This window comes from Crinia signifera, chromosome 1, assembly GCF_055691185.1.
Source record: "Crinia signifera chromosome 1, ASM5569118v1, whole genome shotgun sequence".
Taxonomy (NCBI): Eukaryota; Metazoa; Chordata; class Amphibia; order Anura; family Myobatrachidae; genus Crinia; species Crinia signifera.
In genome coordinates, this window is record NC_139217.1 from 267,996,452 (window position 1) to 268,280,111 (window position 283,660).

Sequence of the window (283,660 nt, forward strand, 5' to 3'; positions counted from 1 at the left end):
CTCGGCGGGGTTGCTGGAGCACGGAGTTCGGGACGTGCCGTCCCTCTGTATTGCCCGTGCTGCTGAGCGGCTGCCTTGTGGAGTGACCCCGGCGCCTGGTGACTACATCCATCCGGCGGCCGCGTGCTACGACTTCTGGGACGCCATATTCCCGCCAGCAGGTGGGAGAGACCGGGAAGCCGCGAGTAGTGAATCGGAGACCTGTAAGCCCAGACAGTGCGCGGACGGTGCACTGCTGCTGCAATAGGCTGTGAAGCCGTTTGTCTTCACGGATTCCCCCCTACAGAGCCTGCTGAACCCGCTACAATATCCTCCTGTGGTGGAACGCTGCACATACCGCCCTGTGAATGAAAAACCCTGGTTCACTTTACACGCGGTGCCTTCCTTGCCTTATAACTGGGTAAGTCCACACACACTTACTACCGGACTGGTACCTGGCTGGTACTGTAACTCTGTTTATTACTCCGGGACAGAGCTGTGCGGGGCAAGCGGGTGTGGAGTGTGGATTGCCTTGTGAATGCCTTAGAGCTTAAAACACTATAGGTGGACTTACACAAGCTTGCAAAAGCAGGGACTGTAGGTGTGTGTGGTGAAGATTGCCTGCCCAGCAGATTTAAAATAGGATTTTTTTTTTTTTTTTTTTTTTTTTTCTGCCCAGAGTTTCCATCTTGCAAACTTGCCATTTTTGAACACTCTTTGAGGAATGGGCAAATCTACACAGAGTGCTGCAGCCGCACGGCTGGAGAAATATGCCCGTACGCAGCCACAAGGCCCGCCAGCCTCACGGGATTCTACTCCACAGGGTACCCCTACTCAGAGTAGTAATTCTCCCCAACAAAATGAGGTCACCCTGGTACAGTTACTTGAGGCAATTAATGCATCAGAGACCCGCTTGATGGTCCAGATCAATAAGATCCAATCCGATATCACATTAATCCGAGACGATATGCAGAAAGTGCGTGATAGAGTGACTGAGACTGAGTCGAGGATCTCTGGAATTGAAGATTGCATTACCCCTATGCAGGCCCAGATTAAGTCACTCACAGATAAGATGCAAGATCTGCGCAATAAAATTACGGACATGGAAGGCAGATCGCGCCGGAACAACGTGCGATTTGTAGGCCTTGAGGAGCATGCCGAGGGCAGCATGCCTGAGAAATTTATTGAGGATTGGCTTAGGCAAACACTTGGGAGTAAGGCCTTTTCTCCTCACTTCTCCATTGAAAGGGCCCATCGGGTCCCAGCTAGAGCCCCAGTCCCGGGTGCTCCCCCCCGTACTTTAATAGCAAGAATATTACTTTCTAAGGATCGCGATACTGTCTTGAGACTTGTTAGAGCCATGGGGGATCTAAAATATGAAGGCAAGAAAGTCTCTGTATTTCCCGATTTACCATACGAGGTTCAGAAGGACCGAGCCCGTTTTCGTGAGGTTAAAGCTAGACTGCGCGAATTGAACTTTAAATATTCAATGATTTATCCTGCTAAATTCCGTGTCATAATTGAGGATCAGGCTAAATATTTCTCAGCCCCAAATGAAGTGGCGGCCTGGCTGGACAATGCCTATCCTGCCAGAAGGCAGCTGGCACAGGACTAAATTGAAGTTTGAATTATTATTGATTATTCCGATTGTATATCTGTCACTGCTTAATTCCTTTTTTTTTTTTTTTTTTTTCTTTTTTTTTTTCTTTTCCTCCGGAGACATCATCTGTGGGATATAAACCTTCTTATATTGCGTTTGATTGTATATTATATTGACTTGTATATTTCCTAGTATAAGGGTTCAATACTATTTGGAGTATTGGATTATTGACAGGGTTTTTTTTTTTTTTTTTCTTCCTTTGCTGAAATGTGCAGGTTAACAGGTGGGAAGAGAGGGGAGGTGGGTTACATGGCAAATATATCCTGAGATAATATGATGAAAAGGTGCTGGAGAGCCACCCGTGCCTTGAGTGGTTTCTAATTGTTCAGCCCCTGAGTGAGGGTGCTGGGGTATTCGCAGGGTCTTTCCTGCTTTCTCCTTTTTTGTTATCTTCTTCTTAGATGGGCGGGTGGGGTTATTAGAGGTATGCCTAATGGGATAGGTGATACAGGGTGGGGGAGGGGGGATGGGTGTGTGTTAATTGTTGTATGTCAATGTGTATGGAAACAAAATTATAGACAATGCATAGTAGCCTCGGTTGGTATACACTCTAGTGTGCTTGATGACATAGTAAACCAGCGGTGGATCCTGACTCTTCTGTCACTGGTTAGGGGGAGGTATAAACTTTATGATCACCAAATTCATTTGTCCAGATTTAGAGTAACGAGGCTATGGTAGTGTTCATGACTTGGAACGTGCGAGGCCTTAATGAAAAGATAAAACGCTCGTTAGTACTTAAACACTGTCGGTCAGTACCTGCCGATGTTATTTGTCTCTTAGAGACGCACCTCTTCGGTGACAAGGTGTCATCCCTACAACGACCTTGGGTTGGGAGGGTGGTTCATTCACAGTTTTCATCTTCAGCCCGTGGGGTCACCATTATAATTAAGAAAAACACCCATTTTGAGCTATTAGCGTCTGAAGTCGACCAGGGCGGAAGGTATGTCTTTCTGGACGGGCTGATAGAATCTAGTCGTTATTGTATCTTGGCTGTCTATATTCCTCCTCCATTTACCTTAGAGATATTAAGGAAGGCAGCCAACTTTGCTGCAGCTCGTCCGGATTGCCACACAGTCTGCCTAGGCGACTTTAATGCTGTAATGAATGCCGCCATAGATAGGTGGAGTAGCAGAGGGGCTTGCTTGGACAAAAAAACAAAGCTGGCTCAGTTTGTTTCTGATTATGGCTGGTGGGATGTTTGGCGCGAGCGAAACCCGAATATAAAACAATTCTCATTCTACTCGCCCCCACACAACTCATTCTCCCGAATTGACAATATATTTGTCTCTCAAAACCTACTCCCCAAAGTGTTAACGGTAGAATATATGCCCCGGGGAATATCAGACCACTCACCAGTCTGGATGCAGATAGACCCAGTTGGTAACATCGGCATAAAATTATGGAGGCTTCATCCATCATGGCTCCCCCAGCTAGGTGATGGAGAGGAGATGAGATCACTTGTTGACGGTTTCTTCAGTGTGAATGTTGACTCTGCCAAACCATCTATAGTTTGGGAGGCCTCAAAGGCCTATATCCGTGGGTTTTGCGTTAAAAAGATTGCATACGCCAAACGGAAACTCCGTGAAACAGCTGTGGGGTTAGAAAATCATATGACACTTAAGGAGCAGGAATTCCTGACTGACTGTACAGAAAGCACTAAAAAAGCCTGGTTGGACGCCCAGCGGGTTTGGGTTGAACACTTGCAGAAAATGATGGCCCATAAAGTTCTAACTGATTCACACAGATTCTATATGAACATCGACAAGGCGGGCAAGTATTTGGCCTTCTTGTCCAAATTAGACAAACCTGCAACTATTGTTCCGAAACTACGTCTAGGTTCAGGCGATATTGCGATATCCGCTTCTGATATCGCGGCTGGGTTTCGGGAGCACTTTATTCAAGTGTACAGTACAAAAACCACTATTGGTGACAGGCACATCGAGGAGTACTTAAGTACCATGGATCTTCCTACTCTGACTGATGAGGATAGGGAAGTCACGGAGGCACCCATTACGCTTGAAGAGGTGACCACGGCAATAAAATCCCTCCCTACTGGGAAAGCCCCCGGGGTAGATGGTCTCCCTAGTGAGCTGTATAAAAAATTTGCTGATGTTCTGGCCCCACAGCTGTTGCAATTCTATCAGGCGATGGACAAGGAGGGATGTTTCTCCAGTTCAATGACTGAGGCCATTATAACAGTTATATTGAAAGAGGGGAAAGACCCATGTAGTGCGGATTCTTACCGGCCGATTTCTCTGATTACAACTGATGCAAAAATCTTTGCGAAAATATTGGTTAATAGATTGAACACGGTGATCGACAAGCTCATACACCCGGATCAAGCGGGATTTATGAGCGGAAAATCTACTAGTATCAATCTACGGAGGCTATATATGTTTTTGCAGACTGCGGACTTAAGACATACCAGTGCTGCGGTAGCCTCATTTGATGCCAATAAGGCATTTGATTCAGTGGAGTGGCCGTATTTAAGACAAGTGCTCAGGGCCTTCGGGATAGGTCCAAGGTTTGCCAACTGGGTCTTTCTGCTATACCAGATTCCATCAGCAAGGGTTTTAGTTAACAACTATCTATCAGACCCAATCCCACTGTTCCGTGGTACGCGGCAGGGGTGTCCCCTGTCGCCTTTACTATTTGCACTTGCCATGGAGCCAATCGCTTGTAAACTCCGATTGACTCTGGCGACAGATGCCAGACGACAGGGGACGCTCAAAAACATTGTTTCACTCTATGCCGATGATCTATTGGTGGGGATGACGGATCAAGCTAGCCATCTACCTATTGTAATCAATAACATGAAGGAGTTTGGGGAAATTTCTGGTTTGACAATTAATTACAACAAGTCACATCTTCTACTTTCTAACACCGCAGATAACTGTAACGTTAGTTTGAATGACAACTCCTGTCTTCCAGTGGTTAAACAATTCAAGTACTTGGGCATAATTGTAACCGCGAACCCAGCGGAATTTGTTACCCATAACTTAGATCCAATTATGGAGTCCACTAGACAGAGGTGTAAAAATTGGCAGAGGCTCCCGTTAACCATATTGGGACGTATCAACTTGGTAAAAATGATACTCCTGCCTAAAATATTGTATGTTTTTATGAATTCCCCTATTCTTATTAATGAAAACGTTATTTGTAAAATTAACCAAATATTATTCTCCTTTGTGTGGAAGAATAAGGTACCGCAAGTAAAGCAGTCCGTACTATGTAAAGAAAGGAAATGTGGTGGCTACGCCATGCCCAATATAAAAATGTATTACTACGCAGCCCAGCTAGCCCAGCTCTCAAACTGGCTTAATGATAATGAATATTATCTGGAGCTAGAGGATTTTGTTGGTGCTGTTTACCCCCGCCACTCCCCCCTGCAGGTGCTACTGAAGCAAGAGGGCTATCGCGGCTTGCCTCCATACATAAAGCAAATGAGGTTTATATGGAAAAGGGTTCATAGTAAGCTGGAATATTGCGGGTTTGACCCGGATACATACCTCTTCTCTATGCCCGGGCTCGCTAGTTTAAATCTTAGCCAGGGGGGGAGAGTTTGGGGACAATACGGAATTAACTCTATTGGTCAGGTCTTCAACGACGGGGAATTGAGACAATATTCTCAACTACAGACTGAATACGCCTTAGCAAAGAACATGTTCTACAGGTATTTGCAGTTGAGAAACGCAGTTTTACAATTCCATAGGCAGCATTCTATTACTGTGGTAGAATCTCCCGTGAAGAAGTTTCTGAGCACAGTGGGCAAAAATAAGAAGTTGTCAAAGTGTTATAAATATCTCATGGCCATTACTCAGAAAGACGACTTTGACATGTATGCACAGAATTGGCTAGCAAAGGTGCCGGAATTGACTGATGACAGCTGGAAAGTGGCGCTTGCTGCTCCAACTTTAGCGACTAGCTCCTTAAGAATTCAGCAGATTCAACTCAATATATTATATCATGCATATTTAACACCGAACAGGATGAAAAAATTCTCACGTAGTGGTAATTACCATTGTCCAAAGTGTTTGTCGCCTGATTGTGACTTCTGGCACCTTATATGGTCATGTAAAGTGCTGCAGTCATATTGGAAAGGAGTAGGTGATGTGTTAGTGGCTATAGGGCTTGCGGGTCCAAATCTATCTCCCCTATCGGCACTCCTCGGGGTATGGCCTAGTGGTATCCAGCCAGGATTTAAATCGCTTTTGATAAATCTATGTGCAATCGCGAAAGTTGTTATCGCCCGGTGCTGGATGGCAAAAAACGGACCTATTGTGCAAGATTGGATCGTGGCAGTTAACTATACTATGGCGCATGAGAAGTATGTGTATCTCTCCAGGAACTCAATTGATAAATTCTTTCATATATGGGCGACATGGTATTATTCAGAACATAGCGATATTAACCATGAGTGAGCCTTATTTTTTTTTTTTTTTTTTTTCTTCCACGTTAATATTTGGAATCCTTAATCCCTCACATGGACACATAGTATATACCTACACTTAAAATAACACATGTAGTTCTCTTCTATTGCCACCACTCACTGAGGCAGCCTGTAACGTCACAATTTAATAGAAACTGCAAAGTAAGTGCACTTGGTTGGGTAGTTAGGGATTAGTATTGGAGGGAGGGACGGGTGGGAATTGGGGGAATGGTTATAAAAACAATAAGTCTCAATAAGGGCGAATTGTAGAGCACTAACAATGGTTGAGAAGTAGTGGAGTACAAATTTAAAAAAAATTAAGCGGTTCACTAGGTACTTTAGCTTCACAGTTTATTCACTAGTATAAGTAGGTATTCGAGACTATTTGATGATAATATATTGTCCTGGGTAGGGAAGGGGGAAGGAAAAAGAAAAAAAAAGGAAAAAAAAAATTTTTTTTTTTTGGCTCACAAACAAGGACTAGAATTGTTAGTTTGATTTCCTGGAGCATAGACATACTAGAGCGCTTTGTCGGGGTGTGCCACCACGCATAATGCTTGTTTTCTCTTTTGTTTGCTTCTCTTTTTCTTCTCATTGTTTTTTTTTTTTTTTTTTTCTCCCCCGATTGATTACGCAACTGTCATTAGGCACTTTGTGTATGCACTATATATATTACTGTGTCTACTGAGATATTAAGCAAAAAAACTGTACACGTTTGTATGTTATGTATGTGAATTGTTAGTCTCGTTTTTTTTATTGTTGTGAGGAAAAGTAACAAAACTTTAATAAAGAATAATTAAAAAAAAAAAAAGATCTTGGAAGATATGGTTCATATATCTCTGGAAAACTGCCGGGGCGTTGCTCAAGCCGAACAGCATCACTAAATATTCGAAGTGTCCATCTCGCGTATTGAAGGCTGTCTTCCACTCATCTCCTGACCTAATTCGGATCAAATTATATGCCCCACGGAGATCCAGTTTTGTGAAAAAATGAGCCCCTTTGATCCTGTCAAAGAGTTCGGAGATGAGGGGGAGGGGAAAACGATCCTTCACCGTGATGGCATTGAGACCCCTATAATCAATACAGGGTCTGAGGCCCCCGTCTTTTTTCTTTACAAAGAACAGCCCCGCTCCCGCTGGTGATTTGGATTCTCTGATAAAACCCCGCTCCAGATTATCCTTAATATACTCGGAAACTGACTGAGACTCTGCCATGGACAATGGAAACACTCGACCCCGAGGAGGACATTTCCCAGGAACTAAATCTATGGCACAATCCCAAATTCTATGGGCTGGTAGCTTTTCTGCTTCCTTTTTACTGAATACATCCGCAAAGGCTTGGTAAGCAATTGGAAGCTTGGGGCTGGTTCCCAGTTTAGAGGAGGATATGGAACATGCATGACGTTTAACCTGTTCAAGGCATCGCCCCTGACACTCTTGCCCCCATGCCAATACTTGAGGATGCTTCCAGTCCAGAACAGGTGAATGCAACTGTAGCCATGGCAATCCCAAAATTACAGGGTTTTCTGCTGATGGGAGCACGAAGAAAGGAATGGACTCTTTATGGAGAATCCCTACTCTCATCTGTACGGCTGCAGTATTGGAACAGATGTTTGAGAAGGGCAATCTATTACCATCTACTCCGATGATGTGTAGAGGATTCTTCAGTCCGTGACACGGGACTCCTAAGCGCTTGGCAGTGTCTGCGGTGATGAAGTTACCATCTGCGCCGGAATCTAGGAATGCTTTGAGGATCAAGGACGAGTTTCTATAAGTTAGGGTTACGTCGATGGTGAACCCAATTGCGGATACTAGAGAAGAGGTATACGATAATGTGCCTAACCTGACCCCCTTACAATCAGTTAGGCCTTGTCGTTTCCCGGGCGCTTAGGACAAGCGGAGAGGAGATGACCCGACTCCCCGCAGTACAGACACAGTCGATTCTTGAATCTTCGCTCTCTTTCTGCGAAAGGAAGGCGAGCTTTCCCAATCTGCATGGGTTCCTCTGCCTGCTGACTGGCCCCGGAGGCTGATGCCGATGGTGAGCTAGTTGGAGGAATAAATCGAGGTGCCAACTTGAAACTGTACTTCCGGGACTGTTCCCTCTCCTTGTCCCTCTCTTGATAACGGAGGTCCACTCGTGTACATAAGGAAATGAGGTCGTCCAAAGAAGTCGGCGGCTCTCGACCTGCCAACTCATCCTTAATTTTCTCGGATAGCCCTTGTGTGAAGGTAGCCATCAGGGCCTCCTCTTTCCACCCTAGCTCGGATGCGAGGGTCCTAAACTGAACCGTGTATTGACCCACAGTCTGGGTTCCCTGTCTCAGCCGAAGAATGGCTGAGGCGGCGGACGTCACCCAGCCTGGTTCATCAAACACTTTACGGAACTCGGTGATGAACTCAGTGATGCTATTAATCACCGCGTGATCCTTCTCCCAGAGTGGAGAGGCCCAGGACAAGGCTTGACCCGACAGTAGTGAAATCATATAGGCTACCTTCGCTCTGTCCGACGGGAAGGATGCTGCCTGTATCTCAAACTGAATAAGGCATTGATTCAGAAATCCCGACACTCCTTAGGATTCCCCTCGAATTTAGCTGGGTTCGGAATGCGAAGTGAGGGAGCACTTGCTGCGACCACCGGAGGAAGTGGTGCCGGAGGCAGTGGAGTAGGAGGAGCTTCAATTCGTTGCATCAGGGTCTGCAGACATTGCATGATCTGTGCCTGATCCTGTTCCTGCTTGTTGACTCTGGTTAGCAGATGCTCCAGGAGCTCCTTTGGAGACGGACCGGCCGCTGGATCCATATTTATGGGCCAGAGTATTCTGTCACAAGTTTACTAGAATCCCTGCCTATTCAGCTCGGGAATTGGCTCGACCTAACGCAGAGGTGTGGAGTCTAACCGTGCCGAGGGTTTTCTGCCAGTGACCCCTCCAATTGGGATTTGGGCTTCTGCGGCACTCGACACGTCGGTCACGGTCCTCTGGTTAGGTTTCCCTTTATGAGCTGGTGGCTGGGAGATAGATAATATGGAGGAGTGGTCGTCTAGCCGGGTCGGTATTATACGGTCAGTTAGGAGCCCAGGGGAGAGGCAACGAAGGTCCAAGACAAGCCGGGTCATACACGGGAGACACTGTTTGCAGTACACTGGGATGAGACGGGAGAATAGTCGAGAGCAAGCTGGGGTCATACACGGATAAGTCACAAGCGGAGTACAAGGGGTTAAGCGGGAGAATCGTCAGTAGCAAGCCGGATCAAAACAGTAGCAATTAGAGACAAGCACTAAGGCACAGTAACGCTGGAGTAGGTGTGAGCCTATACTCTGGCGGGGTTTGCCTGTCAGGGACTTCCTTTTATCCCTGCAGGCAAAACCCCCTAATTTCCTGTCTGTCCCTTTAAAAGTTCATGAGAGCGGCGCGCGCGCCCCTAGTGAGCGCGCGCCCGCCTGCCCGACAGAGCCCCGCTTCCTGTTTCCTCGGCACCGCCGGGAAACCATTGCTGGAAGCGGGGACTCCAGCACCTTGACGCGGCCAGCCCTGCACGCCGCCCCAGCCCTGCCGCCATTGCCGCTGACCCCGGAGGGAGCGCCCGCGCCACCCACGCCCCCGGACCCGGTAAGTGATCACCGCGGTCCGGGAGGCTGTGACAGGCCCGCAATCAGCGATGGGCCGCAATCCACACAATATGCTGCAAAGCAATCTAAAAATGACAATATGATCACAAAAAGAATAGGCCAACTCCCCGATTTAAAAAGGTACAAAAATTTACAAATTTCCCTTAAACTGTGCAGTTTACCCCTAAAGTTAGGTACCTTTGGCCTAGGTGCACCAAATAGACCGCCAAGTGCGGTGTAGCAGTAACACACAATCTATAAACAGGCTCAGGCCTGTACAGCCTCTGAGTGGTCCCGATGCTTAGTAACTGAGGTTGCAGGGCCTGTTTGGAGGGGCCGTCTGTCCTTAATGGTGCTAATGGCTAAGGGCCTGGTTCAGTGGCCAAGAGAGATGGCATCTGTTGATGCAGTTCCTGGATAGGAAGGATGAGGGCTGCGGGCCACTAACTACAATGAGGCTAGTGATGCTGCTGGCTCTGGATGGGTAGTGTGTGATCAGAGCAATTATAAGATACCTGAAGTACTGGTGCCATTGCCAGCTCCTGCCGGTCACTACTGAGCTGAAAGCGCACTACCAGAAGTCGCTGCTGGGCACTGGAAACTGCTGGGCTCTTGTCACACTGCTGGTCACTTGTCACATTGCCGGGCACTTGAACTCTGCTGGGCACTTGAACTCTGCTGGGCACTTGTCAAACTTTTCGCCTCCTTCGCTGCTCGCTGCCCGTCTACCTCTGCCGGGCTGGCAGCCGGCTGCCGCGTCATGCTGGAGCCGGAAAGGACTGGTGAGGTCACTTTCCTGTGCCGTCCTTCGCACAGCGCGATCCCTCTCTCTCACCGCCAGGGCCGTCAGTCGCTTACAGGTCAGTCGCACTCTGTCTCTCCTCTCGCTCAGGCGCTGCTCTCTCTCCCGGTTAGTCTTCACGGGGCATCGAGCTGCAGCGTGACACTCTCCAGGCTGCACACACTTCTGCGGTCAGCCCCTTACTCCTCACTTCATGCTCCCCACCAGTTACCGCCCACTTCACCTCACGCCCTGCACTTTTTCCTCACTGCTTACTCCTTATAGGCGCTGGCAACAAGTTAATCTGCCCAGCAACAGGCAGAGAAACCCCTCTAGTTTGGCGCCCTCCTGAGCCTCCAATAAAAATAGTCCTTAGGATGCAGGGAATCCAGGTGGGCACCGGTCCCTCAGCCATAACACTAGAAGTCCACCATTTTGTTTATGGGCAACATTAAGGGCAACATAAGAAAATAAATAGGTGGGGTACTCCGGGTTCTGGGGTACCACAAATGCATTGTGAATGTTAATGTCAAATTCTGTTAAAATTATTGAAGGCCAAGTTGTCAGGTTCTAGAAAGGATTTTGTTGATGACCCTGAGGCGAAGAGATGCAAGACAGCAGCTAATTCAATATTTCAAGGACGCAAAGGAATGGTATTGAGATCCCTGCATTAGGGATGCAGGCGGTCAGAAGACTATCAGTGGTATCCTGTCAAATTTAAGGTAGGAATGCTAATGCTAACAATATCCCACACAGCAGTCGGTGGCAGAAGTGGGCCCCTTAGTACTCCAGTAGCCCCGGCACAATGCACCTGCCTCACCAATATTAGTTCCGCCTCTGACTCTACACCCCCTAACCATAATATTCCCATCTGCAGCCTAATCCGAACTGGAAACTGAACCTTCTTAGTGCCTAACCCTAACCTTCCCTCCCAAAGCAGCCTTTTTTTCAGCACCCTAGGCAAACTGATTGCTAAATGCCACCCCCCCCCCCCCCTCATCCGCAATCATACACATCAATACCCACTTTGAGGAGGATAGATAGACAGATAGTTATGGTATGCGGTTAACATCAGTCAGGATACAGATTCTGGCATCCAGTCTGCCCTCACAATATTGACACTGGTAGTCCTGTTAGATCAGGATCCCAACACTGGAATACAGACAGCTGGGAACCAGATTGGTAAGTATGCGGGGTAAGCTAACAGGGATGTGGGGGGGGGGGGGTAGGCAATAATGGGGGGATTTAGGATTAGGCTGCAGGGGGGGTTAGGGTCAGGCTTCAGGCCAACGAGTCATCCGCCATATGTCTATAATATATATATCTGAGAGGTCTAATGCAAAACACACTCCAGAGGAAGCAGGGATCCCCAGGCTGGCTGTAGTATAGGGGGGAAATAAAGTCACAGTATTCCATTCATTAAGGCTAATCAGCACCCAACCCAAACTGCAGATCACAATACATACACAAAAATATATATATAATACACACACAGTTTTTCACCTTGATCATAAGCATCTTCGGCCCCCGCCGAAGATGACTACGAGCACGGGGGGGTGGGGGGCGCGGTGTTTGGGCAGCGGGTTTAAGGCTGATCCATGGATGGCCTCCAGACAGTGGGTGGAGTGGGGGGCGAGGGGCGTAAGGCTTACTCACCGGCTCCCTGCTGGGGCTGAATAGCTGGGTACTTCTCGGCAGCTGCTGCAGCTCTCCTCGTGGGAGCTTTCCTGTATATAAATAAATGTAGGTAGATAACTTAGCTTCTAAGCTGTGAGACCAGGAACGCTGGCACGGGACTGGGGCAGCTTCCAGGGATCCGGAGAAGACAAAAGTATGCGATCTTCTTATCCAGGGTTTATGCAGGTGGTGATGGTGTCCCAATTGTATAGTTGAAAAGATGGTAATTACAGATTTGTAACCAGGAACCAGGTAAATACAGCTGAAGCTAGAAGCTTATATCTCCAATAAAACCTCGATCCAAGTACAAACACTTTCAGAAAAGACAGTTGCTTCCTGACATGTTTCATTGCCAAATAGCAACTTTATAAAAGGTATCATACACATATATATATATATATATATATATATATATACACATATACTGTATACCTTTGATAAAGTTGCTATTTGACAACGAAACATGTCAGGAAGCACCTGTCTTTTCTGAAAGATCGCATTATCGTGAGGATGCTCTGAGATTGAGGACTGCAAATACCCTCCTACAAAACCCAAAATCCTGCAATGTATATTGACTCCCTCAAACTATACACAATTCAGCACGGATCTATACCAGGGACCGTATGATCCGTTAACCGCGAAGCAAACTACAATCCTTGAGACACCAAATTAATAAGTATAAAACCTCTCCTTGTTCCTTGTTTACTATTTTATTATATTGTATCACTTTTTATCATTTATCTTCATTTATTGTTGATTACACTTGCTGCTAGACTACTACCAATATTTTAATATATGCTTAATAAATATATTATTGTAATAATTAATTGATCCAATTATTAAGCGCTCCACCATTTTTTTTTCTATCCTCTGAACAACAACCTGCCGCCCAACTTGGGACATTCTACTTCAGCGTATTACCGCTCCACCATTTGGCTCCAAACACAGCTGAAAGTCAGCATTCTCCGTTAAGCCACTAAAGTTGGCAGAAATTCACCATCACTATGGCAGACAAATTAGTAAGGCACAATAAGAACGGACTCGCCCCCAAAAAAATCAAGCTGGTAATCTGCACAATACAGTACCGTATGGACTTTTCAAGTGCCAGTTACTGCTTTTTTTTTTAACCATTCCTCCCCAATATTTCATGAATTTTTTTATAATATTTCCCATTATTAATTAAGGATACTAACACTTTTCATCATTATTATTATAAGTACGGGGCAGTACGGATGGTGTAAGGGTTAGCATTACTGCCTCACAGCACTGAGGTCATAGGTTCGATTCCCACCATGGCCCTAACTGTGCAGAGTTTGCATATTCTCCCCGTACTTGCGTGGGTTTACTCCGGGTACTCCGGTTTCCTCCCACAATCCAAAAATATACTGGTAGGCTAATTGGCTCTGAGCACAATTAACCCTAGAATGTCTGTGTGTGTACATGTACATGTGGTAGGGAATATAGATTGTAAGCTCCACTGGGGCAGGGACTGATGCAAATGTTCAAATATCCTCTGTAAAGTGCTGCGGAATATGTGTGCGCTATATAAGAAACTGTTAATAAATAATAATAATAAATAAGTATTGTCATTAGTATTATCATCATAATCATTGTTATGAATTTATAATATTATTGCCCAGCACAGTCACACCACTTTTCTATACAATACAGATTTTCTACTTGTCAGTCTTGATGCTTATTATGGTTCTTTAGCTCGACAGTATCTTACAGGAATGACTTAGTGGCTGAAAGTTTTGCCTTGGGAATTATTTGTTCATTACGCACATACGTTTCCATGGCTAAGCATTTTAGTCCTATATTTAAATTAATGTAAAGCGTCATGTGGTTCTTGGAATACTTGAGTTCTAAGGCCACTAAAGATCCATGGTGCTACTACTTCCAGTCAATGCAGTTAGCTAATTGAAAAATCATCTAATGTTATGGCATATAAGAGATCTCAAACAGATTTAGAGGTTTTGTATGACCACAAGTAAAAAAAAATTAGTATGTGTAACAAGTGCTGGGAAAATACCTAACTGCGTAATTAGCAATACTTGTACTCAGGGCCGGCTCTACCATTAGGCAGCTTTAGACAGCTGGCTAGGGTGCCAGGATCTGGGGGTGGTGCCACTGTGTCTGCCTATCACAAAAGTAAGGATGTCTATAAAGGAAGACATCTTTGTTGCACTTAATGTAGGTGGCCTCTGTGGATCTTCTTAGATGCCACTTACACACTTTCTCTTGATGAGCTGGAAATTGGGTATTGTTAGTTGTGGGGGGTTGTGTGTGTGTGTGTGTGTGTGTGTGTGTGTGTGGGAAGGGGGGGGGGGCAGTATAAGTTACATTTCTACCTATGGTGCGACAATAATAAGAAACCAAAAAACAAATTTATAATAGGGGTATGCTATAGACCACCAAATATAAATGAAAGGGAAGAGTCTCTTCTTTTAAACCAAATCAAACAAGCATCAAATCAGGGTCAGGTATTAATTATGGGGGATTTTAATTTACCCGACATTGATTGGGAAAACGAAACAGGTAAATCAGCAAGAAGCAATGGGTTCTTAAGCTTACTTAAAGACCAGTTTATTACACAAACGGTAGAAACTCCAACTCGTGATGAGGCGCTCTTGGACTTAGTATTAACAAATAACACAGACTTAGTTTCAAACACAAAAGTAATTGAACAATTAGGGAATAGTGATCACAATATGGTTTCACTGGAAATCAACTTCAGTAAATTACATCAAAAAGGATCTGCAAAAATACTAAACTTCAGAAAAGCAAACTTTGAATTATTCAGGGAAGCCCTTACAGGAATTGGGTGGGAAACGGTTATGGAGGGAAAAAATGCAGAGGAAATGTGGGATACTCTAAAAAAGGTGCTTGATTCACTAACTATTGAATACATTCCTAAAGTAATTAAAGGTAAATTCAACAAAAAAAAGCCACCATGGTTGGACAAAGAAGTAAGGTCAGCTATCAACAATAAAACCAGAGCCTTTAAATTCTATAAAAATAACTTGAATGAAGAGGCGTTCGCAAAATACAAAGAATCAAACAAAACTTGTAAAGGGGTAATCAAAGCAGCTAAAATATTATATGAAGAGTGCATAGCCACTGAAAGCAAAACCAACCCAAAGAAGTTTTTTAAATACATAAATAGTAAACGTTTAATTAAGGAAAACATAGGCCCACTAACTGATACTAGTGGAAAAAGTGTTACTGAGGACAAGGGAAAAGCAAAACTGTTAAATGAGTTCTTCTCATCAGTATTTACTAAGGGAGAGCAGACTGTGGAACGAACATTTACCACAAACGGGACAAATAAGCCAGATCTCATTGTGGATTTCACGCCGAAGGAAATAATACTGAGGCTAAGCAAACTCAAAACAAATAAGTCACCAGGGCCAGATGGGATTCATCCGAGGGTATTAATGGAATTAAGGGATGAACTAGCTACCCCCCTACATTATATCTTTAGCAAGTCACTATCGTCAGGTATAGTACCAAAAGATTGGAGAATAGCAGAGGTAGTGCCAATATTCAAAAAAGGAAAAAAGGAAGATCCCGCTAATTACAGACCCATTAGTTTAACATCAATTGTGGGTAAACTATTTGAAGGATTTTTAAGGGATGGTATCCAGGAATATTTAGATCATCACCGTCTACTCAGTACTAACCAACATGGGTTCGTGAAAAATCGTTCATGCCAAACTAATCTACTAGGGTTCTATGAAGAGGTTAGCAAAAACCTCGATAATGGAAATGCTGTAGATGTGATTTTCCTAGATTTCGCTAAAGCATTTGATACTGTCCCACACAAGAGATTGATTAATAAAATGGAGAACCTAGGATTGGGTGAAAATATCTGCAGATGGGTAGGGAATTGGCTATGTAATAGAGAACAAAGAGTGGTTGTGAATGGTGCCGTATCAGATATGATACCGGTACTAAGTGGAGTGCCCCAGGGCTCGGTTTTGGGGCCCATTTTGTTTAACATTTTTATTAACGATATTGGGATAGGGTTACTCAGCAATGTATCCATCTTTGCGGACGATACAAAACTTAGCAAAGTCATCAAATCACCAGAAGATGTCACCATGCTTCAAAATGATCTTGCAATTCTAGATGAGTGGGCTAAAAAATGGAAGATGAGGTTCAATGTAGATAAATGTAAGGTTATGCACCTTGGGAGACACAACCAGTGTGCAAGTTACAACATTAGCGGAGAAGAACTGGGTAATTCCATACTTGAAAAGGATCTAGGAGTCCAAATAGACAGCAATCTAGGATGTAGTGCCCATTGTAATGTAGCTACAAAAAAGGCCAACAAAATTCTGGCATGTATTAAGAGGGGAATGGAAACTAGGGACTCAAGGGTAATTATGCCACTATATAAAGCATTGGTGAGACCTCACCTAGAGTATGGAGTACAGTTCTGGGCCCCACACTATAAAAAGGACATCATAGAATTAGAAAAAGTCCAAAGGCGAGCAACAAAGCTTATTAGGGGAATGGAGAATTTAAGCTACGGGGAGAGATTAAGCAATTTGGGACTATTTACATTAGAAAAGAGACGTTTAAGGGGGGACATGCTCAACATGTACAAGTATATCAAGGGCCAATATAAGGAACTGTCACACACCCTATTTTCTACTAGAAAGGAATCTAGGACGCGAGGGCATGAGTATAGATTAGAAGAAAAAAGATTTCATTCAGCTAGTAGAAAGAATTTCTTTACGGTCAGAACAGTCAAACTCTGGAACTCTCTTCCCAGAGAGGTGGTAATGGCTGGCTCATTAAATGCGTTCAAGGCAAAGTTGGACAAACATTTACTGGAGAAAAACATCCATGGGTACAAATAAGAAATATAATTTGTCTGTAAAATACCGGAACCTACCAAATCAGCAATGGATATCTATACCAGGTTGAACTAGATGGACGCAAGTCTTTTTTCAGCCTTACCTACTATGTAACTATGTAAGTCTTACAGGGACCCTGCATGTACTTTATAGTAAACCAAAGTCAAATAGTTAGCAAAACTTAACCCTAAACTCCTCCACACAGCTTAACCCTAACTCCCCTCCAGCCTAACCTCGACTGCAGCCTAACCCTAACCTTCCCCTTTGCAGGATAAACCTAATCTACCTCTCTCCCAGCAGCCTAAGCCTCCACCTATTGTCTAATCCCAAGGCAAGTACTTACCTTCTGGTTCCGTCAAGATTCTAAACATCAAAATCCCACTTTTGATATTCTGACAATATCCCAAATACAGGAATCCTGCTCGCATCCTATATAACAGGTACATAGGGGCAGATTTATTAAGCTCGGTGAAGTGATAAAGTGTCTGATTTTTATCACTGGCCAATCAGCTCCTACCTGTAAAGTTACAGGTTTGGTTTGAAAAATGACAGGTAGGAACTGATTGTCCGGTGATAAAAACCAGACGCTTTATCACTTCACCGAGCTTAATAAATCTACCCCACAGTGAAATACATGGTGTATGAAGATACATCCAACTAGGAACATATAGGGTAACATAGGTGATGGCAGTAGAGTATGCACACTTGTTGTGTACATGTAGTGGCATAATGGTGGTGATACAGTGGACCTGTGAAGGGATAACTGGTATCTGTAGTGCTGTCTCACTGTGAGTATACTGGAGACTCTTAGGGCTACATCCTTCCAGCACGGAGGATGAGGCTGAAGTCATGCATACACAGTATTCAAGCAATTAGTGTGCCACGAGTAGCGAGGCACTGGGCCCGCTGAGTGGCAAGGGCAGCGAGCCCAAAAGGGGGGGCGATTCATGTCCCGCCCTTTTCGGGACTTCGGCGGTCGGGATTCCGGCGTCGGGATTTTGACCGCATGATTCCGACTGCCGAGATTTCGTACCAATGCCTTCTATTCAGGTTTGGATTAAACTTTCAATGATGATTTAGGTCTTTTACAGCAATACATCCTGGCCTGACACTGCAAAAATCTTTCTTAAGAGCTGTTTTGTTTGTGAATAAAATAATACTAGATTATTGTTGAACACAGTAAAAGGATTTTCAGACTCCTCATTATATAATAGCTTTACTATTATTTATATGAAATAATTGGAATTTGTTTATTACTTTTATATCACATGTAAAACACACTAAGAACACCTTAGCACTCTTCCTAATGTATAATGAATGAATGCATTACAGGGACTCTTTTCACAGGCAAAAATGACTGCTCTGTTGAGTGGTCTACTGAGAAATAAGACTCTAAACACAAATTATTGTTTTCTAAGAGCAAAGACTAAATTTTTAAGGAAATGTTGGCTCCCTACATTGAATTGTACTAGGTAATTAAAATTGAGTTTCTATCTAAGTTGGGAGAAAATAATTCAAACCCTATACATTTTAATTATTCCCAACTGTAAATATGATATGAACCAAAATAGATTAATAAATTATTAAGGTTATAATATTTATTTTTATTAATGTGGCTGTTACTTGTATTGTTTATATGTTTTAACAATTACATTTTCAATTTAAGAAAATTATTTTCGATAAACTAAGAACCCCTTGGTCATGTCAAAGCACAGGTCAAATGTTCATGGTAATCGTTCATATACAGATGGAGCCCATCGTGCCGACCAACAGCCCACTCAAATGCCAGCCAGTGAACGGGGTGCGCACATAACAGAGATGCTCACGCGCCCCATTAGTGGCAATGGACGCGCAAGCATGTAAGATGGCCCGCCCACCGCCACCAGATATCTGGTGTACTGGTGGCAAGGGGGAGAGTGGCTCTATTTATATAAAGAAACATTATATTGGATCTTAGCTACAGAGTGAACATATATAATAACTAGTAAGCCCGCTCAAAGCTAATGATTCCAAAGCTGGTAGATGTAGTTGTAAGCCCGCTTGAAGCAAATGCTTCCAAAGCTGGACCAAAAAACAAACAAGGGGATCTCTGGGCGCTTCACTGGTGTTGGTAATTTTCTTGATGTCTCAAATAAAACACAGAAAATAGAACAATAGTGTGATACTGTTAACACAATGTGTAGGCAATCTTTGATTGTGATAAATGGAATTGTACCATCCTCTATGTCTACTAAAAAGCAGACACTGATCGATTATGGGAGGAGGGAATGACCTCAATGGCATTTTCTTTCACTGGAGTCCGTTTTCTATCCTTCCATGGATGTTTGTGGTAAGTGACCCAGAAAAGAGAAGAACCGCAATAGTGTAATCCCTTACACACCATACATGGATATTGGCAATGAGGGGTAAGTGGAACCGTACTCTTAATACTCTCCATATTCGTTTATTTTTTCCCTACACTGCTTCCAAAGCTAGTAGATGTAGTAGTAAGCCTTCGCAAAGCTAATGTTTCCAAAGCTAGTAGATGTAGTAGTAATGCCGCTCAAAGCAAATACTTCCAAAGCTAGTAGATGTACTAGTAAGCCCGCTCCAAACTAATGTTTCCAAAGCTAGTAGATGTAGTAGTAAGCCCGCTCCAAACTAATGTTTCCAAAGCAAGTAGATGTAGTAGTAACGCCACTCAAAGCAAATGCTTCCAAAGCTAGTAGATGTAGTAGTAAGCCCGGACACACGTCCAGTCAGTGGCGTAGCTACGTTTTGGGTGCCCCCCCGCCCTTAGGGGGGGGCGCCCCCCGCCGCCGCCCCGCCAAGCACCCCTACCCCCCCGCCCCGACGCCCATGCAAACCCCCCCAAATTCCCCACAGCCTTACCTATCGTGCTGGTCTCGGCGGCTCCGTTCTTCTGCTGAGGACCACCACAAAATGGCCGCCTCCATACAGCAGACAGTTTCAGAGAACTGTGTGCTATATGAGGGCGGCCATTTTGTGGTGGTCCTCAGCAGAAGAACGGAGTCGCCGGGACCAGCGAGATAGGTAAGTCTGCGGGGGTTTGGGGGGGGGGGGTTTAACTATAGCACCGCAGCCCCCGGCGCCCCCACATGCACAGCGCCCCCCGCGGTGGCGGGGGCTGCGGTGCTATAGATACAACGCTGCGTCCAGTAGACATATATATATATGGAAACAAAGGTAGTTAAACCAACGCTAAGTAATACCCAGGTGCTAATCTTGCTTTTGGATGCAGAAAAGGCCCTCGACCGGATTCAGTGCCCCTTTATGTTCCAGACACACCAATCAGTAGGTATCTCTGGTGGGTTTTTCCAGGTTTTACGATAAACCCTGAGCTGCTGTGCTGGCCAACAGGGTTATGTCCTCTCCGTTTTCTATAACTAACGGGACCCGCCAGGGCTGCCCCCTATCCCCTCTTATTTTTGCCCTTTCAATCAAACCTTTAGCGGCACGTATTAGAGCCAACCCTAACATTAGGGGAATCAGGGTGAGTGAGGTGGAGCATAAAATAGCCCTGTACGCAGATGATGTCCTGCTAACAATTTCTGACCCGGTTAACTCCCTCCCCACCTTCACCTTCTTCTAGGCAGCCATTTGCGGTGCCATCTTCCTGTAGGGGGAGCCAGCGTGGGGTGGTGGTGGCGGAGGTGGAAGAGTCGGTCAGTGAGGCTGGGGGAGAGTCAGTGATGGGGGTGCGGTGCCGCCGCAAGTTCAACCGTAGCTAGTGCGGCCTGCTGGGGGTTGAGGGCTTCTGGGAGGCAGATCCTACCGGCCTCTGGGTGTTATACGTGGCCGATGAGCCTCCTGTCCCCCTCCTGTCTGGGGGGATTTGATGAGCCCTCCTCACCGAGTGCTGGGTTCCGCCTGCCTGTGTGTGTGCCGGGCCCTCCCGTCCATGGAGGGAGCTGTGTGCGATCTTCCTCCTCAGGTGGAGGGGGGGGGGGTCCCTGGGTCGGTGGTGCTGCCGGGGGATGGTGCCGGGGTTGCAGCGATACGCTCCTCCGGCCGGATGCCGATGCACTCGGCACTCACCGGCAGACACAGCAGCCTCTCGCCTTCAGCCGGTCGCCGCCACTCCGCACGCCCTCTCTTCCGCCACTCTGCATTCCGCTCCGGAGGCCGGGGATAGTGGAGCTCCATGGATGGGGGATTGGAGCTCCACGTGCAAGCGACCCTTCCCGGCCTCCACCGGAAAATATACTGTATATTGAGGATTCTAAACATTATCTACATGTAAAAATTGAGCACCTACTGTAAATCATAGGAAATGACAATGCACATTGATGGACCACCAGTCATGACCAAATAAAATGGAGACCATACTAATTGAGACCACATATTTGTATGTGTAAATAAACATAGTCCAGGTCTGCCGACTTTTTTAAATCTCCTCTCAGGGAGAAGCCCGGAGAGGTGACTTTCAGCAGGAGTTCAGGGGACGGGGCTTGAACGTAACGTCATTAAGCCCCGCTCCCATGCTGGAAAATGCCCCAATTTGCCCATCTCCACTGAGGGGGCGGGGCTAAAATGATGTGATTATGAAACTTTAGATAAACATATCAGGTTATTTAAATGGTGTGTTAGAGGTTTGCCCACCTTTCCGGGGGCCGGGAGGGGGACCCGATTTTCGGGACTCTCCCATCCATTTCGGGAGGTAAGGCAACCTTGACATTGTCTAATAACTGTGCAGTTAGTGACAATAGAGTGACCAGGATGACTTGTGCATCTGAACGATTATACAAGTTCTCATCAACAAGCAATCTGTATGCCTCTTAACAGTGCTTGGTTTTATGAACTACACATTCATATTGGTTTTATCAATTACACATTAACGTAAAGTAGATATGAGAATGTAGACATTGTGACTGTCAACTGGGTATAAAAAACTGCATTTAAAAATTATGCATGTCGACAGTGATAATTGTGCCCATAATATCTAACCGTAACTGAAACCAAAACTTAATTGAAACTAAGGGTGGGATGTATTAAAATACATCGCCGCCCTTCGCGCCCCCCCGCTGCGATGCCGCTGCATATGTACTAACATATGCTGCTGGCATCGCGATGCGGTGACGGAGGCCCCCGCGATACCTGGAATGTGGTGTGCGGGGGGTCTCCGTCACCTCCCAGCCGGCTCCTGCATTCCTCACGCCGGGAACAGCTAAGCAAGCTGTCCCCAGCGTCTCCTCCTCCCCCCTGCAGCCGGAAGGACGTCCAGCTGCGTCACTAGGGGGAGGAGGGGTTTACCTTCCAGGGTCCAGGAGGACCCTTCAGGAAGGTAAGCGAGAGGGGGGGTCGGCGTGGCGGCGTGGCGGCGAAAAGAAGCCCATAGGCTTCTATAGGGTATCGCCACACTGCGGTATCATTTTTGATACATTGGAAAATGCGGTAAAACCGGGGTATTACCGCATTTCCATTTGATACATCTCGCCCTTAACCCTAACAGCAGTAGGGATGCCAATCCCGGGGCATTTTTTCAATTTCTGATTCCGGGATTGAAAAATGCTCAATCCCGGGATTCTCAGGATCCCAGGATTGGCATCCCTAAAAGAAAAACACACCCCGTCCACCCCACAGTTTAATCTACATGGGCACGCGGGTGCACGGCAGCCAGAAGCGGAGCAGAGCAGCGCTGCGGGGGGTGTCTGATGCCGCCCCGCAGATTTACTTACATAGGCGGCGGCCGGGAGTGGGGCAGACAGCAGAACTGCGGTGGTGCTTGCCTGGTGCCTCCGGGCACCTAGCAGCAGCACCATCTGCGCAGGAGGGGAGGCTAGGAGTTCAGTGCGGCCAGGAGTGGTCATCTGTGACAGGATGCTGTGGTCTGTGCAACGTGACGGTCAGAGGTCACACTGTGTAGGCCGCACGCCCGGGTCGGGAACAGCCGGGCAGCTTCTGAGCGGGTGCTCAGAAGCTGCTTGGCATTAGGCATAAAAAATGATATAAAATTAGGCTGATATAAAATTAGATAGGTTGAACTCAATGGACTAATGTCTTTTTTTCAACCCAAAATTACTATGTTACTATGTAGACTGTGCATGCACAGTCTAATGCTGGGTACACACCAGGATGACTATGGCCCGATTCTGTCAATTTAGATCCAATTCCGACCGGTTGTATGCAGATTGTATGTACTTTTGTGCATTTTTGTCATTTATTTGATCCGATTCCGATCCGATGCGCGCATCTTTGGTCCTACGTGCTGCAGGTAGGATCCATCAATCCCAAGCCGACCGACCGTCAATCGTTTGCAGATCGTGAGTGTTTTTGCCGCCGTCTGTCGGTGCGTCCATCGTTTGATCCAGCCTATTTGAGTGGCATTTCCTAAACACTCCCCCCGGCGCCATGTTTTTCCACATAGCAAACAGTGCTGGCGCAGCAGTTGAACTCTCCTTCTTGTCTCATCTCCCAGAACAACAACCTGGTATGTTTGCACTCCCAATGCTCTCGTATGCATGCTCACTGTTGCCACCAATGTAAATAGTGTGTATAGAGCACTGGTTTGTCAACCGTGCACCTGACCATGTCACTGTTTGCTCGGGTGGGCCCCATGTGTGTTTATATATATATAGATATAACCATTGTCCACCATTGCAGTATTCCATGCACTCCTCTCTGCTAGGCCCCATTCACCTGTGTGTGTGTTTGTTTGTGTATATATATATATATATATATATATATATCCAGAGAGAGGGGATGTATGGCGCCACCTGTGTCCTGAACTAATATGCACCCTAGTAATTGGGCTTAGATAGGTAACCTTTTTTGGAAAAAGGGTGTCAGCTGGCCTTTAAGAATAAACACCTTGGTAAGGGGGGTATAAAAAGATTGCGACAGATTGGATAAAGACTGTAGCGACTACAAATACCTATGCAGGAGACGTGTCTTTTTATAATATACAAAAGATTTTATTAAGATACAAAATTGTGCACAGTAGCACTACTTAAAAGAACAAACAGTCAGTCTATACAGAAAAACACAATCTACTAAAAATATGCGAATTACTATAAAAATGGCCTACATAAGATATCGCTATAAAAAAGGGGAGATATATATAAAAACGTTTTTTTAAAAGAAGATATAGAGTATGACTTATCTATTTGGGAGGAGTCAGCAGGCAGTACCCAACAAGTTTCGTCGCAGAGACTTCATCAAGGGGTATCGTTCCCATGAATGCCTGTGGCGAACCAAGTCCAAGGAGTATTCAAATAAAATGAAAAGAAATCAAACCTTGGAGGACTTGTCTCGCTACAGTCTCCCATTTCACCCAGAGGCCAATGTAGAATGGGTGCGGAAACGCATCCAGAATCTGCGGACGGTTTTCTTGAAAGAACACAAGAAGGTGGAGGCTGCAAAGAAGTCTGGTGCTGGAGTCAACGAGATGTATCAAACATCGCTCTGGTACTACGACAGGTTGACGTTCACCCTCAGCCAGGAGTCGATGAGGACAGGAGTAGTCCTGATGGTCGAACATGATAACCAAGAAGTCACGGCGCATGAGGAGGATAATTCGCAGTCTGCATTGGTGAGTCTACTTTGTTGGCTATCTAATTGATTCCTCCTGCCAATCCACAGCCCCCTCCCCATTAAAGTAGGCCATATACTCTTCCCTCACCTGTTTGGATCGTGCACTCCCTGTGAAGTGTTGTGTTGGGGTTTGCAAGGAGGATATCTGCACTACCTCTTCTGGCAGATCTTGGTCTTCTTGGAGTGCTGTGCCTGTAGCCCTTTGCTGTGTGGCTTTTCTGAGGAGCAAATTGTGCAGGACACAGCACGCCGTGACAACCCAGTCAATTTTGTCCACCCTCAGGTTAATGGCAGTGTCGAAAATGCGAAACCGTTTAGAATGGATTCTAAAAGCATTTTCCTCAACACGCCGTGCCCTGGATAGCCTGTAGTTGAAGATCCTTTTGTCATGGTTCAGGCCCCTTTGCGCATATGGCTTCATGACATGCTCGTGCAGGCCAAAAGCCTCGTCTGCCACAAACACAAAGTTAAGCCCATGTTTAGTTTCCTGGACAGACGGCAAGTGAAGGTCTGTGAGCCTTTCGTAGAACTTTGTGTCCTTGAAAGTGCCACCATCCGATGCACGGCCATTCCTTCCTATATCCAGGAAGATAAACTCATAGTTCGCATTAACCACAGCCATTAGTACAATGCTAAAATAGCCCTTGTAATTAAAGTAGTAGGAACCACTATTGATAGGCTGGGCTATGCGGACATGTTTGCCATCAATAGCTCCACTGCAATTTGGAAAGTTCCATCGCTGTTCAAACTCCTCTGCGATGACTTTCCATTCATTCACGCTGGTAGGGAACTGAAATTAGAAGTAAATAGAATTGATTAGTAAACGTGTTGTTCAATTTTTTTACAGCTTGCTGACGACCCACCTCCAACCCCGGACCTGTCTGCGCTATCTGATAATGCATGCACAATGGGGCCGGGACCATTGCATCTGAGCCATGCGCCATGTGGGCCGCAGCCTTTACATATCTGCAGCAGACATCCTCTGCCACACAAGGGCCTGTTTCATAAGTTACCAGAGTGTTTTTATCTTGGTTTTCTACGTATATAACCAGGGTTTTCCCGCATTTTTCGCTTAGAGAATCTCCCCCAGGGTGAGTGAGCGGGGACAGGGTTAGGGACAAGAAGAGTATGCAGGGACAGCTCTGCTAGGGGACAGGGTTAGGGACAGAGTGAGTGTGCGGGGACAGATGTGGTAGGGGATAGGGTTAGAGACAGGGTGAGTGTGTGGGGACAGGGTTAGGGACAGGATGAGTGTGCAGAAACAGGGTTAGGGACAGAGTGTGCAGAGAAAGAGTGAATGTGTGTGAGGGGACAGGGTGAGTGTGTGGGCACAGGGTTGGGGACAGGGTGAGTGTGTGGGGACAGGTCTGAAAGGGGACAGGGTTATGGACAGGGTGAATGTGTGGGCACAGAGTTGGGGACAGGGTGAGTGTGTGGGGACAGGTCTGAAAGGGGACAGGGTCAGTGGCGGATTCACGGGGGGGGGGCACCCGGGCACGTGCCCCCCCTGTCATTTTGTAGCTGAGGACCAGCCCAGCCCCGGGTCTCTAGCCCCCCAGGAACCGGAGATATCGCCTGGCAAAGCTGTAACGTTTTTTCCCCTTAGGATAATATGGGACACGTCAATTCCGACCCTCACCCGGTTCCAACGGCTGCCAGTTCCCCCCTGGCATCACAGAAGCTTGATCTCATTCAATTCCAAATCGCTGGACCTTTAATATGATACCAGGCTGGTTCATATCGGTCAATCGGTTCCAGAGATATTGCGTGTAAACTGATTTTTCTATTTTTGAAATGTAATTTCATGGCTGTTCATGTACTTTGAGGGCAGATTACTCTGGAACCAAACGTTCCAGTTTCACTGGACCAAAATCATTCAAAGCCCACTCAAAAGTTCTTCAATAGGATACTTGTCTCATGTAAATGGGTCAGTTGGTTCCGAAGATATAGCCGGTTAAATGAGATAACGGGTTAAAGGGGGGGAGGGGTGGTTTTCTCTCCCCCTCACACCAGAAAATGCAGGGACTAGGCTGGTGTAAAAGGGGCCAACATGGGAATGCATTTTCTGGTGTGAAAGGGGTATTATTTCCAATAGCCGGGACCTGCAGTGCTCTGAATACAGCCAGGCTTTGCCACTGTCACTATCACTTCTGCCTGGCAACGGCTGTCCCCCGTTTACCGCGAGCATGTATTGCCCCTTGGCAATTAGCATGTAATCCCACATGGCAACGAGCATGGAACCTCTGGCAATGAGCATGGAACCCTTGGCAATGAGCATGTAGATAAGCAGCACTTATGTAGCATAATTTTTAATAGGCATTATGGTGTTTGGCATAACACATAATGGACATAATGGCGTGTAACTTAACGTGTAATGGACATTATGGTGTAAATGTTTAATGCGTGCCTTTGGTGGACAATGTCCCTGTTTATGAAGCGTATTGTGAATTTTTGCTTAATCTGTACGGCATTATGTGAATTCTGGCTCAATCCGTGTGGCATTATGTGAATTTTGTCTCAATCCATGTGGCATTATGTGAATTTTGTCTCAATCCGTGTGGCATTATGTGAATTTTGTCTCAATCCGTGTGGCATTATGTGAATTTTGTCTCAATCCATGTGGCATTATGTGAATTTTGGCTCAATCCATGTGGCATAATGTGAATTTTGGCTCAATCCGTATGGCATTTTATGAATTTTGGCTCAATCCATGTGGCATTATGTGAATTTTGTCTCAATCCGTGTGGCATTATGTGAATTTTGGCTCAATCCGTGTGGCATTATGTGAATTTTGGCTCAATCCGTATGGCATTTTATGAATTTGGCTCAATCCGTGTGGCATTATGTGAATTTTGGCTCAATCCATTTGGCATTATGTGAATTTTGGCTCAATCCGTGTGTTATTATGTAAATTTTGGCTCAATCCGTGTGGCATTATGTGAATTTTAACACAATCCATATGGCATTATGTGAATTTTGACACAATCCATGTGGCATTATGTGAATTTTGGCTCATTCCATTTGGCATCATGTGTAAGGGGCAAGTATTTTGTTGCATAATGTGTAGAAGTTGTATATGGTGTTGTACATTACACTCAAGGACATGCCCCCTGTTGAGTGGCCACACCCCATTTTCCGGAGTGCTCCTTAGGCGCGCGCACAACTACATCCTTCACTTTTGTCGCCATGGTGGGCCTGCATACATTAAATGCCAGGGCCTATTTTTAATCCCATTCCCACCCTCTCTCTGCGGCTCTCTTAGCATGTACACTGGCACCACTAACACCGCCCCTCCCCCACCTAAACCCTCTTTTATCATGGTGCCCCCCCTGTCATTTTATCCTGGATCCGCCCCTGGACAGGGTTATGGACAGAGTGAGTGTTCAGGGACAGGATTATGGACAGGGTGAGTGTGTGAGGACAGGGCGAGTGTGCGGGGACAGGTCTGCTAGGGGGCAGAGTTAGGGACAGGTGCTCCTGCGATCAGCGTCTTCCCCCAGCAGAGTGTCTTTTTTTTCATCAGTGACCATCACTGCTTGCTGATATCACCCCATGTGAGGATATAACCCCATGTGTACAGGGGTAATTTACCCCTGTTCCCTGACCACTGACTATCAGCATTTTTTTCAAGGCACCCCAAGCCGCAGGCGCGACTTGTATGGCGGAACGCATCTGCACGTCGGTGTGCATCACTGATGCAGCATCAGAGTCACTTGAGGTGACAATCATGCACTAGTGGGCGCAACATGGTGCACCAAATGACGTGATGTAGCCAAAATCTGCATGCAATAAGGTTCAGCAAATCTGTCCTCTGCGATGTGCTACAGTGCCTGGACGTCTGGCTCTGTGACCTGGGAGTACCTCTGTCCAGCTCTGACAAAAGACCAAGTATTGCTCACAGGGGCAGTGTATTGGCGAGTTAATCTAATATATTCTGAAGCTATTATTCATTGTGGCCGTGACAGGTGTTATATCTGTAATCAATTTGTAGCTGTACAGATGCATCTATAATTACGTCTTCTTTCACAGTGAAGGATTAAAAAAAAGACACATTAGAAATATTTATTTAGTAACCGATGTATGTATATTAGCTAATGACTTCATTACAAAGAAAGAACTTCACAAGACAGCAAGACGAGCTGCAAGAACGCCGCTGAGAGTCAGGGAGGATTAGAAAGAGACAGAAGAAGGGAGGAGCCGTCAGCACATTTAGGAAGGTGTGCCTGCCCCCAGCTCACACAGAACAGGCAGGCGACTCCTGGCAGACAGTACATGCAGCCTCAGAGGGATGTAAACTGCTGTCTGGGTGGAGTTACCGGGATGATCTTCTCCAGCATCTTTGCTGCTTCCCAGCACTGAGACAGGCTCTTAAGCACTAAGCAGCGACTTCTGTGTCACTTACGCCGCTCACACCTTCTAATCATTAAGGAGACGCCAGTGGGCGCTAGGTGACCTCTGTGGCTCCAGTGTCCCCAGTGACCACCTGCACAGTGATACATCATCATTCAGCACAGGAGAGGGATGGAAGTCAGCAGTGTGTAGTAGTAGCAGGTGTTGCCCTGGCCAGGGCAGAGCATGTCTTGGATGGTGCTGTGGGGGCCTCTCCAGCTCACCAGGAAGGTAAAAGACCACTTTTATCTATTATACACAGTGCTTATAATGTGTTGTAGCTGATATCTTGTACAATATTGCTGAGATGCTGTGTGTAGTTTTGCTATATGAGATGCAGTGTCCTGCTCTGTTTCAGGTCTTACCTAAGCTTTGTGAAGCTGCTGTTATTCTCCTTGCTCTGACATGATGCTATTTCAGCTGCCACAATATACAAATAATTGTAATCACAGATTAGAAGGCTGTAATTGTGGAATACTGAGGTAATGTTTGTCAGTGATACATTGTGCACGATGCCAACACTGGAGAGCACTATTTTGCTAAGGGTGCAAGTAATACTGCTTAAGTGTGTACTTTCTACCTGATTACACAGTAATGCTTTTATAACTGTCAGGAAGATGACATCTGATGGACAAAAATACTGCCCATTCAAAGAGTTCTTAGGTTTTTCCGCTGTACAATTGTCTCTCAAGCTGAGCATTAAACCTTTGCTCAGTGTTAATTAAAGACAGTTCTTTCAGAATGACTGATGAACTCATGCATGTCTATGTAGTGCTCCATTACACAGTACTGTCTACTACAATCAGTGTCATGTCTGGAATCCCTCTGAGAAATGTACAAGGGCTTTCCCAGAAAGGAAAAGTAATTGTGCAAATAAATGAGACCTCATAGCATAGAATGCATTAATAAGACTAAAAACTTTCATCTGGAGCCCAGATGTTCTCTTATTATAACTTATTTTTGTTAACCCCATTACTCTGTGAACTGATGGGTAGTAGCTCCCAACTGTAATATTATATCTCTCTTAAGTCAGACACATATAATAAAGTTATTTTGGTACTTCCTCATCTTTGCGGCCACACTTACGTAGCGCAACCCGCACCACCCTGGGTCCACGCCACCCTCCTGTGTCCACGCCACCATCTATTACCTTTATTAAAGTTGTGGCGAGCAAAGCGAGACAACGAGCCCGAAGCGCGGTGAGCAAAGCAAGCCCGTGAGGAGGCAACGATGCTATTCTGAAAGTGGCTAACGTAACTGGCGTAAGCTGTGGTCGCAAAGATGAGGAAGTACTATTATTTTTATTACAATCATGATATAGTTTCTGTTCATTCAGAATATTTAACTCATATGGTCCATAAAATCTTTCATGCAAACAAAATGATCCCAATTTATATGAAAACTATCTTTGCTCACTTGCTAGCTATAATCTATATGTGTAACTACAGTATACTACTGTATAATAGGAAACATATCTTTCTGTCCATACTGGATAGATAGGCCACCCAGTGATTTCCTATTAGTACATTTGGTCTATAGATTGTCAGCTTTCCGCAGGGCCCTCCTACCTCCAAGTCTGTCTGTTGTTACCCAGTTTGTTTAATCACTGTCTACTATTGTAAAGCGCAACGGAATCTGCTGCACTATATAAGAAACTGTAAATGAATAAATAAAATAATGGAATTGTTTGGGGTTTTTCATCATAATGTTAATCTCGTATGACATGGTGTAAACATGGTGTAAACAACAACATACTGTATGTGTCATACGGTTTGACAAATGATACAAATAGAGTACTTTACTCTCCTCAGTAACTGTGCATTAGATAACTAATGCCTTTTTTTCCCCTGCATTTAAAACATTTTATTATTTGAGTGCTTGACCACAACTTTGCAAATATATCAGTGAAAGCATTTACTCTTTCTACTGAAGAGACTTATAAATGTATGGAACCGGGATCAACATTACATTACTCATTATGTGAAATATAACTGTTAAAAAATAAACAAACACACACACATTATTTTATGGTGTGTACACACAGTAAGATTTGGCTTCCTGATATAGGGAACATCGGAAGCCAAATCGCATGTAAGCGCAAATCGGCAGCCAGATAGAGAGGGCAGGCAACACTATATAGTGCATATCTGCACTATATAGTGTAAATTGTGCCCCTCTAGCATGCCGATCTGATCGCATCGGGACTCGCATCTCACGGCATATCCTGTACACACCATAAGATTCTCCTTTTATGGACAATTACAGGAAAGTTCTTCATGTCAAGGTGGCACAGTGGTTAGAAATGCTACATAATAAATCATGGGTTTGATTCCAGTGTGAATCTTTCTATGTGTAGATTGTATGTTCTCCCTGTGAAGGGGAATGTATCCCTAGATGAGAAGTACTGGACACATCTAATGCCAGGCAGACTTATACCCCTTTCACATCGCACTTTTAAAACGGTATATTGCCGTTTTTTTCCCTTTTTAAAACGTTTAAGGGTGCACTGTGAATGCACCACAGGCAATTTACCGTTTTAAATTAACTGGCATTTCGAACCGTGTAAAAAGCAGAGTCCTACACGGTTCCTTGCCGTTTTTTGTGCAATGTGAATGTGTACAGTTTGTCTGAAACGGTATTTCAGGCAAACTTCACAAGCACAAGCACAATCCCACTGCTATACAATAGGTGCGCGCCAGTGGTGTCCAGGTGTGCACCACTGGCGCAGCACCTCTACGGGACACCCCCGTGACCAGCTTCTGTCCCCCCAGTCGTTGTCCCCCCCCCTGTACCTGTGCTCCGGCGATCGGTTATCGTCCGTACAGGGCTGCTCCTTCTCATCCGTGCCCAGCGCACTGCCATCCTCTGGGGCTTTGCCAGAGGAGAAGTTTGTGTGGCCGCTCCTCCTAAAGGCCCCGTCCCGGTACTGGGGGGACGAGGTGTCATTCTTCTCCTTCTCACCCACTTGGCACTTGTTGGTGTCCATGGTGTGAGTGCAGGAGGCGGCGAACATGCAGTCTCCCCTCTGCGCCTCTGCCCCTGCGCTCAGCTGCTCCAGCGCCTCCATGCTCAGCCCCAGGGACACGGACACCGCTTTGCAGATCTCCTTGGCACTGTCAGAGATGCCCTCCGCGGCCAGCGGGTAGCCTTCCTTGGTGGCGTGCTCTGAGCCGACCTCCTCGGTCTCCAGCATCCCTTCCCGGTCACCCAGGATCTCCTTCAGCTCCGTGGAGCAGCCGCTGAGCTGAGGGTACTGAGAGACCTCGCTGCGGGGAGCTGCCTCTGGCTGCGCTCTCCAGCCGGGTGATTGGCTGCCTCGGGGTTCGGACCAGGCGGAGAGGGGCTGTGGCTCCGGGTGTTCGCTCCAGCTGGAATGTGGGTAAGTGGCTGCTGGCTCTCCCCAGATTGGAGCCGGCTGGGACGCCTCAGGTGCGGCTGCTGCTCTGCGCTCACCTTGCAGCGCCTCCCGCACGCTCAGAAAGAGGTTCTCAAAGGCTCCCCGTATCATCTTACCGGGCGGCTGCTTGTATACCCCCCCCGAGCCCGATGTGCACCTCCATCGCCCTCCCGGGGTCAGGGTGAGTGCCAAGGAGAGTGCCCGCCCACCCCTCTGCTACTGCTGCTTCCCCCATATAGTGGCCGCCGGCTCCCCCCCCCCCCCCCCCCCCCCCCACACACAACCCACAGTGGCTCTCACATAGCACTTGAAACGTGTTCTGGATGAACGTTTCAAGTGCTAGAATGACACTTAACCGGTATTTGAAACGGTAATCTGGGTCACTGTTAAGGCTCTGACCCGTTTTAATTACCGTTTTAAAATACCGGTTTTTAAACCGTGTCTGCGATGTGAAAGGGGTATAATATTAGCAGTGTGAAATTTATTCTTTTTTAGTTGAAAACAGTTGTTTAATTTTTGTGAGTGTAATCATCCGTATTTAGTATAATTCTGTAGAAATTCAGAAAAAGTTTGGGACAAGCTAACGTGAAACCTTTAATATAAAAATTCTGTGGTTGCCCGTGTTTTATACAGTACATTAATCATGAATGACCTATAGCAGGGGAGTAAAATATGGCATAATTAGCAGGGAAATATTTCTGTCTCTAATTTTCACTTTAAATAAACATGAAAAATGTTTATGCGCCACATATAGGGGGGTTTTATCAAAGATTGGAGAAAGGTAAAATTGTAAAGTATTAGGTTCTAGCCAGTCAGCTTCTGCCTTACATGGTCCAGAATGTGGGTCCGATTCTTATTTGAAAAATCACAGGACATGGTACTTTTCCCTCACAATTTTATCTTTGTTCAAGCTTTGATAAATACTGTAGTTTGTGATTATTCCATTGTAAGGTTTTATTTTTTTTGTGGGGGGGGGGGGGGGGGGGGGGGGGTAGACACTTGGACTGACTAAAAAGAAGTAATGGACACTGTACTTTAATAATAAACTAGTACTGTAGTAATTGTGTATTTGTATGTGTATTAGGAGAGAACGTTACAGTAATGTGCCAAGTTCTATGTCATAAAATCCGTATACTGGCATTGCATACATGCTTTCACCTCATTTTTTTATACTGTATGTGGATATAGTCCATTAGTATTGTTACTTGGAAGCGATTGGTCTATTTATTGGTCTTGAATGGACCATTTAGTTGCATTCACTGTAAATGAACACATCAGTGTCAATGGACATCTCTCTATGGAAAAGTGCTTGCTACCACCACATGTTAGCAATATGGGACGGTGGTGGAATAATAGCCCAGTGCATTTTTTAAAAATATTTTAAAATAACTGTTTTTTTTTTAATGCTTCTATTTGCAAGTCACTGTGGTGTAGATGCACAAAGACTGGGGACCTTGGGGTAAGGACACCTGTACATTCACTATGTCATATATACCTATGAAGTCCTTTATTATGTGCACACTGTAGCTACAAAATATATGGTAAATGCCCCCCAGTTGCAATCTCAACACATTTGTAGCACTTTGAAACATCTTGGACAGGACATTATAAGTATGATACCACCTAGTGAATCTTTGCTTCCATTTTTGAGTTGGTGAAAATATAACATTTTCACCATTTTTGTTTACCCACATTTTTCGCCAGTTGATTTGTATAGATATTATGAAATGTGTGATTTGTAGATATCTCTAGTTGTGTAGGCTAGGATCATTGAAACGTCTTTCATTTCCTGTATAGATGCCTGTCTGCTATCTGATCTTGCAGTCTCAGTATCACTGTCTATAGTTAGTGTGTTGTGTTTAACCCCTTCATGACAGAGCCAGTTTGTGCCTTCATGACAGAGCCTTTTTTTCAAATCTGACATGTCTCACTTAAGTGGGGATAACTTTTTTTTGCTTTTACTTATCCCAGTGATTTTGAGATTGTTTTCTCGTGACACATTGTACTTCAAGTTAGTGGTAAATTTTGGTCGATACAGTCTGTGTTTTTTTTGAAAAATACCAAAATATCGTAAAAAAATGGAAAATTTAGCAATTTTCAAAATGTTAAATTTTCTGCTTGTGAGACAAATAATCTTACCACTCAAAATAGTTAATAACTAACATAGACCATATGTATACTTTATGTTGCCATCATTATTTCAACCTCCTTTTCATTTTTTTGGACACTAGGAGGCTTAAAATATGAATAGCAAATTCTCAAATTTTCAAGAAAATTTCAAACTCTGATTTTTTAGGGACCAGGTCAGTTTTGATGTGACTTTGAGGACTTGTATGTGAGACACCCCCATAAATGATGCCATTTCAAAAACTGCACCCCTCACAGTATTCAAAACAGCATTTTGGAAGTTTGTTAACCCTTTAGGTGTTTCACAGGAATTAAAACAAAGTGTAGGTGAAATTTCTAAATTTCTTTTTTTTTGCAGATTTGCAATTTTAATACATTTTTCTAAGGAACACAGTACATTTTACTAGAGAAATGTGACTAAAAATTGATTCCCCCAATTCTTTGGTTTTCATAAATATCCTATATGTGGCCCTAGTGTGCACGGTGACCAAACCACAGGCTTCATAATAGAAGGAGCACCTACTTGATTTTGGAGCCTCCTTTTTATGAGATTATTTTTTAGGCACCATGTAGGTTTCTAGCACCATAAGATGCTAAAAGTTAGGAACCCCCCCACAAGTGACCCCATTTTGCAAACTACACCCCTCAGGGAATTCATCTAGGGGTATAGAGTACATTTCAAACCCCCAGGGGTTTCACCAATTGTGGTACAACTGGGCAGTGAAAATGAAAAAAATTAATTTTTCATTTTCACAGCTCAGTTGTATCAAAATTGGTGAAACCTCGGGGGGTTTGAAATGTACTCTATACCCCTAGATGAATTCCCTGAGGGGTGTAGTTTGCAAAATGGGGTCACTTGTGGGGGGGTTCCACTGTATGGGTGTTTCGGGGTCATTCAACCAGAATCTGTGCTGCAAAATCCAAAAATCACTCCTTCCCTTCTGAGTCCTGCCATGCACCCAACTGGTATTTTTTGGTCACATGTGAGGCATTGCCGTACCCGGGAGAAATTGGGGCACAGATTTTGGGGTGCTTTGTCTCCTTCATTCCTTGTGAAAATGAAAAATTTTGAGCCAGATCTGCATTTTTGTGTAAAAAAATTTAATTTTTTACACAAAAATGCAGTTCTGGCTCAAAATTTTTAATTTTCACAAGGAATGAAGGAGACAAAGCACCCCAAAATCTGTGCCCCAATTTCTCCCGAGTACGGCAATGCCTCACATGTGACCAAAAATTACCAGTTGGGTGCATGGCAGGACTCAGAAGGGAAGGAGTGATTTTTGGTGGTGGAATGAATGGTGGGTGCTATGTCGCATTAGCAAGACCCCCGAAGCACCAATACAGTGGAACCCCCCCACAAGTGACCCCATTTTGGTCACCAGCTTTGGGAGGGGGGCTGACGCTGCGGCTGGCGGGGGGGTGGGAGGGGTGCTGGCGCTGCGGCAGCCGGGTGGGTGGGAGGGAGGGGGGCTGCCGGGTGGGAGGGGGGGGGGCTGGCGATCGTTGGTGATCGGTGCGGTATACACACACACACACACACACACACACATATATATATATATATATATGTGTGTGTATATATATATATATATATATATATATACAGATAGCGCAGGCCTTATGCTTGCTGGCGAATCGCCAGCAGCATGCTGCTGGCGATCCGCCAGCAACACGGCGCGCCATCTGACTGAGACGCGCGTGCGTCCCCCACGCACGCGCGTCTCAGTATCCGGGCGGCCGGGCGGCGAGGCGGACACAATACTGTCCGCCTCCCGCTCGAGGGGGGCTGGGGGGACCCGAGGAGGCTGTGGGGGGGTGCGGGCGCCCGGTGTGGGCACCGGGCGACCGAGGGCAGCACCGTCGGAAGGGGACGCGCGCGCACCTCGTGCGCGCGCGTCCCCTTCCGACACACAGATGGCGCGGGAGCAGGGAATGGCGATGGCGACGCCATCGCCATCCCCTGCAAAGATGAGCCCGGCCCCATCTGTATATATACATATATATATACACACACATATATATATATATATATATATATATATATATATATGTGTGTGTATATATATATATATATATATATATATATATATACATATACATTTGCAATACTTATTTTTTATTTTATTTTAACTTTTCTAGCAGCATGATGCTGCTGCTGCTGCTGCGGGAGGGAGGGGGGAGGAGGGCAGCGCTGCGTGCGCACCGGGGGAGCCGGGGGAGCTGCTGCTGCTGCTGCCGGGTGAGTGCCCGGCGGGTGGGAGGGGGGGGCTGCACATCGGTGGTGATCGGTGCTGCACCGATCACCACCGTTTTCTGTGTTACCGAGCGGCTTAGCCGCCGGTAACACAGGAAACGCTGTGATTGACTGTTCAGATTTGAACAGCCAATCACAGCGATCGCCGACCGGGGGGGGCACCCCTGCCCCCCCTGGGCGACGAGGGGGGATGTCTGCTGTCAGGGACAGCAGACATCACCTAACTGTCACTGCGTCTCTAGACGCAGTGACAGTTAGAAGTCATGACGTATATATACGTCAACGGTCGGGAAGTACTTCCCGACCATGACGTATATATACGTCAAATGTCGTGAAGGGGTTAATACTTTAGTTAGACTAGTACACTTACAAATAAATGGACTTGCCAAATAAAATGTAAAATTGGGTACTTGTTTCCTATCTGGGCGCCCGCTACGTTAATTGCGCACCATGCTATTCTCTGTATAAAAATCGGATCGCATCGGATACCACAAATGCACATACACGATATTGAACGATGCAATGCGATGCGATCCGATTTCGTTCCCGCTTTTATGGTTGGCCCATAGGATATATGGAAACCCCCCCTGATGGTTTAAAATGCGCCTCCATTGTTAACGCCACCCCAGTATTGACGTCAACCCGAAGCGTGGTGAGCGCAGCGGTACGCGTCCTCCGACTTTTTCATACCCCCACTATCCACGTCGGCGTGGAGTTGAGAACAGAATAGTGTGGCGAGCGCAGCGAGCCACCGAGCCCGAAGCGTGGCGAGGGGACGCGGATACTTCACAGGTATCCGTGTCCCCTCGCGGGCTTCACAGGTATCCGCGTCCCCTCGCGGGGCTCGCTGCGCTCGCCACGCTTCGGGCTCGGTGGCTCGCTGCGCTCGCCACACTATTCTATTCTCAACTCCACGCCGACGTGGATAGTGGGGGTATGAAAAAGTTGGAGGACGCGTACCGCCACCCCTCGCGGGGCTCGCTGCGCTCGCCACGCTTCGGGTTGACGTCAATACTGGGGTGGCGTTAACAATGGAGGCGCATTTTAAACCATCAGGGGGGGTTTCCTATACAAATCGTGGGTTTGCGGGGTTATTACATTGAAATCAATGTAAAATCGGGTCTCGGGGACCATTTGACATTGATTCCAATGTAAAAATCGGGGTTGATCGCGTCACCGCATGCGATGCGATCCGATTTAAAATGAAATCGGATCGGATAGCATCGTATGCCATCGTACATCATCGCGTACCGAATCCGATGCGATGCGATACGATTTCATTACGGTGCCGTACGTTGAAAACCTGGGCGCCCAGATAGGAAACAAGTACCTAAAATTGAATTGAAGGGGGCAAGGGGAGGACTACGCTCCCAGATACTGTGGAGTGCCAGGTACTGTAGACTTCCTGGCCTCGCAGCCACCGCTTCCGGGGTCCAGCTAAGCAAGCTAGAGATTACTCAGCTGTCCATCTACATGGAACATAGGGGGTCATTCTAGTTCATTCTTTCTGACAAAATCCTTCTTAGATGGACAAAACCATGTGCACTGCGGGTGGGGCAGATGTAACTTGTGCAGAGAGAATTAGATTTGGGTGGGGTTTTTCTTCAAAGTAAGATCTATATTGCAGTGTAAAATCATGCAGTCAGTATTTTCCCTGCACAGAAACAAAATAACTCACCCAAATCTAATTCTCTCTGCACATGTTACATCTGCCCCCCCTGCAGTGCACATGGTTTTGTCCATCTAAGAAGGATTTTGTCAGAAAGAATGAACTAGAATAAACCCCATAGAGACATTGCAATGTCAGTCCAAGTGATGGGATCGCAGCTACAGTACATGCAGTCTCTTCTACTGAGATGTCTCCCACATGCCCCTCAGGGCATTGCATTTTGTCCATTTCTGAATCAGGCCCAATATTACTTTTATTATGAATTATCTGGTTCTGTACAATTAATCTAACAGACCTAATTAACTTTTACTAAACCACCTGCAGTTCTACTTAACATGCAATAGATTACCTAAGAGCTCAAATAAAACGAATTCCTAAATAAATGCAGATTCGTGAACTGTGTGGGGTCCTGAGAACCAAGTTTGAAACCCCTGCACTGGACAATTTGCTCCATGAGCAATATAGATAAGGATTTCTGTGGAACTCAATATAGTGCATACACACTGAGCAATTTCATTCAGTGAAGTCGCTCGACCTCCGCTCAGAGCATGCAGTCATTGACGCTATAGTCAACATTGAGCTGCATGTACAGATGATGGAGGACACCGTTAATGAACCGTGGCAGCGTGCATCGCTATCAATATAGTACGTACACACAAGAAAATATGCACGCTATTTTGTTACCAATATCATTATCATACATATCACTTTGGGCCTTATTCTGGTCTGTGCGGCTGGAGCCGAATATGCGGCCAGGACCGTGCGTCCTAAACCCCGCTCACTCCGTCCGAATGCGGTAAGCCGCTGACCACAGGGTGCACGAGTGGATTTCTCATGTATACACCTCCTCCATCTCTGGGAACCTCCCCCATCGATCGATGGTCGCAGACCATCGAATGCAGGACCGAGTGGTCAGGCAGCTCCCGCGAGCTCAGACCACTCGGGCATTTCTCCGTGCAAAAGCAGGGATCTGGGCTGGAAGCTGACATCCGGCAATGTCATATGTCCGCCCCCTACACGTGCGTCACGGCCGCATTACCATACGTACACCCAGCGTTTTCATGGGAACGCCCATGAAACTCTGGGCGTACACATATGGTAATGAGCCAAAACAGCCCTTCACGCCCCTCTCCTCCCCCTGTTGGTAGTGTAAACATTTCATGCGGAATTTGGACGTATGTCCCTTTCGCACATGTGCAGATATGCCTCTGCACATGCGCAAACACAAAACATCGGCGGAACAAACGCACGCGGACATATCCGCACCAACCAGAATAAGGGTCTTTATGATAAATTGTCTAGTGTGTACCCAGCTCTAGTTTCCCCTACTTCCCTGCAGGAGTCACACTCTCAGCATGCATCCCCCATCATACCTTCCACATGCAGGACAGTACCGCTATTTGGACACCTACAGGTCACAGTGGGCCTTATTCTAGTTCATTCTTTCTGACAAAATCCTTCTTAGATGGACAAAACCATGTGCACTGCAGGTGGGGCAGATGTAACTTGTTGGGTGGGGTTTTACTTCAAAGTGAGATCTATATTGCAGTGTAAAAATAAAGCAGACAGTATTTTCCCTGCACAGAAACAAAATAACTCACCCAAATCTAATTCTCTCTGCACATTTTACACCTGCAGTGCACATGGTTTTGTCCATCTAAGAAGTATTTTGGCATTAAGAGTGAACTAGAATAAGGCCCAGTGTCGAACGGGTGTGGGGGGGGGGGGGGGGTACAGTTGGGGAGCCAGGGATCACTGCTGCCCTGCTATCCTGTATCAGCATCATTGAATAGATGCCGTTTCAGGGAGAAGAGCCAGGGGGCTGCCCAGCTGCTCTTATTGGGCACACCCCAAACTGTTAAAAATGTCAGGGTTGCAATGTTAGACCATGGCCTTTCACCCGAGGCCACATCCACCCCTCTGGTGTAGCAGGCCCCAAATTCACTAAAGACAAATGTTGGAAGGTATGCATTACATAGTTGCATACACACTGGGTGATGTGAAAATCGATGGCCGGAAAATCACTTAGTACATACACCTGTCCAAGCGATTTTCGTGGGGGTAGATGGCTTTAGCCGGAGGCTATAAAAAAGCTTTCCACCCGTTGCTCATCTGCTGGTGCCTGGCAGCCTTGGGACCTGCCAGGCACTAGGTGGGCACCTTGGTTGCCTTGTGGGAAATCTGGGCTTTATACTAGTTGTAAAGATTTATTTGGTACTTGTGGAGTATCACGGCTCCCACGACCTGCATCGTATGCAGATCGTATGCTAAAAATCGCATCGCATCGCGTCGCATGTGGCATACGATGGCATACGATGCGATGCGATGTTTTACCGATTTTTGACTATTTTAGCTCAAAAATCGTATGCCATCGCATAACATCGTATGCCATATGTAGTGGCATACGATGTCATACGATGCGATACGATGTTTTACCGATTTTTTAGCAAAAATCGGTCAAAAATCGGTAAAACATCGGATAACATCGTATGCCATATGTAGTGGCATACGATGTCATATGATGCGATACGATGTTTTACCGATTTTTGAGCAAAAATGGTGAAAAATCGGTAAAACATCGCATGGCATCGTATGCCATCGATGCGATACGATGTTTTACCGATTTTTGAGCCATTTTAGCTCAAAAATCGTATGCGATCGCATCGGATGCCATACGATGGCATCCGATGCGATGCGATGGCACCCGATTTTGCACTGAAATGCATCAGAATGCATTGAAATGTGTATTAAAGTAGTGAAATGCCCCCAAATGCCATTTTTTATAGTGCACCACCCCCACTATCAACGTCAACCCGAAGCGTGGCGAGCGCAGCGAGCCCGCGAGGGGCGGCGGTACGCGTCCTACGACCTTTTCATACCCCCACTATCCACGTCGGCGTGGAGTTGAGAATAGAATAGTGTGGCGAGCGCAACGAGCCACCGAGCCCGAAGCGTGGCGAGCGCAGCGAGCCCCGCGAGGGGACGCGGATACCTTCACAGCTATACGCGTCTCCTCGCGGGCTTTACAGGTATCCGCGTCCCCTCGCGGGGCTCGCTGCGCTCGCCACGCTTCGGGCTCGGTGGCTCGCTGCGCTCGCCACACTATTCTATTCTCAACTCCACGCCGACGTGGATAGTGGGGGTATGAAAAGGTCGTAGGACGCGTACCGCCGCCCCTCGTGGGCTCGCTACGCTCGCCACGCTTCGGGTTGACGTTGATAGTGGGGGTGGTGCACTATGAAAAATGGCATTTGGGGGCATTTCACTACTTTAATACACATTTCAATGCATTCTGATGCATTTCAGTGCAAAATCGGGTGCCATCGCATCGCATCGGATGCCATCGTATGGCATCTGATGCGATCGCATACGATGTTATCCGATGTTTTACCGATTTTTGACCATTTTTGCTCAAAAATCGGTAAACATCGTATCGCATCGTATGACATCGTATGCCACTACATATGGCATACGATGCCATGCGATGGCATACGATTTTTGAGCGAAAATGCTCAAAAATCGGTTAAAACATCGCATCGCATCGTATGCCATCGTATGCCACTACATATGGCATACGATGCCATACGATGGGAGCCGTGATACTCCACAAGTACCATTTATTTTGTTGAAAGTTAAACTTTGGCAGCATCACAGATCAGAGACATCATATTAAGCTGGGTACACACTATACAAGTGCATATACACTTCCCGATGCAGGCAACAGGGAAGGGCCATGATACTTTCGGTCCTTGTTGATGTAAGTATCCGTAGGGTTGACTGAGGATGTCTCTGATGACCCGCGGGAGTGCACATTGTCAGTGACATAGCAGGTACACACTAGACGATGTGCCTATTATGCCAATCCGATCTGATGGATTGGATGACATATTGTCTAGTGTGCACTTAATTAGCTGCTATAAGAGTACTTATAAGCTTGTAGATTAATAATAAAAAAAACAGCTTATTCATACCTATTGCTCTAAAATCAGGAGTGGATAATAAAATAATTTATTAATGAAATATATAGAATGTACACAGAAAAAAACACGGTAGCCTGGAATGGGCAGATGCAACCAATGGCTGTAATAATTTTGAGAAGTGTAGATAGATTACAATCACCTCTCAGTTTATGTAGGCAGGTTTACTCTTCTTTCCTTGCTATATACTGTAGCACACATTGGGGGTGATTCAAGACAGCTCACTAAGCAGAGGCCGAACACTCCCCTCAACCCTGCCTAATCCCCTCGGCAACATGCAAGGGGATGTACGCGAACACATCCCTTTGCATGTTGCCGAGGGGATTCGGCAGGGGGTGGGTGATCGGAGTCTGCTGAAGAGGGGCAAGCACGGACGGCATGTGACTTTAGATCCTGTCTCCAACGGGCATTGGCACAGAAGGTCTGCCATGTGCAAATACGCACATGCGCAGACCTCCCACCATCAGAACAGGGCTGAATTCGTCCCCTTCCGAGTTAACTAGAATCACCCCCATTGTACATTGCTGTGTTATTTCCCAGCACGTTTGCTAGCCCATTTACGCTTACATTCTAGTCTTTAACGCTTGGTAAACAAGAAGACAAATCTCTTTCAAGGTCACAAATGTCACAAGGAGCTGATGCAATGGAAAATGGGATTATGGGCAGGTCTACAGCAAATTGAGCTTCAAATATAGTGGAGGTATTGCAGAAAAATATGGATTCAGTATAATTAGGAGAGTACAATTACCAATTAATTAAGAATTCGTTTTATAATTACATCTGATCTATCCGTTGTGATGTACCTGTAAGTACTGTGCCTATGTCTCTTGGTTAGTGATAGAAAGCCTATTAATATTTCATGACTTTTCAGTCTAAATATAAGGATAAGTGCAAATAACCACAAAATGATCAGCATCTGAACACAAGGAATAGAATTCATTACAATAATAACACGTCCAATTTTCCTAAACTAATAATTACCTTATATACAGTAAAAGAGAAAGGAGGGTATAACATAGTGGAAATGTTTTTATTAAACTAAGTTTGGTTGGCAAGTGATGCAAGACAGGTACAAGATAAAAACAGAGAGAGTGCTTATCAGAGCCATCACAGAGCTCGCTATCTGTGCCCATTGCTTTTAGACCATGACATTGCTGGTGCCACTGCTGCCAAGCCTGGGTTTGTGCACTCTCACAGCGCTGCAGCCGAGAGGAGGGATCCCAGCTCCTATTTCCTTTTAGCAATCAGGAATTCTCCCAACAATGCATGTGTAATGACATTGAATCACCCCCAAACATATTTCATCACACATACTTGTCATATTTATGGTTATGGTATAAATAACTTGTTTTCAGATGGCGTTGATCCACATTAGTGTAGTGTCATGTGTAGTTCCACCCAGTCTACTAATCTGCTCATGTAGATTACCCATTTTAATACCTTCAGACCAGGCAATTCTCATGGCCAGGACTGACACAACAGAAGTATTTGATTTAGTTGCAGCTGTTTTCCATATTTATAGAGGGTACTTGGGTACTTGCTGTTATACTGTTTTTCTTTTTTGCACACCTCTAGCTGAGATCTGTAACTGCATTGCTGACAGGACTAATGTCACTGCGTACCAGGGCTGCTATTAGCTGGCAGTGTTATTAGCCAATAGCGTACATTCTTAACAATATTGAGCATACACACTAGACTTTTTTATTGAAGATATCAGTCAGAAGGGCCCTTGTGAGCAACATCCCTTAAAGGTATATGGTAGTTAGGTTGACACACCGAAGGTCGACATACATTGGGTAGACATGGGCTTAGGTCGACACCTGAAATTGTCGACATGGGCAAGGTCAACAGTCAAAAGGTCAACATGGGTATTCCACTTTTTTTTGTGCCTACATGTGCCAACAGGTGGTATTTCATCCCCTACCATCTGCTAGGGCGTGGGGGGGGGGGGGGGGGGGGAATAAAATAGTGTGCCGAGCATAGCGATGCACTGATACAATATCCCTGTCGGTTGTGTCAACATTTGGGACAAAAAACATGAAAATCCCATGATTGACAGTCAACCTTGCCCATGACAACCTAATGACCCTGTCGACCTAAGCCCATGTTGACCTTTTTGGGTGTCGACCTAAGCACATGTCAACTTTCAGTGGTCATCCCAATGCATGTCAACCTTAGCTGTGTCGATCCTATAACCCATACCCCTTTTAAAATCTCATCTTGGGCCTTATTCTAGTTCACTCTTTCTGACAAAATCCTTCTTATAGTGTGTACACACGGTTAGATTTGGCTTCCAATGTTCCCGATATAGGGAACATCGGAAGCCAAATCGCATGCTTTTTTAGGGCTTCCGAGCCCGATGCGCTGCCGATCCGCACTCCCATGTGAGCGCATATCGGCAGCCAAATAGAGAGGGCAGGCAACACTATATAGTGCAGATCTGCACTATATAGTGTAAATTGTGCCCCTCTAGCATGCCATGAGATGCGAGTCCCGATGCGATCTGATCGCGTCAGGACTCGCATCTCACAGCAGCATCTGCCGTGTGTACACACCATTAAGATGGACAAAACCATGTGCACTGCAGGTGGGGCAGATTTTACTTGTGCAGAGAGAATTAGATTTGGCTGAGTTATTTTGTTTCTGTGCAGGGTAAATACTGGCTGCTTTATTTTCACACTGCAATATAGATCTCACTTTGAAGTAAAACCCCACCCAAATCTAATTCTCTCTGCACAAGTAACATCTGCCCCACCTGCAGTGCACATGTTTTTGTCCATCTACGAAGGATTTTGTCAGAAAGAGTTAACTAGAATAAGGCCCTGGGTGTGGAACCCATATATGAATTTTGAACTGTGTTGAAACACCTCCTCTGGAGCAACCTCTGAGCGCTCTAATGCACAGCCTGGCAGGAGCGATACAAATATTACAGAAAAAATGGCCAACTCACCATTTTTCTGGATATCCACATACAGTATGTGCACTAGGGTCTGAATGCTCTAGTACTCAGACCCAACTAAACACTGCTCTGCTCCTGGCAGAGGAGGGGCCCGGCCAGAGGAGGCTGCACAGAGGTCTCCTCTCATAAAACACCCCTGGTATGGGTCTTTTCTTGAATTTTTCTGCTTAATGCATCAGCATATGGTCATTGGGTCACCACCAAATAGGTCGACAAACATTAGGTCGACGTGCATATAGGTCGACATGACTTTAGGTTGACATGCAGTAAGGTTGACATAACTTTAGGTCGACATGGGTTAGGTTGACAGGGTCATTAAGTAGACAGGGTCATTAGGTCGACATGTGTCATTAGGTCGACAGGGTCATTAGGTTGACATGGGTTTTATTACTGTTATCTGAGCCGACATGTGTCCCGACAGGAGGTATTTCATGCCTTACCATCCACTAGGGCATGATGGGAGAATAAAATAGTGTGCACTAGCGAGGCACTGTGCCCAAAGCATAGCGAGCGCAGCAAGCCATGCGAGAGGATGTGGTGGTACGTTTCGGTGTCCATGTCAACACGACATGTTTCGACTGGCGGTATTTCATGCCCTACCTTCCACTAGGGAGATGTTGGAGAATAAAATAGTGTGCCAAGCGTAGCGAGACTCCATGCCTGAAGCATGGGGAGCACAGCGAGCCATGCAAGGGGACGCAGCGGTACGTTTTAGTGTTTATGTTGACTGTGTCGACATAAGGGTAGACTCTTATGTCTAGTTCTGTATACCCTGTACTGTTCTAATGTGATCTATATGTACAGCGCTGAATACGACATGTGGCACCTTATAAATAAAAATATAATAATAATAATACCCAATGCATCCTAAATGCCACTGTCAGTCTAATCATCTCTCATCGTCATGGGCGGATTTAAGTATCAGGCCGCCCATAGGCACAACATTGTGTGCCCCCCCCCGTGCATACCGCTGATGTAGCCATCACAGTGCCAGGAGGTGTCCTGTCCTCTCTTCCTCCCCAGTGCTGGAGATGTCATTTCCACAGCTGATGCCATAGTGCTGCTGGGATATGGAGCGGCAGCCCCCCGCGCCCTCCCCCCCTCCCATGATTCGGGCCCCCCCCCCTCCTGTGATTCGCAAACCCCCCCCCATGACTATCCCTCCCATGTTTCGCAGACCCCCGCAAGAAGGGGGGATGCCGTGCCGTCCCCAGCAGGTGCCGCCCATAGGCACGTGCCAAATCCGGCCCTGCTCATCATTCCATATCTACCTCACACTCTATCATTCCTTTTTTTGACATTTCTGTAAATTACACTATTAAAATCATCTTACTATATGGCAGTATAGACCACCAATGAAAAAGCCAAATGTTTATACAGTAGTGCATGTAAAAACAGCTTATACTGCATTAATATTCTAGGCAAAACTACTCTAATAAAAAAATCCATTCAAATTGTTTCTTATTGGATAGGATGAACTGTATAATTCATCACTGACTGTGTTTATTCTTATTCTAAAAACAAGTTCATCCAGACTATATGACTATTAATGACTTGTTTGCCTATCATGCCATAACTTGATAACATTTATTATGTCTTGCCAAAGTGGTGGCTCTGCAGTGCTTCTCTTTGTTGGAACTATTCTGTTACTGTTCTTGATCCATTTTCCTGCTAAACAATAATCAAAGCATGGGAAGTATTTAGCAATAGGTCACCTAGGGCCTTATTTTGGTTCATTCTTTCTGACAAAATCCTTCTTAGATGGGCAAAACCATGTGCACTGCAGGTGAGGCAGGTGTTACTTGTGCAGAGACAATTAGATTTGGGTGGGGTTTTACTTCAAAGTGAGATCTATATTGCAGTGTAAAAATAAAGCAGTCAGTATTTTCCCTGCACAGAAACAAAATTACTCACCCAAATCTAATTCTCTCTGCACATGTTACATCTGCCCCCCCCTGCAGTGCACATGGTTTTGTCCATCTAAGAAGGATTTTGTCAGAAAGAATGAACCAAAATAAGGCCCCTAATCTCAGCAATAAGTAGGGGTAAATGGGTTTAGGTCTGTCCATGAGATCTAACCACTCTCTGCCTGAATATGTAAAGGTTCACCAATTGGATTTGTTGAAATAAATTTATAGGCAGAGACGTGCACTAAACGTTGGGGTTATGTACACAAGAAAAACAAAAACTGTAACAAGCCCTTAACCCCTTCCCGACATTTGACGTACATTTACGTCATGGTCGGGAAGCACTTCCCGACACATGGCGTAAATGTACGTCATGGATTTAAACTGTCACCGCGTCTATAGACGCGGTGACAGTTTCAACATGTCTGCTGTCCCTGACAGCAGACATGTCCGTGCATGCCCCGGGGGGGCTGCGATGCCGCCCCCCCGTCGGCGATCGCTGTGATTGGCTGTTCAGTGTGAACAGCCATTCACAGCGTTTTCCTGTGTCACCGGCGAATAACGTTCGCCGGTGACACGGGATCAGAGGTGATTGGTGCTGTAAAGTACAGCACCAATCACCGCGGGGTGTAAGGGTGACACTGGTGTCACCCCACCTCACCCCGCCCGCCCCCAAAGGCCGTGATTGGTCCGTCGGACCGACGGACCAATCACAGCCAAGGAGGGAGATTTAAACTAACGGTGACTGCACTGCAGACGCCATTCCGGTCTGGAAAGCGTGCAGTGCGGTCACCGTACCCCCCTGCCGCCATACTGACCAGAAATACTTGCTGCAATACTTACCTGATCGCTGCTGATTGCTTCCTGGATCCTGTGCAATAATTGTGCCATACTGTGATATTGTGCTGCTGCACTGTATTAGTATTAGCTAGATAGATAGAGAGATAGATAGAGATAGATAGAGAGAGATAGAGAGAGATAGAGAGAGAGAGATAGAGAGAGATAGAGAGAGATAGAGAGAGATAGAGAGAGAGATAGTGTCAGAGAGTGCTATATTTTGTGCTGCTGCAGTGTGATATAGTTATAGATAGAGAGAGAGAGATAGAGAGAGAGAGATAGAGAGAGAGGCCTACTGACAGAGTGCTATATTTTGTGCTGCTGCAGTGTGATAGTTATAGAGAGATAGAGAGAGATAGAGAGAGAGAGATAGAGAGAGATAGAGAGAGATAGTGACAGATTGTGCTATATATTTTTTATATAACTGACTGCTGCCCCCTCCTTTTGTGCTGATCAGTATAAATTAACTGATCAGTAACTTTTTGGGGGCGCAGGTTTTTTTTTATATATAGATATACCTGTGAGTGCTGCTGCTGCAGTGTCATAGAGTGTTAGATAGTGTTAGATAGTGAGAGATAGAGAGATAGAGAGAGATAGTGATAGAGAGTGCTAAATTTTGTGTCTGCTGTCCCCGCCTTTTGTGCTGATCACTATATCTGAGGTGATCAGCAACTTTTTTGGGGGTACAGAGGTTTTTTTTTTTTTATATATACCTGTCAGTTGCACCAAAGGTTGTGCACCTGCTGCACCTCACTGGTAATCAGTGTCGCATCACTGATCACCTTTTTTTTTTGTGTGTGTGCTGTGGGGTATTTTTTTAATTTTTTTTTTTACACACACTGTGATTTTGTGGGTGTCCTGTGGCCGCTGTGCGCTGATCAGTGACGTACATCACTGATCATCTTTTTCGGCACAGGGTTGATCTATTTTTTTTTTTTTTTTGATCAAATTCCTGTTGCCTTTGAGCGCTGTTCAGTGACAGACGTTACTGACCAACATCTGTGCTCAATTTTTGGCGCAGGACCTTTTTTTTTTTTAACCCCTTCCTTTTTTTTTTTTTTAACCCCTTCATTTTTTTTTTTTTTTAACCCCTTCATTTTTTTTTTTTTTATTGGTATAAAGCATTTTTTTTTTTTTCTGCACCACATACACACTACACACTACATACCCCCCGGATTGAAATAAAGTTTGTGCCCCCCCCTACACTATACACGTGTTGAAACATTTCACTACCGGTAACACAAAAATAAAAATGGCATCCCAAATGTCCTCCCAAATGTCCTCCCAAATGTCCTCCCAATCATCCAGGAGAATGTATTCAGTGGAGGAGGCATATGCCATGCTTGCTTCTGACTCTGACACAGGCAGTGATGCAAGCGGGGAATTTGAAGGATTTGCCTTAAGCTCCTCTTCCTCCTCTGCTGATGAGGGACCCCCTCAAAGACGCCCCCGTAGATCAGCTGAGATTCCCCCCCCAATAATTGATCTAGTATGGACCCCACCACCAGACAATTTTGAGCCCCAGGTTCCTGAGTTTTTGGGCATGCCAGGAATCCAATTTGATTCCACAGGTCTCAGAGAAATTGACTTTTTCAAATTATTTTTCTCTGATGATTTTATAAATTTAATGGTGGACCAAACTAATTTATATGCCCAGCAGTTTATTGCTCAAAACCCCACGTCATCATTTGCTAGGTGGACCCCTGTAGATGCAGTAGAGATGATGACGTTTTGGGGTCTGGTGTTTCATATGGGCATAGTAAAAAAGCCAGAAATTAGGCAATATTGGAGTACAGATGTTCTGTACAGTACTCCATTTTACCGTATGGCCATGACCCGGACTCGATTTGAGACAATTCTTAAATTTATACATTACACCGATAATGCACAGTGCCCACCCAGAGATGATCCCACCTTTGACCGGCTATTCAAAGTCAGGCCGGTCATTGATCATTTCAGTGCCAAATTTGAAGAGGTGTACATCCCTGAAAAATTTATTTGTATCGACGAGTCCCTTATACATTTTAAAGGAAGGGTTAAATTCCGCCAGTACCTTCCCAGTAAGAGGGCAAGGTATGGCATAAAAATGTATAAACTGTGTGAAAGCACCTCAGGGTACACCCACAGGTTTAGGGTTTATGAAGGGAAGGATTCTAGAATTGAACCGCCAGAATGCCCCCCCTCCCTCGTAGGTGTTAGTGGGAAAATTGTCTGGGATTTAGTGCACCCCTTCCTGGATAAAGGTTATCACCTCTATGTGGATAACTTTTACACTAGCATCCCCCTGTTTAAGGCCCTTGGTTCAAGAGGTACAGCAGCTTGCGGTACTGTGCGCAAGAACCAAAGAGGCCTCCCAAAAACGCACATTGCCCAAGTAATGAGAAGGGGTGAAAGCAGGGGAATATGCAACGAAAATATGTTGTTGGTCAAATATAAGGACAAGAGGGATGTCCTTATACTGACAACAATTCACGGAGACAGTACCACCTCCGTCCCTGTACGAGGTACCAGTACCCACACCTCAAAACCTAATTGTATCCTGGATTACAATAGGTACATGGGCGGAGTGGATCTTTCAGATCAGGTACTGAAGCCGTACAGTGCCCTGCGGAAAACAAAAATCTGGTACAAGAAGGTGGCCGTGTATATCATCCAGATGGCACTGTATAACGCTTACGTGCTATTCCGTTCTACCGGCCAGAGGGGGACATTTATGCACTTTCAAGAGGAAGTCATAAAGGGCCTAATATTTGGGAACCAGCAGGCAGAGGGCCCCAGTACTTCTAGTACTGGCCCCCGTATTGTACCAGGGCAGCATTTTCCTGATGAAATCCCCTCCACTGGAAAAAAGGGCAGGACACAAAAAAGGTGCAAAGTTTGCTATAAAAAGGGAATAAGAAAGCAAACTATTTTCCAGTGTGACACTTGCCCCGACAAACCCGGCCTATGTATAAAGGAGTGTTTTAAAATATACCACACATCTATGGAATATTAGGTTCATAATTTCACCGTGCTTCGGGGGTCTTGCTAATGCCACATAGCACCCACCATTCATTCCACCAGAATCTGAGCCGCAAAATCCAAAAATCACTCCTTCCCTTCTGAGTCCTGCCATGCACCCAACTGGTATTTTTTGGTCACATGTGAGGCATTGCCGTACTCGGGAGAAATTGGGGCACAGATTTTGGGGTGCTTTGTCTCCTTCATTCCTTCTGAAAATGAAAAATTTTGAGCCAGAACTGCATTTTTGTGTAAAAAAATGTAATTTTTCATTTTCACTGCCCACTTGTATCAAAATTGGTGAAACCCCTGGGGGTTTGAAATGTACACTATACCCCTAGATGAATTCCCTGAGGGGTGTAGTTTGCAAAATGGGGTGACTTGTGGGGGGGTTCCACTGTATTGGTGCTTTGGGGGTCTTGCTAATGCGACATAGCACCCACCATCATTCCACCAGAATTTGTGCTGCAAAATCCAAATATCACTCCTTCCCTTCTGAGTCCTGCCACTTTTTGGTCACACATGAGGCATTGCCGTACTCGGGAGAAATTGGGGCACAGATTTTGGGGTGCTTTGTCTCCTTCATTCCTTCTGAAAATGAAAAATTTTGAGCCAGAACTGCATTTTTGTGTAAAAAAATGTAATTTTTCATTTTCACTGCCCACTTGTATCAAAATTGGTGAAACCCCTGGGGGTTTGAAATGTACACTATACCCCTAGATGAATTCCCTGAGGGGTGTAGTTTGCAAAATGGGGTGACTTGTGGGGGGGTTCCACTGTATTGGTGCTTTGGGGGTCTTGCTAATGCGACATAGCACCCACCATCATTCCACCAGAATTTGTGCTGCAAAATCCAAATATCACTCCTTCCCTTCTGAGTCCTGCCACTTTTTGGTCACACATGAGGCATTGCCGTACTCGGGAGAAATTGGGGCACAGATTTTGGGGTGCTTTGTCTCCTTCATTCCTTCTGAAAATGAAAAATTTTGAGCCAGAACTGCATTTTTGTGTAAAAAAATGTAATTTTTCATTTTCACTGCCCACTTGTATCAAAATTGGTGAAACCCCTGGGGGTTTGAAATGTACACTATACCCCTAGATGAATTCCCTGAGGGGTGTAGTTTGCAAAATGGGGTGACTTGTGGGGGGGTTCCACTGTATTGGTGCAACATAGCACCCACCATTCATTCCACCAGAATCTGTGCTGCAAAATCCAAAAATCACTCCTTCCGTTCTGAGTCCTGCCATGCACCCAACTGGTATTTTTTGGTCACATGTGAGGCATTGCCGTACTCGGGAGAAATTGGGGCACAGATTTTGGGGTGCTTTTTCTCCTTCATACCTTCTGAAAATGAAAAATTTTGAGCCAGAACTGCATTTTTGTGTAAAAAATGTAATTTTTCTTTTTCACTGCCCACTTGTATCAAAATTGGTGAAACCCCTGGGGGTTTTAAATGTACACTATACCCCTAGATGAATTCCCTGAGGGGTGTAGTTTGCAAAATGGGGTCACTTGTGGGGGGGTTCCACTGTATTGGTGCTTGGGGGGTCTTGCTAATGCGACATAGCACCCACCAAAATTCCACCAGAATCTGAGCTGCAAAATCCAAAAATCACTCCTTCCCTTTTGAGTCCTGCCATGCACCCAACTGGTATTTTCTGGTCACATGTGAGGCATTGCCGTACTCGGGAGAAATTGGGGCACAGATTTTGGGGTGCTTTTTCTCCTTCATACCTTCTGAAAATGAAAAATTTTGAGCCAGAACTGCATTTTTGTGTAAAAAATGTAATTTTTCATGTTCACTGCCCACTTGTATCAAAATTGGTGAAACCCCTGGGGGTTTGAAATGTACACTATACCCCTAGATGAATTCCCTGAGGGGTGTAGTTTGCAAAATGGGGTCACTTGTGGGGGGGTTCCACTGTATTGGTGCTTGGGGGGTCTTGCTAATGCAACATAGCACCCACCAAAATTCCAAAAGAATCTGAGCTGCAAAATCCAAAAATCACTCCTTCCCTTCTGAGTCCTGCCATGCACCCAACTGGTATTTTTTGGTCACATGTGAGGCATTGCCGTACTCGGGAGAAATTGGGGCACAGATTTTGGGGTGCTTTGTCTCCTTCATACCTTCTGAAAATGAAAAATTTTGAGCCAGAACTGCATTTTTGTGTAAAAAAATTTAATTTTTCATTTTCACTGCCCACTTGTATCAAAATTGGTGAAACCCCTGGGGGTTTGAAATGTACACTATACCCCTAGATGAATTCCCTGAGGGGTGTACTTTGCAAAATGGGGTGACTTGTGGGGGGGTTCCACTGTATTGGTGCAACATAGCACCCACCATTCATTCCACCAAAATCTGTGCTGCAAAATCCAAAAATCACTCCTTCCGTTCTGAGTCCTGCCATGCACCCAACTGGTATTTTTTGGTCACATGTGAGGCATTGCCGTACTCGGGAGAAATTGAGGCACATATTTTGGGGTGCTTTTTCTCCTTCATACCTTCTGAAAATGAAAAATTTTGAGCCAGAACTGCATTTTTGTGTAAAAAAATGTAATTTTTCATTTTCACTGCCCACTTGTATCAAAATTGGTGAAACCCCTGGGGGTTTGAAATGTACACTATACCCCTAGATGAATTCCCTGAGGGGTGTAGTTTTCAAAATGGGGTGACTTGTGGGGGGGTTCCACTGTATTGGTGCTTGGGGGGTCTTGCTAATGCGACATAGCACCCACCAAAATTCCACCAGAATCTGAGCTGCAAAATCCAAAAATCACTCCTTCCGTTCTGAGTCCTGCCATGCACCCAACTGGTATTTTTTGGTCACATGTGAGGCATTGCCGTACTCGGGAGAAATTGGGGCACAGATTTTGGGGTGCTTTTTCTCCTTCATACCTTCTGAAAATGAAAAATTTTGAGCCAGAACTGCATTTTTGTGTAAAAAATGTAATTTTTCTTTTTCACTGCCCACTTGTATCAAAATTGGTGAAACCCCTGGGGGTTTTAAATGTACACTATACCCCTAGATGAATTCCCTGAGGGGTGTAGTTTGCAAAATGGGGTCACTTGTGGGGGGGTTCCACTGTATTGGTGCTTGGGGGGTCTTGCTAATGCGACATAGCACCCACCAAAATTCCACCAGAATCTGAGCTGCAAAATCCAAAAATCACTCCTTCCCTTTTGAGTCCTGCCATGCACCCAACTGGTATTTTCTGGTCACATGTGAGGCATTGCCGTACTCGGGAGAAATTGGGGCACAGATTTTGGGGTGCTTTTTCTCCTTCATACCTTCTGAAAATGAAAAATTTTGAGCCAGAACTGCATTTTTGTGTAAAAAATGTAATTTTTCATGTTCACTGCCCACTTGTATCAAAATTGGTGAAACCCCTGGGGGTTTGAAATGTACACTATACCCCTAGATGAATTCCCTGAGGGGTGTAGTTTGCAAAATGGGGTCACTTGTGGGGGGGTTCCACTGTATTGGTGCTTGGGGGGTCTTGCTAATGCAACATAGCACCCACCAAAATTCCAAAAGAATCTGAGCTGCAAAATCCAAAAATCACTCCTTCCCTTCTGAGTCCTGCCATGCACCCAACTGGTATTTTTTGGTCACATGTGAGGCATTGCCGTACTCGGGAGAAATTGGGGCACAGATTTTGGGGTGCTTTGTCTCCTTCATACCTTCTGAAAATGAAAAATTTTGAGCCAGAACTGCATTTTTGTGTAAAAAAATTTAATTTTTCATTTTCACTGCCCACTTGTATCAAAATTGGTGAAACCCCTGGGGGTTTGAAATGTACACTATACCCCTAGATGAATTCCCTGAGGGGTGTACTTTGCAAAATGGGGTGACTTGTGGGGGGGTTCCACTGTATTGGTGCAACATAGCACCCACCATTCATTCCACCAAAATCTGTGCTGCAAAATCCAAAAATCACTCCTTCCGTTCTGAGTCCTGCCATGCACCCAACTGGTATTTTTTGGTCACATGTGAGGCATTGCCGTACTCGGGAGAAATTGAGGCACATATTTTGGGGTGCTTTTTCTCCTTCATACCTTCTGAAAATGAAAAATTTTGAGCCAGAACTGCATTTTTGTGTAAAAAAATGTAATTTTTCATTTTCACTGCCCACTTGTATCAAAATTGGTGAAACCCCTGGGGGTTTGAAATGTACACTATACCCCTAGATGAATTCCCTGAGGGGTGTAGTTTTCAAAATGGGGTGACTTGTGGGGGGGTTCCACTGTATTGGTGCTTGGGGGGTCTTGCTAATGCGACATAGCACCCACCAAAATTCCACCAGAATCTGAGCTGCAAAATCCAAAAATCACTCCTTCCGTTCTGAGTCCTGCCATGCACCCAACTGGTATTTTTTGGTCACATGTGAGGCATTGCCGTACTCGGGAGAAATTGGGGCACAGATTTTGGGGTGCTTTTTCTCCTTCATACCTTCTGAAAATGAAAAATTTCGAGCCAGAACTGCATTTTTGTGTAAAAAATGTAATTTTTCATTTTCACTGCCCACTTGTATCAAAATTGGTGAAACCCCTGGGGGTTTGAAATGTACACTATACCCCTAGATGAATTCCCTGAGGGGTGTAGTTTTCAAAATGGGGTGACTTGTGGGGGGGTTCCACTGTATTGGTGCTTGGGGGGTCTTGCTAATGCGACATAGCACCCACCAAAATTCCACCAGAATCTGAGCCGCAAAATCCAAAAATCACTCCTTCCGTTCTGAGTCCTGCCATGCACCCAACTGGTATTTTTTGGTCACATGTGAGGCATTTCCGTACTCGGGAGAAAATGGGGCACATATTTTGGGGTGCTTTTTCTCCTTCATACCTTCTGAAAATGAAAAAATTTGAGCCAGAACTGCATTTTTGTGTAAAAAAAATGTAATTTTTCATTTTCACTGCCCACTTGTATCAAAATTGGTGAAACCCCTGGGGGTTTGAAATGTACACTATACCCCTAGATGAATTCCCTGAGGGGTGTACTTTGCAAAATGGGGTGACTTGTGGGGGGGTTCCACTGTATTGGTGCAACATAGCACCCACCATTCATTCCACCAGAATCTGTGCTGCAAAATCCAAAAATCACTCCTTCCCTTCTGAGTCCTGCCATGCACCCAACTGGTATTTTTTGGTCACATGTGAGGCATTGCCGTACTCGGGAGAAATTGGGGCACAGATTTTGGGGTGCTTTTTCTCCTTCATACCTTCTGAAAATAAAAAATTTTGAGCCAGAACTGCATTTTTGTGTAAAAAAATGTAATTTTTCATTTTCACTGCCCACTTGTATCAAAATTGGTGAAACCCCTGGGGGTTTGAAATGTACACTATACCCCTAGATGAATTCCCTGAGGGGTGTAGTTTGCAAAATGGGGTGACTTGTGGGGGGGTTCCACTGTATTGGTGCTTGGGGGGTCTTGCTAATGCGACATAGCACCCACCAAAATTCCACCAGAATCTGAGCTGCAAAATCCAAAAATCACTCCTTCCCTTCTGAGTCCTGCCATGCACCCAACTGGTATTTTTTGGTCACATGTGAGGCATTGCCGTACTCGGGAGAAATTGGGGCACAGATTATGGGGTGCTTTGTCTCCTTCATACCTTCTGAAAATGACAAATTTGGAGCCAGAACTGCATTTTTGTGTAAAAAAAATAATTTTTCATTTTCACTGCCCAGTTGTACCACAATTGGTGAAACCCCTGGGGGTTTGAAATGTACACTATACCCCTAGATGAATTCCCTGAGGGGTGTAGTTTGCAAAATGGGGTCACTTGTGGGGGGGTTCCTAACTTTTAGCATCTTATGGTGCCTTGAAACCTACATGGTGCCTAAAAAATAATCTCATAAAAAGGAGGCTCCAAAATCAAGTAGGTGCTCCTTCTATTATGAAGCCTGTGGTTTGGTCACCGTGCACACTAGGGCCACATATAGGATATTTATGAAAACAAAAGAATTGGGGGAATCAATTTTTAGTCACATTTCTCTAGTAAAATGTACTGTGTTCCTTAGAAAAATGTATTAAAATTGCAAATCTGCAAAAAAAAAGAAATTTTGAAATTTCACCTACACTTTGTTTTAATTCCTGTGAAACACCTAAAGGGTTAACAAACTTCCAAAATGCTGTTTTGAATACTGTGAGGGGTGCAGTTTTTGAAATGGCATCATTTATGGGGGTGTCTCACATACAAGTCACTCAAAGTCACATCAGAACTGAACTGGTCCCTAAAAAAATCAGTGTTTGAAATTTTCTTGAAAATTTGAGAATTTGCTATTCATATTGTAAGCCTCCTAGTGTCCCAAAAAATTAAAAGGAAGTTGAAATAATGATGTCAACATAAAGTAGACATATGGTCTATGTTAGTTATTCACTATTTTGAGTGGTAAGATTATTTGTCTCACAAGCAGAAAATTTAACATTTTGCAAATCGCTAAATTTTCCATTTTTTCACGATATTTTGGTATTTTTCACAAAAAAACACAGACTGTATCGACCCAAATTTACCACTAATTTGAAGTACAATGTGTCACGAAAAAACAATCTCAAAATCACTGGGATAAGTAAAAGCAAAAAAAAGTTATCCCCACTTAAGTGAGACATGTCAGATTTGAAAAAAAGGGCTCTGTCAGGAACGCAAAAACTGGCTCTGTCAGGAAGGGGTTAAAAATGGCCACTGACGTAATTAGAGGCTTGAGCGTCCCTGCTATACTGGCAATGTGGGCCTCCTTTTTATACTCTATCAATCCTTAAGACCGCCATCGACCAGTGCGATATGGCCACATCACATGTCATTTTCCTGCGATTACGATGCAAAGCGAATTCCAGTGCGCCTTACATCGCAGCTGCAGATCCTACGGGCTGCCATGAATATTCATCGCAGCCTGTAGCACTTGCTGTGATCACATACAAAATATTGTATGCAAAAGGACTGCATACAATGTATTGTATGTGATCCTGCTGCCCAGCAGCTGCCAGGGGAGCTGGCGTGGTATTGAATGTAAGGTACCACATGCAATACTTCCCCTAGTGGATGGGGGCCTTTAGGTCTACATATGTAGCTGCAGCTGTGTAGGTACCACTGAAGTTAAACAGAACCAGCAGATAATGAGAGAGCTGCACAGAATGCTGGTAAGAGGCACATCCAGTTAGGACAGACACACCAACAGACAGCTGTAAAAGTACCAATGGGGACACCAAGTACCACATAAGGGAAGCCAAAGACAGAAGAGCCTCCTCAGATAAGTGACAGATAGGGAGGATTTATGCTGGCCTAGCAGGCAGCATCGACAGAGTGGACGTTGCAGACGATGATCTAAGAGTCCAGAAATACAGGCTGCCGGAGCTTGGATACCAGAGCTCAGTGATCCGGGGCCCCTGGACATTTGCCAGGCTAGCCACCCTGTAGGTATGTCACTGAATATGGTAGCATATATGTGTAAATAAACTTTTGAATCCATGCCCCCATTCACTGTATGTCCCCCAGCCTGCCCCTCCTTCACTGTATGTCCCCCATTCACTGTATGTTCCCCACTCTACACCCATTCACTCTGTCCACCAGCCTGTACCCCCCTTCTCTGAATGTCCATCACTACCTCAATTTACTGTATGTCCCAAAGCCTGACCCTCCATTCACTGTATGTCCCCCACTCTGCCCCCATTCACTGTATGTCTCCCAGCCTGCCCCTGCTCCCCTTCTCTGAATGGCCATCACTGCCTCCATTCACTGTATTTCCCCCAGCCTGACCCTCCTTCACTGTATGTCCCCCTCTCTGCCCCCTCCCTTCTCTGTATGTTTCCCAACCCTTTGTGTAAGCCAGAGGATGGAGAGGCAAAGCAGGCACTGCAAGGATAGGAGATGCTTGGGCTCCCGCTGCTGCACATACACATATTGCCACAGTAAAGCACCTTACACATATGGCACACCTTATCAATGCCCTTTTACAAATTATGCCACACCTTATTAATCCACTGATTCAAACAATTCCCCCATACACAAACTGCTTGCTACACATTACTTATGCCCTAATACACATAATGCACCTTACACATATGCCCCACATGGTTAATGCCCATATACACATAAGGCCTTTTACACATATGCCATTACTGTATACACATAATGCACCTTACACATGCTGTATGTCCCCCATTTTTTATGTCCTTATACATATAATGACACATAATGCCCCATACACATAATTTCCTTTACATATGCTCCACATTGTTCAATGCTCCTTTACACATAATGCCCCACATAATCTCTTACTTTTGCCCCACATTATTAATTACCCTTATGCATATAATGCACCTTACACATCCCCACTGTCTGCTCTCCGGCTCTTACCCAGAATGCAGGTGCCTTACCCAGGGCACCTGCATTCCACCCAGCTACTGCCCTCCCGCCTTTGGCCTTCTCCCGTCTGCCCAGTCCCTGCCCTGGGGCTACCACTTACCCGGCTCCGGGCATGGCTCTTGGGTGTCCCCTTGACATGTAGCTGACAGCGGTCTGTGCTGAACACACAGCAGAGGCGCCCACGGAGTTGGGAGCAGCCTATGCCAGACATGCGGGGAGGAGGGCTGATCCGTGCACCCGGTCCGACAAGGAAGTACCGCCATGCACCCGCCAGGGGAAAGAGAAAGTGTGGGGGTCCGTGCTGCTGCCACCGCGTTGGGAAGGAGGGTATGCAAGGTTCTGTAATGCACACACCAGAGGGAGAGAAGATGTGCGGGTCCGGGTGGGGTTGGGTGCGGAGGTCCGTGCACCTGCTGGGTGGGGAAGGGGCGATGCAGAGGGTGCTGCTGCTGCACTGACCGGCATAAGCAGCAGGGAGTTAAACCAATCATAGCTGTCTGAGTGACAGGGGCGTGCTATAACAAAGGCAGAAAGCACCCCCCCTGTCACTGAGGCATCGCTATAGGTGCCGCCTATATAGGTTTTTGTAATGTGATTTTGCAGCCTGCTGCTTGGCCTCGCCCCCTGCCCGCCCCTGTTTCTGGAACTTCAACATTATCAGCCGGAGGCACTGCTCCCTGTGCCGCCGATACCAATAAAGAAAAATAATTATGGCGTAAAAATGAATAGAATAATATAAAGCATATATTTATGACACACAATGTGTCATAAGTATTTTCTTTTATTATTTTATGTTTATCATTATTGTTTATCATTAATGACAGGAGAGGCACTGCCTCCCCTGACTGCACGTCCCTGCCTCCTCCGCTCTGCATGTTACGGGAGCAATCTTCCCCCTTGCTGCCCGCCTCCACAAACACTGCTGTCACTGTGATTGTGGAGTAGGGTCATATACAATTGCAGCAGCAGGGGTAGGACGCCAAACACATCTGACTGTGGCGGCCGGCACCTCCTCACTGCAGCAGACAGCAAGGTAAAGGCGCGCTCGCTGGAGCCCCTCCTTTAGTGTCCTGTGCTGTGCTTCCCACATCTGATGCTCTGCCCACTTCCAGCTGGAGGCTGAGGGCCGCTTGAAATGACAGCACGGGCCGCAATTGGCCCCCGGGCCTGACTTTGGACATGCCTGCCCTAGACCAAGCACCAAAGTTCATTAAACAGGTTCTGGTGGAAGCAGTATTTGTATGCAAGAAAAGTGGTGCGAGTGGAGAAATTCAAGATTTCACCTCAAAATGCATCTTTATATATTTTCAGAAGCAGAAAAGAAAAACCTTTTTATGCTAAAACAACGTGAATATCATTTTTCTTTGTTATGCTTACTGACAAGACCTTTTTGTTTTAAATTTATCATTATTATTAACAAATTGATTGAAAATATCAACCCTTCTCTTAAAGGACAGGTAAATGTAGCAAGATGGCACCCACTGGGCATTTTGGGCGATTTCCTTAATGTATACAGCGTTAATAAATGCCAACATGCTTGGGGTGAGTGGCAGGATGCATCACATGCACAATGCGATGACTGGTGCATCCAGCCCGCACTATTTACTAGTCTAGGAGTTCCAATGTGTTTGTAGTGCACAAACAATTTCAAGTTTACAAAGCAGAGCGTGACTAATCCCACTACTGATATCTACTGCAGTATCTTATGTTTGACACCCATCAGTAGGCACTCTGTTTTCCTTACTGCAAAATGTGGCAGCTCTTGCACTTTTTTTTTCAAGGGGATTAAAAATAGATGTTCCTTTGCCATCTACAGCAGTTGGATAATTCAAATGCTGCTCTGTTGATCCTCTAAAATAATCTGCTTTTGTCCTAGCAATTAGCAGACAAAGGAATGCACACTGAATCGTTGCTGGAATATTATGTTGTTTAAATAAAATAGTAACATAGTTGCCAGTTTTTTAAATGAGTTTTCACTAAACTTTTGTTGCTGCTGGTTATATAGCATTGTCCTGGTCAGATTGGAATCACAATAATTTATTTATTTATCTATTTACAGTTTCTTATATAGCGCAGCAGATTCCGTTGCGCTTTACAATAGTAGACAGTGATAAAACAAACTTGGTAACAACAGACAGACTTGGAGGTAGGAGAGCCCTGCTGCAAGCTTACAATCTATAGGATGACTGAATCCATACAAATACGGTATATACAGTAGCGTTTACTTTGCACACTGCACTTATCATGCACCTAGCACATACTGTAGTTGCCTACCCTCCTGCATTCTGAAGGAGACTCCCTGAAATAGCAGCAATCTCCTTCTCTCCCTCATTAGTCTAGCAATCTCCCTCATTTCACCTAGCCCACATTACACTGTTACATTTTTAGGGAAAAAGGAATGAGAGACAGATACATTTACATTGAATCATCAGCACCATTTCCTAGCACTTTATAAAGTAAAGTAGCTCTTACTAACTGTTTTTTGGCTCATCTAAGCTTGTGGAGCTTCATATTGAAGCTGGTACCGTTTTAAAGCAGTTAAAATTCGGCAATATGCCGTGTTAAAACTGCAATGTGAAAGGGGCTTTAGTAAGATGTGAAAACACAGTGGATGCTTTTAATCCAAAAACTATCTACGTTTCGGGGTTTGGTGACTCCTTCATCAGGATACAATTAAGCCCCTTTCACATTGCAGTTTTAACATGGCATATTTTTAACTACTTTAAAACGGTACCAGCTGCAATATGAAAGCTCCGCAATCAATTTACCGGTTACAAAATACCGGTATTTTGAAACGTGTTAAAAGCAGGATCCTACATGTTTCAGAGCCGTTTTCCCTGCAGTCTGAACAGCTCAGAAATGGTATTTGCTACAAATGATAACCACACTTGATCCCCGCCCACAAGCAGGCTTTCTATGGGTGAAACGGGTTGAATCTGAAGGTACAAAAATGGTATTGAAACTGCAATATACTGCAATATACCTTTACAACATGCAATATGAAAGGGGTTTAACTGTCTTTTGACCCGTTTTAAGACACGTTTACAAAAAACGGGTTGAAAGCAGGTTTTTGCAGTGTGAAACCAGCTTTAGCCACATATATATAGTGTCCATTTGTGTGTCTGCAAAACACTGTCTCTCTCACAGATGCAAAAACACAGAGGCAATCACAAGGTAGCAGATTAGCTTTCAAAGCATTTGCTTCGAGTGGGTTTTAGATTAAATTTAATTAAAATCTCTTTTAGATTAATATTACTTAAATTAATATTACTTAAAAATGTGTGTCATGGTTTTCATTTACAGTATTTATATTATACATGTCATACTTACCTTCATTAGTTATTATCTCTGTGGGAGATTCCCAGAGAGAAGAAGCAGGTGAGACATGATAGGGGTTTGGATAATATTTGCATTGTATGGAACTAAAATGATGCGTTTAGCATTTGATTGCGCCATTAGGCCCAACCCCCTCTGCCAGGACGATGATTTTATTAATTTCCCCATTCTGCCCATTTCATGCTCACTCTTCCAGGGGTGTTGCCAACTACACCAAAAACTGTGTGCCTCCCGCCGGAATCCAATAGATTAAGTAACTATGATCAATGGCGTAACTATGGAGGGTGCAGGGGATGCAGCTGCTATGGGGCCCGGGCCCTTGGGGGGCCCCATAGCACAGCAGGCATCCCCTGCACCCTTTTTCCTTATTAGTGCCACTCGCTTGGCAGTGTCGTGGTGACTCTGTCCCCTCCCCCGCTAGCGTCGATGCGCTACATGATGAAGGGGAATGTGGTGGTCCGGCTGTTGCAGCCTTCCCCCTCTCCCTTCTTTGATGCTGCCGGGGACTGACGTCACTATCTAGTGACCAGCCCCGGCGTGAAACACGCTGTGCTGCTTGCCTGGCTCTGGGAAACAGGAGACACGGAGCTGTCAGTGCAGGAAGACTCCACTGACAGCATGAATTATACTGGTAAGGGGGGGACAGGGTTAACTGTGGGTCGGAGGGGAGAGGATGTGAATAGGAGAAAAAAAAAAGCGATGCAGGACGGTGCCCCCTCCTCATTTTCTTCCCTGCTCTCTCTCTGTCTGTGTGTGTGTGTGTGTCTCTCTCTCTGTATGTCTCTCTCTGTATGTCTCTCTCTCTCTCTGTATGTCTCTCTGTCTGTATGTCTCTCTCTGTCTCTCTCTCTCTGTCTGTCTTTCTCTCTCTCTGTATGTCTCTCTCTCTCTGTCTGTCTCTCTCTGTCTCTGTATGTCTCTCTATCTGTCTGTCTGTCTCACTCTCTGTATGTCTCTGTCTGCCTGTCTCTCTCTGTCTCTCTCTCTGTATGTCTCTCTCTGTCTCTCTCTTTCTGTATGTCTCTCTCTCTCTGTCTGTCTCTCTGTATGTCTCTCTCTCTGTCTCTCTCTGTCTGTCTCTCTCTCTCTCTGTCTGTCTCTCTCTCTGTATGTCTCTCTCTTTCTGTATGTCTCTCTCTCTCTCTGTATGTCTCTCTCTCTGTCTGTCTCTCTGTCTCTCTCCACCTCCTCTCATTTACTCCCTCCCCACCATGTCTCGCTTCTTTTTCTCCCTCTCTTCTGCTACAACCTCCCCTTTACACCTCGGCCCCTTCCATATAATCTCACTCTATCCCTCCCCCCCCCCCCCCCCCCCACACACACACATACACACACACCTACACACCTGTCACCCTCTCCTCCTGTGGTGGGGGCCCTTTCAAAATTTTGCTATGGGGCCCAGAAGGTAGTAGTTTCGCCTCTGACTATAATATAAGCGTAGTCTCCACAATACAAGAGGAGTTAGACGGCAGTGTATATCTCAACAATTCAAACAATTGTACACATTTCAAATTAGTCATTTTATTTTGAAGAATATGGAATTTATTGTATATAACTGATTGTGTTATAAATAATCCTGATTGTTGTTGTTTATGCCAATTATTTTGCAGTATAAATTTTTTATAAAAAAAAAAATGGAATTTCTTTTAAGCGTTTCCTTGGAGAGCATATTTGTTTTCTTTCTTAACTCCTCCCCCTCGTTTCCATACTTTCACTTAGCAAGTCATTGCTCTTGGAGTGATCAACGCTAAAAGACATCTAAAAGGACTTGATGATATCCAGTAAATAAGTGCTATTAGTAAATGACTGATAATACCAAGATCCTATGTAGAAAGCAATAGAAAAACACTTATATTCTTTCTTTCTCTGAGTCTCTTGGGGCATGATGGTAGTAATAGGAATGCTTTTCAAATCACTGTTTCTCGTCTGCTATTGCTTGCACTGCACCTTACAGGGAAATGATTAAGTGTAATGGAAAGAAAATATACCACTGCTGCTTCCTAAATGCACAGGAAATGACTGTCATTCTTCATCTATTTGGAATACTGTATTTTATCACTGAACTTAAATAATTTAAAATATATATTTATAAAAGTGAGTACAACCAGAAAGTGTATAACAACCATTGGTGTAGTGGGTCTGATGGTATGTAGTCATTATGTTGACATTTAGAATGTTGATGACAAAATGTCAACATGTTCAAAGTAGACATAATTTTAGGATTAGGTTTATCCTGCAGTTAGGGATAGGCTTATATTTAAGGGGTAATTAAGGCCCTTATTCTGATCGGTGCGGATATTCCCGCTTGCGTACGGCCCGCCGATGTTTATCGTCTGCGCATGTGCAGAGGTCACTCTGCGCATGTGCAGGCGATTTCGCCGCATGGATTCTTTATACGCCGCACAGGGGGCGTAGAGGGGCGTGAGGGGCTACTTAGCCTCATTACCCTATGCATACGCCCCCCGTTTCATGGGCGTTCCCATGCAAACGCGGGGCGTATGCATGGTAATGAGGCCGTGACGCGTGGGTACGGGGCGGGCATCTGACATCGCCGGATGTCAGCTGCCCGCCCCCATACATGATTTCACACGGACAAGTGTCCGTGTGGTCTTGTGTTGCGGGACCTGGTGGAGCGTACGGCCCTGCATTCGATGTTCGGCGACCATCGAATGCAGGGGCAGCTCCCAAGACGGAGGAGGCGTATCCCCGTCCAATTTCATGCGGATCGCCACATATCCGCGTACGGACGGCAGGTGGCGATCCGTATGGAAGGCGGGGATTCGCCTGCACGGTTGCGGCCGCATATTCTGATCGGGCCGCACCGATCAGAATAAGGGCCTAAGTTAGGAACTTTTTTACCTTTTACACCAAAATATTAGATATGCCGACGTTACCCCCTTTATTGGAAAGGAAGGATATCATATAATTGTATTACACACAGGACTTCCCTGGTAATGTATGATTGCCATCACCTGTGGGGAGCTAGTTAATTGAAAAGAAAGGTGTTTCACCACAGGTGATGGCAATCCTACATTACCAGGGAAGTCCAGGAGCAGAGCATTTTCTCCCTCATGGAGAGGGTCAGGTAGGTAAGTATGCTTGTGCTATACTGAGGTATAAAGACAAAGTGCATTACACACGGCTTAGTACAAAAATGGGTTTTAATGAAAATTTGCATATATATAACAATAAAAATGCATTAATCAATTAGCAAATTAATACACTATAAAAGACCCTTACATTTTCTTATTGGCTTTGATCATTGGTATGCTGCACCTACCAGGGCCGCCAAGAGAAATCCTGGGCCCCGTTACAAAAACTTCCCAGGGCCCCCTGGAGGGGGTATGACCACAGCATTTTTGGGGCACGCTCTGCTGCTGCCGCGTGCCTGGAGGCACCAGGCACCCCCGCACCACTGCTGTTTGTCCTGCTCCTGGCCACCCTACAATGTAAGTAAATGTGCAGGGCAGCCGGTGTGGGGGGATAGGTGTGTTTTTATTAGGGATGCCAGGATTGAGCATTTTTCAATCCCAGGCCCGGGGATTGAAAAAAATGCCCCAGGATTGGCATCTCTACCTGTATTCCCGGCCCCGCTACATCAAGGCAATCCTGAATATCACTCTCCACACACACACTACACAACTGCCAATACCTTCAGACTACCATCGCTACCCTGCACCCTCTTCCCCACACACATCGCCGCTACTCCTTGCACACACTACACTATTGTCGCCACCCTGCACCTCCCTTCCCGTACATAATACACTACCAATACCCTGCACCCACCTCCCTGCACATACTACACTACCCTGCACCCTCAGAATACATTGGCAGGTACTTGTGTATTATCACGGCGCCCATCGCATATCGGGACACGATTTTTCATCGCATGCCATACACCCGATGCACAGCGATGTGATGCGATTTCAGCCCCCTATACGATTTTAAATTGGATAAACACCCTAATGGGTGCTTACAATGTTTAATGCACCCCCACGCCACCCCCAGTATGAACGTGAACCCGAAGCGTGGCGAGCGGCGGTGGTATGCGTCCTCCGACCTTTTAATACCCCCACTATCCACGTCGGCGTGGAGTTGATATCATATAGTGTGGCAAGCGCAGTGAGCCACCGAGCCCGAAGCGTGGCGAGCGCAGCAAGCCCCGTGAGGGGACGCGTATTACTTTACATGTATTCCGCGTCCCCTCGCCACTCTTCGGGCTATATAACATCAACTTCACGCCAATAGTAGGAGTATGAAAACGTCGGAGGACGCGTACCGCCGCCCCTCGCGGGCTCGCTGCGCTCGTGAGGAGACGCGTATTACTTTACATGTATTCCGCGTCTGCTCGCCACGCTTCGGGGGTGGGGGTGGCGTGGGGGTCCATTTAACATTGTAAGCCCCCATTAGGGTGCTTATACAATTTATAATCGCATTGCATCACATTGTATGGCATTGTATGCCATATACAATGCCATACAATTTTAAAATTGTATGACATCGCGGAACATCACATCGCATCGCATACCATCGCATGCCTTATGGTCTGCGATGCGATGGGCGCCGTGATAATACACAAGTACCCATTGCCACTAACCTGCACCCCTCCCCGCACATTACATTGCCACTGCTCTGCACCCTGCTCCCCGCACACACTACACCACTGCTACCCTGCACCCCCCTTCCTGTAAACTAAACTGCTGCTGCCCTGCACCCCCTTAACTGCACACTACACCATTATTACCCTGCACCACTTTACTGCACACTACATTGCTGCTACCTAGCACCCCCCTTCTTGCAAACTAGACCGCTGCTGCCCCCGCTCGCGCACCGACCACTGACGGCATAAAAAACAGTGTGTGTGTATCCGGACCAGGGCCCCCCTGACAGGCCCGGCCCTGGTAAATTCTTTGTTAAATAATGCAAGGGGTCCACAAAGCATTTTATGGTGGAAGTAACTCCCTCGCCGAGTGTAAATGACGGTACCTGGAGACGTCCCTTGTATTGTGCCAGTCCGGAAAAGAAGAAAAGTTGTATTTCCTTGGTGTGCAGTCAAAGTCCCATTCATTATGAAAAGGAAGGCTCAGATAAGGTATCAGGCTCAATGCGTTTCAGCGTGGAAGTACCCACGTCTTCATCAGGAGCAAAAGCAGACTACATACTGTTTATTCCGGATACGACATACATTAGATCGACTATTAAAGTTTGATAGGGCTTAGGTCGACACATGAAATAAATTGACATGGCTAAGGTCGACAGGTTCGGAAGGTCGACACAAGCATGTTTATTTATAGTCAACTTGTGCCGACAGGCGGTATTTCATACCCTATCATCCAAGTGCCGAGTGCAGCGAGCCAAGCGAGGGGACGCAGTACTCTGATGTGATCCATGTTACGTAAGCATTGCTAGTGAACGTTTTCATACCTTTCAACATTGGGAGGTGATCTGATCAGGACAAGGAGCGTCCTATAATAGACAACATTAGTGACTGCCATGTAATACAAATTAAAAATGGGGCACCCCATAATTGATAACATTGGCCCAGATTCTCTAAACTTCAAAAGTGATAAAATGGAGAGTGATAAACAGCCAGCCAATCAGCTCCTGTCTGACATTTTTCAAACACTGTCTGCAACATGGCAGGTAGGAGATGATTGGCTGGCTGTTTATCACTCTTCATTTTATCACTGTTGAAGCTTAGAGAATCTGGCCCAAAGTCTGCACAATACATAAATCACACATTTTGTTTTCTTTTGGGGTGCCACCTGCAGTAAAAAAACCAGTAAGATCACATTGATACTAGTTATGCTATGACGTGTAACATCATCATTTCATATACAGTAGTGATCTTGCAGTATGATAAAAGTCAGTCCTAGATCGTTATGTGACCTGTTGTATTTCCTATGCTGTCTGTACTTCACCGAGCAGCATCAATAATGGCTGGTCATGTTAACCGGCAACATAAACTAATAGAAAAGCTTATTTGTGCATTTTATTCCTTTTATTAATCCACTTGCAGAGAATAAAATGAAGCTAACTTGTAATGAATGGTTGGTTCCTATTCCTCACAAATTTACTTGGAAATCATCAGGAAGTTTAGGACAGCATGACACAAGGAAGATTTATTTTCCTATTATCAGTGGTTATGTCATAAATTACATTCAGGGTAAACACATGCTGCAATATTGCACAATGCAGCCATGTTTCACCATCGATGGTGGAGATCCGATTGCTCATTTACACTGTAATGCCCATTACACATAGGGGGGTAAATGTGGTTGGTTTGCAATGGGCAAAACCATGTGCACTGCAGGTGGGGCAGATGTAACATGTGCAGCGTGGGTGAGTTATTTTGTTTCTGTGCAGGGTAAATACTGGCTGCTTTACTCCTACACTGCAATTTAGATTTCAGCTTGAACACATTCCACCCAAATGTAACTCTCTCTGCACTTGTGACATCAGGGCTGGCGCCACCACTAGGCAGGACTAGGCATTTGCCTAGGGCGCCGGCCACTGGAGGGCGGTACCGAGCCGCCGAGGTACCAGAAAGCATCCCTTCCTGCCCAGCGTCAATCAACGCTGCCCCCCGCGCGCCGCCCGCTCCCTGCGAGGACGGAGAGGACTCGCAGCACCCGGAAGCTGTACATCGCAACAGGTACAGCGTAGCATCGTAACAGCAGGTACAGCGCTCCGGGGGGTGGGGGGGCGCCCGCTGCAGTATCGGCCGCAACCCCCCCCCCCCCCCGCCGTGCCGCAGTAAGTATTCTCCGCACCCCCCCTCCGGGCAGGCGGTGCGGGGTTTTTTTGCCTGGGGCGGGCGGGGGGCTTGCACCGGCCCTGTGTGACATCTAACCCACCTGCAGTGCACATGGTTTTGTCCATTAAAGAAAGAATCACCCCCATAATGCCACACACTGTAATGCCCATTCCACATAATGCCACCCATCATAATGTCCATTACACATAATGCCACACATCATAATGCCATGCACAGTAATGCCCATTACACATAATGGCCGGTGCTCTCCTCTGCATTCAGCGGCACCTTCTCCTGTTCTCTCATGGCTGCTGTGCATAGGGGGCTCTGCACAGGGGCACATATGCCCAGATGAGCAGGGGAAGAGGAAATGCCGGTGGTGTAGAGGGCTAATGTGGATGCAGGATAAAAAGGGGTAAGGTGCGTGACTAACTGCAGCTGGTTTAAGGATTGTCAGTACTTATATAATAAACAATTAAAGAGAAAAAAAGGGGACAGCCAGTGCTGTCTATGTTTCTCAAATAATATTGAAAAATATGAGTTTCTTTCAAATAAACAATTTTATTAAAACAATATAAAAATCATATAGAAAGAATTAATGATTTTCATGGTTTAAAAAATAATAATAATATTAAAATAGTAGTATACCCTTAAGACAGATTTGATGTTACTCCTATATCCAGGATATATAGCAGTGGGTGTCTCTATTATTGCAGCAAGTGATATTACCAGGTGGCCGATTCCAGATGTAGACAGATTATACAGATGATGGCTGATGATTGGTCCGGTATACCTGGGTGCATGGTAAATGAATGCCGCTGGTCAGTCCATAATGAAATTGATACTGGTTGTAGTCCATGTAGAGAGAAGTCCCATAAACTGCTGTTATATTTGTAATCCTCAGGAGTAGGCAGATGTCACGGGTATAATATAGATTCAGGGTAAGAGAAAATTGCTCAACGCGTTTCCCTGGGAAATGTCTCCCAGCTTCTTCAGGAGCCGAGTCTCTCCCCGGCACCCCCAGTGCGCACGCCTATGGTTATGGCACATACAAAGGGGTTAGGGTTAGGCTGCTGTGGGGTAAGGTTTAGGCAGCAGGGTGCGTGGGTTAGGTGTTTGAAGGGAGGGTTAGGGAGGGGCATGTTACTTGACCCCATGTACACTGGGGGGCAGGTTACTTGACCCCATGTAACCATACCAACAGTGTGCAGGAGAAGTACATGAGCTTGATGGCACATAACACAAGTTAAAAGAGAAATGAAACACAATGTTCTGCATCAGTCACTATACAACTTTTCTGGCCATATTCCAGCTATTCCATCAACAAGGTGAGAGGTGACAGCTTGTGACAGGCCTGTTGGAGAGTGAACACTTTGGTCACCAGCAATCTCACCTATTCTCTGGCCAAGTTTTTGTGGAGTGGAATTTAGTGTGCTCACATTATAATGTCTGTCACTCAGTATTGTTATATGCATAATAATATAAATACATTTCACTAACGTCCTTGATGGGATACTGGGAATGGTCTTAAGACATTGGGTATTAGAGGGTATCCGCAGGAGACAGGCACATCTATAACTTTGAAGCTGGGTGTGCTGGCTCCTCCCCTCTGATTCCCCACCCAGGAACCAGTTTAGAAAAATGTGCCCTCAGGAGAGGATGCACACTGCTGGAGCTCCAGAGAGTTTGTCTTCAGTTTATTTTCTTTTATTATTTTGGGGTTACTGTGTTGGACTTCACAGTATCCCTGCTTCGAGGGAGTCAGTTGAGGAGGGTTCAGCTGCAGGCCTCTTAAGGTACCGAGCTGTCCCTGCTGCAGGACCACTGTCCTGAGAGGGTGTTTGTACTCACGGGCATTGCGCTGCAGTGATACTCACCCCCAGCATGCCGCACACTCCTGACACAGTCCGAAGATGTCTGTGGTGAGTAGAAACCGGGGTCCCCACAGTGGGGTACCCCGGCTCATTGTGCGGCAAGATGGCGGCGGCGGCAGACGCGGTACCCTGCACAGGGGCTGCGCAGACCCCCTGTCACAAACTGGCTGCGGGTGACAGTCCCTGGGCTACCAGGGCAGATCCCACTATAAAACGCTGTTCAGTGTGAGGGCGCCATTAAAACTGACAGCCAGCGCCAGTATAAAGATCAGTGAAGCCCCTGCGCCATCACAGGGGGGTGGGGCTTCAGCGGAGCGAGGCCAGAGCTCAGAGCGCGCATACACTACTTCCTGCTTCTCCCTGGGCGCCATTACTGTCTCCAGATACACTCCTCAGCGGTGAGGTGTTGGACAGAGGAAATCTGCAGAAAACAGCAAGTGTATTTAGCGCTAAGATCGCTTAATTGATCACACTGGCCCTTATTCTGATTGACGCGGACTTTACCGCATACTTTCGGATCGCGTCTTTACGGCGTCTGCACATGCGTGGAGAACGCAACGCGCATGTGCCACGCATTGACTCGGTACCAGTTCGGCCAAATCCCGTCCAGAACTGTTCACCGCTATCATTCGGGAAATAGGGGCGTATTATGGGCGTCATGCGGAATGACACATGGGCGTAGTTTCAAAGTGGGCAAAACGGGGCGGAAACATGGGCGGACACGGGGGAGTACACTTATGTTGGGGGGCGTACATTCGGAAACCACTCCGAATGCACGCGATCAAAAAGGGCAGAAATGTGCGGTGTCCACAAGTGTACTATTGCTTTGCGGACACCACTCGTTCATGCGGTAGGCGAACGTACGCCTAATGACTACAACCATTAACACCTGAACCCAATAGAATCTACTCCTTTACTCATTACTCACTAATAGGCCGCTTGTCAGTGCTTTAATTGAAACCATTGCTGCTTCAATTGCTGTAAGGGTTAATGTGTGCAATGCATGTGTTAGGCATGCTTGTAAGGATATATTGGAATCTAATTGATTCCAAGTCCAAATAAGCAGTTTTTTATGAGGATAGGTAATTGAATAAGTGGGTCATGTGATGTATTGCAGAAGATACTTCATAGTGGGTTGTTTGGCGTAAATACTCCGCTTACGTGCGGTAGCACCGCTTGGCTCCCGTTCGGATGCGGTATTCCCGAGCATACTCTGTAATACTCTGTAATACCGTGCCGAATCGGAGTGTTTCTCCCGCACACGCATGCTTTGTATGTCGTCCGTAAACACGCCCTGTTCTTAAAGAGTGAGTCCGTCCGAATGCGGAGGACACGTGGGCGTTTCTACGGACGATGGCCGCATGCGGCAAAACACCGTGGCGTGCTGACCGCTCCGTAAGAATGCGGGAATTTCCGCACAGATCAGAATAAAGGCCATGGTTCTGTGTTTATGCGTGTTACCAACTCCTAAATAGGAGTTAAGGTTGTACAGGGTGTGCTGGTCTCCTCAGTGTAATCTGAGCGCTCCCCCACGTGCTTGTTAAGCTACACACTTCCAGTGATAGAGCTCACACATATATAGCTGCTATACACTGCACACTGAATATATATATATATATATATTTATTTCATTGTGATTGTGGTGTGTTTGTGGAAAGAAAGGTTACTTATTCCTTCAACATGGTGAGGAAGTTAACCTGTCTCATTTGCAGCAGCAAGTTTGTGCCTAAATCCACCTCACAGATTACTTGTGAGGAATGCATGTCCACTCAAACGAGTGGGACAGGGGGTTCATCCCAGATTACTCCTCAATCAGACTCACAGGAGCCTGAATGGGCGGCAGGCATTAAAACCATGCTGCAGGCAGTGTCAACACAATTGGCTGCAAATACAATGCAGACCAAACAGGTGCAGCAGGACTTAACAGTTTTAGCCGCACGGGTGGATAATATAAGCACCACCACGGGCCAGTCACGGAAGCGTGCTGCGACCGCCATGTTGCCTGATTCAGATGATGATCTGCAGGCGGGTGACGACACAGATGATAATGTGGACGACGGGGCTCTGATCCCTGATTCACAGTCATCTCTTAGAGGCCCAGAACCTCTTATTACTGCAATAAGAGAAGTGTTAGACCTTCCTTTAGCAGACATGCAGGAAGGTGACCCGTTCTTTGGGTCCCAAAGGAAACAGCAAATTGTTTATCCTGAACAAGTTGACCTTGATGAGACGTTTAAGGAGGCTTGGAAACAACCTGAAAAGCGTTTCCAACTGTCTAAAAGGTTTAAGTCCAATTTTCCCTTTGATCCCGCCACTAGAGCGGTGTGGGAAGAGCCTCCGGTTGTGGATGCATCAGTGTCCAGACTGTCCAAGAAGGTGGTTCTCCCCGTCCCAGGGGCAGCAACACTCAAGGATAGTACAGACAAAAAACTGGATACTACCCTTAAGTCCATGTACACTGCGAGTGGGGCGTCTCAGAGACCTGTCCTCGCCAGTTGTTGGATGGCTAAGTCCATTTATACATGGGCTTCTCAAATCCAGGAAGGCATGCTGGCCGATATGTCAATGGCGCAGGTCGGAGAGAGACTTCGCCATATCCAGGATACTGCAAAGATCCTGTGTGACACGCAGAGGAGCTTGGAGCTATAAATGCTCGCTCTTCCGCAATGGCGGTTTCAGGCCGCAGGGCCCTCTGGTTAAGACAGTGGGTAGCTGATCCAGAGTCCAAACGTAGCGTGGAAAGTTTGCCTTTTAAGGGAGAAAAGTTATTTGGTAGCGAGCTTGACGACCTTATATCCAAGGCTACAGCCGGCAAGTCGACTTTTCTGCCGACGGCTTCCACTCACGCTAAACGTCCCTTTCAGGGCCATTCGTCCCAGTCCTTTCAGGCTTCTCAGTCCTTTCGGCCTTCCAGGCCCAGGCAGAGGACGAGAGGCTCCAGCTCGGCCACCAGAGGGGGCCGTGGCAGGTTCAGGAAGCCCGCCAGCACAGGATCTCAGGATCGTGCCGCTAATGCCTCCGCCTCTAAGCCGGCAGCATGACTCGGGTTCCGACCCTGGAGTCACTTGCGAGGTGGGGGGTCGCCTGTCAGTTTTCAGCCAAGTATGGTCAGTCTCTCACCTGGATTCCTGGGTGAGAGATCTTATTACCAACGGCTACAGGTTGGAATTCGAAAAACCTCCCCCTCACAGGTTCTTCAAATCAGGTCTGCCGGCTCTACAAGCAGACCGAGTGAACCTGCAGCAGGCAATACAACGCCTGCTGACGTCACAGGTTATCACACCTGTCCCATTGCAGGAACAAGGAAGGGGTTACTACTCCAATCTGTTCCTCGTGCCGAAGCCGGACGGCTCGGTGCGCCCCATTTTAAATTTAAAGTCACTAAACCCTTTTTTAAGGGTTTACAAATTCAAGATGGAGTCCCTCCGGGCAGTAATAGCAACCCTGGAGGAGGGAGAGTTCTTAGCATCGCTGGATGTAAAGGACGCCTACCTCCACATACCAATTTGGGGTCCACATCAGGCTTTCCTGAGGTTTGCGCTGAAAGATCTGCACTTTCAATTCAGAGCGCTGCCATTCGGCCTGTCATCAGCGCCGCGTGTGTTCACGAAGGTGATGGCAGAAATGATGGTACTGCTCAGGAGGTCGGGTGTCAACATTATCCCTTACCTGGACGACTTGCTGATCAAAGCAAGGTCGGAACAGGTCCTGCTGCAGGATATAGCAAAGACCAGGCAGATTTTATCAGAGCATGGGTGGATCCTAAATATCCCCAAGTCCTCCCTGACGCCGTCGCGTCGTATCCTCTTTCTAGGAATGTTCCTGGATACAGAGTTGAAAAGGATTTTCCTCCCTCGGGAGAAGATGGAAGCCATACAATCCCTGGTGATGGTGATTTTGGCAAAGCCTCAGGTGTCGGTTCACCAGTGCATCCAGCTATTGGGCAGGATGGTGGCCACATTCGAGGCCATTCAGTTCGGACGCTTTCATACCAGGGTGTTCCAACTGGATCTGTTGGCAAAATGGTCGGGCTCTCATCTCCTGATGTACAAGAGGATTTCTCTGTCGCATCAGTCCCGGCAGTCCCTTCTATGGTGGACTCAGGAGTCGAACCTGCTTGCAGGTCGGAGATTTGGCATCCAGGATTGGGTGCGACTCACGACAGATGCGAGTCTGCAGGGATGGGGTGCTGTGACCATGGACAGGACCTTTCAAGGTCAGTGGACTCGGTGGGAAGCGAGACTCCACATCAATATCCTGGAGCTGAGAGCTGTATACTATGCAGTGTTACAAGCCCAGGATCTCCTCCAAGGTCGGGCGCTCCAGATACAGTCCGACAATGCCACAACTGTGGCCTACATAAATCGCCAGGGAGGCACAAAAAGCAGGACTTGCATGAAGGAAGCTTCCAAGATCCTGACCTGGGCGGAAACGTACGTGGTGGCTCTGTCGGCCATCTTTATCCCGGGTGTGGACAATTGGGAGGCGGACTTCCTAAGTCGTCACGCCCTCCACCCCGGGGAATGGAGCCTGAATTCACAGGTGTTTGCAGCAATTGTGGACCGTTGGGGCCAGCCATCGATAGATCTGATGGCATCCCGGTTAAACCACAAAGTCCCCATGTACTGCACAAGGACCAGGGATCCCAGCGCAGTGGCAATAGACGCCCTGACAATTCCATGGGTGTTTCCCTTGGTGTATCTGTTTCCACCCATACCGCTTCTGACAAGAGTTCTAAAAAGGGTTCGAAGTCAGGGAGTGGAAGCCATTCTGGTGGCTCCGGACTGGCCAAGAAGGGCTTGGTTCTCGGATCTACAGAGCCTGCTGATCGAGGATCCTTGGCCCCTGCCTTTTAAGGAGAGATCTACTCACACAAGGCCCTTGCGTCTTCCAAGATTTAGGGCGGCTACGTTTGTCGGCGTGGAGGCTGAGCGGAAAATCTTAGCTCAGAAGGGTCTGCATTCATCAGTTATCACCACGATGATTCAGGCCAGAAAGCCGGTAACAAACACCCACTACTACAAGATCTGGAGGAAGTACGTGGGTTGGTGCGAGGAGCAGAAGGTCCCCTTGGCGAAGTTTAACCTGAACAGGTTATTGTGCTTCTTACAAGCGGGATTGGATTTGGGTCTCCGTCTGGGCTCACTAAAAGTCCAGATCTCGGCCCTGTCCATATTCTTCCAAAAGAAATTGGCTACCATCCCGGAAGTACAAACATTCCTTCAGGGAGTGCTTCACATCCAGCCTCCCTTTGTACCTCCTACACCTCCTTGGAGTTTGGATGTTGTTCTTAATTTTCTTCAATCCTCCTGGTTTGAACCGTTGGAGTCGATAGAATTGCGGTATATCACCTGGAAGGCGGTGGTCCTTTTGGCCCTAGCCTCGGCTAGAAGAGTATCCGAATTGGGAGCTCTCTCCTGTAAGAGCCCCTATCTAATTTTTCACTCAGACAGAGCGGAGTTGAGAACTAACCCGCGATTTCTTCCTAAGGTGATCTCTTCCTTTCACCTTAATCAGCCAATTGTAGTCCCGTCTGCATCTAGTTCACCGGATATTCCGGTATCCCTGGATGTTGTGCGTGTCTTGCGTGTGTATGTCCAGAGGACGTCAAGAATCAGGAAGACAGATTGTCTATTCATTCTGTATGACGCACAAAAGAAAGGACACCCTGCATCAAAGCAATCCATTGCTAGATGGATTAGGACCACAATCCAACAAGCCTATGTGACGGCAGGCATGCCGACGCCTCCGGTTTTAAAGGCTCATTCCACCAGGTCGGTGGGCGCATCCTGGGCGGCTGCTCGGGGTGTGTCAGCTCTGCAGCTCTGTAGAGCTGCTACGTGGTCAGGGCAACACACCTTTGTAAAATTTTACAAGTTTGATGCCTTAGCCAAAGAAGATACCCAGTTTGGGCAGGCAGTACTGCAGCAGTCTCCGCACGTACCCTCCCGTTCTGGAAGCTTTGGGACATCCCCAATGTCTTAAGACCATTCCCAGCATCCCATCAAGGACGTTAGTGAAAATAGGAATTTAATACCTACCGGTAATTCCTTTTCACGTAGTCCTTATGGGATACTGGGCGCCCGCCCTGTGCGGGGGTCTGGCTGCAGCTTTCTTCTGCTTATAAAGTTCAGAAGTTAACCTATGGTCTTCTGGTTCTAAGGTCTAGTTCAGTGACCTTGTTAAAGAAAATCCATCCAGTTGGTGGTATTATAGTTGTTTTTTATTTTGTATGAATGCGGGTGTGCTGGCATAAATCTCACCACACTATTCACACTTATGTTTACATAGGTGACATACAAGTTATTCCTCTCATATGTACATTCTCCTTCGGGCACAGTTTTTCATTAACTGGTTCCTGGGTGGGGAATCAGAGGGGAGGAGCCAGCACACCCAGCTTCAAAGTTATAGATGTGCCTGTCTCCTGCGGATACCCTCTAATACCCAATGTCTTAAGACCATTCCCAGTATCCCATAAGGACTACGTGAAAAGGAATTACCGGTAGGTATTAAATTCCTATTTTTACGTTTATGTTTTATCGGTCATTTAGGTGTCTACAAGTTTTTTTGTTTTTTTTTTAAACAGTGTTTATTTAGTGTAAATGGTTTTTTTATGGGAAAGAAGCTCTATGATTTTGGTAATGGTTTTAATTACTGAACCACTTTTTCCTCTTAACACTTTATTGATAACTTCTTACAAAAATCAAAGACAATTGATAGCATCCAACCTATTTCTATTTCCACACGCATATCACCCACTTTGAGGTACAGTATTTTGCAATTTTTCAGTCTAAACAAGCTATCTGGAGAGAAAATTGTCAAAAGTATGGCAGACATGTGAAGCCGGTGAAATACTAAGGCAGAAAACCAGTATTTTGGGTTATCAGAACTATATACTATGATTTTTTATGATGCATTTCAGTCAGGATTGTGTGCTATGATCTTCTGATGACAAGAGAGAGTGGTGACTGTTCAATCCTCATCCTTCTGGATCTCTCTGCAGCATTTGATACCATGGACCATACGATTCCATTTGAGCTCCTGTCCAATTTCTGTGGACTGGATGGCACAGTCCCTAAATGGTTCAAATAATTTCTAATCATCAGAGTTTCTTCTGGAGTATACTCATCATCACTAGTGCCACTTCAAGAGTTCTATACTATCTTCCACTGCCATGTAGATTATACTCATGATAAACAACAGCATAGCCAACCACCTAGACTTTTGATTGGGAGTACAAAATACAAAACACTAAACATTTATAGAATATTGGTACAGGTTAAGTATCCCTTATCCAAATATCCATTCTCCAAATTATTCCAAAAACCATAGTCTCGAAAATGTACTTTTATTTTTTTGCTAAAAACCTACTGGCTACATCTGTAACTGTCACTACTGGGGAAATAACTTGTAACTGGCACTTAATATGTGCAAGGAAATGATTGCTTGGCATTCAAATTCAGTGTCTGAGATAGTACACAAACTTTGTTTCATTTTTTTTAAACCCTTGTTTTTATGCGGGGCTTGCCACGCTGCAGGCACAGTAGCTCGCTACGTTTGCCACCTATTTATTCTCCCTCTATGGGGATCGTCGACCCCCACGAAGGAGAATACCCGCTGGCTTTTAGCAGTCGGGATTCTGACGTCGGGGTAATGTCTGTCAGAACCCCGACTGCCGGTGAGTCCTAACCCTGGAACAGTAGAGTGCTTGGATTGTGATGCAGGGGCAGTCTAGTGCAAATGTATCGGGAAATGTAGACAGGGGGGTGGACCCTCGCTTCATTCTCTCCCGTAACTCATATATAATATATATGATTTGCTCTGCTGCCTCTATGAAGTCTGCCTAGCCATGCTCTTAGTGTGTCTGAAGAAAAATACAGCCCTAGAAGTGCCTTAAAATATATTGTTCTACAAGCGTGCCTGGAAACAATGAAGATGTTTTCTGATTCCAATATTCAATTTTCTTAATACAACCTATTATAGACACCAACAATTTGCTTAGATCATAGTAATTGTATGACGTATTGTGAGATCTTTGATTTTCACATCCTTTTCTTGGTATTTCATCAATGTTTTACAGTATGTTAATGTACACTGCTGTGATTACCATTGTACCTGGCATGTCTGGCTGCTTTGTATCTCACTGTCAAATACATTTTCTCACTCATTTAATTTTTAGAGAAAATTGTACTTTCTCATTGTCAAATTAATGTGTATACATGCATTTTTAATATTTATCAAAATATTAACATACAATAGAAGATATACACTCTAAACATGTATCTAATACTTTAATATCACTTTAAAAATTAGACCGGATACAGATGTGGTTGGAGCTGCTGTCACTGCTACTTTTGTATGGTGATGCAGCTTAAGGCATATACAAGCAGAAGTCTCCTGCTGCAGTAGTGATTTATTTATTATTTATTAACAGTTTCTTATATAGCGCAGCATATTCCATTGCGATTTACAGTAGGAGACAGATATGTGGGCCCTGCTGGAAATAGGCATTGATACACAAGAATAGATATTCTTTATGGAGATGAGTGCCGGGGCCAAAGATGTGGATTTGAAATCGTCACCGGGATTTGGATTTGGCTTTTGTCAAGCGGCTGTGAAAATCTTTTGGTTTGGATTTTTTTCAAAAAACACCCAAATCACGCAATTTTTGCGTTTTGTTTTCGTCCCTAGAGTAATATTGACCTCAATAACATTAATTTCCAGCCCTTTCCAGACAATTTTGACCACTTTATGGCTCACAATGTTGTTTTCATTCAATTTAGGCCAAGGTCTGCAGCAAGCTGGCTGGTTATTAACACACAGATCTTCTGACAGTATCAGTATGGTGTATTGGGGTGCAGTACACACAAACAATAAAGAGCAATATGCGCAGCTTGTCCAAGACTGCATGGAGGCAGAATAATCACACACATAACTTCTGACAGTATCAGTATGGTGTATTTGGGTGCAGTACACACAAACAGTAAAGAAGAGCAATATGCGCAGCTTGCCCAAGACTGCATGGAGGCAGAATAATCACACACATAACTTCTGACAGTATCAGTATGGTGTATTTGGTACACACAAACAGTAAAGAAGAGCAATATGCGCAGCTTGTCAAAGACTGCATGAAAGCAGAATAATCACACATAACTTCTGACAATATCAGTATGGTGTATTAGGGTGCAGCACACACAATAAAGAAGAACAAAATTATTTTTTGGTTTTATTATTTTTTTTATGCGCAACTTGTATAACACTGCGTGGAGGCAGAACAATCACACACCAAACTTGTTCTGACAGTAGTATATGGTGTATTGGATTGCAGTGCAGCACACCACACACCACAATGAAAAAAAAAATGAAAAGCTGGCTGACAGCCTCCCTGTGTACTCTACCCCTTTACACTGACTGACAGCCTGCCTAACACAGGGCCAGTACAATATAACCCAGCACAAACCCCTGGGCAAACCCCTCTGCACAGCAAAAACCTCTCTGCACTGCACAAACCCCACGGCACTGCACAACACCCATCTGCACTGCACAGCACCCCTCTGCACAACACACCCAGACCCCTGCACTGCAGAGCAGTACACAGCTTGTAGAAGCATGTGTGAAATGGCGCCGAATTCTCGGGAAGTCGAGCCTTTAAAGACTCTGCAACAGAATCCGACACAAGATTACCGCATTCGGCCACGCTCGTGGACGTCAAGCCGGGCTTTGTTCGGAGTGGTTCAGATTCCACGGATTCCGATCCGATCATCTCTAATTCGTTATTGCAATAATTCCACCAGAATGCAAAGGTTCCTGGTGTGCTGTATAATAGGGTGACCCAACAGTTTGGCCAGGAGGATGGAAAATGTGAAAAGAAAGAGAGTGGATATGTGTGGACCGTATAGTGGGGATGTGATTAGATAGGAATGGTATATCAAGATTAATTGTCGGGTTCTGGAATTTGATAAGCTTGCCGGTACTTGTGTATTATCACAGCGCCCGATTTAATCTAAATTGCATACAATATCACATGCGATTTAGCGGCCGATTTTCATGCGACTTGTGGCCGATTCGATCCGCAATGCGATTTAGCAGCCGATTTGCGGCCAATTTGCCGCAATTTCCTGCCGATTTGCATACTATTCCATCCTTGCACACCCCCACTATCCAAGTCCGCCAGGAAGCATGGCAAGGGGACTCGGTATGCTTCTTCCCGACCTGTTCATACCCCCACTATCCACGTCGGCGTGGAGTTGATTTTATAAAGCGTGGTGAGCTCAGTGAGCCACCGAGCCTGAAGCATGGTGAGCACAGCGAGCCCCGCAGAAAATGATCCCGAAGCGTGGCGAGCGGACGCGGATTACTTGACATGTATTCCGCGTCCCCTCGTGGGGCTCGCCACACTTCGGCATAGTTTTCCGCGTCCCCTCGTGGGGCTTAATGCGCTCGCCGCGCTTCGGGCACGGTGGCTCGCTGAGCTCGCCACGCATTATAAAATCGACTCCACGCCGAAGTGGATAGTGGGGATATGAACAGGTCGGGAGGACCTTTTTAGATAAGAGAAGAGATATATGTTAGTTTACTTTGGTTTAGGCTTTGCGTGTAAGTTAATGAATCTAGCGGTTTCATCCAGGATGAAACTGCAGAAAGGCATTCAGAGATACGGCCCAATACAGATGGGGCCTGGTCTGAGGAGGATAGGTATAGCTGAGTATCATCTGCTTACAGATGATACTAAAATCCAGAAGAGCTAATTAGTTTGCCAAGAGATGAGGTATAGATTAAGAAAAGTGCGAATTATAACTCACCGATAATTCCTTTTCTTGTTAGAGATCCCATGGCAGCCATAACACTGGGATATCCTCCCTTCTCCTAGTTCAGACAGAATGTTTTTCAGGGACCGCCCACCTTGGGTATAATAGCCTCCTCCTCCCTCTCCTCTGTGTCTTTCGTTTGTCTCCGTTTCCATCGGTTTCTGAAAAACACATATATCTGGGAGGGATCTAGATGGCTGCCATGGGATCTCTAACAAGAAAAGGAATTATCGGTGAGTTATAATTCGCACTTTTCTTTTACGATCCCCATGGCAGCCATAACACTGGGACATACCCAAGCTTACAAAAAATGGGAGGGAGACCATGATATATGCAGTTAAGATTTATTACTCTCATCAGTTAGCTTTCACTGACAGAGCTTCATTTAACACATGGTTCCCAAAGTGGGCAGTTGTTATATCCAGGGCATAATTCTTCGAGAACGTATGGGGCGACGACCATGTTGCCGCAAGGCAAATGTCCTTCACCGACGCTTTGGCCTTCTTAGCCCATGACGTTGAGATTGCCCTAGTAGAGTGTGCCTTTATGATAGAAGGTACTACTTTATCCTCATGTTGATAGGCGTAGATTATCACTTCTCTGACCCATCTAGAAATGGTCTGTTTGGCTGGACATAAGCCTTTCCTCGGACCCTCTGGGATAATGAATAAATGGTTTGTCTTCCTTATGCTGGCCGTTCTCTCCTTGTACGTGGATATAGCTCGCACCAAGTCTAGCATATGCAAAGTCTCTTGCTCCTCATTTTCTGGTTCTGGGAAGAAACTCGGCAATATTATATCCTGGCTCAGGTGGAAGGATGATATCACCTTTGGAAGGAAGTTCGGGTTTGTTCTTAAAACTACCCTGTCTGGGAAGATGACTAAGTAGGGTTCTTCAATCCATAAGGCCTGCAGTTCTCCAATCCTCCTTGCCGACGTTACTGCAATGAGAAATACCACCTTCCACACCAGGAATTTCATCGGAATTTCTGATAAAGGTTCGAACGGTTCTTTAGCCAGAATTTGTAATACTAGGTTCAAATCCCAGGGAGCTACTAGAGATCTTACAGGTGGACGCATCTTTCTCATGGCTCTAGAGAATCTCTTGACCATCTTCTCCTCCGCCAGACTACGGTCCAGAAGAATACTTAGAGCTGAGATTTGTGACTTAATCGTAGCTGTTGCTAGGCCCATCTTGAAGCCGTCCATCAGGAACTGTAGCACTTTTGAAGTTGGTATTTCGTGGAATTCTTCCTTAAAGCTTCCCCAGCTTAGGAATTTAAGCCAAGTTTTATAGTAGACTAACGATGACACTTTCTTCCTGGCTTCCAGAATCATCCCTACTACTTGGTTGGATAGATTGTACCTCTTCAGAACCTTCCGCTCAATTTCCACACCTTTAAGGAAAATATAGCTGGATCTGGATGACAGATTGGCCCTTGCGTCAGCAGGTTGGTCTGTACTGGTATACTCCCATGGCTCTTGTATCCTCATGTTGAGTACTTTTGAGAACCACGGTCTTCTGGGCCAGTCCGGCAGGACGATAATCACCTCCACCCTGTCTTCTGCTACTTTCTTCAGAACCTTGCTTATCATTGGGATGGGGGGAAACACGTATCCCAGCCTGAATTTCCATTTTATCGAAAAAGCATCCATAGCTAGGGCTTGTGGGTGATAGAATTTGGAGCAGAAGTTCTTCACCTTTCTGTTGCCAAACGTCGCCATGAGATCTATCTCTGGGAGACCAAATCTTGTCACAATTGAGTTGAATGTTGTCTTGCTTATCTCCCATTCTCCGGGAAGCACCTCCTTGCGACTTAGGAAGTCTGCTAGTACATTTTCCGATCCCGGAATGTATACCGCTGATATTGACTGAAGGTTCGCCTCTGCCCAAACCAGAATTTTCTCTAAGACCATCATCAGTCTCCTTGCTCTTGTGCCCCCCTGGTGGTTTAAGTATGAAACTACAGTCTTGTTGTCTGACATGATCCTCAGGTGCGAACCTTGAATGACTTGGGACAGCCTTTCTATTGCTCTCCAGACCGCCAGTAACTCCCTCACATTGGAGGATCTCTGACTCTCTTCTGTCGACCAGGTTCCTTGAACAGATCTTGATTGAAGGTGAGCACCCCAGCCCAACATACTTGCGTCTGTTGTCAGAATTAGGTACTCCGGGTTTTCCAGGTTTGTGTACTTTGCTTCCAGACCCCTTGTCCACCACAGCAGTGACCTCTTCGTCTTGTCGTGTAGGGACACAAGTTGCCTTTCGCTGTTCTTGTCTCTTGAATAGTGAAGAAACTGCCACTGGAGAGTTCTCATTCTCCATTGGGCCCACGGTATTATCTGGATGCACGATGCCATCATGCCCAGTAGCTGGAACACCTGACACAAAGGAGATCTCTTATTTAGAAACAGTGACTTTGCTAGGTGATGGATTCTTACGCACCTCTCCACTGATAAGGCTACTGAGAACTTTCCAGTGTCTATTCTCAAACCTAGAAACTGTATTTTTTTGACACGGGACCAGTTGGCTCTTCTCTAGATTGACCACCCATCCGTGTCTCTGAAGGAAATTGATAGTTGTCTCGATGTCTTTTTGCACTCTTTCCTTGGATTCTCCTGTCACCAGAAGATCGTCCAGGTATGGCCAGATCTGGATCTCCTGTTGTCTCAGTTCCGCCATTAGGGTTACCAACACCTTCGTGAATACTCTGGGCGATGTCTTGAGGCCAAAGGGAATGCATGTAAATTGGAAGTGACTCCCCATTACCGAAAATCGGAGAAATCTCCTGTCTCGATGACACACTGGCACATGGTAGTAGGCATCTCGCAAGTCTATTGACGCTAAGAACTCGCCTTTCTTCAACCCCATCATAATCGATCTCACACATTCCATGCGGAATTTCAGAGTCTTTACCCATGTGTTGAGGTCCCTCAGATCCAAGATGGTCCTGAAGCCACCTGTGCTCTTTTTCACTAAAAACAGGTTCGAGTAGAACCCTTTCTTCTTTTGAGTTTCTGGTACTGTTTCTATAGCTTCTATTTCCAGCAACTGCTGGATCTTCAATAGTAGCTCTTTCCTCTGTCTTATGTCTTTCGGAGTCTTTGAGACCAGGAACCTGTTGCAATAGGGTACCTTCATAAATTCTATCCTGTACCCGTTGTCGACAATGTCCAGGACCCATCTGTCCCTTATGGTCTCTCTCCAGATCTCCGCAAACCTTAATAATCTTGCTCCCACCTTCAGTGGATAGTCATGACCTTCCCCCTCTCCGAAAGGACTGGCGGAAAGTTTGTCTGGATGTACTGGCGCTGCCTCTTCTGAAGAACGGCCGCCCCGGCCTGTAGCTCTTCGCATCTCTATAACCCTGTTTGCCGACATTCGGAATAGGGAATTTATTTCTTTTGTCCTGGGGTAACCTGGTTGATTTCCCCCCAGACAGTTTCTGGATCATACTGTCCAGTTTAGACCCAAACAAGTAGGTACCTTCAAATGGGAGCGTAATCAGTCTATTCTTAGACCCTGCGTCCGCACTCCATGGCTTCAGCCATAAGGCTCGCCTTGCCGAAACGCCCGCTGCCATAGTTTTTGCTGCCAATGAGACTGTATCTAGAGAGGATTCGCATAAATATTCTATGCCCTTTTGCCTGATCTCCACACTTTTAATCAAGTATTGTTTTGAAATACGCTCCTCAACATCCGTATGCAAGTTAGTCGACCACAGCCTAAGCGCTCTCACCACCGATGCTGTAGCCACACTCGCCTTGAGAGATGTAGCAGCTGTAGCATGTATCTTGCGTAAAGCGTTCTCCATCTTTCTGTCCATAGGATCCCTAAACGTTGCGCCATCTTCTACTGGGATTGTGGTTTTGGATACAATCTCGGCTACCGCACCATCCACTTTAGGGACCAGACACCAATTGAGGAGCTCCTCATCCTTATATGGATACATTCTTTCCAGTCTATTATTTGTTCCTGTTCTTTTATCAATGTTAGACCACTCCTTGGTTATCAAGTCCCTAATCATCTTATGTACTGGGAAGCACCTGTTCTTTTTAGGTTTGTCTTGGAACAATGGATTATCCTCCTCCGTGTCCACTGGCTCCTTAAAGTTCATTGCTTTGTAAATCTTCTTTAGCAAATTCTCTACTATCTCCAAATTAAATGACCTGGAATCCTCAATTTCCCCAGGTTCATCCTCGGAATCCTCCTTTTCTACGACTTCAGCTGGATAATCATCTACTTCTTGTGATAACTCTGCTTGCTCTCTGGATCTTTTAGGATTTTGACTTTGTACAAACTCTTCCTTGGACACAAATGAATTTTTCATCCATTCCATCAAGTTTTTTAATACATCCGTCTGTTCCACTTGTTTAGTGATTTTTGACTGAGTTTGCAAGCATTTTCCACACACTGTGGCTTTGTCCACAGATGAGAATAGCATATCACAGGTCATGCAAGTACATGAAACAACCTTCTTCTTTGCAGTCCTCTTTTTAGGCACCGGTGAAGAAGGCACACTATAATAAAAAGGATAATTACTATCTAACTTAAATAAACAACCTAATGCCCATAAAAACCAGGGTTACCTCAATTGGGCATCAGCAGGCTTAGGGGAAGAAGGCAGATCCATCTCTGACCAGCCTAGCAGACTCCTGAAACGAGTGACAGTCTGCTGGCAATACAGGTTTAAATAGCGCGCTTTAACCCTGCGCTCTCCTCTCTGGCCGCTCAAAGCATAGCCATGTGGAACCAACACATCCAGCCGAGTACCCGGGGGATGTTTTAGCCCGTGCACCTGTGAGCACGCTGGGCGGAAGTGCGGCATCAGCGTGTTTCCGCCCCTTCTGCCTGCGGCGTTTACTACAAGTCCTACTGCCGCTATGACTGCTGTAAGCCAGCCACCTCCAGACGCTGCTGCGCCTCTGTCACAGCTCCTGCCTGAACCCAGCAAGAGACCCCTGCCGTCTTCCTACCTGCGCGCGCGCCGGCGCACTACAGGTACCAAACGGCGCTGTTATGCTGGCAGCTGTTTTCTAGGCAGGTATACTTAGCTGTACGGCAGGACCCAGTCCACACTCCTTTCAGCTCCTCTTCTTCCCGGGCAGCTACCCATCAGCTGAGGCTGATTCTGAGGCACCCGCTCAAACAAATAAAATACCCTGCACTGTCTAACTAACGGAGACAGAAAGAAAAGACACAGAGGAGAGGGAGGAGGAGGCTATTATACCCAAGGTGGGCGGTCCCTGAAAAACATTCTGTCTGAACTAGGAGAAGGGAGGATATCCCAGTGTTATGGCTGCCATGGGGATCGTAAAAGAAAAGCAGAGGACCTAAAGGTGGCTATACATCTACAGATTGATTGTCAGATTGGGCTGGTTGGAACAAAAACCTGATAATATCTGAATGACAGTTTTTGGCAGTTTTTCAGCACTTCAAAGCAAATGGTCAACTGTCATTTTCTCTCATCCATTCCTAGGATTTTGTTCCAACCAGCCCAATCTGATAATCGATCTGTAGATGTATGGCCACCTTTTAGACTGAACCCTGAGGTACTCCAACTGATAGAGGTAGTGAAGAGGATAGAGGTAGTGAAGAGGAGGTGGAATCAGAGAAACAAACACTAAAGGAGCGGTTAGGTAGGTAGGATGAGAACCAAGATAGGACTGTGTCTTTTAGACTTAGGGATTGAAGTGTTTGAATGAGAAGTGTGTGGTCAAGTGTCAAAAGCAGAAGAGAGCTCTAGAAGAATTAGTAGTGATTAGTGGCCTTTAGCAGTGACCTCAGTGCTATCTCTGTGGAGTGTTGAGAACAAAAGCCTGACTGAAGTGGGTCCAATAGGTTGTGCGAGTTAAGAAAGTGTGTGAGACGGGTGTAGGAAACTCTTTCAAGTAGTTTGTAGGTACATGGAATTTGAGAGATCGAATGGGAGTTTAAGAGAGAGCTTGTGTCAGAATTGTGTTTTCTCAGAATCGGAGTAATAACTGCATGTTTGAACAATGAAGGAAAAATACCAGTAGAGAAAGAGGTTACAGATTTTAATTAAGGTTGGAATGAGCACAGGAGATAGATAATTACTTATTTGTGAGGGTCTAGGGTTAAGAGGGGTTAAGAAGAGAAGTAGTAGAGTGGGAGTAAGAGAAAAGTGCAGATACTTCATCTTCATTCGTGGGATCAAGTGAAGTAAATGTGTGAGAGGGCTCATGTAGGGAATTGAGCAGATCACCGACTGAGTAAGAGCATACCAATTCATCTGGGATCTTGTCAATCTTATCCCTGAAGAAGGAAGCAAGATCTTGTGCATGGATAGTGGCTAGTGGCTTGGGTGAGGGAGGGTTGAGATGTGATTTAAATGTATTAAAAAGATGTTTTAAGTTAGAAGCTTGAGCAGAAATGAGAGTATGGAAATATGTTTGTTTGGCAGTTTGCAGGGCATAACTATAGGACTGGTATGTAGTATTATATGTGAGGAGATCCATTGGACTGAGAGATTTACGCCATCTACATTTAACTTTCCATGAGAGATTTTGAAGGTGTCTTGTGCCAGGGTTGGCCTCTAGGCCTACGTGGAGTGTGGTGGGTTACTGGAGCCACTTCATCAAGGGCTATTTTAAAAGTTAGGTTCAGGTGTAATAGCGCCATCTCAGGAGTAGGGAATGCAAAAATAGGTGCAAGCTGTTGTTGTCGAGAGGAGGAGAGTTGTTGAAAATTAATATCATTATTATTTCTGTGGGCTTGAGGTGGATTGAGGGATTTCAGTGTCTAATGCGGGGTACACACCAGGACGACCCGCTCACAATGCACATCGTGAGCGGGTCGTCAGTGTTGCTTCCTCACGATGATGCGGGGGGCACGACCCGCTCATGATGTGCACCGTGAGCGGGTCCGATCTGATGGCGAACCGCACCCGGGAGTATGGTTGTTTCCAGATCCTACCTGCTGCAGGTAGGATCTGAATAACGACCGACTGACCCGCGGGACCGCGCATCGGATCGGTATCGGACCACACCAGGACAGAAAAGGGCCCAATCACCACACAATCTACATCCAATCGGTCGGAATTGGATCTAGATTGATGGGATCGGACCCTTGTCGTCCTGGTGTGTACCCAGCATAAGAGTTTGAAGTAATAGAGGAGAGCATGCAAGTGATAAGGTTGTGATCTGAGAGAGTGAAAGGAATATTGGTGAATTCAGACACTGAGCATAGTTTAGCAAATACAAGATCAAGGCAGTGGCCCGCCCAATGAAGGACAAACTTCATTTTGCAAGTTAAATAGCAAATCTCTGTTGCCTATGTGAAGGGAGTAATATCTTATAAGTCTTAATGATACATGGTATCTTGGAATGGCATGGGTGTTTATGTAAGCCACTTTTTTACCATTCATTGTAGTAGGGAATGTTGGGGATTGGGTGGGAAGAGTCCAGTTAATGGCCCATATTCAAATCTGATTGCAGTACAAATTTGTTATCAAAATGGGCAAAAAAAAACATTTGCACTGCAGGTGGGGAAGATGTAACATGTGCAGAGAGAGTTAAATTGAATGGGGGGTGTTGAAACTGAAATCTAAATTTCAGTGTAAAAATAATGCAGCCAGTATTTACTCTGCACAGAAACAAAATAACTCATACAAATCTAACTCTCTCTGCGCATGTTATATCTGCACCACCTGCAGTTCACATGGTTTTGTCCATTTTGAGAACAAATTTGTACTGCGATCAGATCTAAATAAGGGCCAATAAGTGCACATGCATGGTGTAGCTGTGTGCATAATAGTTTTAAAGTGCATATTTTTTAAAGTGCAGCATAGTTTAAATATAACTGCAGCATTACACTGAAGTGAAACAGAAGGACTCAGAAAATTACTTTGGTTACTTTGGTTAGTTTTTTATTATCAACTCATAAGCGCTGTATAAAACCAATGTCAGTCACTGACAGAATGATGCTGGTGTGAGTGCTATGTCACAGGACCTGTTCACGCAAGTCACAGCATATCAGGTACACAGCATAGGCAGGTACAGCAAGCAGCATACAGGTAATCACAGCATACAGTTGTTTAAACTTTACAGAATGCTCCAGTGGTCCCCACCGTAGCCTACACCCTGGCCTATCACTTGGGTAGCTATTTCACCATCAAGAGCAATGACTTAATGCCCTGGAAATACTTTGATTAGGAAGCTCAACCTTGATCACATCAGTTTTCTTGCCGCTCTAAAACCGGGACTGGCAGGGGGCACATTATTTCTGGTTACTCCTCTGCTGTAATTATATTATTGGTATGATGCAAAATGTAAACATTGAGCATAACGTGAATGAATGCAAACTGTATTGACTCAATAAAAATATCTGAAAGCAGTGTTGTTACACAATGGTAGAAAGTACAGTAAGCAAAGTACAGTAATACATGCCTCCTCTAGCATCCTCAAAACTGTCTGCTTTAAGGGGCCTGCCATTTTGTGAGGGACATTTTTCATAAGGAGACAGCCAAGAGGAGCGCCAGGACACAGGCTAGTACATCTGCGAGTCCCGTCTCCCAGCCATAGCAGATGCCCACCGCAGTGTAACAATAGCGGCGGCGCTATTGTTACGCCACTGATGAACATGCTAGTGCGGATACAGTGTAAACTTTCTCTTTTTCCTTGACTGGTGAAATAACGTTATTGTTAGTTACGAAGCATACAGAGGAAAGATGAATGGCAGTACATTATGACATGCATATTTAATGATTCTTTACCCATTTGGATTACCGCAGTGCATTAGCTACTGCTCATGTAGCAAAATAGTTTTTCTAAATTGCTTCAACGGCCTCTTGGCTTCTATTAGTTTGAAATCGGTGGTGCTATGTTTGTGAAGTCTGTGCTTAGGCCTTCACAGCTCATTATAATGTCAGCACAAAAGTCTCGTTATTGTTCCCATTTATTAAACATATTTATTTTAATTATATTTATGCTAATTCTATTAAGCACAGTGCAAATGCATCCTTATGTAAATACCGTAATTGCTGATGAGTCTTCTGGTGCATTTGTGGCTTGTTGGAGTCAAAGTTGGCTGATGCTGATGTAGGCTGCACAGTTAAGCTAATTCATATCTCAAAGGGTGTGCGTCCTGATGCGCAAAGCACCGATGTACCATACTTTGCGCATTGCAGAAATGGGTCTTTTGACAAAGAACACAGTACGGCTGAGCATTGTCATTGATTGACAATCATATCTGATTCAATTTTGGGACTGGAATGAGGCAGTTATAACCTCCGTTTGTGATCTCCAGATTTCCTGTGCGCTTACACTGTAAGTACCTCCGACAGACAGCTTACATGACCGCATGGGTGTCGTAAGCATCCCAAAGTTATTGCAGTGATCCGATGTTGTGCGCTAGGATGCAGCTCCGATCACTTGTAATAGAAGCCTCCTACTGCAATTGTGTAACACACCAGAGGTTTTTTTATATACATACAGTTCAATACATTACAGCAGCCTGTATCGCCTTCTGCTGCGACTGGGCTAACCCCTGAGTGACCCTGTTAGCTAGTCTGACAGCGAGTCTAGTGTCACTGGACAAGCCCATGAACAAGTATGGGTCATAGGATCGATGCTATGAAGATCGACATACATTAGCTCGACCACTAAATGTCGACACATAAAATAGGTCAACATGGCTAAGGTCGACAGGGTTGGAAGGTCGACACAATCATTAGGTCATCAATGAGTCGACATGGACACCGTATCAGTGTACCACGTCCACTCGCATGGCTCGCTTTGCTTTCATGCTTTGGGCACGGTGCCTCGCTGCGCTTGGCACACTATTCTAGTCTCCCTCCATGCCCTTGTGGATGGTAGGGTAGGAAATACCACCTGTCTGTTTGAAAAACACACATCGACCTTTTCACTGTCAACCTATTGACTGTTGACTTATTTCAGGTACATTGGCTTACCAGGAATCTTCCGCTTTGGGATCTACAGTATGTCCAATCTGTCCTTGGGTGGTATGGCAGAATGTACTGGGTGTGGCCTGTTACCAGGGGCCCTGAAGCCAATTATAGTAACAATCCCAGGGGTGAGAAGAGGTTCCTAAGCATAGCAGCAGTGCCTAGGAGATGGACAGGTACAGACTGATAGCCAGACAGCACGGGGATGATCACAGCCAGAAGATGGGGGATAGTACAGTTTGGAGGGAGCAATGAAGAGACAGACCCCCAGTAGAGGACAGTGTATAACTCCAATGGTGTGGAAGAACTTTGCACTTACACCTGGACAGTAAGACCCTGAACAAAGAGCGCAGCTCGGTGTGGTGCTCTGGATTCCAGGCAGTGCTGAAGACCCAGTTGCAAGGGGCAGAGGTGCTGCAGCATGGAGTGGGACACTGGTTCCCATGTTCCCCTTCTTTTACCTCTAAGCCTACTGCAGTAGTACTCTGCCCCAGTATGCCAGTATTAATAGGTGGGATTCCCTTTTCCTTCCTGCTTACATAGTGGTTACAGTAAATTAGGGTATGCCCCAGCTGTGTAATAACTCACAAGGCGCCACTTGTGAGTTATCTTTTGGCTAAAGATATGCGTGTGAAAGGCTAGTAGGTTAAGACACTTAAAAGACACTCCTTCTAAGGGCATCAGCTATCCACTAAATAAAATAGTATTGGTGAGTTACTTACAAAAACAAATATGACCAATGGATATGCATTCAGCAACTGCATGTGTCAATAGTATATAATAATCTCAGAGGAATGTATACTGTATATTACCTGCAGGAGAATAGAATATGATAAAAGATATATATATATATATATATATATATATATATATATATATATATATATAAAACTTCGATATATCCGGCACTCAACAAACCGATTATAAGTACTGTGCCTTAAAGCCCGACCTGCCTCAATTGTATGGGAATTATTTAATATCACTGCATAATGTTTGTTTTACTTTATATTCCTTATCTGAAATGCTTGGCAGACGAGCATTTTGGATTAGGGATTTTTGCGGACTTCAGATGTCCCCCGAGGTCCACGGTGTCCCCTAGCTTCCATGGCGGCCATCAGAATTCTCTTCAGCGGCATCCCTGGTCCCAAGGTTGCATTGAGAGGGTGCATATTGTGTTAAGAGTAATAAGTATGTACTGTTAATTCCTGATGGAGGGATAGTTCTTGTCTGTGATAGGAGATTTCACGTAAACTTTCCTCTCTGTCATGGCCTGCTTTTTCAGGATCACAGAAGAATTTGACAGCCACAAAAATTCGAGCACACCCTGAGGATCTGGTATTATATCCATCTATTACACTTGTAATAGTGGCCTCTTGCTACTTGTAATAGACTATTTATTAGGCGCTTACAGCAGCATTTACATTATAGTCACTTCCCTTACTGCTCCCTGTCCTGGGAGGAGGCAGCCTGGTCATTGCATGGAAGCATGGCCAGAGTAAGATGCATTGCGCGATATGGTAAGGTGATGCTTATCAAATGGTTTTAATTTTACCAACCTTGAAGTTGGTCTTCCTTTGTATGGTGAACTCTAATCCTTCAATCAATTAATATATATATTATCTTACACAAGACACTGGAAAAAAGCTATTTCATGCATTCATTATCTCACGCATTAATTATTTCAATGGCCTCCTTACCGGTCTTTTTTAAGAAAAGACTCTCACCACTACAATCCATTTTGAATGCAGCTGCTACGCTGATCTTCAATGTCTGCTGTTCCACTCTGTCAGTCCCTTCATTGGTTGCCTGTATATAACCCTATTGGTACTTGTTTCCTAGCACGGCGCCCATTGCATACCGTATTTAGTGGTGTGCGATGCGATCTTCCCGTTAAATTAACAGGGTGCTTTAACAATGAAATATCGCATAGCATTGCATGCCAGCAAATGGCATGCAATGCGATTTTTAATTGTACAAGCACCCTGATAAGTGCTTACAATGTTAAATGCACCCCCATTGTCAACGCCACCCCCACTATCAACGCCAACCCGAAGTGTGGTGAGCACAGCGAGCCCGCGAGGCCGAAGCGTGGCAAGCCCTGGGAGGGGACGCGGAATACGAGCCTGAAGCGTGTCGAGGGGACGCGGAATACATGTAAAGTAATCCGTGTCCGCTCGCCACGCTTCGGGCTCGGTGGCTCGTTGCGCCTACCACACTATCTAAAATCAACTCCCCGATGACGTGGATAGTAGGGGTATGAAAAGGTTGGAGGACACGTATCGCCGCCTCTTGCGGGCTCGCTGCGCTCGCCACGCTTCGGGTTGGCGTTGATAGTGGGGGTGGCGTTGACAATGATGGTGCATTTAACATTGTAAGCACCCATTAGGGTGCTTGTACAATTAAAAATCACATTGCATGCATCGCCGATCAAAATAGTGGGCGCTGTGCTAGGAAACAAGTACCACCCTTTTTAATATAAAATTCTTCTACTCCCATTTAGGAACATTAACCTGGCTACACCAACATATATCTCCTTTTCTGGGGGGAATATAAACTCCCCCCAGAAAAGGAATGCATTTTGATGTATCTGAACAAGCTTCGACTAGATATCGTGTGCCTGCAGGAAACCCACCTCACCCCGACAGAAACAGCAAAATTACAGATTCTACAATGGCAGGTCTTATCCTCAGCTTCTTTCAACTCCAAGTCCCGCAGGGTAAGAGGCAGACGCCAATGACCGCTGAAACACTACATGCAGACACCGAAGGCAGATACACACTCTGCCGCATCACTATAGCACAAGCCCAATATCTTATATTTAACGTATATGCGCCAAACACCTACTCTGAGGCATTTTTCCTTACTATAATTAAACTCCTTACACCCTACTTACATTTACCCATCATTTTCTGTGGGGACTTGAACTTAATATCCCACCCCGTCCTTGATAAATAGTCTCAACCCTCCAGACCCCTCCCCAAATTGGGCATCCCAGCCATGGCACAAAAATTACACCTGTTTGACATCTGGCGCCTCTTCAATCCCACAGAACGGGACTATACATGCATCTCTGCAGCCACAGGCAAAATGTCCAGAATAGACTACATTTTAGCATCCACTACTCTATTCCCCAAAATCATTGCAGCTGCAATTGAACCGATAACATTTTCAGACCATGCAGTTATAAGAATTTCCTTTACCACCACTCAGGAGAAGAGCTCCTTTATCTCATGGAGATGCCCGTCCTCCCTAGCTACCTCAGAAACCTTACGAACCATTGTCAGAAACACATGGGATGAATATGCCCTGAACAATAGTGAGACAGCCCTCACTAATCCACCCCTCTTTTGGCAGGCCTCTAAGGCCACCATAAGAGGAAGGATAATCTCACATACTTCCTACCAGAGAAAATCCACAGCTAATGAATTCTCCCAAGCCCAATCTAACCTGACCTCCGCCTTTTCACTTTATAAGCGCTCCCCTACTGCGCACAATAAAATGGTATACATGACCGCCAAGACCTCCTTTGAAGGTCTTTTTGACAAATCTGAGGCCTTCTACACCTTTGCAGCCAATGCAAAATATTATAAATTTGGTAATAAAACCATCAGACTGATGTCAAATCTTCTTAAAGGTCACCATGCCCCATCAACCATTCAACCCTTAAGACGCCCCGACGGCACAATAACGAACTCAAATGCCCAAATAGCTGAAACCTTAAACGGATTCTACAAATTGTTATATTCTGCACCCACATCTGATGTCTCTCAGGCTAACGCTTTCTGGGAAAACATCACCACCCCCCACCTTTCCCCGGTATCAGCAGATACCCTTACCAAGGATTTCTCTCCCTGAAGAGGTGCAAACCACTATAGCAGGACTGAAGCCGGGGAAAGCACCTGGCCCTGATGGCCTGACCCCAGACTATTATAAACTCCTGTCATCCCAAATTGCCCCTACACTTGTAGCGACTTATAATTCCATTCTACACAACGACATAGCCCCCCATTCTTCAATGCGGCCACTATCAAAGTTATTCCGAAACCAGGCCGTGACCTAGCGGACCCAGGCTCCTACCGCCCTATATTCTTACTGGACATAGATTATAAGATACTTACGAAGATTATAGCGGAGAGACTGAAGATCTTACTTCCATCCCTTGTACACGGAGACCAGACGGGTTTCGTCATGGGGAGAAACCCTTTGACCAATATCCGTAGAGTCCTATCGGTTCTGCACCAGTCCCAGTTGGCCGTGTCGGGCGCCCCGCTGGCGGTTCTCTCCTTGGACGCTGAGAAGGCGTTCGACATGGTCCACTGGGACCATCTGTATTCAGTGTTGCACAAATTCTCCTTCCCTTCGAAATTTATTACACTTCTAAACACACTTTACACTGGCTCAGCATCTAGGATCCAATGCAATGGAACACTATCAGAACCCTTCCCCATACTTCGAGGAACCAGGCAGGGATGCCCTCTCACCCCTATTATTTGCCCTAGCCCTTGAACCCCTGGCCATAGCCTTGCGCCAATCCCCAACTTTCCAAGGCATTCAGATAGGAAAGGTCGACCTCAGAGTCTCTCTATTTGCAGACAATATGCTGCTCTTCCTCACTGCACCTGAATACTCCCTTCCAGAAGCCTTTAAAATAATCGACCAATTTAGCTCCTTCTCAGGATATAAGATAAACATGAACAAATCTGAACTGATGACCCTGAAAGCCCCCCCCCCCCCCTTTTCCCGGGCAGGCCTGATCTCCAAAAGATCAAAATGCAACAAATACAGATTAAATACCTGGGCATCCATATCCCAACAAAAATGACCAAAATATACTCCTCTAATTTTGACCCCCTGCTCTCTTCTATATTTAAATCCATGGACACATGGAAAGACCTTCCGTTGTCTTTATTGGGAAGGGCTGAGGTCATAAAATCAATGCTACTACCTAGATTACTATATGTGATGCAGATGCTCCCACTACGATTATCCAACAAGGATATACAAACGCTAAACTCCCACATTGCAAGATTCCTCTGGAATACAAATAAATCCAAAATAGCACTGTGCAAACTCCAACTACCCAAATCTCTGGGAGGACTGGGCATCCCAGACTTAAAACAGTACTCTAAGGCTCTGCTCTGCCGCTTCGCTCTTGGGTGGCTGGTGGAGCTTAGCAACTACTCAGAATATGAAATAGACTGCGCAATGTTTGCCCCTTACTCCCCCGGAGCTCTCTTACACACCCCTCGCAAACATATTCCACCTCACATCCTACACAATCGACTGTTCACTGACACACATGCGGCGTGGTGGTCTGCCTCGAAGGACCTGGGTCGCGACCCCGAGACCTCCCCCTGGCTACCCATTTGGGGAAACCCAATGTTCACCCCAGGAGTAGACAGCTCCATTCTCCTCAGACTATGCCATAAAGGGTTGAAGATTATCTCACAGGTCTTTGACCCGGGAGGCCACTTATGCTCTAGCGCAGATCTCCAATCCAGATTCAACCTACCCACCAACAGCACATTTCCACTCTTCCAGATAAGACACTACGCAAACTCCCTCCCTACACTTATTCCATACTCACCTGCTACTCTAGTACTAATGGGACACATATCATCCTTACAAACAGCAACTTTCAAAACCAAACACATCTATAAGCTGTTAGCCTCTCTCCCAGCAGAAAATAATTGGGAACAAATTACATCTAAATGGGTAAATGATTTCCCTTTATTGGCAAATGGCAACTCACTTCAAACATATCATCACAACACTCTACGTATACTCAAATCCTCCATTCTCCAGGAAGTCCACATTAAAATGCTCCATAGAGCATACATTTCACAACACCATAGAAGTTTCTTTGTTGAGGAGGAAACAGGTATGTGTCCAAAATGTCGGTTCCATACGGCCTCCTTCATACATAACTTCTGGACCTGCAGGCATGTAAGAAGATTCTGGTTTAAGCTTGTTTACTACATCAACTGCAACTTCAACTTAAAGGTACGTTTGGACCCTCTTCCATTATTATTTGCCAATTTTGAAGCTTGGTCACTCCCACCTGAATCAGCCCACCTGATCCCGATTCTAACACTCACTGTCACTGTTGCAAAAAAGGTGATACTGAACTCGTGGATCACATCCCACATCCCCACTATAAATGAGGTCGAAGCTCTGATGTTGAATTACATGTATTATGATAGATATGACACGCTAAGACATTTTGATGCTCCTATCTCCCGTTTTTACTATATATGGGGCCCATTTATACGTAGTCGAAACCCTGTACTGAAAGATAACATCTGTAAACTTTTTGAAACCCACATACTGTAGATAATTTTACTATTTAACTCTCTGGACTCCTCTCCAGATACTAGGATACGGAATGTAAACTCTAATTCCATACAATCATCGCATTCCCCCCCCCCCCCCCACCCCCTCCTCCTTCCCTGGTTAATCTAGTTCAGAAATTTTTGTCTGTATTATTCAAACTTGTTAACCTAATATAATATAAAATGATGGTTGCACAAACCTAATTACCTCTATATGATGCGAAGCAGACTGCGAAACCACCTGATAACCTCCCGCAGATGGTTGGACACGGAGTAAAGAAACTATGGAGAGAGCTGAGATATCTCCCCCCCCCCCCCCTCCTCGGACTTACCTATAAACTACCTACTAGACTTACTCTCCCCCCCCCCCTCCTCTCTCGCCTCCCCCCAATCCAGCTCTTCTCTGTCTCCATACCAATGTTCTTATGTAAATGGTTGTACACACCACTCCGGTGAACCAGATGTGATGTCCATAACGATGTTTGTTTTGTTATCTATATTTCCGCTGTTTGTTCTACCTTGTATTATACAGTGCAAACCTGAATAAACATATTTAAAAAAAAAAATAATAATAATACATTTTTGACAATACTTTACTTTTATACAGAATATGTGAGCCACATGTCAGCTGCCCGCCCTCTTCCCGCACAGGGCGCTTGCAAATGTAAGACACCATAGAGGTGTCCTACATCTGCGAACGCTGTAGAAATCCTTTCGATGGTCAGTGACCATCGAATGATTTTTCCATCGATTCGCATTCCTACGGGGGATCGTGGCATGCGAAGGGGGGGAGGGTCAGCGTTACATCCACATGCAACACTGCGAAATTCGCAGCTTTGCGTGTGTACCAGAATAAGGTCCTTTGTGCTTTAAATAGTGTAGGGATGTAGAATGTTAGTAATCTAACAAATATGTCAATTGCATTACCCTTTTTTGTACACAATTGGGGTGATTCAGCACTGATTGGCCAGCAGTCGTTGGTCACTGCTTACCGAGCGACTTAATGCCACCCCCGCCGAATTTTCCCCATTCCGAATGGTGTTGAATTACCCCAAATGTAATAATGTAATGTATGTAGATATAACCCAGGGGTAGGCAAATCATTTTTAATGGAGTCTGCATATTTCTAATTATTTTGATATAGGTCCACAAAATCAAATATCTGTAATATCTGTAATGTAATGCAAGTGTAAGTTTTTATTTTGGTGCTGAAACTTATACTACGGGCCTTATTCTAGTTCACTCTTTCAGACAAAATCCTTCTTAGATGGACAAAACCATGTGCACTGCAGGGAGGCAGATGTAAAATGTGCAGAGAGAGTTAGATTTGGGTGGGGTTTTACTTCAAAGTATTTACCCTGTATTAGCCAGTATTTACCCTACACAGAAACAAAATAACTCACCCAAATCTAATTTTATCTGCACATTTTACATCTGCCCCCCTGCAGTGCACATGGTTTTGTCCATCTAAGAAGGATTTTGTCAGAAAGAGTGAACTAGAATAAGGCCCTTAATTCCTTAAAATGTAAGTATGAATTTCAGCACCAAATTAATGCTGCTTTCCCACTGCCTACACGGGTAATGACCCGTTTTTTTTAAACGGGTCTTTAAACGGGTAAGAGCCATGAAGACTCTTTCCCGCTGCAGCTTTTAAACGGTAAATTACCGTTTAAAAGCTGTTTTTGTCACATTCACACTTACCCGTTTAAAAACCCGTTTAAGCAGTGTAAAGATAGGGGGGGGGGGGGAGAATTTAAAAAAAAAAAAACGGCGTGGGGTCCCCCCCACTGCCGTAACCAGCACCAGGCTGAAAGAGTCGGGGCTGGTAATAAAAAATCAGGAAACCAGACAAATAGGGGTTCCCTGATTTTTTACAACCAGCCCCAGGCTCCAGGTCCGGGGCTGGTTCCCAAAATACGGGGGACAAAATGACTAGGGGTCCCCCGTATTTTAAGAACCAGCCCCAGGCACAACCAGCCAGCAGGGTAATGCCACAGCCGGGGGACACTTATGATATAAGTTCCCGCGGCCAAAGCATTAACCCTACCGACCAGTCAGCCTGGCCAGGGGCCCTGGGGGAGTGGGGACCCCCCCAATAAAGGGGTCCCCCCCCTCCAGGACTTACCTGACCAGGCTGAAGCCTGGTGCTGTCCTCGATGCCCCTGGGCGGTGGGCATCGAGCTGATGGTATGGTGTAAAAAATAGAATAAAACCCATTGTCTTTTACTGGTGAACTATGAGTCCCAGCAAGCCTCCCCCGCAAGCTGGGACTTGGAGAACCACAAGTCCCAGCCTGCGGGGCATTAAAGGGCCCGCTGGGTCTTGTAGTTCCACAGTAAAAGAAAGAGTTAAATAAACACACTGACACACGTGAAAAATAAAAGTTTAATACATACATAACACATACATACTGATACTTACCTATCTTGAGCCCGTAGGTAGCCCTGGTCCTGATGTCCTGGTCCGTGTCGGCGTCTGTATCCATGTCGGCATCCCTGACGGCGACGGCGGTCCGGAGTCCGAAGAAATCCATTTGGGAAGCTGTGGAAGGAAACCATACTCACCTGTCCCAGCGCGACGTAGTCCAGGTAAGGTCTTTGCAAAAAAAACAAACCGAGAACGCGAAACCAGACCGGACAGGGAGACGCACGGTGTTTGTTTACATCGTGCGGCTCCGCCTCCCGAATGCCGCTATTGGCCGCTAGGCCGCAAGGCGGCCAATAGCGGCATTCGGGGGCGGAGCCGCACGATGTAAACACACCGTGCGGCTCTCTGCCTGTTCGCTTGGTTCGGGTGTCGGTTTGTTTTTTTTGCAAAGACCTTACCTGGACTACGTCGCGCTGGGACAGGTGAGTATGGTTTCCTTCCACAGCTTCCCAAATGGATTTCTTCGGACTCCGGACCGCCGACGCCGTCGCCGACAGGGATGCCGACATGGATACAGACGCCGACACGGACCAGGACATCAGGACCAGGGCTACCTACGGGCTCAAGATAGGTAAGTATCAGTATGTATGTGTTATGTATGTATTAAACTTTTATTTTTCACGTGTGTCAGTGTGTTTATTTAACTCTTTCTTTTACTGTGGAACTACAAGACCCAGCGGGCCCTTTAATGCCCCGCAGGCTGGGACTTGTGGTTCTCCAAGTCCCAGCTTGCGGGGGAGGCTTGCTGGGACTCATAGTTCACCAGTAAAAGACAATGGTTTTTATTCTATTTTTTACACCATACCATCAGCTCGATGCCCACCGCCCAGGGGCATCGAGGACAGCACCAGGCTTCAGCCTGGTCAGGTAAGTCCTGGAGGGGGGGGACCCCTTTATTGGGGGGGTCCCCACTCCCCCAGGGCCCCTGGCCAGGCTGACTGGTCGGTAGGGTTAATGCTTTGGCCGCGGGAACTTATATCATAAGTGTCCCCCGGCTGTGGCATTACCCTGCTGGCTGGTTGTGCCTGGGGCTGGTTCTTAAAATACGGGGGACCCCTAGTCATTTTGTCCCCCGTATTTTGGGAACCAGCCCCGGACCTGGAGCCTGGGGCTGGTTGTAAAAAATCAGGGAACCCCTATTTGTCTGGTTTCCTGATTTTTTATTACCAGCCCCGGCTCCTTCAGCCTGGTGCTGGTTACGGCAGTGGGGGGGGACCCCATGCCGTTTTTTTTTTTAACGTGTAAAGGGCTACCCCTTTCCCACTGCCGAAAAAACGGCTCTTACACGTTAAAAACACTGCTTTTTACACGGGTAACAAAAACCGGTATTTGTTACCCGTGTAAAGCAACCTGGAGCTTTCCCACTGCAGCTCTAGCCGTTTAAAAAGGCTAAAAAAACGGCATTTTACCGTGTAAAGCCTGCAGTGGGAAAGGGGCATCATTTAGACCAGGAGTGGCACAGACTTTTGTATCAGAATTCACATTATGCCCCACAATATGAGCCAAAATTCATAGTGTGCCAATTCACAGTATGCCACACAATATAAGCCAAAATTCTCATTATGCCAAATGGTATGAGCCAAAATTCACATTAATTACAATGTGCCACATGGTATTAGCCGAAAGTCATATTATGCACAACAGTATGAACCAAAATTCATAGAGAGGGACAGCAGGGAAATAGAGAGAGAGAGTGACAGCAGGGACAGAGAGTGACAGCAGGAACAGCACTACATAACAGCATATAAAAAATATTCAAATTATACTGTATATAAAACTTCATCACATGCAGCAACTGGAATAAATTTACATATTGTTACATTTGTTGTATGGTGGGAGGGGGTCTTTTTACAAGTTTAAGTTCATCATTGTTGCCTGGGATGGAGATTTGTGCCCCCCTTAAAAAACGTTGGATTAATGACTGTCGGGATCCCGACTGTCGGGACCCGGTCCGGCACCCTAAATGACTGGTACTTGAACAGACCGGGACACAATTTATCAAGTGTATTGCTTGTGATTTTCCAGCATGGCCAAGCTGTTTGATGTGCCATCATAGCCTTCAATGAAGTAATATAGAAGGTTGCTGGGGGATGAACCTGACAGACATAATAACCTATCCTGCCATCCTATCAGGTAATTCAGATAATTAGCAGCAAGGTTGTAGCTGCAGAATCTCTTTCTGGACAGTATGGGGGAAATTTACTAAAGGAAATTTGTAAAAAATAGGTGTATTTGTATCCAGAAATACACTTATTTTTGACATTTACTATCCCGAAAATACGTCAATTCGTATTTATAGCACATCAATAAGAATACGAATTGCCGTATTTTCGGGATAGTAAATGTCAAAAATAAGTGTATTTCTGGATACAAATACACCTATTTTTTTTACAAATTTCCTTTAGTAAATTTCCCCCCATGTACCAACCACTTGCAATACATCCTGCCACCCATTGCAGCAATACTATTCAAAAATATGATTAGTAATGCAAAGGGAAGTTCTCCTGATGCAATGTGCTCCTGTCCCTGTACTTCCAGGTTTGTGACCCAGGAGTCCCCCTGCACAAGTGCAGTGATGCAGGCGGCCACTGGGCGATTGGTTTCTATAGGTTTCTGTTGCGTAACTCCAGCTAATTATCTGAATCCTGTCTTGAGGGCTTTAGTACATATAGAAATGCGGTAAACCCCCCAAAAACAGGAGTTTTACAGCCTTTCTGCTCTTCTTGGCAGTATGTACCAAAGGGAAAATGCGGCCAAAAACCCGAAAACTTCTGTTTTTGGGCTATGGACGCATATTACACATGTACTAAGCCTAGAGATTTAGGGAGAACTGTCATTTTTTAATATAGCGGCTGTATAATTTTTTTATATGGTAGCTGTATGCGATTGGATGCACAGTACCGGATCGTGGAAGCGATACTTAGTAAATCCCGCCCCCTCTGTTAATTAGAACTTTGCAAGTTCTTTATTCTGGATTCTTTAGAAAACAGGTATTACTTGAGCTGACAAACAGAGAACCGGAGGTAGTCATTATGTCGACAATTGCAATGTCAACAGGGTAATTTGAAATAGAATGTTTAAAATTACATTGGTCATTGCTAAAATTCTGGCAGCCTTCGTAATTACGACAGTTAAAATGTAGACACAAAGGGGGAAATTTACTAAAGGAAATTTGTAAAAAATAGGTGTATTTGTATCCAGAAATACACTTATTTTTGACATTTACCATCCCGAAAATATGGCAATTCGTATTCGTATTGATAGCACATCAATACGAAGACGAATTGCCGTATTTTCGGGATAGTAAATGTCAAAAATAAGTGTATTTCTGGATACAAATACACCTAATTTTTTACAAATTTCCTTTAGTAAATTTCCCCCAAAGGGAGAAGTTTACTAAGGGAAATTTGTATAAAAAAATAGGTGTATTTATATCCAGAAATACACTTATTTTTGACATTTACTATCCCGAAAATACGGCAATTCGTAGTCGTATTGATGTGCTATCAATACGAATACGAATTGCCGTATTTTCGGGATAGTTAATGTAAAAAATAAGTGTATTTCTGGATACAAATACACCTATTTTTTTTTAAATTTGATTTAGTAAATTTCCCCCAAAATGTTGACATAATCAAAATGTCAACTATTTAATTTTGCTTGTGGAGCTACATTTTGGCTGTTGACATTTTGAACAAGTTGACATTTTGTCAGTGTTGACATTTTGCAAACCACCTCCATAGGCTTGGCATGCATGCTGGCGCTGCCTGGCATGTAGTTAGTGCAAACAAATAATACAATAATATTCTAAAGAACTTTTTATTTATTTTTTATTTGGGAGTGTTTGAAAGTAATAAAAATGCCTCTTTTTGAAGTGTTACTTATCATACACAAAGAGTGAATAAAATAGTCCCTACAATTGGTAGATAAACTGATCCCTGACCAAGTATAAAATGCAGGTTTTTAATGGACCATAAGTATTATAATTTTCCAGAATACTTCAGTGCATTGCGAAATGAGATTTTAATTGCTTGTCATGAAAAACAGAAGTGGAACAGTAATACAGAGCTATTGTTCCGGATTTTTTTCCTTTGATAAGATTATGTGAAATATTCTATGTAATTAAGTGGAAAGGAGCAGAACAGTAGAACGGAACCCTCCCACCCGCCACCTCTGCCATTTCTCACACTGAACCTTTTAGCTGCAAGTGTTCTGCCTCCATTAGAATGAATTGTGTCTATGCTTATGAAATACTGGTAATAGCAGCAGCAAATAATCACAAGCCATCAGTTTGGTGAAAAAATTGCAAGTGATTTGTTTTCTACAGTCAAGCATTTGAAAGGAAGCCATGTGTAGTCATCCAGATAAGTGGTTGATGCAACATTGAGTATGTAAATAGATTATAATCCTATTAGAGAGATTTAGAGATGTAGTGCCATATGTTCATTGGGATTGTATTTCTCATAGCAATGTGCCATTTGGAAAAATTGAGTAAACTAATATGAAAGACATCAGATTCCAGGATCATGTGTAATTAATTTATGGTACATAAAATTTTATTGAGCTAATATATTGTATTTGCATGTGATTGTTTATAATTAAGTGGTTGACAAAAATGGTGATTTAGTTAATTAAAAAAATGTAGCTAGTAAAAATGCCAGATTTTTTTATATGAAAAATAAGTATATGAATTTGAATTTACTACTTGGAAGGGGAACTTCTGTATGCTTCTAATGCTGTGCTTTCTGAAACACCCGTTTCATTGTAATAAACACTGTGGTAAATTTATGATACATCTATGATGAAATTGAAATGGAAAAATATGAATTGGAGTATTTTAGATATAATGACAGATGTGTATTGACCCTCTTGTGTTGGTTCTGGCAAAACTGCCATTATGCCTTTTGGTTCGGATTTGGTTTTGAATTTTTTTAAAACAACTAAAATAAATCATGTAGTGTGGGCCTTTTTTTTGTAGTCTTATAGTATTATTAACAACAATATCATCAATTTCCAGTAAATTTTGCCCACTGAAATGACAGCAGAAAATGTTTCCAAAATGAAATTCAAAACATGTGATTTAGATTTAAAATCTGAGACTCCACCCTACGAAACAATTCAAAAACATGAATCCGTTCAACTCAGAGCTCCCAAATTCGACGTGGAAAGTTTTTTACAAACCCAAACTGTACATCTCTACTTACAATATAATCAACTACTTATTAGTGATTTATTTACATATTTGTTAATTATTTTGTCATACTCCTATGTACTATTCTTTTAAATGTTTACTATTCTTTTAAATGTTTTATTTAGCTGTAATTTTCACCTTGAATGTGTGACAGGTGCCCCCTGTGAGTGCGGTCGATACCACCATGTACCTGAGTATGACAACGGCAGGGAATGCGGTTTTCTTTAAGGCCCTTGTTAGTCGATGGTAGACACTGGAGGCAAGAGATGGGACACCCCGGGGAAAACCCACCAAGAAAAGATGGCAACCACAGTTAGCAGCAATGAGTATTTATTAATGAAAGACATAGTGCAGTTGCTGCGATACCTTCAAAGACTTTATGCAAACATCACATGAAAGAAAAAGACATTTAACCATCTGACCGAGTTTAGCAGCCAATGAACACCTCAGAAAAGACAAGGGCAGGTCTGCACTGTTCATTTATGATTCTTATCAAAAAGACAATAACATTCATGCTTCTATATATGCAATGACATATCAGAAAGACCCTAGAAAGAGATTACCATAGGACATGATTAAAGAAGGCACTCTAAGAAAAATTATGTCAAGAAAAATAGGGCTAGCATTCAGCCACGCTACTGTAACTAGGTTGCAATACCTCTTAATATCCGCCAGGTGGCACTATACCTTATGGAGATTAAAGGGAATGGGGAGGGGGAGGAGAGTTGGAGTAGATCCGCACTGGTATTTATTAGGGGTTAATGAATGAGGGTGATAGGAGATCTGAGATATAAACTGACTAGGTTCCTATAGGGAGGAATAATAAGTCCCAGAGCACTCAGACAGTGTATGTCTTGTGGTGCCTCTGTGCGGGACAGTCAGTGGTGCACCCCTGAGTAATGATTGTAATGAAACAATGCCAAGGGAGGAGGAGCTCTGTGACCAAGCGTAGCGAAACGTACGTCAGAGGACACTGCCAGGACACGTGGTGCACTCACGTGACCGGCTTCTTCTCCCAGACAGGGACGCCAGCAGCCAGCAGCCAGCAGCGAGCGCACACAACCCGGCATAGCAGCACACTTCACTTCGGTACTCAGATACCACATCGGTGGGGTACCTCCAGGTAAACCACTGGTATTAACCAGTGGATCTTCTTTCACTCTCTTCTTTTCTACTATCGCTTATTTTTCACTGCTTGCCTAACGCTCATACCTGTGACACATTATTTGTCTTACATGTCTTACATGCTTTCATCAGTAAACGTATCAGTAGGCATATGACACACTGCTGTGTATCCCTGTTCTGCTGCGAGACCAAAAACCTGGTTCAGAAAAATCCGATGATTTAACACCTTCCCCACACTAATCAGACTATAACCTGGTGCTTATTAGGGGACTAATGAGGATTTTAGTCGTCCTGAGCCTGACCAGGGTCTCCACATCATTCTAATATTTTTGCTGCGCTTTTTTATACCATGATTTATCTCCTGTACAGGGATTTATATATTTTAAAGCATACCAAATAAAAGCTATATTTTATTGTTGAACCTAACTTGTCTGATCTGTTATATCAGGGTGCCCCCACCAAGAGTTTTCTTTTTTTCTCCTCCTCCCTTGGCATTGTTTCGGCACTATACCTTACACAGGTGTATGTTAACACTGTAGTCCCAGCTACAATACACAGTCACTGAGTTCAAAGAAAGGTCCCACGAAAATAAATCCTCAGGGGAAGGGTGGTCCCTGCCTTAGTGTACACACTACTATGATTCTGGCCAGAATGAATTAACAGTCCCCTTTTTAAAGGGGTACAGGCAAGTCCCCGTTACTTTGGTGTAACTCCCTGCGGGTGATGCAATGGCCTTCCAAAGAGACTTAAAGTGAACAACAACCTCTGATGAGGGACAAGCAAGCTCCCGTTACCTGGGGCAGCTCCTTGTAATGAATGCGCCCGACTGTTAGTAAAGAAGTCTTGCTCTATAATGAACCCTGCGATGGGGTCATGTATCCTGCTGATACTCTCTAACACTGAGGCTCCTTACTGGCCTCTCGTTGCCCAGATGTGTGAAACCACTTTGGATTCCCCAGGTCCGTGGGGCTGCGACTGGAGGCTCAAGGCCCGCCTCAATGAATGGCTGATGCGGAGGCAACTATAGGGCTGTCTCTGCCTAACAAAGGGGAGGCTGCATGGCCTGCTCCGGGGCCTATTTCCCTGAGTATAACACACTGTCCTGCTTAAGGGCTGGGTAAAGGGGAAAGGTGTGTCGGTGGCTTAATGGGGTATGCTGGGAGGCCTTGAGGCTACTTAGCAGGGTTGGAACCCAGTGTACCTGCTGCATCTGCTACAGATGGGGCCTCCGGTCGGTAACGATTCTCCTGACTATCACGCGGCTACTGACTCCCGCCGTGACACTTCTCCTCTGCCCGGGTCCCGGCCTGCAGCTTTGCCGCCCGTGACTGCCTCCTGGATCAATGCGCGGTCAGCATCTTCTTCTCCTCCCGGCTTCTGTTCAGTGGCGCGGCCCGACTCTCTCTCCGCCCGCTGTCAATCACCAGCCTGGACTTTACGATGGCGGCCGCTCTTCTCCTTGTTGACTCTGGCTGCACGCTGCTCCTCTTCAACGCTCGCTGTGCAGCGCTCTGCAACAGTACAGGTTAGCCGCATTCCGCTTCTCCCTTCTCAGCACGCTTCCTCCTTCACGCTGCTCAGCTCTGCAGTACTCCCGTTTCCTTTCCTGGCCAGGTTAACCCCCTCAGTACTTGACAATAGGAATAGAGTCCCACCAGCAGCATTGGCCACCATTGTTAAGCCCTGCTATGGCGCATGGACAGCTTAGGGGCACCACTGCTGTGGGGTGCCACACATGCATCATACAGAATATCTTAACCCCAACATCTAGTCAGGCTCAACAGCCTTTAGCGCTATTAGCATATCCAGTGGTGAGACACTTTAAAATAAGAATTTTAACATCGTCCAACATTCAATATAGACCATTTTTGAATAAAAAATGAAATTACAATCAATTTAAACATTTAAATCACACTGAATTACCATAAAAATATGGAATTCAAAAGGTTAATGTGTTAAATTTAAATGTAAAAATGTGCACTATAATATGACAACCCCTGTTTCCTTTCCTGAAGAATTTCATGCCATGATGATTGTTCGGTGTTTATTTACTAAGATAATCGTTCTATTGAAGATGGGATGTTGCCCATAACAAGAAGTCAGATTATACTTCTTATTTAACAAAATCAATAACTTCCTGTTAGGTTATGATTTTCCATGACTGTGTTTTCTTTAGTCCTTTAAGCAGGGACATCTCAAGCCTAATTATTCATAGATTTTGGCATCCCATGCTGGAATAAACTATGTTATCATATAAAAAAAAAAAAAAATCAGGAGCCAAGAAAGTCGGCTCCTGATTGGCCGCTAGGCGGCCAATAGAAATCATTCTGATGAGAGGCGCCGAGTATGAAATATCTCTGCATCTCTCCTTAGTGCGATGCGGACAGTGCGGGGACCGGCGACAGCTTGAAGATTACCTGGACTACGTCAGACCAAGAGAAGACATCTTCAGCACAGGACCAAGTGAGTAGGATTTCCTTCCACAGCTCCAACATGGATTTCTTCGGACCCGGACACCGCCATGGACCTGGAGGCCGACACGGACCACCGACATGTACCTGGAGGACGACACAGGACACCGGACATCAGGACAGAGGGCTACCTACGGGATCAAGATAGGTAAGTATCAGTATGTGTGTAATGGATGTATTAAACTTTTATTTTCATTGTGTCAGTGTGTGTTTATTGTACTATTTTTTACTGTGGAACTACAAGTGCCAGCGGGCCCTTTAATGCCCCGCAGGCTGGGACTTGTGGTTCTCCAAGTCCCAGCTTGCGGGGGAGGCTTGCTGGGACTCATAGTTCCACAGTTTTAAACAATAGTTTTTCATTTATTCTTTTACACAGAATCAGCCCGGTGGCCACCGCACAGGGCCACCGGGGACAGCGCCAGGCTTCAGCCTGGTCAGGTAAGTCCTGGAGGGGGGGACCCCTTTATTGGGGGGGTCCCCACTCCCCCAGAGCCCCTGGCCAGGCTGACTGGTCGGTAGGGTTAATGTTTTGGCCGTGGGACCTTATATAATAAGTGTCCCCCGGCTGTGACATTACCCTGCTGGCTGGTTTGGCCTGGGGCTGGTTCTTAAAATACGGGGGACCCCTACTCATTTTGTCCCCCGAATTTTGGGAACCAGCCCCGGACCTGGAGCCTGGGGCTGGTTGTTAAATATCAGGGAACCCCTATTTGTCAGGTTCCCTGATTTTTAATTACAGGCCAGGCTCTTTCAGCCTGGTGCTGGTTACGGCTGTGGGGGGGACCCCACACTGTTTTTTTTTTAATTATTTATTTATTTTTCTATTTTTTTTACACCTTGCAGCCTGCACAGATCTGACTGATCTGTGCAGACTGCCTGAAAAATTCGTATTAGCGGCCGTATATATGGCCAGCTAATACGAATGAATACACCATCGGAGGGTTACAAAGCAGTCGTATATGACTGCTTTGTAAATACCCCTCCGGAACACGACTGTGCATACGACTGAAACAGTCGTATGCAGTCGTAGGGGAAATACTAATACGAAAAACTAGGTTTTTCATATTAGTAAATTTCCCCCTAAGTGTCAGCCAATCAGTTCCTAACTGCCATGATACAGTTTGTGTTTCAATGACAGTTAGGAATTGGTTAGTTGTTACATTGTCTCTGTCCACTTATCTGTCTCTGTCCACTTATCTCTCTCTCCAAGGCTTAGTACATAGACCCAGTAGTCCTCTATTGCTATTATCTGCACTTTTTTTTAATACATCAATTATCCTTAGCATTACCTTTTTTTCTTTTCATTTTAATTATTGTTCTTTTTTGGAATGCCCTCACCTTATTCTCCTCTACATGGTGTGTTTTCCTCTCTATGTGCATGTCCGCATGCCTTTTTTCTTTCTTCAATGCTGTTATACATTGCTGGTTGTGGTTAGTGTTGTAAATGTAATGCATAGTTGCCTACCCTCCCGCAATTTGCGGGAGTCTCCCGCATGTTGATTATTCCTCCCGGTCTCACGCGAATAGGCCTGATCCTCCCGGTTTTCTAAGCTATAGAGAGAAACCTGTGACTGCGCATGCGCGAGTCACAAAGTGCCGGGATTGGACTCTGTAAACGCGGTGTCATGACGTACCCAGTTATGTCATTGCGGCTGTCCTAGTGATTGCCGGCCGCCGCGGGGCTCTGTGGTTTGCGATGTCCTCAGCAGCAGCAGCCACACAGGGCAGGGAAGGCAGCACAGCATGGCCAGCGGGAGCGGGAGACATTTATTGCTGAGTGCCGTGGTATTGACTGTACTGGAGTGTACAGTAGGAAGTAGCCGCACTATACAGCGCAGCACGGGGAGCAGAAGCAGCAGTAGCGGGTAAGATTGATTGATTGGTGGATGGTGGTGGAGCTTGTGCATATTAATATTTACTTCTCTCTCCGCTCCCCGCTGATGTAACAGGCTTCTTCACTCAGGCCTCTACACTCGGCTTCATTAAAATCCCCCCCCCCCCCCCCTGACTGCCCCCTCTTCTACTTCATTAAAATGGTTTCTCTCCCCACTGCTTCATACATTTTTTTGGAAGCAGTGAGGAGGGGGGAGATCAGCAATAATGAAGCAAGGAGAGAGAATACATTTTTATGAAGCTGCAGCAAGTATCTCCAAGAAGCAGTGGGGAGGGGGGCAATGGAATACTTTTTATGAATATGTGGGGAGGGGGTAAGGCGGGAGAGGAATAATTTACCCTAATTAAAAAGTCAGGGTGGCACAGGGCACAATCAGGGTACAGTTGGGGGGGGGGGGTGCACAGTCATGATCACACAGGGGGGAAAGGGTACAGTGAAGGTGGAAACAGACAGGCCCATAGCTGTCATTAGACATTAGACACGCCCTATGGGTGGAACATGACACGCCCCCCTCATCTAAAATCTCCCTGAAACTTCTTTTCAAAAGTAGGCAACCCTGATGTAATGTTGTTTTTTGGTTGAATTTTAGGAGTGTCTTTGTTTTCATCATGAGGTGGTATGTGATGAGTAAGTATGGGAAATGACAGTAGTGTTTGTAGACTGTAGGTGTGTGTTAAGCTGGAACTTTCTGGAAGTAACCTCACTGACACTGGTGGGAGTGGTCAGAGTTCATCCATCATTAAATTCTCAGTTGATAACATAATTATTATATCTCTTTAACTTTATATGTATTTTGCAAAAAATTAATTCACTAAGGAGTTCAATGATAATACTAACTGGAAAATTATCTTATGGGTGTATTCTTTAATAATTTAGTTATCACATTTACATTTTATATTGTGAAACCCATAAACCAGACAAAACATCTTCTTGGTTTAAGCAAAACATATCAGAGGCAAGTCTCTCTGGTGGATGTGCTGGGTCACCGATGGTGGACTGTCGCCAACAGTGCTACTGCATAAATGGCTGCAGAAAACGGGCTTCTTAATGCTTGCACTCTCCATTGTACACTATTGAATAAGTGGAAACTAGCATATTATCGCAGCTATGACTCTGCCATAGACAAATAAAGAAAGGTGTTCCTGCACTAGTGGTGGGAACGGCTCCGCTGTTTAAATTGGATAAGGATATGTATAGAAATGGAGTGCTTGTATTGTATTTAAATAAATAATAAATTATAGATATAATGACTGCTGAAGAATGGTACCTATAGTAAAAACAAATTAACCACATAAAAGCAGATGTTTATCAGCTCTTGCAACATGTTGGCAGACAAAAATGACTCTCACAACCCCTGCAAGTCTGGGTGAGGATACAAAGGTATGTTAGGGACAGCATAGCATACCAGAAACTTCAAACGGACCTCCAGCCCGCATACCCTCAACTAATCAAAAAAGTGCTGATTAATCACATAAAGGCAAATGTTTATCAGCACTTTTTTCATTAGTTGAGGGTATGCGGGCTGGAGGTCCGTTTGAGGTTTCTGGTATGCTATGCTGTCCCTAACATACCTTTGTATCCTCACCCAGACTTGCAGGGGATGTGAGAGTCATTTTTGTCTGCCAATATGTTGCAAGAGCTGATAAACATCTGCTTTTATGTGGTTAATTTGTTTTTACTATAGGTACCATTCTTCAGCAGTCATTATATCTATAATTTATATATTTTTTTAAATACAATACAAGTGCTCCATTTTTATATATGTATCCTTATAACTCTGCCATAGCCCCCCTCCCCAGGTAAATCCCTGCGATGCTCGCGTCCCTGCTGCTGGTCGCTTAGCAACCAGGGAGGCTGAGTGGCTGTAGGAGCAGGGAGTCAGCGCACCTTTCCACAGCTGCCGCATTAGGTCTGAGGGACCTTTTCCCCAGGTGATTTGTCGCATTAGGTCTGGACAAGACCTTTCCCAGGTGATTGGTCACCTGACCCCCTTTTAAGGGAGTCAGTCCAGTTCAGCCCCAACGGTTATAGTTATTGCTTCCCTGCAGGTCCTGCCGGTCTGCTGCATTCATCTGCTGTTCCTGGCCTGTCCTGCTCTTATGTCCTTGGGGACTCCTGCTGTCCCCCTGTGTTGGTTCCTGTAACTAAGTGCTCCTTGTCGGAGACCAGGTGTTACCTTACTTATATTTGTTGTCTGCAATTCTAAGGGCAGTGTTTTCTTTAACTTGCCTTGATTGCATGTTCTGGCCCTGTCTGGATCAGCATGCGCCGCAGGGTTCCATTTACCCTAACGGGTTAGTTCCTGTGTTTATTGCTTCTTTGGTGTGGTTTGCTGTGTATCAGTGTGGTGTTATATTGTGTCTTTGTGACGAGGTCGCATTTTTGGTCTGCGACACGGTTGCCTACTTGATTTGGTCTTCCCTGGTATTGGCTCAGGAGACATTAGCTAGTGTCATCCCCAGCTAGGCCCAGTTAGCCAGCTTTACCTTTTGGTCTTCCCCAAAGGATCATCAGTACTTTGTCCACCGTAAGACCCTATTGCACCGGAGTTGGGGCGGACTTAATTCGCCCCTTCAAACTTGGTGATTATATGTGAAGCCTTAGCGTATGCAGGTACTGATCATTCTTTGGAGCGGACCAACAGAGTTAATGTAGGACTCGCTGAGGCCATCCTAAACAGTGGTGACTGCTGGGTTAAACCCCGAAACCATACAAGAGAGAGAGTTTTCTTTAGGGAGCCAATCCCTGTCTTTCTCGCAGCCCAATCCAGCTTTGTTGGGCTGCAGCCAATGCGAGTCGCACCGAAAGTCCCTGCCAGATGCATTGTGCAGGTGCTGTGCCCCGGATCTTGCTGTCTCCTCTCCTATCTGAGTATGGGGTAGCTGAAGTCCCCCTACTTCAGTTAAGTATTAGCTGTCACGGGTTATATTGCAGAGTTTATCATGATTAAATATTTAGAATTTATAGATGCATCTTCTCTTTTTTTCTATAGTACAGTTCAAAAGTCAATTGAGTGGAAATAATCACAACTCACCTTTTGTACAGCTGGCAATGTCAAATGCTTAATAGTAATTAGCACAGAACCTCTCAGAATTTACCAAAAGCTTTTATCAGTGTGATGACAACAGTAAATAAGCTTAATTGCTGACTGCCTCATTTGTTCTGCTAGAAAGTATATTTTTTACTGTAATTAAAGGACATATCTGTTTTCAGTGTTTTGATAAATACCGCCCTTAATATGTGATTAAGGGGTATAGTATAGTTTAACATAGTATAGGTCAGTGGTTCTCAAACTCGGTCCTCAGTGCCCACGCAGTTGATGTTTTCCAGGTCACCTGACAGGTGCACTCATTACTGACAGACTCATTTTAAACGATCCACAGGTGGAGCTAATTATTTCACTTGATTCTGCAAATCATGCACTGTGTGGGGTCCTGAGGACTGATTGAGAACCTGTGGTATCGGTGTCTGTGTCCGGAGAGCCGTTATGGAGGGTTTTCTATATAGTAGCAGTTATCCATTAGGCAGTAGTGCTGTTACAGATGGCAGAATATATATGTGGAGTGGTCCTGTATGCAGATAGCCAGTACAGGATGGACCTCTTAACATTTTCCTATTTACTAAGGAAGATGAAGGGTTCACCAAACTACTGACTTTCCCCAAGTGACAAAAATCATAGTTTTGGCTCTGGCCTGGATAGATTTTTAGAAGGCTTTGAATTGTATGACTTGTCTGTGTCATGTCCTGGGTAGCAGCAGCCCACCATTTACCCACTGGCTGTATCTCCTTCCTTCTGTCTGGTCTCATACGCTGCTGTATTCCTCTAGGTACTCCATGATGTTACCCATGAGCATAGGGAGAGTGGTCCTGACACTGCACTAACTCTAGGAGCCAAGGAGGAGAGAGGTCGTGCGCCACCCCGTCTCCTCCCTCCTTTGCTGCACCTACCTGAGAAAAGGATTTGGGACACTCAGGCAGGGGGAGCAGCATCCTGTGGGGGTGCAGAGTGTCTGTCAGACCCTGCACCCCTCCATTGATGGCCGTCGACTTTGGTGACAAATGCTAGAGGCCTTCCTGCACCCCTATAATCTGTCAGGGGAGTGCAGAGTGCCTGGCTATTTTCAGAAGTGCGTATTCCAGGAACACCCATGCGCTGTGAAACTGCAGCCCCCAGGCAATGGCATGTAATTCACATGGCAACGAGCATGTTGTTCCCCCGGGCAATGAGCATGACACACCTGGCAAAAAGCATGGAACCCCCTAGCAATGAGCAAGAGACCGCCTGGCACCAAAAATGTAACCCCCTGACAATGGGCAAGAAATCCTGGCAACAAGCATGTAACTTCTGGCACTGAGCATGTATGTAAGAGGCACTTCAGGTGGCATTATGTGTGAAAGCAGCACTAGTAAGGGCATTTATGGTGTCAGCAGTCTATCTGCATGTGGCATAATATGTAATAATCATTAGGGTGTTGTATAATATGTGAATAGGCATTATGGTGTGTGGAATAATATGTAATAGGTATTACGGTGTGTGGAATAATTTGTAATAGGAATTACGGTGTACGGTGTGTGGCATAATATGTGATATGTATTATGGTGTGTGGCATAATATGTAATAGGCATTACGGTATGTGTTATAATATGTAATGGGTATTACGTTGTTTGGCATAAATCAAAATAAGCATTACATTGTGTGTCATAATGTGTAAAAGGCATTACGGTGTGTGGAATTTTGTGTAATATTCATTACAGTTTTTACTGAGTGACTGTTCCTGCACATTATTTGCTTTAAAAAAGCAAAAGGTAAGATGCCCAATAAAGTACTTCAGTTCCACATGGCTGGTATGGCTTAATGTTTAAACTGGAACTTGAGGACTACCTGGTCATGTGGTGTCCAATGAAATAGAGATCAATGGTCTATTTGCATTAGTCTTTATAGGATATATTTTTACATTTTAAATTGTGTTTATAGTAAGTGTTCTATGTATGGTGAGTTATAATGAGTGGCGGCTCCTACCATAGTGCAGTAGGGTACAAAGTGGTGGCACAGCGCTAGTTTGAGGAGGAATTATAACCATGGGATTAAGAATTAATTTGAATTAAAACACACATAAAAATTAATTACATAGAAAAAGACATATAAATCAAGGTAATTGTAATAAAATAATCTCACTGTCAGGATGGATATCAGGGGCACCGAGGATTGGAAACTGTATTGAGATTCCTATTGGTGGAAACTGTATTGAGATTTCTGTTGGTGGATGGAGGGGGTATTGCCCATAGTTTATTTGTAATCCAATGATGGAGATGATGGAGAGGGAGTTGTATCAACTCCATTCAGGAAATGTCCCCTTTTGGGTGTCTGAGGGAATCAATGTGGTGGGTAGTGACTGGATCCAAGAGGGTCTCAATGTCCTGTGGTCACTCCGTGGTCACTGGGGATTGGACCGCACTGTGCTTCAATCCGCTGACCTGCTTTTGTTTTACTTGTCTGGTATCCACCAAAAATGTCCGAGAGTGGGTGCAGTGAGGTGGGCTGGGGACCTCTCAATGGGGGCCCAGGGGGATTGGACTGAACTGGAACAGGTGGCTATGATGGACAAGCTGCACCCGGAGGAATTCCTCTATCCGTAGTCCCTGTTAATGGAAAGTCTCAGTGGGTGGCCAGTGTGGTAAGGCTCTCCTGAAGAGATGTTCTCTGAGATAAGTCCCAAGTGCTGATAAGCTGGTCCAAAGAGCAGTATTCCCAGCGGCACTGGTGGCAGTGGGGGTGATGCAAGGTGGCTGATTCCAATCCTGAGAGTAGAGGACTAAACCTGACGCGTTTCACCAGTTCAACTGGCTTTATCTTTCTATACCAGACAAGTAAAACAAAAGCAGGTCAGCGGATTGAAGCACAGTGCGGTCCAATCCCCAGTGACTACGGAGTGACCACAGGACATTGAGACCCTCTTGGATCCAGTCACTACCCACCACATTGATTCCCTCAGACACCCAAAAGGGGACATTTCCTGAACGGAGTTAATACAACTCCCTCATCTCCATCATTGGATTACAAATAAACTATGGACAATACCCCCTCCATCCACCAACAGAAATCTCAATACAGTTTCCAATCCTCGGTGACCCTGATATCTATCATGACAGTGAGATTCCTTTATTACAATTACCTTGATTTATATGTCATTTTCTATGTAATGAATTTTTATGTGTGTTTTAATTCAAATTAATTCTTAATCCCATGGTTATCATTCCTCCTCAAACTAGCCACCACTTTGTTTCCTTTCTTGTTTGTGGGATTAACTACCCCACTTTTGCACAGCAGCTGAGATTTGAACCACCACCAGCGCCTCTTTGTCCCTTAGGAGACCATCTTTCTGCATAGTACAGGAGGGTGGCTGTCACTGGCCACGATGCCAGACCCCCCCTCCGCTGCCACCACTGCTGGTCCCCGCCCCCGCTGGTTCCTGTTACCACTGCTTCCATCCCTGCCGGTCCACATCATGTGCATTAGCGGTCTCGGTACTGCACATGAGCTGGCCCCGTGCTTCTATGGACTGCTTCGGCGGCAGCCCATAGAAGCAAAATCACATTCCTGGCACCTGTACAATGCAAATGACAAGCACTGGGACCAGCGCATGCACAGTATCTGCCTCGGTACGGTGCATACCCCGGATTCTATGGACTGCAGCTGAAGCAGGCCATAGAGGCATCCCGGAGGGACGGAATGGTGACTGACAGGTCAGACTTCCAATAGGTAGTCACTGCCAGTCACAGTGAAGCCAGTGCAGTCTCACAGACTGCATCTGGCTTCACTTATTGAGGGCACAGTGGTGGATTTTACCTAACCACCACTGGTCACAATACATTTTTCTCTTTTGTCCAGTCCGGTGACGAACTAACCTTGGGATGTATTAGGGTCCACAGGAGCCAAGGCACCTATAGCTGAAGCTTTTCCTCTGGCTGCAGGCTCCTCCCCTTCTGCATCCCCAGCATGCTCCAGTTCATTTTAGGTGCCCACAGGAGTGGGTGCTTGGCTGACAGGCTGCTGCTGCAGCCGGCTTTTTTACTCTGTTTATTACACTAGATAGTTAGGATTTTCTTATTTTTTTTAACAAATAGTTTAAGTGAAGGTTTTGTCCAGAGCGCTGCTTCTGATAGAAGTGCGGCATGCTGGGAGCGCAGCAGAGGCTGACAGAAGCGCGTCCTGTCAGCACTCTGTGTGCAGGAGTGTCTGTCTGCACCCGCTGCACAACGCTTAACCCCAGCATTGCTGGGGTTTGCCTGGGCCCTGGGAGCGCTCCGGATCTGTCTCCTTGCAGAAGGGGATTGTGGGGGAAGGACCTCTCGCGATGGCAGCCGCCATCTTGGAAGGGTTTACAGCCTGAAATCCCTCCGGGTGTCCGGCAGTGCTGGACGACTCCAAGTGATCCCGGCAGGGGGAGGCACTAGGAGGTGAGGAGACTCAATTGGGGGAGCAGCTGAAGGGGGTTTGGGCGCCAATTCAGGCTTCCCACCCCGCTGAAGCAGGGACTTGGTCCCTTCACACTGGCGCCATTTTCTATCTCCGCAGAGTGAGTGAAGCTGGCTTATCTTGTTGCTGCAGAAGAAGTTGAAGTCTCCTGGAAGCGCTACCCCTCGCTGATGCTGAGAAGTCGCTGACATTGTGTTCACTCTAGGATGGAGACCGGGCAGGGCGCCGGGCCACAGCTGGGGGCGGTCTCGGGCCGCCGGCGTCATCAAAGGGGCGTGCCCGGGCCGCCGACGTCATCAAAGTGGCGTGCCCAGGCCGCCGGTGTCGTCAAAGGGGGTGGGACTGGCCCCTCCGAAGCCACTATGCTGCCGGGGAAGCGCCGGGCATCGCCGTCTACGGCGACGCTGGGCTTCCCCGTGAGGCTGTTTTTGCGGGGCGCTGCGAGAGGGGCAGGGCGCATTTTGCCCTTTAAAAATCGGGCAGGGCGCAGCGCCCCGCTAAAACAGCCTAGCGGGAACACTATGACAGCACAGACAGCTAAGTACAACAGGATATACTGTTTTTGTACATTGCGTGACATTTTGCACCGTGAGTTAATCATGACTGACACGGGTGATGAGGCTGTTGCTGTAGGGGGGGGCGCAGGACATGTCTTTTAACTGCACTTTTTGCGGGATAAAAAAAAAAAAAGAGAGATTTCTGCCAAACCCTTTCCCTTGAAAGGCCAAGGCATGCACGGTTCTTCTGGAAGCGGCCTCGTCTCTCAGGGAGAAGGGCGTTATGGTCCCGGTCCCTCAGGGAGGAACACAAGAAGGGTTTTTATTCAATACTCTTTTTGGTACCCAAACCAGACGGGTCAGTCAGACCCATTCTAAATTTGAAATCACTAAATCAACACCTATGGGTGGATCATTTCAGAATGGAGTCAGCGGAATTTTTAGCATCCGTGGACATCCAGGATGCATATCTACATATACCGATATGCAAGGAACATCAGTCTCTTCTCTGCTTTGCAATGGGGGAGACTCATTTGCAGTAACAGGCCCTACCCTTTGGTCTGGCCACAGCACCAAGGGTATTTACAAAGGTGATGGCAGTTATGGCTGCGTCACTGAGACTCAGGGGGATAGTGATCATCCCTTACTTAGACCATAAAAAAAGAAAAAAAGAAACTTTGGCCCAATATGGGTTGCCGTCACTTTAAGAAGCCCAGTCTTGTCGGTATCAATGAATAGATAATCAATCTAGTATAATTCAATATATTTAATACAAGATACTGATACATATAAAAAGAGAGAAGTGCACTTCACAAATTACAATAATGAATGATTTTAAAACACATACTAGACAAACAACATAGAACATATAATGCTGGATATTTATCCTTGAGGCTAATATTCATGAGGCCATATTCAAAGCGGAGTCGGAGACCAAGTTGTTGGAAAACCTGTCCATAGCAACACAGTTTCTGCAGGACATGGGGTGGGTTTTGAACATGTCCAAATCCCATTTATTTCCATCTCAGAAATTACTTTTTCTGAGGGTGATACTGGACATCCATTTACTCAGGGTTTTCCTTCCAGAATACAAAGCAAAGGACATCTGTCAGTTAGTCCTACTGTTACTGCAGGCTCACAGACCTACAATTTGGCAAGCGGTGAGGTCCTGGGCAAGATGGTGGCGACTTTCGAGACGCTCCAATTTGCCAGGTTTCATTCCAGAAATTTGCAGTGGAACATTCTATCTTGCTGGTCGGGAAACACAAAGACCATGAAAACAGGAAAGTTTGCTTCTCTCTCAAGAGACAAAGAAATCTTTACTTTGGTGGACGGACATAGAGACTTTGCAGCTAGGGCAGTCCCTTCGCTCTTGGAACTGGGTGGTGATAACGACCGACGCCAGTCTCAGGGGTTGGGGGCAGTTGCCCTTCACCATCGGTTGCAGGGTTTTTGGTCCAAGCAGGAATCCAGACTTCCAATAAATATTTTGGAGCTTTGTGCGGGATTGGATGACTCTTCAACAGGCCGAGGAGAGTTTGAAAGGCCTTCCTATCCGAGTGCAGTCGGACAATGCCCACGGCTGTGGCCTATCTGAATCATGAGGCTGGGACTCGCAGCAGGATGGCAATGCAGGAAGTCTCTCGGATACTTACCTGGGCAGAAAACAACATTTCGGTTCGGTCTGCTGTCTTAGTTCCGGGGATCCGGAATGTAGAGGCGGATTTCCTCAGCAGGGAGGATCTGCTAGAGGGGGAATGGTGCTTGCATCAGGAGGCATTCCAGGCACTTGTGAATCTCTGGGGGCTCCCAGAGGTGGACTTAATGGCCTCCATGAACAACTGTCAGGTTCCGAAGTTCTGTTCCAGGACCAGGGACCCAACCGCCTGGGCGGTGGATGCCATGACGGTTCAATGACAGTTTCAACCTCCGTTCCTAATAATACCGAGGATGTTGAAACGAGTGAGGTACATTCTGAGGTTATCAGTGGAGTCTTCATCAAGACTCCACTCACCTGCTGAGACAAGGACCGTTTCTTCACCAGGACCTTGCTCGGCTCAGTTTGACGGCGTGGCTTATGAGACCGCCTTATTAACCCCTTCCTGACAGAGCCAGTTTTTGCGTTCCTGACAGAGCCCTTTTTTTCAAATCTGACATGTCTCACTTAAGTGGGGATAACTTTTTTTTGCTTTTACTTATCCCAGTGATTTTGAGATTGTTTTTTCGTGACACATTGTACTTCAAATTAGTGGTAAATTTGGGTCGATACAGTCTGTGTTTTTTTGTGAAAAATACCAAAATATCGTGAAAAAATGGAAAATTTAGCGATTTGCAAAATGTTAAATTTTCTGCTTGTGAGACAAATAATCTTACCACTCAAAATAGTGAATAACTAACATAGACCATATGTCTACTTTATGTTGACATCATTATTTCAACTTCCTTTTAATTTTTTGGGACACTAGGAGGCTTACAATATGAATAGCAAATTCTCAAATTTTCAAGAAAATTTCAAACACTGATTTTTTTAGGGACCAGTTCAGTTCTGATGTGACTTTGAGTGACTTGTATGTGAGACACCCCCATAAATGATGCCATTTCAAAAACTGCACCCCTCACAGTATTCAAAACAGCATTTTGGAAGTTTGTTAACCCTTTAGGTGTTTCACAGGAATTAAAACAAAGTGTAGGTGAAATTTCAAAATTTCTTTTTTTTTGCAGATTTGCAATTTTAATACATTTTTCTAAGGAACACAGTACATTTTACTAGAGAAATGTGACTAAAAATTGATTCCCCCAATTCTTTTGTTTTCATAAATATCCTATATGTGGCCCTAGTGTGCACGGTGACCAAACCACAGGCTTCATAATAGAAGGAGCACCTACTTGATTTTGGAGCCTCCTTTTTATGAGATTATTTTTTAGGCACCATGTAGGTTTCAAGGCACCATAAGATGCTAAAAGTTAGGAACCCCCCCACAAGTGACCCCATTTTGCAAACTACACCCCTCAGGGAATTCATCTAGGGGTATAGTGTACATTTCAAACCCCCAGGGGTTTCACCAATTGTGGTACAACTGGGCAGTGAAAATGAAAAATTATTTTTTTTACACAAAAATGCAGTTCTGGCTCCAAATTTGTCATTTTCAGAAGGTATGAAGGAGACAAAGCACCCCATAATCTGTGCCCCAATTTCTCCCGAGTACGGCAATGCCTCACATGTGACCAAAAAATACCAGTTGGGTGCATGGCAGGACTCAGAAGGGAAGGAGTGATTTTTGGATTTTGCAGCTCAGATTCTGGTGGAATTTTGGTGGGTGCTATGTCGCATTAGCAAGACCCCCCAAGCACCAATACAGTGGAACCCCCCCACAAGTCACCCCATTTTGCAAACTACACCCCTCAGGGAATTCATCTAGGGGTATAGTGTACATTTCAAACCCCCAGGGGTTTCACCAATTTTGATACAAGTGGGCAGTGAAAATGAAAAATTACATTTTTTTACACAAAAATGCAGTTCTGGCTCAAAATTTTTTATTTTCAGAAGGTATGAAGGAGAAAAAGCACCCCAAAATCTGTGCCCCAATTTCTCCCGAGTACGGCAATGCCTCACATGTGACCAAAAAATACCAGTTGGGTGCATGGCAGGACTCAGAAGGGAAGGAGTGATTTTTGGATTTTGCAGCACAGATTCTGGTGGAATGAATGGTGGGTGCTATGTTGCACCAATACAGTGGAACCCCCCCACAAGTCACCCCATTTTGCAAAGTACACCCCTCAGGGAATTCATCTAGGGGTATAGTGTACATTTCAAACCCCCAGGGGTTTCACCAATTTTGATACAAGTGGGCAGTGAAAATGAAAAATTACATTTTTTTTACACAAAAATGCAGTTCTGGCTCAAATTTTTTCATTTTCAGAAGGTATGAAGGAGAAAAAGCACCCCAAAATATGTGCCCCATTTTCTCCCGAGTACGGAAATGCCTCACATGTGACCAAAAAATACCAGTTGGGTGCATGGCAGGACTCAGAACGGAAGGAGTGATTTTTGGATTTTGCGGCTCAGATTCTGGTGGAATTTTGGTGGGTGCTATGTCGCATTAGCAAGACCCCCCAAGCACCAATACAGTGGAACCCCCCCACAAGTCACCCCATTTTGAAAACTACACCCCTCAGGGAATTCATCTAGGGGTATAGTGTACATTTCAAACCCCCAGGGGTTTCACCAATTTTGATACAAGTGGGCAGTGAAAATGAAAAATTACATTTTTTACACAAAAATGCAGTTCTGGCTCGAAATTTTTCATTTTCAGAAGGTATGAAGGAGAAAAAGCACCCCAAAATCTGTGCCCCAATTTCTCCCGAGTACGGCAATGCCTCACATGTGACCAAAAAATACCAGTTGGGTGCATGGCAGGACTCAGAACGGAAGGAGTGATTTTTGGATTTTGCAGCTCAGATTCTGGTGGAATTTTGGTGGGTGCTATGTCGCATTAGCAAGACCCCCCAAGCACCAATACAGTGGAACCCCCCCACAAGTCACCCCATTTTGCAAAGTACACCCCTCAGGGAATTCATCTAGGGGTATAGTGTACATTTCAAACCCCCAGGGGTTTCACCAATTTTGATACAAGTGGGCAGTGAAAATGAAAAATTAAATTTTTTTACACAAAAATGCAGTTCTGGCTCAAAATTTTTCATTTTCAGAAGGTATGAAGGAGACAAAGCACCCCAAAATCTGTGCCCCAATTTCTCCCGAGTACGGCAATGCCTCACATGTGACCAAAAAATACCAGTTGGGTGCATGGCAGGACTCAGAAGGGAAGGAGTGATTTTTGGATTTTGCAGCTCAGATTCTTTTGGAATTTTGGTGGGTGCTATGTTGCATTAGCAAGACCCCCCAAGCACCAATACAGTGGAACCCCCCCACAAGTGACCCCATTTTGCAAACTACACCCCTCAGGGAATTCATCTAGGGGTATAGTGTACATTTCAAACCCCCAGGGGTTTCACCAATTTTGATACAAGTGGGCAGTGAACATGAAAAATTACATTTTTTACACAAAAATGCAGTTCTGGCTCAAAATTTTTCATTTTCAGAAGGTATGAAGGAGAAAAAGCACCCCAAAATCTGTGCCCCAATTTCTCCCGAGTACGGCAATGCCTCACATGTGACCAGAAAATACCAGTTGGGTGCATGGCAGGACTCAAAAGGGAAGGAGTGATTTTTGGATTTTGCAGCTCAGATTCTGGTGGAATTTTGGTGGGTGCTATGTCGCATTAGCAAGACCCCCCAAGCACCAATACAGTGGAACCCCCCCACAAGTGACCCCATTTTGCAAACTACACCCCTCAGGGAATTCATCTAGGGGTATAGTGTACATTTAAAACCCCCAGGGGTTTCACCAATTTTGATACAAGTGGGCAGTGAAAAAGAAAAATTACATTTTTTACACAAAAATGCAGTTCTGGCTCAAAATTTTTCATTTTCAGAAGGTATGAAGGAGAAAAAGCACCCCAAAATCTGTGCCCCAATTTCTCCCGAGTACGGCAATGCCTCACATGTGACCAAAAAATACCAGTTGGGTGCATGGCAGGACTCAGAACGGAAGGAGTGATTTTTGGATTTTGCAGCACAGATTCTGGTGGAATGAATGGTGGGTGCTATGTTGCACCAATACAGTGGAACCCCCCCACAAGTCACCCCATTTTGCAAACTACACCCCTCAGGGAATTCATCTAGGGGTATAGTGTACATTTCAAACCCCCAGGGGTTTCACCAATTTTGATACAAGTGGGCAGTGAAAATGAAAAATTACATTTTTTTACACAAAAATGCAGTTCTGGCTCAAAATTTTTCATTTTCAGAAGGAATGAAGGAGACAAAGCACCCCAAAATCTGTGCCCCAATTTCTCCCGAGTACGGCAATGCCTCACATGTGACCAAAAAATACCAGTTGGGTGCATGGCAGGACTCAGAAGGGAAGGAGTGATTTTTGGATTTTGCAGCTCAGATTCTTTTGGAATTTTGGTGGGTGCTATGTTGCATTAGCAAGACCCCCCAAGCACCAATACAGTGGAACCCCCCCACAAGTGACCCCATTTTGCAAACTACACCCCTCAGGGAATTCATCTAGGGGTATAGTGTACATTTCAAACCCCCAGGGGTTTCACCAATTTTGATACAAGTGGGCAGTGAACATGAAAAATTACATTTTTTACACAAAAATGCAGTTCTGGCTCAAAATTTTTCATTTTCAGAAGGTATGAAGGAGAAAAAGCACCCCAAAATCTGTGCCCCAATTTCTCCCGAGTACGGCAATGCCTCACATGTGACCAGAAAATACCAGTTGGGTGCATGGCAGGACTCAAAAGGGAAGGAGTGATTTTTGGATTTTGCAGCTCAGATTCTGGTGGAATTTTGGTGGGTGCTATGTCGCATTAGCAAGACCCCCCAAGCACCAATACAGTGGAACCCCCCCACAAGTGACCCCATTTTGCAAACTACACCCCTCAGGGAATTCATCTAGGGGTATAGTGTACATTTAAAACCCCCAGGGGTTTCACCAATTTTGATACAAGTGGGCAGTGAAAAAGAAAAATTACATTTTTTACACAAAAATGCAGTTCTGGCTCAAAATTTTTCATTTTCAGAAGGTATGAAGGAGAAAAAGCACCCCAAAATCTGTGCCCCAATTTCTCCCGAGTACGGCAATGCCTCACATGTGACCAAAAAATACCAGTTGGGTGCATGGCAGGACTCAGAACGGAAGGAGTGATTTTTGGATTTTGCAGCACAGATTCTGGTGGAATGAATGGTGGGTGCTATGTTGCACCAATACAGTGGAACCCCCCCACAAGTCACCCCATTTTGCAAACTACACCCCTCAGGGAATTCATCTAGGGGTATAGTGTACATTTCAAACCCCCAGGGGTTTCACCAATTTTGATACAAGTGGGCAGTGAAAATGAAAAATTACATTTTTTTACACAAAAATGCAGTTCTGGCTCAAAATTTTTCATTTTCAGAAGGAATGAAGGAGACAAAGCACCCCAAAATCTGTGCCCCAATTTCTCCCGAGTACGGCAATGCCTCATGTGTGACCAAAAAGTGGCAGGACTCAGAAGGGAAGGAGTGATATTTGGATTTTGCAGCACAAATTCTGGTGGAATGATGGTGGGTGCTATGTCGCATTAGCAAGACCCCCAAAGCACCAATACAGTGGAACCCCCCCACAAGTCACCCCATTTTGCAAACTACACCCCTCAGGGAATTCATCTAGGGGTATAGTGTACATTTCAAACCCCCAGGGGTTTCACCAATTTTGATACAAGTGGGCAGTGAAAATGAAAAATTACATTTTTTTACACAAAAATGCAGTTCTGGCTCAAAATTTTTCATTTTCAGAAGGAATGAAGGAGACAAAGCACCCCAAAATCTGTGCCCCAATTTCTCCCGAGTACGGCAATGCCTCACATGTGACCAAAAAATACCAGTTGGGTGCATGGCAGGACTCAGAAGGGAAGGAGTGATTTTTGGATTTTGCGGCTCAGATTCTGGTGGAATGAATGGTGGGTGCTATGTGGCATTAGCAAGACCCCCGAAGCACGGTGAAATTATGAACCTAATATTCCATAGATGTGTGGTATATTTTAAAACACTCCTTTATACATAGGCCGGGTTTGTCGGGGCAAGTGTCACACTGGAAAATAGTTTGCTTTCTTATTCCCTTTTTATAGCAAACTTTGCACCTTTTTTGTGTCCTGCCCTTTTTTCCAGTGGAGGGGATTTCATCAGGAAAATGCTGCCCTGGTACAATACGGGGGCCAGTACTAGAAGTACTGGGGCCCTCTGCCTGCTGGTTCCCAAATATTAGGCCCTTTATGACTTCCTCTTGAAAGTGCATAAATGTCCCCCTCTGGCCGGTAGAACGGAATAGCACGTAAGCGTTATACAGTGCCATCTGGATGATATACACGGCCACCTTCTTGTACCAGATTTTTGTTTTCCGCAGGGCACTGTACGGCTTCAGTACCTGATCTAAAAGATCCACTCCGCCCATGTACCTATTGTAATCCAGGATACAATTAGGTTTTGAGGTGTGGGTACTGGTACCTCGTACAGGGACGGAGGTGGTACTGTCTCCGTGAATTGTTGTCAGTATAAGGACATCCCTCTTGTCCTTATATTTGACCAACAACATATTTTCGTTGCATATTCCCCTGCTTTCACCCCTTCTCATTACTTGGGCAATGTGCGTTTTTGGGAGGCCTCTTTGGTTCTTGCGCACAGTACCGCAAGCTGCTGTACCTCTTGAACCAAGGGCCTTAAACAGGGGGATGCTAGTGTAAAAGTTATCCACATAGAGGTGATAACCTTTATCCAGGAAGGGGTGCACTAAATCCCAGACAATTTTCCCACTAACACCTACGAGGGAGGGGGGGCATTCTGGCGGTTCAATTCTAGAATCCTTCCCTTCATAAACCCTAAACCTGTGGGTGTACCCTGAGGTGCTTTCACACAGTTTATACATTTTTATGCCATACCTTGCCCTCTTACTGGGAAGGTACTGGCGGAATTTAACCCTTCCTTTAAAATGTATAAGGGACTCGTCGATACAAATAAATTTTTCAGGGATGTACACCTCTTCAAATTTGGCACTGAAATGATCAATGACCGGCCTGACTTTGAATAGCCGGTCAAAGGTGGGATCATCTCTGGGTGGGCACTGTGCATTATCGGTGTAATGTATAAATTTAAGAATTGTCTCAAATCGAGTCCGGGTCATGGCCATACGGTAAAATGGAGTACTGTACAGAACATCTGTACTCCAATATTGCCTAATTTCTGGCTTTTTTACTATGCCCATATGAAACACCAGACCCCAAAACGTCATCATCTCTACTGCATCTACAGGGGTCCACCTAGCAAATGATGACGTGGGGTTTTGAGCAATAAACTGCTGGGCATATAAATTAGTTTGGTCCACCATTAAATTTATAAAATCATCAGAGAAAAATAATTTGAAAAAGTCAATTTCTCTGAGACCTGTGGAATCAAATTGGATTCCTGGCATGCCCAAAAACTCAGGAACCTGGGGCTCAAAATTGTCTGGTGGTGGGGTCCATACTAGATCAATTATTGGGGGGGGAATCTCAGCTGATCTACGGGGGCGTCTTTGAGGGGGTCCCTCATCAGCAGAGGAGGAAGAGGAGCTTAAGGCAAATCCTTCAAATTCCCCGCTTGCATCACTGCCTGTGTCAGAGTCAGAAGCAAGCATGGCATATGCCTCCTCCACTGAATACATTCTCCTGGATGATTGGGAGGACATTTGGGAGGACATTTGGGAGGACATTTGGGATGCCATTTTTATTTTTGTGTTACCGGTAGTGAAATGTTTCAACACGTGTATAGTGTAGGGGGGGGGCACAAACTTTATTTCAATCCGGGGGGTATGTAGTGTGTAGTGTGTATGTGGTGCAGAAAAAAAAAAAAATGCTTTATACCAATAAAAAAAAAAAAAATGAAGGGGTTAAAAAAAAAAAAAAATGAAGGGGTTAAAAAAAAAAAAAAGGAAGGGGTTAAAAAAAAAAAAGGTCCTGCGCCAAAAATTGAGCACAGATGTTGGTCAGTAACGTCTGTCACTGAACAGCGCTCAAAGGCAACAGGAATTTGATCAAAAAAAAAAAAAAAATAGATCAACCCTGTGCCGAAAAAGATGATCAGTGATGTACGTCACTGATCAGCGCACAGCGGCCACAGGACACCCACAAAATCACAGTGTGTGTAAAAAAAAAAATTAAAAAAATACCCCACAGCACACACACAAAAAAAAAAGGTGATCAGTGATGCGACACTGATTACCAGTGAGGTGCAGCAGGTGCACAACCTTTGGTGCAACTGACAGGTATATATAAAAAAAAAAAAACCTCTGTACCCCCAAAAAAGTTGCTGATCACCTCAGATATAGTGATCAGCACAAAAGGCGGGGACAGCAGACACAAAATTTAGCACTCTCTATCACTATCTCTCTCTATCTCTCTATCTCTCACTATCTAACACTATCTAACACTCTATGACACTGCAGCAGCAGCACTCACAGGTATATCTATATATAAAAAAAAACCTGCGCCCCCAAAAAGTTACTGATCAGTTAATTTATACTGATCAGCACAAAAGGAGGGGGCAGCAGTCAGTTATATAAAAAATATATAGCACAATCTGTCACTATCTCTCTCTATCTCTCTCTATCTCTCTCTCTCTATCTCTCTCTATCTCTCTATAACTATCACACTGCAGCAGCACAAAATATAGCACTCTGTCAGTAGGCCTCTCTCTCTATCTCTCTCTCTCTATCTCTCTCTCTCTATCTATAACTATATCACACTGCAGCAGCACAAAATATAGCACTCTCTGACACTATCTCTCTCTCTATCTCTCTCTATCTCTCTCTATCTCTCTCTATCTCTCTCTATCTCTCTCTCTCTATCTCTCTCTATCTATCTCTATCTATCTCTCTATCTATATAGCTAATACTAATACAGTGCAGCAGCACAATATCACAGTATGGCACAATTATTGCACAGGATCCAGGAAGCAATCAGCAGCGATCAGGTAAGTATTGCAGCAAGTATTTCTGGTCAGTATGGCGGCAGGGGGGTACGGTGACCGCACTGCACGCTTTCCAGACCGGAATGGCGTCTGCAGTGCAGTCACCGTTAGTTTAAATCTCCCTCCTTGGCTGTGATTGGTCCGTCGGTCCGACGGACCAATCACGGCCTTTGGGGGCGGGCGGGGTGAGGTGGGGTGACACCAGTGTCACCCTTACACCCCGCGGTGATTGGTGCTGTACTTTACAGCACCAATCACCTCTGATCCCGTGTCACCGGCGAACGTTATTCGCCGGTGACACAGGAAAACGCTGTGAATGGCTGTTCACACTGAACAGCCAATCACAGCGATCGCCGACGGGGGGGCGGCATCGCAGCCCCCCCGGGGCATGCACGGACATGTCTGCTGTCAGGGACAGCAGACATGTTGAAACTGTCACCGCGTCTATAGACGCGGTGACAGTTTAAATCCATGACGTACATTTACGCCATGTGTCGGGAAGTGCTTCCCGACCATGACGTAAATGTACGTCAAATGTCGGGAAGGGGTTAAAAAGGAAAGGTCTCTCCGATGCGGTGATTCAGACTATGCTTCGGGCTCATAAGCCAGTCTCAGCTGCAAATTATCACCGACTTTGGAAGATTTACATCAGGTGGTGTGATCGCCAGAAAGTACACACCTCCAGATTCAAGGTATCCAGGTTATTGGAGTTCTTACAGGACTTTTCATTGGGACTGAGTTTACAGTCTTTGAAAGTACAGCTTTCCAATTTATCTATTTTTTTTTCCAGAAAAGGATAGCTTTTTTGCCTGAGGTTCAGACCTTTTTATAGGGTGTTACCAGGTTAAAACCAACGTATAGACAACCGGTGGCACCATGGGACTTATCTTTAGTTCTGTCTGTACTTCAGAGTCCTCGTTTTGAACCTTTAAGATCAGCAGACCTTAAGTATGTGTCTTGGAAATTGGCATTTTTGTTAGCCATTGCTTCGACAAGGCGTGTTTCGGAGTTAGGAGCGTTGTCCTGTAAATCTCTGCATTTAGTTTTTTATGAGGATAGGGCTGTGCTTCGAACAGTACCTAAGTTGTATCCAAAAGTGGTTTCCTCATTTCATTTGAACCAGGAGATTGTGCTCCTGAAAGGGCAAAACATAGGGACAAATTAAGAAAGTTGGACGTAGTTTGTGCCTTGCGAATTTACGTGGACAGGGTAAAGGATTTCCGCAAAACAGATCTTTTGTTGGTTATTTATGATGTGCATAAGAGAGGTTGTCCTGTGTCTAAGCAGACCATTGCCAGGTGGCTTAGGTCAGTAATTGCCTTTGCTTATACCAAAGTGGGTAGACCTGTTCCTTCTTGGATTATTGCACATACCACAAGGTCAGTAGCTTCCTCTTAGGCTGTGCGTCATGGGGCTACAGCGGAGCAGTTGTGCAAGGCTGCCACTTGGTCCTCTGTTCACACCTTTACCAAATTTTACAGGTTCCATGAGTTCGCGTCAGAGGACGCTTCATTTGGACGGGCAGTGATGAGAAATGGCAGTCTGAGCGTACCCTCCCATAGTACCAGCTTGTGAACGTCCCAAGGTTAGCTGTGTCACCAGACTAGACAAAAGAGAAAAGGGGATTTTTGTAAGAACTTACCATTCAAACCCCTTTCTATAAGTCCAGTCTGGTGACAGTGATCCCTCCCCTACGCTCAGTAAGTCATGCCGTGCATGTGTGTCATGTTATGGTAAGATGATTGTACATATAAGATGTTGGGCATTGTACTGAGTTGTATATCCTAGTGTGCTTTTTAAGATTGAACTGGAGCATGCTGGGGATACAGAAGGGGAGGAGCCTGCAGCCAGAGGAAAAGCTTCAGCTATAGGTGCCTTGGCTCCTGCGAACCCTCCTACATTCCAAGGTGAAGCTGTGTCACCGGACTGGACTCAGAGAAAGGGGTTCGAACGGTAAGTTCTTACAAAAATCCCCTTTTTTCTTTTAAAAACTACAGTAAATCAAACTATTTACTCATATCAAAACACAGCTATACCAATTTAATATTTTCTACTAGTTACCGGCCTGTCAGAATGACAACAAAACTGTAATGTCAGCCCCAAAGGATGTGCACTGCAGAAATGAGCAACACTTAAATTACTCCATCAGGCGGCATCTAATGGCCAGCTGGCACTCAAAACACTTGAATTTCCACCATATAGGGGAGGAGCAGCATTAGCCTTTATTATTAGGTTTACATACTATCAGCACTGTTGAACCCCTTTCCCTTGCTGCTAGTCATTTCCTGAAATGTATCTGGGTTAGCAACCATTTTTTCAGACTTGCAGCAGATGTACGGTCTCAATATTTAATATAGCACCAGAATTTGGGGTGCTCAGGTGATCACTCTAGACTATTGCTTCTTTAGCATAATTTAAGTGCCATGAATGTTACATGTCCTAGTGCTGCTGTTGGGAAATTATGGTTTAGAAGATTGAACTAACTATTGTGTAGCATTCTCCTTTACTGAATAGAGGATTTAATGCGACTGCTTCTAATTACCGTTCTGTTCCCTTTCCTGTCTACTCACTCGTGCTTATTATTTAATCACACGCTGTCTGAATACTTAAGCATCTTCCTGTACAGTTATATTTGTTATATGTCCCTATTCATCTTGATATAATCAACTGTTCTAAGTATCTCTTTTTCCAATTTCACTGTATTGTCCTCCGGTGCCTCCTCATTTCTTATGGCTGACTTTATCTGGCAAGTAGATTTGTAATTAGCAATCTATAAAAACGTGTCTTATTCTCACAGGAGATGTGATGTGTTGCCGCATAGTCATTGACCTGTCACTCAAATTGTAATATATTTTAAAAGAAAACCTAGAAACTTATTTTTGCACTTTTTTTCCTCTAACAAAAAAAGTCATACATTGCTTAATAAAATCTATATTACAAAACATAGAATTTGAAGGCAGATCAGAACCACTTGGAAAATTCTTGTGTATATATGATTTTTTTTTTTTTGCAGTGTTCTATCGAGCAATTTCCAGTTTGCTGCAGGGAGCAGCCACAATTAATTTCATCCAATCAATTTTAAATTGCTAATTATGTTTTAATTGAATCTTATTAGGTTATTATTTGCGCATGATTAGCTTTTTGTGTTTAAATGTACCTAAAAACCACTTGGCCCTTCTTTTCCACCATTTGTTATCATTTATTATTTAGGTAACCTCAATCATATTTGATCCCTATCTCTTTGTCATGATATCCGTATGCCATACTTGCCTACCCTCCCAAATCCTACACTACAGTACGTTTCAGTAAGTAAAAAAAGTCCTCCTGCCCGGCAATGACCTCCTAATCTCCCACATTCTGTCAGGGGTGCCACTATGGAGTTTCTTTGCATGGAGTTTGATTTTCTTTAGCTGCTCAGGAGTCACAAAGTTTTCCAGGCACTACTGGATGGCTTACTTGCATAAGAAAGCTTTTTCCTCTCACAGAGATTCTGGAGTCTCCCCAGGCAGTCTGCACACACTGATCAGTCTAGCAGCTCTATAAGGCCCTTGCACAGCTGCAAGCCCTGATTAGCCCTCTGTGAGGCCAAACACCTGAACTGGGCCTGTACTCAGCTTGTACAAAAAAGAAACACTGTCATGGAAGTTTTCCTGTTTCTAAAATGTGTAAGACAAGAACCTGGGACAAACATACCTGCCCTCAAACACTATTCCCGTGTTCTTGTCACAATACTTATATCATTAGGGCTAAATTCACACAAAGTCAAATAGCATTTGGATATTATTGCATAGACATCATATTAATCATGGAAAGAATGGTTGTCAGAACAACCCAATTGGGCGCTGTGATGGGATGTGTTTGTGGAGCTGCTATTAAAAAAGGGATTGAGAGTCCCTTAAACAAGAAAAACAAGTACATACATATTAATCATGTATACTGTACATACAGTGAGTAAGAAGAAATATCAATGCAATGTTAGTATCAATACTTACAAAAATTACTAAAGTATATTGTTTCTAATGTTATAAGAAATATCTTGCTACAACAAACACTTAAGCATATACACACATATGTGGAGATAGATCCTCCCTTTAAGCAGACTGTGACATGCCCCCTCAATGGCATTCCGTGGCCTACTGTAATCTTCCTAGTTCTAGTTTTCAAAAGAAGGCTAGTATGCCTATCCCATGCATGTTTACATTTCTCTACTCTCTTAACCTCTACCTTCTCTGACAGGAGGTTATTTCACTTATCCACTACCCGTTCTGTTAAGTAATTTTTACATCAATTTCCCCTAAACCTACCTTTCTTCATCTTTCATGTACCCAGTAATACCCTCTATCTTTCATATACATAGCAGACTCCTCCATATTTTATATACCCAGCAATCACCTCCATATTTTATACACATAGCAGCAGACCCCTCCATCTTTTATGTACCCAGCAATCCCAGCCATCTTTCAAATACATAGCAGACCCCTCCATCTTCCATATATATATATATATATATATCAGGGTTGCCGACTCTCCCGGAACGTCCGTGAGACTCCCGGAATTCTGGGACATCTCACGGACTCCCGGAAGAGGACCCCTTTCTCCCGCAGCCGCCACTTTGCTTCTGAATCTGCGCTCACTACTCACTGCGCTACGACGCTGCCGATGCGATGATGCAGCGCCAACTGCTGGCCAACCAGTACCTTCATCTACATGGTGCCGGGACTTGTAGTCCGACTCCTCCGTGTCTGTAATGCGCTGCCCGCTGCCAGCAGATAGAGAGCTCGGCAAGTTGGCAGCAAAGACACATGCATGCTGGGAAATGTAGTTCTGGGCGTCTGGCTGGAGAGGCCACAGCATACAAGGACTGCGTTCCCCACTGCCCCCCTGTCTGGTGTCAGATATGCAGTGACCGGTGACAGGTAATGGCAGAGGGGACAGGGAGCTCTTCTGTATTATTGCTCCTATTACATACTGTTGGTATGGGGTCTGGCAGCTCTGGTGGGAAGGCACAGTGCTACTGGCATTGCCTCACCCACTCCCAGTTTCCCTCTATCTCACCTCCTACATTAGTATTGAGCACATCAGCTTACACACTGAGCATGTCCCCTTGTATATGGCATACAAGTGGACACGCACAGTGTGTGAGCTGATGTGCTCAATACTAAGGTAGGAGATAGAGGGAAACTGGGAGTAGGTAAGGCCCATGGGTGCCCTGTGCTTCTGCAGGTTTTGGGGAATGCCTGACTGATGTGTAAACTTCTAAAAACATTCATCCTTTCCAGCAAGCTGTCCCTGTGCAGCACCATTCATTTGTGTAATATTCAGCCTTTCATTTGGTCAGTTTGTAGTGGTTGCAAGTTTTAATGTATTTTTCACCTATGTTATCACCCCAGGCAGCGAGTGATGCAGGAGCCAAAGCGCCGCCCACCGGGTCTAATTGGCTAGCTCCAGTAACCCTGACTACCCAGAGCTTGCGTTCCAAGCTCTTTCTAACTCAGCCGGATGACTACTTCCGGCCGCGTCATTTCCGGCGCCAGACCCGCAGCTGGAGCAGGCCCGGCCCAGCATGTCACGCTGCCTCCTATTCACTCACTTCTATTTAAGGTAAGCACATTTTGTTTCACATTGTTCACACATACACCTTGACAAAGGGGCGCTGCCCCGAAACGTTGGTTGACTTTCCACTGTTTTTTCAATACAAGTTTTACAAGACCTACGAGTGCCAGTCTCCATTCCTTACCTAAACAGCCTAACAGGACAGGCACCGGGACGGATGACACCACAGAGTGAGTGCCGGACCGTACTACTATATATATATATAGTATACCGGATTATTATCTACAGCATTTACCAGCATACTTACTTGTTATTTGGGAGTGCCTCCTAACAAACCTTGTATATATATATATATATATATATATATATATATATATATATATAGTGTTCATTCTAGCACCCGCCATATTTGAAAACCCATGTAGTTCCTCTTCCCTGCCTGGGGTGTCGCTGTCTGGTGTAGTGCTTCTAGCACAGTGTGGTCTGTATATCATCACTGATATGCAAACCAGACCTGTGCTAGAAACACCACAGCAGACAGTGACACCCCAGGCAGGGAAGAGGAACTGCATGGGTTTTCAAATATAGCGGGTGCTAGAATGAACACTATAGATATATATATATATGTCAATACACCGGCACTCCCCCTTGGCTTTTTCACAGTACTTGCCCAGGTGCCTTCCTCGGATTTCGTCCTGGACGGCAACTCCCCAATATTAGCATATAGAAGGAGGCACTCTGAGTCGATCCAAAGTGGTAAAAAACAACCTCTAGTGTTTATTACAATTGGCCAACGTTTCGGGGCTGCGCCCCTTTCTCATTTTGGCTTGAGAAAGGGGCGCAGCCCCGAAACGTTGCCCACTTGTAATAAACACTAGAGGTTGTTTTTTACCACTTTGGATCGACTCAGAGTGCCTCCTTCTATATGCTAATATATATATATATATATAGCCAAGAAGTAAGCAGATTGCACTCTGGAGGTTTGAGTATTACTGTGCACGGCAGCAGTTAAACCATGTATATAATCAACACAACAACACTAGAGTGTGTCAACGTTTCGGGCATCAGCCCTTTATCAAGACATAAAGATAAAGTAAAACAGACTTACATTTATTTATACGCAGTGAGGGGGAAGGGGCACCTCGTGCTATCATCACCAGCACGACACCCGGCGAACAGAGGATGACGTCAGCCTGACTGCAGTGTCGGGGAACTTTTGGTCACCGGGAGGCGTGTCCAGACCAACAAGTGTGTGGGTAACCTAGGAAACCAGGGAAGCCATGGGGAGCGCTCCCGTAGAAGCGCAGAATGTTCCAATGGCTAGATGAGGTGTAAGCGGGGACCGGAGGAACTGAGCCATGAGGGGAGAGTTAGCCGAGTGTCCTGCTGCCGATGTCAGCCGCTGAGGCTGTGAAAAGCAAAAAACAGGGGTGAATACAGTAGCAATATAACATAAACATACACGGCAGGCAAAAACGGTACAATATGAATTCAGCAATGTAACAGGAGGAGAACAAAAAATACCGGCGGCCGGTGTATGCACATCAGTGGCCACCGACTGCAACCAAGTATACAGAGGGCGGTATTCAATGTGAATACCTGCGAGGTGCAGCGAATCCTTTTTAGGATTCGCTGCACATTCGCCACGTTCCGGAGCCAGCGGGCTCCGGTATTCAACGTGTCAGGGGCTCGCTGCCCCTGACAGGCGAATATGAGCTCCTGCGGCGATTGCCGCAGGGAGCCTGAGGACGGTGCCAGGCAGAGAGATGGTAGTCTCTCTGCCTAGCCCAGACCTTTGTGGGGGGTTAGGTGGGCTCCCCGGGTGCCAGGCAGCACAGGCTGCCCCCCCGGGGGTGCCAGCAGGGGTGCGTATATTCACTACACACGATCGTAATGATCGTGCAGTGAATATATGAATATGTAATGAGCGGCTCGGCTCCGGCGCCCCCTGCTGGCTGCTGTGTAAAAAAAAATAATTAAAAAAAAATATTATTTTTAAAATTAAATATATATTCATGTGCTTACAGCACATGAATAAAAATAGCATGCCCCTCCTCAGAATAAAATTCCTGATTTTTTGACACCAAATGTAAAAAACAAAACACTTTATTTTAAAAGTTCACATTCCACTTCACCATAAAAAGATAGCGATTGCTACTCGGTGAATCATGGCGAAAAAAACCTTCAAATGTATTCGCCATGTGGTCATTGAATAGGGTGATTCACCGTTTTTGTCAGAAATTCGCCAAACAGCACAAATTCGCCATAAAAACCTGGCGAATCAGGCTCATTGAATACCGCCCAGAATGTAGCAAAGTAAGATAAACAGAGCAGGGAATGATGGCGGCCGGTGAATGAACGTAAGTGGCCACCAACTGCAACAAAGTATAAGGATGTGCACCAAGCGATATCCGCGGCGGGTACATATAACATAGTCATAGCATGTCACATTATTTAGCAGTAAGACTAGCTCATATATAGGGTTGATACCCGACACCTGAATACTCTGGAGAGGCTGGAAGGGAGACCCGTGTTGAGAAGATCTGAAAGGAAAGTACAGGCAAGGGGAGAGGTGCATCGGTCGTGAAAACTAAACAAAGCTACACGTCAAACGTGAATAAATGAACGGTGGTGGGAGGGATGTGCAGCCCCCGGAAACGTGAAGTGTAGACACTGACCTATATATAGATAGATAGATATACACACATATATATATATATATATGGTACTTGTGTAGTTTCACGGCGCCGCCGCGCGCACAGATTGTTACAGAAACTTGGCAGCTTGCCAGAGGCTCTGTTTAACTAGCTCTGCCTGACTGTGCTCGTGCCGCTCTAGCTGTAAGCTACGTATTGACAGCTACGTTAACAGCGTAGCGGCCGGGCAGCAGCAGCACGCTGCCCAGGCGCTGACAGGTCACTGTGGTACTTGTAGTTCCACAGTGAAATAGGCAGCGCCTGGGCAGTGCTGACAACGGGGGCAAGTGGAGACACCCCACCAGGATCCTTATACGGACATTGATTGCTGCTATCTCAATTATGAGGAAGGCACCCCAGCATTAACTCTTTGGATGAGAGTGCCTGACAAACCTTGTGCTATATATATATATATATATACTCCTTATATTCCAGCACTCCCAGACAGCTTGATCCGGTGCACTCCAAAATAATACAGATCCACGAAATAGAGGCACACGGACACCAGTCAGTGGTTTCAAATCAATGTATTGGGCATAGCACTATCAAGCGCTTTCGGGGACACCACCCCGTCTTCAGGATAACAGCCCGCACAAACAAGTGACCAAACCGTGCATTCCCCATCCCCCCACATTAAATAGCAAACATTTGATTACTCACCTGTCCAGACGCGGGAGCGTGGACCTCACAGTGCCGAGATCCCTGTCACACTGCCCAGCACTTCCTGTGTCTAGCCGGAAGTCGCAGGTGGAACGCATCTTGCGTTCCAACAGACTGCTCCCGCCTCCCACCGTCATTCCTGCTGCGTGTCAGGGCTTCTCCAGTGAGCTGGACCTACAGTGCTCCCCTGCATCAGGACAGAATGAGAACACATTAATATAAATAGCATAAAACATACAAATATGCACAACAAATGGTAACAGTGAGCATACAAAAAGACATACTAAAGATAATGCATAATTATGCATGTACCCTGGTCGACATATCCTGTTGACACCCAGTACCAAAACCTGGCTATTGGAAAAAATACTATGTCAGGCTGTTCCAATTGATCTTGTCATTGAGGCCACCAGGTCAGGTTGTCCCCAAACGCAAGATCCACTGAGTTTCCTTGATGAGTAATTTCTTAGCCCTGTCGCCTCCATGGGGGCTAAATGGAACTTCATCTATTATAAAGTATTTTAAAGATTCCAGAGAATGTCCAGCCTGTTTAAAATGCCGGGGAACAGGGGCGTGGCCTAACAGCCATTGAGGGTGGACGCACTTTACCTGGGCTCCTGCTGCTCCGGATACCGGCGCCCGTTTTACTGGGGGATCCTGAGGCGGTCTATGCTCCTGAGAGCCCTGCTGAGGCCCCGGACGCATCTGGAGTGGTCTGCGGGAGGCTGCGGAGTCGGGGTGTCTGTTTACAGGCGCCCGCGGATTGCGGCCTTCCCGCGGCCTAGAAGCCTGGGCCTAAATTTCGTCCGGCGGCCGCATCGCGGGCTCCATAGCGTGCGTGCAACGCCGATTCGTCTAAAAGCTGGAGTCCACACTGGGCTTCTTCCTGACCCCCATCAAGCTGGAGGACGAGGTGAGAGTGGCCCTGTATCCCCATAAAAGTTCTCCCTAAATCCCTGCAGTCTTTCTCTGAAGCAGTGGCCATCTTGGATGTGGCAGTGACAGGCTGCACATGCCAGTCTCTCACACTTGACAGAGTTTTAGCGGCCCAGCAATTGTATGCTGAGTGGGGAGGCAGCCTGCCTATTTACATATAAAAGCTGCTCTGCTTGAGCTACCCACCCAGCCACCCACCTTGCTATCCACCCTGCTACCCACCCTGCTGTCTATCTATATCATAGGTGGAAGGGACAGAGAGCTGCCTCCAGAGTTCTGGTGGATGCATTGGGGGGTGCCACAGAGCTGGGAACGGATTATCACCTGCCCTGGGGGTTGCGACCTCCCCACTCGGGGTACCCCGGGACCTAGACTTGGACCTACATCCGCCTTGTGAGCTCTGTGCGGCAAGACGTGGCAAATCTAACTCTCGCCTGCCACCCCCGGCTGGACCGATCATTAGTGCCCTGCTTGCCTGGGCAAACCTAGCAGCCACGCTGTGAGCACTACCTATTGCTTGGATGTAGTTACCCAACCTCATGGCTTCCTCCTCACCACCCCATGGCCACTTGTGACATAATGACCTGCTTATGGGATATACCGGATAGCTGCTGTTTATACTACAGTACATCATTCAAGGTTTCTATTAGATATATTTCTCCTTATTTCTTATATTCGTCTTGCACCATGCCTTCCAAAAAACACAAGGCCTCCAAGGCTGTTTCCCAGATCTCCTTCTTCAAACCATCTCCTCAGCGCCCCGCCATTCACAGTGTGGTCACACCCACCGCTGCCCATACACCTCTGCCTACCCCCTCACCTCTCCCTACAGATCACTCTACACCTCAAAACACCTCACCCCCGTTACAATTGGAGGATACTGAACCCTTAACAGTTGGCACTCTGCGGCTTTTGTTCCACCAATTCAAAGACGATGTCACTTCTGAATTCCGCACAATGCTACAAACATGCCAGCATTCCATTGACGATCTTGGGGACCGTACTGGCCATTTAGAAACCAAAATGGGGGAGATTGTGGGATCTCACAATGCCTTAATAGACTCCCACGACTCTCTGGAAGGCGAGGTGGCGGCTCTACGCGACAAGGTGGCAGATCTGGAAGACTGTTCTCGTAGAAACAATCTCAAATTGAGGGGGATCCCCGAGAATGTCTCTAATAGCAGTCTTCACGACTTCGCCGTTGATGTATTTAAGAAGCTTCTACCTTCTGCATCCGGCCAAGACTTGCTCTTGGACCGTATCCATCGATTGCCGAAGCCAAGGACTGCCCCAGAGGGTGCCTCAAGGGATGTCCTGATGAGAGTTCACTTTTATCACGTCAAGGAAGCCTTACTCAAAGCAGCTAGACCCACGTCCGCCACTGTGGACGCTCTGGGCTCGCTACAACTTTTTGGAGACCTCTCCCATATTACCCTCTCCAAAAGACGCTCTCTTCAGCCTATCACTTTGGCTCTTCGGAAAGCAGACATTGCGTACTGCTGGGGATACCCCACGAGACTTCTGATCTCTCGTGATGGCTCCACCATATCCATTACCAACGTTGAGGATGGTATGAGGCTCCTTGATAAGTGGAACCTTGCCGATGGCCCAAGTGCTCCTTCCCCGGACCGTCGACTTCAGCAGGACTGGTCGATGGTTGGGAAGTAACTATGGTTTATTTGTTTTGATTTTTCACAGGGTTCTCTTCTTTCTGTTGCTTCCAATTGCCACTATACTAATGGCGTGGTGTAGAATACTGCTCCTTGTTGTATGGTGTACTGCACTTCTTCTATCCTGTATACTCCCATGTGATTTAGACATGAGATATTTTGTCTTTTATTTTACAGCATTGTTGTTTGTACGTTGTCATTCTAATATTTGCGTTACATATGCCCATAGATCTCTGGTCTCGTGAAATTAAAATATATATAAAAAAAAAAGAGGTAATCGAATACAACAGCGGCGGAGACATCTTTGTGTCTGCCCCTGTTGCTGCCTAAGGTTTATCTTAACAACTTTGATCCTCTTCACCAGAGACCTCTGCTCAATGCTAGGATTTTGTTGTCAATATTGTTATTTGCTTATATAGATGTCTGATGGCTGGTTGGCCGTGGGGTGGTTGGACACTACCCCCCACATCTGATGGGTGAGGCGTTGCTTCTTTGGCGCCTTACTAGGACTCCACATGGAGTCTGTTTGATTTTTCTGTGTTTCTCTATGTGTTTTATCACTACCGTGTCTCCCTCCTGTGTGTTGTTTGTCTTCTGTCTTACCCCCTACACACCTAGACTATATTTGGCTAATATTATTGTTTTCATGTCTATACAGTATTACATACCTCTTTTGTATCTATTATGGTTAATGTTATATCATTAAATGTCAAGGGTTTAAATTCCCCACAAAAGCGGAAACTGGCACTTTCCACATTCTATAAAATGAGGGCGGATATAGCGGCAATTCAAGAAACTCATTTTAGAAGATCTGACCCTCCTCGCTTCTCTGACGGCCGCTTCCCCCATTGTTATATGGCAAACGGCCCGGGAGTAGCCATTCTTTTCTCGCACAACTGCCCCTTTATTTTAGAATCCCAACTTGCAGATCCAGAAGGACGCTACCTCATATTAGTCGGGACCTTAGATGGTATAGTGGTTACCCTGGTATCGTGCTACGACCCTAACTCTAGACAACTACATTTTTGTAGGAGACTATGTGCGACTGTTCAGCGCTGTGCAAAAGGTGCCATAATGATGTTAGGGGACTTTAACTTGGTTGTAGATCCCACAATTGACAGGTCCCGTCCGACAAAATCTTCCCTTCATGGCCCACTGTCCTCCCCTGACAACCCCTCTGGTTTTAGACACTTACTGGGCGAATATGATCTTTGACACATGGCGCACCAAACACCCGACGGTTAGGGACTACTCTTTCTACTCCCATGTGCATTCCTCGTACTCTAGGATTGACTTGGTTCTGACTGATAAATGGACGTTACCGTCAATTACTAAGATTGACATTTTACCTATGACTTGGTCTGATCATTCCCCTCTATTAGTGGTTTGGGATATAGGAGACCGCAGGACATCCCCAGGTCCCTGGAGGCTGGGCAATTATATTTTGTCCCAGCCAGAGGCTTTCCAATCCATCCAGCAAGTTATAAAAATGTATCTGCACACAAATACCCCCGAAGAAACCTCAGTTTTTAATCATTGGTGCTCCTTTAAAGCAGTGATACGCGGGACGGCCATTCAAACTGCAGCTAGGCTCAAGAGAGCCCATAAAGTTAATTTTGCGCTGGCTGAAAAGGAGATGGCCAGACTAGAAGAGGCGCATAAAGCGGATCCCCTTAATAAATCCATTTATAGACTGTTGCTCTCTGCGAGGGAGAGGGTGAATGCCTTTTCCCTCCAGGAGGTGCAGCAAAATTTGTCTAGTTTAAATCAGAGATTTTACGTTTTAGGTAACAAAGCTGGTCGACTTTTGGCCCGCAAATTGAGAGGACGTCGAGCCAAAGCCCGCATTCATCATATCTAAACGTCTAAGGGCTCCAAGGTCTCTGATCCGAACGATATAGCCAACTCATTTGCAGAATATTACTCTCAGCTATATAATTTGCATTCGGATTCTGGTACACCCCAACCTTTAGAAGCAGACATCCGGTCCTTCCTAAACAAGTTAGACTTACCTAAATTAGACTCTGAGACCTGTCTAGCCTTAGATTCCCCGTGGTCCCTTTCTGAACTTGAAAAAGCAATTGATGATTTGCCCCGGGACAAGGCTCCTGGACCGGATGGATATCCGACCAATTTCTATAAAAGTTATAAAACGGACTTAGCCCCAATACTATTAAATGTTTTCAATGAGGCATCAAATTCTAGGGGATTTCCAAAAGAAATGTTGGAAGCACAAATTGTGGCAGTTCCAAAACCGGGTAAGCCCCCTTCTTCAGTTCAAAATTTTCGCCCAATTGCGCTGCTAAACACTGATGTCAAACTATATCCTAAACTAGTCGCAAACCGCCTATGCCCCCTTCTTCCTTCCCTTATAACTGCAGACCAGGTTGGTTTTGTTCCGGGAAGGCAGGCCCCAGATAATACCCGCAGAGTCTTTAATATCATTGAATATTGTGATTTCCATAAGACCCCTTGGTACTCTTTACTTAGAAGGGCGCCCATCTCGGCCATCTCGGGCATTGAATGCACTAAAAAATCAGGTGCGATGCGACAGACGAGATGCCCGAGATTTCCCATAGGGAACGATGTTAAATGTCTCAATTGACCCGATTTTCCTGTTCAATGCCTCAATTGACCCAATTTTTCCATAGGAAACAATGTTAAATGGGCCACAGAGGCCAAATAGGCACCCTGAAGTGAATAATGGCCACCCGAATTGTTAACGCCACCCCACGATCAACGTCAACCCGAAGCGTGGCGAGCGCAGCGAGCCCGTGAGGGGCGGCGGTACGCGTCCTACGACCTTTTCATACCCCCACTATCCACGTCGGCGTGGAGTTGAGAATAGAAAGTGTGGCGAGCGCAGCGAGCCACTGAGCCCGAAGCGTGGCGAGCGCAGCGAGCCCCGCGAGGGGACGCGGATACCTTCACAGGTATCCGCGTCCCCTCGCGGGCTTCACAGCTGTCCGCGTCCCCTCGCGGGGCTCGCTGCGCTCGCCACGCTTCGGGCTCGGTGGCTCGCTGCGCTCGCCACACTTTCTATTCTCAACTCCACGCCGACGTGGATAGTGGGGGTATGAAAAGGTCGTAGGACGCGTACCGCCGCCGCTCGCCACGCATCGGGTTGACGTTGATCGTGGGGTGGCGTTAACAATTCGGGTGGCCATTATACACTTCAGGGTGCCTATTTGGCCTCTGTGGCCCATTTAACATTGTTTCCTATGGAAAAATCGGGTCAATTGAGGCATTGAACAGGAAAATTGGGTCAATTGAGACATTTAACATTGTTCCCTATGGGAAATCTCGGGCATCTCGTCGGTTGATCGCACCCGATTTTTTAGTGCATTCAATGCCCGAGATGCCCGAGATTTTTTACTAACGATGCCCACGATCAAAATCGTGGGCGCCTTTCTAAGTAAAGAGTACCGACCCCTTTGCTGGTTCTATCGTTGGACGCAGAAAAAGCTTTTGACAGATTACACTGGGGATATCTGAAATCTGTACTAGTGTCTTTTGGCTTTCAGGGAAGATTTTTAGACTCCATCTTGGCCCTTTACTCTGCTCCATCTGCAAGGGTTTTTGTCAATGGCAATCTCTCCTCGGGGTTTGATATTGCTAATGGTACCAGACAGGGGTGTCCTCTGTCGCCCCTTATATTTATTTGCATTGGCTATCGAGCCCCTAGCTGAGACTATAAGAAGGGATGCAGGTGTGGAGGGACCCAAGATTGGGAGTATATCGCACAAAATTAGCCTGTTTGCTGACGATATCCTACTATATCCTGCTAAATCCTGTAACTTCTCTCCCTAGGCTGCATACCATCCTCGAAAATTATGCAAAAGTATCGTATTACAAACTGAATACCTCTAAAACCGAAGCTCTTCCGCTCAACATATCCCAGGTGACATTAGCCCTACTCAAAGACAAATACAAATATGCATGGCAGCTGCGGTCCATCAGGTATTTAGGGGTACATTTGGCCAGGGACGCTGACCTTGTTGATTGTAACTTTACTCCTCTACTCTGCTCACTTGAGAAGTTAACAAAGGAGTGGCTGCTTCACGAAATCTCATGGCTAGGGCGTATAGATGGTGTTGCTACCTAAGCTTATGTACCTTTTCCGTGCCATTCCAAGACCTATCCCCAAATCCCTTAGCTTTAGAGCCAATCAGCTATTTTCCCGATACATCTGGAAGGGAGCTAAACCCCGTATTGCCAGGCGCACTCTAGTATTACCGAAACACTCTGGAGGTGTCGCTTATCCTGACCTTGACAGTTACCATTCCGCCTGTATCCTTAGTCAGGCCCGCGATTGGTTTACCGTTATATCCCCCAAACCATGGGTCCTTATAGAAAGATCTTTTTTGGAGAAGTATGACCTTACTGATTTATTTTCACTCCCTGAGAAGGCTGTCCCAGCCTGGATGGGCCCTGGAGTCGCAATTAGGACTACTCTGTGCGCCTGGCATACTGTGATATCAGCTGACCCTGATATATCTTTACCGGCCCCCAGTCTTTCTATTAAGACTCTGGCTAAACTCATCCCGGATCTTCGGGTAGACACCTGGATGGAGCGAGGCATTGCCTGTTTAAAGGATATTTTCGGTACAGACTCCCTGCTTTCCTTTGCCCAGCTACAGTTGCAATTTAATATCCCTAAGCATGATTTTTTTAAATATTTACAAATACGCCACTGGTTATCTACTCATATGGATAAGCAGTCTACTATTCCACGTCTGCCTACTGTTATGTCCTTCAGAATGTCTTCACCTTGTCATAGAGGAGGCATATCTCGTTGGTATCAGCATATTGTTTTGTTAGTTAAGAAAGGAAAATTTGCATCTCAACTTAAATGGGAAAGGGATTTATCTAGAGTGTTCCTGGATACTGAGTGGGACTCGATTTCTACATCTTGCTTCAAGATCTCTAAATCCCTCCACCACTGTGAAATGTTTTATAAATTGTGTCATAGGGCATACTTTACTCCACAGCGGCTTAATCTTATTTGGCCCTCGACGCCCAATCTTTGTTGGAGGAACTGTGGGTGCATTGGAACTATTCTACATATTTTCTGGGACTGCCCGATTTTACGGCCGCTGTGGATCGAAGTTTTCTCCCTCATTAGTGACGTTCTTGGGATATCTGTCCCTATTGATCCCGTGGTTGCTCTGTTTCACCATACCACACACCCTATGTTAAGCTGTGACAAATACCTGCTGGGACATATCCTGATATCCACCAAGGCGGCCATAGGACAACTTTGGAAATCTCATTCTATACCTTGTATAAAAACCATTATCAATAACACTCACAAACACTTCATGTTCGAGACGGCTGGTTGTAAATATTCTTCCTCCCCCTCCTCAATTCATATTAAATGGTTTAGGAGGACTGAATATCAGGAGAGGCAGGGGTATTCTACTAATTATAGTGACCCAGTTGATATAAAAGTCTTATATTCGCCTGAGCTTGGCGACTCATCTTAATTGATTTAGATGTCAGTCTATGGTGTGTGGTCTCTATATCCCCTTGTCTTGTCCTTACTCCTCCTGTGTCTGTTGTTTTCTTTTCTTTCCCTTTCTTTTGTTCGGTCATAGTGTAAGCTTTGATGCTTGTATTGTTATGCAAGCGGATATCAGTTAATAAGTTCTTGTATTTGAGTCTTGCTTATGAGTGTTTCAAATATATACGCTTTCACTACTGTATGTACATTCATACTTTTTTGCAACCAATAAAATATTCAATATTAAAAAAAAAAAATGCGGGGGAACCGGCTGGTCCACCTCCTTCCCTTTCAAAGTTAAGTGAATGGCCGACCGATGCGCGGCCATTCTTTCTTTAAATTTGTGGGTAGTCTGCCCCACATACCTCAGGCCGCAGGGACATAATATAATGATGAAGAACAGGTCAGCGTGGAGTTGATTTTAGATAGTGTGGCGAGCGGATGCGGATTACATGTGAAGTAATCCGCGTCTCCTCGCGGGGCTCGCTGCGCTTCGGGCTCGGTTGCTCGCTGCGCTCCTCACACTATCTAAAATCAACTCCACGCCGACGTGGATAGTGGGGGTATGAAAAGGTCAGAGGACGCATACCGTCGCCACGCTTCGGGTGGCCGTTGATAGTGGGGGTGGCGTTAGCAGTGGGGGTGCATTTAACATAGTAATCACCCATCAGGGTGCCTGTACAATTTAATATTTTATCGCACAGTGCGGATCTGTGCGTCCGGAAATCGGGTCCTATCGCATACCTTAATTAGTGGTATGCGATTCGATGCGATGGGCGCCTAGATAATACAGAAGTACCCAGTTTACAGCCACCACCAGTTTAATTTATTTTATTTTTGTTACCTGTGGGGACCAGTGTTATTGTTTTTTTTTTTATATGGGGGCCAATAGGTTTGTTTTTTTTCCTGTGGGGACCAATGTGATTTTCCCTTTGGGGATCTCATGGTGTGCCTTGGCAATTTTAAAATCTTATTTAGTGTGCCGCAAGATAAAAAGGTTGAAAATCACTGAGGTAAGGTATTGCAAAATCCATTATCATGGCTCAGACCCCCAATGACATGATGCAGCTATTTTTGGCATCATACTGCAGATGCAAAGCCATAGTGATATAAACCATGTCACCACATCCCAGCCAATTGCCATTTTGACCTCAGATGAAAGGTCCCAAAAAGTCAGCAGGTATGTTGTAAACGCAGAGCTCCCAGTTGTTTTGGTCTTATAGCTTCAAAGCAAAGGACTTGAACGTTGGCAGTGGAACTTGAAACTTTTGGCTATTTTGAGCTACTTTCATACGAATTATGGTTTAGCCTGATGTTCATTGCTACTCTCTATTACTATTCTTTCTGTAATCAGAGGCAGAACTCTGGGAGGCAATGGAGTCATCTGCCGCCGGGCTCCTTCTCCCAAGGGGGCACCTTTCCTCCCCTGCTCATCTGAATCAATTAATTGAAAGCCGTCGATATCGCTTCTGTGGCTGACTCCACCTCCTAACATGGTTTTTGCAAGTGCCACACCCTGTATTAGAACTCATGACCTTTCTCACTGGAAACAGACACCTTATTGATTAAGCTATTTGGGGGGCACCAATATTTATCTTGCCTCCGGGCAACTGGGACGAACTTACGCCACTGTCTGTAATAATTACTTCCAACCCAGTATGCCTGTACTACAGAAACCAATATGCCCTGGGTCCTTCCAAGGACAGTCAGCTGAGAAAATAACAGCTGAAAAGAACAAGCAGTTCTTAATTTTAATTTTAGGGACAATTCTTATGAAGCCACAGCCCATAAACCTGTCCACGAGTTGACATCTGCACACATTGCCAGATCCTGTTTCTGAGTTAGTATTAAATATTCATGTGCACAAGACATGAGTGTTGCTATTTTTATCAGTAGAAATTAAAATATGAATTTTGCCTAAAAGTGGAATGCTTATGAAAGGTTTGTAGTTCTTGTATTTCTTGTATGTTTTGTCTGACACAGATCATAGTGTGGGAGGGAAGAGATTTCTGAAGTGTTATAATTACTTAAATTTTTTGCATTTTTTAGGTTTAAACAATTCACCATTTTTCTTATAATGTATATGCAATATGATTCAATAACAATTAGTTGTACTGGGTGACAACCATAATAATCTGGACCCTGGAATGCTAGACCAGCCGCACCGTGTCAGAGGTCGCCGCAGTGAACTGTTATGGCATTCCAGGGTCTATAACTTTCTGTTTTTTTACCCAATCCCAAAGTCATATTACTCTTTTAACGCTGATTGATCCACTTATTAAAGCAAAATATATGCTGAGATTTCCTGTAAATTTATCAAATAGCTGTTTTGCTAGGGATAGGATTTGTCTGTGCTTAGGAAGCCCAGTGTCCAGAGATTTCTATCATTTAGTATAGCCAGTGATAGCTGTTGTCAGTTATTTCCAGTGATAGCTTCCCCCTACTTAAGAAGGATTACTGCACATTTATATATTACCTCAATCCTCTGACCGTGATCATCATAGTGGCGGCTGGCAGTGGAAAATGCCTTGTTTACCTATATAACACATTTTCTTTTTAAAACAAATATCTGATTGTTATTTTATTTTATTTCTTTTTTTAAATTATTTTATTTTTATTTATTGCTTTCTTTAAAGTGACACTGCACTGTTATAAGCAAGTTGAGTCCTGTAGCCTGGCCTAAGTGGTATACTTGCAGCTAGCTGGGCAAAAAATAACATCCATTCATCACTGCTTCAAAATATAGAGCTCTATTACTCTGTTCAATTTACTAAAGTTGCATTATCCAAAACAGCCATTTCCTCTTAAATAGCTCACATATAGGTAAGGTGTTTAGCATACGAGATATTGCCAATATGATGTTAAACCCATAAACCGTCTTTTGGATGAGGAGTGTCATGCGTGCAGATCACTAAACCTAAACTCTAAAATAAATAAAGACACAGACATAGATTTTGGCAGATAAACAGTTAGCTATTTCTTTGAATGGAAATTATTATTAATTTGGATGTTAAGAATTTATGGTGGAATATAAGGATGGACAGTTCTGCAGCCAGCTACAAACAACAACAGGCATTGCTATCAGAACCACCTGGTATCTAATCTGACTACCCACCCATTTGCGCATACCTCCCAACTTCTGAACCCTCTGAAGAGGGACAGCTGAAAAGGGGGCGAGGTCCATGCAAATGGGGGGTGGTCTATGTAAATAAGGTTATGTCTGGCCACGCCTCATTTCTGCCCACTGCGCCACTGAATAGACACTTTGCGCATACGCACAGTGTCTATTCCCTTCAGGCTGGGGGGACTCCCAACTGGCTCCACCACCACTGGACACTGCCGACCATGGGCGGGGAGTGGGACCATCCCAAAAAACTGGGATGGTCCCGCAAAAAATGGAACAGTTGTGAGGTGTGGGTGTGTGTTTGCATGATGATACGGTCTACCATTGGGGTGGTACAGCCTACTACCAGTCAATGAAGAGAGGGAACGCACCTCTAATAAAACAATTGCCCCCATACTGGGGAACTGTCATTCTTTCCCGCTGCAAATAGCCAGCATCAAAACCACAAACTTCACCAGAAGAGAAGCAAAGAGAGGCGTTGGCCTAGCAAAAATTCTCCTAGGTAAACAACTAAGCACTATGTAACTTAAACTGTCATAGGTTACTCAAAATGGTGTGATCAGCACTCATGTAAGCCCCCACCCCAGGCTTGCCTACCCTCCCGGAATGGCCAGGAGACTCCCGAAAATCGGGTCTTCCTCCCGGCCCCCCGGGAAGGTGGGCAAGTCTCCCGCTTTCTGTTCACAGCACCCACTCCCCCCATCTTACCCGCTGGTTTAATTACCACAAATCCGTGTCCGTGGAGAGGAAGCGGGGCTTAAATGACGCAATTGTGTCATTTCGGGTCATTTAAGCCCCATCCCCTCTCCGCGGCCTGCGAATAACTGAGTTTTCCGGCATGGGGGGCGGGGCCAAGTGATGTCAGCCTTTCCCCCGCCCCCCTGAAGTGGAGATTTAAAGTAGGCAAGTATGCCCCACCCTAGAGGTTTAACACACTTCTTATCTAATCATTTGATTTCTCAGGACTGCTTTCCTTGCAGTCCTGTATGGTAACAGCAGTCTTGTCCAATTTCACTTACAAAAGCTTAGCTTAGGGATCTTTCTGCTACATATAATAATAATAATAGTATTTGTGGTCATGCTCTAGTCTAATCGGTAATGCACAAACTTTGTAAAGAGCTCAGCAGTGTAATAAAAGATTTTAAAGTCAAGCAGAGATGTAGCGGTAAACCAGCTTAGCAGTGTTACACTTCAGCAGGATCGTTCAGCTCACTGAACACTGACTGGCCCTCACACCAGCGATTATAGATTTACCCAGCATGTTGGATTTTAGTTACCTGGCAATAGCAATGCATGGGGCCACGCATAGCTATGGCCCCTACACAGGGAGCGATGTCGCTTTGTGTGTTGGCCCCATTAGAAATACACTATAGTGTATTAGCATATGTAATTGCGTCTGAGTTCGCTGGTGCGGGATGTCAGCCTAACCTTTTTTTTTAATGGGAATCATTTACAAGGCAAAAACCTTGCCTTGTGATTGATTTCCACTTTAATAAAATCTCAGAGTTAGGCCAACAACCCGCACCAGTGAACTCAGAAACCATTACATATTCCCCTATATATGCTATAATTACTAGCATGTCAAGACAATAAGGATCATTTTTGCAGGTGCACAGATTATGCATTGCAGGTCTGCGTTTTTGCAGCTATATCGATAAGCAATTACCTTTAATGTTATTTTTCTCATGATCTGAGTGCTATTAATTTATTGTACCACCTACCGGCAGTGGCCGTCAAGGCCACAATAGTCCATTAAGTAAGAGTAAGCTAGATTATAATGAATGTGGACATGTTATCACACTGCTGCCAGTGAGGGGATTATTGCTAAGAGACAACAGCCTGATCCTAATGCAGACTCCTTAGGTCTTTCTCCATCCCTGGGCAGAGATTTCATAATGCAGCTGTTACCTCTTGTACTATCAGACTCGCAGATATGTGTAACAAAAATAGTATTCAGCCCTGGCTGATGGCTCTCCCATGCAATTTCTATTTACGGCCACTTGACATATACTGTACTATAGAAAAGTGATTATTCTGAAAAGACTGCATTAGGAATATGTCAACGTACCTCTTACTTATGTAGACATGTCTAGTCAGCTTGAACTCATTTGTAATTTGTTGAAATGCTGTTTAGGTAAATGGAGGATTCACAAAGTCACCTATTCCAGACTCGGAAAGGACACCGAATAGAGCAGATGGTAGTGAGATGGCTGCGCCGGTCCCGAGATAATTCATCCCGGTAAGCTGAATATCATTTATTTCATTGTTAACTCTTTGCTGTTCGAAAGCTTGGATACAGGCAAGGAAGAGAAAAAGAGAAGCTTGGGTGGGGGAGCGCTACGCAACAGAGATATATGTACCCAATTATTGATCTGTTTAAAATATCAATATATAAGTTAAAGTTATAAATGAGTAAGTTAAAAAAAGGTATGAAGCTTGTCTAAAATATAGCTAATGCCCACAAAATTATAACTAATAAAAAATTAAAGAAAACAAATGGAAAAAAACCACACCTAAAGGCTGCTATTGCCTAGTTGTGCTGGATAAATAGCATTATTTGTGGTTCTGCGGCAAAAAAAACCATCATAGTTCCTAGAAATAATTCTCCCAGATCATTGGTTACATGAGAATCTGTATAGTAATGCCCTAGTGTGACCATGTGAGGGCTGATGATGAGTCCAGTGTCACAAGTGTATGCACTATCCACAAGTGCGTAGTGATTAATGGGGAAACATTTCCCTGAAATCAGTTATTCCTGAGCTTCCTACAATATACTGTACTTTTTAAATATGTTTTCTATATTAGTAACAGAAGCTGTGTGGTTCTCCTTTACACACTGTGATTACTATATGACACTCCTAGAGTAGAGCATATGGTAAATGTACACAGTGTATTATGTTTGAACTAGGTCCAAGGTCTCGGGTCCAAGGTGCGGTGTAAAATTGGTATAAGAAACTTCTTGCCCTTCACTTGCTGTCTTATGGATAAATAGCTGTTAACCATCCACAAATGTATCTACTTAATGTATCTAAGACGAAAAAGTCACTGTACAGCTCTGTGAAAGTACTGATGATATAATGCAGACCCCTTATTACCCCTTCTCCACTAGCAACCTGGGTCAGACCCGGTAATTTGTACAGGGATCGATACTGGGTTGGACCTGGGTTTAAGACACATTTCCACTACAGTGCTAGCCACTAAATTGTCACTCAAACCTGGTGTTATAATAGGTTGCGGTGCAGGGTCCAAACAATAGATAAATAGCAACACTTACCTCCCTTGCAAGAGAGGAAAATAACCAGCATTCACAGTTAGGTAATAAAGATGATTGTATTCAGAAGTAGTATATGTTCAAGGCATCCAGCGGCTGACCCAACAGCCGTTTTAACTGGCACCCCAGACGAAAGCTGGCAGGCTGCCATTTGAAACGGCTGTTGGGTCAGCCGCTGGATGCCTTGAAAATGTACTACTTATGAATACAATCATCTTTATTACCTAACCGTGAGTGCTGGTTCATTTCCTCTCTTGCAAGGGAGGTAAGTGTAGCTAGATATATACTGTATATATATATATATATAGTGAGTGTGTGTGCATCCTGGTCTGCTGTCTCCGTCCTGTCACCCTTGTTCAGTCATTGTTACCTCTTTACTGCCATGTCACCTTAGTCCTGGCCCTGCTCCCTCTGTCCTTTCACCTATGGCCTGTCCCTACAGCCCGTCTTTCCTTTCACCTCTGTTCTGTCCCCTCTGTCTTGAGCCTTTCACCTCTGTCCGGTCCCCACTGTCCTGTCCAGGGTGCCGGACAGTTTCCCGACAGTCGGGATCCCAACAGTCATTGCCCCGATGTCGGGATCCCGACAGTCGAAACCCAGACACTCGGGGTCCCGGCGGCCACCGGCTATTCTCCGTTGTGGGGGTCCACGCGCCCCATAGAGGGAAAATAGAATAGGTGGCCAGCGTAGTGAGCCACCGTGCCTGCAGCGTGGCGAGCGCAGCGTGGCGAGCGCAGAGAGCCCGCAAGGGGCTTTGTTGCGCTCGCCATGCTGTCTGAGTCCGGCCAGTCTGGATCCCGCCGTCGGGCTAACGACTGTCGGGACCATATACCACACCCCCTGTCCTGTCCCTACTGTTCTGGCCCTGTCATCTCTGTACTGTGGGTTGGAAAGTTAGGAGGTGTATACAGAACAGTAAAGTAAGGAATTAAGGGGAAGGATAAGTGGGAAACTAAATAAAGGTCTATTTTTTATAGATCATCTCTCTGCTATTAACGTATTACTGCCAGCAACAAACCCTGGGAGAGAAGTTCTATTTAAAAACGATTCTCTAGGGATGATAGTGGGGACAGCTCTCAGAAAAAATGCTGTAATTATTTAGTTAAAATACAGATATTTGTTTTAATTCTGTTCTTAAACATTTTTCACACTATACTCTATTATTTCATTAGGTGGCTTCTCTCTCATAGTACACATATGGATTGTCTCATGCAGCTATTACATAGAAAGAGGTAGACTTATAAGAAATGCATACAGTATATGTATTGCACTTTGGCCCTGCAGAGACTCCGCAAAGCCTGGAAGCTGGAAAGGCTTCTGATGGGTCCCCTTAGGGACCATACCACTAATGCATCGATTATACCTGTAGATGACGTAAGTGGTACAGTTACAAATACCATATAGGTAGAGGTGTATGGATCCGCACAGACACTTCATAAAAAGTAAATTTTGTTAGCTCATAAGATAAACCAATATATAAGACTACTTTCACGTATATTTTTCGTTGTCTTGGATTGGTGGTGAGCCCAACACATTCAGTAATTGTGACTGAATACACCGGGTTTGTTTGCCAAGATGCAAACGAGAAGACAAATGTGCCTTTTTGGGCGCACTCTTTTGTAAAGTAATAACTATATGTTATATGTATTTATTTAAAACATAACTTTTATTGAACTTTTAATCTAAAAAGAAAATGAGCGCTTTCAGTATTGTCAAATTCAATTAAACATCAACATCTGCGTATTTGCTGTTTTGCTTACTGAGTCATACATCAATGACTTCTTGGGTCAGCGAAATTGTATGATGTGAATCCCAATCTCTGTATTCAGTTAAAAATACCAGTAAGCTCAGCTAATTGCTGTTTTCTAAATACTATATATACATGATGTAGACCACACACCCACTCACAAAACTGATCACATCCCATGTCTCAGCGCACAATAAGCCCATAGCTGCCTACCCTCCTGCATTCTGCAAGAGACTCCCTGAAATAACAGCAATCTCCCTCTCTCCCTTATTAGTGTAGCAATCTCCTTCATTTTTCCTAGCTCACATTACAGTGTTACATTTTTTAGGGAAAAAAGAAATTACAGATACATTTACATTGAATCATCTGCACCAATTCCCAGCACTTTACCAAGTATAGTACAGATGGAGCAGGCTCCATCTTTGCAGGGGCTGGCGATTCTATCGCCAGCCCCCATCAGCGGCCGGCCCTCGCCAGGGGCATGCGCGCACAAGACGCTCACGTGCCCTGTAGCTACGGAGCTGGCTCCGCCGCCTCCCCCGGTGCCCCTCGCCGCTACATAGTCCCCCCTATCCCTGCTTGTCTCCCTGAAGAGGAGATGGGCAGGATGCCGCCACGGCGCCGTCCTGAAACTGGGACGCGCGTGTGTGTGATACGCATTTGCGTCCCAGTCAGATGGAGCGCCTCTGTGCCGGCAATTGCCAGCGCAGGCATGCTGCCGATCCCCGGCCAAGGATCACAGGCACTCTAGCTGTAGCTCTTACTAACTATTTTGGGACTCATCTACATTAGGTTTTAAGTAATTTCAAAACATTCCTCTCAGATGTAGCAAAACACATCCACGCTTCAAGGTGCCACGTTCACCATCTTGTTGCACAAATCTCTCCATATATGGAAGTAGACATGTACTTTGGGTGGAGTATGACACACCCTCTCAATGTTGTGCAAAATTTACCAACTATAATCACCCTGAAACTAGTTTTCAAAATTAGGCAAGTATGAATAAGCCTTTTATCAGCTTCAAGTCCATGTAAACAGTAATGTGGCACTGGCCCCTGTATATACAAGTGCATTAGGTAACCATTATATACTAAGCCAGAATTGGCTACATGTACTGTCCCAATGTCCATAGTAGTGGCTTGTATGGCTTGTAGAAGGACACAGGAATGAATTTCCCTGGGCCTCTGACTGGAGGGAGGTCTCAAAAAATTTAAAAATTAGCAAGTGGATCAATAAAAAAAATGTTCAATCACTTTTAATTTGGCATCTTCAGTAATGCAGCACATCAGTATATGAATTCAGTTTTATTAGAATTTTTATAACGTTAAACATTAATATTCATTTAAAAAGACATTTTAAATGCAATTATTTAATTTTTATTAGAAATGTGGGTTTCCCTGGTGCTCTATGAACCTAAAAGGACCTGGTGGTGATACACGTGTAATAGCTTAGGGCAACCAGAACTCTTAATCAGGACTTGTTTTCAAGCTGGGTTTAATTGGGATACGATCACTAGGTCTAGAAGCATTAGGTTGACACCACTAGGTCAACATGACTGAAGGTCGACATGGGGTTAGGTCGACAGGGTCATTAGGTTGACACAAGCGTTAGGTCGACAGTCAAAAGGTCAACATGGGTTTTTTCACTTTTTTTGGGGATCCGACATGTGCCGACAGTCAGTATTTCATGACTTACCATCCACTAGGGTGTGGTGGGAGAATAAAATAGTGTGATAAGCGTAGTGAGGCACCGTGCCTGAAGCATGGCGAGCACAGCAAGCCATTCAAGGGCACGCAGTGTATTTTTTAATGTCCATGTTGAATGTGTCGACATTCGAGTAAAAATTTGACATATACAATTACAATTTTAATAAAAGAATAAGCTGATCCGGTCACAAGAGATGGGGACAAGGTGAAAAAGCTGTAAAGCGAAACGAGTTGGGAAAACAGAGCCAAGACACCCATCTTCTCGACTCCAATATTGTCCCCATCTCTTGTGACCGGACCAGCTTCCTGAAATACCCCAGCAGCCGTGACCATCAGGACATACAAATATCAAGTCAACCAGGTAGAGCCCCTAACCAACTGGCGCTCCCTGGGTTGGAGACTGCAATCTCTCCTAAACAAGTCCTTTGAAATCGTCCTCCAAATATTGTGACTTTCCATTAAGGAAGCACTATAGGAACGGACACAGGACACCATCCTGAACTTTGGGTGACTATTCATGCTTTATTTTTTAATTTTCTGGTACCCACATTTCCATAACGGAACGATTTAATGAATTTACTTGATACTTTTTTATAATATATATTCTTTTATTAAAATTGTCTATATACCTTTTTAAACCTGTTGCATGTTTTTAGACAGCGCGGTTTCACCCTCTTTTTTTCTGTACTTTTATATTATTTGGCCTTGACACCCAAATTCCCGAAACTGCAGCTAGAGCAATCCCACTCCTTTCTAGGCGCCCTCCTGGGGCACCTAGTGTCCCTAAACCCCTCTATAAAATGGGCAATGTCTACGTAAACAAAGTTAATATGCTTGTTGTTGTCATTATTATTATTATTATACATTTCCTATAGTTTTACTCCATTCTTGTACTGCACAGTGGGAGAATCTCAACTGAGGAGAGTCCTTCTGTTGGTTCGAATCAATATGGGTGTTCACTGAAGATCACGTTAGAGATAAAGAAGGACCCTCACATTCACAGCTATGGCTTTGACATATCTCGCAACCTCCCTCTTACTGTCACAGCTGTTACTGCAGGTAAGAATACATATACACTATACCAGTGGTTCCCAAACTTTTTTGAATCAAGGCTCCCTATAGTATCAGAATTTGTGTCGTGGCACCCCCTAGGCCAAATAAATGTTATGGAGTAATTTAGAAAAATATATTAAATTAAGTAAATTGTGTTTATGTCATCCTTATAGTCAGTTGTGTGGTGAGTGACAGGATTTGCTTCTGTTTGTCCACATATTTTATGAATGGAAACAACCTGCACTGGGGTTGCCTATTACTGTACATTGACCATATATAATTTTTAATTGGTCCTGGACCACCAAGACATGGCTACCCTGCAAGTGTTCCGAGGCACGCCACGGCACACAGTTTGGGAACCACTGCACTATACAGTTATTCATTTGCCAAGTTTAAAGGAGAAGTAGCATTGAAAATGTGGTATATAAATAATCGCCATCTGCTTCAGCATAGTAAATATTCTTGTAACTTTCATGTATGACAGTTGCTTAGTGCTTTATAAAAAGCTTAAGAAATAAGATTGTGCCAAACATTCTAATTGAGCTTTCACTGTTTTAACCGCATGTGGGGGTAAGCACTCTGTGACATCCTCCAATATTTATATGGATGCTGCCTATCAGCTCACTAAGAACTCAGTGCTTGATGTATCATAGCAATATCACACGTTCTTATTGCATTTACCACTTGCACTCTCCACCAACAAAATTTATAGAAGTGGGGCATGACCTGAAGCAGCTTGGTGTAGGCAGCACTTGAATTCCTGATTTTTGGAGGAGATCTCTGCTCTACCACTGCTGTGGAGATAGCCTGCCCTCTGGCCCCTTCTGAGCCACTTTACTGGACTCCTAATCTGTTGCCTTCTACTTACCACCCAAAGTTTGCTAGGGCCTAGTCCTGTGGTGTGGTCTCCCTGCACCCAGTGGCTGTCTCTCTGTGCTGTGCACGGCTGAAGCTGTTCTCCCACTCCGATAGTCTGTGTGCTGTAGCTTCTCCTCGGTGGCCTTTCCCGGCAGTTGGCTGCACTATTTGCGAGATCTGATCCCCGGCGATTGAACACCCCTGCTCTGTGGTCGGGGTGAGCTTTGGCAACGTGCTAGCTGCTGCCATCTTGTTGCTTTCTAAATTGTGGGTGGTGATTTTTGATTTCTTGTGCGTTCTAAACAGCGGGTCATTTCTTCTGGACCATGGAGAGTTCTCTAGAACAAATCCTCCGCGCCATTGCTACTTCATATATTTGATACTATGCTGGGGGATATTACTTCTCCATGTTGTACATATGGACAGTGCTGTGATAGCGATGTGCAGTAATTCAATACATAATCTGACTGTCTTTTTCTTACAACATCTGTGACTGGATATGTTATGGATCTGTCTGTGCCTGAAGCTGACTCCTTTTGCTGCCTTACTACTGGATGTCTTGTTCTGACTACAGCTCCTCCAAAAATTCTAATATCACTACTACTGGATGCACTAACATTCTGCAAATTGCCCAATGTATGTGTGGGATCCTCTCCTGCCCATTACTGTGCATGCTGGGACAATGCTGCTTCTGAGACTTTCTATTTTAACAATGTAGAATATTGGCCGGACTAATGAATGTTATTCCAGTGTGCCTCTCTATTACCAAAGCCGTTTCCGTGATTCTTTTGCCTCATACTTTTTCTATGTATAACCGGTTTTAAAATTTTTACATACCCTCTAACATCTGAAGGGTAGAAAACGGTTCACATTCGGATAGGGGGCGTGGCCAAGGCTAACATGGGTGTGGCCACTTGTAAGGGGGCATGGTCACATCCGGCTGTGTACTGGGCATTTTTTACATATATAGATATATTGGTTACTGGGAAAATGTTAACAGGGATAAAACAAGTGTTAAATTCCACCACCAGCAGGCAACTGAGCTACATTCTGTAAGGGGACTGATGCACTAAAAATAAATACAAATTGCATAGCTGAGCTCACCCCCATTAGGGGTCCCGTTGGAAATGACAGGTAGAAATGAGTGGGATTCTGGCATCTATGCAACATTACTAAACTGCAATGTTTTTGTATTGGGGTTGCTGCATCAGAAACTGACAAGGGTGTTTAGTTAGAATTTAGAAAGTCAAATGTACCTTTAGCAAATGATAATCCTATAGTTTTATATCTGCTGAGCCACGCTTCCCTCTCACGAGTCCCGCCACAGATGCTCCTGCTCCACGGCATCTTGAATTTCAGCGGGCACTCAAAGAGGCTTAAACTCACACAGCCCCTGAGTGCGGGAGGGTCCACACCGGAGCCGTGTGACGTCATGACAAGATGCACACTACCCGGGACCCGCTATGCACCACTGGTGTTACACTGCTGTCCCGGACCCGCCGGGACAGACAGTGTAGACGAGTGCCGGGGGAGACGTCGGGTGCGTCGCGTAGCAACGCCCCTAGCTTCCGTCCCCACGGCATCGTCAGCAGGCATCGGGGCGTTGCTGGGCAACGTCCCCAAGCGTCTCCGTCGGCGTGCCGGCGCGCTGACGTCATGCGCCCGGCAGTGCAGCGCACGTCAGCATCGGCGGGGATTTTGAATAAAGAGCCGGCGTCTGCCCAGGACAGGCGCCGGTTATAGCTTTTGCACCTCAGGGTCTCAAGTGTTCCTGGTTCCCACCTACCTGCTACTCCTGGTTCCTGTGCCCAGTCATCCTGCATCCTGTCGTTGATTCCCAGCCGTGTCCTCCGTTCTGTCTCCTGTACTCCTGGTGTCCGTGTGTTGTCCTTTATCCGTATCCTGGTTCCCGCTGCCTGTTGCCTCCTCGGTGCACAGATAAGTGGGGTCTACCCCCAGACAGCCCTTACTCGTATTTTGATATTGATGAAACACCTCTGTGTATTGTTACACCTGTTTGGAATATTATTGTGTTACATCTTTGCGTATTGTTACGTCCACCCTGTTGTCCACGAAACTAGGGTGACCTCGCCCTTCTTGGGTTAGTTAGTTATCCCCTTGTTCATCCTTGACATTGGTGGCGGCGTTGTCAACCCTTAAGACCTGGTGGCATCGGGGGCGGAGCCTGACTAACGGGCTCTGTCGAACGCGGCTATTATAGGCGAAGCCTAGCTCAGCACGCGCCCGCCAATCTCATTCGGTGACAACGGAGTCAGGGTTGGCGAGGACACCCAGTTATCATAACATTATAACCGGCCAAACTATACTCTGGGACTGTTCGCTGCCCCTACAGCTCAGAGGTTCGGTAGTCGTTGTGAGCCCCAATCATGGATCCGACACAACAGGCTGCTGCCCACTCCCTTGCAGGACAGATGCACACGCTGACGCAGAAATTGCAAGAGCTCACCCTACGGGTAAACTCACACGAGCAACGGTCACAGTCTAGCTCCTCCTCCGGTAGGGGTCTGGAGCCTAAGTTAAATCTCCCTGACCGTTTTTCAGGTGACCGGTCCCAGTTCTTTAATTTTAAACAGTCATGCAGGCTTTATTTCAAATTACGCCCAGTGTCATCCGGTTCTGAAGCTCAACGGGTAGGTATGGTTATATCACTCCTGCAGGGAGATCCTCAGTCTTGGGCCTTTGGCCTTCCTGATGGTGCTGAGGCTCTCTCTTCAGTGGATGCATTTTTCTCAGCTATGGGATTATTGTATGATGACCCGGACCGGACGGCCTCGGCTGAGTCAAATCTTAGGGCCTTGCGTCAAGGGCAGGACACAGCTGAGGCATACTGTACTCAGTTCAGACGTTGGGCTATTGATTCTGGCTGGAACGACCCAGCGCTTCGTAGCCAGTTTCGGATTGGTCTATCCGAATCCCTTAAGGATGCATTAGTGCATTACCCCACTCCCAAAGACATAGATGGGATCATGCAGTTAGCCATTAAGGTGGATAGGAGATTTCGGGAGCGGCAGAGAGAGAGACGGTCTGGAGTGCTGCCTTCCTCATCTGCAGACGAGTCTACCGAGGTACCCGGAGACGAGCCTATGCAATTGGGGGCCACTCGACTATCTTCCTCCGAAAAGAACCGCCGACGTCTCAAGGGCCTCTGTTTGTATTGTGGGGGTCCCGGTCACCTTGCTGTTGCTTGTCCGCTGAAGGCGGGAAAAGACAGGGCCTAAGTGATACTTGGGGGGTTCACTTGGGCCTGTCAAGCATTTCTCCCTCAGATTCTGTATTGATTCAGGTATCAGTCTCTGTGACCGACCGTTCTTGGAACGGATCTGCCTTTGTGGATTGTGGGGCGGCCGGTAACTTCATTGATGAAGGACTGGTGCACCGATTGGGCCTCATACCCATACCCTTGGCCAATCGCGTCTCTGTATGTGGGTTGGATGGCCGTCCACTGTCCAAAGGCGGTATATCTTTTAGGACTCCCTCCCTTCGTCTGTCGGTGGGGGCTCTTCACTCCGAAGATATCACCTTTCTTATATTTCACTGTCCTCTCACTCCTATTGTCCTGGGGCTGCCTTGGTTGAAAAAACACAACCCTGAATTTAATTGGGAAACTGGTGAGATCACTCGGTGGGGAAGGTCCTGTTCGGATGTTTGTCTCACTCTCCCTCTCCGTGTGATGCACCCTGATCTTCAAGCTCTCCCTCCTCAGTACCGAGATTTTGCGGATGTTTTTTCTAAAAAAGAAGCCAACACCTTGCCTCCTCATCGCCCCTTTGATTGTGCCATTGATTTAGTGTCTAATGCCAGACTTCCTAAGGGTCGTTTATATGCGTTATCCGCACCTGAGTCCCAAGCCGTGGACCTCTACATTAAAGAAAGTCTGGAAAAGGGGTTTATTCGGCCCTCAAAATCACCGGTAGGGGCGGGGTTTTTCTTTGTAGAGAAGAAAGATGGGTCTTTACGGCCCTGTATTGATTACAGAGCCCTTAACAAAATTACGGTCAAAAATTCCTACCCATTACCCCTCATCTCCGTATTATTTGACCAGATTCGGGAGGCAGTGATTTTTTCCAAAATAGACCTCAGGGGGGCCTACAACTTAATCAGAATTAAAAGTGGAGATGAGTGGAAGACCGCGTTTAATACCCACTCGGGGCATTTTGAGTATCGTGTGATGCCTTTTGGTCTAGCTAACGCCCCGGCAGTCTTCCAAGACTTTATTAATGAGGTCCTTCGGCCTTTTTTAGGGGGTTTTGCTGTAGTTTACTTGGACGACATTCTCATTTTTTCCAAGTCTCTTCCCGAGCATCGGCAGCACGTCCGCCTGGTGCTGCAGAAGCTACGGGAGAATCATTTATATGCCAAGTTGGAAAAATGTGAATTTGAAGTGTCACAAGTGACTTTCTTAGGGTATATTATTTCCCCTCAAGGTTTCTCCATGGATCCATCTAAGGTTCAGGCCATTCAATCCTGGGCTCGCCCAACCACGCTCAAGGCCATTCAGCGATTTCTTGGTTTTTCTAATTACTATCGCAAATTTATCCGCTCCTTCTCGGACATCGTGGCCCCCATAGTGGACTTGACTCGGAAAGGGGCTGACCCAGGACAATGGTCTCAACTGGCGATGGATTCTTTTGAAAAATTAAAGAAAGCATCCCCCATCGTCCCTTGCTCGGTCATCATGGCGGGCCTGACCCAAGATTTAGCCACCTTAGTGATTGCTGCCCAAGCGTCGGCTCCTCAACAGACCCCACGGGACCGTTTATTTATTCCCCAGAAATTACGAGAGGCGGTTCTCAGGGATTTTCACTCGGCAAAAAGCTCCGGGCATCCAGGTATTGCCAAAACTTTTGAACAGTTAGCCAGGACTGTTTGGTGGCCCTCTATGAGGCAAGATGTCGACAGATTTGTGGCCTCATGTCTGGTCTGTGCGCGACACAAATCTTCTCGACAGTCTCCGATTGGGCCGCTGTTTCCCTTGTCCATTCCTGAAAAACCATGGTCCCATATTTCTATGGACTTTATCGTTGACCTTCCTCCGTCTAGCAAGTTCACCACCATCTGGGTTACTGTGGATAGATTTTCCAAAATGGCTCACTTTACTCCATTACATGGGCTCCCTACAGCTAAACTCCTAGCAAATTTATTCATCACCAACATTTTTAGGCTTCACGGACTCCCGGTTGATATTGTCTCGGATAGAGGTTCCCAGTTCGTGGCCAGGTTTTGGAAACAGTTTTGTTCAGCCTTAGGGATTCAGGTCAGTCTCTCCTCTGGTTACCACCCGCAGTCGAATGGACAGACCGAGAGGGTCAACCAGGCTTTGGAACAATACCTCCGCTGTTTCGTTTCAAAGTGCCAGGACAATTGGGCTGAGCTTATTCCATTAGCGGAGTTTGCATATAATAACTCTTATCATACAGCTATTAAGAGCTCTCCTTTTTTCTGCAACTCATGTTTTCACCCCAAATGTAGTTCGTTCATGCTCCCGGTTGATCCGTCAAGATCCTCGTCCACTGTCTCGTTTTTTAGGAAAGCCTGGAAGAATGTACACATAGCCCTTAGACAATCCTCAGCCCGGTCTAAGATTTTCTTTGATAGGCATAGAAGACCGTGTCTCTTTAAAGTGGGTCAGAGAGTATGGTTATCCACACGCCATATTAGACTTCGACAGCAATGCCCCAAGCTGGGTCCCAGGTTTATCGGTCCATTTCCGATTATCGGACAAATCAACCCGGTGGCATTCAGACTTCAGCTTCCCAGGTCTCTGCGCATCAATAATGTCTTTCATTGTTCCCTGCTCAAACCTGTCGTCGGAACCCTTCCATCCAGCTCTACACGTACTCAAAGACCTGTCTTGGTTAGGGGGCATAAGGAGTATGTGGTGGAACATATCTTGGATTCCAAGGTAGTCAGGGGTCAGCTCAAGTTTCTTGTCCATTGGAAGGGGTTTGGAGATGAGGAAAGATCTTGGGTCCCAGAAAAGTTTTTGCATGCGCCCAGGCTTAGAGCGGAGTTTTTTAAAAAATTTCCCTGGAAACCGGGTTCTAAGGGTTCGGTGACCCCTCCTCAAGGGGGGGGTACTGTTACACTGCTGTCCCGGACCCGCCGGGACAGACAGTGTAGACGAGTGCCGGGGGAGACGTCGGGTGCGTCGCGTAGCAACGCCCCTAGCTTCCGTCCCCACGGCATCGTCAGCAGGCATCGGGGCGTTGCTGGGCAACGTCCCCGAGCGTCTCCGTCGGCGTGCCGGCGCGCTGACGTCATGCGCCCGGCAGTGCAGCGCACGTCAGCATCGGCGGGGATTTTGAATAAAGAGCCGGCGTCTGCCCAGGACAGGCGCCGGTTATAGCTTTTGCACCTCAGGGTCTCAAGTGTTCCTGGTTCCCACCTACCTGCTACTCCTGGTTCCTGTGCCCAGTCATCCTGCATCTTGTCGTTGATTCCCAGCCGTGTCCTCCGTTCTGTCTCCTGTACTCCTGGTGTCCGTGTGTTGTCCTTTATCCGTATCCTGGTTCCCGCTGCCTGTTGCCTCCTCGGTGCACAGATAAGTGGGGTCTACCCCCAGACAGCCCTTACTCGTATTTTGATATTGATGAAACACCTCTGTGTATTGTTACACCTGTTTGGAATATTATCGTGTTACATCTTTGCGTATTGTTACGTCCACCCTGTTGTCCACGAAACTAGGGTGACCTCGCCCTTCTTGGGTTAGTTAGTTATCCCCTTGTTCATCCTTGACATTGGTGGCGGCGTTGTCAACCCTTAAGACCTGGTGGCATCGGGGGCGGAGCCTGACTAACGGGCTCTGTCGAACGCGGCTATTATAGGCGAAGCCTAGCTCAGCACGCGCCCGCCAATCTCATTCGGTGACAACGGAGTCAGGGTTGGCGAGGACACCCAGTTATCATAACAACTGGGAACAGGTGCAGAAGACTAGTGACCAGCCGGATTACATTGTCTTCTACCCGCTGGGGCCAATCGCCGACAAGGGAGATGGAGGAGCCGCCTGGAAATCAAAAAATCTGTAAATCGGTACATTTTTTTTTTTTTGCCGTTACAGACTATTAAAAACCTGTACTGTACCGACAAAAACGGTACAGTTGGAGGGTATGTTTTATACTTTACTTTAATTATTTTATATATATATATATATATATATATATATATATATATATATATATATATATATATATATAATTATTTTTTTCCTCAAGGTTTTTTGTCTATACTACATGTGGTCCGTATTACATTCATTTACTTTACTGAAGTGGGAAGGCAGATTTGTCTCTAATTTGGCTTTAGGCCTCGCAGTTTATTAGGATTGCACATATTCTTATACTGTGTTGGATTATTTACATGAGAGACTGGAGCTCAGATACTATACCTAAAATTGCTTTATATCCTTATATAATGGAGGCCATAAATCCATTGTCCCAAGGGAAGCCAATACTTGGCCATTTTTTCATCCCAGAAATCAGGATTTAAAAATGCTCAATCCCTGGATTCATGGGATCCCGGGATTGGCTTTCCTAATTAAAAAAATTAACAAAAGTGTCTCGACCTCCCCGCATATTTACGTGAAGCAAGGAGCAGTGCTGCCGGGCAGTTTTGTGAGGCTGGCGGTGCCGGCCAGGGAGCGTTGCGGAGGTGTCGCTGCGTTTGGTAGGTGGGAGGGTGGGCAGCTGGAGCAGTGCCGGGGAGCAAGTCTGTGGGTAGGTCGTCGGATCGACTGTTGCGTGACCGTCATGCTGCGCAGAGCTGCATGCCGGGCAGCATCTGAGCGAGTGTTCGGTATTAGCCCGGTATTAGACTGCGCATGCAGTCTGATCCCGAAATCCCGTGATTGGAAACTTCCGGTATTTTGGTGGCCAGATCCCAGGATCCCGCCCATCCCGGGATTGGCCACCCTTATTGTCCCTGTCAGCCATGTGTTTTATTATCCTGGGTTTGGGGGGATGACTCTAAGTTACAGTCTCCACCACTTGCAGCCCCAGCTACCATCCCTTTTTTCCCTCCTGCCTAGGTGGCATTTTCCAAAATACAATATGCATTTGTACATGAACAACACTAATTATATACTCATCACTACAAAGTAAACATTGTCTTAGCTCATTTTGGATCCAGAGACAATACAGATTTACAAATACTCAAAAACATCAGTTAATTGGCTGTTTCCAAAATAATCTGAATACTGTATCATATTCTATTGATTTGCCATTGACAATATCCTTTGAAGTCTTCATGGTCAATACATTGTCTGTTATTTCTTGCAGGCGGTCCAGCTGATGGGAAGCTTTTACCATATGATCAGATCTTTGCGATAAACAATGAAAATGTGGAAAACATCCATGTTCAGAAAGCAGCAGACATGATCAGGTAATGTATCCTGCATGATGCCACTGCCCATCACTAAGTGCAGAAAAGCAAGCTTTTAGTATTACATTATCTGTGTTGGATTATGCATGACACAAGCACAAGAAAAGACCACAATTACAGTAGCTCTTCCACTTCCTGTTAGTAAGTTGTTTGTGAATATAGAAATTGTGTTGCGGTATAATGTAGGCATTTGTTGACATGGTGCATTTACATGTGTAATGTTAACAATCTTCCATCATTCATACGGTATATGGCATTAACAACTTTCGGTACTTGTTTCCTAGCACGGCCACAATCTTGGGCATTGTGTACCTTTAAGTTAAGGTACACGATGCCCACGATGGACCCGATTTCCTTTGAAATCAGGTCCATTTTGCCGGCAAAGGAAAAATCGCGGGCATCGCGTCGGTCGGGACCATTAACATTGGCCCCGACGCGACCGACGCGATGCCCCTGATTTCCCCATAGGCCTCAATGTTAAAATAATTTTTAACATTAAAATCGTGAGCATCGCGTCGGTCTTGTGCCATTATAATGGCACAGGATGAGATGGACTTGATTAAGTCCATCTCACATAGGAAACAATGTGAAATGGGCCAATATGACCCATTTCACATTGTATATTGTATATGGCCCCGACTGACGCGATTTTTCCGACACGACCACTCCGATGGAAATCGGTGTGGCCGTGCTAGGAAACAAGTACCGAAAAATCTAAGTTAAAAAAATCGATCAAAAGGATCACAGCTCTATAGTCACTTGCAAATGTTGATAAACATTGGAAATATGGGATTCACTTATCTGAAAAAAGAAAGCCCATTAAATATGGTAAACATGAAATCTGTAATTGCTTATGGTTAGAATTTGGGGTTGCCAGAACTAGAACTCTTTTTTTAACAATGTTTTGCTCTAGTATTAAAATAAAATTAGACCAGCATTCAGTCTGGGACATCTTCTGATAAAATACAGTCTCTGATCTGGCACTAAATTAAAAGTAAATAGGCCCCTAATCCATCAGGCATCCAATCCAGAAAACATTGAGGTCTCATGTTAGGCAAATTCGAGGATAAGGCCACCATACACTAAGCTGAAGTATCGCATGCAACTTCGCATGCGATACCCCGGCAACCCACCGACAGCTAGGACCACATACGATACATCATAGATGGTCCTTTTGCACACTATGGCTTTTATTCAGATCTGATTGCAGTACAAATTTGTTTGGAAAATGGGCAAAACCATGTGCACTGAGGGGGGACAGATGTAACATGTGCACAGAGAGTAAAGGCCCCCATACATTAGTCCGACTTGTCCTCGGGACAAGTCGGACCTGATTTCCCCTGCAGCTCCTCGGGAGGGGGAAGCACGATTAGGCACTTGATGTGCCAAGGTTTGCATATGATAAATCGCATGGATTTATCATATGCAGTCCCCGGGGAGCTGCAGGAGGAGGGAGCCGTGCAAGGGACGGCAGCAGGATGCCGGCTAATTGAGAGCCGAGCAGGGAGAGGCTACATAGGGACCCGGGCAGGAGGAAGCTGTGTTGCGGTGGGAAGACAGCGGGAGGCGAGCAGGGAGAAGTTGAGAACTTGATGACATGACGCTGGCTGCTGGTCATCTCTATGGGCGTTATTTTTTTTAAAGTTATCTGTTTCTCCCGGCTCCCGCCGCTGTGGTGCTGCCCGGCAGCCAGCGTCATGTCATCAAGTTCTCCCTGCTCGCCTCCCGCTGTCACCCCACCGCAACACAGCTTCCTCCAGCCCGGCGCCATATGCAGCCTCCCCCTGCTTGGCTCTCTATAGCCGGCATCCCCCGCCCGCTGCTGTCCCCCTGCACGGCTCCCTGGCTGGGCTGCACATAAGATTTGGCAAATCTTATGTGCAGCCCGTCCGACCTCCCGACCCCGATCCGATGCGCACGGGACCGCGCATCGGATCGGAGGGGATGTCTACAAGTGCGATTTGGGCCGAATTCACTGCCCGATTCATCCGAATCGGGTGAAATCGTTCCCATATCGCATAGTGTATGGGGGCCTTAAAATTTGTGTGAGTTATTGTTTCTGTGCAGGGTAAATGCTGGCTGCATTATTTTTACACTGCAATTTAGATTTCAGTTTCAACACACCCCACCCAAATTTAACTCTCTCTGCACATGTTACATCTGCCCCACCTGCAGTGCACATGGTTTTGCCCATTTTCCAAAAAATTTGTACTGCGATCAGATCTGAATAAGGGCCTATTTATTGTATGCAGTCATGGCTGCGGGATAAGAAAAATCCTTGTGGCAGCCAAGACGATGTCCGTCTCCGATCCGTTGCACATAGGACCGCACGGCGGATCGAAATCAGAGGTAAATTACATATGATACGGCTCATTTCAAAAAATTAATCGACCTGATGGTTTGAAATTGTGTGAAAAACGGCCATATCGTACTAGTGGATGAGCACCTTAAGAGACTCATCCTATAATGTGGAATGTTATAATTAGTAACTAATTACAGAATTGTCATTATATTCACATTTCAATATAAAAAAAAACTTATGGATAATAAATTATGATATATTTAATATAGTAGATTAGAAGAATTTTCATAATAACATTATGGGCCAAATGTAATGTGAGAATCAGAAAGTGGGAGTGGTTTTACACTGAAAAACCAGGTAAATTTTGCCATTTACATTTGGCCCAAAATTTCCATAGTTTAGAGTAGAGAAGAAAAATGTAATTGCTTTTAACTCACCTCATGTTAAATGTATGTGTATATGTATGTTTTTATTACAGGGATTCAGGGGACACCTTAATTGTAACAATACTTCGGAGTACTTCGGTAAATATAAAATCTACATAATATCTGCATTTGTTGTTTAATACATTGATTTTGTATATGAACGTGATTATACCAACACAGGGTCTCATTAAGAGAAGAGGAGGCCCATGTGCAGTCTCTTTCTGAACCCCCTCTTCTCTAGCTGGCAGAGCAAAAGACTCTAGGCACCAGTGTAACATGGAGACCCTAGCACTGTCCCTGAGTCTAGTGCACATGTGCAGGTTTACAGAAAAATGTTGCGGAGGCCATTTTCCTACCAATTTTCCTACTGCGCATGGCCACCGCACCATTTTCTTGGTGGTTCTGTTGTTGGTTTCTGCTGTTGCTCGAGGCGGAACCCTCTGCCCAACCAGCTAAGCGGTGAGTAACTCATAGGCTACAATGGGCTACACCATTTTCAGGTGGCAGTAGCTCTGGGTGTCAATATCAGGAAGGCATTACTACAAGAAAATGTCTTCACTTAGCTGCACACTGTCACACTCTGGGGTTTTGTAGGGACTGGCAAATGGGGAGTACCCTTAGAGGAGACAGGGATTGGATGACGGAGGGTTGGTGGTCGAATGTACTGCCTTCTCATATACCAGGATAGAGGATGAACAAGGAGAACTTGGATATGATTGAAGAGTTTAATGAAAAGGTCTTAGCATACAATCAATACAAATAATAGCACACAGCAAGTAATGAGATGAATGAATGATAACAGTAACAACGGTAACAGTTTGTATGATGACGAGACTATGATGAGAAACTTGCATACACAACGATTATGAGATTGAAAATGATGAAGGAGTTTGGAGACCATTGTAAAAGTTTGTAGTAAACGATAAAAGACCTTGTAGATAACTATGGTAACTGGAAGACGTGGTACTGTGAAGATTTGGCACTGTGAAGATTTAATACTGTAAAGACTTGATACTGTGGAACACTGAGAATACTGAATACTGTGAAGACTTGGTACTGTGGAATACTGTGAAGACTGAATACTGCGAAGACTTAGGACTGTGGAATACTGTGAAGACTGGATACTGTGAAGACTTGGTACTGTGGAATACTGTGGAATACTGTGAAGACTGAATACTGAATACTGCGAAGACTTGGTACTGTGGAATACTGTGAAGACGAGATACTGTGAAGGCTGTGAAGACACGACTGTGGAAGATTCTAGCACTTGACCACACTGAAGACACTTTAATACTTTGAAGACACTGTAGATACTTTAGTACTTAGACAACACTTAAGACACCTTAGTATTTAGACGACACTGTAGACAATTTAGTACTTAGAAGACACTATAGACACACTGTCGACACTTTAGAAGACACTTTGGTACACTGTCGACACTTTAGAAGACACTGTAGACACTTTAGTACTTTAGAAGACACTGTAGATACTTTGGTACACTGTCGACACTTTAGAAGACACTGTAGACACTTTAGTACTTTAGAAGACACTGTAGATACTTTGGTACACTGTCGACACTTTAGAAGACACTGTAGACACTTTAGTACTTTAGAAGACACTGTAGATACTTTGGTACACTGTCAACACTTTAGAAGACATGCAGACTTTAGCATACTGTGGACTTTGGAATACCTGAGTATTTGCTGAGAGTCTCTGAGGAACTTTGAAGATAATTGAGAAGCACAGAACGGCAATCCCAACAGGAGAGAGGTGGGTCTGCTGCAGCACGCTGGAAGGTCACTGCGGTACTGGGACTTTAAGATACACCGGACGGGAGCAACAGCAGGTTAGGCAGGAACACTGTGGAACACAGTCACTGAACCACTCTCCAGGAGGTAGACAAAAGCACTGGCAGGGAGACATGGGCCCATTTTATCAGGGAAAGACACACCGGAATGGCTGGAGAAACCCCTGGCAGGGGATTGGAGAAACCTTGGTCTCCAACATGGCTGCCCCCACACTGGAGACACCACGAAGAACCAGGCACACCTCCTCTCACAGCCACAGACACGCAGCAGGTCTGCCCCTCCACTGCACTGTGCTACAATGGCAGATTCTGCTGCCGCACCACGCTGCCCTGGACCTGCCTCCTGTGTGCCCCTGCTCCCCGGCGTCCTGACCATACCACGCGGCCAGCAGGACAGACAACGCGACCCCTAACTGTGGTAAGCCTCTGAGCGCTGACACACACTGATGGCTACATGAGTGGCTGTGTTCCCATGGATGTGTGATGAATTACAGGGTATATGTGCCTTGGAAACAAGATGAGTTATTGGAAATGTGTGTTTCATTACAGGGCATGTGTGCTGCATTGTACTGTATTTGTGCTTCATTGTAGAGGGTGTGTACTGTATGATGGTATCTGTGTCCAATGGGGTGTGTTGCAGTACACAAGATGTTTGATAAATTGGTGGTTTTCGGGGGTCCACGAATTGGGGGAGGGGCTAAAATTACGTAAAACGATGCCATTTGTGTCATTTTAGCCCCGCCCCTCTCCATGGACACGCGAAAACCGGTAATTTTGTGCCGCATGGAAGGGGGTTGCGGGGGCTGCCTCGGACAATGCGGGTGGATAGCCCACCTTTCCGGGGGTGCGGGAGGAGGACCCGATTTTCGGGAGCCTCCCGGCAATTCCGGGAGGGTAGGCAAGCCTGGCTTGCTTGCATATTGAGTTATCAGTTTGTAAATGATACAAAATGCTATCATGCCTTATAATATATCAGCTTAATAGATACCATATCTGTGGATTAAATCTAATGCAGAAAATGTGATCACATAATTTTGAAACTAGTTATTAACTTATTACTAGCAGGAATTACATTCGTCAGAGAGAGAAACCACTCTGGAATTTAGAAATTTCAGTACAACTGTGTCATCGCTCTGAGCTGCTGCCCTCTGATTTTGCAGTTGCCTGTACATGACGAGGATCGGGAAACAGCAGACTAAGCAGATACTGTACAGAATACATGCACTGCTTTGTTGTTCTCACCAACACAGCAAATAAGAAAAAAACATGTACTAGTGTAGCGTACTGGTGGGATTACACTGCAGAATCTGCTTCTTCTGCAAAGATACATCTACCAAAGGAAAAAGTGCTTTTCACTGTAGCCAAGGGATGGAGTTATAAAAATACTTTTTTGCTTTGTTGTACAGATTTAACACTTTCACAATGAGTTTTATGTGTCGTAATGAGTAGCACCAGGGGTCCAGCATTGCACCGTGGGATTCCCCGATGGTCCCAAGAGGCGCATGGGATCAATCTACTGTATTATCGTTCCTTCTTAGTCAGTTCCTGTCTTGCCTCCTATCACACACTCTGGCCAACTGCAGTTGCACTGCAAGTGTCACCGACATCATTGTTTTCATTCTGCAGCAGAAGCGCTTCTACACTTCATCTGTAGTTTCCATCCTGTGACCATGCGCTCATCCTCACACTCACTGCTTGCGCATAGGATGAACGTAGAAACAGGACACAGACACAGGATTACACCTTGGGACTATGCCTTTATTTCCCTTGCTGCACTAAATTATAACAGGTCTGCCTATTATCAGTTCTGATCAGTGCTGTGAATCAAAGGGAATGGAGAATTTAAGCTATGAAGATAGATTGAACCATTTAGGATTGTTTATGCTAGAAAAGAGACGTTTAAGGGGGGACATGCTTAAAATTGACAAATATATCAGGGGGCAATATAAGGAACTGTCAGACACCCTTTTTACTGTAAGGAAGGACTCAAGGAAAGAAGATTTCATTCTCATAGAAGAATTTTTTTTTTACAGTAAGCGCAGCCAAATTATGGAATTCTCTTCCTGGAGATATGGTGTTGGCAGACACAATAAATACATTTAAAATAAGGTTGGATAAACATCTATTGGTTAAAACATCCCAGGGTACAAGCAATAATCATGGTCTGTCCTTAAATATATATCAGTGTACACTGCGTATAGCAAGGGAGGAAGCTAATACACCAAGGTTAAACTGGATGGACGTGTCTTTATTCAGCCTTAAATACTATGTAACTATGTAACTATATCTACCTGGTTCAACTACCAGACCAGCAAGTTATTTTATTGTGCTGATGATTTTTCTTTTTTGTCTAGCTATTATGATATACCCCATACATACACTGTGGACACATTATTACTTAGGCATTGATTGATTTAATGATATTTGGGATATATTATTCTGCTGCAGAAAATTAATTTACAGTACCCCACAATACATTTTATTTGCCTCCTGGCTTTACAAACCATAGAGTCTTGGGAATTTTACCCTTTATTATTTTTTGATATCTTCGATGATTCCCAAAATATTGATTCTTAAAGGTATTTACTCTAAAACAGTGTTCTGGTATCATACTGTTAAAGAGATCATCATTTCTCCTCTTGACAGTAAGGACTGATACTCCTTACATTGTCTATTGTTAAATCATACCTCCCAAGTGTCACGATTTCAGCGGGACAGTCCCGATTTTCGGGTCCTGTCCCGCTGTCCCACCCGCGGCCGGCATTGTCCCGCTGCGGGGGTGGCAGTTGGGAGCCCCCCAAGCTGATTGAATAGACGCTGTGCGCATGCGTCTATTCACGGCTGAAAATGGGGCTGCAGCTAATTTGCATAAGCCGCACCCTCATTTGCATAGACCCCACCCCCTTTTCGGGCACGCGCATGGCTTCGCCGCGCAAGTGTCCCTATTCCAGCAGCCAAGAAGTTAAATACGTATTTTAATTGGTAATACATACAGGGGGAAATTTACTTAGATGAGTATTCTGCTTCACATGTGATGTTGCTATGGGGAACCAATCAGATCCTGTCTACTATCTTCTAGAGGGTGCTAAATAAATAAGAAGTAGATTCTGATTGGTGGCCCTTAGTAAATTTCCCCCTCAGTATTCTTTTCAATTCTCTATTAGATGTTTTCAAGTCATATCCTGTCATGATTTAGTGGAATACATTGTTGATTACTGGATTTGGAACATTAACAAATATAATGTTTTGAAATTGCATCCATTTGTTTCCAATAGAGCCCCAAATCATCTTTCCTTACAGCAGAAAAGAGGGCCAGGTTAAAAAGTAACCCAGTGAAAGTAAGATTTGCAGAAGAAGTAATCGTCAATGGCCACACTCAGGTTTGTACGTTTTTCTCTTTATAGGGAATAAAACACATGTATTTTTTGGATCAAACACTATTAATTCTGTATGATGTTTTACTGATTCATAGAAGCCCAAGAACTATCTTGCCAGAGTTCAGCAGTATGAAGTGTAGTTAGCAACATAATGGTTTTTAAGGGCATATCTATAACCGTAGTAGTCCATACAACTACTATGGTGGCTAGTGGCACTAGGGGCCTTGTTCCTGAGGAACAAATATTTGTTGCTGTACAAAGTGGATAATTAGAATTTTGAGGCTTCCTATGCAGGAGAAATAGCTCCATGTGTCTAACTACAGATGTGTAACCAGTGCTGACTCAAAGAGCGCAGGGTTCCGTGGGCAGCAAGGTCCTTGCTATTGGCTAGTAGGGGCATCCTGCAGCCAGTAACGATGTGGCAGAGCTGCCTGTAGCGTCATTAGTTCTGTTTATCATTCCTGCTCCTACAAAAGACCTACTGTAGCACAGATTGCTGAAAATATAAAATTCAGTGCATTGCTGCTTGCTGCATAAGGAAACTGCATACTGTATCTGCACACCGTCAGAGTGTCCATGCTAACCCCCTGTCCTCCACCATAATGGTCTACAATGGCCATCTGATGAATGGTGTTTTCCTTACATCATGTGGATAGCCTGGTGCATCTGCATTGTTTACCTGGGGAAGAGATGGCAGTGAGATGAAAAGAAGGCAAGCCGGTGGAAGCAGTGTTCAGCTCTGGCAATTTTCTGCTGCAAAACCTGCTGTCCTGGCATTCATGAGGATGTTACTTTGACAATTATCATCTACCTAAGCATTCTTGCAGGCCTTATATACCTCTCATGACAAGGGTATTTCCTGGTGGCAGTGGCCTCTTTTAGCAGGAGAATGCTCCCTTTCACACTGAAAAATTGTTCAGCAATGGTTTGAGGAACATGTAAAGAGCTCAAGGTGTTTACTTGGCTTCCAAATTCCCCAGATCTCAATATGATATGTAGAATGTGCTGGAAAAACAAGTCTGAACCTTTTAAGCTCAAACTCACAATTTACAGAATTTATAGGATCTGCTGATAATGTCTTGGTGCCAGATACCACAGGACACCTTCAGAGGTCTTTTGGAGTCCATGCCTTGAAGGGTTAGAGTTGTTTTGGTTGCACAAACATGTCTACACAATATTAGACAGGTGGGTGTTAATTAGGTAAGCCAATCCCGGGGCATTTTTTCAATCCCGGGATTCGGGATTGAAAAATGCTCAATCCCGGGATTCCCAGGATCCCGGGATTGGTTTTGCTAATAAGAAAAACCGCCCTGGCTGCCCTGCATTCACTTACATTTGCAGGTGCAGCGGGGTTGCCGGGTGCGCGGTCAGCTTCATACTGCCGGGTTGCTGGGTGTGGGGACAGCGCATTACCCTGGGTGGGCTGGCGAGCTGGCTAGTTGGGTGGGCGTGTGGCTTCATACTGTCGGCGTGAGTAATCTCTGCCTGCGCAGTGTGACCTCTGATCTTGTCACGCTGAGAGGTAATGCTGCGCAGCACTGGTCTGCTAGGTCCGGGAGAAACCGGGCAGCGTCTGAGCGCATGCTCAGACGCTGCCCGGCATTAGACTGTGCATGCGCAGTCTAATCCCGAAATCCCGGGATTGGAAACTCCAATCCCGGGATTGAAATCCCAGCATTTTGGGGGCCAAATCCCGGGATCCCGCCGATCACGGGATTGGCCACCCTAGTGTTAATGTTATGGCTGTTGGTTGCATATATATCTCCGGTGTTTGCCTTCCCCTCAATGCACAACTGCAATATTATGCACATCTGGTTTTTACGTATGTTTTTAGCAGACTGCCTATCTTCTTTTACAGCTCTTTAGATGCTATTGTATAATATATTATTTTATTGTGTGTTGATTTTTTTAAACAATTTCAAATTCACATTGTGCATACAATTTTAGGCTGTTTATCAGAACTAAATATTTTTGATAACCTATGGTCATGTGGGAACATCTATTTTTATTCACAAAACATCTACTGATTTAAAACATATTAAAGACACATACAGGAGGTCATTTATCCATCAATGGCTGAGTCCCATTGATGATGCAACAACAATTCCCCCACCCTCCAAATGTCGCTTAGCCTCACCCCTCCTTTAAAAATGCTTTAGTCTCCTTCATTGATGGTCCACCGCAGTCACATGTTTGAAGTTGTGCTACCCACCAGTGGTTTAAACCATCTATGGTTTTCCATTGATGGTATCCTGCAATCGATGGAAGGTACTGAAGGTGTCATCGATGGAAGCCAATGATGGAAAACAATTCAATGTCCATCCCTTGTTGTTTGTGCAGCCTAAGGGGAGGAGTTAGGCAGAGTATGGGTATTACGTTGCAATTAATGGAGTAGGCACAACTACATAGGCTTAATTTTAGGTAACAGTGCAGACAGAAGTGAGCTGAGCAGATGCTACCCACTGAATTGTGAGTACAACAGGCAAGTAATCTCTAGAGCTAGGTTTTCACCTATGATATATATGCAGTATTGGGTGTGGTATAAAGGGCCTGGCAGGGGATTGCAGTTATAGTGTCTCATGCAAAAGGGTGTGTCTCTAGAGGGGGTGTGGCAGGCTTCAGCAGAGGCTTGGTTACCTTTTAGAGTCTTCATGGTTTGGGCCCCTTTTTAATTATATTATATATACAGTATAGTAAATACTTCTAGTTCATGTATGATAATGTTGTTAACTTATAACAGCATTGCACTGTAGAAAATACAACAAAGTTCTGTGCAGTATAATGTAACATACATATAATGTATAATTAAAGTGCACTGTCTGGATCCTGATCCCCAAAGGAAAGGGTGGGCCTTCAGGCAGTGGGGCCCATCAGGAGTTTCTGCTGTACCCCTCCAGGCCAGTCCGGTACAGTACTATATTTATTTTATGCAAGAAAAGTTAGTTGCTGATTGATTGAGTACATCTGAATGTGTGTTACGAAAATGAGCTCTACTGACCTGAATTGATGTGTATTTTCTAAGTACAGGCAGGGTTCTGTTATTCTGTCTAGTGCTACAATGTTGGATAGGACCTATAACATATAAACTGTCTGATAAATTGTGATGAGGGGCTGGTGCAGATGTGAATGTACACCTGTTTGTGTTGATTATCCTATGGGTTTTACATATCCTCTTACAGCTGAAGGGTCGCACTGCGCTCTCAAGTCAGCTATTTTAAATGGTAATGATGGAATGGCAGGTTATATGTAGATATGTTTGGACCAACTATAAAGCTGATGCCAGTATGAACTGGTAATAATGCCAGATGGAAACTGCTGTGACTTGCATCAGAGTGATTACTTTAATGGTTGCCACCAGGAAAACAATGAAGCCTATATTTTTCCTTAACAGAAAGATGGTACAAATTGTATTCCACAAATGGACGTTGTTGAAGTGATTATCGTAATGATTTAATGAATAGTATACTCAATGTTTTGTTGTTTTTTTTCAATATATGTTTATTAATTTTAGTATCAACAGACATAAAGAAAAACAATATATGCTTACAACAAATAGTAAGCTTGCATGATCCACCACTATAAGTACAGAAGGACATATATTAATCAATACAGTGTATCACGTCCAATTCACATATCAAAATAATTATGAACAATCAAAAACAACAAACGATATTGAGAGAAAGAGAAGAAAATGAAACATAAACGCACACACATGGATACAAGATAAAGGGAAAAGGTAAGAGGGGGAGGGGCTGGATGGGGGGGATAGAAAGTGTTCTAGCCAGGTGTCCAAAACTCAAGTTAAGGCATTTTTATATTCAGCTGAAGATTTAAACTCTAGCAAAGTGGTAGCATAGTCTCTGTATTTCTCAACTCCGAGAGGTAGATCTTCCGAATCCGTATAAAGATATATTCTAGTAAACCATTCCTTCAAGGAAGATAGGGCCATTCAAGTAAGCCAACAGCAGAACTACAGCTCCAACAACTATTGGACACCGCTGGAAACATTCTAGCCAATATTTGAGGGCATCTATACCAGCCAGTCGGTGTTCCCCAAGGGTCAGTCCTTGGCCATCTCCTCTTCTCCCTCTACACCACCTCTCTGGGCACCCTCATCAGCTCCTATGGTTTTCATTACCACCTTTATGCTGATGATACACTAATCTTTCTCTCCTCCCCCGACCTATCCCCATCACTCCTGTCCAAGGTCTCCGAATGCCTCACGGCCATCTCAGCCTGGATGACCCAATGCTTCCTGAAACTAAACATGGCTAAAACTGAACTTCTAATCTTCCATCCCCCGAACATCCCCTCTTCTCCCACTATCTCCATCAGCATTGGTAAAACCGAGATCACCTCCACCGACCAAATGCGCTGCCTCGGTGTCATCATTGACTCCTCCCTCTCTTTCACCCCCCACATTCGTGCTCTCTCACAGTCTTGCTGCTTTCACCTACGCAACATCTCACGCATCAGACCATTCCTCTCCACTGACGCGACCAAAATTCTCATTCACTCTCTTGTCATCTCCCGCCTTGACTACTGCAACATCCTTCTCTCTGGGCTACCTCGCACCTCTCCAAACCATTCTTAACGCTGCTGCTAGGCTCATCTTCCTCTCCCGCCGCTCTACCTCCGCCTCCCCCCTCTGTCTATCTCTTCACTGGCTCCCCATTCCTTTCCGAGTTCTCTTTAAACTCCTCACCACCACCTACAAGGCTCTCTCCTCCTCCACCGCTCCTTACCTCTCTTCACTGATCTCTATCCACACTCCCTCCCGTCCTCTTCGCTCCATCGCTGACCGCCGACTGACCTCTCACCTAATCACCTCCTCCCACTCCCGTGTCCAAGACTTCTCTTGCGCTGCCCCCCTGCACTGGAACAACCTCCCGCCACCCATCAGGCTTTCTGATTCCCTTACCTCCTTCAAGCGCTCCCTTAAAACCCACTTTTTTCGACTAGCCTATCCCTCCTCCTAACCTCTTTTGATCCTCCTATCCTGCCTCCGTTCCTCTCCGTTCCTACTTATCCTGTTGTTTTTCATTCGTCCACCCACCTATTTTTAGTATGTTAACTCTTATGAGTAGGGTCCTCTGGCCTCACATACTCACCCTACCTCATTACCTCACCTGTGCTCCTGTCCTGTTCTTCCCTTCCTTTACTTCATCTTCAGTCTCCTCGACAATTTTGACACCTACTTCTGAACTGATGCTGATTTTATTTCTACCAGCTATACCCCTATTTATACTGTATTTTTCAACACACCCTGTACGTTACCTTGTCATTTGTTTTTTTGTTTGCTATGTACGGCGCTGCGGACACTTTGCGGCGCCTTATAAATAAACGTACTACTACTACTACTACCAGCGGCAGACCACTTTGTAGTGAGTCTCAAGTACTGAATAACTGACAGAGCTAGCAAAGGAATTGTCCAAAATCTTTGAGCCGCTTCTGCTGGGTAAAGGAGACCTGCAGGTTACGTTTCAAGTCACCTAGAAATTTTAGAGGTTACTCAAGTTTTTAATTTACTCTTCACGTGTATACAAGCAGAAAACAGAGGGAATCACAGTGTGCACTTTGAGTGATGGTATATAGGCATAGTGAAGCTTGAAGGAATATTCTAAACTAGTTGGTCACACTTGTTCCTGTGGTGGTATAATCACAGAAAACAGAGAGAGAACAATAACACTGTGTGATGGGTGAGAGATCAAATTCATTGTGTGGTCTCCACTCACCTGTAATAGGTGTCAAATACACAAATACATCCATACAGCCATGTCCACTAATGGAACCTGAATAATCAGGGATACAGTGATTCCAGAGTAATGATCAACTACAAAAAAATTGTCTAGCTTGCAGGAATATAAATAAATCTCTTATATATTTAGCCAGATCTGTCAATCTGTGACTGTGTGTATGACGCTGGGCGGAGTCATAGAGTGCGCTGATAGGCTATGACACTGACTCCGCCCCCACACAGTCACAGAGGGCCTTATTTTGGTTCATTCTTTCTGACAAAATCCTTCTTAGATGGGCAAAACCATGTGCACTGCAGGTGGGGCAGGTGTTACTTGTGCAGAGAGAATTAGATTTGGGTGGGGTTTTACTTCAAAGTGAGATCTATATTGCAGTGTAAAAATAAAGCAGTCAGTATTTTCCCTGCACAGAAACAACATTACTCACCCAAATCTAATTCTCTCTGCACATGTTACATCTGCCCCCCTGCAGTGCACATGGTTTTGTCCATCTAAGAAGGATTTTGTCAGAAAGAATGAACCAAAATAAGGCCCAGAGTGACACATCTGCCCTATGTGCACAGACACCAGCACCACAATGGCGGCGACCAGGCCACTGGCAGGCACACAATACCATCTGTCCTCACCATCTCTCCCGCCCGGACCAGCAGCCGGACGCCGTCGGAATCACAAACTCTCAGCTCGGGGAACCTGCACACGGTACCACGGCAACACACAGCACCCCCACATCCACCTAAGGAAATACCGCACCCACAGCACACCCTCCCCCAACCAACACAACTCTGCACATCACACCCTGCATCCACCCTCCCCACAGGCCCCGCTGTCCACAACATAGTCTCTCAAATGCCAAACATGTCCTTTAACACCTTCACCAAAAAAACACCACCTCTACCAAAAACCTCCTTCACAACTCCATTCTGTACACCCCACTCTCCATGCACTGTTCACACCAATGAAAGAAGCCACACCCCCTTCACAATCACATGCCCTTCCAATGTAAAATGCATCACCTCCAACCAAAGCAGTAATGCTGTCAATCCTTCATACAACACAAACCACACTTCACGCAACAAAGGTGCCCACAGGCCAAGGACGCAGAGTCACCAACTACGGTGCATGCGCCCCTCTACAACCCAATGCTGCCCCCAACCCGCCACCGCAACACCCCACCAACCCACACCACCGGCACGTAACACCCCTGCACCTCCAACTCCACCAACCACAGTATCCCAGCACCTGCCACTCCCCCACCCACACCACCTCCAATCAACCTCCCTCACCCACCCACACCACCGGCACACCCAACAACAACACCACTCCACCACCCACAGCAGCACCCCCACATCCACCTGTACACCCGCTTCACAATCAGATGGCCTTTTAATGTTACATATATCACCTCTAACTAAAATAGCAATGCTGGGAATCCTCTATATAATACAAACCATGTTTTGCGCTGACAGGTAAAGGGGGCGGAGCCGCTAACGACGGTGTGAATCACCTAGTGTTTTAATATTTAATGAACACCATTAATAAAGGTGTGTTAAATTGTGGTGTAACAATTGATATTTAATGTTTGAAGATAACCAGACTTTATTTTAAAATAGTAATTAAAAAAATGTAATGGATAACAAAACATACATTTTTTCTTTTTTTTTAAATAGAAAAAGTGTTAATGATATAAAACCCTTGGTACTGTACATTTAAAACGGCAGTCCATCATAAGATAAACCATCATACATAACAAGTGTATGAATAGGGACAGTGTGATTGCATCGATGCATACAAATCTGCATACCGGTGAATGTGTATATATATATATATTTATATATAAATATATAAAACCTCTTTGATGTGCGGCACTTGGAAATAAGCAATATAGACAGGGTCTCAGCAACGTTTCAGTTTAATCAAAAACTGTTTTCAAGCTGAGCTTGAAAACAGTTTTTGATTAAACTTAAACGTTGCTGAGACCCTGTCTATATTGCTTATTTCCAAGTGCCGCTCATCAAAGAGGTTTTGTGTTTGTTCACCACGTGAAGACACCGGGACCCGTTCAAAGGGCTCTATTTGGAGTGCCGGACCCTTGATTGTTTATATATATATATATATATTTGTAGAACAAAGCAAACATATTCGTCCGCCCCGGTGCCCTCCGGACAATATTTGTATTTGTAGAACAAAGCAAACTGCGGCACTCCAGGGTCTTTGTAAAAGTATCAAAAAGGCATTTCTTGTGCAAATGCAAAATCCGACGTTTCGGGGATCAAGCCCCCGTTTTCAAGGTATAGGCGAGACCGTCTCACCTACACCTTGAAAACGGGGGCTTGATCCCCAAAACGTCGGAGTTTGCATTTGCTCAATAAATGCCTTTTTGATACTTTTACAAAGACCCTGGAGTGCCGCAGTTTGCTTTGTTCTACAAATACAAATATTGTCCGGAGGGCACCGGGGCGGACGAATATTGGGAGAGTGCCAGGCCGCAACGCCGAGTATGTGTGTGTGTATATATATATATATATATATATATATATATATATATATATATATATATATATATATATATATATATATATATATATATATATATATATATATATATAATATATTTATTTATTTATTTTTTAGGTCCATAACCACATGTGGAAAACCCTAGCTCCTTGATGGCTAACCTTGACACTCCAGATGTTGTTGAACTACACATCCCAGCATGCTCTGCATCAGATTTAGCTTGGCCAAATAGCAAAACTGAAGCAGAGCATGCTGGGATGTGTAGTTCAACAACATCTGGAGTGTCAAGATTAGACAACAAGGCCCTAGCTCATCCCCAGCCTGGCAATTCATTGACTCAAAATGTATTACCAAATTGTATATGTCTAAAATTAAATGGACCTCTGATCTTAACAGGGGTCATTCAAATGTACCTGCGCCTATTGTTGCAAAGTACAGATTTTTGTTACTTTGCGCATACACAGGACCCATTCTGTGCATGCATGTTTGGGTCCTGCAGCATAGGATGCAGGCCGATATCAGACTGCCATTGGTTGATAGTCTGATGCCATTTTGGGGGCGGCGAGGGAGAACAAGGCCTTTGTACGTCTCGCTGCCATTTAGGTTGTTGGAAGAGGCCAGAGATTCTCATTGTACGAAACCAATTTCCTGGCCTCTGCAATGGGTGGCTTGTGCGACAGCATGAGTGCTGCAAGCTGCCAGATGATCCGAGACTGTATCGGATTACTACTGCAGCAAGAGAAGTTTACTTGTAATATCTAGTAATTATGCTGCATTTCCATACAGCACTACAGTTAAAGCAAATTTTAACTGCACCTGTATGTAGTAAAATGTATTTCTTGTTATATACTCTAAAGCAGGCATGTCCAAATTGTGGCCCTGCAGCTGTTGTGAGACTACACATCCCAGCATGCCTTGCTATAATTTTAGCATTCCCTAATAGCAAAACTGTGACAAGGCATGATGGGAGTTTCACAACAGCTGGAGGGCCATAGTTTGGACATGCCTACTCTAAAGGTCCATACACACTTGGTGATTATGCCCAGCATACTTTCCCCCTGCCAGGCGCCGTCAGTGGGGGGTGGACAGCTTTGCATAGTGCTGTGCTATGCAAAGCCGTCCTCAAAGCCGCTCATCTGCTGGTAATACCAGAAGAGGAACGGCTTTCCTGGCTCATCGCCAGGCCATACACACTGGGCGGCTTTGAGCTGAAAGTCGCTCAAACATGCTGTTTTGAGCGGTTTCAGCTCAAAGTCGCCCAGTGTGTATGGGCCTTAAAGCATATATGGTATTTATCTGTTTATTTGGTATGTCAGCTTGCCTGATAAATTCCCATACCAGTGTTTATGTGCACTTCATCTTCTATGTATTTAATATGGAAATCTTGTTGCAGGGAAACTCGCTTCTTTTTATGCCCAATGTCCTTAAAGTCTATCTGGAAAATGGTCAGACAAAAGCATTTAAATTTGAGAAGAAAACAACAGTGAAGGTATATGTACTTACCATTTTCAATCATCTTAAGTGTTAATGATGACCATTACAAATATAAATGCTAAAGAAATGAAGCGTTCCTGTGAAAGTGTTAAGCATGAGTCTATTTCAATTTAACTTGTTTTATTGTCATTACCAGTGAGTATGTTTCCAGGGCCACACACTAAACATAGTGTGGATTACATTGTCCATTCCAGCTATATTCCTGTGACAGCCCCAATAGTCCTGCACTGAACTCCTCACAAAAACTAAGGCTGGTGCGCTTCATACTGACTAGGCAGCAGGGCCGGTGTAAGGCTTCTCAGCACCCTAGGCAAAACTTCAACCAACTCCGCCAGATCCTGGCGCCCTAGGTAGCTGCCTAAAGCTGCCTAATGGTAGAGCCGTCCCTGCTAGGCAGGGGATCATGCCATTATATCAGGAATTTCCCAAACACATTGGGGGGGGGGGCTTCTACAGTGTGGCTGAGTCTACTGCTAAGAATGAACATAGTTGTGCTGAACAACCGGAGCTTACATAATCACAACTGGTACTAATTACACTCAACATCTCTGCAGACATTATGTATGTTTGTATTTCCAGCATAAATAAGTGTTCAGTTACATGTTATTTTAAGAAAATATCTATGATGGTAATTTGAGGTCGTAAAATGTTACAAAGCAATTATTAGCCTGACATTACCTTAAATGGATTTTATTCACCTTATTAAGGAACAGGATGTTTCTATGATTACCACTCCATTTTCTAGCAGTGACTCTAAACACTGCCATGACAGTCTTAGAGAGCTGTAGTAAAGAGACGGTTCTCTACTTTTGTCATTAGTAATCAATGGCACTCAAATGTAATTAGCAGAACGGCTGCTCTTTCTCCACCCATAAAGGCTTCTGAATTCCACAGGTATTCACATCTTAAAAAATTAGTTGGAGCGCTCTATAGGGTACTTGTTTAGTTTCACAGCGGCAGATATATCGCATGCGATGTGATTTGATGTGATTTTGTACCTGTTCATAACCCCACTATCCACTACACTTGGAGTTGATTTTATATAGTGTGGCAAGCCACCGAGCCCACGCTTCGGGTTCAGTGGCTCGCTGCGCCTGCCACACTATATAAAATCAACTCCATGCGTAGTGGATAGTGGGGTTATGAACAGGTATAAAATCGCATCAAATCGCATCGCATGTGATATATCTGCCGCCGTGAAACTAAACAAGTACCCTCTATAGTGCCTCTATAGTGCAAGTATCCGTAAGGGCCCTTCGCTGTGACAAAACGCATAGGGGCGTGGCCTAGTGCAGTGACTGACTGATGGTGATTGGGAGATAAAGAGACTGTGACTGGCTCCATCTCTGAAGTGCGTTTGCACTATGAAATGATACCGTTTGATTGCAGTGAGTTCAGCTGCTTTATCTGGTACGTGACCTCACACCTTTCTATACTGTTTGTCACAATAAATATTGTGTTTTACAGATACTTGCACTATGGAGTGCTCCATATACTGTACACAGTGGCGGATTCAGGGGGGGGGGCACCTGGGCACGTGCCCCCCCTGTAATTTAATTTTGTAGCTGAGGATCAGGGGTTTCCAACGAGCCCAGCCCCGTGTCTCTAGCCCCTCGGGAACCAAAGATATCGCCTGGCAAAGCTGTAACGTTTTTTCCCCCATAGGATAATATGGGACCCGGCAATTCCGACCCCCACCTAGTTCCGATGGCTGCCAGTTCCCTCTCTGGCATCACAGAAGCTTGAGGTTGATCTCATTCAATTCCAAATCGCTGGACCTTCAATATGATACCAGGCTGGTCCATATCGGTCAATCGGTTCCAGAGATATTGCATGTAAACCGATGTTTTTATTTTTGAAATGTAATTTCATGGCTGTTCATGTTCTTTGATGGCAGATTACTCTGGAACCAAACGTTTCAGTTTCACAGGACCAAAATCATTCAAAGCCCACTTAAAAGTTCTTCAATATGATACTTGTCTCATGTAAATGGGTCAGTTTGTTCCGAAGATATAGCCGGTTAAATGAGATAACTGGTTAAAGAGGGGGAGGGGTGGTTTTCTCTCCCCCTCACACCAGAAAATGCAGGGACTAGGCTGGTGTAAAGGGGGCCAACCTGGGAATGCATTTTCTGGTGTGAAAGGGGTATTATTTCAAATAGCCGGGACCTGCAGTACAGCCAGGCTCTGCCACTATCAGTGGCTATCACTTCTGCCTGGCGGCGGCTGTCCCCCATTTACCGCGAGCATGTATTCTCCCTTGGCAATGAGCATGTAATCCCACATGGCAACGAGCATGGAACCTCTGGCAATGAGCATGGAACCCTTGGCAATGAGCATGTAGATAAGCAGCACTTATGTAGCATAATTTTTAATAGGCATTATGGTGTTTGGCATAATACATAATGGACATAATGGCGTGTAACTTAACATGTAATGGACATTATGTTTAATGCGCGCCTTTGATGGACAATGTCCCTGTTTATGAAGCGTATTGGGAATTTTGGCTTAATCTGTGTGGCATTATGTGAATTCTGGCTCAATGCGTGTGGCATTATGTGAATTTTGGCTCAATCCTAGTGGCATTATGTGAATTTTGGCTCAATCCATGTGGCATTATGTGAATTTTGGCTCAATCCATTTAACATTATGTGAATTTTGGCTTAATCCATGTGTTATTATGTGAATTTTGGCTCATTCCGTGTGGCATTATGTGAATTTTGGCTCAATCCGTATGGCATTATGTGAATTTTGGCTCATTCCATTTGGCATCATGTGTAGGGGCAAGTATAGTGGGGTCTAGTATTTTGTTGCATAATGTGTAGAAGTTGTATATGGTGTTGTACATTACACTCAAGGACATGCCCCTTGTTGAGTGGCCACACCCCGTTTTCCGAAGCATGCCTTCGGCGCGCGCACAACTGCATCCTTCACTTTTGTCGCCATGGGGAGCCTGCATACTTTAAATGGCAGGGCCTATTTTTAATCCCATTCCCACCCTCTCTCTGCCGCTCTCTTAGCATGTACACTGGCATTACTAACACCGCCCCTCCCCCACCTAAACCTTCTTTTATCATGGTGCCCCCCCTGTCATTTTATCCTGGATCCGCCCCTGACTGTACATACTTACACATTGTGCAGTAAGTGTTGTTTGTTGAACCAACTGTGAGTACATTTGATGTTATGCTTGGCCTAGAAGTGTGTCATTGTTTTAGGACATCGTCATGACTCTAAAGGAGAAGCTTTCAATCAATATGATAGAGCACTTTGCACTAGCTCTGGAAGAGCAATACAACATCTCAAAACTTTTCCTCCTTCATGAAGATGAACTTATTGAACAGGTACGTTTGACAATTTCATGCATGGACTTTTAACACATGTTTTTCTTTCTTCTAAACCCAGTCTATATGGATAACTCATTTACATAATAGTAATTTGTAGTAATCACTGATTCGCCAAGCCACATGGTCCTACTGTTTGATATGCAGTTTGGGACTGACACACAGCCTCACGATGGTCATTACATGCTTAAGTCTGGTCACCTTTTTGTCATGAGAGCAGTCAAGTTTTTAGGAAGTAAACCCTTCTGTAGCTATGTCCTTCCCAATGTGATGTGGACCATCTCAGCTGCCCAATACCAAATGTCATGTTATATTACAATATATGGCCCAGATCTATCCTCTACACATAGCCTCGAGTACACCATGCAGTGGCTAGACTACTGGTGCCATTGAGTCTCATGGTCCCATCCAACTCTGCAAAACAGCCTCCTGGCACTAGCAGAGTTAGGCGGGTATTCAATCTGGGAATCACACTGAACATCCCGACAGCCAGCACCCTTTAATGCTGTCGGGAAATATCAGCACAGATAGAATACCCCCCTAATACAGGAAATGGCACAATAGTCATCTGTATAGTTTAATTTGCCTCCATCTAATCTCATATAGCCTCTACACTTTATAACGCTGTGAGTATTCTGCCTGTATGGAGGCATGTTAGTAAATGTTGGAATGTTAGCCTATTGTCTATATACTTGTATATGAGAGGCTGGTGATGTTCGATTTACACAATATTTAATTTGCTGTACTGTACCTATTAACTATTTAAAGTTTATGACATGGTAAAATAAAACAACTTTGCTACAGCACACATGCAGATGAAACACTGCAGGAGCATTATATGCCATATAAGTGGCTATCTGGTCGCATGCATCTGCTGGACCCGTACTGCGCATGTACAGTACAGTTCTGTGACGGGAATGTATTGAGGTGTACAAGCACCCGCAAAGCTGGCTTTTTTTTAGTAGTGGAACCAGCCAGCTCTAGAATCTGAGGGGGCGCCGCGCCCATGACTTTCACAAAATTAAGTATGACTGTGAGAGAGATATCCTTGTTGCCATTAATGCAAATGCCAGTTGCTGAACTTCTAAGATGCCACCTCCGCGCGTTCACCTGATTTCTGGAACTTCGGTAATGGTGTGTGGGTGGATCATCAAAGCAGCAGCCACACTTTAAAGCAGCCAGAATTTGCACAAAAGGGTAGCAAGCAATTTTGAGCTAATTCAGGCTGATACCAGCTGCTTCCCCTGTCACATTGCCAGCATTTAAATGGTGTAGAAACTGCACTGTGCACCTTTTGCAATTAATAGGATCCACCCATTGTATAGCAGGGAGCAGGGCTATGATATCATGATTAGGCACATGTGCTATGTAAGTGGATGGGGAGAGACGGTGCAGGGGTTGCTGCCGCCTGCCACTCCATTACAGAGGGCTGGGAGTGGCATCCGATTTTCAGGAGAATCATGTTTGTTCCAGGATGGTAGGCAAGTATAATGTACCCCGTACGCTATTAGCCCAATATTCCCCTTACCACATAACAATTGCACAATTTTGTGAGAAACATAGAAATTAAATTGTAATACTTTTAATTTTTGTCCAACTTTGTGGTCTAGTAGGCAGCCTTATCATCATAGCCTCATCATCATCATACTGCTACTATGTTAGGCCTAGTTTTATGTAGACTCCTCGTATCTCCCAACTGTCCCTCTTTCCATGGGAACAAACCATTTTTTGGGGGGATGTTCCCGCGCCCTGCCCTGCGCCGGCATTGTCCCGCAGCGGGGGGGGGGGGGCAGTTGGGAGTTTCCCCCCGTCACCTGGTGAATAGATGTTGTGTGCATGTCTATTCCTGTCCTAGAGGGGCTGGGGGCTGACCAGCAGCTTACATAGCAGCTGGTCAGGCCCCCACAGCAGCCAAAATGGGGGGCGTGGCCTTGCCACAATGATGCGATTTACAGGCCACACCCCCTGCTGGCTAAACCATGCCCCTAATTTCAGGTGCATGCCTTCTGCCTGCGCAGGAGTCCCTCTTTGCCTGTCGAGAAATTTGGAAGGTATGGCCTCATTGTTAATTTGGCTCTGTGCTGAGGTGCAAAGTTCTGTGGTTATGATCTGTGGATTCTGCTTTCACTTTGTCATTTTGCAAATGCTAGGCCACAGTGTTTATAGCGCGTGCTGAACCTACAGGCACTGATTTACAAAGCATCTTATTTGTCATCTGAATGATTAGAATAAAACATGTGTGATGTTATTTTTTAAATACACATGGGCTATGTTTTAATTATAAATGTGAATAATACAGATAAGTGGTTAAGTGAAACCAATACTTCAGAAGTGAGTTGTACTTCAATGTGTGCCCTGTAGGTTGTGCAGAAGAAAGAGTCCCATGACTACAGATGTCTCTTCAGAGTCTGTTTCGTACCCAGGGATCCATTTGAACTCCTGCAAGAGGACCCAGTTGCCTTTGAATATCTCTTTTTACAGGTAATTGTTTGGTATTTTACTAACCCCTTATCCATTATCTCATTATCACCCGCCTTGACTACTGCAATCTTCTCTTATATATGCTTATGCCCCGTACACATGGCACGACAGGAGCAGCGTGCTGAGTGATCTAGTTAAGCACAGATCGCTCAGCACACAGCGCTGCATCAACGATGTGTGCTGAGCGATCTGTCATGGCCAGTGTTCTTAGTTGAGAGAACACGGGTGATGGCTAGATTTACACTGCATGCAATATAAATCTAGTAAGTAAATCATGTGCCGTGTAGGACTCTGCATCACCATCAATGGGGGCCTTACACAAGGAGCGATCCATGCTTAATTTCTAAGCGCTTTATATAGATTAGAAATTAGGCTTTAACCCCCCTGTGTGTATGGCCCATTATTACCCTTAACAATATGTCTTAAATGCAGTTCTTCCTCTATAACCACTCCATATCTTCTACACCTTTCTATTAATCCTTACTCACACTCCAAATCATTGCTTTTTCTAATTACATTTCATTTTGCTATTTTAAAGAGCAAACCTGGGCTTTCAGGTCTACAGTGCATTCACAAGCTTGTTAGATGTCTCACATACAGTATGTGCATATTTGCAGAGAATGCCCAGTGCGGCGATACAGTAACTGAAATCAATGGAGTATAATGATAGGATTTTTTTATTTTATTTAAATTTCAGTGAAAAGAGAGGTCTTTGTTTAAATTACTTGGCCTCTCTAGACATTTTCATATCCTCCATCAACCTTAGATGTCCTTGGTCTGGTTTTCCATGCAAATCACAAGCTTAAGAATCAGCCAGGGATTGGCTGCCCGATGCACTGCACTGCACATAACTAATCCTCTGAACTGATGCAAAAATTGCAACAATTAGGTAAAAAAAATGTTTTTATAGGTTGTGTAGACATCATTTTGATACTGTAGCTTCTCTTAGGTTGAAATTGGCTTGGTGGAGCAAGTGAGGAATTACTGTAGGCCCGTTATTGAATGTTCACATATTCACAAATCTAAAATTATTAAACCTGTATATGGCAGGAGCTGTTTGCAGCATAAGCATATAGCTATTTATAAGTTATTTATAAGCACACACATATTCTTCAGAGACTGTTCAGTCATTCACAGCGGTCCCTGGCTGCCCTAGTTGAAGCTGCTCCCGTCGGAGCTGCTCCTGGCGATAGAATCGGCAACCACCAGTCGCCGGCGTGCGCACGAGATGCTCACATGCCCCATTCTGACGAGCCCTCCACCACCCTCTGCAGCTCCCCCGCAGCCGCCCCCCCCCCCCCCCCAGAAGTGGAGACAGGCAGGGAAAGCACTCCTCGTGGTCATGTTGACAGGGACACGCGTGTGAGAGGCTCGCACGTCCCAGTCAGATGGAGCGCCTCTCCGCCAGTGATCGCCAGCTAAGGGAACTCCATCTGTATCGGCCTGATTCAGACCTGTTCGCTAGGCTGCGTGTAATCACAGCCTAGAAAACAGGTAAATACCGCCCAGCCAATTGGCCCGGTGCCCGTATCCCATCGCTAGCATGCATAAGCGAACACATCCCCTCGCATACGGCATGCGGAAACCATTCGATGACCATCCAATGATTTCTTCAGCCTTCGCTCTGAAATGTAAGTCCATACTTACTTTTCAGATGCCCACAGATCTCCAAATTTGGTCAGGCGCTGACGCCATGTGCATACACTCACTAGGGCCATATTATTATGTCTCCCAAGCCTTGTTGTTCACCTGACAGTAGTCTCATGTTTATAGCATCTGTATGCATTTTGGACACAAACAAGTTTATCAAGTTAAACTATTTGAAATATATATGTTTTGAGTTTGAATGTTTGAAGGTTATGGGCCATACACAGGGGCGATTACAGACCCATTTTTTAAGCGATCTGGCTAGATCACTTATGGGGCCCAGACACTGGGGATTTTGTGTCATTTTCTAAGTGATATAAATTAATTTCACTAGATCGCATAGAAAATGACCCTACATTTCTCCGTGTATAGGGGCCATAGCAAAGCGTGGCCCCGCATATCGATATTGACGGGTGATGTACCTGTAGATCATGCATGAAAGATGCTGTAAATCTACTCAGATCGCCTGTGTTCTCACCGGAGACCATTGGCCCTAACAGATCGCTGAGCACACAGCGCTGACACATATCTTGCTGACTGATCTGCATCACTCAGATCGCTCTGCAACATCACCACGTATGTACACCCCTTTAGAAATGAAGAACAGATCGCTCCATGTGGGAGGCCCCCATCGACGCTGATGCCCATGCGTCACCATCGCCTCACTAGGCTTATAATGCATTGCAGTATACATCTAGTCATCATCATCAGTGTTCTCTCAATTGAGAACACTGTCCGTGACAAATCGCTCAGCACACACCGCTGGTGCAGTGATCTGTGCTGAGTGGTCTGTGCTTATCTAGATCACTCAGCACACTGCTCCCATCACCCCATGTGTACAAGGCATTAGAAAGTTGAATGCACTCAGCCGGCCTGATACTGATTTATTTTTTCCCCTGAAGAGCTGCAGTGATGTGCTTCAAGAGAGGTTTGCAATGGAGATGAAATGCAGTGTTGCATTACGCTTGGCTGCCTTGCACATACAGGAGCGCATCCATACTTGTGGCCAGCCGCAGAAGATATCATTCAAGTACATTGAGTAAGTGCAGTAAGTGGGGATTGCATTTTCAAACATTTATAAGGCTGTGCAGTTTTTATCTGCCATGATAGCATGAAAAGTACACATCGTTTATACATGACTACCAGCTGTGTCCAAATTCGCTACAAGCAGACAATACTGGTTTAATTCCAATTCGGTTACAATAATTACATTGATTTGAGTGCATACACTGCCATAAACATGCCTGTACTTCTAATGAATGCAAGTAGTTAGCGTTGGAAACACATCACTGCATTGGGTGCAGCCACGGTTTGGTGTCCGTCAATGCTGAGGCGCCTTCCGGAAGGCCTTGCTCGCAGAGGCCTTTTATAAGTATGTGCAGGTTTGGTAGGGAATGCAGTCATAGGTCGAGAGGGTCTAAGTCGACAGTCAAAAGGTCAATACATCAAAAAGGTCAACATACATTAGGTTGGCGAGAGGGGACGTGGTACACTTATACGGTCCATGTTGACCTATGTAGACATAGGCAACAACAAAAAAAACACAAAAAACCCATGTCGACATTTTTATGTTGACATTTTGCTTGTGTTGACATTTTGACCATGTCGACTTAATGCATGTTGACCTTTTTTGATGCCTCAACATTTTTGACTGTTGACCAATAGCGGTCGACCTTTTGACTGTGCAGTGATGTAGGGCTTTCTCAGAATAGACCAAACTGTTTTCTGCTCAGAAGGATGGATCTGTACCTGCACTAAAGCCATCCCTAAATATGGTGATGCCTTGTTCTTGTCCTGAAAGTAACTGCATGAAATAAAATGTTCTAATACCCCAATATCATGGTATTGGTTTTGTTCTTAATTTGAGACTATTTTGCTGCAAAAAAATATTTTTATAACATTCCTATAATTATATCCATAACTTAAAATTTGCATGAAAAAACATATTGCTCACTATGAGCAACCATCCTACAACATTTTATAAAACTGTTCCAATATTTATTCAGTCACGGGTCCCTTTGGATAGTGCTTCTGTTAGTATAGTATGTTCCAGTAACCACTACATGTTGTCTTTTTCCCACAGGAAAGATTGGGGAATAGATAATTTTCTATCACCGACTTTACTGCGAAACATGAGAGGAAAGGACATAAAGAAGGCCATTAGCTTTCATATGAAGAGAAACCAATGTATTCTTGAGCCAAGACAAAAGGTGGCTATCATGGTGGCTGCTTTCTCTAATGCAGGAATACCTGTGAATTGTTTATCATGTGTACGTCAGAGGATTATAAAGCAATGCGCTTGATATTAAGGTTCTGTTCATGCAGCAGTGAAAAGCCATGTTTCACAAAGGGCTTCTTACTTCTTTGCTGTATCCAAAGCATTTACCATGGAAAAGTATTAAGGTGCCCATACACTAGTAAGATTTATCTTCAGATCTGGCTGGTTGAAACAAAAACATGGTTGTGGATGAGTGACAGTTTGTCAATTTTCCAAGCAAATGGTCAGCTGTTATTTGCTCTCATCCATAACCAGGTTTTTGTTCCAACCAGACAGATCTGCAGATAAATCTGCATGTGTATGGCCACCTTAAGATTTCTCCAGCGCTGCCCCTGATTGGACTTAGAATCACTTCCCCACTCACTAGTATGAGGAGAGAGATTCAAACAAGAATGGAAATGTTTTGTTTCCGTTCTGCGCACGGACTAAAACCTGTAATGGTGAGGTGGAACTTGTACAACCTCCACCTTGGCCCTGCATAGTCATTCTAACAGAAAAGCATTCTAGTTTGCGGGGGGGTGCCAAAAACCCTACCACTGGCCCTGATTCTGCCTAATAAGATAGAGGGACGAGAGGGGGGAGTAATTAGTTGACAGAGAGAAAGGTGTTCCCCCGCCTCTCCAGGACCACATTAAGCCATGTTTCCACATCTTAATTTAATTTTGCCATCTGGAGATATTGCAATGATCTATAATGATTCACTGCTCCTTCCCCATCACTCAGCTTCTTGAACTGTGACATGGGCGGTTACTGGAGCCCAAGGCACTACAAGTGTAAAGACACTTTACCAGTGCCACCATTTTTCACCAGAAATGCTGTTTCTCAATCACCCAGAGGGGAAGCTTATTCGAGGTTGTGTTAAGACTAGTAAAGTATTACTGAATGGTTACATAACACTACTATAGCATTGATATGATGCAATAAATTACGATATCTACTTGATGTTATACAGGTTGAGTATCCCGTATATCCGAATATCCGTTATCCGAAAACCATACATTCCAGAAAGTGAACAAATTTTTTTTTTTTTTTTCTAAAAGCACTACTGGGGACATGATATGTAACTGGCATTACTGGGGACATCTGTAACAGCACTACTGAGGGAATGATATGTAACTGGCACTATATATGTACAAGACAATTATTGCTTGGCATTTAAATTCAGTGCCTGAGATTGTACACAAACTTTGTTTCAGGTTTTGAAACCTTGTTTTATGCACAAATAAAATATATATTTGTGTTTATTTCATGTGTTTGATGTATATGTACAACATAAATGCAGGATACTTCAAGATACATCATTGAAATATTAAAATATTCCGAAATACGGAATAATCCGTTATCCAAAATTCTCCTGGTCCCAAGCATTTTGGATAAGGGATACTCAACCTGTACAGAAACTGCCCCTAGGTCTTTGCTAGTTATCTGTAAAAAATGGCTATTTCCGTCATATCTGTATGGAAGTGTTTCATATTAATCTGTCAATAGACAAGTGAAGGGGGAGATCACTTTTACCTGAAATACCTATTCTGGACCAAACAAACGGGTTGAAACACAAAGTGAAACTATTTATAGTGCACACAGGTCCTTTTACTGCCTGACATTTGCATGGCAGTTGGAATTGCATACCTCCCAACATGACCCTCTCCAGAATGGACACATTGCTCTGTTTCTGGACTTCTCCCTTAATTAATGATTGCCATTACCTGTTTTGAAGCACCTTTCTTATCAATTAACCTGTGTGAAACAGGTGATGGCAATCATACATTATGAGGGAAGTCCAGAAACAGAGCAATGTGTCCCTCCTGGAGGGGGTCATGTTGGGAGGTATGGAATTGTAGACTTTTTGCAAAGAGGGATGTAATTATAATGTCTGATGGTTGGTGTTTAATAGCAAATCTGCATGCAATTAATATACTGCATACTATGGGCCAGATGTATCAAGCTTCAGAAAGTGATAAAATGGAGAGTGACAAACAGCCAGACATGTCACAGGCTGGGTTTGAAAAATGACACATAGGAGCTGATTGGCTGGTTGTTTATCACTCTCCATTTTATCACTTTTGAAGCTTGATACATATGGCTCTATATATAGTATGAACAATGGTAGTGACCAGTGATTCACCTAATGTGATCTGAATGAGTACTTTAAAATATCCTTTCTGTGGTACAAATAATCTCTAGTCCATAAAACAAATGGTTGCATTACCCATGGTACATACAGGGGGCTACTAAATTATCAGATAATAGACCGTCGTTCAATCAGTCATAAAATAACATCTTAAAAATGAGTATGAAGACAGTGCCATCTAGTGTAGTATATTAAGTGCTTATGAATCAAAGAATAAAATCGATAAAGTGCAATACTCTGTTGCAAAATGCTATAATTTCCTGGAATAATCCTCTGAGTGATCCAGGTGACAAAATACAAAAAAAATATGAATGATTCAATATTGAAAAACAGCAGCCAGAGTCCCACACCTGTGCCACGTGCCAAATCAGTGAGAGGAGAATACTGCGAACAAGTGTACAGGAAACACTACCATAAAGTGCAATGTGCTGACATATTCTTCAGGAGTTCTCAATACACCATTAACCTGATTCAGGCTTGTTCAGAAGGGGCCAAATTTGGCCCCGTTCCAATGGTGGGGGATCTGCGCATGCGTGTATATATCTTGGAATGTAAGATGAATATGAAATGCAGGTCTGTTCTCACAACCAAATAAAATTCAGTTATTTTTCCGAATATGACACTGCAAAGTAACTTTTCCTTGTATATTTTCCCTCATTCTAGCAAGCTATAACTGCAGCTCAGGTTCGGCTACAATATTTAAAGATTCTGGGAGAACTAAAAACCTATGGAGGGAAAATATTTAATGCTACACTAATGGTATGTAGTTCAAAATTATTTTATGAGCAGCTTTCTGGTGAAACATATTATTTGTTATTTCAACTGTATACATGCAAAGGACCACATTTGTTAATTTTATGTTTCTGCTAGATTAGATTCAATGTATCAAAAGGATGGGTTTGATCAATAGAATTCTCAGCCTAACATCTATTGCATTTTCAGAGTGTACCTATTGGTACCTGAATCTGAGGAAGATATGTCTGCAGGTAGAATTATATACAGCCCTCTGCATAAGACAAATTGGTGCAGCCTGGGATTGTGGAGCGGTACTAGTAGGGTTGGACTGACCCACAGGGAAACCCCCTTTGGGCCCCACTGCCTGGGACCCCACCTCCTTTTGGAATTAGGGTGTATTTTCTACAATTAATAATCTGTTTATTATCATGCATGCACCTAGCTGTATTTACTTTTCAAGTGACCCAGACTTTTCATTCTATAATGGTTAGCCAAACCCTTGTGGCAGCTGGCCACAGCCCTTCTTGAGATTGGCCACACCATTAAACAAGTGCCCCTATCACTGCTTTCCCATAGGCCCTTCAAACCCAGTCAGACACTGGTTACTAGATAGACATTCAAACTGACAATCAGCCCCTCACCCACACCCTCTATTATATGTATTATCTTGTGTAGAAAATATATAGTGCTGATGTGCACTCTACAGGGTTCTTGGAACATTGTTTTCCCAAAAATATCAGCCCACAACATCTAGATGAACTCGTCATCAACTGACTTCATGTGTGTGCATACTAAGAGCCAAAGGACATAAAGGGAACTGAATAGGCCCCTATTTGCACTCCAGAGCCTACTCCGATAGAAAGTAATAGGATGTAGTGAACCAATGTTATCGGAAGATGGCTCCAATTACTGTAAGATAACTCTGGGAAATTTATGTTTTTAGAGTTGGTTGAATATGTGGAAACCACATCGGGCCCCAGCTGAGTAAAGGGCTTGTTGCCTAAAATATGCTGAAACTAAAAGGGAAATTTACAAAGATTGAATGGGTGAGAATGTCCTATTCTCGAACGGAAATCCCTCATTAGAAATTGACTAAAACTCTTCTTATTTTGTTCATTACTGTAGAACTAAGTATGAATCAAAACACCATTGGATAAACTCGGCAGGACTTCCCATAGGCCTCAAGACAACACTGAAAATTACTATCATTCGTATGGGCAAAGTTGGCCAATAATTCAGCTCAAAATATGAATCTCAAGTAGACCATCTTTTGACAGCCGAGTTTGCAGAAGCATGCATGTAAATGAGTTTTAAAAAATGGTGTGGGTTCCTGTATTTAAAGAACCTGCATCGATCTCTTGGACTGATCCTGGTTCCCAAAAATATAGGGGACAAAATATGTAGGGATCCCCCGTATTTTTAAAGTCAGCATCGGGCTCCATAGTAAGATAACGCCACAGCGGGGGGACACTGTTTTTTATTGGTCCCTGTGGCTGAGGATTAAGCCCACAACTAAACAGCCCTGGCCAGCGGTATCCCTATGTCTTTTGTACCCAATATTTTTGGAACCAGGATCGGTACAAGAGCCATTTCTTATTCAGTTTTAACTTATACTCCTTCACATAGAAGCACCAGGGTTGGCCAAATGCGAATGACTTCACCATCGGGAAATATGAATCCTAAACACACGGCAGCTTAGTAAATAAACCGCATTCTCAGATCTTAGTAAATTTCCCCTGTGTGTTCCAGCAGGTATGAATCAGAGGGTCAACAGTTCCTAGGTGGACAGTCAATAGGTCAACAACATTGTCTTGAAAAACACTGATACATTTTGTCTTCTGGCAGCTGCAGGACAGGGAGTCCTATGTTACTCTTCTTGTTGGAGCCAAGTACGGTATCAGTCAGATTATTAACAACAAACTGAATATCATGATAACACTAGCTGAATTCATCAATATCAGCAGAATAGAGCTGACCCCAGAGTCTGAGAAAGTGAGCTTGGTGAAGGTCTATCTGCAAGATGTCAAGGTAATTGTAATTCAGATTCTTCCCTGCATGAACAGTAAATGGAAAATACATTTTTACTTTCCCATTGTGGGAAAGATGAATAATATATATATGGTCATATCACACAGGCCTCCCTTCTTGCCAGCATTTTCCAAATGAATTAAAGGAACATCAGGGAATTATGTTCAACCTCTGCACATGTGTATATTCCCATATGCACATGTGTAGGGCTGCTGTGCAAGGCTGCTGTGCGGGCGCCTTTGGCGACTTGAATAGCCGTCAGGGCGATCACAGAGGGGAGGGGGGGATTAAGATAGGCAGGAGGCGTATGCATGGGGACACCCAGCGTTTCCTGGGCATACCCACGAAAATGCTTGGTGTGCCCAGGAAAATGCTGGGGTTACCCCATGTGAACTCAGGATCTCCCCGTTCTTGGACCGGATGCCACAAGTCTAAGTCAGCCCAGACTGACTTAGATGTTTGAACAGGGTAAAAATCATTCGATGGTCGGTGACCATCGAATGATTTCAGCCCTGTATGCTACCAACCAGAATCACACCCAGAATCTATAATAAAAGAATCAGGGCCTAATTCAGCTTCAGTTGCAGTTCTGCTAAAATGCAAACCTGCAACTGCTTTCTCCCACATGCTAGGGGCCGCCCAGCACGCCCAGACTCTCACAGTGATGCGATTGCAGTATTGCAGTATAATTGCAAGCGCATTGCAGAAATGCGAATGCATCAAAGAAATGCAATGCATTTGCATGAAGCCTCCTGCTTGCCTAAGAGCAGTCGCGCAACAATCACTATTAGCAAAAGCAGGTTTGCTGAATTAGCTCTTTAGCATAGGCATTATCGTTACTTATAATAAAAAAATAATATTTCAATACATTTATATATATATACCACTACTCTGCTAGATATACACAAGGTAGTATCACCTGCACAGCTGTGCTGATTCGCAGCTCTGCTCAGTGTATTCATTCCTGCAGATAGAGTGGACACCTCCATTTTATTTTCTCATTGGTGGCCGGCTTCAGGGCTGTAGATTCCATCCAACAGTCCTTCTGTGACCCGTGTCTTGTGCCTCGAATCATGAAGTAACACCTATACAGTGACCGCCAGGCAGGTGGAACAGACAGCCATCAGGTACATGTTGAGAATCTCTTATCCAAAATGTTTGGGACCGGAACATTTCGGATAATGGATTATTCAAAAAATTGTCAGGATATTTTAACTTTTTTATGATGTATCTTGAGGATGGGACCCAGGAGTGAACATAAAATGCCATGGCTGTCAGAGAAAGTGGTAATGCTAGAATCGCACACCCTAATCTAATGTGCTGCACACGTCTATGCCCCTCAGCCATTATTTGTATGATACTCAGTTAGCTCTGTAACCACATTTATTTTCACCTGATCAGCGCTAGCTAGCTCCCAAGGTTCCAGGGTGATTCTTTCTATACAATAAATGGGTACTTATGTAGTATCTGGGCGTCCGATTTAGAAATCGGATCGCATCGCATCGCATGCGACCAAATCGTATGCGATGCGATGGTCAAGATTTTTCCATATTATTCAATGTTAAAATGGTCTGAGTCCATTTTAACATAGAATTCAATGGGAAAAAGGGGTCCTTTTCCTTTCCCCACTATCCAAGTGGGCATGGAGTTGGATATAAACCTGTGGCGAGCGTAGCGAGCCACCGAGCCAGAAGCGTGGCGAGCGTAGCGAGCCCTGCGAGGGGACACAGAATACTTTTTAAGAAATATGCGTCCCCTCGCGGGGCTCGCTTCACTCGCCACGCTTTGGGCTCGGTGGCTCGCTGCGCTCGCCACGCTATATAAAATCAACTCTATGCCCACTTGGATAGTGGGGAAATGAACAGGACCTTCTTAACATTGAATCCTATGCAAAATCGCATCGAATCGCATCGCATCGCATCTGATTGTATGCCTTAAGGTAAGGCATACAATCACAAAATCGGACGCCCAGATACTACATAAGTACCAATAAATGCAATAGCCTGCGAGAAGCAGGACCTGCAGGATTTCATGCAACCCTATATGTTAATTAAAGCCATTTTTTAGGCATTTTTAGGCGAGTTTGAAACCCTCCAAAGCCGTTCTCTTCCAGGGTTTGCACATAATCGGGACCTGGGCCGAATTCATCTCCAAATGAACAGGTCTGAATTGGCCCATTATCCTTCACTGATCAATGTTTTGTCATGTTTGAAAAATCTATTATTTCATGAAAAAAACTGTTAATTTCTGTTTTCCAACATATTTTAGATATTTTATTGACATTTCTTGTTGCACCAACAATACATTTTCTTTTATCAAGCCACTATCTCTGCTATTGGAGTCAAGTAATGCAAAGGACATTGCATGTCTCATCTCTGGCTATTGCAAGCTGTTTGTCAGTTCTGGTGCACCCATATTTGAGTGGCCGGGGAATAGCGTATACCATCGGATATCTGCAGAAGAAGGTAAGGAAACCTTTCCACAAAAAGGCAAGCTGTGTACAATTTGCCACTTTTTTTTAGACTGAAAAGATGGGCTAAGCTTCTTATAGAGTATATATGAAAAAAAAAAAGTGGTTTCTTAAACCGTCAAAATTAGAACACAGAATCCTGCAGGAAAAAGTGATACTAAATTTAAACACTGGAGAAATAAAGGTATAGCTCAGGTGGAAGATGTTTTTGATGCCTAGTGAACTATTCTTCTCTTTCAAACACGGGGGCAGATGTATTAAACCTGGAGAAGAGATAACCTGGAGATAAAGTGAAAGGGGATAAAGCACCAGCCAATGAATTATGTTTAAAAATGACAGCTGGGAGTTGTTTTGCTGGTGCTGTATCTCATTTCACCTTATCTCCAGTTTATCTCTAATTCAGGCTTAATACATCTGCCCCTTTGTATGAACTGCGTAGACAATTCTTTATGTACTGTATCTCCAACTCACTAATTTTGTCCATTCTATCTTAATCCAACAAACAGATGTTAATATCTCTCATCCCATCCATACATTGCTGTCTTTTATTTTTATTCGCTGAATTAAATATCTAAGTTTAGACCTTAATCTAGGGTTTGGAAGCAACCTGTAACGTCATAGAGTAAAGACGGAACGTGTATATCTTCCACTGATTACCTATTTAAACATTATAACTCAACTTTGAGATTTCTCTGCTGCTGATGATGTACATAAAACCATTAATCAGGTCTATATCTCTCAAACTCGTAGACATCACATGATAGTGGAGGAGTCGGGAGATTGTCTTAAATGTAAGCACCCCCATGCTATTTTTAACTATTTTTGGCTGTGCCCTAAAGTTTGCCGATTTTGGGGAAACATATATTTCACACATAATATTTTGCACCTATGCCTCACCAGCAAGCTCCTTGCACTGTTATGTGCCAATCTTACAAAATTGGATCTTGGTCCAGATAAAAATAATATAATTTTATTGTTGACAGTCATAGTCACTATTGCAAAGAAAACCAAACTTTGTAACTGGACCTCTGGCAATTCCCCTCTTCTGGGACATGTTAAGACTTACCACTTTATATAATGACAGACGGGCTGTATTTCCAGCATTGAAGTCTGGAGTGGACACTTTTTTACAAAAAATGGGGCGTTTATATTAAGTCACTTGACCCCTCCACTTTTAAGGTCTTTGAAACCACCACCTGGTACTTATAAAGATATTGTCTTCTACTAGTCTGTATTTTACACATCCTCAATACCCGCTGGGCATTGATTTACTGCAATACTGGTTACCCTCCCCACCATTTCTCTTTTTCCTCTTCATACCCCCCCCCCCCCACACACACACACACACACACACACCTCTCAATGGGGGAGGAGGCAGCAGTTGGAGGTGACGTTGTTTCCAAGTGCTGTCTCCTCCGTAGCGTGAACAGGGCCCGGTTTACCCTTTTAAACTGCACAGCAACCCGGGTCCAACCCGGGATTAACCCTTCCTTTAACCCAGGTTGGAATGTCGGGTTGCTGGACCCGGGAAACTTTTAAAGGCCCTTTCACATCACACAGAGACGCAGGCCGACCTGGCAACCTGGGATTGACCCGGGTTATATTCACGATGTGAAAGGGGCATCAGTATTGAGAATTGCAGCATTGCAGTTTCATGTAATAGCAGGTCCATACAGCAGCTCAGGGAATCAGAGCTCTGCCTGGAGCATCCTAAAGAGGCTAGGTAGCATTAAGGTTGTAAGGTGGCTGTACAGTTGTGCTACTGGCTGCAGGGCTTGTGGCTTCAAGCAACCTGCTAACTACAATGTTGCTGCCTGATGGCCCTGCACCCTGTTGCTTCCTATATAGAGGGAGGTTAGGGAGGGGTGTAGGTAATAGGGCAGGGCATTTGTTTTGACTGAAACACTGAACCTTTTATTTACCTTTATTTGTTATCTTATTCTTAGGATATGAATCTAGAGCGTGCAGTGATTCAGAAGAGTCTTCAGAGGTTGATTCTTCTCTAGACCTCTCATCAGATATACAGTTTCTAAAGTACCACAGCTTGACACCTTTGCATGATGAAGAGGAAGAAGAAGGCAGGGATAGGGAAGACATGTGCCCATTGCTTGAAAAAAAGGAAGACACAAAAGAAACTGATGATCAAGAGAGAGGTCGCTGTGATGGTGTAAGCGATGACAGAGACAGCATTTCTGAGGCCTCTGACTCAGCTAACACAGAAAGCCATGGATACAAAATCAGCTGGTCCAGTGACTCCATTGATGCTCTGGAAGAAGATGACCTAGAGACATGTTCTTCTAGTAGACCAGAGTTCTTCCAGTTTTATAATCCCATTTTGAAAGCTGTGTCTACAGAAGACCATTGTGTTTTCACTGATAATCCAGAAATAAAATGCAAAGGAGATGGATGCCAGGAGTCAGATCCATTACTGTGTTTCTTGCAGCTGACTAATAGAAGAGAAGAAGCAGAAAGAGATGAAAAGGCGCATGCTAGATCTCCCAGAGAGGTAGAGAACAGAGAAGACAATGACCTGCATGGCTTCTTTGGATGTCAGTTTGTAGAAAACAATATGATGGAATACTACAGTCTGTGCTCAAATGTCTCCCCTGCCAGCAGTGTGGACAGGAACATCCCTAGTAGCCCAGAGAGCAACTGTGTCAGTGATCTTCCAGCACAGGTTAAACTAAAGAAGAAAGGTGGTAACAGAAGAATGAATGATGGAGTGGAGAGTCTGATCCTTGATCCTCCTCCTGGTTTTGGTGACAGTAGTTCTGAAGAAGAGTTTTTTGATGCTACTGACAGAATCACACCCACACTAAGCTCTCCGGGTAAATTATTAAATATCCTTCACGTACTGTCATTGGTGATGCATTGGTACATTTGCAGCCGACCCTGTCATTCTGATGTGTGGCAAAGAGAGATAACTGACACATTATCATGACATTTATTTTACAGGGTGACAGACTGTCTGTCTGTCTGTCTGTCTGTGTGTGTGTATATAGTGTAAACATAATATATATACAACATATGTATTAGTTATTATAGAGTGCAATGGATTGTCCAGTAGTAACAATATAATGGGTCGCAGATGTATCCACATATACCTCAAATTGCTCCAAATAGTTTCGTTTAGATACTTTAACACACCAGAATACTAATCCTCTATGCCAAGTACACTATGGCCCTCATTAAGATCTGTTCACAGTACAAATTTGTTCTCTAAATGGGCAAAACCATGTGCACTGCAGGTGGGGCAGATGTAACATGTACAGACAGAGTTAGATTTGTGTGAGTTATTTTGTTTCTGTACAGGGTATATACTGGCTGCATTATTTTTACACTGCAATTTAGATTTCACTTTCAACACACCCCACCCAAATGTAACTCTCTCTGCACATGTTACATCTGCCCCATGTAGGGCACAAGGTTTTGCCCATTTTAAGAACAAATTTGTACTGCAATCAGATTTTGAGAATAAAATAAGGGCCTATAAGAAAACTCAAGCAAAATTCATCCCAAGTACAAAAGCTAAGGATTAAATAAGCCATACCGCAGTAAAAGTAATTTTACACAACAAATGAAGAAGCTGTATTGATATGGAATAATTAAAGCAGTTACATGTAAAAGCAGTATGTTTCATTTTTTCAGATATCTTTGTGAGTATCTGGTTTTGTTATGATAATGATTTTATAATAATTTATTAGTTGGCTTTGTTTCTGCTAGGGCATTTTAGCCATTAAATGTTTGTATTTCTGAGTCAGACAGTTAAGAAAGAAATAGATCTTTTCAATTCAGTTAGTATTGAGTAAAAGGATGGAGGAAATATATCACGTTTATACGATTCACTAAATTGTTTGCTTAAGGCCAGGGGATTAATCAAAATGACCATTAGCATCTTGTAAGGAAGTGATGGGTGCTGCCGAGAACATCACTTTGTAAATTCTAACCCTGAATATGCTGGCAATTCTCTCAAATTCTGAAAATGTAGTTTCAGGTGAGCCAAATGCTTAGCAGTGCTAGACCACAGCTTGTGCGTGTGTCTTGTATACCATACTGCCATTTCTCTACTCTTACCAAAGTCTGTACAAGCAAGTTTAGTCTCAATTCATGCTCAGGTCAGAGCAGGGCTGGCCAAACCGGTCCTCGAGATCTACCAACGTTCCATGTTTTCCAGATTACCTAGCTGGTGCACAGCTGTAGTCACATTTTCAAACCTGCTGCATTCATTCCTACTATAGATCCACAGGTTGCCTGGAAAACATGCACCGTTGGTAGATCTTGAGGACAGGTTTGGCCACCCCTGGGCTAGAGTCTCCATGTTATATGGAAGCTGATTCTGATTGGTTTGCAAAAGCAAACTCCATCTTTAATGGACAAAGCCATGTGCACTGAAGGTAGGGCAGATGTAACATGTGCAGAGAGAGTTACTGATTATTGACCTGATTCTGGTTGGTTTGCAAAGCAATCTCCTTCTTTAATGGACAAAGCCATGTGCACTGCAGGTGGGGCAGATGTAACATGTGCAGAGAGAGTTACTGATTATGGACCCGATTCTGGTTGGTTTGCAAAGCAAACTCCTTCTTTAATGGACAAAACATTGTGCACTGCAGGTGGGGCAGATATAACATATAGGTGGGGTGTGTTCAAACTAAAATCTAAATTTCAGTGAAAACAATAAAGCAGCCAGTATTTACCCTGCACAGAAACAACATAATTCACCCAAATCGAACTCTCTCTGCACATGTTACATCTGCAACACCCGCAGTGCAGAATGGTTTTGTCCATTTGCTAACAAAATGTACCCCGCAATCAGGTCTAAATAAGGCCCATAGTCCCCACTTGCTTTTTCTTTTAATTTATGGCCATCAACCCCCATTGTCAAAATGAGAGGGTGCTGGTGGGTACACATGACAAAGAGGATAAGGTATCCGGTTAGCAGTATAATGAGGAGTAATGGAGGGAGAAGGTAATTGACAGTAAGGTAACTTACATGTTACAACCTGAATGTCTAGACACAGATTACAAGACTGCCAATAAACAATGGGAGGCAGAAAAAGGCAGAGTCCAAAATGTCACAGTAGAAGGGCACTTACTAATAAATAAAGGGTTCAGAACAAAATATCACCAGCAGAAATGTACTAGAGAGGGCATATACTGTAATATAATCATTGTTTTACAAATGTAGTGTTCTAACTGGTAATAATGTATTAAAACCATAGATCTAGTACTTTCATATTATACCTTTACTTTACGTCTTGACGTGCCTCTTATTGTTTTAGATTTCATCATTTCTGGCATCTCTAATGTTTTAATTTGTCTGTTCTTATTTATGTAAATTGTTGAAACCTTCTCAACTCTCCCTATGTGCATTTAATTTCAGGGCTAAGATCAGAGACAACATTTGCTTATCCGGGCATCGCAGTACTAGATGGGCCACATGTTGAATCAGTGGAAAACTGTATGGAAAAATGCAAAATGGAGAAATATTTGAAAAGACCAGCAAAAATGTTAAGGAAAAGAAGATCTTTCCTGCAGACAGACTACACTTCTCAGGTCACATTTCCCTTGTCACCACCAAACTCTTTAGAGACTACTGACCATGTATGTTGCTTTGAGAAACAGTCACACACTCTTGTAGAACCACATTCTCCTACTGTTTCCTCCTTAAAAGACATTGAAGGTGAACCTGCTCTACTGGAAACCAAACAACTTTTCCAACCTCATTCCATAGGGAAATCTAAAAACAAAACCCATTCTCCAAGTCTAATGGAGATGGAGCCTGACACCATGGAGACTAAGTCAGTGTCTGATTCGGTATTGTCTTCCATATCCGCTATTCGTTTCAGGAGTGACTCAGGAATCATTGAGCAGAATGCCAACTATTACGCACTTGGAAGTTCCAATGTGGAAAACCCCCTTGATTGGAATATAATAGGAAACAGTGGCAGAGCTAGTCCATCTGAAATTTCGCTACAACTGGACAACACTGTTATGAATGGAGTATCTCATTTCTGCCAGACACCAGTTTATGAGAATAATGGACATTGTATAGAGGAAGAAAACTTAGAAAATAACTCTGTGCAACATATTAAGGCTACATTTGAAAACATATTTGAGCATGATGATGAGAATGACATTTCTGAGGACTACATTGGCTCAATTAACTCCATAGATCCCACTGTCAGAATGTTACTGTACATTTCTCAGTCAGAAGACGCAGTGCCACCCATACTCAATACAGAAAAAGAAGACGCTATCAATTCTGTAGAAAATACTTCACATGAAGAAGCAATGAGTAATCAAAGTTCTCCGCAAACATCCAAGACACGGAAGCTGTTTAGTTTCACCAACGCTAGTGATTTACTTTTCGATTTCAAGGGACTTTTCACCAGCTGCTCTGTTAACTCATTTAAAGATGGAACTGCCGCAGAACCCACCATGCCTCCTTGTGAGGAGGAAGTACATCTCTTAGTAAACCGAGAGCAAGACTGTTTTGCATTTGATTCACCTGTTATAATGAGACATTCCATTAGTAGGAATGAACTTCTGGAGCCACCAAGCTACTCTGAAACACTATTAGATACTTACAAACTATATTATGATGAAAATAAAGAGGACATGGATTGTAAGCTAAGCACAAATGAAGGTTATAATAGACATTCAGAATACATAGAGAAATACTATAGAGAAGCAGATTTGGCCATGCCAAGATTAACTGACACCAAACATAAAGATGTCATGAGCATTGAAGCATCTAGTATAGAGAATGGATATCAGAATCCTTATGATTCAGAAGATAAAAGTCCAATCGTACCCAAGCCTGGGAACTGCATTTGCCAGTTATCTTATACAAATTGTTTTCGATCTGGGGTCAATGATATAGAAGATGAGATTATTGATTTTAGTGGGACTGTGTCAGCATTACCTAGAACAATTCCACCTGTGTCGTCAGGAAACCCTTTATTTCTGGAAAATAATCATAATCCCACAAATATCACTAATAGCAACATGTCCTCCTTAGAACACTGTGAAGCTCTTCATCTCTTAAGAAGCAGAACACATGATGCCTCAACTGGCTTTGGCAAACTACAAGATAGTGTACTGGATCTGCAAAAAATACTAGAGGAATGTAAAAACAAGCACAAGATGCACCCCGAGGACAGATGTTCTGCCCTGTTTGCCGAGCAAAAGTCCTCCCTTTGTAGTGTTTCTCGTAAGATTATGTCATCATCACAGAAAGTGCTAAGACCAGAGCAGACATTAGAGGAGATTTACCAGGCAATGGAAGAAACATTCTTCGATCTCCTGCACATGACTGAAGTATGTCTCCAATTTTCCAGTTGCGCGCGGTGCAATAAACGTCAGATGGATGTCCAAACAAATCTACGTGACCTTGTATGCACCTATCATCAGTTTGTTCAAGCCGCTAAGAGGGCGTCAGAGAGGGAGAATCGTGATTTGCATTTTAAACTCCTGTCTCGCCAGTGCACTGCGCTTACTGCTGCTGTTTTTTGCCTGACTCAGCAGTTCAGAACATTGATATCTTTGTAAAAGATGCATATGAGAAGGAGATAAATATATTTACTTGTGAAAGTACTTTCAGAAACACCAGAAAGTCACCAAAGTTTTGCACAGTTTTGCTATGAGAAATCATTGTGTTTTATGTAATGGTGAGCAGGGTGCTGTCTATGCTCCACAGAAACGGCATGTGGCTTGCAAGGCGCCTGGAAGAGCATATTGCCGCGCTACTGCAGAGCCATCTGGAGCATCCATGCTCAGTGCCCATTCAGTGCTCTACTTATCAGCCCCACCTCCTAGCTATGACATCATGATGTCACAGGTTAAGGGGCAGGGCTAGCAGAGGCACACTGCCTCCCTGTTACGGCTGTAATAATGCAGCGAAAATAGTATGTTTGGATCTGTAACTCGAGTCTTGCCGCATCCATTTTGTCTGAGATGATTAGAAAGTAATCTGATTTGATGTGACCAAACGAATGTTTTTCACTATTGTCACATCTGACGTACTTATTCCTATTTATAACACTAAGTCTACAATTAGCTGAGCACAATATCAGTATTGCCTTATTTTTGCCCTCAAGAAGTATATATAAACTGTTAAAATATTTATTTATATTGACTACATTGTATAGTCTTTTAAACCCTTGCCCCTAAAATCTATTATATGGCATTATTCTGGATATTATTATCCATTAAATCGAATGTTTACACACATGCTTTACGCTATATAAAGTTGAAAAAGTATTTATGTCAATGTTTATATGTACAGAATGCACCAAAGATTACAAAATTCTACAGATCAATCTATAGTATAAAAAGTTGTCTAAATTTTGACTGTGAACAAACTTATATTTTATTTTTGTTCAAGAGCTAAATAACTTTATTTTGCTATTAAGAATTCTAATACATGCTTAATGTATTTTTCATCTTTAAAAATGATGTTATAGAAAGTTGCACTATATTATCTAACATGAAATTCTAGTATATTAACTGTGACTCCGGGTGTAACTATTATACACTTTTTTTTTTTTAAGTAATTTTTTTTGAATAATTAGAATTAGAATTCCTTTATTTATATGTTGTTATATAGTCACCTGACTGCACAATGTTCTGCTTTTATGGGAAATATAGAAACAGTATACTGTTAACATTTCATTTACTGTATGTGTTCTATTCTTCTGAATGTTTAAAATGATTTAATTCACAACCGATAATAGGGGCTGGATGTAATGCGGTGTGAGTCTGGTGGCCGCACAGAAAGCGGCAGACTAGAAGGGACAAATGGTTCTTATCTGCCCTCAAAATCTATTTTTCTCTTACATCCGGCCCTAGGTGTTATTTATCAACAGAGCTGTTAAAAGTATGTTCACTACTATAATTTTTTGTAGTATTTTAAGTAACAGCTAAATTGTAAGTAGTAAATCCCTGTTAACAATTCCAGTAACCTATGCCATTGTGTGGCCCTACGAAAGTGTTCAGGATTGAGTCTTGTACTGTGTACCTGCTGTTAGTTCCAAAACTCTTTGGGTTCCTTATTTAAAAAGTTACAAATCCTGTTATGTATCCTAGCATTTTGCATACATTCATATAGCTTATTATATTCTCTGTCACTGATAACAATAATTTAATTACACACTTTTTGACAGGTGTCAGATTTGACGTTGCCTGCAACATTCAGTTTCAAAGCATTAACATATGGTATTACTGTGCAGAGGAGGCAAGCACATGTGTATTTTTATACTCATTGAATGGAATAAACTATGTTTACAGTGTGGATAAAGGGTCAGCGGTGCATCAAATACCCAATTACACTTGAATCACACAGATATCTGTGTTAATATGTTGTAGGCTTAGGCACTAGGGCAGTGGTTCCCAAACTTTTTTGAATCACGGCACCCCGTTAGTATCAGAATTTTTTCAAGGCACCCCTGGGATTTGAGATTTTTTTTAAAAATTAAGTAAATTGTGTTAATATGTCATCTTTAGGTTTAATTATGTGGAAAGGGACTGGATTCACTTCTGCTTGTCCACATAGTTTATGATTGGCAGCTACCAGCAGTGGTTTTGCCTATTACAATGACCATTAATAATTTGCATTGGTCCTGGACCCCAAACTTGAGGCAGCCCTGCAAAGGTCTCGAGGCACCCCAGGGTGCCACGGCACACAGTTTGGGAACCACTGCACTAGGGTATACTTAGGGTTAGGCTGTGGAGGCAGGCCCTAATTAAAGGTTCAACATGCCCTAGGCCAATACACATGTAGCTCCCCTTGTAATGCTGCTAAACACACATATATGGGGTTCCGGTAATCAGTTGTAGTAAATGGAGTGCATTCTATGGAGGGACATGTTACCAGTGGAGTACCCCAGGGATCTGTACTTGGACCAGTGCTCTTTAATATATTTGTTAGTGACATTGCAAATGGTATTGAAGGGAAAGTATACCTTTTTGCAGATGACACAAATATATGCCACAGAGTAGACACACCAGGAGGGGTAAATCAAATGACTGATGGTCTGAGTAAACTTGAGAATTGGTCAAGAGCATGTAGCAAAGCAATGAGGAAGGCTGTCAGATGCTTGGTTGCATAGGGAGAGGAATCAGTAGCAGTAAAAAAGAAGTAATATAGGGGCAGATGTATCAATAATCTTTTAACGTTTGTTAAATAACGAGTCCCGCTTCTCCTGCATAATGAGGAGAAGCGGGCACTCGTTATGGGGAGATGTATTAACATCCCCCAAGCCGATAAGGAGAGCCGTTATGCCCAGCGTTAACGGCTCTCCTTATCGGCTCCCTCGCCGCCCCGCACATGCGCACTCGCCGTCGCCCCCCCTGCCCGGCTTACTGGGCATGCGCGAGATCTCGCAAAAAACGCGAGATCTCCAGCGCAGCCCTAGCCAGAAGCAGGGCTAGCGTTGTCCCCACAGTGGGGGATAGGACAACGCTAGCCCTGAGCTGGCGAAGCGGCCGGGGCGAATTAATGCCTTGAAGGCTGTTAATACATCGCCCGGCCGTTAATCCCTGGGGGGGATTGCAGGGACAGCCCCGCCGAGCGTAACTCGGCGGGCTGTCACTAGCGCACGTTAGGTGCGCTAGTAATACATTAGGGTCAGACGTAATCCCCCCCAGTTAACCAGCGTTAAGTGCATTTTTGCACTTAACGCTGGTTAATGCATCTGCCCCAATGCCACTTTATAGGTCATTGGTACGGCCTCTTGAATCTTGAATACTGTGTCCAGTTCTGGAGACCATATCTTCAGAAGGATATAAATACATTAGAGAGTGTACAAAGAAGGGCAACTAAAATGGTGCATGGCCTACATCACAAAACTTACCTGGATAGACTAAAAGATCTTAACATGTATAGTTTGGAGCAGAGAAGGGAAAGGGGGGACATGATAGAAATCTTCAAATATATCAAGGGTTTGACCATAGTACAGGAGGGAAATTATCTTCAAAGGAAAAGAAGTAAAAGAACACGAGGACATGCACTGAAACTGGAGGGAGATAGGTTCAGGGGAAATGTTAGAAAAAATGAATTCACAGAAAGGGTAGATAAGTGTAATAGCCTACAATCAGAGGTGGTAGAGGCTAAGACAGTAGAACAATTTAAACATGCTTGGGATAGATAGGCATATGAATATCCTTACAAAGAAATAAGGATCAAAAAGGGTTGAGATTACCTGAAGGATATAAAGGGGGCAGACTAGATAGGTCAAATGGTTCTTATCTGCAGTCAAATTCTATGTTTCTATGTAATGCTGGTGGCGAGGAAGGAGACTTTGGCTTTAGGCTGCCCAGCTGGCACTGTAGCACAATGTACATAAAGTAATGGTTCCCTCAATACATTACCTTTGTCCAGCCACCTGGTAGTTACCTTAAGACATTTACCCGCCCCCCTTCCTTCCCCCCACACACACAGTACATCGGGACGAGTGATAGCAAAGTAGCATGGAATAAATTAGGCCTTAATTTTATTCCTCTGCTGTTGGCTGCAGCCTGATCAGCATTTTGGTTAATCAGGAACCGTGCAGCGTGGGTGGGTTAGGCTACGGGGAGGGCTAGAGTTAAATACTTAGAAGGGGCAATAGGGTTAGGTTGCAGGGACCCATTCTCACATCACCAAATGTTCTGTAAAAATGTTTCTGTGTCCTGACTTACAGTGTCTAATGTGTATAAAAGTTACAATTTTTTTTTTTATGTTCTACAATAAAATAATTTTTCCCCTCCAATTATCTGGAAGAACAGAAGCTTGTGAGCCTTCATTAACAATGGAAGATAGAATGAGGTTACATTACAATGTGAAGTACACTGGAGAAGGGGCCTTATTTTGGTTCATTCTTTCTGACAAAATGCTTCTTAGATGGACAAAACCATGTGCACTGCAGGGGGGGCAGATGTAACATGTGCAGAGAGATTTAGATTTGGGTGAGTAATTTTGTTTCTGTGCAGGGAAAATACTGACTGCTTTATTTTTACACTGCAATATAGATCTCACTTTGAAGTAAAACCCCACCCAAATCTAATTCTCTCTGCACATGTTACATCTGCCCCACCTGCAGTGCACATGGTTTTGCCCATCTAAGAAGGATTTTGTCAGAAATAATGAACCAAAATAAGGCCCAAGGTGACATGCTTTATCTAATGTCCATATGACAACTGAATTCCTTCAGAGAAAGATTTTTATAACTTTTATTTATGCATAGTATATAGGTAAACCATAGCAGAGTTAATATTTCCTAATGGCTGCTCCAGTATTCCCCTGAGCAATGTGTAAAGTACATTAGTAAAATTGAGCTTGTTAGGGAAATCTATTGTGCATGGTTAGTAAATAGCAACCAGGTGCTCTATGAAGGAGATTGTAATAATGAAGCCCCCATGATTCAAGGATGCAGCTATCATATTTTATTTCACCTCTTTATAATCTCCCCGTACTTGCGTGGGTTTACTCCGGGATCTCCAGTTTCATCCCACAATCCAAAAATATTCTGGTAGGTTAATTGGCTCCTAATGAAAGTAACCCTACAATGTGTGTGGGGGGGTGTGTGTGTGTGTGTACATGCGGTAGGGAATATAATATAACCAATATGAATGTTCAAATATTTTCTGTAAAAGTGCTGCGGAATAGGTGTTCGCTATGTAAATAACTGGTAGTAATACATAATAAACCATAAAAGAGTATATTTTAAAGAAACATTGTATTGGTATGGAATCTGTAGTAACTTCAAGTATATACAGGGTGATTCAAAAGACACAGTAGTACACCCTTTTGTTTCAAAAACTGTGCAGGAAATGGGAAAACTAACTTAGATTCAAGATGGCTCCCATGTTTGGTACATACCCTAGGAGATAGCCCACCTCACCCAAACCTTACCGGAGTATTGAAGGTTTCCCGTTTTGTTCAAATATGCGCATGCGCAAACCCCGTGGGCGAATGGCTTCACACTCCCGAGCCGTTCGCTCCAGCAGGGGCTGAATGGGGGCAGGCAGGGAGCGGCAGCAGTGTAATGCCCAGCCTTTTATGGGCATCCCCATCAAAATGCTGGGTGTTCCCCTGCATATGCAGGCGTTGTGATGCTTGCTTGGGGCGGGTGGCTGACGTCAGCTCCTGTCCCCTTTTCGGAGATCTGCGTCCCCTATTACCGAAGGGGAGAGAAATCATTTGATGATGTGCGACCATTGGAGGATATTTTTCCCATTCGGCCACATGCAAGGGAATGCTAGCAATGGGATTCAGGCACCTGGGGGGATTGTCCAGGTGGTAGGTGGGGTACATACACAGCTTAATGAACAGGTCTGAATCAGGCTCCTTATCACATGGGAGAAGAGAGGCAGAAGGGGTTGGGATTGTTCAAATGGAGTGATGGACAGGATAATTACAGAGAAGTTGCACCCATTGCACTGTAAGAAAGCCTGGTGGTGTATGCAGCCCCCTCGGAATCTGGGCCCCGCCATAAGGCAATTTTTATTCATGAAAAAAAAAAAGTCAAATCAGGTAGCAGGGGAGGGAATCACAGTGACCATAATCTGACTGTGTATATTGGACCTTATTCTGGTTGACACGCAGCAATGAGGAGTCTGGTTTTGTCAGTTGCCCGCCCCTGGTCAATGGCTGATTACCATGGGAACACCCAGCATTTTCATGGGAGCCCCTGAACTCGCATGCAAGCATACATACCAGAATAACCCCCATTGTGTGTTTGTATGTATGTATATATATATATATATATATATATATATATATATATATATATATATATATATATATATATATATATATATATATATATATATATATATATATATATATATATGGCAAGGTTCCTAATAAACCGCAAGGTAGTCAGGAACAACACGTCACTGCAGCACTTACTGAAGAAGATGAAATCTTTATTGCATAGCCTCAACGGCTCGTTTCGGGGTTACTACCCCTTTCTCAAGAGGCAACAACAAGTACAACATACAATGTAGCAGCATGCCTTTAAATAGCAGTTATTGGCGCCAATTCGTGTGACGCTGGACATATACTGCTAAGCCCGTACACCTGCGTTCAGGACCAATAGAAATGACGTATGTGGCTCACACCCACAACGCCATTGTCATGGTAACAAAAGCACGGTCTCCGGCTTGCAGAACCAGCGACAGCGTCTTGGTCTCCTAGGCGACCGCACATACGTCATCACATGGCGTCAGACACGGCTCACACACGCGTCTAGTTTACCATGGATTCCCGTCTTGAGGGCGCCTGGAGTATCCAGTACCGCAATCGACGAATGGGCACCAAGGCACAGAAATACATGTAAATAGCACATAGTAACTACAAACTAAAACATAAAACGTATGGACAGTAGTGTCACGCGCAGCCGTGCAAACCAACCAAGCCTCTCACTAGCCTGGTGGTTGTCACGGCGACGCAAACACAGATAGACGCCCATCAAAACCCGGCTTCACGCTACCACGTAGACCGAACACGCCTCTCTCACTGGCGTATCGGTCGCCATGGCACCGCGTTGCCAAGCATACAAATAAAACATACATAATGCACAGAGAGGATGGCCGCATGGAATCTGAGAGATACCCGGGGGCCCGCTAATCAGCTAGGACGTCTCACACCCGCCCAACTGGAAGCAGAGTCCAGGGACACCCCCAGCGCCAGGAGCCAACCACTGTGTGCCAAACATGAAATATCAATATCAAAATACCATAGAAAATACAGTGGCAGATCAAAAAGTGCATATATTTAGCGTATATACTATCAAAAAGAGTACATAAAATACAGGGAAATATTTTGGACAAAAAGGCAATTAATCACATAACAGTTTCACATAAAGGTACTCCATACTATCCGTTCATTAAGTCCATGAGGTGAAACAGTATTTAGTCTGTGGATCCAGGTAGCCTCTAACTTTAGGAGGCGTTTCACCCTATCTCCACCACGATTTGATGGTGGGATATGATCAATAATGATATGTCTCATGGACTCCACAGGATGATTGAGTTGTTTAAAATGAATGGCAACAGGTTGCTCGGCTTTCTTGCCAAGTAGAGCATGCTTAATTGTGGAACGGTGCATGCCCATCCGCTCCTTGAACTTTCTTGATGTCATACCTATATAATACAAGCCACAAGGGCAAATTAATGCATATACAACAAACTGTGTATCACAGGTAAGAACATGTCTGATACGGTACTCCTTGGAGGAGTGTGGGTCCTTAAATTTATCGGAGGCAATCATATATTCACAGGTAACACATTTAGGGCATTTATAACATCCTGGTTTTTTATACCTGGTATTGGGTGCCATCTCAAACCCAGTAATGTCGGAATGTACCAAGATGTCTTTGAGATTGCGTCCTCTGGTGTAACACACCAGGGGGCGCACATCTCTAAATACTGGCAGGGAATTGTCTGTGGAAACAATGGGCCAAAGGGCCTTGCTAGCAACCGGGACCACCATGCTTGAGGTATCAAACCTAGAGATGAAGGGGAAGACCTTATCATTACGTTTTTTCTGAGGTATTAAAAGGTCTGCACGTTTAAGTTTAAGAGCTCTTATATACATATACAGAACAAATAGTGGCATGCTCTCGGACTTTCATAAAACAAGATTAAACACTAGGAGTTAACCAACGTTTCAGAGTTTAATCCGTTGTCAAGGTAAGAACAATACAGTGAACAAAAGTACTTACATACAGTATATACCAATGAACCGTAACCGAGCCTCGCTCTATGTCTCCCTGTACTAGCATCACTCTGTACGGTACTTCCTGGTTGATCACGTGGTGTGGCTAAGGCAGCTGACATCACATGCAAGTCCATTGGAAGTGTCCGTTGCTAGGTAACAGCTGTGTTTGGGTATCCACAGGCATCAGAGCAGTAGCGGGGGGCAATCACCTACAATCAAAGCACCAATGAGTTACATTAATCACATGGATATAGACAAGAGAATGAAGAGAGAAAGAGGGAAGGGACATAAGAGTGAGAACAATAAAGAAATAAATGAAGGAGCCGGCAAATGTCAACCTGAACACATGGAAATATGTAGATATGCAAAAAAATGGACACAGTGTATATATGGTTATAGAAACATATTAAAAGTTAAATGTTCATTTAAGCCTCTAGGATTAACCGTGTCCAACTTGAATATCCATTGAGTCTCAAGTTGTAAGAGGCGCTTGCCGTTATCTCCACCGCGTAGATCATCAGGGACGTGGTCGATGATTATATAGCGCAGATAAGTTGTGCTTAGCTGCAACAAAGTGCTTGGCTACGGGTCGGTCAATGTTTTTGTTGGATAAGGCTGCATGTATAGCGGTGCGGTGTAAGGCAATGCGCTCTTTGAACGTTCTGATCGTATATATATATATATATATATATATATATATATATATATATATATATATATATATATATATATATATATATAATCTTCTGGAAGGTGGCACTCTGCCAATCAATAAATATCCAGGCCCATGTGGCATCCACATGGGCCTGGATATTTATTGATTGGCAGAGTGCAACCTTCCAGAAGATTGTACCTTTCGACCTAAAGGAGTCGTTACTAGGAAGACACCGCCGCTACTATTCTTTACCACAAATTGGCTAGAGGAGAGTGCCGCTCCCAACTGACTGTATATATATATATATATATATATATATATATATATATATATATATATATATTTATTTATTTATATATACTGTATATATATATATATATATATATATATATATATATATATATATCTCAAACGAGATGGCCGGCACTCCAGTATACAATGTTACTGCCTCTGTGCCTTTCCAAGAGGGAATTCTCCAGAACTCTCTCCCACACAACCAGCGGAATACGGACGGCACTCATACGGACTTCATAAATAACAATTTATGAAGTCCGTATGAGTGCCGTCCGTATTCCGCTGGTTATATATATATATATATATATATATATATATATATATATATATATATATATATATATATATATATATATATATATATATATATATATATATATATATATATGTAGAAAAGGAGGAAATGGCGCAATCACGTCAGTATAAAAAAGGTTTTACTTGACATAATAAATAGATCACATACATGATAAAAAACAGCAAACAGCTTGCCCAATCAGTAACGATCCTTCAGAGATAGCCTAGAGTCAGCAGAAACCGGGACTCAGTTTCCCACCGTCGGCGTCTCTATATTCGGACCAGGAGAGACCAGAAAGGTCTGTGCACGATGATGCCGTGAAGGTAGCCACGCCTCTACGCGTTTCGTCACTTGTCGGACTTCGTCACACCTCCTGACGTCACACCACCACATACGTACGGTTCACAGTATGCAGCCATACACATCCATTCGCACAGCATACTGTACTATTTAATTTGCACGACGGGTTTTCACTGGAGCGGGGTGGAGGCTAAACTAATCACTGGCCGTGCAAATTTGCGCCCTTGCGATCAGGTCTGAATAAGGCCCATTGTCTTACAGAGCACTTGCAAGGTTAATGTTACTCTATTACTCACTGATCACTGAAATAAGCACATTGATTTAGCTCACCCCTTATAACTTGTATAGTCAATTGGTGTTGCAGGTGAGCAGGGAGGGAATCTCTCAGGATTAGAACATATCCATCTACTCATTATTCTGGGCTGAAGAAGATGTCATCTGTTAATGGAGCTTCAGAGACCTTAAAATCATAAATATTACCCTTATATACTTCAATGGGGCCTGACAGCATGGGATACATTTTGGCGTAAACTTAATTTAGATTCATAACAAATAAATCTACACATTTATATGATTTAGAAACTGATGAGAATAAATGCACTGTATATACAATTCAGACCAATTTGCCAGATTGCTACCACTAATAATGGCCCATATTGTAGTTGGTTCGGACGGATGCGTATTTTGGACGGGCACCGAGTGTTCTTAGCCCCGCCTACCGTACGGATCTATGAGGATGTTAGTATTAACCTAGACAAAGGCACGGTGCCTCACAAGATGCTGATCCACAAAATGTAGACATAGGGGACAGACTTTGTATATGGGTTTAAAACTGGCTGCTTGACAGAGAACAGAGAATGGCAATAAATGTTGCTTTTTCAAACGGGATACCAGTACTAAGTGGGGTATCCAAGCGTTCGGCATTAGGGACACTTTTATTTTACTTATTTATGATTTAGAGGATGGGATATTAAACAAAGTGTGAATAGGGGGCCGACCGAGGTTGGTGTGGAGCGCTTACCAGGGGTAGTTTAATCAAATACAGCAGCTGCTTTGGGGAGTAGTCAGCTCCCAGATAGAGAAGTAGATTAAATAAAAGGTGTTACATTGTAATATCAGCGCTGCTTCACCTTTTATTTTATTAAACAAAGTGTCCAGCTTCGCAGATGATACTAAATTGTGCAGTGATTAAAACAGCACAGGATGTATCCATGCTACAGAGGGATTTAAACAAACTGAAGGAGTGATCAGGAAAATGAAAAAATGCAATTTAATGTTGACAAATGCATCTTGGGATAAATAAACAGTGTGCTATCTTAATGGGGCAGAGTTAAGAGCATCCGAAATGGAAAAGGATATAGGAGTGCAAATTGATTATAAACTTGGGAGCAGTACTCAATGCCAAGCAACAGCAAGTAAGGATACTAGTGTGTATAAAAAGTGATATTAAATTATACAGGTTGAGTATCCCGTATTCCGAATTATTCCGAAAACCATACATTCCAGAAAGTGAAAAAAAAAAATTTTTTTTGTTAAAAACTCACTGGGGACATTTGTAACAGCATTACTGAGGACATGATATGTGACTGGCACTATATATGTACAAGAACATGATTGCTTGGCATTCAAATTCAATATCTGAGATAGTACACTTCATGTTCTTGAAACCTTGTTTTTTGAACAAATAAAATATATTTGTGTGCATTTCATGTGTTTGATGTGTTTATACCACATAAATGCAAGATACTTCAAAATACATCATTGAAATATAAAAATATTCTAAAATACGGAATAATCCGTTATCCAAAATTCTCCTGGTCCCGAGCATTTTGGATACGGGATACTCAACCTGTATTTACAAATCTGAATCAGGATCTAGGCCTTTTGGAAGTAGGCTTAATACCGGATTCACTTTAAAGTAAACTTCAATATCAAAATCTAAAAAAAAAAAAAACAGTGTCTGTCTGGTTACAGACTGGATCTACTGTACCATAAAATGTTTCCCCAGTAAAGTATAAGCAATAATGGGTACTTGTGAGTTATCTGGGCGTCCGATTTTGGTACTAGATCGCATGCGATTTAGCATGCGATTTGCATAAGATTTGCTATTCATTTCATTACCCCACTATCCCCAAAGTGTGTCTATCAACGTGAACCCGAAGCGTGGCGAGCGCAGCGAGCCCGCGAGGGGCGGCGGTACGCGTCCTCCGACCTTTTCATGCCCTACTATCCACTAGGGCGTGGAGTGAGAATAGAATAGTGTGGCGAGCGCAGCGAGCCACCGAGCCCGAAGCGTTGCGAGCGCAGCGAGCCCCGCGAGGGGACGCGGACACCTTCACAGGTATCCGCGTGCCCTTGCGGGCTTCACAGGTGTCCGCGTCCGCTCGCCACGCTTCGGGCTCGGTGGCTCGCTGCGCTCGCCACACTATTCTATTCTCACTCCACGCCCTAGTGGATAGTAGGGCATGAAAAGGTCGGAGGACGCGTACCGCCGCCCCTCGCGGGCTCGCTGCGCTCGCCACGCTTCGGGTTCACGTTGATAGACACACTTTGGGGATAGTGGGGTAATGAAATGAATAGCAAATCTTATGCAAATCGCATGCTAAATCGCATGCAAATCGCAAATCGCATGCGAAATCGCATGCAAATCGTAAGTACCCAAAATCGGACGCCCAGATAACTCACAAGTACCCAATAATGCATAGATGAATGAGACTTGAGTGAATCCAGATGACATCAAAATGTATACACAGATTGCTAGGTAGGATGGGTGATTGAACTTCAACTTACTTGTAAATGCTGCTTAATACATGAATAACCTCTAGGAAAATAAAGACTAAGCTATTAGAACGCAGGTGTAATATTAGGAAAGGTTTTGATAAATTCTGGCCATTTATATACATATTATTTATTTAAACATTTTTGGGAAAAAACGTATCCTGGAAAAAAGGGACATTAGGTTATTAGAAATACAATAAGTGTACAATGACCCCTAGTGGCTTATATACAGTTTTAATGTAAGGTGTCAGTTGGAGTTTCTTTTTATAATATTTTTTTCTTTGCTTGATATTTTTTTTTTAAAACCTATGAAAATAGATATTCTTTAATTATAGTTAATTTCATATGAGATATACATAGATAATTTTTGTATATATTTATGGATTATTTATATACTTTGATTTCCTTTTATACTTTTGTACAATTTGGTAAGCATATGAATACATTTCAGTAAAACATATTTCTGTAGCGTACAACCTGGAACGATGATATGTGGAATTTTAAGAATCATCTCTGTGTCAATTAGGGAAGACAGATACTTTAAATCAGGCATGTCCAACCTGCGGCCCTCCAGATGTTGTGAAACTACACATCCCAGCATGCCATGCCATAGTATTGCTATTAGGGAATGCTAAAACTATTGCAAGGCATGCTGGGATATGTAGTTTCACAACAGCTGGAGGGCCGCAGGTTGGACATGCCTGCTTTAAATGATCTGCTGTAGGCATAGGCGAATCTAGAATTATGTTAATGGTGGTCCCAGATCTAGACATAATAGCAGGGGGACGTTTGCGCGGCGCAGCTGAGCAGCAAAAAGGGGGCATGGCCTCATGGGAAGGAGGCGTGGCATCACAAAAGGGGGTGTGGTATTACACGTTAGACCATACACAGTAATGCCCATTACACATTTTAGCAAACTCCGTAATACCCATTACACAGAGCCACACGCCGTAATGCCAATTACAAATAAGGCCACACACCATAATGCCCATTACACATTGTGCCACACATCATGATGCCCATTACATACTATATAACAAACTGTAATGCCCATTACATATTTGCCACATAAGTGCTGCTTACCTACGTGCTCATTGCTACGGGGTTCTTGCTTGATGGCACCATAGTACCCATTACACATGATGCTGCACACCATAGTACCCATTACACATGATGCCGCGCACCATAGTACCCATTACACGTGATGCTGCACACATAATGTCCCTTACACATGATGCTGCACACATAATGCCACTTACACATGATGCTGCACACTGTAATGCCCCTTACACATTAAGCCACACATTATGCGTAATGCCCCCACATACCGCCACTTGTAGTATCCCTTAAGCAATGCCCCCAAAAGTGCCACTTACTGTAAATTTTTATATGAGCCTTCGCTGCTGGTGCAGGGAGAGATGGAGAGCGGTTCAGCTGCTTCTATGGGGAGAGGAGCAGAACGCAGCGCAGAGCACGCTCCCACTCCCCTCCTGGTGCCCCCTCTAGCCGAGTGGACATTTGAAATATTGTGCGCGCTGTTGCTGTGCATGACGTCAGGGGAGCACGCCGGGCGCCGGCACCACATGATTAAGGGGGGGCTGAGGTGAAAGCGGGGAGAAGAATTGGAGCGGAAGCTGCAGGGGTGACAGTCATTGACAGCTGGGCAGAGAGCAGGGGGCTGCCCGGCTGTACTCAGAGCACTGCAGGTCACGGCTGTTTGAAATAATACCCCTTTCACAACAGAAAATGCAGGGATTTACCCGGGTATATGGTCCCAGGATCATGCAGGGATATTCCCAGGCTGACCCCTTATACACCAGCCTAGTCCCTGCATTTTCTGGTGTGAGGGGGAGAGACAACCACTTCCCTCTCCCTACCCCCCTTTAACCAACCAGCTATATCTTCAGAACCAACTGACCCATTTACATGAGACCAGTATCATATTGAAGAACTTTTGAGTTGGCTTCAAATGAAAAAAAAAACTACAGTTTAACCTCAATATCCCTGGAACCAATTAACCTACATGGATCCAGCCTGGTATCAGATTGAAGGCCCAGCGATTTGGGTTCAACTGAGATCAACCTCGAGCTTCAGTGATGCCGAAGGGGGAACTGGCAGCCGTTGAACTGGGTGGGGGTCGGAATTAGCGGGTCCCATGTTATCCTATAGGGAAAACGTTCCAGATTTGCCTGGCAGTATCTCCGGTTCCCAGGTGGCTAGAGACACAGGGCTGGGCTCATTGGAAAAGCCCCATCCCTCAGCTACAAAATGGGTGTGCACCCCCGGACCACCCCCTAGATTCGCCTATGGCTGTAGGGATCTGAATGACAGGATACTGCATTAACAGCAGATCCTGTCTTCTGTTTTGTCTCCCTGTATTGTTCCTTTGTACGGCGCTGCGAAACACTTGTGGCGCCTTATAAATAAAATGATAATAATAATAATAATAATAATAATCCTTCCTATAGATGGTTTACAGCCTTCAGTGAGGGAAAGGGTTAAAGAGTGAACAGTCATATTGTCAATATTCAAAATGTTGACAGTGTAATGTCAACAAGACAATGTAGGCGTAGTTATATTTTGGATTTACAGATGGGCTTACAATATAATTACAGGCATTTTGCGTATAAACGGTAGAGGCATAGCAACTCGTATTGGTATAAACGACCAAACGACATGTGATCGAAACCGGATAATAAATATATAACACTCCAAAAGAATAGTGTAACCCGAAGATGCCATTTGGGCAAGCTGAAAAATTATTACACTAGAGTGAAATATAAGATATGACCCTTATTTATTATAGTTTTCTTGTTTTCCTGCAGGATAAACATATAGCTATATTTAGAGAATATATGGTGGTACTTGTGTACAATCACGGCTCCCACGATGTCCATCGTATAGTAAAAAATCGCATCACATCGCATGTGATTCGATTGCATGCGATCTTTAACATAAAAGCATCCAAATGCATTGAAATTAGTATCAAACATGTTCAGTGGCCCCCAAATGTCATTTTTGAGGCTGTACCACCCCCACTATTAACGTGAACCCGAAGCGTGGCGAGCGCAGCAGTACACGTCCTACGACCTTTCATACCCCACTATCCACGTCAGCGTGGAGTTGAGAATAAAATAAAAATAATAAAAAGTGTGGCGAGCGCAGCGAGCCACCGAGCCCGAAGCGTGGCGAGCGCAGCGAGCCCCGCGAGGGGACACGGATACCTTCACAGGTATACGCGTCCCCTCGCGGGCTTTACAGGTGTCCGCTTCGGGCTCGGTGGCTCGCTGCGCTCGCCACACTTTCTATTCTCAACTCCACGCCGACGTGGATAGTGGGGGTATGAAAAGGTCGTAGGACGCGTACCGTCGCCGCTCGCCACGCTTCGGGTTCGCATTGATAGTGGGGGTGGTACAGCCTCAAAAATGACATTTGGGGGCCATTGAACATGTTTGATACTAATTTCAATGCATTTGGATGCATTTCTGTTAAAAATCGCATGCAATTTTTTCAAAAAATTGCTTAAAAATCGCACGCCATCGCATGCCACTACATTTGGCATGCGATGGCATGCGATGGGAGCCGTGAAAGTACACAAGTACCTATATGGTTCATAATGTCACAGAGCAAATCCTAACATAATAAAATAAGAACCAACCCAGCCATCACAAATAGAGCCCAAAATAAACCTTCCCCAACACCCCCCACCCTGTAAAGCCTATCCCCAACTCAGGTTTACTTAGATCCCTAAACATGTTTCCCCTACCCCACTAGACCTATCCCAACTAGCTAACTAGACCCACCCATCTACAAGGAGGGACAAAAAACTAATGACCCAAGACCAGGATGAAACCAGCTCTCCCGCCAGGCTCATTATATAAAAAATATTAGGAAGCAGACAAAGTAATTACAGGCATATAACAGTAATGGTTAGCGACAGGCAACCAAATTATATACAAATTAAAAGTAGTAGCTTTCTATCCCCAAGCAGGACTTCCACAAATTTCTCCAAATACACCACTGGCTCCATAAGTATCTAAAAAATAATACAACCCCCCCTGCCTTCCCAAGAATATTGTACTCCTGGCTATCCTCCCAGCATCATAGAGGCAGGATTTCCAAATGGTACCAGTATGACATTACTTAATCTAAAAAGGAGAAACTACCAGTCCACGTCAGGTGGGAAAGTGAGATGTCTGTGATGAATGGGAGTCTATATATATATCTCTGGTTTCAAGATGTCCAAATGCCTAACCCATGCAGAAATGTTTTAGAAATCTCAGAGGGCTTATTTCACACCCAGATGGCTGCATAGTATTTGTCCATCGGTTTCCCAGCACTGCTGGAGGAAGTGTGGCGGCATCAGCACTATTTTCCATATATTTTGGGAATGCCCCCTCTTGCGGCCGTTTTGGTCGGAGATATTCTCTCTAATTGGGGAGAAGTGGAAGTCCAGATTCCCGCTGTCCCCTTAATTGCATTATTTCACCATAGTACGAGTATCCAGAGCGGCGATAAATATATTCTGGGACATTTTCTAATTGCCGCCAAAGCTGCTATAGGCCACACACCATAATGCCCATTATACATTGTGCTACACGCCGTGATGCCAGTTACACATTTTGCCGCACACCATGATGCCCATTACATATTTGAAACACGTGCCACTTACCTACATGCTCATTGCTATGGGGGTGTTGCTCGATGCCAGGGGCTTCATGCTGGATGCCAGGGGCTTCATGCTGGATGCCAGGGGCCTCATGCTGGATGCCAAGGGAGCTTCATGCTCATTGCCAAGGGAGAATACATGCTGGTTTCCAGGGGCGTAACTAGAACTTGTGGGGCCCCATAGAAACTGCAAACATAGGAGACTGCAGAGATGACTGCCACCATGGAGCGCTCAGCTAATAGAGAGGAGAGGCGCTGTGAGCAGCTGTGACAGCCGGGCAGAGAGCTGCATGCTGCCCGGCTGTATACTGATCTGAAAGCAGGTCCGCGGCTATTTTGAATTCTCCCGCTGGACCGAGAGACAGTAGGAGCTCGCGGACGGCAGCCAATAAGAAGCCCCCATTGCTGCTTCTTATTGGCTGCCAAACCGCAATCTTCTATTGGCTCATGGTCCAGCAGCTGCAGTAGCACTCAAAATAGCCACGGACGGTGGCGGACCTGCTTTCAGTATACAGCCGGGCAGAATGCAGCTCTCTGCCCGGCTGTCACAGCTACTTCAAGAAGTTCAAGTACCTTGTCAGCGCTCCTTAGCCACCAGTTTTGCAGAACCGATCATATATTAGGTATCGGTTCTGCAGAACCGGTGCGAACCAGCTGAATCCCACCTCTGCTTGCGCCCCATATTAGATAAGGTACACAGGCATTTCCTGTATGAAACTGCTAACTGTAAATACTCTCCCTCTGCCACGTCCATTCACTTGAAGTGGCTTAAATGGTCTGTATACCGAGAGAGATGAGGCCTACCAATTCTCCCTCAAGATGATGCTGACGTCACGTTACTTAATTCAACAGGCTCAACCAATGACCAGTGATGATCTCCTGCAATATAGTATTATAATGATAATTACCACCAGTGGTTACCTACATGATACTTAGTTAGTTAGTACAAGAGGTATATTTAGTAGTTTAGTAGGGATATCAGGATTCCTACCAGGAAATGTAGTGCCCATATCACAAGCACCAGAGGCCAGTAGCTCGCCCAAACGAGACTGTACATCTAATTTAACCCCTTCCCGACATTTGACGTACATTTACGTCATGGCCGGGATGTACTTCCCGACGCATGGCATAAATGTACGTCATGGCTTTAAACTGTCACCGCGTCTATAGACGCGGTGACAGTTTGGAGATGTCTGCTGTCCCTGACAGCAGACATGTCCCAGCATGTCCAGGGGGGGCGGCGATGCCTCCCCCCCGTCGGCGATCGCTGTGATTGGCTGTTCAAATGTGAACAGCCAATTACAGCGTTTTCTGTGTACCGGCGAATGACGTTCGCCGGTGACACAGGGATCGGTGGTGATTGGTGCTGTAAAGTACAGCACCAATCACCACGGGGTGTAAGGGTGACACTGGTGTCACCCCACCTCACCCCACCCACCCCCAAAGGCCGTGATTGGTTCGTCGGACCGACGGACCAATCACAGCCATGGAGGGTGATTTAAACTAACGGTGACTGCACTGCAGACGCCATTCCGGTCTGGAATTGCGTGCAGTGCGGTCACCGTGCCTATCTGCCGTGATATACTGACCTGATCCTTGCAAATACTTACCTGATTACTGCTTGTAGCGTGCTGGATGCTTCCTGGATCTTGTGACTTCCTGTGTTGTGCTGCTGCAGTGTGATAGAGTTATAGATAGAGAGAGATAGAGAGAGATAGAGAGAGATAGAGAGAGATAGTGACAGAGAGTGCTATATTTTGTGTCTGCTGCCCCCCCCCCTGTTGTGCTGATCAGCAACTTTTTGGGGGTGCTGGTTTTTTTTTTATATATATACAGCTGTGCTGCGTGTGCAACTGACTGCTGCCCCCCCTTTTGTGCTGATCAGTATAAATTAACTGATCAGCAACTTTTTGGGGGTGCAGAGTTTTTTTTTATATATATACCTGTCAGTGCTGCTGCTGCAGTGTCATAGAGTGATAGATAGTGAGAGATAGAGAGATAGAGAGAGATAGTGACAGAGAGTGCTATATTTTGTGTCTGCTGCCCCCCCTTTTGTGCTCATCAGTATATCTGTGCTGATCAGCAACTTTTTGGGGGTGCAGGGTTTTTTTTTTTTATATATACCTGTCAGTTGCTGCCAGTTGCACTGTCAGTTGCACCAAAGGTTGTGCACCTGCTGCCCCTCACTGGTAATCAGTGTCGCATCAGTGATCACCTTTTTTTTTTTTTTTGAGGGTGCTGTGGGGTCTTTTTTTAATTTTTTTTTTTACACACACTGTGATTTTGTGGGTGTCCTGTGGCCACTGTGCGCTGATCAGTGACGTACATCACTGATCAGCTTTTTCGGCACAGGGTTGATCTATTTTTTTTTTTTTATCAAATTCCTGTTGCCTTTGAGCGCTGTTCAGTGACGGACGTTACTGACCAACATCTGTGCTCAATTTTTGGCGCAGGACCTTTTTTTTTTTTTTTTTTTCTGCACTACATACACACTACACACTACATACCCCCCCGGGTTGAAATAAAGTTTGTACCCCCCCTACACTATACACGTGTTGAAACATTTCACTATCAGAAACACAAAAATAAAAATGGCATCCCAAATGTCATCCCAGTCATCCAGAAGAATGTATTCAGCTGAGGAGGCATATGCCATGCTTGCCTCTGACTCTGACACAGCCAGTGATGCAAGCGGGGAATTTGAAGGATTCATCTTAAGCTCCTCTTCATCCTCTAGTGATGAGGGACCCCCTCAAAGACGCCCCCGTAGAGCAGCTGAGACCCCCCCCCCCAATAATTGATCTCGTATGGACCCCACCACCAGACAATTTTGAGCCCCAGGTTCCTGAGTTTTTGGCCATCCCAGGAATCCAATTAGATTCCACAGGTCTCAGAGAAATTGACTTTTTCAAATTATTTTTCTCTGATGATTTTATAAATTTAATGGTGGACCAAAGTAATTTATATGCCCCGCAGTTTATTGCTCAAAACCCCACGTCATCATTTGCTAGGTGGACCCCTGTAGATGCAGTAGAGATGATGACGTTTTGGGGTCTGGTGTTTCATATGGGCATAGTAAAAAAGCCAGAAATTAGGCAATATTGGAGTACAGATGTTCTGTACAGCACCCCACTTCATCGTATGGCCATGACCCGGACTCGTTTTGAGACGATCCTTAAATTTTTGCATTACAACGATAATGCCCAGTGCCCACCCAGAGATGATCCCACCTTTGACCGGCTATTCAAAGTCAGGCCGGTCATTGATCATTTCAGCGCCAAATTTGCTGAGATGTACATCCCAGATAAATTCATTTGCATAGACGAGTCCCTTATACATTTTAAAGGAAGGGTTAAATTCCGCCAGTACCTTCCCAGTAAGAGGGCAAGGTATGGCATAAAAATGTATAAGCTGTGTGAAAGCACCTCAGGGTACACCCACAGGTTTAGGGTATATGAAGGGAAGGATTCAAGAATTGAACCGCCAGAATGCCCCCCCTCCCTCGTAGGTGTAAGTGGAAAAATTGTCTGGGATTTAGTGCACCCCTTCCTGGATAAAGGTTATCACCTCTATGTGGATAACTTTTACACTAGCATCCCCCTGTTTAAGGCCCTTGGTTCAAGAGGTACAGCAGCTTGCGGTACTGTGCGCAAGAACCAAAGAGGCCTCCCAAAAACGCACATTGCCCAAGTAATGAGAAGGGGTGAAAGCAGGGCACAATCCACCGAAAATATGTTGTTGGTCAAATATAAGGACAAGAGGGATGTCCTTATACTGACAACAATTCACGGAGACAGTACCACCTCCGTCCCTGTACGAGGTACCAGTACCCACACCTCAAAACCTAATTGTATCCTGGATTACAATAAGTACATGGGCGGAGTGGATCTTTCAGATCAGGTACTGAAGCCGTACAGTGCCCTGCGGAAAACAAAAATCTGGTACAAGAAGCTGGCCGTGTATATCATCCAGATGGCACTGTATAACGCTTACGTGCTATTCCGTTCTACCAGCCAGAGGGGGACATTTATGCACTTTCAAGAGGAAGTCATAAAGGGCCTAATATTTGGGAACCAGCAGGCAGAGGGCCCCAGTACTTCTAGTACTGGCCCCCGTATTGTACCAGGGCAGCATTTTCCTGATGAAATCCCCTCCACTGGAAAAAAGGGCAGGACACAAAAAAGGTGCAAAGTTTGCTATAAAAAGGGAATAAGAAAGCAAACTTTTTTCCAGTGTGACACTTGCCCCGACAAACCCGGCCTATGTATAAAGGAGTGTTTTAAAATATACCACACATCTATGTGAGGCATTGCCGTACTCGGGAGAAATTGGGGCACAGATTTTGGGGTGCTTTTTCTCCTTCATACCTTATGAAAATGAAAAATTGAGCCAGAACTGCATTTTTGTGTAAAAAAATGTAATTTTTCATTTGCACAGCCCAGTTGTATCAAAATTGGTGAAACCCCTGGGGGTTTGAAATGTACACTATACCCCTAGATGAATTCCCTGAGGGGTGTAGTTTGCAAAATGGGGTCACTTGTGGGGGGGTTCCACTGTATTGGTGCTTTGGGGGTCTTGCTAATGCGACATAGCACCCACCAACATTCCACCAGAATCTGTGCTGCAAAATCCAAATATCACTCCTTCCCTTCTGAGTCCTGCCATTTTTTGGTCACACATGAAGCATTGCCGTACTCGGGAGAAATTGGGGCACAGATTTTGGGGTGCTTTGTCTCCTTCATTCCTTGTGAAAATGAAAAATTTTGAGCCAGAACTGCATTTTTGTGTAAAAAAAATGTAATTTTTCATTTTCACTGCCCAGTTGTATCAAAATTGGTGAAACCCCTGGGGGTTTGAAATGTACATTATACCCCTAGATGAATTCCCTGAGGGGTGTAGTTTGCAAAATGGGGTCACTTGTGGGGGGGTTCCTAACTTTTAGCATCTTATGGTGCCTAGAAACCTACATGGTGCCTAAAAAATAATCTCATAAAAAGGAGGCTCCAAAATCAAGTAGGTGCTCCTTCTATTATGAAGCCTGTGGTTTGGTCAACGTGCACACTAGGGCCACATATAGGATATTTAGGATATTTATGAAAACAAAAGAATTGGGGGAATCAATTTTTAGTCACATTTCTCTAGTAAAATGTACTGTGTTCCTTAGAAAAATGTATTAAAATTGAAAATCTGCACTTTGTTTTAATTCCTGTGAAACACCTAAAGGGTTAACAAACTTCCAAAATGCTGTTTTGAATACTGTGAGGGGTGCAGTTTTTGAAATGGCATCATTTATGGGGGTGTCTCACATACAAGTCCCTCATAGTCACATCAGAACTGAACTGGTCCCTAAAAAAAATCAGTGTTTGAAATTTTCTTGAAAATTTGAGAATTTGCTATTCATATTTTAAGCCTCCTAGTGTCCAAAAAAATTAAAAGGAGGTTGAAATAATGATGGCAACATAAAGTAGACATATGGTCTATGTTAGTTATTAACTATGGTATGATTATTTGTCTCACAAGCAGAAAATTTAACATTTTGAAAATTGCAAAATTTTCCATTTTTTTACGACATTTTGGTATTTTTCACAAAAAAACACAGACTGTATCGACGAAAATTTACCACTAACTTGAAGTACATGTGTCACGAGAAAACAATCTCAAAATCACTGGGATAAGTAAAAGCAAAAAAAAGTTATCCCCACTTAAGTGATACATGTCAGATTTGAAAAAAAGGGCTCTGTCAGGAAGGCAAAAACAGGCTGCGGCGGGAAGGGGTTAAGGACCGTGGAGTGGACAGGTGTAGAATCATTGCAAGCCAGCAAAGTGACCCCATCCCCTTCAGCATCTGTCAGATAGGTATATGGATTGGGGGGTATGACCAACTGTGTTTTTTCTGGATATGTAATTGTAGCATAATCGCAACAACCAATCGCAGCATTTTTAACCCCTTCAGCTCCATTTACAGGGGCAGGTGGGATAATGGACATATCAGTATGAATTAGGTCAATCCTATGAAGGAGTCTGTGGGTTGAGTCCTGAATACACTTAAGAAGTTGAGGGATATCCATGTTAGATATAAGAAGCTTAGAGAGTGCACAATATGGTAGAGTCATGAAGTAAGAAACGTAGAAAGTGCTGCGTCACAATGGGGAAGAGTCAAGCAAATGATCAGCAAACTGTTGATAGCAAGAGCCAACTCTCTGTTAGGAGCCAAATTCTAACTGCATTACCAGAGGTGCAGAGCCCAGCCTGTCAGGTTGGAAGTCACACATTTGAGGAATGAACAACACACATCAGCAGATATTGTGTGCTCACCATGCGGCAGTCAGGAGATTCCAAAATGGCCACGGGTTGCCTCAATCATCGACTGCGCAGCAGGGGACCGTAATCAGCGGGAGGCAGCGGACCGGACCCTCAGATGTAGCAGCCCCGTCAAATGAGCGAGACGACGTACAAATACTAAGGGGACTCGCGTCTGTGGCACTTGTAGTTTCGGAGCAATACACGAAAGAATCAAAGTGCTGCAAATTGTGCCAGAAATTCTCTGAAACGCGATGACGCACCACCTGAAACAATAAGGTGAACGTTATAGAACAATGTAGTTTTAATGTGCGAGCAACCTTGCTCCATTGACTGAGTGGCGGGGCGAGGAGCATTACATGTTTTCATGACAGGGAGTGCAGCCTGCATTACCTCCCGAGTGTGCGAGAAAGACATGTTATCCATGACAAAACATGATAAGGCAGGTCAAGGGGCAGAGCTAGAGGTGGGTCAATGGGTGGACTATGGGTGGGTCAAAGGGTGAGCTACAGTCTAGGAGTCTCAAAACACAAAGGTGGTAACTAGGGTTGCCACCACTCCCGGATTTCCCGGAATCTCCCGTTTCTGGTGGCAACCTTCCCGGAGGCTTTTCCAGTCTCCCGGATTCCGGGATTCTCCCGGAATCCGTTTGTCTTAAAAAGATTCCGGTCCAGCCCGTTCGCCGCCACCACCGCTGCAGAGATGCCCCGACGCGCTCGCGAGATGATGTTTGCTCTGCACTCACTTAGCAGGCCCGCCCAGACCCGCGCCTGCCCACTGCTGGTGTCGCCGTCGGACCGTGCACCCAGAAGTGACAGTGAGTGTACCTAGCATGCCCTGCCCAGCCTATCCCAGCCTGGAGACTGCCCTAGGTATATATATATATATATATATATATATATATATATATATATATATATATATATATATATATATATATATATATATATATATATATATATATATATATATATATAATGTGTTTGTGTAATGGCCAAAAAGCTTCTTTTAAATTTCAGGTATTAGAGACCATGCCCATTCTTGAATTGACCACGCCTATTTATGTAACCATGCCCACTGTTTGCACGCGCATTATGATTGCGGAGGGGGAAATCTCTAGGAATCGATAATGAGTAAAGCTGGGTACACATATATACAACCCCTGTTTTCTTGCCACCGTTTGACCGACCGACCATCCACAAACAACAGCCGATACGCGCGTACACACCTGTACAATTTTACTTGCGACGTCCAATGTACTCCCGTCCAAGAAAAAGGTTGTACCACCGTACACACTCTCTCGATTTGGGCTATTGATACGATATATATAAACAAAATTATCATAATGGGCTGGGTTAAGGGCATACCTTTACATTAGTACTGGCTGTGCAGAGAACAGCAGTCTATAAAGACGGGGGAAAGCGTCTACAGTCAGCCGGTAGGGTGACTATGCACAATAAGAGAAAAGAAGGAAAGTTGGGGAATTATGGGGTGCACTCTGAAAATATATCTGGAAGACGTCCAACTGATGATTCACAATTTCTAAAATGTAACTTTTATTATAATTAGAATTAAAAAGAGGTGTTACTGGTTAAAATCAAGATGTGTATACTAGATTAAACAGTTTCATTCACTGTGTTTGTTATTCCCCCGTCGTTTCCAATATACAAAGTATAAGTGTGTTCATACAATGTATCAGTGGTGTAACTTTGTTGGCACTCTGCAGAGTTCTCTCGCTGTCCTCCTATATTGGATTAGGCTAGCACAATATACTTCATTATTGGATGGAAAGGTGCAGGTGAGACCCTGCTATTTTATCACTGCAATTTTTATATCCTTGCAGACAGTGTATGATTAAATTGTATGTTTTTGCAATCAAAGCTTATGGTGTGTAAATCATTTAATAAGCTGTTCTCCATACTCAGTTGGTTATTTACCAATAATACTGAAGTCTTGTATATTAGACTCTATGGTCTACCTATTACAGTCGGCATCTGTATCATTTATTCATGCAGCATAATTCACCAATGTATAGGAATTGGACCCCAATTGACTATGAGTGCCACAGTGTTTTTTACTGTGACAGGTACTCCTATTTAGATAGAGAAAGGTGAATTCAAACGGTAGCGCTCATAGGTAACAATGTGATAAGGTGAATAAAACCTTACAAAAGGGGATAACAAACCCCAATTTGATCAATTGTTGATAGGATCACAATCCTTTGTATTCAACAGCTTCTTTTTTCTCCCCTAATTAAACAAGCAGGGGAGACACATTAGAATACACCATAGTGCAGGTCAATAACATTTAAAAGGTTTTAATACAAATTTTGCACTTACAACAAAGTGACTTTTAAAACAGCATAAGACAGGTGTCCCATATGGCAAACAGCAGGCAGGTGGTGGTATCCAAGAGCTCCCTTCTGGGTTCCTTAGTCCGGAATAAGAAGCCACAGCCGGGGGTCACACTCTCCAGGTCAGCCTTTCAGAGTCCACGAGTCGATCTACAAGCATGCTTAACGCATTTCGGAAATGGTTTCCTATTTACCTTTAACTACATGGGCACTCCTCTCCTCTATACATATGGTGCAAATGGGTTGCTGTTAGTATTTTAACATGTCTTCTTTACACTTTATTCATGTACAGCTTCACAGGCATTGTATCTGACATTCTATAGTTCATGCGGCATTCATTATGTGGCAATATGCCGGTATTTATCCTACAGTGTTCCCACTGTGAGAAGCGACCCTTTATTGTTCAGATAGGTTCCTCTCCTATTATTTGGATTACAACATTGCTTTAGTTATGATTTGCTATGTAATTGCAGTGTCGGTATCAAGCTTTGTTTGTATAGCCTGAATCCCGACTGCACTCGGCTTCTGGTACCTCGTGCAGCCGGGGCACGTTCACTGTTCTCCTGATACTGGAGTACACTTCTATCTGCTATACATTAGTTTTAATCATACACTATCCTAGTACATTTTTGGGGTGCACAAATGCATTTATGACATTTAGGTGATATTATTTTTTACTGGGTGGCTATGGACAGATACGGCAAACTGCTATAGAGATTGGGGAAAGCGTCTACAGTCAGCCAGCAGGGTGACTATGGACAGACATACTTCCGCTGCACGCTTGCATCACTGGATCCTTACTCACAGCTGACGTACCGCCAGTGCTGCAAGAGAGGCGGTACGGGGTGGTACGGCGTACCACTAAAACATAGGGTGCCGGTACCCCGTACCGCCATAAGAAATCCCCCCCCCCCCCCCCAGGAACATTGTGCGCATGCACGCATATGTAAGTGGTGGGGGGCGTGGCCACACTGCCCCCCGCCACAGCAGATTTCCTATGGAGGGGAGGGGCGGGGAGCGCATCTCGCGTCTCTCCTTCCTCTCCCTCCCCTCCCTCAGCAGCAGCGGCGCGGAGTTGGCGGCGGGGGGAAGCAGCGGCTGGAGCGGGAGAGAGTGAGACCAGGCTGCAGCAACCAACGGTCAGTTGTGCTGTTCTGCAGCTGGCACTGTGGGGGCATATTTGGCACTGTGGGGGCATATCTGGCACTGTGGGGGCATATGTGTGGCACTGTGGTGGGCATATCTGGCACTGTGGGGGGCATACCTTGCACAGTGGGGGCATATCTGGCACTGTGGGAGCATATCTGGCACTGTGGGAGCATATGGCTGGCACTGGGGGCATATGTGTGGCACTGTGTGGGCATATCTGACACTGGGGGCATATCTGGCACTGTGGGGGCATATTTGGCACTGTGGGGGGCATTTCTGGCACTGTGGGCGTATGTGTGGCACTGTGGGGGCATATCTGGCACTGTGGGGGCATACCTAGAACCGTGGGGGCATATCTGGCACTGTGGGGGCATATATAGTTCTGTCTGGCACTGTGGGGGCATATGGCTGGCACTGGGGGCATATGTGTGGGCATATCTGACACTGAGGGCATATCTGGCACTGTGGGGGCATATATGGTTCTGTCTGGCACTGTGAGGGCATATGGCTGGCACTGGGGGCATATGTGTGGGCATATCTGACACTGGGGGCATATCTCTCACTGTGGGGGCATATATGGTTCTGTCTGGCACTATGGGGGCATATGGCTGGCACTGGGGGCATATGTGTGGGCATATCTGACACTGGGGGCATATCTGGCACTGTGGGGGGCATATCTGGCATTGTGGGGGCATACCTAGCACTGTGGGGGCATATCTGGCACTGGGGGCATATGTGTTGCACTGTGGGGCATATGATATCTGGCACAGGGGGCATATGTGTTGTACTGTTGGGCATATAATATCTGGCACTGGGGGCATATGTGTTGCACTGTGGGACATATGATATCTGGCACGGGGCATATGTGTGGCACTGTGGCGGCATATGATATATGGCACTGGGGGCATATGTGTTGCACTGTGGGGCATATGACATCTGGCACTGTGGGGGCATATGTGTGACACTGTGGGGGCATATCTGGCACTGTGGGGGTATATTAGTAATGAGCATCAGTTGTGCGGTGCAATGAGCATTATGGTGTGGGGCATAATGTGTAACGGGCATTATGGCTTGGGTCATATGTGTGGGTGGGTGACGCATAACAGGCATTACTGTGTAAATTTTGGCCATATGCCTTCGGCGTGCAATATTCTAGCCACTCCCCCTAGTGTCATGACCACACACCCTGACCACGCCCATGACCACGCCCATTTTTGGTGCGCGCCTACGGTGTGCGGCACAGTACCACTAAGTCATTTTTCCTACTTGCACCACTGCGTACCGCCTGGTCTCCCCTCCACTCCACGTGCAGATGCACGCCGGGTGATTGCCATCTGTACACCATCTCCAGCAGCGTCCGTAAGCCACCTGACGATCCCACTCAGACACCAACTGCTGCTGTGACCGCGGCCACCACTCCTCAACCTTTGATTGCTTTACTAACCAGCTTGCAACAAATGTGGCTGTAGGGTGCGCAATGAGATCAAAGTGCTGCTAAACACACATTCACAGAGTAGAAAACACCTTGGGCTACTCAAAACATGAAACAGTTGTAGAAAGAAGTGAATCTGTGAGATAGCGCTCAGAGGTAGCCAAATAATAAGGTGATTAAACCGTACAATGGTATATATTATAAAACACCATGCAAAACCCTATACATTACTCATCAGAGGTCAACAGGTAAGTATGCAATAGGATGGATGGATGGTCCAATTTCATCAAATTCTCCCCTTATTCTGTATGCAGGGGCGATATAATGAAAGGCAGCATAGTGCAGATCATCAGATAAAAAAAGGTTTTAATTAAGACAACACACTTACAAAGTGGTGACTTGTCATAAAAGCATAAAACAGAGGGTTCCCGGCAAACAGCAGGCATATAGATGTTAAGGTGAAGTCCGTCAGTCTGGGTCCCTTGTATCCGGAAAACGCATTTCAGAATGAGCTTCCTTCGTCAGACGAAGGAAGCTCATTCCGAAACGCGTGTACCTGGACAGCGTGGTTTCTGGGTAAAGGATTGTGGCAGTGGAGCACCCTGGACTGAGCCCCCCTTGTTTTCCGGATACAAGGGACCCAGACTGACGGACTTCACCTTAACATCTATATGCCTGCTGTTTGCCGGGAACCCTCTGTTTTATGCTTTTATGACAAGTCACCACTTTGTAAGTGTGTTGTCTTAATTAAAACCTTTTTTATCTGATTGATCTGCACTATGCTGCCTTTCATTATATCTCCCCTGCATACAGAATAAGGGGAGAATTTGATGAAATTGGACCATCCATCCATCCTATTGCATACTTACCTGTTGACCTTTGATGAGTAATGTATAGGGTTTTGCATGGTGTTTTATAATATATACCATTGTACGGGTTAATTACCTTATTATTTGGCTACCTCTGAGCGCTATCTCACAGATTCACTTCTTTCTACAACTGTTACTAACCAGCTTGCCAATTTTTCATTTCTTTGAGTTACCATCAGTCAGCGACTACCTATGGTGTACATCATTATATGGATCTAATGTAACTGTAATGAATGAAATGAATGAAACTGTAAATAAATAAATAAATAATGTGCGAACGTGCTATACTGTATTGATATTTTAGTATTTTTTCCATGTGTATGAATTGTTTTTATTCATGTATTGCCTGAATTTATACATCTTTATATAAAACTTTAAATTTACAGTGTGTCCAGTGCAAATTTTATTCAGCAAGGAGTTCATTCATATTTACAACCTGATTAATACATTTCTCAGCCGCGCAATATTGTCCCACTTTCTTTTTTCCTTTTTCACTATGGACAGATACGGCAAACTGACTGTAGTCGCATACCCCATCTTTATAGCAGTTTGTTGTATCTGTCCATAGTCACCCTGCCGGCTGACTGTAGATGCTTTCCCCCGTCTTTATAGCAGCTGGCAGGGTGACTAGGGACAGATGGATTCAGTATTGAATCCCGGCGGTCGGGATCCCGGCGTTCAGAATCCCGACGCCAGAATCCCGACAGCCGAAATGCCGACAAGGGGGGGGGACGTGGATCGCCCCCCCTTGCGGGCTCGCCACGCAGCGGGCCCGGTGCCTCGCTACGCTCGGCACACTAATTTATTCTCCCTCCAGGGGTGTCGTGGACACCCCAGGAGGGAGAATGTGTCGGCATTTCGGCGGTCGGGATTCCCGCGTCGGGATTCTGAACGCCGGGATCCCGACCGCCAGGATTTTAACTGCATCCCGGGACAGAAATGGCGACCTGATATAAAGATGGGGTGCATGTACATTATGATTATTTCTTTAAATCAGTGGTGCAAGTAGAATTTATTTCTTGGTGGTACTGATAACCTCCTCCAAAAATGGGCATGGCCATGTGTCATGAGGGGGCGTGGTCACACAAAGCTAGAGGAGTGACTAAACGACAATAGTAGCATGGCATCAGGAGACAGGGAATGATAAACGAGGAATGACTGGGGGGTGGGTTGGCTCTTGCTTGGGGGAGAGCCGGGCAGCTTGTGCTTACAATTGTGGAGCCTGCTCTTCATGCTGTCGGCGCCGCTGATGCCTGTCAGTGTGACAGGTTAAATCAGCAGTAGCCGGTAGCTACATACAGCACCAATCATAACGCTGAGTGGGCGAGCTGCGGATACATTATATTAGAACTTTAAAGAAAAATAGAATTGACAGTGGGTCAGGGGGTAAGTGGTACTACGTAACTGCAACATATTTCTTACAGGTACTCCGTACTACGCCGTACCCCCTTACTTGCAACACTGCTTTAAATATGCATGGTGAGAGGTGAACGCTTCTTGTGCTGTAGGAGAGATCATGCAGCTACGGAACGCCCACATGGGCATTCCAGCTTTGCCAGTATAATTGCAAGAACGACCAGCATATCCATCGAACGTGTGTACACACTGCACTTTTGTTCAGATATGGGCCCGTCCTATCGGATGAATATTAAACAGCACTGAACCTTCGACGGACCGAGTATGGACGGACAAGACCAATTTTGGCCGTATATCGATCGTACAGAGGGAGTCGGGACAGCGTACACACCTATACAATCAAACGGCCGTTCGTCCCAGAACGGAAGAACGACCAACGATTGTATATGTGTACCCAGCTTAAGGTGGCAACCAGTGGGGTAACTATAGTCTAGCAGCCCCGCGGTGGCGGGGAGGCGCTAAGAAGGTGTGGGCGCCGGGGGGGGGGGGGGGTCTGAGGGACTATAGTTACCTTCTGTCGGGTCCCGACTCCTGCCCTCCCCCCTCCTTACCCCGTTGCCGCCGGCGCCGCTGCCTCTAACCACGCAGATCTGTCGGGACCCCAGCTCTCCCGGCTCCGGCTGCATTGCTAATATAATAAGTGACACTCGGAAAATGGCTGCCCCCATACAGCAGACTGTTTTTAAGGTTGCTAGAGGAGGCCGCCGCCTCCTCTAGCATCCTCAAAAACTGTCTGCATTATGGGGGCAGCCATTTTCTAAGTGTCACTTATTATATTAGCACTGCTGCCGGAGATGGGAGAGCCAGGGACCCGGCCGACAGATCTACGTGTCCGGGGTAGGGGCAGCGGCGCCGGCGGCAACGGGGTAAGGAAGGTGTTCATTTTTTCTGGGGGGGGGGGGGGGGGGTGTTAAGTTATGCGGTGGGTTGCGCGGTGGGTTGCCCAAAATTCCTGGCGGGGGGCGATGGATACAGTATGTAGTTACGCCACTGGTGGTAACCCTAGATCTATGTAATCAGACCTGTCCCCAGCAAGGTGGAGCAGAAGAATGGAATGAGAAAAAACACTTTCTAATGTGCATGTGCGCAGTGCAAGATTAAGCCTTCGGGGGGCCCGGGGCACTTTATACAGGGGGGCCCCCTTGCACTTGTCATTACTGGCCGCAAACTGCATGGGGGAATATTACACTGTCAAAACACAGAGTAAAGGCAGTATAAACTTGGTCAATGGGTAACTTCAAGGGATAGATATATATATATATATAGAAATGTACTCACACACATATATACATACATACATACCACATGAAAAGCCTGTGTTTGTCCCTCTGCACCTTAAGGCCCCCATACACTATCCGATTTTGGGACGATTTCATCCGATTTCGGCACTTTGTGCCGATAATCAGGTGAAATTGGCCCAAAATCGCAGGTGTGTGATATCTGATCCGATGCGCGGTCCCGTGCGCATCAGGGAGGTCGGACGGTCAGTACATACGATCACGTCCGACCTCCCTGTATGCATATGCCTGCCCACCTGAAAGGCATATGCATGCAGACACCGGGGGAGCAGTGGGGCGGGCAGCGGGTCCCTGAGCGGCGGGGAGTGCTGACCTGGCCGGGCGGTGATGTTCATTTATATCAGCAGCGCTGCGGGAGTCGGGAGGGGACGTGGTGCTGGGTGCCGGGTGCGGCGAGTGCTGCTGGCTGACCTGGCCGGGCATGTGATTACAAATAGCAGCAGCAGGGACGGGACGCGCAGTGGCGGCTATTCGATTTTTAAAATACCTGTCAAATGACCGGCCGTTCTCTGAGCTCTCAGCCAATCAGAGAACGGCCGGTCATTTGACAATTATTTAAAAAATCGAATAGCCACCACTGCGCGTCCCGTCCCCGCTGCTGCTATTTGTTATCACATGCCCGGCCAGGTCAGCCAGCAGCACTCGCCGCACCCGGCACCACGTCCCCTCCCGACTCCCGCAGCGCTGCTGATATATATGAACATCACCGCCCGGCCAGTTCAGCACTCCCCGGCACTCAGGGACCCGCTGCCTGCCCCACTGCTCCCCCTGATGAGAGCACCGCCGCCCCCTGCCCCTCACCGCCCGCCCCCTGCGCCCCGACATGTGATAAATCGCAAGCGATTTATCACATGTCAAATTTGGCTCATCAAGTGCCAAATTGTGTGTGAGCCTCCCGGGGAGCTCCCGGGCGGCTCACAGGAGAATTGGGTCCGACTTTTCTTAAGGACAAGTCGGCCTAATGTATGGGGGCCTTTACTCTGTAGGAAACCTCACAGTCCCAGTGCGGCCTCTGATTAAAAACCCTCACATGACTAGGCTGCTGCTGCTCTTATCCATGGGCCTGAGAAGCATGTAATGAGCTCCACCAATCAGAGCTCAGCACAAACGTCTCAGCCTCTGCCCTCTGGTGCAAAGTGTCATGGGACTTGACCAGTCAACTCCCAGTAATGCACTGCACACTTGGCTTCCAATGCTCAGCACCATTAATCATTGTCACATTGGCAGATAGGTGAAGCTGCAGCACTACCCCACTCCCATGCACAAAACCTTTAGCTAAAAAAATACATGCCAACTACAGGGGGCCCCTAGCTAGAGGGGGGCCCAGGGGCACTGACCCCTTGTGCCCCATTATAATCCGGCCCTGCATGTGCGTATTACCAGGGGAGAGCAGTTACCCGTTTCTTAGTGTTAAATTATTCCTCAACACCCACATGGCTATTTTCTGGTAGAAAAGCTGAAAAACAATTAGCACCTCTATAAGCACTCAGCTTTCGTGACTGGTCCCAGGCATGGCGACAACTCAAAACATTAATACACAGTTTTTATTACATACGGTACTACTAGATAGGGATGGACATAGATGGTCGATGTTTCCGAAACATCGATTTTTTTCTTTCGATGTTAGTGTTTTTGTCATTTAATGGTGACCTTCCGATGTTTGTCACCATCGATTGATAATCATTCGATGGTGTACCGATGGTGGCTTATTTTTTGTAATTCCCAAAAGCTATGGCTCCCCTGGCTGCGGTGTCTGTGTCAGGGAAACTTCCTAGGTTCGTTGGATCCTGTCTGACTTTCTCTCAGCTTCAGACATGATAAGCCTGCTAAGTCCCCTACCCTCTCCCATCTCCCCTCTGCCCTCTCCCTCTCTATGGTTGCTGCAGCTGCTAGGCAACAGGGCCCACTGCTAGCTCTGATTGGCTCTCACTGACTCAGAGAGCCAATCAGAGCACAGACCTCACCCAGCAGCAGCAGTCACTCACACAGCAGAAAAAAGAGAAAATTTCACAGACACAGAGGCTGCGCAGAGCTCAGGAGGATTCAGACAGAGAGGAGGAGAAAGTGACGTCACTGAACTATTTTATATCAGCTCAGGCAAGCTATAAGTACACACTAGTACAACTAGCTACAGAAAGTTGTGAATGTCAGTTGCATATAACATCATACTTGCCTACCTGACCCTCTCCATGAGGGAGAACATGCTTTGTTCCTGGCTTTCCCTGGTAATGTGTGATTGCCATCACCTGTGAGGAGCTAGGTTACTGATAAGAAAGGTGTGTCACCACAGGTGAGGGCAATCATACATTACCAGGGATGTCCAGGAACAGAACATTTTCTCCAGCATGGAGAGGGTCAGGTAGGCAAGTATGTATAACATTAATTAAAACTCTGCATTAGGATTACCAGGCAGCAACCACTATGCCATAATCAGTGCAGTGTTAGTCAGAGATTGTCAGCTAACTGTATATATATATATATATATATATATATATATATATATATATATATATATATATATATATATATTTAGCTATATATGTAGTGAAATATTTTTTTGATTATAATGGCTCCTCCAAGAAGTAATCTTTGGAAGTATTTCGATAAAAATCCTGACAAATCAGGAACTTGTCGTTTTTGTGGCAAAAAAATTAAAACTAGTGGCAACACTTCCAATTTAAAGTGCCACCTTGAAAGTAAACATCCCCATGTGCTGCCACAGAGTCAGACTCCTGTTCCTGGTTCATCAGGCAAAATTAGACTGGTTAGTGGCACTAGCACCAGCACATCCGTCACCTCCCCAGTCTCAGAATGTTCAACACCAATCTACCTCTCAGATGAAGAAGCTTCTTCAAGTGTAACAGAACAGGCATCACACTCTGCACAGCAGCCAGAGACACATACAGAAATACAGCTGCCATTTCAAAATCCAATAATGCGTGCCTTTAAAAAAGTAGAGTCATTTAAATTAGGTGGCGATGACAACCGAAAACTGACACAGTCAATTGTATACATTGTATGCAAAGACAGCCAGCCATTTCAAATAGTCTAGCACATTGGTGTCAAAAAAATTTAAATACGTGGTTTCCCCACTACACAATTCCAAACAGGAACAAAATAAAAAGACAAGTGGCTGAAAAATATGACACCATCAGTCAACTCATGAGGGAACGACTACAACAGCACAAAAATTATACCTTTACCACCGATATATGGAGTGATAATCAAATGCAGAGTTATCTTGCGGCCAGTGACTCCGAAAGGTAACTGAATTGAAGCTAATTCAATCCGTCCCAACAAGATGGAATTCAACCTATTACATGTTTCAACGCCTGATAGAACTTCGACCTTACATAAATGACATTACAAATAGACACCCAAGTGCTCCTTCCATGTTGACAGCTTGTGAATTAGAGGATGTTACCGAATTGGTTAAAATGCTATCACCATTTGAGGAGGCAACGAAAATGATGAGTGGGGAGCAGTACCTTACAAGCAGTATGGTGATACCGCTCATTTCTCTGATAACGGACAGTCTTCAGAATCTCCACCCAAACAAGGAGATTGGGATTGCAGTTTTAAATGAAGCTTTGAACGAGATGAGGAAATGATTCGGCCACTCAGAGGGTGTTTTCTTATTAGCAGTTGCCACCCTATTAGACCCCCGCTTCAAGAAAGAATATTTCAAAGATCACTGCGCATTGACCAAACAAATCACATACTTAAAGCAATTTCTGCTCAGTACTATGCAGAGTTCCAGAAGAAGTGACTCGAATTCTGGATCAGAGACTGAAGGTAAGATAGATACTTTTACTATGCATACACAAATATTTTAGCTATACAGTATATGTAAAATGCCTAATAACAATGAGTCTGATTTAAATGACTTAAATATTAAAATAGCAGTCGTGATTATTGTCGCAGCCAGGCCTGTTTCCAGACATTAATTTGCCCAGTGTGGGGCGGTGGACTTCTAGTCACTGACAGCAGGAATGAACAATGCTGAAGGGGTCGGGACTAGGGAGCTGTAGGACACCACATGTGATTGCATGGCTTGCTTGCAATGCTGCAGCAGCTGGGATGATACAACAATCAGCTGCAGCTCTTACCTGCATGGTGCACACAATGGTATAACTTCAAACAGACATAGGTCATCCCATTTGAGTTATGACCAACTCTATGGTTGCTCAGAATGTCTAATGGTATTTGGCTGTTGAGGAGCTGCATCTCTTGACGCTGTCAACTCATGCCTCCCCCTTTCACCATTGAGGAATTCCTATCTGAATTGCATAGTTCTCCAATGGGTGACCAGCAGGATGCATGTGTAATGCATATCAGGCACATGCACTCAATCTTTTACTTGCAATGCATGAATCAGGCCTATTATTAGCTGTAAAGCTTTAATTGTTTAAGCACATTCAAAATAAACTCTAAAATGTAATTATTTGTATGTATTTCAGATGTTGAAAACCCACAATCATTGACTATGCTATTCAGCAAACAGCAACGCGAGATGGCTGTAAGTTCATCAGGGATGCCACAGGAAATGGTTCTGTATTTTGGTAAGTCTTTTAAACATAATTATATGAAGTTAAGCTGGGTACACACTGGAGCGACATTGTTATGATTGGCCGAATCATAATGACAAAATTGTATGTTGTGCATATTGAGCAGTGTATATACCCGATAGGTACGCTCCCTTGGTCTCTTGGGAGGTTGTCAGGTTTGATGTGCTGCACATTAAACCTGATAACAAATGCAGAGGCAAAACATATTAGTGAAAGATGGAACAAGTGATTGGTTGTTTATTAAACTCTGCAGTGTGTACCGATAATCGTGATGTATAAAATGTCCCTGGATATCAGCACGATTGTTGGTCGCTCCAGTGTCTACCCATCTGAATGCAGCAGAGAGGAATTGCAAGTTGCAATATTGTTTTCCAAACTTTGTTTCAGGTGCTCCGTTGTTGAACCTCACTGATAATCCCCTTACTTTTTGGAAAGAGCATGAAAGAACATACCCTGGCCTATGTAACCTGGCAAAAAAATACCTGTCAACTGTGGCAACTTCAGTTCCATCAGAGCGGCTATTCTCCAAGGCTGGAGAAATTAAAAGCAAAACACGGAACAGATTAAAGGGGAAGATGCTGTCAAAGTTATTATTTTTACAGTATGCAGATGACAGCCTTTGGGGGTATAAAAAATAAAATAGAATTAATTTTATTGTTACCCCTGGTATACCAAATGGCCCTAGAGTTAAGTTTTCTTCCCCCACTACTGCCACAATATTGATTTAGAGATCCCTCCTCTGGTCCCCTCTACCCTACAACTTCAGTTTAGGTTTTCCCCAATGTTATTTTCACATTGTTTAATGGTTGCACTTTGTTGCTCTGGTTGCACTTTGTTTTTCTGATTGCACTTTGTTTTTGAGTACACTTTGTTTTTGAGTACACTTTGTTGTGCTTTTATATTTGATCAAGTTATTAATGTTATATAAAAACAAAGAAAAAAATCAGTTTAAGTTGAAAACATTTAATGTTTATGTATTTATTTAATCAAGGACTACTTTTAAAAAGTACAAACAAGAGAAAAGAGAAAGTACTCTCTTTTTTTGGGGGCACACTTTGAATTTAAAACTTAACGTTTAATTATATATTCATTAAAACTATTTTTGTCTCAATAACATGACAGGACGAACACACATTGAACATACAAGGAGTTTTATTTTCCTCCTTTTGAACTCTATTTTAATATGAGTTCTAAGATTATTGTGAGTTGGTATCTACCAATCACACATAAAAATATTTTAGGGGGGTAGAGGTACCACAGTGTATGGAGTGGACCGCGAATATTTTATTGTATTGATCTTACACCAATGATATTTATCTCATGCTTATCAGGCCTAATCTCTTATCTATATTCTTTTACAAAGAATAATCAGGGTGATCCCTTTTATCTGAAAATTGGGGTTCAGGAATTAGAAGAGTAAGTGCGCTTTTCTTGAGAGAGTAATTTTTCATATAACCAAGAATTGGTATGTAGAACACCAGAAATTATAAAATAAAATAAAGAGTAGGACCGAGCTAGTGTAAGTACACCCCTGCAGGTTGTTTGTTACCACGGTGACTGCTGCTGATTGTTCTTACCGGGCTGGCTCTACCAGTCCTTACAATTGAGCGAGTCTGCCCGTGTGACAGTTGCAGATTTTGGGTGTGAAATGAAATTAGGATATTAGTCCCTCACTGTTAAGAGTGGGTGACTCCCTGGTTGGCAGTGCCCTTGCAGGGATGTCTACCCTCAATCAATGAGGTTTATACCCTGAAAGTGTACAGATTAAGGGCAAGTGTATCGCATTTTTGGGTGTCTGTACACGCTGCTTTCTCCCACTTGCTTTACAGTATTGGTGGGCGATGAGCGGTGCACTGCACCTTTAAGTGCAATTCGAAAGATCCCCACAGATAAGAAAAAGGAGGAAAAAGAATCATAGATAGGAAAAGTCTGTTCTTTTGAAAAATATATATATATATATATAGAGACAAAGATTAATCTGTTGTCATTTTTTATCGACTGGCTAATGTGCCTCACTCTTCCTACTCTGTGAGGTGCAGAAAAATCAGCAAACAAATAAAGCAGTCTCAAAACTTGATAATCTGTCTCTCAAGAAAGCGTATACATATACATGCAAATAATATCTCATAAGATTTCTCTCCCGGCAGGGGAGGCACAAATGAATATAAATAAATTTCTGACTCTATAGTGTATATTCCAAAGCTTACACTTTAGTACATGGCATATCGTATATTCTGGCAGATAAAGAAAAATGGTGATCACAAATATTTGTTATTTTAAGAAAAAGGCCCCTAAATTAGGGTATTACCACCACTCAGATTGTTGCCCGATTGCTGCCAGAAAGAGTGTCAATCTGCCGAAGAGAAATCCCAGGATCTCTTTTGCTCAAGGCCTGAGAGCAGTAGTGAGGAGTCTGGTTCCCCCTCAGTGGTTAAAGGTGTAAGCAGGGTGTGGGATAGACAGCTGTTTCGCGGAGGTCCCGCTTCCTCAGTATCCTAATCCTGTCTGGCAAGTGCTGGGTTTTTATCTAGGAGTCAGCCAATGGGACAGTGGGTGTGCGATGATGACGAGGGGTGGGTGTGTCAGTTACCTCTGTACTGATTGGACTAGCTTGGGAGGCCCATTGTTTTCTAATGCAATGCATATGCAGCTGTGTGTCAGCTGGAACATTTATCTTAGTATCCAATTGGAGTGGCCTGTAGATGCTGTCTATTCCATTCCATAAGAGCAAAATTGCATCTTGTGAGGCAATTTTTACTTTTAAAAAGTACCCCAAGGCCCATATTCACATATTGAGGGAAATCACAATAACTACAAAAAAATAAGTATCAAAAACGTAAAACCACTTACTACAAACAGTGCTAAGCCCAAGGTAATAAGCAAACAGTAGAATATTTACAGAAACACGTGAGTGAATTGTAAGTACAGTGACAATAGGAATGGTACGCACTCATATAGGATCAAACTTGCAGAGAGTTTTGTGAGATAAAATTATTTTTCGGTACTTGTTTCCTATCTGGGCGCCCGCTACGTTAATTGCGCACCATGCTATTCTCCGTATAAAAATCGGATCGCATCGCATCGGATACCACAAATGCACATACACGATATTGAACGATGCGATGCGATGCGATCCGATTTTTTCCCCACTTTTATGTTTGGCCCATAGGATATCTAGGAAACCCCCCCTGATGGTTTAAAATGCGCCTCCATTGTTAACGCCACCCCAGTATTGACGTCAACCCGAAGCGTGGCGAGCGCAGCGGTACGCATCCTCCGACTTTTTCATACCCCCACTATCCACGTCGGCGTGGAGTTGAGAATAGAATAGTGTGGCGAGCGCAGCGAGCCACTGAGCCCGAAGCGTGGCGAGCGGCCGCGGATACTTCACAGGTATCCGTGTCCCCTCGCGGGCTTCACAGGTATCCGCTGCGCTCGCCACGCTTCGGGCTCGGTGGCTCGCTGCGCTCGCCACACTATTCTATTCTCAACTCCACGCCGACGTGGATAGTGGGGGTATGAAAAAGTCGGAGGACGCATACCGCCGCCGCTCGCCACGCTTCGGGTTGACGTCAATACTGGGGTGGCGTTAACAATGGAGGCGCATTTTAAACCATCAGGGGGGGGTTTCCTATACAAATCGTGGGTTTGCGGGGTTATTACATTGAAATCAATGTAAAATCGGGTCTCAGGGACCATTTAACATTGATTCCAATGTAAAAATCGGGGTTGATCGCGTCACCGCATGCGATGCGATCCGATTTAAAATGAAATCGGATCGGATAGCATCGTATGCCATCGTACATCATCGCGTACCGAATCCGATGCGATACGATTTCATTACGGTGCCGTACGTTGAAAACCTGGGCGCCCAGATAGGAAACAAGTACCTATTTTTCATTTAATATTATTCTACATACCATTATCCTTTGTCTGGTTTAGCCATACTTGCCTACCTGACCCTCTCCTTCAGGGAGAAAATCCTCTGTTCCCGGACTTCCCTGGTAATGTATGATTTCTATCACCTGTGGTGAAACACCTTTACCTAGCTTCCCACAGGTGATGGCAATCATACATTACCAGGGAAGTCCAGGAACAGAGCATTTTCTCCCTGAAGGAGAGGGTCAGGTAGGCAACTATGGTGTTAAATTGTTTCTGCGCAGGGTAAATACTGGCTGCTTTTTTATACTGCAATACAGATATCAGTTTGAAGTACAAACCCCAACCAAATCTAACTCTCTTTGTACATGTTACATTTGCCCTGCCTGCAGTGCACATGGTTTTGTCCATCCGAGAGTGATTGTGCCTTTCCGAGTGAACCAGAATAAGGCCCTAAGTTTGAGAACCTATGCAATAGAAGAGAGGAGGTTCAGTGCAGATAGTAGGGAGAAAGAGGGAACATTTGCATGTTAGGACTTTTGTGAAGTAAATCAGTATTATGTTGCGATTATTGGAGCTGATGCAGAAGATACAGCCCAGGACTAAAGACATGTACATCTCCAATACAATTGTCAATGCTATACACCACCACTGGTCAGGGAGCATTATTTAGGAGGGATATGGACACAGAATATGTTTTTGGACTGTGGGAAGAACCAAGAGAAAACACAAAAACATGGAAAGAACAAATAAACTCCACATCAAAATAATCAGGATTGGTCCCATGTGAGACAGCAAAGCAAACCGTGCGCTGAGCCAGTGGCCGTCCACATTATTGTGAATGGGACGGGTACTGAGTCTGAACCTTATGTACCAAGCTCCAAAAAGGGAAGCTTTTTGGAACTTGGTCTCAAAGGTTACCGGCATCTGGCTCTGATGATGGTAGTCGATCTATGCCTATGGAGGCATTGTCAGAGGTGAAGGCTATTATGATTTCTCTCCTGCAGTCTTTGTCCAACATTGAGGAGATGCACATGGTGCAGTGTCAGTCACTGCACAGGAGTCTTGCTAAAACATGACAGATTCCGCCAATGTGTCAAGAACTAGAACAGGACCTGTCAGGGAAGCTGCCTTTATGTTGGAGACCTGACGGTCACCTAGCTGCTAATAGCTATCGGACATAAAATAGCGGTGAACAGCGCATGCCCACAGCCTCTGTTCCCGTCACGCGTCTGCGATTGGCCGATACCGGTGGGTGATTGGTCGAACGTTAGCACGCATGCGTAAACTGGACAGGTGGCGCCTGAAGGTGACAGAGACGAGGTCGCTGTGCGCCTGCGCTGAGCATGGTGACAGCTGTGACGCTGATTGGATGTTCTCTTGGATTTGCTTTTGACCGGAAGTAAGTTGTTGTGTTACCCCCACCGCCCACACATGTCATCACCGGCTGTTAAGCAGTAAGGGGGGTTCATGGGCCAGTGTGTGAGAGATCGGTGACTGTGTCTGCCGGGCAGGCTGAGCTGGCAATGGCGGGACGCGGTGTCAGGGCAGGTGAGAGTCACACCCTAGTGTCTTCGGGCAGCAGTAATGGAGACAGCCGAGCTCTGTGTTTGGTTCCTGCAGACCAATGACACCTGCGCCCGCACAGCCGGCTGTCCCCTCTTATCCATCTCCTTAGCCGCCCTGTGTGTGACCTGGAATCACTCACCGAGACAGGCATTTGCTTTATTCATACCTACATCCATAGTAGTGGGGATCATTATCCAGAAGGAGGGGTAAGAGAGAATGTATGTGACACAGTGTATGCTGGGCACTGTAGTGCCGCCGCTGCTGGTGACCATAAAGTCTCCCGTGCCTTCTGTAGAGCGCTTCCAGCGCTCTGTAGGTGACCCAGGTGTGCAGTCACTGTGGCCATGCATGGTAACTAAGCATTTGCTTAGTGTCACCCGGGTTTATTTGTAATGGCACAATGCTGCTGCAGTAGTTATGTGACCTAATGCAACGAGCAAGGGTCTCCTCTGCACGGCCTCCTCCTACCTGATCAAACAGGCAGGTAAGAATTACAGCTTCTCGTGTGCTCTACTGAACTTATTCATTCATTCATTCATTCAGTTGATGGGAGTTTTGCAAGCATTAGTCACCTCCCAGCTTCCTGTGAACTGTGCACATACAGAGGAGCATAATACCTGTTTGTCATATGTCCACTTGCTTTCTTATGCTTTTATTTACCGGTACCAAAATAAACGTACTACTACTACCAAATTAAGTTATGGTCTTGCATACATTTGATGTTTTTACAAATTATCCATGCCTTAAAGAGCATGGGGAGCCCCCAGCTGGGAATCCATCCTCTTATGGATAAATTGCATTATTAATGTGATGGTCACTTCCCTGGAAGCTTATACGCTTATCAAAAAAATCGGTACTTATGTAATATCTGGGCTCCCGTTTTTCTTATGAGACCACGTCCGCTCGCCACGCTTCGGGCACGGTGGCTCGCTGCGCTCGCCACACTATATAAAATCAACTCCATGCGTATTTGGATAGTAGGGGTATGAAAAAATGGGGTGCATTTAACATGGGAGCCCAGATAATACATAAGTACCAAAAAATCTATGACCTATTTCCTTTTTACACATGTGATGCAAAAGTAAAGTTCGGAGTCGGAGATGACCTTAGTATGCAGGTGGTAGCACTCAAAACAGCAGTGATCTATTAGTTGGCTTGTCAGTTGTACACAAAACAAATTGATTAATCTTCTTAAATCTGATACATTGCAGACATGCTGTCTGTCTTGTGACAATACTATAAAAAAAAAAATTTTCTCATGTGTGGCAAGCATAATGCTTCTTTTAAGTGTGTTTGATTAACAAGACCAGTTGCTTTGACGAGTAATGTCAACATAATATAAAACTATTAAGAGTGTATCATACAGTACTAATATTTGCACATTGTCGTCACCCCCCCCCCCCCCCCCCCCCCCGTATGCAATAAATAAGTTAGGTGCATATGGTTTTGTGTTTTGGTGCCTATTTTTATTGTATTAAGCAAAGCACATTCTGCTGGTTTTGCATTGCAGTTTTGGCAGCTGTCTGTTTTGAAAAAAAGCTATTTTTGGAGCTTGAAAAGATAACTTGTGCGAAGGATCATGCAAAATATTGTCGTGCCTTTGTGGAAAATCTATGGCTGTTATGGGCAGCATTACTTGATTTCTAGATATTACTTGACTAGCTATTTCCTAATGGTGGTAACATTTTGTAAAATGGATGTTGACTGTCCTCCTTACCTCACACTCCTTGTTTTCAGCTTCCGAAAAACCTGAATACACTTCAGCTGGTGTCACCAGAATTTGAAATCTCAGAGCAAATAATTCACTGCCTTGTAATACTCAGTGTTTGTAAAACTAATGGGTGATAAGGCTAAATACTCTCCTGCTGCTCATGGTACTATGGGTGGAGGAATGAATATTCCCCAGGGCAGAGAACTAGGACTATAACGTTACAGGTATCAAATGAGCCAAGCATTGTGTGTGTGTGTGTGTGTGTGTGTGTGTGTGTGTGTGTGTGTGTATAAATAAAGTATAACAGAATATAACTTTGTAGTTTACAATACAAACAGTGGTTAATATTTTGCATATGTGTTAAGTATAGAGTTGTTAAGGAAGTGACAGGCTAAACACGCTACATGGCCAAAATGATACATGGTTTATGAAAATCTTTCAAAACCTTGGGAAGTCATTTAGGGCCTTATTTTGGTTCATTCTTTCTGACAAAATCCTTCTTAGGCAAAACCATGTGCACTGCAGGTGGGGCAGATGTAACATGTGCAGAGAGAATTAGATTTTGGTGGGGTTTTACTTCAAAGTGAGATCTATATTGCAGTGTAAAAATAAAGAAGTCAGTATTTTCCCTGCACAGAAACAAAATTACTCACCCAAATCTAATTCTCTCTGCACATGTTACATCTGCCCCCCCTGCAGTGCACATGGTTTTGTCCATCTAAGAAGGATTTTGTCAGAAAGAATGAACCAAAATAAGGCCCAAAGTGTTTCCCTTCTCCAAAGGAGCCTTAATTCTAAAGGGAAGGCTAGATGTTAGAAAATGGCATCATGGATTTGCATCCATTCATATTTATTAGACTCTTGAGTACTAGATGGTAATGTTGTGTGACTTACCGCTTTGCAGCTGATGTTTCTAGATGTATTTCCTTCACAATAGGAACCCTTACAGTTGAGCAGGTGCCATTATAACATAGACATCTACCAAACTGATGAAAGGTGTTATCAGATGACTGTGGCACTTGGAAAGTCGCTAAGCTGTTCAGTGGGACAGTTCTGTGTTTTTTTTTAACTATAAAGAATGCATGGCTGTACTGTACTATATTTTATGCACCTGTTTAAATCATCGGAGAGGCTACCTGCAACTACTGCTTTGCGCCGCCACCAGAATGGGGCACACGTCCCCATCTGCCAGCTATAGCGAGCTTGTGAAAACACAGAGAAGGAAATTTTAATAGGATGAGAGATTTAGAAAGTGAGAGATTTTGTAAGAAATCTCGTTTTGTTTTGTTTTTTAAAGCGAAAATCATTTACACTGCAAAACCAGTTTGATTTTGAAGTGTAAATGATTGCCGCTTTTAAGTGGAGATTTCTTACCAAATCTCTCACTCTGAATCTCACATCCTATTAAAATTTCACCCAGAAAGTGGCTCCGTCTGTGTGCTATATTTTATGCACCTGTTTGAATTGTTAAGGCTTGAAATGGGTATATATTTATATACCTCTAGTACAGTTTTTTTTTTTAGGTTAACACTAGATGTGTTTTGTCTAGTCTAATAAAGGAGCGAAATATTTTAAAAGAGAAAGGAGTTTAGTGGCTGTGTTCTTGCTGTGTCAGTGACCTTTATACATTTGTGCTACATATTTGCCTAGAGCTTAAATAATACTGTTTAACAAATGATACAAATATTTGACTTTGTGTTAAGATGTATGCTAGAATTTCTTTCATAATGTGACTTAAGGTGTCCATACACTGTACAATATTCCCGTGCGTTTTGAACTAGATCGCATCGCATGCAATCAAATCGCAGCAATGCGGTTGGGACCTAGTTGAAAAAGCATGGGCTGCACAGACTTTTGTGCGTTGCAATGGGATGCCCGCGCATAGCACAGCACCCTCGCTACTAATTAGGAATTTTAAAAGTCTTGCACATCTGCAAGGTTGTGAATCAGGGAAGGTGTTTGTTTCTTGGGTACTTGTTTATTTTAATCACATGCGATCGCATGTCATTTTATAGGGTGGTTGATGCCATGATATTAGGTATGCAATCATATGATTGTATGTCCCCAAAAATCTACTTTTGGGACATACAATCATATGATTGTATACCGAATGTCATGGCATCGCACACCCTATAAAATCGCATGCGATTTTGTGGGACACAAGATGCTATGCGTTGCAATATTATGGTGTAAAAAAAAATTACAAGAAAAAATCGCATGCCGTTATAATGGCCCATGCAATGCGATTTCCCTACGGTGCCGTACGTAGTAAATCTGGGCGCCGTGCTAGGAAACAAGTACCGTGTCTTGTCTTCAGTAAAGCTGGGGACACATTCGTCTATTCAATCCTAAACAATATGCACAATCACGATATTTTGGTGCATATAGCTTTAGGGGTGTATTCAATGTGACCGGCTAGGATGGCTTGTTTTCGTGATGTTCGCTGAAAACAAGTCCTCTTCTCCATTTAATTGCTCGCCCTACTCTATGTTCTGGGGCGAGTATTCCCCTGAACGGTGAAGTTCGTGTCTAATGCAGTGAGCCTGCTGCATATACCCGCAGGCCTCGTGGTCTTGGTGGCCGCACCCGGGCGAGACGACGAGTGCAGGGGTCAGTTGAGGGCGGGCTATGACAGTGAGCAATAGGCACTGCATTAGTATAGGCATTAGTATAAACGCACTAAATCATTATCGATGCACGCTGGTTGTTATCAACTCACTCTCTCATCTGTATATGCTGTATAATCCAGACTATGGAGGGTATTCAATCTTGGATTCTGCCTGTTGAAACGTTTAGACCAGTGGTTCTCAAACTGTGGGTCCTGACCTGCTCGGCATGGGGTCACGACTCCAAGTTACTGACCATCAGGCTGATGACTTTTCTAATCTCAGTCAGTGATTCAAGGAGTCTGAACAATCTGTTTAGTTGTCTGTTTATGTTAGACTCCTCCCATCATTATGTGCCTCCACAATGCTGCCATGTATGTGCTGTCTGGTGACTACACATGTGACGTGATGACCTTCTGCAGTAACTTGCTGGAGTCCTGTAATTATTTTTATTGCCTAATGGGGTCCCAGTGCAAAATAGTTTGAGGACCCCTGGTTTAGACAGTCGGAATCCTGGCCCAGCTCGACAGACTCGACAGGCGTAATTCAATGTTATACCTGTCTGTGAAAACGGCTGTGGATTGTCGAGAAACTGCCATGAATTTGACGATCCACTGCAGTTTCTGACCAAACAGATCTGGCTAGTTTTTAAAGTTGGATCTGTTTTATCAAAATCTGCCTTCAATGCTGTCGGAAATGGCCGTATTAAATAGGCAGCTGGTGCAATCTCCCCTGTCGGAAATATTGCTCGCTATTGAATCCCACCCTATATAGTCAATGACCTCATGCTGCTGGATGTGGCTATTGTTTTTACAATATTGTTTGATGTGTATTCAGTATGGGCTTGATTCATAGTCTGTTGTAGTTTTGCAAAAATTTGCAAGTATACTGTAACTGGTGGCGGTAATCTGTGTGGGGGTGGGGGGTGCCCAGTACAGGGCAACCCCTGTAAGTCCCTCCCCATTATGTGCCGCAAAAATGTGGGAGTCTAGATATGAATTAGTCCCAATATTGTTTGTCCAGGAGCTCCATGCAGTTTAACGGAAATCGTTTTCGTTCTTGGATGATATCGGCTACTGTGTACCCATCTTAATTTGTTTAATTCTGTGTTTTTTGGCTGGTGCGGGCTATTTTTTTTTTTCCCCTTTTTATACCTGAAGCTGGCCAAACAGCTAAACATTCTGTCCAACCATCCAGCTAGTTAGCTCATGGGAACAAATGACAATTGATTTCTTGTTTTCAATGCTGACAACAATATGACTTACACCAACACTCCTAAACTTGCGATGGATTCAGAGACCCATGAGAAAAGAAAAAGTGAAGTCGATTTTGGGTTAAATTTTTTTTTTTTTTTACAGAAACAACAAAGAAACTTTTTGTGTGCGCGCGCACTTGCAAGGAACGCGGCACTCACAGCAGCAGAAATCACTCTAACACTTCAGGTTATTTAAGGCAACAATTCAATGCCTTTTAATAGGCATTTTCATCAGGCTTAACATACCTTTATAACACCAAATTGACGCTGTGGAGCGCCGCCCGTCGGACCAGAGCGCCTCCTAGTGTGACTAACCCGTCACCATAACAACGCTGTAAACAAAAAAATGTACATTTAAAAAGTGACACACATATAAACAAGCTACAGCTATTTCTATAGCAGCTGCAGTTGACAACACAGTATATCTAACCAGCGGTTATGCTAAATAGGACAAGTATTTAAATCAGGCTACTGAACCCTCTTCCAGACAACCTAAAGAAGAACAACAATCACGATGTACTATATGTAATGATATAAGACTGGCCATATCAAGATGAATGAAACATTATTTGCGGGTGAGACAACTGATCCCCAGGTTTTCATTGAGCCCTGTGGGAGAGATGGTATTCAACCGATGGATCCACTTTGTCTCACACTTTAGAAGTTTAAACCCCTATTACCACCCCTGATGTCAACGGGGACATGATCTATCATACGATAGCGAAGTGATGGAGGGGTGTGCTTTTTGGCCAAAAAATGTTTTGGCACAATGTTTGCCCCCTGCCAGTGCTGCTCGTATCGTGGATCTATGTGTAGTGATGCGTTCTTTGAACGATCTCTCGGTTTTACCAATATATATGATAGTCCACACGGACATATCAATTGGTATACTACATACCTAGATGCACAAGACAAGGTGTGATGAATGGTAAACTTGGTACCCAAATGGGAATGATAAAAGACATTACCGGGTATCATGGGTATCATACATGAACAAACAGTACAAGTCCACCTGATGCACCCTCTTGGTGCTGATTTTTGGGGTGTACTGATGTATGTGATGTCAGATTTGACCAACACATCCCTGAGATTAGGGGGTCTCTGATAACATGCCATGAAGCGTGTATCAGATAGTCCAATCTCAGGGTCTGTGCTTATGATGGGCCACAATTTTTTAGAATGTTTATTAACTTTGGGCTATCACTATTAAATTTAGTGACCCAAGGAAGTATGGGTTCTTTAACCGTTTTAGTTGAAGGGGCGAGCAGCTGTTCACATGAGAGCAGTGCTGCTCGTTGTCTGGCTTCCAACAGAGTACGCTTTTTGTACCCCCTTTCCAAAAATCGATCAATCAGGATGTCAATTTGTGACTCTGCCTCCACAGGATCTGAAACTATGCGTTTTATCCTAACCATCTGGGAGTAAGGGAGGTCATTAATAAGGCTAGTCGGGTGGGCGCTGGAATTATGTAAGAGATTGTTCCTGTCTGTTTCTTTCTGGAATAGGGAGGTAAAGAAGGTGCCCTCATGAAGATGTATTGTCACATCCAAAAAATGAATAAGGTGCTGATCATAGTTGATGGTAACTTTAACCGGGCTACCACCCATGTTATGCCTATCTACATGGTTAATCAGATCAGCAATGGGCCCCAACCAGAAAATGAGCAAATCGTCTATATATCTCAGATACAAGAAGATCCTGGCTGCAACATCTGGCTGGTCGAAAAAAATTCATTGTTCGGAAAAAAAACATGTAGATGTTAGCATAAGCCTGGGCTGCATTAGACCCCATAGAACAACCTTTCATTTGTAGCCAAAATCCTCCATCGTGGAGAAAAGAATTTTTTGAGATATATAGACTATTTGCTCATTTTCTGGTTGGGGCCCATTGCTGATCTGATTATATATATATATATATATATATAACTATCCATACCTTTTTGTCTCCCACTAACAGGGGGGTCTTTTTAGAGCAGCTGCCTTCTGTGTGGCGCGACTAGAGTCACTCCTAGATAGATAGATAGAGATATATATATATTAGTGTTGCATATAGTTATGGATGCAACATCATTGTGCATGCTGTGTTCTTGGTATGTGTCATGGATTTCTATTGGGAATTGCGATAGAATAATGGAATTTTATTTTTATTTTTTTAGTTCCACATGCAAAACACAAGACACACCGCACAGGCGATATAAATTGCACCAGTGTGTACATAGCCCTTGTGCTCACTGTGCATTACACAACGTTATGTTATAGGCTAACAAATCAAATGTCTCTAAGCTTAGGCATCAGATTACTATGATGATCACTACATTGGCAGAGCTCCAGATCCAGGGTTTGGCAGGCTTTGCTTTTGTAAAGTAATATATTTGCTTTTCCATGTGTTATCTCCTATTGCTCTCACCAAGAGATCATTTTGACACTTTATTGAATGTAGATTGCACACAATTCCTTTATAAAAACTTTAACATTTTTCTTTATATTTTAGGTGAGCTGACATTTCCCATATGACTTATACCAACACTCCTAAACTTGTGATGGATTCAGAGGCCCATGAGAAAAGGAAAAGTGACTTGGTTCTCTCTGCACCAAAGCAAGACGTTAAGCATCGTAAAGTAAACATTGGGGCTGGCAAACATTATCTCTGTGGCTATTGTGCTGCGTTCACAAACATTGCAATCACCTTCCCTATTCAGAAGGTGCTGTTTCGCCAACAGCTTTACGGACTGAGAACCAGAGATGCTATAAGACAACTGGAGAAAGATGGGATCCGCAATCTTTACAGGGGAATATTGCCGCCTCTTATGCAGAAAACAACTACTCTTGCTCTGATGTTTGGCCTTTATCAGGACTTCTCAAGTCTCTTGCTGAGGCATACAGACTCTCCTGAGATTGTTACACGGAGTGTAGCAGCAATCCTAGCTGGAACCACTGAAGCTCTGCTCACGCCTTTTGAGAGGGTTCAGACTTTGCTTCAGGACTACAAACATCATGACCGATTTACAAATACTTTTCAGGCTTTCAAAGTTCTGCGACCCTATGGAATTAGAGAATACTACCGTGGCTTAGTCCCTATTTTGGTCCGGAATGGACCAAGCAACGCACTTTTCTTCGGCCTCCGCAACCCAATTAAACAATGTTTGCCAGAAGCGAAAACGTACAGCGCTCACTTAATAATTGACTTTATTTGTGGGGGATTGCTTGGAGCCATGTTAGGCTTTATGTTTTTCCCAATTAATGTGGTGAAAGCCCGCATGCAGTCCCAAATTGGAGGTGACTTTACGTCCTTTGGTAAAGTGCTCACAACCATCTGGACAGAACGTGATGGAAAACTGACGCACCTTTTCCGTGGTGCCCATCTAAACTATCATCGGTCCATTTTGTCCTGGGGTATAATCAATGCAACTTATGAGTTGCTATTGAAATTGTTCTGATATGGACAGATGCTGCTACATCACGTGTTTTACTTTACACTAGGGGATCAAATTGTCACAAAACCAAATACAATAAAAGACTTGTCTGTTCACAAAATATTACAATGTAATATAATCTGTCAGAGCAGACAGGTGGCTACAAATATTCTAGCAGGCTTGGTTTTTGGTCAACAAAAGTGCCTGTCTGTCCTTCTATTTGTAAGTGACTAAGGGGTCTGTGTCAAAGTTTTTGGGAGAGATAACGTTGACTGATAAAGTTCCAGCCAATCAGCCGCTAATTGCCATGTTACCTGCTGTGTTTGAAAAATGGAAAGAGCTTGTTGGTTGGCTGTTTATATCCATCTCTCTCCAAGGCTTAGTGTGTGACCCTCTAAACCTTTTGTGGGCAAAATATTGCCATGTATTACTACTGCTTAATGTTGGAATTAGAAGTTTTACAATCTTAAATATCTATTAAAATAACCTAAAGTAAGAAATGAGTGCATTAGTCTTAGGATGCTATAGTTCACGTGAAATTGTGTGTGTGTCAAAGTACTTATTACTATAAATTTATATAAATTGGGTGCCTTTTTTTTTTTTTTTTTTTTTACAACCTTATTTGTATAACCGCAACACTGTTTTTAAAATGCTTCTCCACTTTTAATTTATTATGTAAGCTTTATATTATTTTGTGGAATATAGTCTTATTTTGAGCTTTATTTCTGTCAGTGTCCACTTTTTTTTTTTTTTTATGTGCTTTTGCCAGAACACACAAGACCTGAATCACATGACTCCAAATATGAGCAAATTATTAACCTAGGTTACGATTAATGGAAGATTTTAGTCTAAAGTAAACAAATTCCATCTTATATACAAGTTTTCATTTAGCAGGTATATAATAGATTGTGTTCATTCTAGCACCCACCATATTTGAAAGCCCATGCAGTTCCTCTTCCCTGCCTGGGGTGTCGTCTGCTGTGGTGTTTCTAGCACAAGTCTAGTTTGCATATCAGTGCTGATATACAGACCACACTGTGCTACAAGCACTGCAGCAGACAGTGACACCCCAGGCTGGGAAGAGGAACTGCATGGGCTTTCAAATATGGCGGGTGCTAAAATGAACACTGATAGAAATTAGGTAAGGCTTTCATGGCAGAATTTATTGAAAGACAGAACTTATCTGTTCAGCCATTGTTTGTAAAAACATACACAATTGTTTTACAGCATTACACATGAAATGAGATTGTATATTTGTAGCATTGAAACACCTAACCAATGCAATGGAATAAAATTAACCATTTTGTGAATGTTGGTAAATTTGATTTTTTTTTTTCTTGGAATATCCTGTTCAAAATGTGATTACATTATGTGACACCCTTAATGTATTCACGATAATAGATTGACAGACACAAGTGTAGAGTGGTTTTCCTTATTTTTCCTCATGGAGACTTTATGGAGGAATTCAATTGTTTTTGGTCACCTGCAGCTCCCGTCTTAAGTGATAGGAGATATTCATTTGAGGGGGTAAAAAAAATTTTTTTTTTTTTTTTTAATACTCCAGCTGAGTTCTGCACTTTGTAATTTCAATAGATTCCTTGAGTAACCTGATGCATCTTATGAACTGAGATACTCCCTCCTACTTTTGAGTCGGCATTCTTGGAGGTTACTAAAGCCCCTTCTCATTAGACCGAATGTGTGGATTGCTGAGGATGGCATTTGAGTTTGTACCATCAGAAGAAAGGGTGCAAAACCAATTAGGGACCCACCAAATTGCTGGACAGTAACATGTTGCCCTATTTTTTTTTTTTGGGGGGGGGGTTGTAACCGGCTTGATAACAATAGAAAAGATGAGTTTCTGTTGAGGCTTTATTTTTTTTTCATTCTATGTTGCTTAATTATTACGTTCATTTCATAAAATCTATTTATGAGCTAGATGGTAATCACAGCAAAATGCACCTGTATCATTTATATCTACAATTTACCAGAAAAACTAGAGCACGTTATCTATTCCATATAATCTCATAAATAGACTATAATTGTAAAGAAATCGTCATATAATATAATACATCTATTTCCTGCAGAAGGATCATCTCAGGGTTGCATATTCCGTTTAGAAGTACAGTAGTGTGTATGTAATCTCAATCTTCTATATGCATCTGTAATCTTCATACAAGTACATTCTGGTGTCCATTTTGGATTGCTGCACTAATACTAATGCTATTCTTGCCCAGTATTAAAATCTGCATAATATGATAATGAATAGATATGTGTTTAGAATTTAACATTTCAGTTTGGCAACAGATGTCAAAATCCTTAACCTTCTAATATCGCCGACTCTACCATGTGCTAATTGGGGCTAATCAGGATTTATATTCTCACCACTTCTCTGAAAAAGCTAAGTGAGGGCTTATTCCCAAAGTTGTGTAATAGAAGACAATAAGCAGGCTTAGGAGGCGGGTTCTCATGACTAATGAATGTGGAAAACAAACAGAAGCAATATGTACTTAGTCTGAGAGAGCACAGCTCGACATTAAGATGGTATGCAAATCGCCAACCTACAGTATCTTCCTGTAGGTAATATCCATGCGTAACAATTTCCTGCTATATACCAATTATATTGTATTGCAAACACAATTTACACAAATGTGTTTTTATATGCTTTTGTATATAATTGTAATAGAGGGAGGGCATTGTTGATGCCCTCAGTGCAGTGCTATTCTCAGGTAAGTTGGTGACCACAGCAAGACTGAGGGTCTTTTGTTGATCAGACAGTTTCACATCAGGGATGGTTTTATCCATTATTTTTGCAAAGTAAAGATTGTGTTTGTGGTCAGATTGCAGATTTATAGAACTTCTAAACCAAATGACAAGTCTCCTGCTATATAAAAGCAAATGACAAATAAAAAAAAAAAAAAAAGCGTTTTAGGGGTATTCAATGTGCAGCCGCTATTTCTGACGGGGGAAATGGCGGCGGCTCCCTATTCAATGCTGTTTTTAGTGACCGCATTGATACGGGATCACGGCAGAACAGGCCTGACTTTAGAAGCTGTCGGGCTTGTTCTGCCTATAACTGCAGTGGATTGTTGCGATCCCGGCCACAGGTCGACAATCCAAGGCCATTTTTGCGGCCATGTTCCCTTTGCGCCGATCGGCCGGCGGGATATTGAATCCCACCTGTCATTCAGACTGGACTGAATACCCCCCTTTAAAGAGGTTTAAATATTTTGGTCTTGGGGTGCTTCAAAGGTATTGACATTTTTTTTTTGTATGTGCTGAATCATTCAGTTAATGCACCATGTTATCTGCTAGTTATGATTAGTCCCTCTTAATGATTTTATTTCAAGGATGTACTTCGCACATTACAAAGGAGAAAAAAGGAAACTGAGATCAGAACTGTATTTTCCCAATAGTCATTACTTTTTCCCAATATGCTTTTATGAAGAGCAGGTCTCTTGTAAGCAAAAATGACTTGTGTAACAGTGTATTTTTGTTTCGTTTTTTACAGATTGAGCCAAGGGGGACAGAGAGAGTAAATTCTTAAATGTAATGGGATGTTGCTCAATTTTATATGTTATGCTTAAAGATATTTGTTAAAAATGTTATTGGGAATATTATAAATATGGGATAGCGTTATTTTCAGTTTTACATAAAATAGCCAAAACTATTTATTTTTGTCACGTGCTTTATCCAACCCTGAACCAACAGAGCATTTGTTTTTTATTTTGAGTGCTGAACCAAAACAGCCATACTGGGTGCTAACGTGTTCATTTTCAAAATGTATAAAATATGGTTGCACAGTGATGTATGTATGGTTGCACAGTGATGTATGTATGTTTTCAGGGGTTTTTTTTTGTATCTTTCGGTTTTAAAAATGTATAGTAAATATGCTTTTATGATAAATTTGAAGTTCCGTACAAAAATGTTTATAAAATAAATGCTATGTTCCTGATTCGTTGTATAAATAAATCACTTAGACAACAGTAATAAAGTGTTTGAGGATTTTTTTTTTTTCTCTGGTATAAAATATATATATATATATATATATATATATATATATATATATATATATATATATATATATATATATATATATATATATATATATATATATATATATATATATATATATGTATATGTATGTATATGTGAACCCAATATTCCAAATCGCGCTCTTTGTACAATTAAGATTAATCTTATTCGTCCACAATGGTTTCGGCAGCCTCTACCACAATGTCCCCAGAGGGATAAGGGACCCCAACAACAATATAACACCCAGTTGTGGAATGGCGCCAAGATCAGTAAAAGTCCATAAGTATGGTGGTCCGATCTCCAATGAAGTACTCAAGATAAATCTTCCAATCACTTTATTTTCAGAAATACATTCAAGACACGATGTACAGAAACGTCCCGACGCGTTTCGTCTTACACAGACTTCATCAGGGGAACAATTTTGTGTCTTTATTTTGATATTGATTATCACCAGCAATGGATTTTTATAAAGAGGTGTCTCCTATAATTAGAGACCTTGTGCAGGACAACTTTAGATCCTTTAGCCTTCAAAGAGTTCAAGGCCTTGGGTAATCAATTAAAAATGGTGAGTAAGTCTAATAGAGTAACCAAGTGACTTAATGTTCACCGAAAAATCCTTCCCTGCCAGTACTGACTTGCCAAGTTTTACAATCTGCAAGATCCAATAGTTTATATGGGTAACAGCTTATCCACAATGCACAGCTTCAAATACAATGGGTCTGTTAACCAAATCGATCTGTCCTGCAGGGAAGGTATATATACTGTATATATATATATGTGTGTGTGTATATATATATATATATATATACATACATACATACATACATACATACATACATACCCTCTAACAAACCACATCTAGATCACTTTCTTTGATTGTGAATTAGAACAAAATAAAACATAAATGTGGTATAGTCTTGATATTAGTGCTAAAAAAAAAGTATTTACAACTTTTTATCGAAATGTAATTGGCTATGAATTAGCTGATCTGTTCAATGATTTATCTCCCGAAATAGATAATCATTTTTCTGCATGAAAAATACTGAATCAGTTGTTTGAGTTGCTTAAGCTGGTTACACACTATAAAGGGGCCTACACATGGTGCTATATGAACTACTGATCTGCATGATGTAGTCTTTTTCTCTATGGAAAACATAGTATATAACTTGCAATGCCGATGCATGCCATGGCATGAAAGTAGGGATGCCAATCCCGGGGCATTTTTTCAATCCCGGGATTCGGGATTGAAAAATGCTCAATCCCGGGATTGGCTTCCCTATTTTAAAAAAATGCCCTGGTCGTCCACATATTTTCATACCTGGGCGGGTGCAGCCGGGATCCGGGAGTTGTGGCAGGATTTATGAGGCTGTAAACAGGATACAAGCTGAGCTGTGCGACCAAAGTAAAAGTAAATGGCCTGCGCAGCGTGACTATGACATTGTGTCACGCTAGGCAGAGCCGCGCCGGCGTCTGAAGAAGCCGGGCAACATCTGAGTAGGAGCTCAGACGCTGCCCGACATAAATACGGCCGTGTCCGGGAGCAGCGGTGCAGCTGTCTGGCCTGCGCAGGGTGACTATGACTGTCAGGCTACGCAGAGCCGCGCTGCGCGTCGGAAGAAGTCGTGCAACATCTGAGTAGGAGCTCAGACGCTGCCCGACATTAGACAGCGCATGCGCCGTCTAATCCCAGAATCCCGGGATTGGAACCTCCAATCCCGGGATAGAAATCCTGGCGATTTTGGGGCTAAATAATTTGATTTAACATTTATCCGAGCGACCATTTTTGCCAATTTCCCAACTTTTGGGAGCAAATGGATGATTTGTCCCATACCATATCAGATTTTCATTCTGGAAAAATTGAACAGATACTCCTAAAAATGTGTATCCTGCTTAAGAAGCCCCTCCTACTTCATCTTTTTTTTGCAATATGTTTATTGGTTTTAGAAATTGTTACAAAATTATAGCATCCAATGGCAATGTAATCAACAAGCCAGAAATTACAGATCACATGTAACCTCCTACTACATCTTAATGTACCCATGAAACAAGTATGTGAAAGTCTTATCCTTTCCCCAAATCTGTGAATTCTGGTATCTATACTGTTGCACCTACTTGTCAAATGTATTTGTTGATGAAACATCAAAAATTCATTTATGACCAAACCATTTGACTTCATTAACTGTAGCTTATTAAAATCTAAAAATAAAACTAACCTAAAATACTCCTACCAGAGACTGCGGCCTGACATCCTCTTCTGCAGCACCCGCCGAACATCTGGTGCGGCGGGTGAGTGAAAGGGACCTGGTGAGCGGACTGGACTGTGCTGCCTGGCGATCTCCTGGCGGCCCCCCATCCGGTCTCCTTGCGGGTGGCTGCCTATACTTTGGTGCCTGGGCTGGCTGTGCATCCAGGCTCCGGTGGCCATTTTGGATCTCGTGCTGCCACGCAGTTTGTTACACAGTCCAGATACACTGAAGGTGCTATTCACCATACTCCCACTTTCTGCCTGGCCAGTTATCATTCCCATCAATATGGAATCCTCTCATCACCAAATCCTGCAGGCTATACATGCCTCTACTGAAAGACTTATTGCTCAGCTCAATGAAGTACAGAGAGATGTACTCCCTAACACCTATACTCCAGATACATATGCTGCTGGAGTAGATATAGCTGTGCATCAAAGCTCTAAACCTGTGAATTCCATGCTATCTATGTATGCTAATATCCTGGATGCACCCTCTTTGATGGCTTCACCTAACCCTGAGTGCTTATGGCCCCCTGTCCCTATATGCGTGGACAAGGCTGCACTACAACCTCCTCCATCTTTCCATCCTGCAGCAGTACAGCCCTTTACTATATATTTACGCTTCTGGATGTGTTCCTTCATATCTTCGGAAATTTGGATAGACTGATAAGTATGCTGCTGGAGAAGATAAGATTATACCTCAATGTTTCAATCCTGTGGCTTCCACTATACTTATGCATGCTAACATCCTGGATGTATTTTCTTTGATGGCCTTCCCTGACGTGGAGTACTTTTGGACTCCTGTCCTTAAATGCGTGTATACGGCTTCACTGCACCCTACTCCATTTCTCCTACCTGCAGCAGCATTTATGACCTTCTCTTTCAGCGATGCGGAATATTGGCCAGACTGAGGATATTCTATTATGCCTTTGTACCTTTAATTATTTTGTGTGCAGAAGTTTTGACTTGGGGTGTGGGCCTACATGAAAGAAATATATGTTTACTATGGGAATGATGGGACCCTCTCCTACACTGTAGCTGTTGTTTTTATATATGCGGCTCTGAAGATGAGAAGTGACTGGCCAGATTAATGCTTCTTGCGTTTCTTTCTCGCTATATTACTATATTTCTATACATGCTATTTCTTATATTGGGATGTCTATTAATCCTAATCAGGCTTTTCCTATCCGATCACTGTGGGAGGGTTGGACGCGACCTAGTTTTAAACTATTAATGTTTTGCCTTTTAAAATATGGATTATTACTTTCTTGACATTGTTTTCTTCTTTTTCTGTAGTTCATCTCCTCTGTGAACCCTGTTATAATGTTATAATCTGGTTGCTGTGGGGTTCCTTTACCCTCATATTCTATCATTGGTGGGGGGGTTGGGTTTGCCGCAGCTGATCTTGTCCATCTGATATTCTCTGGCACACTATATTTTTAGACGTATGTATCCTGCTATATGACTTGCAGTCATTATGCTATATTGCCCGGTGTTGAATGTGATGGGACCCTCCCATACAGTGTAGATGTACGATGATGCCCTAGTTATATATATAATTATTATAATTTTTTTTTTTAAATAAATGCCGTGCCAACGCCCCAGTCAGCACATTCGTTTATTATCCTTTTACGTGGGAGGGGGGATATGGGGAGGTTGTCTGTGACACTGCCCCTGTCAGCACATTCGATTAATATCCTCTATATGGTTGGGTGGGAGGGGGGGGGGGGGTAGATAAATAATGTAGTGTAGAAGTAGGGGGTGGGGGGATGGGAGATAGGGGGAAATTAGTTCTGTTTAAGCTAAATTAGCTAAATATAGCTAGTGGCTGCTAATTTACTCCCTTCTGAGTTAGTGCTAGGGGTAGGTTGGGGAGGGGGGTTGTTAAGGGATACCTAGGTTGGGGTTAGGTCATACAGCGTGAGGGGTTTTGGGGAGGTTTGCTTTGGGTCATTATGGGGGGGTTTGCGTTGGGTAGTTTAGATAGCTTATTATAGGTATGTAACTTTTGTAGTTAAACAATGGTGTTTTCTGTCCAATGATTGATTTGAATTGCAATCTGATGGTGCGTAATGGTTATTTGAGAGCTATAAAGCTATATTTGTATCCCCTTCTAAATTGTTGTTCACGACAGCCCGGATGGCGCCTCCAGCTGCTGGTGTACTTCTCTTTATCCTGGAGAGGTAATGGGCGGGATGTATTAAAATACATCGCCGCCCTTCGCGGCCCCCCCGCCGCGATGCCACCGCATATGTACTAACATATGCGGCTGGCATTGCGGTGACGGAGGCCCCCCGCGATACCTGGAATGTGGTGTGCGGGGGGGTCTCCGTCACCTCCCAGCCGGCTCCTGCATTCCTCACGCCGGGGACAGCTAAGCAAGCTGTCCCCAGCGCCTCCTTCTCCCCCCTGCAGCCAGAAGGACGTCCGGCTACGTCACTAGGGGGAGGAGGGGTTTACCTTCCAGGGTCCAGGAGGACCCTTCAGGAAGGTAAGCGAGAGGGGGGTCGGCGAGGAGGCGAGTTTGCATCGGCGGGCGGCGAAAAGAAGCCCATAGGCTTCTATAGGGTATCGCCACCCATTTTCCATTTGATACATCTCGCCCAATATCCGTTGTGGATACTCTTATTCCTGATTATGTGAAAATATCTGCATATTCCTACGATTTTCCTTTGCTTACTTGCTCTTTGATGTGCCACATTTGATGTATGCACCCAATGTAACACCATTGTTGAAAAGTTCTGTATGCATGTAAAACCAATAAAAATCACGCTATTTTAAAAAAATACTCCTACCAGTGTTTTATGATAAGTTTTCTGCAAAATCGAACAATGTATTTATTATAACTAAACAGTATTTCTGTTCTTTAGGACACTTCAAGACCATTACTACACTGCTTACTAGTATCTTTTTGGAGTAAGGGGCATACACATGGGCTATTTCGAAGCAAAAAAAACAGAACGCTCTGTGTGTACGCCCTTGAGCGATGGCGATGCGTGGCCCCCGTGTGTTGCCATCATCTACATGTAATTAGATCGCCTGAGAACACTGGTCAGCACAGATTGTTCAGCACACATCGCTCGGGCATTGCATGTGTGTCAGCAATGTGTGCTGCTGAGCTATGTGTGCTAGACTACATCGCTCCGCACGGGGCTGAAGTCACCCTGTGTGTATGAGCCTAAGGGCCTTATTCTAGTTCACTCTTTCTGACAAAATCCTTCTTAGATGGACAAAACCATGTGCACTGCAGGGGGACAGATGTAAAATGTGCAGAGAGAATTAGATTTGGGGGAGTTATTTTGTTTCTGTGCAGGGAAAATACGGACTGCTTCATTTTTACACTGCAATATAGATCTCACTTTGAAGTAAAACCCCATCCAAATCTAACTCTCTCTGCACAAGTTACATCTGCCCCACCTGCAGTGCACATGGTTTTGTCCATCTAAGAAGGATTTTGTCAGAAAGAATGAACTAGAATAAGGCCCTAAATGCAATGTTCAGAAATGCTGCTCTTGTAAGCTTATTTTAATAACTGCCACATGTTGGTAAATGGATAGGCTAGTTGGTATGTTTGACAGATTTAGATTTAACAACTAAAGGAGGAGGGGGGTCTCTACTTTTAGGGCAAATTTTAAATTTGAAGACATCCCATACTTTGGAGTGCAGTCCTTGCAATTGATTAGTTTGGTAATACTTCAGCTGTTTTATTCTGCAAATTGATCATTCTAACCCGGTAGTGGGGTTTGCATTGTATTATAAGTTACATGGGAAAGGTGTACGTTCTATACCAGTGGTTCCCAAACTCAAGGCACACTTAAGCTAGGTACACACCTAACCTTGTATACATAAACACTGTGATCGGAAGGTGCGACAAGCTTTGTTATGAGAAACGAAGGCACAAAACAATAGCACCATGGGTCAGCAAAAATAATAGAAAATACAATTTATGAATGTAAAAACAATTTTCTGAAAAAAAAAAAAAAAACTACTTGTGTAGTTTCACGGCGGCAGTGTAGCGTCTCTGTCAGAATCAGCATAGTCAGTCAGAAGTAGCATAGTGTTCCCGCGGTTAGCGTAGTCCGTCAGAAGTAGCGTTAATGTTTTGGGTTCTGACTTTTTAGCAGTTTTTATGCTTTTTTTTTTAAATCGCAGAATTTTTGGTTTTATTAGCTCCTACGTATTATTAACCTCAATAACATTAATTTCCACTCTATTCTGAAAACCTCACAATATTGTTTTTGTGGCAAAAGGTTGCACCGAGGTAGCTGGATAACTATGCTAAGCCACACAAGTGTGTTGTAAAAGCACTTGGCTCATCTAGGAGTGGCACTATATATAATGGACCTTTAGTACCCTCTGCTGGTCGTTGAGGATATTATACTCAGTTTTTATGATTTGTATATAATTATGCAGTGGTGTATTATAGGGTTTTCAAGGAATATCCCTATATTTAGTTGGTCACTTGAATGTATAATTGACCTTTAGTACCCTCCGCTAATCATTGAGGATATCACACTCAACTTTTATAATTTGTATGTAAATATGCAGTGTTATAGAGGTCTAGTTTATTAGGCTGTGGGCCGAATAGGCTGTGTGCATGGTTTAGCTGTGTGCATAATAGTTTTGAAGTGCATCATTTTTAAAGTGCGGCATAATTTAATTATAACTGTCGCGTTATACTGGCGTTACACTGAAGTGAAACAGAAGAACAGAAACAACAATAAATATCAATACAGCAATAAAAAATATCTGTAAATGACATATTCATGTTATTAGCGGACCATAAAATACTGTAGTACTGATGCAATAAAATTGTGACGTGCACACAGCTATTTCTAGAGGAAGGACTTCAGCTGAAATAAGAAATTCAGTAAGAACAGACTGTACTGGCAAACTAGAGGATTACAGATGTCAAAGCCAATAGAAGTCGCATGCCATGTATCCGACATGCAGAGGTTACTGTGAGAGGGACAGTTTAACAGCCAGCGGTGTCGCTAGTGCCCGGAGCATGGACATGCTTCCCCCCCCACCCCGATTTGTAGCAGGACGACACCTCCCCATGTATTATAATAATAATAATACCCCACAGGCTGCTCCCCCTGTATAACAATAATACCCCACAGGCTGCTCCCTGACACCGGCCAGTGGCAAACGCAGGATTTTAAAAGAGGGGTTTCCAAAATACCACCTCTTCATACATTTTCGCCCAAGTCACTATAGATGATTTGCTAACACACATCTCCCTCTTTTTTTTTATATATTATCCGCAGTTTATAAACAGCAGCAGAGATTTATTGCTGACCTCACAGGTACATGTAGGACGGGATTAATCCTTAACTGTAAAAAAGAACATTGTTCTCTTTTCTTCCAAGTCAAGTTCCAGGTGCATGTAGAGTTAAACACAAGCTCGGTCCTCAGGACCCCACACAGTTCACGTTTTCCAGGTCACCTGGCAGGTGCATTCATCATGTACTGACTGATTTCACTCGTGATTCTGTGAGACCTGCAAAACATACACTATGTGGGGTCCTGAGGACCGAGTTTGTGAACTTGTGCACTAGAGACTCAAACTATACCCCAGAAAACCGGGTATGGGTGAAAACCGGACCAGGACAAAACCCCCGGACCGCCGGACCAGACATCAAACTCTGCATTTTGGAGCTTGTATCGTCCAGTCCGGGGGGTGTCCTGTCCGGGGGTGTCCTGTCCGGGGGGCTGCCTGTCACACCTGTCACCAGGGAGAGGAGGAGGGCTAGAATAAAGTCTCCCTGAATGGTCCGGGCATGTAGCAAAAACCGGACGGTCCGGACCACACGGGGAGGCTGTAATCGCCCCCCCCCCCATGTCCCTGGTGATAGCTATCACAGGTACCCCCTCGGACAAGACACCCCCTGGACAGGACACCCCCCGGACACTATAAGCTCCGGACTGCAGATTTTGATGTCCTGTCCGGCGGTCCGGAGTCTAGTCCGGTCCGGTTTTTACATAGTCCCCAGAAAACCTGTGATCACCCTTTAATTTATTTAAGCAGTATGGTTACTTTCAAAACTATTTAAGTCAGGGGTGGATCCAGAAGTAAATCACAGGGGGACACTTTGATAGGGAAGGGGTTAGCAGTCACAGGAATATTTTTGTGTATCGCAGGTACGTACGCTCCCATGAGAAGGGCATGGCATTGATACAATGTGGGGAAAGTACTGCCAAGGGTATGCCCACCTGGGTTTGTCATAAGTACAAGGGATACACACAAATAGGATAAGTGACACCCCACACAATCCATTCCACCCATAAAAGTTACCAGGAATGCTGCCAGATTTCACAAGTTACGCTGAAAGTAAGGGACAGTCTGCAAACTACTTCCCACTATAAAGTGTAGTCAGCAGTGTTTGAATGCACTTGAAAAGTGGCAAACGTTTTGCAGACTATTCCTACTCCTATGTGAGCTTATTGTAGGAGCCTTACTGTCGGACTCGTTCATGCGGGCATTAATAAAAATAATGATGCAGCTGGTGTAAAAGTTTAATTGAAAGCTTTGTATTGGACTGCAGTACAATCCACACACACACTTCTCCCAGTGGGACATTACTTTTTGTTAGCCCACTGGCCCCCAAGTCAGACAAACGATGCAGTTAGAATTAGTGTAGCCCACACACACCTGACTACAATAAACTTCTGAGGCTATCAGGAGTCAGGGCTGTCTGTCCCCTTGTCTGCCCGACCAGCACAATATAACTACCCCTACATGAGACACTCACACTGCTCTACTGTTATTACTCACTGTCCCACGACACCCAGTCAGCCCAGCACTGTCAGAAAGACGAAGAGATGGGAGAACTTAGAGGAGCTGCACACTGTGCACTAACGCTGCAACCCCCCCACTGGCAGACACTAGTGGCTGACCAGTCTCTCTCACGGAGAGAGAGATGCTGCTGTCAGCCAGCAACAGAACAGTACGAGGCAGGCATTCATAAAAAAAAAAAAAAAACATTGTTCATCACCTCAGCAGATGTATCGGCGGGCAGGGGGGTTTCTATGTATTCGGAAACCCCCTTGTGTGCACGTGTGAACGAGGCGGGTAGCAGTGAACTGTAGGTAGATAGAGAGCTCACAGCAGGCAGCGCAGCACTGCAGCCTGTGATCATCACAGACTCCAGCTACCGCTCCCTATGTACCGGCCTCCTGCACTAGACATGTCCTCAGTGCAGGAGGCCGGCGGCCATTTTTCTGTAGACTACTACTGAGAGAAGACAGCGGGCGGGCGGCATAAATGGCAGGGGGATGCGGTGTGCGGATCAGGCGCCAAGTCAACTTTCTGCGCATGTTCCAGTCATACTTTCAGAAACACAGCCTGCTCTCAGCTAATGGTAGAGCCTGGTCTGCTGAGCTATCATCTGTTCCCTATGGTACCGCTAAGCAGGGCCGACACCACCACTAGGCAGCTTTAGGCATTTGCCTGCGGCACCGGCCAGTTGAGGGCGGCACTTAGAAGCAGCCACCCCCCTCAGTGTGGAGCCTGGTGAACGGCACCCCCACCCACGTGGACCTTGATCAGGTCGGCGGCATGTGAGCAGTGGGGCTGCCGCACCCCCCTTTCCCTGTGCAGCAGCCAGGTGAGTGGCGCCGCAAACCCCCCTTCCTCCCTCCCCTGCAGCTGTTCGGAGGCCTTACGGCCGCACGCCCCCCCCCCCCCCCCATCCCGGTAGCGATAAGGCCAGACACCACCACCCCTGTACACTAAAGCTAGCAATACAACTAAAATGAGTATTCTAAGCAGCCAACAATGATGGTTGGAATGAAAATCAAGCAAAGTTATCTGCTGTTTGGTCTCAAATGCTGGAAAAGGGATAGCAACATAATTAACTTAATTAATTAGTCTCACCAACAATCTTCATCCATCTTACATCATTTGGAAACAAATGGCCAAGTATAGCTTGCTCTCATTTTTATCAGGCATGGCTGAGGGCCTTATTCTAGTTCACGCTTTCTGACAAAATCCTTATTAGATGGACAAAACCATGTGCACTGCAGGTGGGGCAGATGTTACTTGTGCAGAGAGAATTAGATTTGGGTGGGGTTTTACTTCAAAGTGAGATCTATATTGCAGTGTAAAAATAAAGCAGCCAGTCTTTTACCCTGCACAGAAACCAAATAACTCACCTAAATCTAACTCTCTCTGCACATGTTACATCTGCCCCCCTGCAGTGCACATGGTTTTTTCATTCTAAGAAGGATTTTGTCAGAAAGAGTGAACTAGAATGAGAGAGAGAGAGAGAGAGAGAGAGAGAGAGAGAGAGAGAGAGAGAGAGAGAGAGAGAGAGAGAGAGAGAGAGAGAGAGAGAGAGAGAGAGAGAGGTGTGGTGATGGCTCCTGCTACTCTACATTTCTTGTATGCATTAGATTCTGTTGAAGGGGGAAGAAGTTTATCTTGCAGCAATCTGTAGCTGCACATTACTGAGTATTGCACCACCCCGCCAGCCAGGGGCTCTTAGGTTAGAGCAAGGTATAACTTTAACTATAACTTTAGCACCCTTTAATTGCAGTGCACCCTCAACGCCACCCATCTACCGGATGACATTATATACATACTCTCGCACAGTGAGGCAAAATAAACCTGCTAGATTTTAAAGGTGATCCAAAAAGGGTGTACAAAGTGAATACATCCTTGGTACGAGCACATGCACTTTTTTGCATATTTCTGGGACTGTGGTTCACTGAAAGTTGTCATAAGCATGCAGCACTTTATCAGAGTGGGCCTCTTTGTGACACAGGAGAGCAGTGAAATTATCTTACTCACCTATACATCAAATGGTATGCAGTCAGATCTACCGTGTCTAGGTCGACAAAAGGTTCGACAACTATTGTTTGACAGTCAGAATGTCAAGTCAGAATGTTGACATGGAAATGGTCTACATGAAAAAGGTTGACGTGTTTTTTATTTGCCCACATGTGTCGACAGGTGATATTTTATCCCCTAGGGCATGGTGGGAGAATATAATAGTGTGCTGCGCCAGTGAGGCACCATGCCCGAAGCATGGTGAGCGTAGCGGTACAATTAGATGGTGTCCATATGTTGACAGACACAAAAAAAACATGAAAAACTCATGTTGACCTTTTCAATGTCCACCTTTTGACCCTGTTGCCCAATAGTGGTCGGCTTTTTGACTGTAGACCTAGACATTAGATCTAATATACCGTAACCACATCAAATAGTGTGGGACACACGCTAAAGTTTGTCTACGGTACAATCCAGCATGAGATTTTGACTATATAGTCAAAATCGCATGCAGATCACATGCTGATCGTAAACAGATCACACAGGTTTTTTACCTTGCGATCCCGATGCGCGCTCCCGTGGCAGCACAAATCGAAACCCAGATAGACAGGGCTGCAATGACTATATAGTGCAAATCTAATGCAGATAGCAAGAATTGTATGTAGATAGTACAGAGTTAGCAAATATTGCATACCACTCCAATCTCAAATCGAATAGCAAGGGAATCTCACCGTGTGTACACAACATAAGAACTTTTCTTTTTTAATGTAATGTTTATTTATTTATATATTTTTTTTATTTACAGACATTGTTTTACTTTGAGACAATCAGGATACTCTAGAAGAGGCCTGAAGGGAAAAAACTAAAATACACTTATACGTTTGTATTTTTTCCTTTTAAGGGGTCTATGTACTAATGCAGAGATAAAGTACCAGACACTCAGCACCTAACTGCCATGTTTCTGGCTGCGTTTGAAACATTAGTTAGGAGCAAGATAAGGCTGGTATGTAATCGCCATCCAAGGCTTAGTAAATAGATTCCTAAAGCAACATTTTTAAATTACTGTATTGCACTAGATGGCGCTATTTTGTCACACTTTGTAGATATTTCTCCAAATAGGACCATTGTTCAGGTAGTCCAAAAGGAGAACTAATGGTGTGTACACACGGCAGCTATGCGAGTCCCTATTCGATCAGATCGCATCGGGACTCGCATAGCACGGCATGCTGCAGAGGCACAATTTACACTATATAGTGCAGATCTGCACTATATAGTCTTGCCTGCCCTCTCTATTTGGCTGCCAATTTGCGCTCACACGGGAGCGCGCATCGGCAGCACAATCACAATCAGCATGCGATATGGCTTCCGATGTTCACTATATCAGCAACATCAGAAGCCAAATCGGCCTGTGTGTACACACCATAAGAGCTGCATTGTGTGGACTAAAAAAAACAATATATTTACAGTGTGTGTGTGTGTGTATGTATGTATCTATGTGTATATATATATATGTATATGGGTACTTGTTTCCTATCTGGGCGCCCACTAAGTTAATTGCGCACCATGCTATTCTCCGTAGAGAAATCGGATCGCATCGCATCGTACACATACACGATATTGAACGATGCGATGCGATCCGATTCGATTTCCCATAGGAAACAATGTTAAATGGCTCAATTTAGCCAAATTATCATAGGAACAATAGTAAATGGGCCAAAAACACCCCTGAACATTGAAATGTCCCCCCAAAAGTAGTTGACGCCACCCCGCCATCAACGTGAACCCGAAGCGTGGCGAGCGCAGCGAGCCCGCGAGGGGCGGCGGTACGCGTCCTCCGACCTTTTCATGCCCTACTATCCACGTCGGCGTGGAGTGAGAATAGAATAGTGTGGCGAGCGCAGCGAGCCACCGAGCCCGAAGCGTGGCGAGCGCAGCGAGCCCCGCGAGGGGACGCGGATACCTTCACAGGTAAACGCGTCCCTTCGCGGGCTTCCCAGGTGTCCGCGTCGCCCGCGAGGGGACGCGTATAACTGTGAAGGTATCCGCGTCCGCTCGCCACGCTTCGGGCTCGGTGGCTCGCTGCGCTCGCCACACTATTCTATTCTCACTCCACGCCGACGTGGATAGTAGGGCATGAAAAGGTCGGAGGACGCGTACCGCTGCCCCTCGCGGGCTCGCTGCGCTCGCCACGCTTCGGGTTCACGTTGATGGCGGGGTGGCGTAAACTACTTTTGGGGGGACATTTCAATGTTCAGGGGTGTTTTTGGGCCATTTACTATTGTTCCTATGAGAATTTGGCTAAATTGAGCCATTTCACATTGTTTCCTATGGGAAATCGAATCGGATCGCATCGCATCGTTCAATATCGTGTATGTGTACGATGCGATGCGATCCGATTTCATTACGGTGCCGTACGTAGAAAACCTGGGCGCCCAGATAGGAAACAAGTACCTGTATATGTATATATAGATAGATAGATAGAGGTCTTACCTGTAAAATCCTTTTTTTACTGAAGCCATGGTGGATGATGGGCCTATGGTTATGATCGGTTCTGGAAGGAACTGGGCACCAAGGACTTCTTCAGAGATGTACAGCCCATGGCTCCTCCTCACTCTACCCTCCGCTGCCCTCAGGAACCAGTTATTTTAACAGTCCAAGAATAACAGAAGGAAGAAGGGAGAAACACACAGCAGGAACACACATTCAGCACAGGTCACACGCGCTGACAGTGTCCCTAGGCGGTTATGGATTATAGTATAGACAGACATTAGGTGTACAAGCATTAGGTCGACATGTGTTAGGTCGACAGAAGCATTAGGTCGACATGGGGGTTTTCACTTACATTTTACCAGAATGTCGACACAGTTGACATGGACACTAAAAAGGTGAACTGCTTCCCCTCGCTTTGGGCACAGTGCCTCGCTACGGGCCTAGTGTATCAAATTTTAATGATACTTGGGGGGTGCTGTTCTCTGTTTTCTCTCTTTACATAATAGGCTTGCCAAATTATCTGGTGTTACCAACGTGCCAATGGGCCTTATTCTAGTTCACTCTTTCTGACAAAATCCTTCTTAGATGGACAAAACCTTGTGCACTGCAGGGGGGCAGATGTAAAATGTGCAGAGAGAATTAGATTTGGGTGAGTTATTTTGTTTCTGTGCAGGGTAAATACTGACTGCTTTATTTTTACACTGCAATATACATCTCACTTTGAATTTAAACCCCACCCAAATCTAATTCTCTCTGCTCAAGTTACATCTGCCCCACCTGCAGTGTACATGGTTTTGTTCATCTAAAAAGGATTTTGTCAGAAAGAGTGAACTAGATAAAGACCCGATGTTTGCTCAGTGGCTGGGCAGCCTCACTTGTGGATATCAGAGGTCAAACAAAGTCAGTTTTATAAAGAACGGCATAAATCCGCAGCGCCCGGACCATGTCCAATGTATGTAAAGAATTTGAAGCAGGAGATGGGTCAGGGACAAAAGCCGGTGCAACAATCTCCTGAATTACATGAAAATCTGACAACACTTTTGGAAGGTAATCCAACCTAGTGCGTAACACCGCTCTATCATCATAGAACAAGACCTCCAAATCAGACACTGCAGGCCTAAGCAATGGTCAACAGGAAAAAGGTTTTCCATGTGAGCCACGGAAGATCAACTGATTACAACGGCTCAAAAGGGAGCACCATGTAGCTGGCGCAGTACCAGGGGCAAGTCCCACAGCTGTACTGGAGGAACAACTAGAGGTTGCAGATGCAACACTTCCTGCAAAAAAGGTGTGACTCGTGGAAGAAGTTGCCACATGCCGCTGAAAAAGAACAGATAGAGCCTGTACATTTAGGGAAGCACAACGTAAACTTAAGTCCAACCCTTTTTGCAAGAAAGTCATCACTCTAGAGAGGGGGTAGATTCTTTGATTAGAGTGGTGTATACTTGTGCAAAATCCTTTCATAAATCCTAGCAAACAACAGCTTCCAAGCAGCGAACATGGTCCAGATAACTTCGGAAAAGAAACTTCTGCACCTTAAGACTGACCTCTCAATAGCCACCCCATCAAATTGAGATTGGGGAGATCTGGGTGATGGCAGGGACTCTGTGACAAGAGGTCCTACCTGAAAAGCAGCCACCAGGGGGGTGCTACAGACAGACAACCTGGTGAAAGCCACAAACAAGCTTGTCTGAGCCAGTGCAGAGCAATGAGAATTAAGAGTGCCTGCTCCCGTTTAAACCTGCAAAGTACTTTGGGGGCAGGGCTACAAGAGGGAATAAGTACCCCCACTGAAACAGCCAAGGGGACATGAAGGGGTCTACAAGATATGCTGCTGGATCCTGCTTCCTTGTTTTGTACAGGGGCAATTTGTGGTTGTGTCTGCAAGCCACCCGGGGTCTGCCCTCATGATCGACCAGAAGGTGAAAGACATCCTAGTGGAGAGACCACTCCACTGCATGTATATCCTGTCGACTTAGGAAAACGGCTTCCCAGTTTAAGACTGCTGGGATGTAAGTTACAGACAGGGACATCAAAAACACGCAGAGATCTCTCTCATGGCAGCATGGCTTCGTGCCACCCTGGTAGTTGATGTACGCGACAGCTATCACGCTGTCTGGCAGAGAGCCCGGAAGATCAAGCTCAGGTCGAGAATGTTGATGGACAGATGGGATTCAAAAGCTGTCCTGCAACTCTGAAAGGACTTGTCCATTACCATAGACCCCGACCCCTGAAGGTTGGCATCTGTTGTCAACAGAATTCAATTGGGAGTGGCAAAGGAGTGGCCCAAGTTCAGGTGGGATGGCTTGAGCCACCACAAGAGGGATAAGGAGGCCTCCTGGGACAAGGTGATTGTCTATAATTTTAGATGGATATTCAATCGGTTCCACAGTGGAAGAGCCCGATACTAAAAATTATGCTGGTGAGCCTAGTGCCTTGATGGCCAACATTGCCACGCCAGCTGTTCTTGAAATACACATCCCAGCATGCTCTGCTTCAGTTTTGCTATTTTGCCATGCTAAATCTGATGCAGAGCATAACAGCTGGAGTATCAAGGTTAGCCATCAAGGGCCTAGTGTATCAGGATATGCAGGTAGACATCCTGAATATTGAGAGATGCAATAAAGTCCCCCCAATTCCAAAGAGTGAAGAATGGATCTGAGAGACTCCACTTCTTGACCAAGAACAGGTCGGAGTAAAAACTCCACCCGCTTTGAAGGGCAGGCATCGGGCAATGCTGGCCACTATTTTGTCAAGCTCTGGGCCGAAGAGCACAGCTCTCCAGAATAGAAGCGATTCTAAGGCCCGTTTAGAGTCATGATCTGCCTTCCAATAGGCACCATAAGGCACGGTGTCCTGCCACTGAGGAAGTTGGCAAACTTTGAGGCAAACCCCCTCATATCTATCGCTGCCTCACCGAGGTACGTTTTGGATTCCCTAATGTTATCCACAAGGGACAGAGCGGTTGGCCCCTGACTGTAGACCTTCCGAAAGGGCATCAGTCCAGAAACCAGTTGCCAAGGACTTACACGCAGCCCCATAGGCAGTGTGCCTAGTGGATGCTGCATTGGTGAAAATGGACTTAAGGAACTGTTTCAGTTTCTTATCCACGGGGTCTTTGAGGGAAGTCACATCTAGAATTGGCAGGGTGGATTTAACCAACCTGGCAATGTGTGTGTCCACAAGAGGAGGTAATTCCCATGGATTCCTATCCTCTGCTAAAGGATAGAAGGAAGCAATACTTTTGGCCACAAGAACTTTTTATTAGGGTGTTTTCATGCCAGCCTAAAAAGCACAGTTAATTGAGATGGGGGGGGGGGGAAGAGAAAGAGGAACCTCAGAGGAAGGAGGAGCTTCCGCGTCCTTAATATGCAGCACTGAGCGTATAGACTTAGTAAGGGCATCCACTTTAGCTTGTATCATATAAACCTCTTAGCTAGTGAAAATTTCATCCTCCTGGGCCTCAGACCAAGGGCGAAATGTAATGGGAGGCGATTTTTTTTTTTTTTGCTTTTTTTTCCGCAAAATATGCCGTTTTCGGGCATTTTCCGAAAATCGCATATTTTATAGGGTGCGATTTGCAGCAAAAATCGCATTTTTTAAAGGTGCGATTTTTAGTTAGACTAAAAATCGCATCCAGATGTTTTCCCATTAAAAAGTATACAACTCGCATATTTAATTGTTGCGATTTTTAGTCAAGGTTACCAAAAATCACCAAAAAAAAAAAAAATAGACCAGGTTCTGCCTGGCGATTTTATCAGAAACATGCACAGATCATTGAGATCTGTGCATGGTTCTGTTGTAAAAAAATTGTTAAAACAAAAAAAACAGAAAAAAAAGGCGTGCGGTCCCCCTCCTAAGCATAACCAGCCCCGGGCTCAAAAAGCCGGTGCTGGTATCATAAAATCAGAGGGACAAACAAATAGGGGTTCCCTTGATTTAATGAAACCAGCACCAGGCTCAAGGCGCTGGTTCCCAAAATACGGGGGACAAAATGACTAGGGGTCCCCCGTATTTTAAAAAACCAGCACCGGACCCAACCAGCCAGCAGGGTAATGCCACAGCCGGGGGACACTTATTATATAAGGTCCCGCGGCCAAAGCATTATCCCCGTGGCTGGTCAGCATGGGCAGGGGTCCTGGGGAAGTGGGGACCCCCTCAATGAAGGGGTCCCCCCCCCCCCTCCAGGACTTACCAGCCCATGCTGAAAGTCCGGGGCTGTCCCCGATGCCCCTGGGCGGTGGGCATCGGGCTGATGAAAAGTGTAAAAAAAAAAAAAAGAATAAAAACTATTGTCTTATACTGTAGAACTATGAGTCCCAGCAAGCCTACCCCGCATGCTGGGACTTGGAGAACCACAAGTCCCAGCATGTGGGGCATTAAAGGGCCTGCTGGCACTTGTAGTTCTACAGTACAAAAAATAGTTAAATAAAACACACACTGACACCCAGAAAAATAAAAGTTTAATACATACATAACACACACATACTGATACTTACCTACCTTGAGCCCATAGGTCGGTCCCTGGATCCTGGGTCCAGGGCTGAAGAGTCCGGTTCCGGGGCCTTGGTCCTGGTTCCGGGGCTGGTCCGGGGTCCTGGGCTCCAGGGCTGATGTCTCCGGGGTCCAGGATCCGAAGTAATGGGCTGGTAAGTCCTGGAGGGGGGGGGGGACCCCTTCATTGGGGGGGCCCCGACTTCCCCAGGACCCCTGCCCATGCTGACCAGCCACGGGGATAATGCTTTGGCCGCGGGACCTTATATAATAAGTGTCCCCCGGCTGTGGCATTACCCTGCTGGCTGGTTGGGTCTGGTGCTGGTTCTTAAAATACAGGGGACCCCTAGTCATTTTGTCCCCCGTATTTTGGGAACCAGCGCTGGACCTTGAGCCTGGTGCTGGATTCATTAAATCAAGGGAACCCCTATTTGTTTGTCCCTCTGATTTTATGATACCACCACCGGCTTTTTGAGCCCGGGGCTGGTTATGCTTAGGAGGGGGACCGCACGTCGTTTTTTTTCTTTTTCTTTTTTTCCAACACAACGCACAGTACTGAAAATGTGCCGATTTTCATGACTGAAAATCGCACATTTTCAGGACTTAAAAAAAAAATCGCACCATATCGCACTTGTTTGCCGCAAATTCGCATCTCATTACATATGCGAATTCGCGGCAAAAAACTCGATTTTTAAAGGTGCGATTTTTTTCTTACGAAAAAAAATCGCACCCTATTACATTTCGCCCCAAGTGTCTTAAGCTGAGGACTCCTCCAACTGGGATTCCTCCAACTGAAGATAGGGACTACTCCCATCTTCCTGGCTTCGTGACATACGATCGGTAGACAGTCCCAGAGTCTGTTGCCGGGAGTCAGACACCTGAACTAGACCCTGTACTGACTGGATTAGACCCTGAAGCCAAGTGGGCTCTGGCGCAAGCTGTGGGGCCTGAGGCACCTGCAGCCCTTGTTGCGCAGGAAGAACAGAGGTGTGAAAGGCAGCAAGCTAACAACCAAGAGA

The 283,660-nt window shown here is 44.6% G+C and overlaps 3 protein-coding genes and 1 long non-coding RNA gene across 11 annotated transcripts; 3 read left to right on the plus strand and 1 right to left on the minus strand.

Moving 5' to 3' along the window:
- The first annotated feature begins 28,784 nt into the window (after positions 1 to 28,784).
- On the plus strand, positions 28,785 to 213,970 carry FRMPD1 (FERM and PDZ domain containing 1). 5 transcript variants are annotated; one of them, XR_014473468.1, is made up of 17 exons: positions 28,785 to 29,153; positions 152,418 to 152,522; positions 157,909 to 158,066; positions 167,210 to 167,312; positions 170,093 to 170,138; positions 175,122 to 175,226; positions 184,887 to 184,982; positions 188,202 to 188,327; positions 190,689 to 190,808; positions 193,358 to 193,494; positions 194,539 to 194,665; positions 197,528 to 197,623; positions 199,445 to 199,627; positions 201,948 to 202,092; positions 204,044 to 204,925; positions 207,478 to 213,166; positions 213,197 to 213,970. XR_014473468.1 is itself a non-coding variant. In XM_083183482.1 (16 exons), the coding sequence occupies exons 2-16, from the start codon at positions 152,422 to 152,424 to the stop codon at positions 209,646 to 209,648; spliced, it is 4,596 nt and encodes a 1,531-aa protein (XP_083039608.1). In that variant the 5' UTR covers positions 28,785 to 29,153; positions 152,418 to 152,421; the 3' UTR covers positions 209,649 to 213,970. The 5 variants fall into 5 exon arrangements, 4 of the variants coding, with proteins under 4 accessions (XP_083039608.1, XP_083039621.1, XP_083039630.1 ...); XM_083183482.1 differs by having other exon boundaries at positions 207,478 to 213,970; XM_083183495.1 differs by having other exon boundaries at positions 199,451 to 199,627; positions 207,478 to 213,970.
- Positions 136,806 to 152,500, minus strand: LOC146074882 (uncharacterized). Its single transcript, XR_014473472.1, has 3 exons — positions 152,352 to 152,500; positions 139,051 to 139,237; positions 136,806 to 137,102 (listed from the first exon to the last, which is right to left on the minus strand). It is a non-coding gene; the product is annotated as an uncharacterized LOC146074882 (long non-coding RNA).
- Positions 213,971 to 243,569: 29,599 nt separating the features above from the next.
- LOC146028322 (zinc finger BED domain-containing protein 4-like) lies at positions 243,570 to 247,070 on the plus strand. 2 transcript variants are annotated; one of them, XR_014455212.1, is made up of 3 exons: positions 243,570 to 243,704; positions 246,068 to 246,169; positions 246,563 to 247,066. XR_014455212.1 is itself a non-coding variant. In XM_083158305.1 (3 exons), exons 1-3 carry the CDS (start codon positions 245,354 to 245,356, stop codon positions 246,811 to 246,813), a joined length of 402 nt encoding a protein of 133 aa, XP_083014431.1. In that variant the 5' UTR covers positions 244,142 to 245,353; the 3' UTR covers positions 246,814 to 247,070. The 2 variants fall into 2 exon arrangements, 1 of the variants encoding a protein (XP_083014431.1); XM_083158305.1 differs by lacking the exon at positions 243,570 to 243,704 and adding an exon at positions 244,142 to 245,402 and having other exon boundaries at positions 246,563 to 247,070.
- A 4,279-nt stretch (positions 247,071 to 251,349) lies between these two features.
- On the plus strand, positions 251,350 to 264,618 carry SLC25A51 (solute carrier family 25 member 51). 3 transcript variants are annotated; one of them, XM_083183547.1, is made up of 2 exons: positions 251,350 to 251,456; positions 259,686 to 264,618. In XM_083183547.1, the coding sequence occupies exon 2, from the start codon at positions 259,705 to 259,707 to the stop codon at positions 260,629 to 260,631; it is 927 nt and encodes a 308-aa protein (XP_083039673.1). In that variant the 5' UTR covers positions 251,350 to 251,456; positions 259,686 to 259,704; the 3' UTR covers positions 260,632 to 264,618. The 3 variants fall into 3 exon arrangements, with proteins under 3 accessions (XP_083039673.1, XP_083039665.1, XP_083039683.1); XM_083183539.1 differs by lacking the exon at positions 251,350 to 251,456 and adding an exon at positions 251,463 to 251,605; XM_083183557.1 differs by lacking the exon at positions 251,350 to 251,456 and adding an exon at positions 251,617 to 252,107.
- Positions 264,619 to 283,660: the final 19,042 nt, after the last annotated feature.

Coding starts and splice junctions, on each gene's coding strand:
- LOC146028322 (XM_083158305.1), top strand. CDS start 245,354: ATGCAGAGTTCCAGAAGAAGTGACTCGAATTCTGGATCAGAGACTGAA. Junction 245,403..246,067: donor TTCTGGATCAGAGACTGAAG/GTAAGATAGATA, acceptor TATGTATTTCAG/ATGTTGAAAACCCACAATCA. Junction 246,170..246,562: donor GGAAATGGTTCTGTATTTTG/GTAAGTCTTTTA, acceptor ACTTTGTTTCAG/GTGCTCCGTTGTTGAACCTC.
- FRMPD1 (XM_083183482.1), top strand. CDS start 152,422: ATGGAGGATTCACAAAGTCACCTATTCCAGACTCGGAAAGGACACCGA. Junction 158,067..167,209: donor TGTCACAGCTGTTACTGCAG/GTAAGAATACAT, acceptor TATTTCTTGCAG/GCGGTCCAGCTGATGGGAAG. Junction 170,139..175,121: donor CAATACTTCGGAGTACTTCG/GTAAATATAAAA, acceptor TGTTTCCAATAG/AGCCCCAAATCATCTTTCCT.
- SLC25A51 (XM_083183547.1), top strand. CDS start 259,705: ATGACTTATACCAACACTCCTAAACTTGTGATGGATTCAGAGGCCCAT.